The sequence below is a fragment of the Thermobia domestica genome, chromosome 1 (assembly GCF_964235325.1).
Source record: "Thermobia domestica chromosome 1, izTheDome1.hap1.1, whole genome shotgun sequence".
Taxonomy (NCBI): domain Eukaryota; kingdom Metazoa; phylum Arthropoda; class Insecta; order Zygentoma; family Lepismatidae; genus Thermobia; species Thermobia domestica.
Window position 1 is genome coordinate 348,164,128 of NC_137454.1, and position 288,358 is coordinate 348,452,485.

Genomic DNA, 288,358 nt, shown 5'->3' on the forward strand with positions numbered 1-288,358 from the left:
TTAGAAAGCCACTTTTTATTTTGCTATTGCCAGCTGTCTTTTGTGGATCTCCATTTTCAAATGTTTCATTGTTTACATTTTTTCTTTAATCACTGTGATAACTAAATAAATATTTCGACCACAGAAAGGTTACTGGCTAATGGAAAATAAAGTTTCATTAAATCACGGCAAATTTATTTTACGTTAACAATTAATGAATGACCTGATGGCATGACATTAGTTCCTTGGTTGAAAGGCAAATCACTAGAATGGGACTTTAAGTGTTCAGATACATTTGGCCATTCAAGTCTCCCTTTAGCTGTTATGAATGCTCGAGCTGTTGCTAGGCGTAGAGAGATAGAAAAGAAAAGAAAATATAACAACCTCCTTGATAAATTAATTTTTGCTCCAATTGCCATCAAGACTAGTTGTGCTTGGGGATCTGCAAGCCTTGATTTTATTAGAGAAGTAGGCAGACGCATTTCTATCGTTACTGGAGATATTCGTTCAACATCTTTCCTAATTCAACGCATATCTATTGCTATCCAACGTGGCAACGTGTCGCCGGTTCTTGACACCTTACCACATGGAAAAGAACTAGATGAAGTGTTTCTTGTCTAACGCAAAGGACAACACTGAACATTTATACAACTTGACGACATACTATACAAATAAGGTGTAATATCATTGGATGGCGTAGAAAAGCAGACAATAGCACTAGATATGATGCCGTTGATAGGTGGTTTTCTACCCCTTCCTTTGGTTCGACTATCGAAATATATTTCCTGTTGACTTAGTTATTTTTTTTCGCAATTATTTCATAAATTTATTTAATGTGATTGTTACAATTTTATTCAAATTATTATATTTTTCTGTTATTCTGTTAGCAATTATTGTTCCATTCTTCATTTATGGCTGTTGTTATTTTATTTGAATGTCGAATAATTTTGAATTGAAATAAAAATATATATATAAAATACAAAAAAAATTAATGTCCATAATGTGATAGAATTTGATCTATGATTGAAAGACGAAGACTTTCCAACATTACCACCTTCTCAGGCCTGTATCCACGTGGAGTCTAGGGGACCGGAACCCCCTAAATTTTTACTGCCGCCACTAAAATTTTCACAATACGCTTGAAAAATGAACTATAATATGATGATGAACTATGATATGGTTGGATCGGGCCCCCCTAACCTCTACCGTCCTTCCCTTATACATTTTTGGGCTGGCTACCGGCCTGCACTTTCTACTGTATATTCTTAGGACGATTAACTGATTGCGGAAAACCTATTCTCGTTTTCTATTACCGTTTTCACTCTATAGTATCAACTTAAAAAACAGGGTGGTTGATTTCTGCTCCTTCCGGTTTGAATAGAGGGTTAGGAGAGAAGATGACACCCATTCTTAGAATACTAAATCGATTCCTCCCTCCCCTTAAAAAAAACAGTTTCTCGCTATCTTTTTTTTTTTTTTTTTCGTTTTCTACTATCTGTAAATTAATAATAAAGATGTGATGGATTTCTATTATTTCCAATTTTAGTAAAGAGTTGTGATTGAAGATAAAATGTATTTTTGGAACACTTCCAGGAAACAAGAGTCTAGCTATCTATTATCCTTTTTTATCTTAGTGATCAACGTTAAAACTAGAAATGGTTGATATCTACCACTTTCGGAGAAGGGATCACTTCCATAAACGGACTTGATTCCTAACTTCTGATCCCCGACGTGCTGGCCAAAATTGATGAAAGGAAATGAAATTAGAGCTCTCAGTTTTACGTCCCACGATTATATTGTGTGTGCTAAAAGAGACAGTGATGATGAGAAGTGAATACAATGATGGAATGAAGAAAGTGGGAGGAAACGGAAGAACCCCGAGGAAACCCACGACCACAGTATCAGTCCACCACAAAGTCCACTTGGTCCCAGCTGACATCGAATCAGGGATCATACACACTAGAAGAGAACACTCTACCAGTGAGTCACCGTGCATCCAAAATTGATTGTGATTATTTTGATTTTTGTGTGCTGTAGGACCGGACACACAGACAGACAGGGTAAATCTATGGAAAGAAGTGTTTGGTAAACCAACGCCTTAAAGAAAAGAGGGGGAGGCCTTTTTATTTGCTATTATTTCCAAGACTTTGTTTTTTCTTAAAGGAAAAGTTGAAAATCCCTAAGCGAGTATTTATTTAACTTCATTGGAAGAATAGCAAAACTAGCGCAAGGGATCATGTATGGCCATTGGCCAATTCCTGTATGCAGGAAAGAAACTGTGTGAGTGGTAAAGCTACCTTTACTCCTTCAAATAGAACACAAAAACCTATCTCACCTTATTATGTGCTTCCTATGAATTTTAGGCTATGTCTCTTCAAATTGAATACCATTGTCTATAATATTACTAAAGAAGTTGTGTCAGGTTTTCTTTTCTTTTTTTCTGTAAACATCAAATATAATGCAATTAAAAGTGTTCTTGTAGGTCCTAAATCTGGAGAACTATATATAGTGTGGCAAAACCTAAACTATCACTTAACTCAGTATGATGTATTTATTCTTAAAAAAAAGGAAAACTCGATTTAGGAGTCGTTCAAAAAATTTGTTTCCCCTCATCCAAAAACTAATTATTAGCCAAAATCGCAATTTTTGGCCAATTTTTTAAAAGATCATTATTAAAATTATTGTTATAAAGGCAACCAAGAAAGTTCTGTCACGTTTTGTGGAGGTTTATGTTCAATTGGCCCTCATACCGTGAGTTGAATGCGAATGGAGATAAAGCGAAGGTCAGTTGCTGGTGTGGGTATATCCAACATGCAGTTCAGTACACCGCGAACTTGCTTAAGGACAGAGTGAACATCGGACTTTTACAGAGTGTCATAACGGCGTGTGTTTTGTACGAGTTCAAACTGGCATCAAACGCCGCTGCAGGGGGGCGGAAGATATGCCAGGCTTTTGGTGAGGGTGTCGTGACTACGCGAATAGTGCAGCAGTGGTTTAACAAGTTTAACGACGGTAAGGAACACTCGAAGACGCACCACGTGCCGGAAAATCAACATACGTACGAAATGAAGATCTCCAGGCAGTAATTGAGGCGAACAATGGCCAGACATGTGAGGAACTGGGATTACAATTCCGTGTGAGTGGAGAAACCATTCGGCAGCACCTCCATCTACTTGGGAAGCACTACAAGTTGGGTCGATGGGTCCCACATGATTTAACTCCAGGACAGAAGGCAACCCGAGCAGATACATATCTTTCTTTGCTGTGTCGTCTGAGGAAGGAGCCATTAATTAGACAAGGTGTTGACATATAATGAGAAGTCGGTTCTGTACAAAGCTCCACAGCGCCATTATCATCCTATGAACTGGTTCCAAAACAGCCGAAACCAGCACTACACCAGAAGGTCCTCCTGTGTTTTTGGTGGACTGCTTGCGGCATCGTGCATTGGGAACTGTACCAGCTGCTCAGAGTGTCAATTCACTTATGTACTGTCAGCAGTTGAGAAGTGTTCAAGAAAAACTTAAAACTTTGGAGCCAGCACTTCGGAATCGCAAAGAGATCCTCCTGTTACAGGACAATGCTAAGCTCCATGTGGCTAGGATGACCCGGAATGCCTAGGATAGGAGACACTATTGCATCCGACATACTTCCCGGACATTGCACCATCCGATTATCATCTATTCCATTCCTTGGTCAATCATCTTGGAGGAGGTCTGCTCAAATCCCTAGTAGAAGTGCAAAATGCACTTGATACCTTCTTCGCTTCACAGTCCACAAATTTCTACCGCGATGGAATCCATGGCCTTCCAGAACATTGGTAGAAGGTCGTTGATGCTGATGCGGATTATTTTTGATCTTCCAGTATGTCTTAGGTGTCCTATCGATGTTCGAAGGTTGTGGGTGAAAGTGCGACAGATCTTTCTTGATTTCCTTTATAAACCTATCAACTATTTATTTTATTGCCATTTGTTTATAAGCTTATATAAGCTTAGCACGCACGTTCACACACACATACACACACACACACACACACACACACACACAAGTCTTGGGCGGAGAAAACCTGGATTCAATTCCCGTTGTGAGCAAATTGATTGAAATTCTGCCTTAAATTGTAGGTACATATTTCATGCAGCCTCGGTGTTAAAAAGGAGTCGTCAATCTTCAAATCAATGAACCAGCCACCAATTTTCCATTGAGAAACAGTATTAGGGTAATTAATGCCTAATATAAAATTTTTTCGATGATAATTTTATGATCCATTAATATGTTAGATTTGACACGATTATAGTAATAAATTATTTTCTGCTTTCGAGCGATTTATTATTATTTTTTGATTTTTAATGTCTTTTAAAAGTCGGTTCATATTTTTAAAGAAGTTTTCATTTTCTACTTTATAGTGCATTTTTGAAGCAAGTTTTCTTTTAAAAAGTTTTTATGCTTTAGATCAGCGTTTTCCAACCGATGTGCCGTGAATGGGCTGCTGGTGTGTTGCGAGGAATCCAAATAAAATTATTAATTTTATAGGAATCAAATTGTAAAACGTAGGGGAAAATATATATTTGTATTTCATATTAATATGAACCTCTAGTATGAATCTACAATTCTAAATTTCATACCGTGTTACTGTTCTGTACATTTCTAATGTTGAAAAAAGTATTTGCTGTCATTGTTATGACCATTATTGCTTCTTTAGTGTTGCAGACTATTTTCTAACTTGAAAATTTAAAATACCATTCAATCCTTTCGACAAATTACCAACATTTGTGTTTTAAAAGTAAATGAGATTTCTTTTTTCGTTCGTTATTTAGTGATCTTCCTTCTTAGTAAAAGGTCGGATACAGTTTTTAAAAAGGAAGTGTATTTTTAGAAACCTGTGTCCAATATTTCATTGCGATTGCTTTCTATTTTTAAATTGGAATGAAAAATAAGCATAATGATATACCACTGGGGAAAAAACAGTGTTTGAACTTTCTTCTCTGTGAGAAGGAGATCAATAATCACAGAAAAATACCACTGTGTTTTATATTTACAAATAACAATATCTATAAGTGTGCAGCGAGAATTCAAGTAATGCCCGTAGTGTGCCGCAAGTTGAAAAAGGTTGAGAAACGTTGTTCTAGATTTTTATGCGTTTTTGAGGTCTGCTATTTTTCCTTTAAAGTTTGTTTAGTTTTCTACTTTCAATATCCAAGATACTTCTCACAGTGGTCAACAAATTACAACTGAAGAAGTGGATAGTCTGAGAAAACTCGAAGAAGCCCAGCATGTTAGCAGTCATGACATCGACAACGATCATCATCTACGTATAACAGTATTACATAACTTTCAGTAAGCTGGTATAAATATGTTCTTAATCCCTTGTTACAGGCAACCCATCTTACTTTGTTCAAGTTTTGGTTGTCGCCTATTTTAGGATATTTTTTTCATCAGGTCTTACAGGATTTTTTAAAATTACTTTTTCAAATATTTTATGCGTATGAAACTTCCTTTGAAAACAGGTTATTTGAAAACCTGCGATTGCCGAAAACCGCATCGAAATATGGCCAATTGTTCTCCATATAATCGTGAACATACATACATATATACAGGTCAAACTGAGAACATTTTGTTATTTTCTTGAAGTTAGTTCAAAATAAAAATGCATGTTTACAACTTTTAAATTAGAATAATTAGAAAAAAAATACTCTAAAGCTTTTTACTTTTACACAAAACTACAATTATTTTTTGTTTTCAATTACCAGATTTAGATAATAAAATCTGAATATTTCATGTGTAATAATTACGGAAGATTTCTTGGTGAGACACTACTTCGCACGTAATATGTTATTCTTTCTTGTAAATGTTTACAGTTACGTATGTTCAACATTAAATATTTGTTTCTGTACACTTGTGATATTTTAAAGATGATTCTAATCATTAATTAGTTTGAGTATACTGTTTATGTATTTAAAATATCTTATTTCTAATTATTTGTATATTTCACTTTAAACTAGGTACTTTTGAACTAATCAAAGTGATGGATATTATACAATTCTAAGTATCTATATTACAAAATTCTGGTTACTCTGTAAATTTTTGTCCATTGTTTCTAGTTTTCTAAATGATATAAGAACATTGGTGAAAACTGATTCAATATAACCAAATATTACAAGGTACTAAAGTAGTATGTTTCTAGCTGTTATTAAAAATCTTGTTTCCTTTTCGAGACGAGACAAGAATTCTAGTCTGATTTCGTAATTTTTGTAAATTTCTCGTTTTATCTAAATTCTCGAAGAATTCTGTCTCGTCTTTGTTTCTAAAACTGAAATTTCTGTTTTTTTATCGTCTCGTCTTAAAATTTTCTCATCTCGTTTTGTAAATTTATGTACAGTCAGCGACAAAAGCTTTTTCCATTTGAGAAAAGTTATTTTTGGAATAACGGTGGTACTGTTGGAACTCATAAAGTTGGTATTGCTGGAACGTTAAGGAAATTACATTCTTTTTTTTTTTTTAATTTACTGAAAACTCTATTCAAATTGTCGTTTCATTCTGAAGTTATTTACGAAACTAATTTCACCAAATTGAAAGATTTTTTTTGGTCGTTGACTGTACAAAATTCATGCCCTGATTTAAAAAAAAATCATCTAAAAGTTGTTATGAGAATCCTTCCGTAACACGAAAGGTGCACGAAGGGTGTGATATAAACATATTTAAAACATATTTAATGTTGGAATGTATGTATCATGAGTTGTATATCTTTAAACGCTTAACAGTAAATGTTCTTCATTGTATTCGTACAATAACTTTATTAATTTATACGTTTTATACTATGAATCACGTCGCACTGAAACAGATGTTTGAAATCTAAAACTTGAGTGAACTAATGTTGTTCACGTGACTCGAGAAGGTTATATGTAATCTATCAACTAATATATGTTTTATGTTTGAACAAAATTTGAATTACATAAAAAATTAAGTTTAAGGGGGCAGACTACTAAATATTTTTGAAAAGCTAATCAATTTTCTTTTGCCCGTTTTTCATAACTGAAAAGAGGTAATGAAATGTAGCTTACCACAGTAATAGATATCTCTGCTTAAAAAACTTTACTCCCCACCAATTCCGAGACTAATAAAATAGATTTTATTTTTCTAAATTCATTACTGATATAACGTAAAGAAATATCTGTAAAAACAGGCATGTATCCATAGGGAGGCAACGGCGAAAAATGAAATTGCAGTGACGAAACTTCATTTCGTGAAGTTAATACCCCCTCCACCTCGAAACCTGAAGAATACCTGCTTTTTATTTATTTTTACTGGAAAATGATTTCTTGCCTGAGTGCTGAAAGAGAATATTTCTTCATAGAAAATTGAAAAATGTAAGAGTGTTTGATTTATTGATAGAGATGGACAAAAGATGAGTCTCAAATATTTTTGCGAAACAAGGGACGAGACTTTGTTATTTCTCATATCTGTCTCGCGTCCGTCCCTATTTATAAACTGTTTGGTCCTTTCAATTCAAAATGTGATTTCGCAGTGATTTTTATTCACTGACGGAATAATTTCACACGCGTCACAGCAATGTTTCTCCTCAAACTGAGAACTTACAAGGAGGATGCGACCTCTTCGCTATGTGCGCCCTTCATCCACGTAGATCTAGACATCAAGGTAGGGACCACGACTTAAACCTCGACCTCGACTGCGAGATATCTTCGGTATGTTTTTAACCTTACTGGTCAGGGTAGAACAGAGAATACTTGAGAAGGTCGATTATTTCAAATATCTGGGAAGTATTTTGAATAAGGATGCGTACTGCGCCAGGTCGAGAATTGCTATAACCAAAGAAGCATTCAACAAGGAAAGATCACACTTAACTAGCAGCCTCAATATTGAACTAAAGAAGAAAAGGATCAAATGTTATACATGGATCAAATGTTATTAGGTTTTATGGTTCAGAGAATTTGACATTACAGAAGTTAGAGAAGAAATATTTATAGAGCTTTGAAATGTTGTATTGGAGGAAGATGGAGAAGATAAAATGGAGAGAGGAAGTGACAAACGAAGATGTTTTAAAACGGATAGAAGAGATCAGTTCTAACCACCTTCTTTGTAGAAAGGCCGACTGGATTGGCCACATCTTGCGAAGAAACTGTCTTCTTCATACTGCTATAGCAGGAAAGATGGAAGGAAAGCAAGGAATAGGAAGAAGAATAACACAATTGATCGATGATTTGAAAATTGAAGAAAATAAATATTCTGAGTTTAAAAGAGGAAGCTGAAAATCGAGAAACATGGGGTAAACGTTTCCTGCCCCAACTATATATATATATATATAAAGGAGGGATTAGAGATAACTGCTCTTCTTTAATCATGAAGTTCTCTACTTGCATACCAGAAACTTCCAGGCAAAATGAAAAGGAACAGATAGTAAACTGCAAAACACAGCGTGTCAGGATATGCTTTTCTTTGCTAATTCCGCAATTGCATGACAAAGCATTTGAAACATCCTTTTTGCTGCAGGCGATTGCATGCACCAAACATGCACATATATTGCACATATATTGCGATAGCATATGCGAATAACAATAAGAAGAAAAAAATAGCGCAATATGCATTGTAGTTCTAAATACTTGCATGAACTTATCTTTATATACTGTATATGTCATTTGTAAATATGATCAGGCTAAAATCGAAGTGACAACTTACCTGTACATCTTTTGCCATCTTTTTGCGCAAGAGTCATAGGCTGAAATTTAATGATTCAAGTTGAAGAATATTTCCGATATGGTGTGATGCAATCGTTGCATGTTTTGAAAATGGGAAACTTTGCACATGTACAATTTGCAAATACATTACGTTGACTAATATGCTTTAGTTTAATGATTTTTCTATGCAAAACAAAAAAATAAATATTCTCAATGCAAGGTGTTTCGTTATAAAAAATAATGTTTGTTAAATGACCGTACAAGTTATATTTTCAGTTCTATTCATAGTCAGATCCAGGAGGGAGGGGTCGTTCACCTCATCCCACTAGTGGCAGAGGTACTATAGTGCTGCGAAAGCCTTGTGAGACAGAAAACCGTAGGAAGAGAAGCCATGTGATATCTTATACCGGAGAGAGAAAACTGCGAATCTTTTTCCGTCAACCCCTCCCCCCCAAAAAATCCGCCCTGGATCCACTACTACTACTTTTTAATTTTTCAATCGTCAGTAGGTAATTTTTAAATATTGGATTATTAATAATGTGTATTGCACTTGTATTTGTAAAATGGAATGATATTAATGCGTTTGCTTTACTAGAGAAATTTAAGTAGAGATTTGGCTCATAAAGAAGAGGAACAGATAATGAAAAAAGACAAGATAAGTGGTCTGGAGCCTGGAACACCTTTGATAAATGTAGTTCCGAGTTTGATTCTCCGTAAGGAAGAATTGAATAGGTCTATATGTATTTCACATAGTGCGGGAGGCAAAAGTGTCCCTACTGTCTTCCTCAAATGACGCACCTGGACAATTTGAATAGCATTTTGATATATGTACAGGGTTAAAAATGGATATAAAAACGTAGGAGGACGAATGACGCCACGGCGTCCCTCTTGCCTATCTTTGCCAATTGTAATTTTTTAGGAAGTTGGGGAACGCCATGGATAGTTTTTGAAAGTGGAGTTTAACCTTATATATATACTGTATATATATATATATATACTAGTGGTGGGCACAAAAACCGGTTCTTCAAAACCGTTTCGGTTTTTTACCTGGTCCGGTTTCGGTTTTCTTCAAAACCGATTCCGGTTTTTTTTCCAAACTTTGTTCTATTTCTGACCAGAATGGTGTTTCGTTGTCCTCCGGAAACCGAATCCATTTCCACAGAAATAGTTTTATGTGTTTTCGAAAAGTTTTCACCGAAACCAGTTTCGGTGAAAAACCGAACCGGTTTTGGAAAAAACCGAAATGTCGGTTTTTCGGGTTTCGGTTTTTATAGAAACCGGTTTTCGGTTTTTATAAAAACCGGTTTTCGGTTTTTATAAAAACCGGTTTTGCCCATGGCGGATCTAGGATATGATCAAGGGAGGGGCTAAACCATAATTTGCCGTTTTATCCAGTGTAAAGCAGCGTTGAAGCGCATTTTATCAAGTGTAAACCTAAGCGTCAAGACTGGGGCATAGCCCCGTAGCCCCTTTGGATCCGCCCTTGTATATATATATAATGTGCGTATATATATATATATATATATATATATATATATATATATATATATATATATAATGTGCGTATATATATATATATATATATATATATATATATATATATATATATATATATATATATATATATATATATATAGATAGATAGATAGATAGATAGATAGATAGATATAGGGTGGTACAAAACCAGTCACTGATTTGAAAAGTGTAAAAGTGCATGACTTTAATACCAAAAGTACTATTCTGCTCAAGCTTTCGCAGTAGTTACGTAAACTCATAAAGATTTGATATCGTTGATTAGTATTACAAACACATGATGAGCGCGGCACCTGTTCTCAAGCCAAATACTGTAAAGCGTAACCGACATAATGGAGATTATAACTGTTCTGATGCGTTCCTGAAAATCATTCAGAGTTTTGGGTAATATAGGTGTGTCAGATCTTCAGAAAAATGAAATGAAATGAAATCTTTGAGTTTTACGTCCCACGATTATGCCGGTTAGGCTAAAGGAGACGGTGATGATGAGTGATGAATGAAATGGTGGAATGAAGAAAGTGGGAGGTAACGGGAGAACTCCGAGAAAACCCACGCACACGATATTTGTCCACCACAAAGTTCACTTGGCGGGGGCTGGGATTGAACCCGGGACCCCAAGCACCAGATGTGAACGCTCTACCACTGAGCCACCGCGGCCCCTGTCAGATCTTCAGACATGCAATAGTGCCGCTATTACAGTTTTTGCTCTATGGAGATCAACGTTGAAACCGGAAATCATTATTTTCTACAACTTCCGGTTTGAATAAAAGGTTAACGAAGTAAACGAAACCTGTTGTAGCGACTTTGAATCGATAGTAGAAAACAGCTTGTCGATATCTGTGTTTTCGCTGTATGGAGATTAATATTAAAACCGGAAGTAGTAGTGAAGTTGTAACACTTCCGATTTTAGCAGAGAGGTGCAGGTAAAGCTGGGAACTTTTCTGCAGAGTCTACATCGATTCCGTAAACCGTATCTCCATAACGCTTTCCGTTTTTGTTTTTTGGTGATCCAACTTGAAACTGGAAATTTTAGGTTCCTATCATTTTTCGGTTTAAAGAGAGAGTTAACCAGCGCCGTAACTTAGATTTTTTGGGGTGTGGGTGCGTATTTGGACCCCCTAGAAAAGTTGTTTTTCTAATTTTTGGGCCTTCTCTTTCCATCTTTCTCTTACTCTCTACGAGCTCCCCGGAGCCTTTGAGCTCTCCCACACGGGAAGGTTCGGGGCCGTTAGTTACGCCTCTGGGCCTGTTCCATACATGACAAATTAATTAAGGGGATAATATTGACAAATCTCAAAGCCATAAGAATAAATATTATTTCTAGGGATTCTTTTTACTGAAATGGGCCCACGACTCATTTTTGTTTTATTTACCTTCTGTGTGTTGTTTTGTTTATGTAATATAGTGAACCTGTTTGATGCTTGATTTATAATTTCATGTTCGTATCGTATATGAAGTAAGAAAATTTAGTCTTAAAATGGGCCCCCCTCGAACGGCGGGAAGCTTCCCTGGAGGGCAGTTGACCCCTGCTCCCCCACAAGTTACGGCTCTGGAGTTAACAGAGGAGATTTAGCCTATTCTAGATACGTTGAATCGATTCCAAAAGGCTGTTTCTAGCTATGTGATACCGTTTTCATTTTATGGTGATCAACATTAAAACCTAAAATTGTTTATTTCTATTATTTCCTCTTTGAATAGAGGGTCAATGAAGTAGATTCTATCCTTTGTTGGGACACTGAATCGCCTCCGAAAAAGCTATATCTATTATTGTCTTTGTTCTATATGGAGTTCAATATTGAGACCAAAGTAGTAGTGAATTTCTACCGCTTCCGGTTTTGTTAGAATGATGAGACTGAAGATTGCATCTTTCCTTTAGATGCTGAATCGATTTAAAAAAAAAAAAAAAAAAAAAAAAAAAAAAAGCACTTGTCGTTACCTCTTTCTGTTTTTATTCCAGAGCGACCAACTTTGAAACTAGAAATGGTTAATTTATACAATTTCCAGTTTAAATAGTTACTTAGCAAATGAAATGGATAATTTTTTAAGGTGGATCACCATACGAAAGTCATTACATATTTTAGCTCATTCCGTTAATTACTGTGCAATGAAACGTTACATATTATAAACATTGTACTATATGATAAAGTTATGTTTCAGCTACAACACAAGACACTGATTCATTTGGTTGTGTCTTCTGATATCGAAAAAGATAACAAATAAAAGAAAATATTTGATTCGTTTTACAATGAACACACAACATGGCACTTGCTGTTAGATCTTACTTGAAGTGCTCAGTTTTGTGAAATGTTTATTTGTATGCAGTGACGTATTTACGATTTTGTTTCGGGAGGGGCTTTGCTAACTTTCGGGGGGGGGGCTTTGCCAAGAAATGTGAAAATTCTGCAAGATATTTCATTTAATTTACTATACTAAGTAAGATTTCGGGGGGGGGCTTAAGCCCGGAAGCCACCCCCCTAAATACGCCTCTGTTTGTATGTGTAAAGTATTTTAAAGTAGCGACCTTATTACGAAATAGATATATTGTTTGACCGTTTTTCGTGTTGTGTTTCACATTTTATTTAAATATTAATTTACATATAAGGAAATAGATTTTGTGAAGAAGCTTGAGCAGAACGCAATAATGCGTTTTTGACAAATTTGAACGTTTACTGTGGGAGTCACAATAATTAAATTCCTGGATTGTAGCGTTGCAGTTTACGAAGCCGAACTTAGCTGTGAATTGCGGTAAGGGTCGAAAACTAATTTCTACAGTAAGTATCCAAGCAGAATTCCATCATTGCTTATTTTATTATCTAGCATCAGTAACACTCGATACTACCTCGCAAGGCTGCACTATTCAAGCAGCGTTTAGCATAGCACCGAGAACACCTAGTGACAAGGTGACCAGAGCTTTTACTTTCAAAAACGGGACGCTTACGAATCGGCGACGGGGGTGGGGGGGAAGGGTGACTTCCACATTGCATTTTGGGACTCAGCAGTTTTTTCAATTTACAAAATACACAAGTAAGAATGATAACACAGCGTTTCTAACTTAAGTACTACCCAACAATACTTTCAACTACTTCAACACTCAGAATTCCCACTCAATTCCCACTTAAACCACAGGACACTCAATTCTTATTTGAATATTCAGGAGTTCTAGGCATGGCTGAACCTTCCGAATGAGTGTTGGTACGGAAGAGTGTAGAATTAGCATTGACCATTTATATTTTGAATAATAATTACGGGACACCTGGGTCATGTTTGCTTAAAAACGGGACATTTAGGCGTCCCGTTTGACAATCAGAAAAATAAGGACAATGGTTGAAAATAAGGGACTGTCCCGGCTAAAATGGGACGTCTGGTCACCTTGCCTAGTGATCCACCTTAAAGGGGGAACATTGAATCGATTACATAAAACCACTTCTCAATTACTGTTACCGTTTCTACTCTGACACTTGTCGAAGGCGTATATATATACACCTTGTCCTAGTAAGTAAAAAGCAGAGCACATTTATTTTTAATATGTTCACTACTCATTTTGAATCAACGGTTAAGAAATCAGAGCGCCAGTTAAAGTTTTATTTGGGGCAGGATGGAAGAGGCTAGACTCTTTGATTTATATAAAGTTTCAAGTTCATCATTGGTATAGATATATAGATATAAATATAGATAGATACGGGAAGCAAATGTCCCGTTTTCCCCCAAATGACGTCCTTGGTAGAAATACACAAATACGAGTACTCAGGACTTAATATTCTTTCGGTTCTTGTTTTATTTAATAGAAAACAACATAATTTTTAACTTGTAATCAAATCTTCATAATATATTACAATACAAATTTTTAATGCTCGAACATTATTATAGTCACACCCCTTGTCTTATTTCAAAATAATTAAATACAAATAGTACAGTTTGTAAGTTGCAATTAAATCGCCACTATAGTTTTAAATCGGCAAATTGCCTACACGCTAACAAAATCTATTGACATCAGAGAGACAAGCAGTGCATTTAGCGGCATATATTAGCATGACTGATTACTATTAAGAATTAGTATGACACACAGACTGACATGTTTCTCTTTTATTATCTTGATATACAATATACCGGTTCTCGATAATACATAATGCAGAATAGTCAAGTATTAGCGACCTCTTCATAGTCATCTATCTTGGGCTATTCTCTTCTACGTTATTAATCACACCTTCCATAAAGATTTTTTTTAGGTCACTTATTGTCCCTCGATTTCTAATCAAGAATTATTCTTGTTCATTGATTACCATTTCTTCCTACAAAATGTCCGGTTCACCATCATTTCAATGCCTTTACGTCCGGCCCATTACACTTGTCATAAAGGCATTGCAATGGCGTGTGCAAAATGTCCGGTCCATCACACCTGCCACCAACGGAAATGAACCGGTGTGCAATATGCCTGGCCATCACACCTGCCACCAACGGAAATGAACCGGTGTGCAATATGTCTGGTCCATTACATCTGTCATTATTCTTATCCATGTTATTATTTTCCTATCTTTGTGAGTGATTTCTAGCGCTTTCCTCTTTCCGTGGTATGTTGTGAAGTCTGCAGACTCTGAATGACTAATTTTGTCAGTGTCCATGTCCATATGACAAAATAGGAAGAATATTTATTCATCAAAATTTTCCTTTTATACGAAATGTTTTCCCTTCAGGCTTGCAGACATAGAGAGAGTAGAGCGGAAAGTGACCACTCTAAATTACAATATAATTTATCCTTCTTAAAACAGAAAGTTGTAGAAAATATTTTAAGGAACTGATAACTAAGTATGAAATTCTTGCAATTGTATTTACCAAATCAGAGAACCCTTTGGCTCAGTGACAGAGCACTTACTTCTGGTGCATGGGGTCTGTGGTTCGAGCCCCGGCCAAATAAGTTTCTGGTAGACAACATCGTGTGTTTTCTCGGCATACTCTCGTTTCCCTCCCATTTTCTCATCGCACCATATCAATCATCATTCACTTGCTTTTAATTATCTTTCTTAGTCTAAAGGGCATAATTGTGGGATTCTAAACTGAAAATTTTATATTTACCAAATCAATTTCAATTTAGGGCATTTTACTCATTTCCTGCTAAAAATGATATGTCGTTTGCTAGATGCATCAACTATCTACCATAACAAATAATAATAAAAACAATGTACTTGAATTGAATTATGTAGCATCCTTTTATTATTTATTTATTTATTTACTTAGATTGGTTCGTAGTCAGCGCCGTAACTTTGTTTCTTTTTGCGGGAGGGGGGAAGCATTAATTCGCGTATTTGGGTCTCCTAAAAAAAAGTTGTTCTTTTTTAATTCTTGGACCCCCTCTTTCCATTTTCTCTTACTCTTTATGGGCCCCCGGAGTCTGTGTGCCCTCCCACACGGCAGGTTAGCTGGGCCGTTACTTACATCACAAATTAATTAAGGGGACAGTACTGACAAATCTCAAAGCCATAAGAATAAATATTATTTCTAGGGCCCCTAATTGTAGACATTTTTTACTGGAATGGGCCCACGATTAATTTTTGTTTCATTTACCTTTTGTGTGATGTTTTGTTTATGTAATGTAGTGAACCTGTTTGGTGCTTTATTTATAATTTCGTGTTCGTATCGTACATGGAGTAAGAAAATGTTGTCTTAAGATGTGCTCCCATCGAACGGCGGGAACCTTCCCTGGAGGGACAATTGCCCCCCTGCTTCCCTGCTTGTCACAAGTTACGGACGGCTCTGTTCGTAGTTATGGATTTTGTGTACCGTAATGTTTGCCAGTAAAAGAAGCTACAAGTCTATTACAGATTCAATAAATACAATTACAAATTCTATAAATATCATTAACGTTTAATGAAAACAAAAATGTTCAAAGATTAGAGATGTACTCTTCTAAACAAAAGAATGTGGGTGAAGTTAAATCCTCGATGTAGCAACGTAAGTTTTCGATAGAATCGATGGTTCACGATAACTACACTGTTTAAAAATAATTTCTTAAATTTGAGAAATCCTTTCTTATCTGTGCACCGAGACAATATTTTCTTAGAAATAAGATTTGACAATTTTCATTCATAAGGAAAATAACAATATATTTTCTAGTTTTGTTTAATACAACCTTATCTACTTTCCTTCATTTCTCCTTAATGAGAATTTCAAGATCTTGTTTGTAAGAAACGATATTGTCGGTGCACAGATAAGAAGCGGTTTCTCTGATTTAAGAAAGTATTTTTAACAGTGTATGGCGACTATTAAGATGAACTGATATTAAACTATCACTAATTAAGCTTTTTATTATGACAATATCAAAATGATAGACTAGTACATGGTGGTTAATAAGATGTAGTACAATCTTATGATTAACTCTTCAAGTTTAACCTTTGTTTAATTATAAGACTCAGAGATAAGATATACGTTAATCGATAGAGCATATCAACTATCAAGTTAAACAGACATAATTGAAGGCAAATTCTCATGTGTGGTTTTTGAGAAAATTTGAAAAATCGAATGTTTATGGTGTTAAAAGTATGTTGTCCGTTTGATGGTTTTTAGTCCACAAGAGTACCGTATATCATTTGTAGTTTTTAGCCTCCAAAAGATAGGCCCACCATTTATCTTTTAAGTCTGCAAGATATATCATTTATAGCTTTTAGTTTGCAAAAATATATCATTTATAGTTTTTACTCTGCAAGAATATATCATTTATGGTTTTTAGTCTGCAAGAATAAATTATTTATAGTATTTAGTCTGCCATATCATTTATGGCTTTTAGTTTGCAAGAATATATCACTTATAGTTTTTAGTCTGTAAGAATATATCATTTAGGGTTTTTAGTCTTCAAGAATATATAATTTTAGTCTACACAAATATATCGTTTATTGCTTTTAGTCTGCAAGAATATATCGTTTATGACTTTTATCTGCAAGGATATATCATGTGCCTGCCTTCGGCTTACTGGAGACTTCACTTCCAGATAACTGCATTTGGTCGGCCTACAGCCTCGAACCTCTTACATCCGTAAGATGTCTCTAATCTTAAGAAATTTCGACATAGTTGCCATCCAATTCTAACATTTGTAACCTCTACTCGGTTTCTTCTTTTGTAAAACATTAAAAAAAAAACACTTAAACACGTTTTTAATTAGTTTAAATTAAAAGTCTAAATTCCAATTTTCATGCCTCTAACTTTCAGGAATTTCGAGGTATCACCTTATTTTAACTATGACAACGTCCACTCTTTTTTCCTTTCCATGTAGGAGAAATATCTAAAAGCACATCTTGAGTTAGTTTAAATGAGAAGTCTGAACAACAAATGTCATGTTTCAAATCTTAAAAGATGTGGAGATATAGTCATTCTGTTATAACTACTGTAACCCTACCCTTTTTACTTCCCGCCTTTTTCACTTCCTTTCTAGGGTAAATAAAAAAATGGTGAAACACATGTCTAGTTATTTTAAATGGTAAGTCCATATATCAAATTGGGTCTAGGTCAAAACCCCCACAGCCAAAACCCCCACACTCAAGAAATGTCAAAACACCCACACAAACGGTCATAACCCCCACACAAATGGACAAATCTCCCAAACGCACGAACGGTCAAAACCCCCACAGCCAAAACCCCCACACTCAAGAAATGTCAAAACGCCCACACGATCGGTCATAACCCCCACACAAATGGACAAATCTCCCAAACGCACGAACGGTCATAACCCCCACAGCCAAAACCCCCACACTCAAGAAATGTCAAAACGCCCACACAATCGGTCATAACCCCCACACAAATGGACAAAACAGCCACACATAGCAACGGTCATAATCCCCACATAAATGGACAAAACACCCACAAAATCGGACAAATCCCCCACACTCTGAAATGATCGTTATATCACGTCTTTGTTGCGGCTCTTTATGACGCCCAAGAAGAATAGTTGCAACATCAGTTTAAGTGGAATAAAAAATGTTATTAAAAAGTACAAGGGCAATACATGAGTATGGGGGTTTTGTCAATTTGTGTGCAGTTGTGACTATTTCTGCATGTGGGAGTTTTGTCCATTTGTGTGGGGGTTTTGTCCATTTATGTGGGGATTGTGACCGTTGCTATGTGTGGCTGTTTTGTCCATTTGTGTGGGAGTTATGACCGTTGGAGGTTATGACCGACTACCAGTGTGGGGGTTTTGGCTGTGGGGGTTATGACCGTTCGTGTATTTGGGAGATTTGTCCATTTGTGTGGGGGTTATGACCGATCGTGTGGGCGTTTTGACATTTCTTGAGTGTGGGGGTTTTGGCTGTGGGGGTTTTGACCGTTCGTGCGTTTGGGAGATTTGTCCATTTGTGTGGGGGTTATGACCGTTTGTGTGGGTGTTTTGACATTTCTTGAGTGTGGGGGTTTTGGCTGTGGGGGTTTTGACCGGTTCCCATCAAATTCATGTCTGTACTAGTGCTGTCGAAATCGTTTTTTGAAAAAAGTGAAATTTCATAAAACCGAAATGTCGGTTTTGAAAACCGCTTTTGCGGTTTCGGTTTTGAAAACTACTTTTGCGGTTTCGGTTTTGAAAACCGCATTTGCGGTTTTCGGTTTTCAGAAAACCTGTTTTCTCAAAAACCGAAAACAGCAGATGTCACAAAAATTCAACAGCACTAGTCTCTATCTTTCAGAGATTCGGAGATACGGATGTTCTGCTACAATAATTGCCACCCAATCGAATTTCCAAATTCTTCATTAGTTTTACGTCGCAAATCCTAAACACTGTCAAAATTTCAAGTTTCTAGCTTAACCGATTTAGCCTGAGTCTTGATCAGTCAGTCAAACAGTAATTACTACTTCTTCTATATTATTTATCTAGGCACTGTATGTGAAAATTGAAGGCTGTCAAACAGTAGATTGCATTTATTATTGTTTGTTATTCTAACAATGACACAGATAGTGCATGTAAGCAAACAGGTTTGTGGTGTCCATTGATGTCTATGCTGACACTTGTGTGGTGGAATCTGAAGAGAAAATCAATAAGACGTTAGAAAATTTGACGAATGGCTGTGAAGAACATGGGATGAAAATAAATGTTAGAAAGAAAAAGTCATGGTGATTGAAACGAAGCGGTCAGTGTCAAATAGAGAAATAGAAAGAGGAAAATAGAACAGGTGTCTAGTTTTCGATGCGTGAGTAGTTTATTAATGACGATATGAGATAGGAACGTGAAATAAAACCAAGGTAGGAATAGCGAAAGAAGCCCTTAGGAGGAAGAAAAGTCTGCTTTATGGGACCTTCAATAAAAAAGTTGAGAAAAAGACTTACAAAATGCTTCGTGTGGACTATTGTACTATATGCGGCAGAAACATGGACGTTACGCAAAAAATATGAAAAACGACTGAAAGATTTCGAAAGTGAATATGGAGAAGAATGGAGAGATTAGTTGGGACGAGTGAAAAACGAATGAGAGGGTGTCAGAAATGGTGGGGGAGAAAATAACAGTTTTAGATATTATTAAAAAGAGGAAGATAGACTGTTTGGAACATTGGCTAAGAAGGAATTGTATCAGGAAGGACGTGCCAGAGGGTAAGGTGGCAGGAAAGAGAGGGAGGAGGCGAAGAAGGCTCCAATTGACGGATGATATCAAAGCAGAAAAATCGTACATAAACACGAAGATGTTAGGAGCAGATCGTAGAGCATGGAAGCTTCTGAGCTACGGCAAGTGACATGACAATAATAGCAGAATACCTATGATGATGATGATGATTGGTGTCTTTGTCGCTGCCCTCTCAGTATTTTATTTCCCTAAGAAATCAGGCTGGTTACGAGCCTGTTTCACTTTATTATTCGTATCAGGATGTTCTAAAAGCTAATCTCGATTCTCTAAATGAAGTTGGCTATTATAGGCATTATGTGCGAAGATCTATGTGGTATTTAGACTTAGCCTAATTCACGCATTATACCATAATATACCTAACTTTTGACAATGATTGTACCGTGTCCGACAGCTTCAATTTTAATTGACAAATACACATCAGCGTTAATAACATGAAAATTACTCCTGCGTGCTATGTTGTGGAAATACACAGTGAGTGGTACTTTTTAAAAAAGAAAAAAAAATGCATGGCTGGAATAATTTGAAAAGAAAAAAAAGTGTGAGGAGAAAGAGAAAAAATTACTCATCATACAGCTCCAGAAGTAAGCAATCGTGACGTCATTGACACTGTTGGGTAATTGCGTCACTTAGTACATTTTGAACATGCATAATGAAATTTTCTTTAAAGTGTTTGAGCAGAATAAATTGAAAAATTGAGCAATATTTATGAATCTTTTTTTTTTCTCTTTTTAATTTTGTTTATAAAGTGAATATTGCCGTTACCTTTTATAATAGGCTTATAATAGGTCTGTAACCCTAATTATAGAGTAAAATCTAGTACTGTGATGCATGTTTTAATTCTGTAAGTCATGTTCCGCCGTGCTGGAATCTGTAATCATCTTAAGTAGTTGATCGCTATCTATGTAAACACATTGCAGAATAAACAATTTTTGTTACAGCAATCTTCTTTTCAGATCTGTGCGTAGGTGAGATTAATTGGTATTTACGATTTTTCATTTTTTTTTTTTTAAGTCCCAATTTTATACATTCTTCTGGTACCATGAGATAAAGCTCATACTAAAACTTTTAGGTTTGATAACTATAATTCATTAAGATTCAGTTACGTATTCCAAATTGTGAATTGTGTTTTAAATGCATTTTGCCTTATGGTAAACGCGCATAGCTTTGATGCACGTGGTCCCAGATTAGATTCCCGCAGCAGGGTCTGCGATAAGGGGGGGGGGAGCACTTTCTTGAAGTGACCCATTAATGTATATAGTTTCATTTGTGAATGTAAAGTTTTTGTACGTATTACTGGTTCATAGAAAAAGATGATGCCATATAATATTTGCTGTTTCGTGAGTACCTATTGGTTATTTGTCTTCCCGTGAAGTTAAGAAAGCTACAGAAATTGCGTTTTAATTGCAATTCAAAGCAATTAATATTGCAATTGCGTATTTCTTCAAATGTCGTAGCATATGCTTGTAATATTTATTGTCTTTCATTTTCGAAGAGTAATAACATACATTTAATGGCATGTATGGAATTAAAAATATAAGTTGTTTATAAATCCCCAGTTTTAATTTTACTTCTAAAAAACAAGCCTCATTATTCATTACTATGATTAATATTATCCTTTCTATTTATTTGTTTTGCAAATTTGTTATTCAATAATCTGATCACAGTTTTTCGGACAGGATTTTAAGATGTTCATGAGCAAGGAATCAAATCTCTTCTTACACTTTCGTTGTTTAAGAGTACAAAGGGCTAGTATCAACTTGCGTTGCTCTTGCCAATTTATTTGGTAAAATACGAAATTTGATATACAGTATTTTAACTGAGAAGATAGTTATACAACCTTTCGTCAAACAAAGTGTTAGAAACAACGAGGAAAACTAACATTCATATATATATATATATATATATATATATATATATATATATATATATATATATATATTCAGATAATGTGTCCCCCCTTCCCACACACATTTTTAACGTCCAATCGAAGTCACTGCCATTGAGGACACATATTTATATGCTTATTATTGTCGCAGATTCGTGAAGTAATTGGGAAGGTGTTTGAATTAAGAAATAGCAAACTTAGGTCTAGAGATATTGGCTGGTTGACTTTAAGTTCAATATCTCATTCAACATCGAGATAAGTGAAAGTTGGTTGTTTGTTCACAAGTTTAACGTCTCGTTTTAACAATGAGGCTATATGAGACATGGGCCTGCAGTTTAAGGTAAAATCCAAAGTTCCGTCATGAATTCAATGCTTTCGCATTCGTTACCGAACCTGGGATAACATACACCAAAGATTCACGCGAAAGTAAGTAGACCAGCAGGCATTGCTAGGAGAAGATGGTGCTGGAAATGTATCCGTACGATAACTACGAATCACCAAATTGAACGTAGTCATCTGTCTTCCAAGCACATCCAAGGTCTGTATATCCAGGAAGTTAAACCATCGTACAATTATTAGTAATAATAATATTTTAGTTTAAGCTGCTTTTAATCTAATGACCGTCTTTAACAAGTTCAGATAATTGGAAGGTTCTTTGCAAAAGAACTTCCTCACCACACGACGAGTGTCTAGAATTACTGTTTTTTGTACTTTTGTTGGATGATTTGTATTTATCTGCTTCAGTTGTGTCCGACTGGTTTTAGAGACGATAGCTGTTGCTGACATAATGATCGGGTTAACATCTCTCCATATCTTTTTGATTTCGTCCGTTGGGTATTCATATTTGCTAATTTTGGTACTAAATGTTGGTCGTATGTTGTAATTACGTTCTTATTATGTATTGAACCAAATTTACATATAATTTAATTTACATTAAGTTGTCGTTCATTTATTGCCATTATAATGGTCGTATGTAAATTTTACCGTTACATTTTAGTCCATTTTGTTTATGATAGTAATGTTCAGTCTGTTTAGTAATTATAGTTTTCAAAAACTGGATTTGATTTATACTTCTACATGATTTTGTATCGATTTTCAATATAATACTAGCTGAACCTGCGCTCTCTACTCAGAGCATCATTCACATATGAACATGAATCTCCTTGTCATTCCTTACAATATCTATAGACTCTATATGACTCTTCACAGACACAAGTTGAAGACGCCTTGATAAAAACCAGCAAGAAGTACCATAAAGGGGAATTTTTTTTTTCAATTATTTTTTTTTCAATATCTCGCACCGTTTGCAAGATTTGAGCCTATTTCCGATTGAAGTTTCTAATTCAGGTAGGATCAGTGTTTTCTTTCTACTTGCATACAGTATGCAATAAGCAAACACATTAACTTACACACACACAATTAATTATAATGTCAGTGATATATGGTATTCATTGGGCAAAACACTCCAAACAATAAAGACCGGAGATACATCTTAGACAGGAGAAATGGTTATCCTTCGTTTTTCATCATCATTTGGACATGAAACAAGCGCCTGAGAGATATACAACCCCTTTGTACAAATATGTGGTGTTACAATGTGTAACTCGTAGGATATGATGCTTCACTTTTTAAAATTTCAACACTTCCTGTAAACCCCTAAAAAGATGTAATAAAGAAATAACAGCCATGTTTTGTAAATATTCAATTAGAACTGGACAATCTACACCAAATTTGAAATCGAGAGCCTATGGATCCCGAGAACTCATTGTCGAAAGGATTGGCCATAAACATATAAACATCCACAAATATATAAACTTTTCTAGCATTTTAATATATAGATTGTAATGGTTCCACTGTAGGTCTACTTTTGCTAAAACTTTGGTACATTCTGAGGCTATCAAATAAAATGAAAAATGGCAACATATTCGTGATCATTAACAGAGAAACGCTTCGAAACGTTATGGAGTGGTGCAAGGTGGCTCAGTGATAGAGCGCTTATCTCTTGTGTGTGTGGTTTCTGGTTCGAGCTCCGGCCACCTAAACTTGTGGTGGACAACATCGTGTCTGTGTTTTTTCTCGGTGTACTCCCGTTTCCTTCCACAGTCTCATTTCATCAATTCTTCCATCATCATTCACTTGCCTTAATAATCTGTCTCCCTTAGCGTAAAGGGAACAAACGTGGGACGTTAAACTGAAAGATTTTATTTCATTTTTATTACGAAACGTGATCATGCAGAATGACCGAGCTCAGCTGTAAGACATTGAGAATTTTCCCGATGTTAAAAAAGTACAGTACTTAAGCAATCTCAATGAAACTGTGCACGTATATTATGGAATAGAGTTATATACTCAAGAAGCGAACTTCATAATGTAATTTATTTTCTTTTCAGTAAGATGACCAACTGCTTAGCTGTCCAGCAGCGAACGGAGATTGATTTTGGCCTGATCAGGTATGATATTTAGTAGGTTTTTTTGATTTTTTTTAAGAGATGAAATACCTGTGCATGTAGTGAAGGGTGAAATACCTGTACAAGCATCTCGGTGTGGACAATCGAGAACTGTCATATGAAGTTTAGAGACATGGATTGGACATGTTATCACAAACATCAAGAAAGAATTCTTGCAGGAAACAATTAATTCCATTTTAATTTGTTTGAAGAAGCTGGTGAATATCCTCGGTGCCTACATTGTATTCTGAGCTAGCATATATATGGTCCTGTTTCATAATGTGTATGTACAAAAAGTTTCATTGAGACAGATTATGGACGCTACGCAACTAGTTGGACACCCCTGCTATAGGGACAAGGTATTGTTTTTGCTAAAATTATAGTACGTTTAATGTAACTTCAAGGTAATGAATGTCTTGCATTAATGCTTATGTTATTAAATTTCCCTTCGGCCTACGCTTTCCGTGAGATTACCAGTGCAAACAACACCTTAGAGAATGGCAAAGATTTGGAATAAACCACACGCTAAAAGTGTTGTTACGTAAACCTAGCCAGTTTACCAACAATAAATGACCATCACAATTAAACCCCTATTTAGCTCTGTAGAACAATTAATGCATACTTTTAAAAAAAAGGAAGGGTGGGGGGAAAGACCTGCTTCGTCAGAGAAAGTACTCTTGACAGATAAAACAAAAGAAAATCTATTGTCAGTTCTGTTTGTGTTTTGTTTTTCCTCCACGCTGCATTTGTTAAAGCTGTTTGTTTTTCTTTCAGACTGTCCATCCTGTTCTTTTTTTCTCATTCGTCTATACGTCAAGTGCTGTTTGAAGAATGTTCACTCCGGAAAGGAACAGTTAAATTCTTTCTTTATTATACTTAACTTGAAAAGTGCCTTTCAACACTTGCATAAGAAAAAAAAAGTATTAGCATTTGCTCCTTCCCCAACTGTCCATATTGCTTCTTCTGTTTTCATAGCTTGATTTTTCTTTCTGTCTTTCTCTTTCTTTCTAGGATGTTCTTCATTCAAATGTAAATTGACTTCCATCATAAAGATGTAACACAGAATACAACGCCATTACAATATATTTCAATTGCACAATAGGTGGTGTTGTTTCACTTTAGATCTTGTGCAAAATAGGACAACGCGTGCGTATCACCTTGCTTTAATGGTTTATTGCAGCTGAAATCATCCACTATTTTATTTTCATTGTGCTAAATGTTTTTTTCTCTCTCTTTTCTCAAGCGAAAAATAAATAAAAGGTATTTTTTGTCTTAAAAAGATGTTTAGTAAGTTAATGGCAGAAAATATTTGTTATTTCTTCCATAGTATATACTTTATCATTCTGAGATTACTATTGAAGAAATTCAAAGTAAATTCTGGGTGTTACAATCTGCATGCATTTTTGTGAGTATAATCAGGTTCGATTCCTGATAACGGTACAAAGACTGGAATCAAAATGAAGTACTGTTGCGTATCCCAGTCAATCAGTAGGGCCGGGGGCACGTTGACCAGTGATGATAACCTGAAACATTATAAAATCCCATCTCGAGAGGCAAAAAAATGACATTTACTTCTGAATTTCCCACGTTATACGACTAATGTTACAAAGGACTAATGTTACAAGGCCGATATTTCTGGAGTTTCGTCTGTTATAGAGGAATGAGGAGTGTGATAAGTTTCATACATAAAGTTGGCAACTCTGAAGAATTTAAGCTAGCCGCCACCTATGGCGCTAGTTGTAGGCAAATACAAATGGCGACTCGTTTGGAAAATTGGTCCCGCGAAGAAGTCCGCTCAGTTATTCGATTTTTGTAGGCGAAACAGGTAACCGCGTCTGAAATTCACTGACAGCCGATAGAGGTTTACGGCAAGGACTTATCATCGAGGACGTCATCTTCCTTCACGCCAACGCGCGCCTGCATACAGCCCAGACGACCACCACGCTATTGAAGCAGTTTCACTGAGAAACCATCCACCAACCCTCATTACAGCTCAGACCTCGAACCAAGCGACTTTCAAATGTTCCCGCAATTGAAGGAGCGCCTAGAAGGTCGTCGCTTCGCTTCACATGAGGAGGTAAAACAGTTCGTAACAACGTGGCTGAACGCATAAGGACAGGATTTTTTACCAATAGGGGAATCTTCAAACTCATTCCACGGTGCGAGAAGTGCCTCAAACGAAATGGAGACTTTGGTTGCATGAAATGATATACTGTATACACATTTCACTGCAGGCATTCTTACTTTACTTTCAAATCATTCCTCGTACTAATTAAAAGTATGATATAATATGAAATATAAAACCTCTGCGTCTTGCTCACTTTTTACGATATCTAAGTGAATAATCTGTAAATTTCGATCTTCCATGTTTGTAAAATAGAAAATAGTTTATGTATAAATGTTTTCCTTAATCAAAAATTAGTATATTTTGTTGTGAGAAATGAAGGGCCTTATGCAGAGTTGTTTCTGACGCGTGATTAGTGCCATACTAAAGAGTTCGACTAACATACAGTATGTTTCCTGCAGTAGTCAGGCCTTCAGTATGACGCTACTCATACGTCAAAGCGACTCTGCATAAAGCCCAAAGTGTCTGTACCAGGACTTTGTGCCATTAGCTTCTACTGCACTTGTATTGTACTGAATCTAAAGGGGGAAAAAAAATCGTCCTCCACATACTTCCGAAACTCCCAAAAGTGATTCCTTCTTGTTACACATTTTACTTTTAAAAAAATCCGTTTGTTTATTACAGCAGTTTTATTTTCTTTTTATTTCTTAAATACCCGGACACAAATTATGTTCCTTGGCGCCTACCTTTTGAGCATCATCGCACACCTGTGTAGTTGCTTACTGGATGGCGTCTATTTTAGGAACCTCAGTAAATATGCTCCCTATACCTTCACCAATAATTCTTCGAAACTTTCCTTATTTCATTATCATTGGCATATAATGATATTGGAAAATGTAATTTCTTTACCTTTTTTTGAACCATTCTATTTGCTACATTCCTTTGCCATATAATGAAATACATTTTTTAAGGAGTAAGCATGAATTATTATGGTGGGTACAGAAAGGTTACCATTTTGAAACTACGGAAAATTTAACTAAAAAAAGATAAATTTTAACAAAAAATGGGAAATTTGAGTCAAAAGGGGGGAAATTTAACAAAAAAGGAAATTTTTGTATCATTGATAGGAAATTTGTTTCAGAAAATGTATGACACTGAATAAGAGTAGTTAGTGTTATTTTTGATACTACTAAGGAGAATAAAGTTAAAATAAAGTTTTATTCATAGGTACATTTTCAAATGTATTAGAATTTCCTAAATGTCGAATTTCCAGGATTTGGATTTTCAATTAATTTTTGTTTTTTTCCCCATTTGTATTGTGTACAGTTGATATTTTATAAAGCTAAAATATGTTCTGGACTTTCTGCGTATCTTGACAATAGAAAGTAATGATTCTTTTTATTCCTTACTGGCAACAGTGATAAGAAACTTGCAATGATTAGTGCTAAACAACTGCATCATTGTATACTTATATTAAGACATGAACTGCAGTTGGTCCTTTCTATATACGTCGTACTAAATTTGCTTTGCATGTTATCGTGTCTTTAGTATCCCAAATAATATTTTAATGTGTATTAGGTGCAAGTCACATGAATGTTTTGCTTTCTTAAGTGTTATTTTTAGCTGAAGGTCTGCGCAAAAGATATTAAAATGTCACTTGTTCTGTATCTGGAGTACCTGAGTGTCTTTAACAAGAAAAACGTTACATACAGCAAGAAACAGCTAGAAAACCGTCTACTTCTTAAACAAAAAAAAAAAAAAAAAAAAAAAGTCAGTCGAATAGGTCGGGCCTAGAAGCTCTGTGAATCATACACGTGAAACTACTCAGGTAAATGTGGGCGTAAACAGAAAATCAGCCCTTGTGTTCAAATGAAACTACTACAGATGGTCAAATTTACCTAAATAGAAGAGCTACTAGCAAGGATTTGTCAAATCACTTTAAGGCGTATGGAAGTGACACATCTCTGTCTACAGCGAAAAGACGATTATGTGCAGCAGTCTTACCAGTACGATGACTTGGCAGCAGTCTTACCAGTGCGAGAAAGGCGAAGTTCATCCCAGCATTGGCAAAGAAGATGTTGGAATGGGCACAGGAAATGAAAAATAGATTTAAGGATGACTGGAGCCAGGTAATGTACCAGTGTTACATATTTTTCCTGTATATTTTGTCAATTTGTACATCTTTGAGGTGTTGTGGTACACTTGAATAATTATTTTAACTGTTGTATAAGGGTTTACGGGAGCAGTTGCTCTCTGAATATGATGTTTATTGTATGATATTGTTATAAAACTTAAGATAAATACACTGAGAAACATTATACTGTTCCCAGACATGTTTCTATGATGAATCAATATTTTCCATAAGTGAGGAAAGTTGCCAATATACATATTCGAGGACGTCAGATGAAATATTTTCTCCAAACTGTGTTTCTCAAACAGTGAAGCACCCAACGTCAGTCATGGTCTGGAGCTGTATGTCAGTGTATGGTCCTGGTAAACTGTATTACTTGAAAGGAATGATGAATTAAAAACAATATCTAGAGGTGCTAGAAACTAGACTAATCCCAAAATGAGGGAATGGCTTCCGAATGGGAACTTGGTTTTCATTCATGATGGGGCCTCATGCTACAAAACAAGGACTGTAACTAATTTTCTGATATTGAGGTTGTCCTATGGCAAGGAAATAGTCTTGACTTAAACCCTATCGTAAACTTGTGGACTATTGTTAAGAAGAAAGTGAAGAGAGAAAGGATAACCAGCAAGATTGATCTCATCGCAACTTAGAAGTATTTTTTTTTTTTTTTTTTTTGAGAGACAGGTTTGTTTGGAATCTTTATTGTCATTCAACATGTGGAAATAAGAAGAACTGCCACTAGAGGGTTTCGCCCTCTCTCTTGGCCTGGGATATGGGAGCATCAATTATTTTTGATTGCATTTTAGTTGGGTAGTGAGCTGTCAAAGGAAATTTTGTTTTTAAGTAACAATATACAAAAAGCAAATGGTGCAAACATATATACGTACATTAATATAATCGAATATATTTGAAATAATAATAGTAAAAAATAATAATATGACATTATGAGCAGTAATAATATCTAAACTAATACATACGCAGTAGAAGAGAATATGTGCATAAAATAAATAAGAGGTGCAGATAGAAGTAAAAATTAATTGTGTAAAGTTAACGAAAAGTATGTGAAAGTGTATAGGAGTGGTAATAAAATCGAAAGGAATGCATAAAAAATACTAACAGGTTGTAACATGATGAAAGAACACATCAATACAGGATTAACTTAAAATTGTATTTAAGGTTCATTTTTCAAATTTTAGTCTAAAAATTTGCCCACGTCTGTAGTTTAGAAGTAGCGCTTCAATCTTCACCTGTTTTCACGCAGCCCAGACTAACAAAAAAAAAAAAAAAAATCGTTAGCTACTTGCGGCCTATCTACTCAGGAGTATGGTATTACAAAATCCTTCCTCCCCGACTGAAAGTATTTGAATCTAACTGCTCAAACACATATATTTCTTGTCTTCATTATAGAAAAACAAGACGGTAGTGTTACAAATACAAAATCTGTTATTGTAACGTTTGATTAAATAGATGTTGTAGAACGATACAAGAAAAGAAAGTTTGTTAAAACGATTTTATGGCTACATTGTAAAACTTCTGATAATGAACGAACTTCGTGCTTTGTTAAGTAAAAATAATTGCTTGATGAAATTCCGCTACATAACAATGTGGGTATGTGTAGAATGAAGTGTCCTTTTAAAATAGTAATGAGACGTGAGGCCATGATTCTCGATCTACAAGACAACATTGTTACGTCATTATTGATGGTGCAAACCAGGAAGAAATAGTTTCTTCACCTATGTGTATCTAGGCTATAAACTTAGAAAAATACATTTCTATGCAAGCATATCCTTTACCTACAGATTGAAAATGTACCCATATTTGTAATTTGAATATGCACATAATAGGGTTATTACACACTTAAATATTTATATCGGAAACCTATCTATCCATATAAAAATGAAAGTGAGTATTTGTGACTTATTAACTCCTGAACGTTCCGACCCATCTTGATAAAATTTTCATCATAGATGAGGTTTACTTTAACCGTGCAACTTAGGAGAGGGGAATATATATATATATATATATATATATATATATATATATATATATATATATATATATATATATATATATATATCGGGTGTTGCAAAATAAGTGTTACAACTCTTGGGAGATGAATCCTGACACTGAGACAAGAAAAAAACTTCTCTTGAACTTTCGGCTATCGGACATAGTTTCAGATCTACAAGGTGCCGAAAGTGTGGGAAAATGACTTTCGGACGCCAATAGTTCGGAAACTATCCAACATAAAGAGGGCGGGTAAAAAATTCACTGAAGAAGTCATACCTGCTCTATTGAATTTTGCATGTTTCACAATCCTACCATGCACGCGCAAGGGATTCCCCAAAGGAACGTAAGGAGTCCCGGATAATCTGCCAAGTCAAACTTGGTCTAAATGGATATGAATTGATAGGCTTTCAACCAGGTAACAATAATTCGTTTGTATTAAGTCGATATCTGGAACAAATACAAAATGGCGGACACCTTCTTGCCCGTTGTGTGTGGTTGCATAATCGCCAGATACGGATGCCGGCCAACATTGACGTTTTGAGTATTAAGTGTAGCGAATTTGTACTCAAATACTCTAGAAAGACATCTGGAGTGTCGGTAGAGCATAACAGATGAAGCAGAGCGATTCACATGTGTGGAAATACTTAACGAAAAATGCCCAGAAATGCACTCATACTAAGTAAACGTGAGTTCAAATCGTCGGAAATGTAAGGATTAACCTCAAGAACATGAAAGCCATTGCCAATTCACCAATAATATTCCTTCAAACCGATGGAATATGATGTACACGGTTGCATACCAATAAGGATGCAACAACTAAAGCCAAGTTGAAATTGTACAATTGGACTCACTAAGAAACTGGGTAAACTAAATGAATGTCACGAGTGGGATCACATGATCGATATTGAAATGTGGCCAATGTGTGTGTTGATATCAACATGTAGCTAATGGACAAATATCAACATGTCCCACTACTGCTGGGACACCGTCTCACGTGCGAAAACTAGGAAAATAACATTGTACATTCTGCTATTATATCTGGTGCACCTTTTGGTAGAACATAACTACAACACGATTGTATCAATGTCCCTCTTTGTTTGGGACATTGTTCCACAGTCGACACATATGAAAAGAAATCGCTTAATGCATGGTTCAAATTCTGATAGAGCGTAAAAATAACAAACTTGTATCATGTCCCACGTCTTCTAGGACATATGACGTACTCGAAATACAGGAAAATACCTCCAGAAATTGTATCTTACACACGTGCACATGCCAAGACAAAGACGAAAATGAACCGATTTGGCACATTTAATACTACAGCTGAAACACCATACATATGGAAAGTAAAACGACATGAGAAATAGGAAGAAACGTCTTAAAGCTCTGATTGTTTACAACTGTGCAGTACGAGTAACAAAATGAAACACACAAGCATGTCGGGAGGCTGTACAAGAGCGCTTGCCAATCAAAGTGGTTACTCCTCAAAGAAATTAATACATAGAAAGTGAGGCTCCTTCGAACCTCACGGCTAGAGCGCTCGCTTTTGCTCGCGTGGTCGCAGTTTCCAATCCTACTGGAAGCCCACGGCCTCAGATTCAAGACCCGAGTAGTTATTTTCCTATTTTTCGCACGTGAAACGCTGTCCAAGCAGTAGTGGGACATGTTGACATTTGTCCATTAGCTACATGTTGCTATCAACACACACATTGGCCACATTTCAATATCGATCATGCGATCAAACTAGTGACATTCATTTAGTTTACCCAGTTTCTTAGTGAGTCCAATTGTACAATTTCAACTTGGCTTCAGTTGTTGCATCCTTATTGGCATGCAACCGTGCACAATATATAGCATCGGTTTGAGGGAATATTATTGGCAAATTGGCAATGGCTTTCATGTTCTTGACGTTAATCCTTACATTTCCGACGATTTGAACTCACGTTTACTGAGTACGTGTGCATTTCTGGGCATTTTTCGTTAAGTGTTTCCACACATGTGAATCACCCTGCTTCATCTGTTATGCTCTACCGAAACTCCAGATGTCTTTCTAGAACATTTGAGTACAAATTAGTTACACTTAATACTCAGAACGTCAATGTTGGCCGGCATCCGTATCTGGCGATTATGCAACCACACACAACGGGCAAGAAGGTGTCCGCCGTTTTGTATTTGTTCCAGATATTGACTTAATACAAACGAATTATTGTTACCTGGTTGAAAGCCTATCAATTCATATTCATTTAGACCAAGTTTCACTTGGCAGATTATCCGGGTCTCCCTACGTTCCTTTGGGGAATCCCTTGCGCGTGCATGGTAGGATTGTGAAACATGCAAAATTCAATAGAGCAGGTATGACTTCTTCAGTGAATATTTTACCCGCCCTCTTTATGTTGGATAGTTTCCGAACTATTGGCGTCCGAAAGTCATTTTCCCACACTTTCGGCACCTTGTAGATCTGAAACTATGTCCGATAGCCGAAAATTCAAGAGAACTTTTTTTCTTGTCTCAGTGTCAGGAGTCACCTCCCAAGAGTTGTAACACTTATTTTGCATCACCCGATATATATATATATATATATATATATATATATATGTATATGTATACCGTATTTATCGGTGTATGCCTTGCACCTTTTCTGTACAAAAACCAAGTCAAAAAACAGGGTGCATGGCATACACGAGGAAATGTAGAATTGACGGAGCCACCAAGCATTTACACTCACGGGGAGTTTTTATTAACCTAATACTGGAATATTGTGAGTAATTTTACAAGAGTAGAAAAGTTTTAATATAAAATGACAAGTTACAGCTCATCTTTCCTCTTTGCATCAACCGGCCTTTCAAGAACCACTTGCGGCGACTGTACACTGAATGGATGGCGACTGCAATACACGAAACTACGCCAACTGGGCGAATTAAGAAACCTCCACTTCGCCTTTTGTGCGAATGGATTATTGAAACATGGAATTCAATTCCAGAGGATCTTGTCGTCTGCTGCTTTAAAAATACTGCATTTCCAATGCCAGCGATGGGAGCGAAGACTATTTAGTCCGAGGTGATACGTCCTCCAGCTCCTCGGGAGACGACGGCGACGAAGAAAGATAGGCACGGGAGTGATTTCTGTTAATAATCACAGTATTGTTGGATTGTTTCTGTGTATAACGATTTTAACGATTAAAAGTAGGATGAAAAATACATTGTACTTTTTTGTTGTTGAGAAAATTGATGTGCGCTGCTTACACGAGTTTTCTTTTTTTTTTTTTTTTAATTTTAACGTTCCAGAAATTGGGGGTGCGCGGCTTACACGGGGCGCGGCATACATGCGTAAATACGGTATATAGCCGATATTAGGTTGAATCCATAGTTTTCGGGGTCGCTGAGACGAACAGTGAACAGAACACTTCAGATGCTGTTTAAATCCAAATTCAGCCCCTATTAGTAGTCCTAAAGGTAACACGTAAAATTTAAAATGACCTATATTAGTGTTGAATTAATAGTTTTTGGAGTCCCTAAGGGGCGCCAGTTTTGATAGCCTTTATGTTCAAAATGAAACTTATTCTCTCCGTACGAAGAACGGGCATTGTGCTAGTTTTATATAAATTCGCCTACAGAGGATGATTAATTAGGAAAAACGACAATAAACATTGCGACTAGACTGTTGTTATTGGTTTAGAGTATATATCGTTACCTTCAGTGCTGGGACTATATGAAACGTCAACCTACCGAACCACAAGAGCTTCTACTGAGAATTGAACGCGACTTATCCACGCCAAACAAGTGTATGAAAGAACTTTCGAGTAAAGGTGTATAGGATAATCTAGAAAAAACAAGCCTGGTCAACCATATTACTTTTAAGTGCCATATTTTCTGAACATTACAATACATTGAAAATGTTATTACTTTTTTGAAGGGTAAAGATCTCAATTGGCCAGAGTAGGCTTAGATTTGCTCGATTTCATTCCAAATATGGATAACATATTATGCCACTTTTGAAACTTGATAACTTGTCGAATTAATTTTGAACAACTTGACATTCATAATTATTGTTGTCAATTTATCAATCCTATGGCTAAATTTTCCTTTGAATTGGAGGAGGTATGGCATGTCTCTATCTCAGGAGAATTACAATCAGCGTACCCCTACCTCTGATTACTTTTTCCGCTCCACAGGAAGCACGCCATCCATACTATTGCAAACTTACATTACACAAGCTGCAAGTGTAAAACACTTGCACACACAAGCTGTAAGTATTTGAAAGATTTAACCATATTAACATGTTCATTTATTTACATATATGAAGCATCTGTTTTCAGTCCAACGCGAAATGAAGATGAGGCGAAAACTCATCATTATAACACTAGAGATCAAAACAAAAGGTTTTATTTTACTGGATTATCACTGGTAAACAAACAGAGCCTCAGACATAATTCAAATAAAATATTTAATGCTTCGACCAATTATATAAAAACGTACAAAATCTATATCTAATCTAATCTGATCTAATATAAATAAAATAAAGAGTTTGTTTGTGTGTTTGTTTGTCTGTCTGTCTGTGTGCGGCCTGGGGACCAGACGAGTGGACCGAGAGTTACCAAACTTTGGTCAGGGGTACCTTGGCCCAGGCCCCAGATCAAGACGAAGCCCTTTTTTCAAATTTCGAACCAGGGGATCTTAAGGGGGCGTTTAATGGGACATGTAAAAGTAGTAGAAAATGACCGATATTAGTGTCGAATTCATAGTTTTCGCGGTCGCTGAAATCAATGGTGAAACTCCGATCGCATTAACTTCCAAATTCACGCTATTCGGGTCCGGGCCGGGGGTCACCGGGGGGGGGGGATACTGAGACATGTAAAAATAATCAAAAATGATCGATATTAGTGTCAAATCCATAGTTTTTGCGATCGCTGAGATCAATGGTGATACAACTACAGGCGTTGATTTCCAAATACAGCACCCGTGCGGAGAATGGGTATATTCAACTAGTACTAAATAAAAATGAAAGTGACTATGTTTGTGACGTAATAACTCTTGAACCACCCGACTGATCTCCAACAAAATTTCGACAAAGATGAGATTCGGGTCTGGGATAGTTTTTATCATTTCACTTTGGCGGTACAACTTAAGAGATATTTAAACATGACCGAAAATGACCGATATTAGTGTCGAGTCCATAGTTTTCGAGGTCGCTGAGATGAACAGTGGTACTTTTAATGTCCTTTAAATCCAAATTCAGCCCACAATAGTAATGTTTAATTTTTAAGACAAAAAAAAAAAAAAATCGTCTATCAGAGAGCGCTTCCATAATAGTAAAAAGTGACTCACTAATGGAACATGTTAGTAATTTTTCCTATTTTAACCCAGCGAAGCAGATAATTGACAGTAGTTTTAAATAAATTTTAACAAAATTTAAAAATGTATCTCATAGAGGATGATTTTTATAGTGTAAAATAATACTTAGGAATATCTTTAGGAACAATGTAAAATATTTTCTCTATACTTATAATTACTTCCTGTAAATCATATTACTTTTTTCCTTCTTATACAAATTGTGTGTATATGTGAACTGAACCCTTCAAACACCATGTATTGGTTATTTGGAGTAAATAAATGAAATAAAGTGAAATGTTGTGAACCTTCTTATCTTTCCAATTTACATACCACTTCTTTAGATGTTTGACATCGAGCACTTGTTAAATTTAGCCATTTTCGTGTATTGATTAGCTAGAGAAATGGAGTCTTACTATTAGCTATAATTTTGATCGATTCTTCCTCAATAATTGTCAATTTCCAGCCATTTGTTATTAAGAGTAGTTTAACCTCTTTTTAGGAATCAAAATTTTGAATTCAAAAATCGTAGTCCAATTCTATAAAACACGAAGAAAAGTATTGCGAAACAGCCTATGAATTGTTCATCTAGGTTATTCTGTATTAAGACATAATTGCAAACTTTGACCCGGAAAAGGTAAGTTAAATAAACATTACGTAAAAAAGAAGAAATCTATATTCTGCCGTTATGTTCCAAAATTTGATAATGTAATTTAGTATAGTAAGAAAGTAAATTTATTTGCACAATTAGAAATAACAAAACAAACCTTCCGCTTGCTAATTAGTATGAACGACATTTTGACAAGCTCAAGTAGTAGTTGACCCTAGATGTTAAAAACCAATTGACTCAAAAAAAAAAAAAAAAAAAAAAAAAAAAACTTTCTACGCTTTTAACAAAGACTTCAGTCATTTAAAGACAAGAGACAAAACATTCTTCGATAAAGTTCTTCAGAAATAAAATAATAAAGCTGTTTAGAACGTATTAAACAAAAATTTGCTTCAAGAATTTTCGTTAACTTTTGTGTGGGCGAGGGTTCGCGTACAGTATACTCCTATCTACATAAAAGAGCTATGTACTTAGTAAACCCTGTTCATAACTTGTAAATAAATGCCTTTCGCAATAAACAATTTTTCCGTCATGCTCATCCGTCATAATATTAAAAGGACTGTTGTATTCTTTTCTTTGTGCTTCGATGTTTCTCAAAGAGAAGAAGATTACAACTGTATCACGATTTTTCTCGGTTTGTATAATACACTGCAATGTTGTGTACTGGAGTACGTTTATGTATTACATAAAGAAAAAACATGTTCGTAGAATCTGCGTCAAGGCTACGAAAAACATGTATCATTCCATGAATTAGCAACAATGTGGTGATTTTAAAGAAAATAAATAAAATAATACGCTGTAACCATTTCTCACTAAATTCGACAAAAACTGGAATTTTCCAGTGTGAAAACATGTAAGCTTTCTTCTTGCTTACTATTATCTTGTTGATACAACGGTGGCCTTCAGTTTTCATCTTCCTCCAGGAATCGTCTCGGTTATTTCTACCGGCTATGCCTTTTGGTTCCCATATATAAATTGTATTAAAAAAATGAAAATGAAATCTTTGAGTTTTACATCCCACGGTTATGCCGGTTAGGCTAAAGGAGACGGTGATGATGAATAATGAATGAAAATGGTGGAATGAAGAAAGTGGGAGGACACGGGAGAACCTTGAGAAAACCCCACGCACACGGTGTTTGTCAATCACAAAATTCACTTGGCAAGGGCTGGGATCGAACCCGGGACTTCAAACACCAGAGGTGAACGCTCTATCACTGAGCCACCGCTACGACGAATGTTTATATGAAGTTGGTCATTTATGTAGAGAAGTGAGGGAAATTTAATATGTAGTATGTTTTCTCAAAACATATTGTGTTTTTCATTTTGTATAACTATACTGAGAAAACTCCGTTCTTCGGACAGCAGTATATTGTAAAAATATACGGAATCCTCTTGCTTACTACAGAAATCAGTACGGAGCATATGTTATCCGTATGCTAGATAGGCACTGCCCTTAGATGTTACATCATGTAGTTGCAGGATTCTGATATCTAACAGTTTTCCTTATATTACATGCATGTATGTATATTACATTCGTCAGCTATATGTTATATACGTCCATTTGTATGTGAGATCCTGACCACCTATATTGTTTCATACGGAAAGTATGTGCAGATGGAACACATATAGAGAAAGTATTATAAAACATGAGTTTTCAGTTATACGTTTGCTGTACGTTAAGCCCCAAAACTACAGGATTTACAAATGTAACATACAATTTTACGTATGCCACATACGATTTTTTTTCTCACTGTAAGCGATCTTTATTTTCTAAATGGCTGTCATACCATTAACACGAGCTTCTAACTATGACTGGGGTTGAATGCAGTGCGTAGATCATCATGTAAGATCAGTGCTCACAGTAGACGTCATTCTTCCCACACACGCTCACCTCCATGAGAGATAGATTACAGGGCTAATGACCATGTCGTATAATGAACAGGGAACCGAATTAAGGAGCTCCCGGTGTGGAAAGCTATGAAACAGTGTGTATTTACCAAACCGAGCCCCTCCTGGCCGAGCTCAACTACTAAATATAACGATCTTCATTCAGGGGCGTCATTTAGGGGGGCAGGAGGGGGCAATTGCTCCCCCCAAGAGTTTGAGGAATACATATATTTTAATCTATTGTCTACTAATATACTAGTACAAAACATGAAAGTCTTAGTCCGTGGTGCTCTTGCCTAGGGATGCGCTCGAGACGAGTCGAGACAGAATTTTCCTGACAAAATTCGAGTCGAGACACAGCTCTTCCAATAGAGAAACACATTTTTCGAGTCGAGACATCGCTTTTACAGCACATTTTCGAGACGAGACAGCCTCAAATCTTGCATCGTGCGCATCCCTACTCTTGCCCCCCTCAAGCGAAGACTGAAATGACGCCCCTGTCTTCATTCCTCAAACAATGGGCTAGTCACCCACCAAATTTGGTTCATATGTAACAACTAGTTACCGAGAAATAAAGTAAACGTTGTCCCAATTTTTGAAATGCCCGCCATTTCTGTTCTTAAGTTGGCAGCACTGAACGTTACACGATTTTCATCTGTTGTCTTTGTGGCTAGTGGTCACGAAGCGCGGAATAGCGCATGATCGTCATCACTAGACATTCACTAGTTTCTGCACAACATTCATCACACTTGTAATAAGTTTTCACTTTGAGAACACGCTGTTCCGTTGTAAAACGCTCCATTTCTATCCGTACAGAAAATAAGTGACGATCATGAGCTATTCGGCGCTTCGTCTTACTAAGCATAAAAATACAGATGAAAATCATGTAACGTTCAGTGCTGCCAACTTATTAGGACATAAGTGGAGAGCATTTCAAAAGTTGCGTTCTTTATGGTACATCCTTTGCCAGGGGCGGATCCAGGACCGACTTCTGGGGGGGGGGGGGTTGTCATACTGCTACTTTTAAGGGCTCCAAACTTTGGGATGGGTTTTATTTATATATATAAAATAAGAAAGTTTCATCTTCTGGGGGGGCGAACTAAATCTGTTCCTGGCCAAGCTCAGCCAGCAAATGCAGTAAACATTATTTCTTGGACGATGGGTTATTTGCTCACCAAATTTAGTTCAGATCCGGGCCACAGTTACCGAGAAATAAAGTACCACATATCTACCTAGATACACATACACACAGGTATACATACAATATGAGTGAAACTATAAACTTCCGTTTACTTACGCTGGGAGTCAGAAAAGGATGCTGCGTGTAAAGAGGAACTCAGGAAGTTTTGCTGTGACAAAACCACAAGATATCTGCTGGTATTGAACTAACTGTTAATGGTTATAGTAGTGAATCATTGATAAATATACACGATATTCCTTAATTAAGTGATTCAAAACTTTTTTCCACTTACAACACAGCCACACCACAGTACACTTCAATTACCTACTATAGTGTTATTTGATATATCAGTGGCCTATTTTGTGTGCTAGCGGACCTATTGGCGGTAGCCCTACAATATTACAAAATAAAGTAGACCTAATTATAATATAAATTAAATTATATTGGTAATTTTACAATTTAGTATCTTTTTTCAATAATACAAGTTTCTGAGAACTGTATGTATTTAGAAACATCCATTAACTTTGCACGCAGGCTGTCTCGCTTCCTTAAGAGATATTCAATTTCACAACACAACAGAAACCACTCTCTAGTTACTCTACTGCAGCAAGAATCCTGTAGTGCTCAGCGCATTCCTATTCGCTCCACCCCCGCCCACAGTGTACGAATGGACTGCTAGGTAACACCAGTTGCCTCTAGAGAAATCGGTTTCTTGGGCGTCAGCGAAGAGAAATTATACGAGTAACGACAATGCATTTTGGGGGGGGGGTCCAATTGTCTCGGACATCTTGAGCCTCGTTCCGTAGTCGTTTGCGTCTACGAATTGAAAATTTTATGTTTTCCGCAGTGAAAATTTGAGACAATTGGCATAGCTGTTACAAATAGTTGTTTCATTAATTCGGTTTCGTTGCGTAGGCTCTTAGAGACTGAGGCTCCATCGTTGCTAATAGCATATTTCAGCGTTCTTTATTACTCAGACAGCTTCCATTTAGTGTCTAAGTGGTGAGTAGCGTTACCACCTATCAACGCAAAATATAGGGATACTTCATGCAACAAATGAAGGTAGAAATGTACGATCCTTTTTCCGTAATACTAAGATAAGTCTTGCTAGCAAAGAGAAAATCATGTGTGTCTAGCTACTTGATAAAAGGAAAGTGTGTTCTATTTTTTTTTTTTTTTTTGTTATTTTGAAGACGGTATAATAACATGGAAACCAAGTTCCAATAATAATAATAATAATAATAATAATAATAATAATAATAATAATAATAATAATAATAATAATAATAATAATAATAATAATAATAATAATAAACAGGTGTTAGAAAGGTTAGTGGTAGCCCAAGCTATGAAAGCAGTATACGCCACTGTGATATATAGGATCTCTCAAAATTAATGTTAATTTAGAAAAAAAAATATTAAAGGTTTCATGGGGGAAAATAAAATATGTCATATACAGCCTGCACAACGTAAAAGTTGTTTTAAGTCTGTAAAATTTACCGACACATCTGTTGAATATCGCAGACTTAATTTAATGACAATTGAAAGTCCAGTGATGATTTGTGGTATGTTTTTACGAATATTTTTTTATATTAGTGAAATTACTATTGCAATAATTTCAGGATTTTGACTAAGCTTTTGGAACAGAAATGTTGTAGCTTTAATGACATTTGTAAACAATCTATGGGATATGCAATTTGCCGGTTGAAAATGTTATGAAAGAGTACCAATATGAAATCTATCGAAAATTCATTAATGATTTTTCAGTACCGTACAGCAAGAAAGGTTTAAAAAATCAAATCTTTCACGACTATGCCCTACAAGCTGAAGGTGAAAGGTTGAAGAAGTTGAACGACGGTCATGATGTTGTCCATGGGGGCATGGTAGTTCAGTGGTAGAGTGCTTACCACAGGTGCATGGGGTCCCTGGTCCAATGTCCGGCTAAGTAAGTTTGTGGTGGACAACATCGTGTCCGTGGGATTTCTCGGAGTACTTCCGTTTCCTCCCACTTTCACATTTAACCAATTCTTCCATCATCACTCATTTGCCTAAATGAAAAAAAAAAATGAAATGAAATTTTAAGTTTTACGCCCAACAGTTATGATGCCTAGGAAATGAAATCTTTTAAGTTTTACGTCCCACGATTATGACGGTTAGGCTAAAGGAAACGGTGATTATGAGAAATGAATGAAATGGTGGAATGAAGAAAGTAGGAGGAAACGCGAGAACCCCGAGAAAATTCACGAGCACGGTGTTTGTTCACCACAAAGTCCACACGGCGCGAACTGGGATCGAACCACGGACTCTAAGCACCAGAGTTAAACACTCTACCACTGAGCCACCGCGTCCCCATTATGGTGGCTAGGCTAAAAGAGACGCTGGTGATGAGAAATGAATGAAAAGGTGGAATGAGTAAAGTGGGAGGAAACGGGAGATCCCCGAGAAAACCCACGCACTCGGTATTTGTCCACCACATAAATAACTTGGCGCGAGCAGCGGACTAAGGACCCCATACACCAGAGGTGAACGCTCTACCACTGAGCGATCGCGGCTACCTACTTGCCTAAAACAGCTCATCCGTGGCTGAGCGGTTAACGTATGCGCCTTTAGAGTGGGAAACCCGGGTTCGATTCCCGATGGGAGCTCATATGGTTCGGATTGCACGTTAATCATTATGTCCCGTCTCATGTAGCCTCGCTGCTGGAAGGAACATTGAACTCAAAGTTAACTCAACTCAACTACTTGCCTCTAAACATCGACTCCCTTAGCCTAACAGGCATAACCGTGGGACGCTCAACTGAAACATTTCATTTCATTTTTACAATGTTGTTCAGCACAAAGTCTCATAATCTGGAATCGAACCAGGGATACCTCGCAGGAGAAATGATCGCTCTCCAACCGAGCCACCTTGATAATAACAATAATAATAATAGTAATAAAATCATTAAGAAAAACAACGTCATAATAATATTTCTTCAATACGATTTAAGAAATGTCATGATTTTAAAGATGTAATTCATCTTCCTATATACCATTTGTGATATCAATTGTTTCCGCGTACAATTTATTTACAGTTCTGAGACAATGTTTGTAGATTTGATGACATGTAAGTAGCTTAGATATGTTTAAAGCACGTTAGCAATACAAACAAATAACCATAAATTGATGACACATCAAAAAGATATATATATTTTTTTCTTGGCTCAGATCAAATACTCTTAGTTTAATGAAGTGTATTTGTTATAACGTGAACACACAATCAAAGATGCTATATCAAGAAGATGGTAAGATCAAGACAAATAGGCAATACATAATTCACTTTTATTTTTATTGAATATCACACCTACGTAGTCAAATATCTCTCACCTAAAACAATACAGTAAAGAACAAAAATAAATAATAAAAAGATTCACAAGTGAGATCATTAATATGCAAAGCACAAACATCACCTACTGTGCTGATGAAATAATAAGAAACCTTCCAGTAGCTCCCCCCTCCTTTTTTTTTTTTTTCACGTTAAGGTTCGTGAACGTCCCTAGGCGGCATTCAAGAGTCTCATTACAGTGGCAGTGTTATAAATGACAGCTTTCTGTAACAAAATTAATGGTCTCGCAGTTAAAGCGCACTTTTGAATCATCCAAGCTACTACCAAAGGAATGTGAAAGATTCACAATATCGGAATAACAAATCAGTAGCATGTATAATGTTGCACAAAGTGTTATTTCCAACACTACAAATACCACTTATTAGCTTTACAGAGAAAAAGAAGAAAAAAAAAGGAAGAAACGAAGTTCGACACACTTTTTCTATAAGCAACTAACCTCATTGTTTCGCCAATCTAATTCATTAAAGCACCAAATTATAATAGATATAAAATAATAAAAAAAAAAGAATTTTAAAAAAAGAATGAACCAAATAAAAAAAATTGATTGCTTATCACCGCAGAAGAAAGCCAACTGAAAATTCTATTAATTTACTCTGGGCCGCGGTGGCTCAGTGGTAGAGCGTTCACCTCTGGTGCTTGGGGTCCTGGGTTCGATCCCAGCCCCCGCCAAGTGAACTTTGTGGTGGACAAATACCGTGTGCGTGGGTTTTCTCGGGGTTCTCCCGTTTCCTTCCACTTTCTTCATTCCACCATTTCACTCATCATCACCGTCTCCTTTAGCCTAACCGTGGGACGTAAAACTCAATGATTTCATTTCATTTTTCTATTAATTTACTCATCAATTCGTTCAAGTACGAAGTTTCAAAAGTGCCCGGTTTCAGAAATTTTGAAAATTTGTATGTGTTCTCCTCAGGGGCGCACCTAGAAATTTTTATTGGGAGGGGTCCAAACTTAGGGGTACGTGATCCAATGCTACAAGCCACTATGTCTATGTAGTCTTGAACGGTTATTATTCTGCGCCCGAAAAAATTATAAATACTTGTAAAATACTTCCACCCAGGACCGGATCCAGGATTTTCTGAGCGGGTTGTACCAATAACTTTCAGTACATTTGAATCAAATTTAATTTTTTAAATGCCTTTAGGCATCTTTGGTGTGTATGAGGAACTGACTTAAACTATTGTGTTTAGCAAAACTCCGCTTTCTTTTAAGCCCGAAACGGAAACATGACATGAAATTTTAGGAAAGTATTGCTATTTTCACTGCCATTTTCTCACTTTAGATAGTATATATTCAGAACGGAGAGGGGGGGGGTGCACGTGCTCCGGTGCACCCCCTCTAAATCCGGCCCTGCTTTCACCTATATTTTCAGAAAACAAATTAATACAACTAGATTGTTTTTATAAGAGAAAAAGCACAGATGAAATGTAAGATCAAATTTTCGTGCTACATCAATCGTTTTCATGTTAAGGAAGTATAGTTTTATTGAGTAAGTCTACAAATACGGGGGTAAGTAAAAAATTATTTGCAATTTTTACATAACTCTTCTTACATTGTCCATAGTGATCTCTGTCCTCGTTTGTTTTATTAATATGTTATTGGGTTTATGCTATGAAAGTTTGAACATAATTCCTCCATTTGTATTCTTTTTGTTGCAAATAGATCATGGCCGCTCCATTAGAAGCTTGCACCAAAAAGTAACATCGAGCAGTGATCAGGGGGCCGCAATCTATTAGAGAGCCATAGACGCACACACTTGCATGATCAACTTACATGAAAGATTTGTTTTATGATGCATGTTGGAAGAATTTTTTGCCCACATACGTACCAAATTTAAGTCCAACTTACTAGAAGATCATCCATCGTTAACAACCTTGCTATTACAGAGGAAAGAGTCACGTGATTTCTCCCGCTGTCGTGATTGGTGGACCTAAATATAAAACAAACCAACCTGCATGAACGAGCACATACACGGTAAACATGTATGAAGAACGGCAAAACCATAAAGTTTACAGAAGATTTTGAAAACTTTCAACATGCATGAACGAGGCCATACACGATCAACTTGCCTGTGGTTCTATCATTTTTCATGCATGTTGGAAGGTTTCTTCATGCATGTGTCTGCGTGTATGGGTCGCTTATCAGACTTTCGGCACAATACGGGAACAGTGTCTTCCCACAACGAAGTGTCTACGAATGGATTGAAAAATTTAAAAATGTTCGCGCAAGTGTGACGCACGAGGAATGAGCCGGACCACCATCTACGGCCACAAATGATAACATTAAACACGCAGGTAACATGGCTCTGTTAGACAGATGAGTGACTATTGATAAAGTGGTGCATCGTTTGGAAATTAGTCATGGTTCCTGATACACCATCCGACCGCAAAAACCGGATCACTACTCGTTGTTCCTCTTTGTTGCAAACCTCTAATGGAACGGCTAAGATCTGTCTGCAACAAAAGGAAAACAAATGGAGGAATTGTGATCGAACTTTCATAGCATGACAACAATAGCATAAGAGTAAAACAAATGAAGTCAGAAGTCAATATGAACAATGTGAGAACTCATGTCAAAATTGCGAATAATTTTTGACTTGCCCTCGTATATGTTGAGTTAGGAAGTTTTTTTGAGGCAAGGGTTCCCGACCCGTGAGTTCACCCCTGGTGGTCTCCTTGATCCCCTAGACTAAGGATAAGACGGAGTTGTGCTAAGGCGACCCCTAAGGGAAGAAAGCCGACTGCAAAATTTTTTTCACCGCTCGCCCGATCTCCGAAATTGTTAGGTGTAGGAAATTAAAATTTTGTATAAATGTTCTTGAACCCTAAGTTAAGGATATGACAGTTTTATGAAATCCGACCCCTAAGTTGGTGTGGAGGGGCCTGATCTCTTTTTTCACAAGAATTTCTGAAACTGATGATTGTGAAAAATTGAAATTTTTCATGTTCATCTTGAACAGTAGATAGAGTGTTACGAAATAACAATATTTTTCACCTGTTTAGCATTTCTCTAAAGCAATTGGACATTTTAGTAAATGCAACCCCTAAGGAAAAGGAAGTTGGACTTGTTTTCACCGTTCACCAGATATCCGAAACTGTTGGAAGCAGGAAATTGTAGAAATTTATTCAAATATTCTTCTCCGGCTCTAGGTCTAGATAATGGGCAAAATAAGATTCGGTAAAATCTCACATTTAAGAGTTTTTCGGCGTTTTCTCGCTCTGAAAAGTTTTTGTCGTTTCATCTCAAAACGGATAAACAGTGTCAAGGACAGTCATAACTGTAGTAAAGACGAAAAGGAGATTCCAAAATGGAACTAAATACTACATTATTCTCTCATCCAGTTACTCATTTACCCAATAGTCTCTTGCCCAAAGACATAAAATAGAACACCACACACTCCAGGCGTCCAATCAAACAATCAACCAGAGAGCAATCTTCGAGAGTTGTCATGATCGTCTTAGACGTCATGATCTTACTATCCGTATGAGATTAGGTGATAGCTCTTGTTTCGAATATAATAGAAAAATGAAATGAAGTCTTTCGGTTTAAAGTATCACAATTATGCTCTTTATTCTACGGGAGACGGATGACCGAGGCAAGTGAATAATAATGGAAGAATTGGTGGAATGAGACTTGATGGGAGGGAACGAGAGCATCCTGAGAAAATCCAAGAACCACAAACTTACTTGTCCGGGAATCGAACCATAGATGCCATTCACCATAAATAAACGTTCTACCACTGAGCCACCGTGATCTCTCTCGAAAAGGTCTGAAAGTAATATAGAAGTGAGAGCTAGTTTTATAATATTGATAACGGTTCGTTAATATATTTTTCGTGGTTGTTGTCAATTATTACTGACAAGGGAACATCTTATATTGATAGTAACTTTGCCCAATCAAACAATGCGCAATCGATAGAGGAGTGAGAAAAAGTGAGAAATCCAAAGTTTTACGGGCCGACAACCAGAAACACAGGATATACAGAAGGAAGAAGAATCTGGAATCATGTGAAGATAACAATACAAAAGATACACTGACACAGAAAGAACTTCAAAATGATTAAAGTAATCAAAATGACATTTACACAACAGTATAGTAAAGAAACATTGTACCCACAGAATGCTCAATAACATAATATGTAGTGCAATGTTACCAATAATGGCACGTAACACAAATTATAACATCTAGAAAATCGACACTGTGGTTCGTCCCTATTTTCGTATTGCAGTGATTATAGTCTTGTTTGTGGTCTCATATTTTTATTTTAACTAGTTCTAATCGTTTATTGTATATACTCTTCAACATTCAAGATTCACATAGGAATTCATATAGGCCTATCCTCAAACGTTGGCTACACTGTACATCAAAACTTCACAGGTATGGTTCTACTCATAATTAAATTTTTCAGATGTTATAAATTGTGTTCCGTGCCATTTAACAAAACTTCATTTTGTGCTCAGTTGGCAACACTGCATTACATATGATGTTATTGAGCATGTCTGTGAGTACAATGTTTGCTTACTATACTGTTGTGTAAATGTCATTTTGATTATTTTAATCACTTTGAAGTTCTTTCTATGTCAGTGTATCCAGTGGTGCCCACCCCCCCTTATGTCTATGACGCACCCCCCCCAATTGTCTATCCGTAGGTGTTCTTCCATGAAAAAAATCTTCTTTTCGATTAATTTTACCCCCCCTCATCAAACATATTTATATAGATTTTAACCCCCCCAAATATTTCAATGACGCAGTTTGCGTCATAGCCCCCCCTTGTGGGCACCCCTGGTGTATCTATTGCACTGCTATCTTCACATGTTTCTAGATCCTTCTCTCCTCTGTATCTGCCGTGTTTCTGGGTGTCGGCCCGTAAAACTTTGGATTTCTCACTTTTCTTCACTCCTCTATCGATTGCACATTGTTTGATTGGGCAATGCTACTATCAATATAAGATGTTCCCTTGTGAGATAGGCATCGAGTTCGTTTACGTCCAGTGTTTGATGTTTAGAATGTAATTGAGGAAAATGTCTATAATATAGTCTTATATTGTTGGATGAGAACATAGACGTAGAGAATAACCTGGAAAGTATTTAGAGTTCATAAAATGAAACGGAATTCCTAGCTTAATGTCCCACGATTATGAAACAAAGCTAAGGAAGACAGTGATGGTAATAAGGAATGAAATGGTGGAGTGAAGAAAACAGCAGAACACCGAGAAAACCCATATAGATGGTGTTTCGTATTGTAATGTGTATACTTGGAGAATTGGTACAATTGCAGAACTTTCAAGAGTAAAGGAAAAATTGAAATCTTTAAATTTTACGTGCTACGGTTATGCCGGTTAGCCTAAAGAAGACGGTGATAATGAGAGATGAGTGAAATGGTGGAATGAAGGAAGTGGGAGGAAACGGGAGAACCCCGAAAAAATCCATGAGCACGGTGTTTGTCTACCACAAAGTTCACACTGCGCGAGCTGGGATCGAACCAGGGACCCCAAGCATCGGAGGTGAACGCTCTACAGCTGAGCCACCGCCCGCACTCCCTCAAGAGTACGGGTTTCCTGTGTTTATATTAGAAATAAATTCAAGAACCCTGAGAAGCTGTTATATCATCTGATTTTATCTTCAGAATAAAACACTATTTAGTAACATTTGATTCATGAATGAGCTGAAAAGGAGACTAAACTCTGAAGATGTTAATTCAGGGATGCAAATAACCACTCGCCCGGGGCGAATGGTTCATCGGTGTGGGCGACTTTTTAAACGTAAAGATTATGAACATCACGATTAGAGTTGAGTTGATTTTGAGTTTAACGTCCCGTTCAGCAGCGAGGCTATATGAGACGTGGACCTACTGATTATCGTGGAATCCGAACCACATGAGCTCCCGCCGGGAATCGAACCCGGGTCTCCCACACCATCACGATTAGAATATGGGCTATGGGCCAGTAGCTTTTTCCTTGGGCTAGTAAAATTTTGTTGCTTATTTGTATCCTTGTGTTAATTACAAATCATTAGGTATATACGTACCTGAAAGATTTTAAGAAACAGATTTGGTATCCAATATATAAGCGGCTTGCGTAAACATCATGCTAAGCGCCATTTAAGGCGAAATTAAGTTATTAAGTGGAATGAGTTGGGATTGAACCATAAACCATTATGTCGGTAGTTTAACAATTTAACGCACCATTTTTCCGATCAGACTTTTTTTTTTTAATTTGGAGTGGTTTCAGTATAGGGAACACGGGATTTAAAAAAAAAAAAAACATTAATGCAAGTAATATGGGGTCTATTTGATATTTTATGATGCTTGCACATAGGATCTATGCAAAGTTGGGCGTTGACATCTGCAAAGTCCACTAAAACCGGATAGAACAATAGAACGCGACGAATGTCAGCGTACTTGCATTTTTGGACTCATTACACTTCTGTTTAACACCGAAAAAGGTCAACAGTTTAAAATTGTCCACCTAAACGAGCAAAGAAAGCTCAAAAATGACAATATGGCGTAACTCCTCGTGCAACAAGTAAGACAAAGAGTCCAACGCTGGCTTACTATGACATCTGGCGGGAAATTCAGAACTTCATTAGTGAAAAGGCATCATAGCTGACACAAAGCTGCTTTTCTATGTCCGAACGAGAAACTACATGGTGCAATACAATTTCAAACTAAATTTTGCATATATGCAAAGCTGTGCGCTAAAGGGTTAATTATAAAAATATACCTGCAAATGGCAGAGGAAGATTGTTTGGTATGTGTCATTACATTGAATTGCATGGAAATGTTAAACCTTCTTTCCAAGTTTACTCGAAAGGCAGAAAATGTGGCGATCAGGAAAAGAAGAACGTGGGTAACCACTTATCTCTGAGGAATTTCGATTCTTATTCTTGGATGCTAATCTCCAAATGAATAGTAAAATCAAGGTAATATCTATTATGTCTTTTGATTGTCGTGGCATTGTAAGTCATGACTATGTAGATGAATTCACAGTTGGAAAAGACTACACTTTGGACGTTCTCCGTTGACTAGGTAATTGCTCTTCGTCGAAAATGGCTAGACCCACGGAACTAAAGTACTGAAAACCTAACTTAGGATAATGCCTTCGTTCGTTCTGCTTATACGATTATCTTTTACGGTACAGCATAACATTCCTGTTATTCGTCAAGATCCCTATTTTCCAGGTGTAGTTCTGTGTCACTTTGGCTATTGCTGAAAACCAACGGGCATCTGACAGAAACGAGCTTTCACAACCGAGAACACTTCTAAATCAACACAACGGCTGACCTAACACCATTTCCTAAGGAAAGGTTCCCAGTCTGTTTCGAGTTATGAAAAGACCACTGAAATCGGTGTGTGCAAGACGACCAATACACTAGGTATAAGTGTATTGTTTTATCGTAACTATCCATTTTTCCATTTTCAGATACTTTCTAAACAGGAAGCTTATTTGCTTAAATTGTACTGTAAGCAAACTGTATTCCCAGATTTTAAAATTTGTTTTCAATATTACAATTCTACAGATGATTCCTTTTTTCTTTTATTTTCCTTCTTTTTTGAGTGTCTGTGTCTCTCCCCCTTTTTGTTTTATTTTTCTTCTTTTTTGTGTGTCTGTGTCCCTCCCTCCCTTTTTGTTCTATTTTCCTTCTTTTTTTGTGTCTATGTCTCTCCCTCCCTTCCTTTCTTTTCTTTCTTTTTTTGTGTCTGTATCTCTCCCTCCCTTTTCGTTTTATTTTCTTTCTTTTTCTTGTGTCTGTGTCTCTTCCTTACTTCCTTTCTTTTCTTTCTTTTTTGTGTGTCTGTGTCTCTCCCTCCCTTTTTGTTTTATTTTCTTTCTTTTTTGTGTGTCTGTGTCTCTCCATCCCGTTTCGTTTTATTTTCTTTCTTTTTTGTGTGTCTGTGTCTCTTCCTCCCTTTTCGTTTTATTTTCTTTCTTTTTTGTGTCTGTGTCTCTTCCTCCCTTCCTTTCTTTTCTTTCTTTCTTGTGTGTCTGTGTCTCTCCCTCCCTTTTTGTTTTATTTTCTTTCTTTTTTGTGTGTCTGTATCTCTCCCTCCCTTTTCGTTTTATTTTCTTTCTTTTTCTTGTGTCTGTGTCTCTTCCTTACTTCCTTTCTTTTCTTTCTTTTTTGTGTGTCTGTGTCTCTCCCTCCCTTTTTCTTTTCTTTCCTTTCTTTTTTGTGTGCCTATGTCTCTTCCTCGTTTTCTCTAAGTTCAATAGTTAAGTTTCTCTTCTATGAGCAACACGTCTCCGACGACAATGCAATCAATCTAGATCCAAGATCCATACGTGATTAAGTCGAAATTAATAAATTTTAAATATTAATTTAAGCGCTTATAGTATTTGCAACACAAGATATCGCTACAAATTCAGCTTTAACATCTGTCACATTACTTATGTAATCAGAGCTCTGTTTTGTTATTCTGAAGGAAAATTTGAAGAATAAAAATTAGTTTATAGACAGGTTAACACAACTTGAATTATATACCTAAAGAATCGATTTAATTTAGTGATAGAATGGGTGACCCACCGTCTTACTAATAACAGTGCAATATAAATAAAATCAGGGAAAATAAATTAATGTGTTAAGTACCGTATTCAGCACTCTTAGTACTATAATTTTAGAGCACAGACAGTTCCAGTACACACACTGATGAAAAGTAGCTTCATCAGTATTTTGGAATATTTACAGGTGTTATGTATTACGTAAAAACGAAAGAGCATTCAAACGTACCTGTGTCTCCATAATTTCAGTTGTAGCAAAAGGGTGATTCGTATCTTCTAGATTGATTATTTTCAGATTTGGGTACTGACATAGACACTCCCGCAGTTAAAACGTATCTTTTGCCTTTCTATCAGGTGTACATATACTTGACAGTACCGACTATATGAAGAAATTATCTAAAGAACAATATATAAATATCTGTATAATAGTTTAATTCAGAATTATTCAGTATCTTCTTAACAGCCTTTTTGTTTCACATTATATATTATAAATATCATATCTATATTCATCATATATCCTCATCATCTTATTTATTTATATTTATCTTCAGTTATATTATTTCTTCATATTAATATTATAATTATAATGTATAATTCGTAGAGGCTGTTACAGTAAACTTTAAATTATCTTCTCTCTCTCTCTCTCTCTCTCTCTCTCTCTCTATATATATATATATATATATATATATATATATATATATATATATATATATATATATATATAACATTGCACATTGCCTTGTCGAATTACTGGTTTATCTACATTTAAATCACAAAACAAAATATATATATTAATACAACAGATGTAGTTTCGATGTTAGATCCGAGGTTTATATTAGGGATGCGCACGAGACGAGTCGAAACACGGTTTTCCTGACAAAATTCGAGTCGGGACACGGCTATTCCAATAGAGAAATATACATTTTGCGAGTCGAGACATCACTTTTACAGCACATTTTCAAGACGAGACAGCCACAAATCTTGTCTCGTGCGCATGCCTAGTTATTTTACAAATTCATAAAATATACATATTTTATATATTATAAATTAAAATAATCATACTATCTTCATTAACACTCCATTTTCACTTTCTGATACACACACACACACACACACACACACACACACATATATATATATATATATATATATATATATATATATATATATATATATATATATATATATATATATATATATATATATATATATATATAGTTTTTTTTCGATTCGGAAAAGTTTGCACATTTTAAGATTTTGATCTTGCGGTGGGGACCAATATCCATATTACGTATATAGTGTAATGATCTATAGCATAGGTATGCAAAAGCGGCACATTACAGTATTTACGGGCCCATAGGACACTTCCATAATGTCTAAAAATATGAAAAGTTAGAAAAAAGGAAAGATGTTGGAAACGGATTGTTTTTGATCTAAAATAGAGGATTTTTTTTTTTTCAGCCACACCAATCGTTTGGACTCCGCACTAATAACGTACTCTATGTTAAATGAAAACACTTTTATCCATTCAACACTCTCTTCTCTTGGGTCCACACCATCGCAACGAACACAGTATTACTGGAAAAATAATCCGAGAGTCCTTAGTTCACTCACTCAACAATGCACATGTCTCATGTTTGTTTTGGATTTACGCGTGCCCCTTACGATACACCTGAGTTCGAGTCCTAATTAGACGCCTACCCAGATTTTTTTTTTTTTTTTTTTTTTTTGCGACGGATCCAAGATTTTCAAGTGTATAATGCTGCAAGATACTAATATCAGTACTACTGTAGCATTAGTACTAATATAAGACACTAAATTTAAGTAGTATTTAACCGACGTCATTCTACACCCGAAAAAACGGTAAGTAATTATTAAGTACTATCACCAATATTGACAGAAAAACGATAGAGCTAGATTGTTTTTATAGGAAAAGAGTACAGATGAAGCTTAAGGTCAAATTTTTATGATACTTCAATGATTGTCTAGCTCGGGACAAAGGAGGCCTAGGCCCCCAAGTTTTTTTGCCAAACAAACTTATATATTTTTGGAAATTTACCTCCTCCCCAATTTTTATTTTCTAGACCCGCCACTGCATTTGTCTGGTAAATAAATATATTTTTTATTAAGAAAATGTATAAATGAAGGTATGTCGAGCTACGATGATTTTTTTGAGAGGGAGGTGGGGAGATAGTTACGGACGGGTGAATAATACCCCGCGTGGGTGCATCTTTGGTCCAAGTGACATCTCATGCATCTCCTGCTCAACTGTGAGTCCAATGTCTTATTTAGTCTTAATGTTGCAAAGCGACATTACAATCAAATACCAGCAAAGAAAAAAGTTTCTTGTGACGCAGGTTCTATTGAGCACGTAGTATGCTGTCAAATGGTATAACAAAATGATTTTCAATTTAATTGACATGTTACTCTACAGAAAACAAAAGTCCTGGTAAATACTACGATTTTAAATTAGAGCATTCATCAAGCTGTAGGATTAAGATTTGGAATTAGGATATACGAATTAGATTTCTGGGCTTTCGGCATCTATGTCCATGTTAGGCCGTCACTAGGATTAGGATTAGGAATTAGATTTGTGGGCTTTCGGCATCTATGGTCATATTAGCCCGTCACTAGGATTAGGATTAAGAATTGGATTTCTGGGCTTTCGGCATCTATGGTCATATTAGCCCGTCACTAGGATTAGGATTAGGAATTGGATTTCTGGGCTTTCGGCATCTATGGGCCATGTTAGCCCGTCACGTATGAGGGATGACGTCCCTCGGCGATCACAAGAAAATGGAAGGAAATGGCCTGGGACCATTATGTTAGGTACCATCCCAGTATTTACTCGGTGGAAATGAAGAAAATCGAAGAATACCTCATTGAAAAACCTTTTACCCTTTTTCGACCGAGTGCTCCCATCGGAAATCGAACCCGGGACCTCTCGTACCAAAGATGAAAGCCACTATCAAGCTCTAAAATCTAAAACTGTAAAGTTTGAATATCATACTAAATTTTGATTTCTGCTCTATTTCGAAGATAATAGATTTCATTCACCCAAGAGATTATCTCAATAGAGGAATTTGTGTTTAATCATGTATAAAGATTCTAAGTTCATTGTTAAGCTAAATCGGAATAAAGAATATTCTGTTACGATATCCCAATATTGTCTGTGCCCATAAGAAGAGAAACAGGTTTTTAATTCTTATCAGATTGCTCTGGTTACATCTCGTACCGTACCGTTCATTATTTTCCCGCTCTTAAAACTACCAGATGACAGGTTCATCTAAATCTACATTGTCAGAACCTTCTTCCGGCTGATTGATCCAACAATGCATAACAAAACTGATACCAATATGTTTCCTAGTTGTCAGACAAATAGCTGAACTGGTTTAGCCAAATCAGGTCGCCCGATGATTGCCCTATGTTGTTATAAGCAGCAATGTACTACGTGTGTCAAAGGTTAAGTGAAGAGGCCTCCAGCTCTAAGAAGGCCTGCCCGTATGTGTATGTATATACACTACTTTCTCTGATATAGTAGGTAGGCGAACACTCTTTGCCTGGCGGGGAAAATAGTTTCCACCTAATCACAAAGTCGATATAATGACCTTACGTAATTGGTAGAGTCGAGACGTAATTTCTTGCCCATTATGCGCAACTTGTAAATTTTTTTTAGTTTTAAAAAAAGATTAAAAAAATATTCGATGAACGTCGTGCTGCGCTTTGGTATCAACCGTAACTTCTTTGCTCCTGCAAAAAAAAGAACCCATAAATTATTTCAGCATCACGATTAAGATGGACAGATGAAAGAATCCACCAAATATGGGAAACCGTTCGAAAATGAACATAAATCATAATTTTCTCCCTTGAGGAAAGATGTTAAGTTGCAAAAAGGTGTCGTAGGAATGTCGTTAAGTTGGAATAGATATAGCTAAAAAAAAAAAAATCTTCTATCTTTCATAACACTCGTTGATTTCCAATACCGATAAATTGGCTTCTTTTCGGAAATATCGAACCTTTTAATTAACTGACATAATGTCTTAACATCTTCAGGATTCTTTTTTCTTAAAAGATAAGGGCTTTTGTAATAGTTATCGGAAATCTATTGTTTTCAACTTGTTAATTTGTCTCTGATAAGAGTTTGAAGACGTATTGGAAGCGGCAGAGTTAAGTGACATGATTTTTCTTTTCGCCTACAGAAATAATGGTGCAATATGTTAAAGGTGCATGCTTTTTAAGGGAAAGTACATTTTTAACGTCTTTTTTTTTTCATAAACGTGAAAAGGTTAAAGAGTCGTTTGAAATGGTTCATTGGCGTCCTTACTTTGATATCTAACCTACAATTGGCAGTTTTTCTTTTTGTTTTGTTTTTGCTCTAGACAGAACTTGGCTTGTTTACTAATGTAACAAGGCCTACTGTAAATATCGTTAACTAGATTATGGGAAATTTGACCTTAAAAAACAGTTTCGTAAGTCTTGAATCTAATAATTTGTCCATAAAATTCTGTCAATAGCAGGGCCGTGCCGTGGAAAATCAGCGCCCGGGGCGAGGGTATATGACGGCGCCCCCATACATATATTCCAAGCAATCTTTCCTATCTTTTTTTCCTTTTTTCTCCCGAATTTTTCGCCCCCTTTACTTCGGCGCCTGGGACCGTTGCCCCGCTCGCCCCTCCTCACGGCACGGCCCTGGTCAATAGACGCTTTTTAATATATATTTTTTTTAACTTCCGAACTATGCTACCCATCAGTAATTCCCAATCATTTTTAATTGACGATGCATTTTACAGAACGCCTACGACACGATACACTTACTTGACTTTCGTTAATATTAATATACATTATAATAATATAAGACATAAGTTTCTATGAAGTAGTGACTATGTTATAATAGAGCAACGTTGTTGGCGCTAGGGGGAGGGGAGAAGTGTGAATCAGTGGTAGAGTGCTTACTTCTGGTGCGTGGGTTCCCTCATTTGACCCCCGAATAAGTAAGCTTGTCGTGAACAACATCACGTCAGTGGGTTTCCTCGGAGTATTCCCGTTTCCTTCCACTTTCTCATGCCACCAATTTTTCCATCATCATTCACTTGCCTTAATCATCCGTCTCCCTTAACCTTTAAGGGATAATCATGGGACATAAAACTCAAAAATTTCATTTCATATTTCGAAATGAGACAAGAAGGATTTTTTCTAGAATTGAGACGAGGCTTTTTTAATGCTTGCGAGACGAGACAAGAAAACTTAACTTCTCCTCTCGTAAATAACACAACCTATAAAGACATTAACAGAAGGTTAGACGAAGTGGTGACCTTTGCAAAACTGAGACACTCATCTTAAAAGAGAATCGAAGAAAATAACATCTGATTATAATGGAAAGTATAGTGAAGACAAACATGGGTAGACAAATTAATGTTGTTGAATTCCTGCGCGATCTTTGTTTCTTGTCTTCTTGATTTATAAGTTTTTTTTTCTTTCTTAAAAATGAGTAGGAATTTCACTGATTTCTTCTTTAAATATTTAAATGCCTCTTACTTCGTGAATATTAAATTTTGTTAATTAGGCATAATTTTAATATGTAAAAAACAAATTTCATTTAAGTCAATGGTTCTCAACGTGGATGTTATTATCGTCCGCCAGGGGGCATTCTCGTTTCCAAAGTTAACACTGAAACAAGAAGGAGCAACTGAGGTACGAGAGACTATTTAAGGAGCATTTTATATTTAATGACTTGTTATGTGGCCCCGCGTAGCGTAGCTGCCAATGCACTGAACTTTGGTGCGAGCGGTCCCAGGTTCCATTCCCAGTGGGGACAGGCCAGCCATCCAGAATGAGGATTTTCCTGGGTTTTCCTTATTCATACCAGGCAAATACCGGAATGATACCTAACATGATAGTCGCAGACCGCTTTCTTCCTTAACGATACTTTTCTTTCTCTCGAATTTCCCGGGCAGAGTGATCTCCTAGGGACGTCATCTCTCATGTGTGTGGCGGGCTAACATGGCCATAGATGCCAATAGCCCAGAAATCTATTTCCTAATCCTAATGACTTGTTAAACTCCTTTCTTATTATTGTTTTTTTTTTATACAAATAATGTTGATTTTTCAAAATCGATGTTAAGAATTCAAACCTTTTTCTGGTTCTTAGGTGGCTCCTTTTAAGTTTTACGTTGACACTTCTGCACTCTTCAACCGTTACGTATTGGATTCAGGACAATCGCATTCACCTAAGCAGGTCCTTGTCTTGAAAAGTTTGAGAACCACTGACTTAAGTAATATTAAATTAAAGGTTGCATATAGTTATATTTGTGAGGTAGAGTTTTCTATTACTTTTATTTATTTATTTATTTATTTTTTAGCTTTAAGTTATTAACACAGTTTTAATTTAATGGGTTTCTTATTCATCTGGTTTATTTGGTCGTCTCACAGATTTTCCATTCAACAAGTAATAAACAATGTTTTTCTTTTTCATCACAAAATCGCATGGACTGGAGATCAAACCTGGAACCCTTCGTACCAGAAATATGCAATGGAATGAATCTATTACACAATGCTAATTATTTATTATTATAAGATATGACATTTTGCATTTAATCATGATCTGTATTTCTGATTAATTGCTCCAACCCGGTTCTGGGACTAATGAGTTTTTTTCTTTCTTTCACAAATGCATGTGGAAAATTTATGACCCGTTTTTCTATTTTAATGTCATCTAGAAGTTATCAGAATCTTTCTGTGTCACGATAGGCTTATGAATAGCACGATACAAGAATATTTAAATGTAATGAAATTAAATATTTCCGTTTTACATCCCACGCTTATACCGACTAGGCTAAAGGAAACGGTGATGATGAGAAAAGAGTGCAACGGTGGAATGAATAAAATGGCAGAACACGAGAGAACCCCGAGAAAATCCACAAACTCCGTGTTTGTCCACCACAAAGTCCACTTGGCGTGAGCTGGCATCGAACCAGGGACTCCACGTACCAAAGGTGAACGCTCTGTCACTGAGCCATCTTGTCCCATTATACAACATTTAAAAGATAATTATTATTGGAGTATATTTTGTAATTTCTTGCGTATCTTTAAAAATTGATAAAGACTTTTCATTCAGAGGTGGATCTACAAGATAAAAAATGGGGGGGGGGCGACAGCAGCCAGAACCCAGACTATGATAGGTATATCATAAGTTTTCTATAATTTCAAAAATATATAATTAATGGCTTCAATTATTTTCTATAGACACTCAAAGGACTGAGGGACCTAGGCCCCCTAGCCCCTGGCTAGACCCGCCACTGTCTTCATTGTGTTCAAACGATCAGTTCATCAATTTGTATTCTTTCTACGAACAGTGTTTCAGGTCTAAGACTTGGGAGAACTGTGCCCAAGATGCAAGTCTCTTAGGCGAATTGTGTGAGCGTCTGAAGAGTTGCCCAAGAAACTGGTGAAGTTCCTCGTCTTAAGAACGAAACGGGAATTGTCAAGAGTTTTCCTGATGTCTAGAATTTAGAAATGTACTTTTCGTGTGTCGTCTAGAGTGCAACATTAATTACAATATTGAGCTGAAATTGGTTTAGAATGTCTTAGTATTTCTATGACTTCTACTAATCTTATTTCGATAATACAGAGCTCGTTCGTGGCTAAGCGGTTAGCGTATGCGCTTTTGGCGTTGGAATACCCGGGTTCGATTCCCGGCAGTAGCTCATGAGGTTCGGATTCCACGTTAATCAGTAGGTCCACGTTTCATTTAACCTCGGTGCTGAACGGGGCGTAAACTCAAAATCAAACCAACTCGATAATACAGAGAGCAAGAAAAGTTATCCGTTATTTCTCTGCAAATGTTTTCAGATGTCATTAAAATATTGATTGGGGGCGCGGTGGTTCAGTGGTAGAGCGTTCACCTCCGGTGCTTGGAGTTCCTGGTTGGATCCCATCTCTTGCCGTGTGGACTTCGTGGTGGGCAAACACCGTGCTCGTGGGTTTTCTCGGGTTCTCCCGTTTCCTCCCACTTTCTTCATTCCACCATTTCACTCATCTCTCATCATCACCGTCTCCCTTAGCCTAGCCGGCGTAAGTGTGTGACGTAACACTCAAAGATTTCATTTTTTCGTTGATGCTCTTATAGATATACCGAATACTGATTTTGTTTTTACTATTAGAGGTAAAGTTCTAGAGCGCTCCCCACTCTTCCACGCATGATCGTGCCTGATCTAATTTTAGGCCTATACACAGCGCCGTAACTTGGATTTTTTTCTGGGGGAGGGGGCAAAATTAATACGCGTATTTGGGTCCCCTAGAAAAAGTTGGTTTTCTAATTCTTGGACCCCTCTTTCCATCTTTTTCTTATTCTTTATCGGCCCCCCGGCGCCTGTGGGCCTCCCACACGGCAAGGTCTGCCCCTGGGCCCGTTACAAATTAATTAAGGGACAATATTGACAAATCTCAAAGCCAAACGAATAAATAATATTTCTATTGCCCCTAATAGTAGACATTGTTTACTGAAATGGGCCCACGACTCATTTTTGTTTTATTTACCTCTTGTGTACTATTTTGTTTATGTAATGTAACTTCATGTTTGTATCGTATGTGGAGTAAGAAAATTTTGTCTTAAAATGGTCCCCCCTCGAACGTCGAGGAGCTTCCCTGGCCCCTTACAAGTTACTGTCCTGCCTATACTTAAAGTTTGTTACAACGCGTAAATGTTCGGGTATCTTTATATTCGTGAATATGGCGTCACTAGTAAACAACTTAGCCCGGTAAGCTGGCAACTACGTCAATGTATTTTCTTGTGCTTTTATCATTTTAGAGTAGAATCTTTGCAATGACACGCTTATCTTGGACTTTACTTGAGCACACGCTTATCTTCTTCAGAATATTCAACACTTGATTTAATGTGTGTGCTTTCTTTCTTTCTTTTCTTTCCTTTTCTTTTTTCTTTCCTTTTTTTTAAGATTTCAAGTTAAAATTTCCACCTTATTGATTCTTTCTCATCTCCTTCATGCTAGGTGCGGATGCTCCCATCTAGCGTCATTTGTTTCCTGGTATAGTTCGAATTAAGAATTTTCCACACAAAGTTCGTAGCATTGTGCGGTGCAACGTCACAGAATGAATGTTCAACATTTTTTTTTTTTTTTTTTTGAGTCCCATACACAGTATGAGTAACGTCACGTTTTGAAAATGTGAAGTATTTGTTAAATGGTGCTGAATTAGGTAGAATTGTACCAACTTTCTCACAAAAGGGGATGAAAATAATAGCGTGGTACCAACCAGCGTTGCCAGACTCACAGCTCGGAATCATTCCAAAACCTGATCGAAATTATGCTAGATTTCGTCAAATTATGCTAGATCCTCATAATTACTAATTCAAGAGTTTTAAAAGAAAAAAAAAACGAAGCTGAGATATGATAACGTAACTTAAAATACGCAGAGCGCAAGAATGCATGGATAGAACTCAATACTTCACGCACCAAAGCTTTAACTCAACTAAACTAGTGCAGTCATTGCCAGACTCAATGGCATATATATCGTATAGTAAATGAATGCAAAGTGTTTGTTTACATATTTTGAAATAACATTACCTCGCAGCATAAGCGGAGTTGGAAATTGTCTGCTGGGGCCAGATTTTTGGTCGGTCTCGGTTCTTTCATTTCAGGAATAAAGAAGGTCATGAAGTCAGAAATAAAGATGGTGAAGTTGTCAAAAAGTTGGGGGAGAATGGCCCCCATAGGTCCGCTCATGCCTCGCAGTTAGAGGATTAGAAAACCCTGAATGGAGCCACAAAAAAAAAAAAAAAAAAAAAAAAGCCAAAGCCGTTTCTAACTTACTTCGGAAAATGAGACTGCCTGTATGATTTACCGACTGTATGAATCAATGAGAGGATACATTTCTGTCGTTCTTTTTCTTCCCACGACCAACTTTTTTCTCATTTTCAGGTTTTGTGGCTTTTTGATAAACTTGCTGAAATTATGCTAGATTTGGACAGGATGCTAAAAGCAAGATGCTAGATGCGAAAGACATGCAAATTATGCTAGATCTGGCAACGCTGATACCAACGTGATTTTGAACGACTTAAAGGGGCTAAATTTGGTACCCTTTTACCAAGTGTGGCAATAAGAAACCAGAGATAGTTAAAACTAATAATCCTCAATTTATCGTTTCAATCTCAGAAAACTCTTTTTCTTTACTCAAAGGAAACACCTAATTACTGCGGTATATTGTGAGCAATATGCATTAAAGGCACTCAAACTTAACTTATAGAAAATAATTATTGAAATTACAAGAAAAAGGGGTAATATGGTCCTAAAGTTTGTTCGCTTGTGAGTAGAAATTCTTTCTTCATACATTGTATTCCAACAAAGCAATTTAAAAGTGATTAGTCCCATCTAGGATTGTACTTTAAAAAAAAAAAAAAAATACTGAAATATCTTCAGAACGCCACTGAAACTTCACGCGAAGAACTATGACTACCCTAGATCTAAAATTTGCCAAAAATTGCTTCCACTAGTAATTAAAAAGGGTACCACCGTCGTTCAGTGATGCCAACCTGTGGTAAAGATCCCATTTTGTAAAATCTTTTAACCCTTTTTTAGACAGTAAGGGGAGGCGGTTAAATCACTCCATTTCTGACTGACTTCGAATCTAAAGATTGGAGATTGAGTTTATTTTACATGTCCATTCATTTTAAATTATTATTATTATTATTATTATTATTATTATTATTATTATTATTATTATTATTATTATTATTATTATTATTATTATTATTTAATAATAATAATACTTTATATTAAATATTAAATAATACTTTTGATAAAGTGGATACTTTCAAATATTTAGGATCAATATTAACAGACGAAAATCATATTCACGAAGAAATTAAATGTCGACTAAAAGCAGGGAATTCGTGTTACTATTCGGTTCAAAATCTCTTGTCGTCGCTAGTTCTGTCGAGGAATTTGAAGCTTAAAATATATAAAACGATAATCATGCCTGTTGTTCTGTATGGTTGCGAAACATGGTCGCTTACTCTGAGGGAAGAACATAGACTGAAAGTATTTGAGAACAAGATCCTGAGAAGAATATTCGGACCCAAGAGGAACGAGAATGGGGAATGGCGGAAATTTCATAACGAGGAACTACATAGTTTATACGGTTTACCCAACATTGTTAGGGTCGTCAAGTCTAGGAGGCTTAGGTGGGCAGGTCATGTAGCTAGAATGGAAGTAAGTAGAAACGCTTTCAAAGTCTTGACTGGTAGACCCATAGGAAAACGACCATTAAGAAGACCTAGGCGCAGATGGGAGGATAATATTAAGATGGATCTCGCAGAGATAGGAATACAAAGTAGAAACTGGATCCAATTAGCTAAGGATAGAAGTCAGTGGAGAGCTTTTGTGAACGCGGCACTGAACCTCCGGGTTCCATAGGCCATAGAGTTAGTTAGTTAGTTAGTTATTATTATTATTATTAGGGTTTCCAGCCTCCAAGAAAAGTCTGAAATAACGCTGCTGGTTCAGGTTGACAAGATTTTACTTTTATACGAAATTTTATAAAGTAGCACAGAGAGTGTGATGTAATAGCACAGAGAGTACCTACTCTTTTCCTTGTTGATGTTCCAGCAAAATTATATTTCGAAATTCGTTTTCCTTTGTCGGTATGCTAGAAGTAGTATATATCGTTGTGTGTCTATGCCTACGATCAGTGGCGTATTTACGATTTTGTTTCGGGGGGGGGCTTTGCAAATTTTCGGGGGTCTTTGCCTGAAAATGTGAAAATTCTGCAAGATATTTCATATACTTTACTATAGTAAATAAGATTTCGGGGGGGCTTAAGCCCGGAAGGCCCCCTAAATACGCCACTGCCTACGATATAGTCTTGTTCAAAAAATCTTGGCCTCCCACCTTACTTTGAAAGATCATATGTTCGCAACCGTCAAGACAATTCTAATATTTCATCTTTAAAAATATACCTCGCTTGACCAAAGAACGTTCATATATGTTTGATTTAAATCCATCTGTGAGTAGGAATGTAAGACGTATGGCAAGATAGCCCCCCCACTTTAGAAAATTGAAACAATGACTAGGTCATTCGTTTGTACTACGTTTGTACCGTTTGTACCGAAAATATTTTCGTTTGTACCATTTTCCTTATAGGGGTACCTGAGAGGCCAACTGGGGGGCTATCTTGGCGCCAAGATAGCCCCCCCGTATCACAGCACAAAAAATTGGAATACACCATTCGAAAGCAAATCGTTTGTACCGTTTGTACGGAAAAAAGTTTTGTTTGTACCCTGATAGTTTTCGAGAAACAGGGGATGACATTTGGGGGGGCTATCTTGGCGCCAAGATAACCCCCTGTATCACAGCACAAAAAATTGGAATACACCATTCGAAACAAATCGTTTGTACCGTTTGTACGGATAAAAGTTTTGTTTGTACCCTGATAGTTTTCGAAAAAGAGGGGATATTATTTGGGGCGGGGGGCTATCTTGGCGCCAAGATAGCCCCCCCGTATCACAGCACAAAAAATTGGAATACACCATTCGAAAGCAAATCGTTTGTACCGTTTGTACCGAAAAAAGTTTTGTTTGTACCCCGATAGTTTTCGAAAAACAGGGGATGACATTTGGGGGGGCTATCTTGGCCCCAAGATATCCCCCCCTATCACAGCACAAAAAATTGGAATACACCATTCGAAAGCATATCGTTTGTACCTTTTGTACCGAAAAAAGTTTTGTTCGTACCCTGATAATTTTCAAGAAAGTGTGGATGGCGTTTGGGAGGCTATCTTGTACGCAAGATTGGCCCCCTAATATGTACTTTTTCCATGCCCATTAATAAGTATTATGAGTCTATTCATGTGAATTTATGTGAATTTAGATCTCTTGATGTACATATCCAAATGAAAAGAAGGACTTGTTGGGAATAACGCAACGTTAAAACTGAATCGGCGAGTGGGAAAACAGTGTGAGTTCAAAATAAGCCATTTTCAGTTAAAGGCGAAAATAACACTAAAGATGTAGAACTACAAGTTGTAATGAAGAGCAGTACAATTTGGAAGACCTCGCACGTTATAACAGAATGCTATAATGTCGACTGTACATTTGTGGCATTAACAAACGAAAGTTCTTTCTTCAAACATCTCAAAATGCGTTTTGTGCACTAGTAGTGTTTTTCCGCTCAACGATTCAATTAAATTTAATCTATTTGTGCCCTTTTCCGTAAATAAATACCGTAAAAAGCATAACGAAGTGTGTACAAATTCAGAAAGAAACTGGATTTACAGAAATAATCTTAAACAAAGAAAACTAAAAGATGAAATGTTTGCTCACCTAAACTGCGTCCTTCCACGTTTCAGCTTTACACCAACTGAAAAAATTAGCTGTTTATATCTTTCACATTAAGGCCTCGAGAAGTTTGCCGCTTTCATAGACAATAGACGAAAGCAAATAGGCCATTGCTGAATAATTCGTATTTACTTAAGGAAAAGGGCAGAAATAGAGAAAATTTAATTGAATCGGTGAGTGAAAAACTACTATAGTCCACAAAACGCATTTTGAGATATTTGAAAAAATAACTTTCGTTAGTTAACGCCACAAATGTACAGTCGACATTATACCATTCTGTTATAACGTGCAAGGTCTTGCAAATTGCACTGCTCTTCATTACAACTTGTAGTACTACTTCTTTAGTGTTATTTATGCCTTTACTTCAAAATGGTTTATTTTGGACTCACACTGTTTTCCCACTCGCCGATTCAATTCTAACGTTGAGTTATTACTGAAAAATTGATTTTTTTTTTTTATTTTAATATGCAGAACCAGAATTCTAAATACACATCAATTCACATGGATAAACATATGATACTTATTAATGGACATGGAAAAAGTACACATTAGGGGGCCTATCTTGCGTAAAAGATAGCCCCCAAATTTCATCCCCTGTTTCTCGAGAACTATCAAGGTACAAACAAAACTTTTTTCCGTACAAACGGTACAAACGATTTGCTTTCGAATGGTGTATTCCAATTTTTTGTGCTGTGATACGGGGGGGCTATCTTGGCGCCAAGATAGCCCCCCCAAATGTCATCCCCTGTTTTTCGAAAACTATCGGGGTACAAACAAAATTTTTTTCGGTACAAACCGTACAAACGATTTGCTTTCGAATGGTGTATTTCGAATTTTTGTGCTGTGATACGTGGGGGCTATCTTGGCGCCAAGATAGCCCCCCCCCCAAATGTCATCCCCTGTTTCTCGAAAACTATCAGGGTACAAACAAAACTTTTTTCGGTACAAACGGTACAAACGATTTGCTTTCGAATGGTGTATTCCAATTTTTTGTGCTGTGATACGGGGGGGCTATCTTGGCGCCAAGATAGCCCCCCCAGTCGACCTTTCAAGTAACCCTATAAGGAAAATGGTACAAACGAAAATATTTTCGGTACAAACGGTACAAACGTAGTACAAACGAATGACCTAGTCATTGTTTCAATTTTCTAAAGTGGGGGGGCTATCTTGGCATACGTAATGTAAGGCTTTTCAATGAGAACTGAGTGGCCAGGTTTTTTGAACAAGACCGTACATCACTCTAAGGACTTCTAACAATGACTTATGAGTCATTGTTAGAAGTATGTGTGTCACCGTTAGTGGAAGACAGCTAATGGATCTACTAACAGGCCGGTAGCCAGCCCAAAAATGTAGGGGGGCGGTAGGAGTTTGGCGGGGCAGATCGAACCATATTATAATTCATTATCATATTATAGTTCATTTGCAAGCCTACCGTGAAAATTTTAGGGGGGCTGTAAAAATTTACCCCCTTGTATACTGGCCTGCTAAATAAGAGTATATTTTTTTGCATATGCTGTACATATATATTCCAGCAGAATCAAAACTATTAATTATTGTTCTCGGCAACGAATGAATTATTTTCCCGTACCATAAAGGATCGTGTTTTCCATTTTCTCGAAAACTGCGCATGAAAATTTAACGTCATACGTGTCATTTTGTTCACCACAATCAGATCTATCATTTGATGAATGTCATCTTAGGAAAATATTAATGTTAAACAAACATCTTACGCTATATTTCATTAACCACACTGGGTACTTTCGTCCAGCTAGTGTCATGATGAAACGCATAATGAGAATATACAGGATGGCCACAAACTGGTCAACCAGAAGGGAAACATGCCATTCTGTTCAGAAGTCTGTATTAAATTCTCCTAATAAGTCTACGCCTAAAAGGTCAGCAGAAATTTGCATTCCTCATTTGACCATGCTAAAAAAGACCTGAAACTTGATTTTAAAAATGTAAGTTGTACCGTTCTTGTCATATGTTGATAAAGGCGCTGATACTTATATAAATACTCGTAAAGCGGCTTGTGGTACGCTTTTTCCATAATAAAGATCGAAACGTTCCCAGGAATGACGTCCTGTTCACAACGAATGGGCTATCAAGCAGAGCCTGTTCACATAACGTCGTCTTTTTACATATATATAATGAAGAATTAGACAACAACCCACCATACTCTGGACGGAGTTGGAGAGTTATCAGAAATAGGTCTCCAAAACCATCTGTCAGAACATGGCGGAAAAATCAGCTGTGTTTCTATATCGATTTCCTGGACAACTGAACTATCAGGTATGTGATTCTATCCTTATAAACAACAACCAGTACTGTAATATTGGGAATATAAGGTACTGCCACTTTTTGACCACCCTATATCTCAGTATCAGTTTCACCTAAGTAGGTGACGTGATCAATTGTTAGGTTTATCAAATAAATATTAGTTTATATCGATTTTATCGAAAACTATGCTGCATAGGGATTTACACACGCACATATTACACTTAACAAAACCTGTTATTTTGGAATATGAATTATTTTTGGACATTTTTTCTTTAAACGGTAACAATATTGTAGAATTTTATAGTGATTTTTTCCACTCACTGCGTTGCTTGTTAGTTTTTGCCTCAGGTGTTAATTCAGTGAAAGGCATGAAAAGTAAACTTTTCAAGTTGGACAGCAAAAGTTTGTGAGCAAACTTGACAAGAGGAATAAAGGATGTGTGCAGAGTTCACAAACGCAGAGAATTACAAGTAACACCAGTTAGTTTAAAAATTACTGAGTCTGTTGTGCACGAGGTGGCGTTAGTGTCTCAAATCTCAAAGTTTATGTGTGTCGCAGCGGGTCAAACTTGATATCATTTGATAGCTGACAGTTGAAGATGGTGGATGTGTAAAGCGTATTGGAATTCTTATGATCAGACGTAAGGTATTGCGCTGTGAAAATGAGTGAATCTTCCGCAAAACTGCTCCATATTTTACAATTTTGTTTCGATAAAGGCTCAAATGATGGGCAGGCCGTGAAGAAATGTGTGTCAAGATACATTATCAAAAGCAACAGCCAAAATATGTTTCAACTTCCTTCCTTCTGAAAATGGTCACGTTCAAAATTGTCTTCCTAGTGGGAGACGAATCATAACATAAGGGACTAAATATCCATCAGCAAACAGGTTAAATCATTTGGAGAAATCTAGCTACAGAAAACTCGACTTTTAGATACTACATAATTTGACTCAAAAACATTTTACTGGATAGAATTTCTGTTTGAGAATCTCCACTGAAACATAACGAACTCGAGTTATTTCTTATGCAGTTGATCGCGACTCATGGAAAGTGGATAACCTACGTCAACAATGTATGAAGAGATCGTGATTAAAGCGAGAAGAAGCTCATAGGTTTAATCAGCAGCAAAGTCAACATTTACGCCCAGAAAGGTTATGTTGTGTATTTGATGGGATTGGAAGATTATCGTGCATCATGGGCTGTGGCCACTGAGCAGACAATCGTAACATCGGGCAACATCGTGTCCTTAAGTTTTCCCGGGGGATATTCCCCTTTTCTCCCACTTTATTTCATTTTCGAACTGGCGGGTGAGGTGTGGGGGAGATGAAACTATTCTCTTGTTATCGATTGCTTTAAAATCCACTGAGTAAGGATGATTAAAAAAGTCTCAAAATGTCCACACTATAGGCCTATTGCATCAAAAACTATTTTCTTTATGAGAATTTTGTTAAAACACATTTTTTGGGGAGGTGGAGAGTATTTACTTTTATATCAAGGAGCTAAATTCACTGTTCACTTCTGATTGATTTTAATCTCAAATATCGAGGACTGTGAGATCAAAAATGAGAATATATAATTGAGGCGAATACATAATTAATGCAAAATTAACAATAAATTTCTGAAACTCTATCTGGATGTCACTGATGAAGCTAATTCAGAATATTTTTTTTACTAACGAAGAATTTTTATTAACTACCTGCCTTTCGCATTCACAATTTTTTTTTTTACACAGAGATACATTGTTTTACAGGGAAATACATTACTATACAGAGAAATACATTATTTTACAGAAAATTACTCTACATTATGCATCAGTTTTTGGTCTCAGCTTGATTAGAACTTGTCTTCTTGTTTCAGCACCCAGGTTACATGAGATGAGACCGGCTGTTTAAAGTGAGTTTATATTGGTTTAATTTTAACGTTCCGTTTCAACACCAAGGCTATTTGAGATAAAATCTACTCTTTACAGCGGGATAAATTGGATAGATTTGAGTTTTTAATATCACTTTTCAGTGCCGAGGCTATATAAGATCTGCTATTTCAAGTGGAATTTAATTGAATTGATTTAACATCTCGTTTCAGTACTGAGTGTGTATGAGATAGATATTTTGAGTTTTACACCTGATCTTTTGAGTGAGATTCGAACTTCTACCCAGTTTTGCGCCTGTGGCAAGTATTCCGACTTTGAATTCGGGATCATGTACACCAGTAACACGAGCGTTAGCTATTCGACCACAAATTAGCACCTTTAAAATAAATAACAAAGCAAAATTCAGTTTTTAGATTAGCCAATTAAAACAATATTCCAAAACATTAAAATTACTTAAATTTTAAGTTCATATGTCCAAACAAATTTGAAGTACCCCAGTAGCAAGAAAGCTGTCGGCCAGTTGGCGCGTGCTTGGCTTTTGGCTTTCAATGCTTGCACTTGAAACGCAAGCTTATATACAACCTGCCTTTTGTTGCATTTGCAAGCGATGCTTTAGACTCTTCGCGGAACGTCATAGCATCACTGGCCGTTCATTGGCTATTGACTTGACTTGTAAAACGCTTGCGGTAAGCTTGAATGGAACACTGAATTCAAGGTTGCCCAATGTAACTTCGTTACTTGAATCCAGCTTAAGCATGCCTACACGTTTTCCAATCAAGCTGGATGCAAGCTTCGTCGACTTGCAATTGGAGCTTCCAGTAAGCGGTTTGCTAGTTGTCTCTGCTACTAGGGTATACATTGTTTTCGTCTAAAACCAAAATAAAGTTACCGTAAATATTTATATACAATTTCTGTCATATTTGGAAACAACATAAGCTGGCTTTAAAGTCTTCATGTCTAATGTGTAAGAGCCACATTACAGTTCTTACGTGCCTATATGGTTGGCTTTCGACCCTTTGAGATCGTGAGAGACCCGGGTTCGGTTCCCAGTGTTAGATCATATGTCTCGGACTCCATGTTGATCTGTAGGTCCACGTCTCACAGAGTCTTAGGGCTGTTAAACTCCGTACAAACAAAACCAAGGCAAATATGGGGTCGCAACCAATGGCAGCGATAGGACTTTAGCCCTCCCCTCACGTTATGAAACTCGATTCTCATAGTTCTTGCTTTAATTCTACAAGGTTAGATGCGGACCTAAGCCAATTTCGGCGCCACTGGTCACAACGAACTGTTTGTCTCATTGTAGTTCTTAAACAATCCTGTATAGTATAGTTCATGAAGCTGTATCTCCAGAGACAATGACACGCGTAGTTAATTTAGCTGGTAAGGTCAAAATACAACCTTTTCCATCACTGTCAAAACTGCTCTTAAAATATTCATGAGCTGATTATGTTCATTATAACACTTCCATGATACAATAACCTCCATGGAAGTGATGAAGAAGATGAAACGTAATTATTTGCACTTGAGTTCCTCATTACATTCTTCCAGTAATTATGCATAAAATTCAACTACTTTCCTTTTTTCTCTTTCTTGTCTTTTACGTTTCCTGAAGGTCGTGCTTAATAACCGTCTTGTTTTCTTTCCTCGCACTTAGGGATGTTCTTTGCCGTTACCAAGGTGTGATTGTCTTTACCTCTCTCTTCATTTTTTCGCATGGGTTCACTTTTCTTTCGACAAGCATGTTGAGTTTGTTAGCAAATAGTAAAAACTGTATGATCTGTCAGGCAATACATTTATCTTTCTGTGCTCACTATTTAGAAAAAAAAAAGTCTATTTAAACCAGTTGAGAATGCTCCAAGAGCATTGCGAGAAGGAAACTAAAAAGATTTAAGTTTTCTTAACTTCTACATGCTTTACACCAATTGTTCTATGTACTTTATTATTATACTCATTAAACAATTCTTGTAACATATCTATTCAATTATAATTTCCTTGAGTACTAAATTTTTTCCACATGTTTTGTTTAAGAGTTCTGTTGGGGACGCGGTGGCTCAGTGGTAGAGCATTCACCTCCCAGCTATCGCGCCATGTGGACTTTGTGGCGGACAAACACCGTGTTCATGGGTTTTCTCGGGGTTCTTCCGTTTCCTCCCACTTTCTTCATTCCACCATTTCATTCATTTCTCATTATCACCGTCTCCTTTAGCCTAACTGTCGGACGTAAAACTTAAAGATTGCATTTCATTTCATTTTAAGAGTTTTGTTACAATGTTCTACGATATGTTGTTTTACGAAGACACATGCTCAAAATGGAGGGCTCAAAATTTAAAAAAAATCGAAAGATATCATCTCTCTATAGGCCTAACTTGACTTACGGTTCCCGAGATTTGGCTCCTTAAACCTTCTGGAATTGGCACTTTTTTTGGGCCAATATCTCGGAAACGGTGTAGCGTATATAGGAACCACCATTTAAAATGTAATGATTATAGATTATTGCTATTATTTTACACGTTACATTCCAGCCCACAGTCCCTGTAAAATTTTAAAATACGTCAACACGATCAAATTACATTAATCAAGAACGACAACTTATATCACTATTACCTTTATTCTCCAAGACTCCATTAATTATACTTTTCTTTTTCGGTTGTCATAGCAACGTTTAAATAAAAAACTATTTGCTGTTATGGTAACTATGAGCACCAATTATATAATATATTTTATATATTATATAAAATCAAAATATATTTTCAGCTACTAAGATTAAATCTTATTTCTTTATATTTAGAATCAACAAAAACTTCTTTTCTTCTTCTTCTAACGACAGATTGTGTACTTGTAAGCACCGTTGCCCAAAACCAAGATATAAAAATATAAGAAATTACAAAAATAGATATACAATATCGTTGTAATGGTAAGGGTGACGCGAAAAATGCCGCCCCTTCTTTGAGATAGATTTTTATCCTCTATGGGATGGAGGGCTGAAAATTGAAAAATTCTCAAATAACAGATATACACACTGAGACATAGAGAATTCTGTAGCTAACTTATAAAGTTCATAGTTCGTTGAATATTCAACTACTACTGTACATCCCCTGCCTTACAGTCCGTAATTTGTTAGGCTGATTGGTCGATTTGCAGTTTCACGTCTTTTTTTTGATACCTAAGCTAAGTGCTATGAACACCCATAGCTTAATGCAGTTTTTCTTAACCTTTTCTGACTGACGACGCACTTTGCTGGACTCTCACTTCATAATGGCACACTCATGTAAGGTTAGAATTGGGCATTTCCGCTGCAGTTGCAGGCGTTATCTGTTACAGCCTGACTCAAAATTGATCTTAGTGGCTAACAGGAGGGGTCTCGGGTTCGATTTCCGGTGCGAGAGCATTGAACGCATTCCGTTGTACGGATTCCAGCTTAAACTGTAGATCCACGTCTCGTATAGCCTCGGTGCTGAAAAGAAACAGTGATTTCCAACCAACTAAATCAAAAGCGATTTTCATTTAACTTACTTGTAGAGGCGTCATGGTAAAAAAAAGTGTCATAAAAATCTAGATTTATAGGTCGTTCTAGATGGCATAAAATGTATTTTTAAGTTCTAAAATTTGGGAATATAGTTGTTGGGAAGACTGGCTTATCACGAAATTCAAAGCACATAAACTCTCATCTAGAACTAAGTCCCGGTGTCCCTTACAGGTTATAGATACATGATGCCTGACCAACAAATTGTCTTTTCTACTTTTCTACTTTTTTTTTTTTTTTTTTTTTTTTAAGAACAGAATTCGCCTCGTCTTTAATTAAGTAGGTCTCATTTTTTTTTCACAACGCCAGATAAACAGTAAATTTTATGTCCTTAATAATATATATATAGAAGAGATAGTGAAAAGGAACCTATGTGATTAAGACAGCATTTCAGTAGGAGATAGAATGATCAGATGTATAAGATTTACAGATGATATGGCGCTTGTTGCAGAATCTGAAAAAGAAAATCAATCGATTTGTTAGAAAACCAAAGGAAGGAATATGAAGAATATGAGATGAAAATAAGTATTAGAAAGACAAAAGTCATGATAATTAGAACGAAGCGGTAATAAGTGACTAGTTTTCGATACCTGGGTAGCATACTTAGTAATGACATAAATTGCGAACGTGAAATGAAAGCAATGATAGGAATTTCGAATGAAGCCTTTACGAGGAAGAAAATATTAGTTTGTGGGACCTTGATTAAAGAGTTGAGAAAAGGACTCATAAAATGCTTCGTGCGAATGGAGATAAGGCGAAGGTCAGTTGTTAGTGTGAGTATACCTAACATACTACCTGGTTGTGGTAGTTCAGTTACTCCGTGAATTTGCGTAAGAACAGAGTGAACATTGGGACTCCACAGAACATCATACGAGCGTATATGCTGTACGATTAAAACTGGAGTTAAACGCCGCTGCAGCGTGGCGGAAATATGCCAGGCTTTTGGTGAAGATGTCGTGATTATGCGGACAGTGCAGCGGTGGTTTAACAAGTTTAAGGACGGTGACGAAACACTCGAAGACGCACCAGGTGCCGGAAGACCAATAAATGTACAACATGAAGAACTTCAGGCAATAATTGAGGCGAACGGTTGCCAATCATGTGAGGAACTGAGACTACAATTGTGTGTGAGTGGAGAAACCACTAACTTCCATCAACTTGGAAAGCACTATAAGTTGGGTCGATGGGTCCCACTTGATATAACTTCGAGCCAGAAGGCAACGCAAGCAGACACCTGTGTTTCTTTCCTGTCTCGTCTGAGGAAGGACCCATTTCTGAACAGGGTGTTGCCATGTGATGAGAAGTGGATTTTGTACAAAGCTCCACGGAGTCGTCATTAATGGTTACTATCCTATGAACCGGTTCGCAAACAGCTGAAACCAGCACTGCACCGTATAACAAAGTACTTTGGCTTGAGTAATATTTACCTGTACCTTGGGCAGAAAGTACTCATACATATGCACTATACTTAGTAGAATGTTAGTTTCCTATTAACAAAAGAAGAATTTTTTTAATATATGTAAGTGATTATTATGGGATAGTTGTTGATATGGACATGTTTTATGGTTACTTAGCCAGTGAGTTTGTGTACTTAACAGTTTAAAGAAAAGGATATTTAAGTTATATCAAATAATAAACCAGTTTAACACCATTTATAGACGTTGTCATATTTATTAAAAAGGTGAGATTAATGGTATTTACATATCGAAGCTAATTTTTACATGAGGAAGAAATACTACCACTTCGAATTTTTATTTTAGCAAACGAACCAGGTTTACGACTATCTTTTTGATAAATCGTTGTAAAAATTTGGTTTACCTCACCCGGGACTTTGTAAATTCAGTTCCCGAAGAAGAAGAGTAAGGTTGAATTTACTTTTACTACAGTTAATGAATACGAACTTAACCATATTGCGAAGTGGTAAAGTAATCATAAGAAAAATGGACAACGAAACAAGGCAGCATGAATCAAATACTAGTGACCAAGGTGAAACTAGTGTAACACCAGGTTTGTCATCGGAAGATATCTTGTTAGCTTTACAGCGACAATTAATGCAGATGTCTACCGAGATAAAGAAGCAAAATGAAGAATTAAAGCAGACCATAGATCAAAAGTCTGACGAAGCTAACAAGCGAAATGAAGAATTAAAGCAGACCATGGAACAGAAGTTCAACGAAGCTAACAAACAAAATGAAGAATTAAAGCAGACCATGGAACAGAAATTCAACGAATCTAACAAGACCATGGAACAGAAGATAGAACTGAAGTTTGACGAAGCTAACAAGCAATATGAAGAATTAAGTAGACGGATAGAACAGAAATCAGATGAAACGAAACAGACAATTGTCCAGGTGGTGAACGACATATCCTCACAGTTCGAGGAAAAGTTAAAAAGGATATCCGATGATTGTCAGGAAAAGCACAATCACCAAAATCAAGAAATCTGTGCTGTAAAAAAAGATTTAGAAGTAATAGAATCCTCCCTTAAGCAGCAAAAGATTCAGGTTAGCAACAACTCTAATAACATACGTGTAAATACACAGTTGTTAGCTACTATTCAGGAAGAGATTAGAACGTTACAGGCTAAAGACAACATTTACCGAAATAACTTGGGTAGTGATCGCTTTGAGTTGCCCCAATCACCTGAGATGAACTCGCCTTCGCCGGGGTCTGATGAAGATATTATACTAGAAGAAAGTTGTCCGAAGAGTACTGATGAGCGAAACATAGATGGTGTCACGACACAGCACGTCACGGATAGGAACTATCACTCAACAAGAACAAGGAATGAGAAAAAGAAGGTAAAATTAAGTGTTAAAATGAGTGAAATTAGAGCTATGAGCAAATTCAGTGGTAAGTGTAATGAGAATGCTACTTCTTTCTTAGAGAAATTCCAAGACGAATGCAATATAATGTGTATCGATCGATCACAATATATGAAATTAATACCCCATGTATTACTCCCACCTTGTTCCTTATGGTTTAAGGCAATACGTGATCACATTAGTACATATGAGGAATTCAAAGCGGCATTGATCGCTAATTATGAAAATGACTTTTTGCTGGCAAATAGAGATGCCATCCTTAGAAATCAACACTTCAATCCTCGATTGCACAAATCTGTTGTAGAGTTTGTTGTAAATGTCTACAACGAATTAAAGGTCGTTAATCCTTTGCAATCGGAATCGAGAATAATAGCATCGATTCGAAATTTGCTTCCATTTAAACTGCAACAGATCTTATTTTCCACACAGTGTATGAGTTTCAGTCATTTATTGATGCTTGTCCAATGCTACGAAACTCAATACCATGCCATGAATTCACAATCAGGAATGGGTAAAAATAAGAATAATTCAGATCATTTGGTGCCTGTTCGGAATTTAAATATTCGGAGTGTGAATAATACAGGACCTAACCTAAGCCGAGTATACTCTAGCAATCAAAATGAGCAAAATAGACAAGGTTATGTAGAGAATCCGCCTAACCTAATTAGTCGTAGCAATTCATATGTTAGACCATATAGTCAAAATAGATTTAAAAATCGACGTAATGTATGGCGAAATTCCAGAAATGCAGAGAACTACGTGGATAGACGTAATTGGAGATCAAGAGATGGGACTTCATATCAACATCAAAATCACGATGAAAGACATGTACAAAACAATGTAGAACCTAATCATGATAGCGCAGTACAGTGTACTTTATTAGAACCGTATGCAAGTTCGAATGTAACCTGATTACCGTTACTGAAATTAGGTTAAATTCATGTTAGTTGTAGATTCTTGTAAATTTTCATTTTAAGTTTATGTGTTAATATCAATAATGAAAACGCTTCTTAAAAATACTTGAAATGCTTAAATAGAGTTTTAGGTAGACTGGAAAATTAATTTTCAAATGATTTTTATTCTTTCTTGTTAATACGAGGAATTATAATTCGATTTATAATCAATTAAAAGCAAAGATTATTTATATTAGATTGATTTGTGTTGAAAACTTAATTGTCAAAGATTATGTTAAGAATAAGATCCATTCTATAAAATCAATTATTCAACGACTACCTTGAATGAAATTCTTCTTTATTATAACATCTTAGTGCTACGATGTATACCTTTAAATGCAACATCTGACTTATTTGTTATTTAATGCGCCCTTAAAGATTAATATTATTTGTAACCCACGTTTGTCCTTTACATTCTTTGAAATCGTACCTTTCATCGATTAATTAAATAAGCGACGATATTTTTAATAAGAAAATGTAATAATAATATAATGGATAATAATGAAATAAATATAATTAATGTAATTAAAGATAAATATTGATGAAATGTAAGATTTGTTTGATGTATATGTGAAATGTAATGAAGAGATATACAAGGTGCGATTAAAATATGATGGACATAAGCAATGTAAAGAGCACTAATGTAAACGGACCAGTGGTTCTTGAAGATAAAAGCCAAGCCAACTCATGACTTTTATATTCAGTCCCTTTGTCGAGCGACATTTTTTATATAACAAAATACTTTGGCTTGAGTAATATTTACCTGTACCTTGGGCAGAAAGTACTCATACATATGCACTATACTTAGTAGAATGTTAGTTTCCTATTAACAAAAGAAGAATGTTTTTAATATATGTAAGTGATTATTATGGGATAGTTGTTGATATGGACATGTTTTATGGTTACTTAGCCAGTGAGTTTGTGTACTTAACAGTTTAAAGAAAAGGATATTTAAGTTATATCAAATAATAAACCAGTTTAACACCATTTATAGACGTTGTCATATTTATTAAAAAGGTGAGATTAATGGTATTTACATATCGAAGCTAATTTTTACATGAGGAAGAAATACTACCACTTCGAATTTTTATTTTAGCAAACGAACCAGGTTTACGACTATCTTTTTGATAAATCGTTGTAACCGGAAGAAGATGTTCGCCCCACAATGTTCGCTACTGTTGCCACTGAAGCTCCAACCAGACGGGCACTAACGATCATGCCTATTTGGAAGTCTGCCAGGTCGTCCATTTTACCGCACTACTTTTACACGACGACACTCACAGGTGAACTGGTTACTGCTGATGGGAGAGGAAGGTCCACATGACACATTGAAAACGAAAAACGATCGGCAAGGGCCAAACTTACGTGTCCTGTATGAAGTGTTTTTAGATTGTTTTGTCTACTCCCTGTATATATATATATATATATATATATATATATATATATATATATATATATATATATATATATATATATATATATGTGTGTGTGTGTGTGTGTGTGTGTATAACTCCTAGGGCTGTGATTTCCAATTTGCAGCATAACAGAAACACTCTTTTATGAAAAACTAAGTTCTTCAAAAGCATCATTGTCATCGTCAGGAACACAAAAATTTACTTTTAGTCATGTATATTCCACTTATAAATGTTCAAGGTCGTACTTACTGAGAAAGAAAACATCACAGTTTTTAGTCCTGTTAAAAATATTAAGTATTTCTTTTAAAAAATAATGTCCTGATTTTGTATAATTCTCCATGGAAAGGAAAGAAACTTCAAAGACATACAGGGAAAACACAGGAACAACAATTGTTTCTAGTATATACAAGCACTGCTGCTAGGAAAATGAGTCTTAATCTCAGCTGAATTTTTAAAGCTGTATCAAAAGACGAAAGATGCAGTTTCGATATTTCAACTATCCCGATGAACAACAAAAACAGAAATTAAGTGGATAAGACGTAGAACTCCTGGTTAATCCCGCCCAGAACGGGGACAGTTAGAACATCTACCTCACCTCCAACCCCAACCCCCCCAAAATTGATAGCGACACCACTAACATGTCATATAGATTATGACATTGAAAACGGTCGGATCAATTGAGGGCACAGTTTTTTCACACTTCTTTTCGCACTTGAGTCACAGTCAACGCTCCGCAAAGTATTTTCTGGTGACAGCACTAACAGACAAACTATGACATTGAGAAAGATGGGTAAATTGAGAATGCTGACTCCAAACCGGAAGACCGCTTGTCGATATCTCTTTTTGTTCTAGTGATATAGTCAAAGTCCCCCAAAATAAGTTTATGTCAACGCCAGTGAATGACAGATTATTACAACGAAACCGGTCACGTAAGGGTACTGCTTCCCAAATTTGTAGATTGTTGATAGCTCTTTTCGTTCTTTAGATAAAATCGAAGCTCCAAAAATAGATTCCTGGTTACGTCATTGACACACACAGGATCATGCCATTGAAAAATGATTGGGTAAATCGAGGGGAAAGATTTCAAATCCGCGAAGTGTTTGTCGATAGCTCTCTGCCTGCTCGGGATACAGTCGAAACTCCTCCACTCACTGAAAGCAAGTTCCCCGGCGACGCCACTGACATACAAATGACGGCGCTGAAAACTTTAAATAGAGGGTACTGATTCTAAATCTGAAAATCGTATGACGAAATATCTTTTTGCGAGATTCAAGATGTTGCTGATATACAACGAAGTCAGACGAATCGAATCTAAAACATTTTTTTCTTACTGATGCGCTAAAAGTTGAAAAGAAGATAGTTATAGATTTCTTTATCGGGATCACAGATTAAAAAACAAGATGATTATTTCATGAGAGGCTATGCGAAAAGAAAGGACGAATCACAAGGTCTAACTAATTTAATGCATCATTGGCCTAGCATCTTCAAGGGAGTAAGTAAACCCACATAATAATTAATTCTGAAAGGTGGTGCGAAAGAAAAAGTGTGTACTTAGCTAACTTTTCGTCACGCAATGACCCGAAAATTTAGGTTAAATGTTTAAGAAAGAAAAAGACCAGAAAAAAAATTAGCAAGTAGAGACAAGTTGATAACAGTAAATGCTACATTGTCTGTTATCCATTTATTAGTAACCTAACAATTTTCCTTTGATATTGGTGCAAGAAAGTTACTTTTTTCTTAGTCGTTGAAACACGATCCAAAAAGCGTAAAGAGTAAAAAATAAGACACAGATCCAATGTACTGGCTTTCTCGTTCAACTGTGATTTGTTGTCGGTCTCGCTTGTAGCTCCATGGCTAGCGTATATGCGAGCATGGAAATTTCTTTCAACTACGATATTTGTACGTTTTACATTTCCAAACCCAAATTCCAGAGTTGGAAACACGTTAGAAGTCTGGGGTTGGCAAAGGTCAGGCGGCAACAACAGCACTTGGCTGTTGGTGGTGATGTGTTAGTGGAAGTTGCGTACTACATAAGGAGCAAGAGGACGGTAGTGTGCACTAAACTGAGCAGACTACCATAGCGTGAGTTGCAAAGATGAGAAATTGTTGGCGCTCGATTATGTGATGTGAGGTGACGAAAATGACAAACGTATTGACTGTGTGAGGCGATGACGGTCTACTAAACTCACTACAAAATAATATCGGCGAGGAGCAAGAGTGCCCCTCAGAACAGGTCCCGTCGAGCTGTAAAGTGGATTGTCATTCAGAACTGTTAAATTGGTGAACACTTCCTTTATCCTTAATATTTTCGTTGGTGAATAACGTGGTTTATTCTCGGTTGAGCTTGCGGTTGCGTAACCGCCGCGTTCTTCCCAATTAGTCGTACATTGAATCAAATGAATCTTCGGCGCGATCCGAACAGCTGTGAATAAAATACTCCATGTGATACAATGTAAATAGAAACTGCTCAATCGCTGCAAATCTTAACTACCAGCGACGGATTTTCAGACGAAGATGATCGGAAATCCGTTCCGCCATGGATAAAATCATTAATTTAACTCAACGTAGTTAGAAAACGCGGCGGTTGATCTACCGTGTGGATAAAAGGGCTCTTACAGACTCATGCTATGAGTTCCTATACATATATGACAGTGTTTTATTAGGATTCTTCTAGTTGGCCTTATAAGACCATAACGTCAGTCCGTTCGTTCGTCTATACTTCCATCGGTTACTCTGTTCGATAACTTTTTAACGGAAGTGATTTCTTTTTTTTAATTCTGCTTTCTTTCAATAGACTGTTGGAGTGATTATCTTGGTCCACCTTATTAATGGAGTCAATTCATCAATATCTTCACGGGAAACGGTGACTTTAGCGGTGGTAATCCATTTGACCTTTTATACAACTAAAACAAAGTTGTTTAATTGTAGAATGCTAGAAGTTACACATCCAGCTGTTAGATGGCAGCAGCCAACACCCTCCAACGGTTGACATACACAGTTAGCGAAATCGAAACTTCTAGGCGCGATTCTTTTGACTGTCTTTAGCAGAATTTATTGATTCTGGTCACATGGATCGTAAGAATGTAATATGTGCTAAGAATCTCCTAAATAGTTTCTTTCACACGTGTAAATTACCCTCTCACTATTCACAGTAGTTTCTCCTTTCCCCATTCTTCTCCATGTGATTCGGATTCCACGTTAATCAGTAGGTCTCGTCTCATATAGCCTCGCTCTACTCTACAATTCTTCTCCATATTTATACTGAAGGCCTGTCGTTTCTTTCTTGTGCGCTTTGTCGGGTTTGATTCCAGGTGAAAGTACTAGCATGGGTCCCACTTCAAACAGTACGACTGAGCTCCTTCGTGGCTAAGCGGTTAGCATACGCACCTTTGGCGCGGGAGACCCGGGTTTGATTCCCGGCGGGAGCTCATGTGGTTCGGATTCCACGTTAATCAGTAGGTCCACGTCTTATATAGCCTTGCTGCTGAACGGGACGTTAAACTCAAACTCAACTCAACTCAAACAGTACGACCTGTTTCACACTGTCTCGGTGCCAAAAACTAACGTTTAACACTCCAGTTACACAATCAATCTGTGGCTTTCTTGCAAAATATTTGCAACTTTTATGCATTGGACTGGACCCGACCCGACGACCCCCGACCGAATCACCCGACTAACTTGAATCATCTGATCAATCTCGATCAAATTTTCAACATACAGGTAGATGAGGTTCGGGCTTGGAATGATTTTTATACACCGTAATTTCCCTTTGACGATGCAACTTCGGGGAGGATGGGGGAAGATATATAAAAATGATCGAAAACGACAACCATGCAGGCGCGCACCTAGAAATTTTGGTTGTGAGGGGTGTAATCTTTTTTTGGAGGAGGTTCAATGGTTTACTACAAGCATTATGGTTTTTATTCTCCACTTGAAAAGACGATACGTAATTATAAAGTACTTTCAACTATATTTTCAGAAGAAATAATAGAACTTGATGGTTTTTATAAGACAAAGAGTACAGAGGAAGTGTAAGATCAAATTTTAATGCTACATTTTGCTGTTGAACAAGTATAATTTTATTGAGAAAGTGTACCGTATATGGTGAGTTAAGAAGTTTTTTTTAGGGGGTGTCCGGACTCGGTGTCCCCGTCGGTACGCCACTGCAATAACTGCAGCATAAGAAATGGGTTTACAAGGAACTTCAGTGCGGTGATCAAAGAGAAAAGATAAGTCTGCCCCGTATTTATATTATCTTTGCCTCCCAAAAATTGTTCAAAACTCTATATATCCCGACTTTTTCTCTTAAACATTGTTGATATCGTTTGTGCAATATTTTAAAAATAAAATACGTGCTATGGAAAATCACCGCCCGATGCGAGAGTATACGACGGCGCCCCGTATACGATAGACCAACCGTGAAGCACCATCATATTTGGAGCTAACCGCAAGAAAATTTTCAAAAATAAACCCTGCTTTTCCTGGATTTTGAGCACTTTTTATTACCTTTTCCTTCCATTTTATATATATATCTTTTTTCCTTCCGAATTTTGCGCCCCTTTACTTCGGCGTCCGGGGCTGTCGTCCCACTCGCCCCTCACGGCACGGCACTGTTGCTATCGTCGATACTCAATTAACAGGAATAGTTTACTCTCTATTATTCAGTTTTGTTACACCTTGCTTGTTAATTAATAACTTCTGATATTTCATCAAAAAGTAAGTACGTAACTGTGACTGTAATGTATGTTTTCATAATTTGTCTTAGTTTTTAGTATAAATATTCATAGGATATCTCGGATTTTTAGTTTGAGAATCTGGATGATCTAGACAAATAAAACTAATAGAGCAACAATTTGCACAACATTCACCATTTTGGTAATCTCAAACATTTCTTTAACGCCACCACAATTAACTAAATATGTTCATAGATGGGAGACTAGTTAACTGGAATCCTTCTCTAATCCAGTACCATAGCAGTTTGTAGTTTTGTTTTTAAGGGAATATAATAATTTAGAGTTTTACCTTAGAAGGTAATTTATATCCTCTATTGTTTATTTTGTAGTATTGTTTGTTCGAGTATCAATCGAATTGGTAATAACTTCTCTTTCACGAGTGGTACATTGATTATAATAGTGCTGTGGTAAATCAAACAATATCCTTCTTCAAGCTCTTCTTTTTATTGTCTGTTCACTCTAGGATGGAAGATTGTTTACAAACAACAATTGTAGTGCGAGCGTCAAAACCTTGCTTCTCACCCCTACATGGTTAATTCATGGTTGCCAGGCACATGAATCTCCGAACCGAATGTACCTACTTCTGCACAGTCATGAACCAAGTGCTATTACTACATAAATTGCTGCTTTTGAGATGACTGAGATATTAATGTTATGAAAAATTGAGTTAGTTATTATGTAATACAATCTTACATATAATGCACACTCAATTTTGTACAAGTGTTCTTGTTCGAAAGCGTGCGAAAACCTTGTACGCCTGGCAATATTGGAAGATGGCAGTTTGTGTTGTAAACAATAAACAGAGGTAGCGAAGACCGTTAGGTTCGCTGGACAGCGTTGTTTTCATGATAAGGCGACAGAAACATATTGTACTGATTGTAAACAAGGGCTGGGAATTTCGATGCGAGTATAGGTGGAAATATTCTCCCCACATATTGCCTGTTGGTGAAGGTTTGCAATGTTGCAAACTGCTAAGTTTAGAATTTCATACTAATTGAACGAGCTTTGAGAAGGATTAGTATGATGCAATAATTATAAATACTAACAACCATAGACTTAAAGTATTAGGAAATAAACCATGCTGCTGTAAGAAGAATATAATACACATTGAATTAAGTGTTCAAAGTACAATATAAAGCGAATTTTAACATTTAAACATTTTAAAGCTGTACACATTTGCCCTGTTTGGGTGCCCTTACCAGACACTGTGCAACACGAAAAAAGACATTAAAATAGGTAGATCGAGCGTGGGCATGAACGCGGCTCTGACCGGTATTCCTTATTAAGGTTTTCCTCAGTCCCACGAGGTGAATGACTAGATAGTAGCTTCTGTAAGGCAGGGGCGGATCCAGGACGGACTTCTTGAGGGCGGTGGGTTTTAATACTGCTACTTAGAGCTATTTTTAAGAGCTCCAAACTCTGGGATTGGGTTTTATTTAAATATATAAAATGAGAAAGGTTCCTTTCCTGGGGGCAATCGCCATGATCGCCCACCTGGATCCGCCACTGCTGCAAGGCCAGAATTGGGCCAAACACCGAGGCCCCAGAATTGGCGGGAAATATATTCCTTCAGAATATTATGTTGTCAACACTTCCACAAATATTATGGTGGTGGGTTCCGACATCCCTTTTTCGTTTATGTGTGTTTAAATTCATTATGAAGTAAATATAGAAGTGTTTCTTTCATTCTCTTTCTTTCTTTCTTCTCATCTTTCTCATCCTTGCTCTCCTTTCCCCACCTTCTTAAAATATGAATACTATCCTCCTGTAATATTGTTTCTCTCCACGGCCCAACCGGTTTAAAGAGACCAACCTGATATAGTTAACTATTAGCAGAAGTGTACCAATAAATTCACATTAGAGACAGCGCCCTAACTTATATTTTTTTTCTGGGGGGCAAGCATTAATATGTGTTTTTGGGCCTCCTGGAAAAAGTTGTTTTTCCTCATTCTTGGCCCCCCCTCTTTCTAACTTTTTCTTACTATTTATGCCCCCCGGAGCCTGTCGGCCCTCCCTCACGGCAAGGTCTGCGGGGCCGTTACTTACGCCCTTGGGCCCATTCCATACATGACAAATTAATTAAGGGGACATACATTGACAAATACAGGGGAGGGGCATACATTGACAAATCTCAAAGCCATACGAATAAATGTTATTTTTAGGGTCCCTAATAATAGACGTTTCTTACTGAAGTGGGCACAAGGCTCACTTTTGTTTTATTTACCTTTTGTGCGCTGCTTTATGTAATGTAGTGAAACTGTTTAATGCTTCATTTATAATTTCATGTTCGTATTGTATATGGATTAAGAAAATTTCGTCTCCAAATGGGCCCCTTCGAACGGCGGGGAACCTCCCTGGGGGGACGTTGCCCCTCCCCTGTCCCACCAAGTTAAGGTCCTGATTAGAGAAGAAGTAAACTATTTCGAAATTTACGCAACTTGCAAATACCAAACCCTACTAGTGCTAAAATTGATGAGTTAGTTCCACTGTTACAACTGCTATAAGGGGAAAGTAGGGGAAGGACTGCTAAGATTCGCTGGCCAGGTTTTGTGTCAAAACACAGCGCCAAGCTACAGTGAACGGACAATACTACAATTAAATTTTTCTCACTGGCCCAAGAGAAGGCGTTACATTCTGTGGGCCGCCCATCTATTGATAAGAATGAAACTGCATTGTAACAAAATGTTTGTAACACTTTTGTTTTATTCGAATTATTTATTTTCGAAAATAATCGTAAATTGTAAATTAATATGCTAGAGGAAGAAACTTGATATTTGTGCAAGTGCATATTTGATTCTGAGCGTTACCGTGCTTGGCATATTTAAGCTCTAGCACCTTCATTTTCTGCAGTTCCAGAATCTCTCATTCTATATCTCTGTCCTAAATTTATGTGTTTCATAATCTTTATTTTTAATAATAAAAATAATAAACTAATGTTCGTTCTTGCAAGCAAAGAAGTCCAATGCTTTAAGCGAATGGCAGCATCTGTCATTCTTGCAAGCAAAGATGTCGAACACTTTAAGCAAATAACAGGAAATGTCATTCTTGCAAGCAAAGAAGTCTAATAGTGCAAGGAAATAACAGAATCTGTCGTTCTTGCAAACAAAGAAATCCAATACTTTAAGCAAATATCACCATCCATCGTTTTTGCAAACAAAGAAGTCTAATACTTTACGCAAATAACAGACCTGTCCTTGTTGCAAGCAAAAAAGACCAATATTTTAAGCAAATGGCAACACATCTTTAAGGTGAGGTTATGAGATTAACTGCCTAATTACGTACCTACTTTTCTGAATTAGTGTTGCCCACCGGAACAGACGAGATGAGAATTAAGGCTTTACTAGTCTTAATTTTCATATTTTTTCCCCGTCTTATCTCGATTATTTTTGTCTCGTTTTGTAAATTTGTCTCGTTTGTAAATTTATGATCTATTTTATCTTGATTTCATCTAAAAGCTACTAGAACCCATCCGCGTTACAACAGTTTACAAAATGGTGCAATATAACAACACTTAAACTACACCCTCCATTCCAAAAGAAACCGAACGTTTTAAAAAAACAAAAAAGCAATGTACATTTTGGAACAATTCATTTTTATTAATCAATGTATTCCCCTTCTGCATCGATACACATATTTGCACGCTCCAACAAGTTGTCAAACGACTTCTCCATGTCCTTTATTGGAATGGTCTTTAGGACGGCGGTCGTCGCCTTCTCAATGGCATCAATCGATGCGTGCCACTTTTCTTTCATCGCCAAATGCAGTTTCGGGAACAGATAGAAATCGTACGGAGCGAGATCTGGTGAATAGGGCGGATGATGCAACCGAATAATGTGATTTTTGACCAAAAATTCAGTTACAAGTCGCGAACGATGTGATGGTGCATTGTCGTCCAAAAGAGTCCAACTGCCGATTTCGCGATATTCGGGCCGAATACAACGAATTCTTGCCAGCAAACGCTTCATGACGCCTAAGTAAAACTCTCCAGTGACTGTCTGGCCGGGCTGAACAAATTCTTTGTGGATAATTCCTTTTGAATCGTAAAAACAAATCAGCATCACCTTAACTTTTGACTTCACCAAGCGACTTTTTTTGGGTGTTCCTTCATCCGGCGCTCTCCATTCAGCACTTTGCCGCTTTGTTTCGGGCTCATATTCAAAACACCACGTCTCGTCACCAGTTACAATCGATTTCAAGAAGTTTCGATCCTGCCGAGCACTTTTAACGATGTCTTTGCAATGCGCAATTCGATCAACGTTTTGGTCTTCGGTGAGTTTGTGTGGTACAAATCGCGAATTAACCTTCTTAAGGCCCAAAACTTCGGTCAAAATGCGGTATGCGGTTGTTTGAGGAATGCCTAATTCCATTTCAATAACTTTCACCGACGATTTTTTGTTATGTTTGATGAATTCACGCACTTTTTCGATGTTTTCTTCCGATAATCCGGTTCTGGGACGGCCTGATCTTTCGTCATCATCCAGCGTCTCTCTACCCGATTTGAATCGCCTGAACCACTCGTAAACTTGCGTACGGGATAGACACTCAACACCATATGCATTTTGTAGCATTTGGTGCGTTTCACTAAAAGTTTTACCCAGTTTAACACAAAACTCAATTGCAGCTCGTTGTTTGAAACTCATTTTCCGACCGATGTACACAACACACTGACAGTTGAAACGCAATAACTTTGTTGCCGTGCATCCAAATGTCATGACATTTATACCAGTTGTCAATGAGGGACTACGCCATCTACCGGTAAAATATTACAACAGATGGCACTAGTGGTACTATTTGTTTTCAAAAGTTCTGTTTCTTTTGGAATGGAGGGTGTATATGTATTATTGGAGTATATTCTGTAATGACTTGCATATCTTTATAGCTCCCTCGAGACTAAGCGGTTAGCATACACATCTTTGGCATGGGAGAACTATATTCAATCCTCGGCGTTAAACTCGTGCGATTCAAATCCCATGTTAAGTTGTAGGTTAAAGTCTCATATAGTATCGCTGCTCAAACGGACGCTAAAATGAACATGAAATGAAATCAAACTTGCAACCGTTTAAACGTTCATAAATTGTCTTCATTGTGTTCGTAAAATCACCTTATCAAGACTACAATTTTTATACATAAAAAGGTAACCAAGAAAATTCTGTCGCTTTTTCACGCACCACCTTCGAACATCGATATATCATCTAAGACGTACCTGCAAGATCAAAAATAGTTCCCATCAGCGCCAACGACCTTCTGCCAAGGTTCTGGAAGGGCATGGATTCTATTACGGTAGAACTTGGTGGGCCGTGAAGCTAACAAGGTATCAAGTGCATTTTGTACGTACCTCTTCTAGGGATTTGAACTGATGTCCTCTAAGATGATTGTTCAAGGAATGGAACAGTGATAATCAGAAGGTGCAAGGCGCGGGAAGTATGGGGATGCAATAGTGTTTCCCACCTTAGGCATAGAATGGTGTACCGGGTCATCCTAGCCACGTGGGGCTTAGCGTTGTGCTGTAACAGGAGGATCCCTTTGCGATTCAGAAGTACTGGCTGCAGCGGTTTGAGGTTTTCTTGAATACGGCTCAACTGCTGATAGTACACAGTTGCATTGATACTCTGACCAGCTGGTAGAAATTCCCGATGCACAATGCCGCGAGCAGTCCACCAAATACACAGGAGGATCTTCTTCCGGCGCAATACTGGTTTCAGTTGTTTTGGAATCTGTTCATGGGATGCTAACCAATGAAGACGGCGCCGTGGAGCTTCGTATAGGACCCACTTCTCATCACATGTCAACACCCTGTCCAGAAATGGCTCCTTCCTCAGACGACACAACAAAGAAACACAAGTGTCTGCTTGCGTTGCCTTCTGGTACGGAGTGAAATCTTGTAGGACAAACCGACCCAACTTGTAGTGCTTCCCAAGTTGATGGAGGTACTGCAGAATGATTTCTCCACTCAAACTGAATTGTAGTTCCACTTCCTCACATGTCTGGCCACTGTTCGCCACAATTGCTGTCGGAAATTCTTCATGTTGTACATTTCCGGCACGTGATGCGTCTTTGAGTGTTTCGTCCCCGCCCTTAAACTTGTTAAACCACCGCTGCACTGTCCGCATAGTCACGACACCCTCACGAAAGGCTTGCCATATTTTCCGTCCATCTGTAGGGGCGTTTGACTCCAGTTTTAACTCGTACTGCATACACGCCCTTATGACGCTCTGTGGAGGTCTCATGTCTACTCTGTCCTTTTGCAAGTTCACGGTGTAACTGAACTGCCACAACCAGGTAGTATGTTGGATATACCCACGCCAACAACTGACCTTCGCCTTATCTTCATTCGGATTCAACTCACGGTGTGAGGACCAATTAAACACAGACGTCCACAAAAAGCGACAGAACATTCTTGGTTACCTTTAGTATATTTATTATGAGATATTCAAACATTTTCAGATTTAAGAGTGATGTGAATTAGTCTTACCTAGAAGACTCGTGAAATTTCTCGTTTCTTCTCAAATTTTAAAGAAAGTTGCTCTCATTTCGTTTTCGAGATTAGCTTTAAGAAGAGACGAAAAATTTTCAAGCCTTATGAATAACAATAACCTTCACCTTGTTCGCTTTGCAGTAGACCTTACGATACACGGAAATTAAAGAAAAAGGAGAACATTGAAAATTTTGTTTTCCAAGTTATTTGACCTTCACAATTGAGTTTTGAACTAAAAGTATGTGACGATCTCTGGAACTCATCTCATCTTGAAACCTGGCATGAAGATAGACCTTCAAATGCTTAATACGTATGTAAATTATCTTCCAGTGCAAAGTTCTAGTTCCTGAGATATTGACAAACAAATTTGGGTTTTTGACTGGTGAAATAATAATAATAATAATAATAATAATAATAATAATAATAATAATAATAATAAAAACATATTGAGAACAAGAATTAAGGAACAATAAATGGAAGAAAAGTTTTAAACGTTAAGTAAACGTAAGTGTACTTACAATAAAAAATTGTGGAAATCAATGAAGTATAAGGGCTACTAGAGGTCCGGTTTAGTCGAGGCTTTTTCATCCGGACGTTTAAGTGTCCCAACTTTAGTTGAAAAGAAAATCGACACACGAAAATGTTCTTATTTTTTCTTTAACAGTAATTTATCTTATTTTACAAAGTCATTGTCAAGGAGTAATAAAATTTTTCAGGGGGAATATTTCCACTGATTGCACACACGCCATGTATGTGTCGATGAAATCATCTTCACGAAAGAAAACGGTCAGTACCGGAGTTGCACTGAGAAAATCCATTATTCGGGCAGCGGTATATTGTACAAATATACGGAATCCTTATGTTTACTACAGAAATCAGTGCGGATCATACGTTATCCATAGCCTACATACTTTTAAAGCTTCGATGTTACATCATGCTGTTGCAGGATGTACGATATCTAACAGTCTTTCGTATATTACATGCATATACATATGTTACATACGTCAATTATATGTTATATACGTACATCTATATGTGAGATCCTTCCCGCCCGTATAGAGTTCTTTCGTTCGTACGGAAAGTACGTATAACATATACTTTTTCAGTTATACGTTTTCTGTACGTTAAGTCCAAAAACTACAGGATTTACACATGTAACCTACGTTTTTATGTACGCCACATACATTTTTTTCTCAATATGGTCACTTACAGCCACCGACTTTCGATACATGGTATCTAATTCAACTTCCGGGGGTAAGTATTTTCAGAGATTGCACACATACAGTCTATGTATTAATCAACTCGTCTTGACGAAAGAAAAAGATGGTATCGAAATTATATCACCTTCTATCACCTTTTATCCTACAAAACATATCAGTTCATTACTAACAAATATAATTCAGATAATCGCATGGACAAAATCTTTTAGAAGGGTGGGGGCAAGGAAAACACTTTACATGGAACACTTTACACTTTATATAATTTTTAAAAGAAACAACAATGATACCGCTCTTGCAATACTCAAACGAACAAAAATTAAAATACTGAGCCCTATCAATGTAATGCATAAAACTGTGTATGCATTTCCTAATGCTCCTCATAATCTGATTCAAACTGAGATGTACTGACTTACACGGCCTATATAGAATCTTTCAGGAGGCCATCTGACCCGCTGGCCATAGTTTAGACATCACTGTTCTATCCAAAACCATTAATATAGGCCTAAAAAAAAAAAAAACAGAAATATTAAAACTACTCTGTGGCGGCGGTAAAGAAGATCGGATAAAACTAGAGGACAATTCATGGTTTATTATACTTGTACAGCAAACCATCACTGAACAAAAACTATAAACAAACCGAGACATTGCCTTACATAAGTAAACCTAGTGTTGGTGATTGTTGTCTACAAACAAGGAAGAAAACTTGATAGCCTGGTAACATTTAAGCAAAAATCTAATGCTGTAATTTATTCCTCAGTTCTATGGAGTCTTCGGCTTATGGTCACGCTAGTATTGGCTGTCTGTGTCTCGTAACAAAAGACTACTAATATTATTAATAACAATAATACTCGCTTCAGAAATACGAATACTAAAATTGGAACGATACAGAGAAGATTAGCATGGCCCCCGCACAAGTATGCGCTCCAAAATCCGACAGTGTTCCCACATTTTTATAACACTCCATTTTATATACGCCATCCTGCATAGGAACACACGTCGAAACGCCATTACTCCAAAACAGAGCAACAGGACCATCACAGACCACTCAACCGATATACGTCTAGAATAAATTCACGAAGCGAGAACCTCGACCTTCCATTCCCCCAGGATGTTCGTAGACGACGATCTGCCAAATTCAGGAGGAACATCATCATCTCAACACATAACAGCAATAGGAAGAAAGAGACCAAGGAGGAATATCAAATGCCCAGACTACCATGATGATCAGTTCCATAGAACAACTTGAAAGTGGGAATATGCTACAGTTGCAATTCCGTACCACAACAAATACAGAGAAACCAAGCCGAGAATCTCAATATCAAGAATGAATGCAAGGGCTACGGTCTGAAACGTCATGCAGAGTAGGACGAAACTCGCCACCTGACTTGACTTAACTAATAATAATAATACTTGTCCAAATGTTGTTAAGGCTTTCCAGTAAGCGCACGACTATTATTTTTGAATTTTACTGAATAACATATAAAGACAAGGTAGCAAATAGTATCTATAAAACGATATTACATGAACAGCTAGTTGTTTTCAAGACCGTCTGTATAGTGTATAAATGTGAGTGCGCAATAAGTATGGCATCATAAACTGCACACACAAGTTTGTGATCTCAAGAAAAGGTTTTGAAATATTCAATAGTTTATTTAATACATGGGTCGTTGAATATGTTTCCCCCAACTGCAAAAAAATAAAAGAAAATAAATAAATAAATAAAAATAATAAATAAATAAATAAATAAAAATACATTTGTAAACTATACACACATGTGTAGGTGGGTCCTTCCTTACTTTTCCACATAATTCCCATTGAGATTTGTCTGACCATTGCATCAATTTCCCCAACCCTTTTGCAAAACATCATGGCTATGGTATTTAACACTGTCCACATTTTCCACTTCACTTTATAAAGTTGACAGGAGACCAGGTCACTTGTGTCGAACCTGAACTCTTCTTCAGGGAAACGAAATTCGACATAAGAGACCTGGTCTTTTCTTGACGATACCGCCCATCCCACTCAGCAGCACGCAAACAAGACACAAAAATTAAAGAATTGGAGAGCAAACGGCTGCCTCACTCCGCATACAACCTCAATTTAGCGCCAACTTACTTTAATCTTTCTGCGATGTTAAATTCTGCATTGCAAGGTGAACGTTTCGAAACAGAGGAAGAAGTGAAGCGGAAGTGCTAAATAGCCAAAGACTTAAATACCCTGAGCCACGTAGTATTTTGTAAATATAATCTGGCTCACTTTCTTCATTTTTGATATCCTTCTTTGACTTCAAGTTATTCACTAAAATTTAAAAAAAAATGGCGGGTAAATTTAGTGAATATGTCGAACAATATTTAGGCAAATAACAAGACGCTGGTTCCGGTGCGTCCTGGTTCACTTTTGGTCTTATTGTTACAGCCCTAGTTTCACGCTAAAGTAAATTTCCAATAATTGCCATCTGTTTTTCTTATCATTGAATGGGGAAGTTTCAGATCAATGTCTTGATTTCACACACTGAAAATATGGTGTCCTCAATAAACGATGGAAGTTTTCTGTATCTTGGAATCTGATTCATACTCTACTTTGAAAAAGAAATACATAAAATATCAAATCAAGACTTCTTACTTACATAACGTGTTTAGAAATCCTTCGTAATAAGAAGAGTTTCCACCACTGATATCACTAACAACAATGACTTGTTCTGAGGTAACGTGTCTTCCAGAGCATTGCATCCAACTGCAATGAGTCCTCCGACTTCTTTTTGCATGTATTGTTAGGATATCCTTCCTCTCTGTGTTGTTTCAATTAAAAGGATGGATAACAAAGAAAATTACTGTGTCAATGAGGTTCATAATTCCTATGTAATTAGTGCAAATGTGTTCTTTTCATTTCTAAATAAGATTTTTCATTCTGTTTTTATAAAGCGATGTCCTTGCTCTTTGCCTTGTCGTGAGGCATGATGTTTGTCAGTATCCGTGTTCGTATCTGCTTCCTGTTAGTCTGTTCTCTGTTTGACATGCTACTTAATCTCACTTTGCCTTCTCTCCTGTTGGGATCTTTATTCTACACTGTATAAAAATACTGTGAAGAAACCAACGCCTCCTTTGTGTTTGTTATCTGTTAAGTAGTTAATTAACAAATTGCTCCTAAAAGTTTTGTTCCTGAATCGTTTTAAATAGTTTCCAGAAAAGAGAAGAACTTGAGTATTATATACACTTTTTAAAGTGTATGTTGCTACTGTTCTTTTCCCCTAAGTTGACAGACAATCAAAACAAACACTCCTTCTTTCTTCTGCTTTATCATTGCAAAAAGGGAAAGCAAATCGATGTTCTTAGAGGAAAGGAACATTTTTTTTTTAAGTTTTTAGTATCGTGTAAACTCTAAATTTACGTACATTCGCTCACACTTGATGTACGTAATTGAAAAAAAAAAAAAAAACAACGCTAGTTGTCACCCGGGGTCTCGCCTTAGATTCCTCGTGGCCAACCAAACCAAAAAAACTCTCCCCCAAATATTTTCCCACTTTTGCGCCCTCCTAGTCCGGCGTCCGGGGCACAAGCCCCGTTTGGCTCTCCCTGGTTACGTTACTGAAAATATGTTCCATTTTTTCCTTAGGCAATACAAATCCTTGTTGCCAGCAATAACTAGTCTTCGTCTTTAAAAGAAATACTGCTTATCATACACCTCTTAAAGGTGTGACTAGTTGAATCTAGAGATGCGCACGAGATTTGAGCCTGCCTCGTCTTAAAAATGTGCTGTAAAAGTGATGTCTCGAATCGAAAAATGTATATTTCTCTATTGGAAGAGATATGTCAGATAAATTCAGTCTCGTCTCTTCTCGGCATCCCTAGTCAAATCTAATTTCTAGAAATAATAATAATAAAAAAGCTCATCTCTTAGAAAAAAAGTTAATTATGATATTTTTTTAAAAATCAGGGTGAGCACAGAGTAAGGATGTAGTATTTCAGGTTTCAGCTACTCTTCCCAATGAAACTAAATCATGTGAGCGGAGACTGTGGCGCCACCACTCAAGGCAGTTGGGTAGTACAAGAACTACTGAAAACAAGAACGAATCAAATCATTCAGAGTGCTTGAGTTTGATAGAACTTACCAATGATACAATCAGCTACTGTCAGTAGCAGACAATGCAATTAGTTACGACTGTAGCTGGCAGTGTCGTCGATATCACTTGCCTTGGATTGTCGTTGCATGTTATCCTTCTTCATACCGTAGGGCTATCTGCATTGTGGCTGTCTCTTCTATTCTCCTTGGTTCAGGATACTTCAAACCACACGCATTTTCCTTCATTGTTGTCCAACAAAGACGTGGTAACGTTGTATTTTTCTTTACCATTAAACCAGGGATGCAAATAACCACTCACCCGAGGCGAGTGGTTCATCGGTGCGAGCGAGTTGCTATTATTTATTTCGAACTGTAAAGACTGGGATGTGGGCTTGTCGTTTTTTTCTTGGGGAGTAAAGTTTTGTTGCTTATTTGCATCCCTACGTTAAACGCTATAGCAGTATAGAGCCCAAACGGTTGGTCCAGTTCCGAGAATTCTAATATTTTAGATTGAAATCACATATTTTCTAACAACATTGCTCTCTTTGCATTTTTTCGTATCTTCAATAGGTACCGAGATGGCCTATGTAAACGGTCTTATGGAACACCCTGTATATAAAAACGAAAGTCACTATGTTTGTGCCTTAATAAATCTTGAACCACGCGACCGATCTCGACCAAATTTTCAACATAGATGAGGTTCGGGCTTGGGAGAGACGTTATCATTTCACTTTAACTTTGATATTTAGGACACGGGGAGGGAGGAGATATATAAAAATGATTGAAAATGACTGATATTTATGTCGAATCCATAGTTTCCGGTGTCGCTGAGACGAACAGTGACACTTTCGATACCTTTTAAATCCAAATTCAGCTCCTATTAGTACTTTATGTTCAAAATGAAACGTGTTCTCCCGATGCGAAAAAACAGGTATTATGCTAGTTCAAAATAAATATCTCCTTGAGACTTACAACTAAATTCAAAACAATGGTAATGATAAATCTTTAGAGGCTTCTTAACATAAAGAAAATAACATAGTTCACAAGTTCAAAATTATATAACGCAGTAAATCTTCGATTTTCGTTGCTTTATTTCCTGATATGAGCATAGTTTATGATTGGCTATTGTACACTATTTTCCATGCTTTAGTACATGTTTGCATTGCCTTAATTGCATGTTCTTTAGCGAATTTGGCAGTACTTTCGCGTATTTCTGATGAGTCTGGTGATGACATTGGAAAATTAAATACAAAGGATCAGTTTATTCATTCAGTGTTTGGCAGTAAGACATTTAAGGAGGAAACACGTGTGTTTGAAACACAGAAACGACAAATAAAAGGAAATCATAAAACTACGAAGAATTCCATCATTTTAAAGATATTTTCTCTGGAAGTGCTAAGTTTTCCATCTCCAAGGTTTGTGAAGATAACACGAACAGTCTAGAAGACTTCCTCGGAGGCGTTTTCTTTAAAGCGTGGTCTTTTCGGTCAGTTTAACACAGGAAACAAAATATGCATTTTTTATATAAGGAAGTTCATAACTTGAAATAACACATATGAGATGAATATCCTTTTTCCATAATATTGTTAGTTCCTACCGGAAAACACTAAACCAACATAATAATTTACGCAACAATACTATATGTTTGTAACATTGCTTCCACTGCATTGTAGGAAGTCCTAACTTTAAATTCCAAAACTTTTTTTCACCAAGACCGTATGCTATAGGCTTATATTTCCTAGCATTTTGATTACTTCTGTGCTTAGTAGAGTTGGCATGGGTCAATGAAAACTTGACCCATGACCCACTGACCCACCACCTACCGTGACCCACGAAACACCATGACCCACTCTGATCCATGATCCACCACTCACTGTGACCCACGACCTACCATCAGTCACCATGACTCACTCTGAACTACCACCCACCAAAACCCATCGTCATCAACTCTGACCCATGATCCACCCCCTCCTTTCCAGTAACTAAAGAGTTTATACTTGTAATAAAACAGAGCTGTGTAATTATCAGTAATCGTAGTTTGAATTTCTATGGTCAATCGCTCAAGCACCGCTCTGTTACAATACCGGTGAATCTAACTTTTACTGTATAAAATATTAAAGTGTATGTCATGGGTCATATTACGATGAATTTCAACATAGTTATCATATATAATTATTTTACGGTTGAATTAAGATACTTTTCAGTGGAAAATAGGATGAAATTTGAAAATCTCAAATAAGGGTAAAGTAAGTCAACGTAAAAGGGGGGGACTGTAAAATTCGACTGTGTCTCGAAAGCCAAGTAGTAAGTCCTATTGTTATACTTGCAATTACAAATATCAATATCCAAAATTGCTTCAACTTTATTTTCACTTAGATACACTTATCTTAAGTAAGTACACGTAAATAGAAACAAATGAAAAAGAAAGGAAAATGGATGCCTTGAAAGTGAAACGTAGACAAATTCATAAGTGTTCAGGAGATGTCGGTAGGTCAAAGTGGGTCACGGTAAGTTGTGGGTCACATCCTCTTGATGCACGACCCACTGACCCACTCACAAATTTTTACCTACTTGGCTCACTTGATCCATTCCGTCTCTGGTAGTTAGCATAGCAATTTAAACAAACTTCATTTAAAAATTTCGTATCATAATTAAATTAGAGTTGACTGAGTATTTGAGCTGCAAAATGTATAACCTTACTCGTAGAAGGGCTGGATTCCCATTTTATCATTTTGTAATATTTCGTGCAGTGTGCGAATTAGGCCATTGATTTATCGGGGCGGGAGGGGGTGATAAAGTGAGGAGCAACAGAACTGGTTTTGCATAGAAATTTAAAAGTGGGCGAGCCGTTGTAAAGTTGGCTTCCAACTTTATTTTGTACCCAACTGTATTTTTTAAGAATCATCAAAATACATTTTTCTCTCCAAAACAATCTATAACAAAAGTAAAACTAACGATTGACTTGTGCATTGAATCAAAATGGAGGGACCAATGTGAAGTTTACCACACTTTAACGTAAATTTATAAATATCTCTTAACGTTTTCAAAAACAAACACATTTTTCTTGAAAATAATAACAAACGAAAAATAAAGGATTTGCTTGACTTTGGAATCGAAGTTTGAAAGTAGATGGAAGCTGAAGATGAAGTTGGCTACTCGCATCTTCGTTACACTTAACGAAACAAACGATTCTTTTCTTTTTTTCAAAATAATTAACTACAAACAAAAGACAAACGACTGGCTTGGGTATTGAATCGAAATTTAAATTTAAAAGTGGAAAAAAGCATGAAGTTGGTCACCAACTTTATTTTGTAAATATATCTTTATCTTTTAGAAACAGACGATTTTTATCTTCAAGGCAATCAGTAACTAAGGACACGAAGAATTGTTTTGGGTTCTGAATTGAAGTTTGAAAATTGAGTGATCAGTTAGAAATTAACCAAACGTCAGTTACTGTTATTTCTCTAAGTTTTTTTAAACAAACTATTTTTTTTCTTTTCGAAAGCAATAAATAACAAAATATGAACTATCGATGGGTTTGGAATTGGAATCGAAATTTGAAAATGGAGGGACCAGTGTTACGTTTTCACTAACTTTGTTTTTTAAATTATTTTTTTCTAAATAAAACATTTTTTCTTCAAAACAAACGAAGAGCAAACGATTGACTTGGGTAATGAGCCGAAATTTAAAGGTGAGGGAAAGCGTGAAGTTGGCCACCAACTTTATTTGTTTAAAATAATCAACAAACAACAAACAAATACGGAAAGATTGATTTTGGTCTTAAATCGAAACTTGTGACACCAGTGGCGACGATTGGACGTTAAAAGTGGGGAGGCAAGACATGATCTGAATATTTTTATATCAATGTTAGTTTTCCTGGTTGTTTCTAACACTGTTTGACGAAAAGTTGTATACTTAATAGGATACTGTCTTTTTCAGTTAAAATACCGTATATCAAATTTCATATTTTATCAAATAAATAGAAAGGATAATATTAATCATAGTAATGAATAATAAGGCTTGTTTTGTAGAAGTTTTATTGAAACTGGGGATTAATACACAACTTATATTTTTAATTTCACAAATGCCATTAAATGTGTGTTATTACTCTTAGAAAATGAAAGACAGTAAATTCTACAAGCATATGCTATGACATTTAAAGAAATACGCAATTGCAATATTAATTGCTTTGAATTGCAATTAAAATGCAATTCCTGTAGCTTTCTTAATTCTACAGGAAGACAAATAACCAATACGTACTCACGCAATGACAAATATTATAGTATATGGCACTATCTTTTTATATGAACCAGTAATACATACTAAAACTTTACATTTCTAAATGAAACTATATACATTAGGGGTCACTTCAAAAAAGTGGGGAGGCAGTTGCTCACTCTTGGTTCTCCCTAATCGCGGTCCCTGGAGGCACAAATATAAATTTGGTCACATTCCAACTTTATTTTATAAATATATCTTTATCTTCATTGTATTATCTTCAAAATAATCATTGACAAACGAGAAACAAACGATTGGCTTTGGTTTATAACGAAATTTGAATGTGAGGTGGAGAAGTGTAAAGTTGTCCTGTCAAACTTTATTTTGTAAGTGTGTCCTTATATACTATATTTCAAAACAAGCGATTGTTTTCACTTCAAAACAATAAATAACAAACGATTTATTTTGGTTTGGAATCGAAATTTGAGAGTAAGGTAAGAGCGGAGAAGAGACAAGTAAATACACGTGCAAATTTTCCAACTCACAATTCAGGTCATACTTTAATTTCAAAAGAAATTTGAGTACTGAAAAAATATAAACTACAAAATTAAATTTTTAAAATATATATATATATATATATATATATATATATATATATATATATATATATATATATATATATATATATATATATATATATATATATATATATATATATATACATCTCTTTCTCTTCTCTCCTCGTATTTATAATGGAGTTTTACATTAGCATGACAAAAAAGAATAAAAGAAAAAGGAAAAGATGATTCTGTTCTTGACTGATGGTCCTCTATTCTTCATCCGCGTTTCCTCAGGTACTCTTGCACTTGTACTCCCAACACATCATGGGTATGCTTCTTTTTTTGTCTTTTTCTACAAAAGAGTTAGGAAACTAGAAAATACACAAAAAAGGTCATTCTTCATTAATTTCTTTAAAGTAAGTCTTTATTACGAAGTCTATACTGCATTTATAACAAAGCTATTGCCCCATAATTTATTTTCTTAATGTTTATCAGGTTTGTTCCACTTGTTTTTTCTAATAGAAATTAGAGAGAATTTTTCAAAAATAATTTGATCAACTCCAACAACCAAGCTTGATGTCCTGTAACTCATAAACGAGAGTCTGCGATTATAATGTTTCATACGTATAATAAGCTTATCAGAAAGATGCCACGTTTAGGAAGTATCGGATGATTTTTTTTTAGTGTAACGCCCCACGATATTGCACCAAGGCAAAGAGAGACAGCGATAATGAGATGAGATAGCCATACTGGTGGAATGAAGGAAGTGGGAGAACCCCGAGAAAATTAACGCACATTAAGTTTGTCTAAGACAAAGCTCAATATATATATATAATTCTACTTATTTATACTATGAACCGGGTCTAGGTCAAAACCCCCACATCCAAAACACCTACACTCAAGAAATGTCAAAACGCCCACACGATCGGTCATAACTCCCACACAAATGGACAAATCTCCGAAACGCACGAACGGTCAGAACCCCCACAGCCAAAACTCCCACACTCAAGAAAAGTCAAAACGCCCACACAATCGGTCATAACTCCCACACAAATGGACAAAACAGCCACACATAGCAACGGTCATAATCCCCACATAAATGGACAAAACTCCCACACAAATGGTCAAAACTCCCACACAGAAATTGTCACAACTGCTACACAAATGGACAAAACCCCCACACAATCGGACAAATCCCCCACACTCTGAAATGATCATGATTGCACGTCTTTGTTGTGACTCTTTATGACGCCCACTTTAGTGTTTCTATCATTAGAAAACAGTGCAAGAAGAATAGTTGCAACATCAGTTTAAGTGGAATAAAAAATGTTATTAAAAAGTACAAGGGCAAGACATGCAACCAGGATCACTTCAGAGTGTGGGAGATTTGTCCGATTGTGTGGGGGTTTTGTCCATTTGTGTGGCAGTTGTGACAATTTCTGCATGTGGGAGTTTTGTCCATTTGTGTGGGGGTTTTGTCCATTTATGTGGGGATTGTGATCGTTGCTATGTGTGGGAGTTTTATCCATTTGTGTGGGCGTTATGACCGTTGGAGGTTATGACCGATTACCAGTGTGGGGGTTTTGGCTGTGGGAGTTATGACCGTTCGTGCATTTGGGAGATTTGTCCATTTGTGTGGGGGTTATGACCGTTTGTGTGGGCATTTTGACATTTCTTGAGTTTTGGCTGTGGGAGTTTTGACCTGTTCCCTATGAACCATGTAACACTACAACAGTGTGCGACTTGAATGAACTTGTGCTGCCCGCATAACTCGGGATTCTTGTCTCGTCTCGTCTGGATTCTCGTCTCGAAAATGAGACAAGAATTGTAACGTTTCCAGTTTTGTCTCGAATTTTAAAACATACTTTACGTCTTGTGGGAAACTTTTAGGGTTGCCAACTTTTGGAAATGGAAATAGAATACCGGACACCCTCTTAACATTGTCACATCATCGCTCACCAAAAATGTGAACAATCTGAAAGTGGTTACTTCACGTACAATTGAGCGATTCGGAGTTCGAATTTAATAACTTTATTTACTTTTGAAGCATTTATTAAACTTATATAGATATTCCAGTTTTGGTTGAGTCGAGACATGCATTTTTTATAGTCTACCATCAATAATACATCGTTTTTAAAACAGAAAAGCAAATATAATTGGCAATATAAATATGACATGCTCAAAATATACTTGAAAAATAAGTCTTACCAACTTCACTGGGGCTGGTAATGTCTCATAAGGCCTGAATGCATTATTTAATTGGAAGATAGCTGCGGATGAAGCAGTACTAGCTGCACTCTTGAAAATATACTTTCGTTCCAGTAAGTTTTGAAAAGTTAAGTAAATTCTCCTGCCTTCAACTGTTCAGTAAATTCCGCGCACGACAGGACGATATCAAAGCGAATTATAAGTGTTGCTTTAACCATGTTCATCGACAAACGATTGCTTTTGTCACTCCAAGATAATCTGAATAGAAGAGAGGATAGGACTAGTAAAAGGAAAAAAATACCGGGCATTTGACGCCCGGTTTGGAGGTAGTTCCGGACATCGAAGGAGGTGAAAAACGAATTGTCCGGTAAAATACCGGACGGTTGGCAACCGTAGGAACATTAGCAATAATGTACGTGATAATTCCTTCTTCATCGTTAAAGAATTGTTTTGCGTAAAGATTGACTATATCAGGTTATATGGTAGTAAATGTATTTAATTTAATGTAAAGAAATAATAATAATAATAAAACGGAACCTATCTTCTCTCTGTTCTAAAATACAGACCAATTTGCTCTTCCAGTCAGACTTAAGAAAACAAAGACACGATTTAATTTAACTGGAAAGTGTAACATTGCTCGCAAGTATTATGTTATGGCGCTTCAAACAGAGATTATTCTCATTTAGAATTGTAAAACGATATCGTAAACAACTAATGATAGGTATCAAATGCCCGTTGTAGTCAACTGAGCCATTGCGTAAAACTATTTTTGTAAGGTTATATACCTATTAACATCACGAAAGTGTTTCTTTTGACTTTTGTTTTCAAAAAAAAAAAAAAAAAAAAAGTTTGAAAAGACGAAACTGTGTTTCACAATTAGATATTAATATTCTATGGGTAGTGAAAGAACGAACCTAAAAAAACCGGTTTAGCCAAATTTTTGTTCCTTCCTTCAAATTAAGCTGTAAAAAACGAATAATTTTATGGGTTTAAACGTGTTCTCACTCTTTCATAATTCCAAGAAATCTTCTTAAATAACTCTCTATATTCATAAAGAGTTATGGCGGCGTTTCTGTCCTACCGCATGATGTATTGTTCCAGTGACTGTCTTCTTTTGTCTTTGTGTAGAATAAATTACAAAAGTATTTTCATTCAAATTGATTAACATTCCTTTAAATCCAAAAAACCTTCTCTTTCATTTGACGGCTTCGGCATGATTTAATGACAAGAACTCTTATACGCCTTTATGAAGGTTCTTCCGTAATTAAAAAGTAGAACAAAACAAGTGAGTGTAGTACTCTAAATCTCAAATCTTTTGAAATGGACAAAATCATCCATTGCCATTTACAGGAAGAACTCTAGAACCTATTTTTAATATTCATTTATAATAATAATAATAATAATAATAATAATAATAATAATAATAATAATAATAATAATAATAATAATAATAATAATAATAATCATTATTATTATTATTATTATTATTATTATTATTATTATTTTTATTATTAAGTATTCTGACTTTTGGCAAGTTCTGGGACAATCAGGATTTTTCTTTTCTTCTTCTTCTTAATTTTCAGTTTGGACCTTGCATGTTCCATGTTCCATGTTCCTCAATTTTCAGCTTCCTCTTTTAACTTCCAATATTTTCTATTTTTCAATTCATCGTTCACTTGTGTTCTTCTTTTTTTTATTTCTCGCTTTCCTTCTATGTATAAGACAATTTTTTCGCAAGATATGTCCAATCCAATTGACCTTTCTACGAAGGATGGTGGCTAGAAACGTCCTCTTCTCTCCTATCCATTTTAAAACATCTTCGTTTGTCACTTCCTCTGTCCATTTTATCTTCTCCATCTTCCTCCAACAGCACATTTAAAAGTAATCTAAATATTTCTTCTCTAACCTCAGTAATGTCCCTAAGTCTCTGAACCATAAAGTCAATACTCCATATATAGATAGTACTTGACCAATTTCTTCCTTAGTCCAATATTAAGGCTGTTTGTTAAGATCTTGTTGAACCTTCTTTGGCTATGGCAATTCTCAATTTGATCTCTTTAGTGCAGTACGCATCTTGACTCAAAATACTTGCAAGATATTTGGGATGATCAACCTCTTCAAGTACCGGTACTCTTTGCTCCACTCTGACTCGTAAGGGGGCATTTCCACGGGATATTTTCATGGTTTGTCATCATAAATATCCATGGGAATAAACTATATGGTGCTCACGAGACGAAACGACACGAGAAACAAAGTTTGTCGTCCCGTCTTGTAAATTTTTATTTATTTATTTATTTATTTATTTATTTAACAATCACCAGATACAGCTCAGAGACCATTTTACACTGGATATCTAACAACAACAACAACAACAATGGAAAGGATTTGGGAAGGTATCGGCCAGGGCCTGTTTAGTAGGTACCATCCCGGTCTTTGCCTGGTAGGACTGAGGGAAACCCTGGAAAACCTCATTCAGGATGGTCGGCAGTGGGATTCGAACCCACGACCTCCCGAATGCGAAGCCAAAGCTCTACCACTTGAGCTACTTCGCTTTTTAAAGATATTTCATCTCCTCTCAACTCTCAAAGAATCCTTTCTCGTATCACCTGGATTTTCGGAAACCTTGTCTTGTCCCGAAATTTTTCTCGTCTCGCTTTGTAAATTTGTGTCCTTATTTATTTAAATTTCATATAGAAGTTGTCAGTTTCCTTTGGTTTCACGGAAGGTCCACGAAAATTTGATATAACGGCATTTAAACCATATTTATTACTAGAATATGTTGTGTAATGATCTATGTATCTTTTAATATCGACAAATGTTTTTCATTATGTTCGTACAATCAGTTTTTTAAAATCTTATTTTGTAGTTTTGCCCATGAGAGCTATTTCTGCCCATGAGACTTGAGAAATTTTCCGTCTCGGAAAGAAGTAGGGATGGGCACAAGCGAGTTCGAGCGAGTTTTATTGAAACTGACTCGGAACTCGACTCGACTCGGAACTCGACTCGAGAAAGTTACCTTTGCCTCGACTCGAATTCGCTTCGACTTTCGAGTCGAGTCGAGGTTTAGCTCGACTCATGTCCATCCCTAGAGAGAAGATGATAATTCTTATGTTTCTCGTCGCGTCTCGAATTTCAAAATGTACTTCTTGTGTCGGCTTCCACATGTACGTTTGTATTTTTACTATATTTTCGAGACTGGAATTGAGAGAACTCGTCTCGTGGATAAGATTAACTGAAAATCATCTTTAACCTGTACATCATTAGGTGCTCAACCTTTATCAACCTTAACAGTAATTATGAGGATGAATAAGGGTAAAGGTACCAGTACGTTGTCACTTTACATTAATCTTGTAGCTGTCATTAAAACATCTTGCAGCCCGATCTTTTGATTTGCTGTTTACACATTACAATATTCTGAAAGCAAGAAAGCTACCTCCATCCATGCAGCACTGCACTCTAGTGGACAAATAGTGAACCTCCTCATTAAAAACGTGTATTTTGATGCGCTTCCTCTCCCTGTCCAAAAGAATCCGTTGTTTCCAAAGCGGCGAAGCTTTTTTTTTTTTAATGTCAGCGGGAGGGCGATAGCAGGTAGTAAGTAAGATGACCCAGAAAGTTGCACATGGTTTGACTCCTTGAAAGATGAAAAAAGTATTGTATGTTGCTTTCAAGACTATGTTTACATGGAGAAAAATTGTAAGGTTTCAAGATTTTTTTTTGTATGACAGCTACAAGATTCATGTAAAGTAACAATGCACTTTAATGCACGAGAACCTGAAATTTTATCATTTTGCTTTGTTCAAAAATTAAAGTTTCTGTACTAGCCATCAAAGACGTGCGAAGAAAGAAGGCCACTGGAGACAATGGCATATCAACAGGTTTGCTCAAGGGATTAGAAGATAATGCAATGAAAGTACTGATTTCATTTATTAAAAAGATCTACCTAAGTGGAGAATGACCAAAAGATTTTCTTGGTGTTACAATGATTGCATTACTCAAGAAAAAGCAAGCAAAGAAGTGCAGCGGTCACAAAACCATTAGCCTTATTTCCCACACCAAAAAGGTTATTGTGCGCGTATTGAACCACTAGCCTTATTTCCCACACCAGAAAGATTATTGTGCGCGTATTGAACCATTAGTCTTATTTCCCACACCAGAAAGATTATTGTGCGCGTATTGAACCATTAGCCTTATTTCCCACACCAGAAAGATTATTGTGCGCGTATTGAACCATTAGCCTTATTTCCCACACCAGAAAGATTATTGTGCGCGTATTGAACCATTAGCCTTATTTCCCACACCAGAAAGATTATTGTGCGCGTATTGAACCATTAGCCTTATTTCCCACACCAGAAAGATTATTGTGCGCGTATTGAACGGGCGGCTGGAAAATAACATAGGAGAAATTATGGTGAAAGATCAATTTGGATTCGGAAAAAGAAAAGGCACCAAAGATGCTAGATGAGTTGATGAGAATTATATCACGAGGAGTTCTTGACTTAAAGGAAGAGTTGTGTTTGTGATTATCGATTGACAAAATGCTTTCGACTGGGTCAATTCAAACAAACTTTTGTAAATACTTAAAGAAGTCGGGGTCAACTGGAGAGACCGATGACTCATTCGCAACCTGTACATAGGACAAAGAGTGAAGTTGTGCTTGAATGGAGGGGAAACCAGTAATGTTTAGATTGAAAAAGGAGTTAGACAAGGATGTAGTATGCCACTCCAGTTATTCATTATTTACAATGATTATTTAATGAAAGAAGCAATAATAATTGGATATTTCAAGATTGGAGGGGACACCATTAACAAGGTAGATATGCAAAAGATACGTTTTTTATAACTAGAACCGAATAAGGACTTCAGGAGAGGATGGATAAAATAGTTGACATTGGCAAACAATATACAATGGAAGTCAATGTCGAAAAATCAAAAGGAATGACAATATTCTGTGGAAATGCACCTTTACTTGTCAGAGTTGAATAAAGAGAACTCGAAGAGGTCTATCATTTCAAAGATGTCGGAAACATTTTTGACGAGAGACGCTTACTGAACCACAATGATAAAGTCAAGATTTGTCGTAGCCAAAGAGATGTTCAACAAGAAAAGATCAATTTCACTCTTAACTAGTAGGGTTAATACTGGGCTAATTGGTCAAGTACTATAGATGGAGTATTGTACTGTACGGTTCAGAGACTTGGACATTACGGAAGTTACAAAAGAAATATTTAGAGAGCTTCGAAATGAGGTGTTAGAGAAAGATGAAAAATATAAAATGGACAGAGAGAGTAACAAATGAAGTTGTTTTAAAATTGATAGGAGAGAAGAGGATGCTTTTTGGCAGCATCCTTTGTAGGAAGGCTAATTGGATTGGACACGTGTTGCGAATAAATTGTATTCTTCAAAACTAGAAAATATTTTGAGCTAAAAACGCAAGCCGAAAATCGAGAAACGTGGAAAGAATATTTCCAGACCCGAACCTAAGAGAAAAAGAAATAAAGTCGTAAGTCCCAGGACCTGCCAATAGGTATTATACGTGCCTAGTATAAGATCGTCACCCAAATGTACCTTCGATGACGAACTGAAGTTTATGAGGATTTAATTTGCAAGTGACAATCATAGGCATCATAAAGTGGTTAAACTGATCGATGGTGAAAACAGGGGATCAGAATGTGTATGTTGTGGTTTGCTGTGATTATAAAATTAGTAGGTAGAAGACAAAACTTAATTGTTTACATCTTTCATTTCGGAATATAGTTTAGCAAATTAAAATTACATGAAAGGGTAAAAGCAGGGGAGTTTAACAATACTGAAACATCTTATCATTAGACGTGTTTTAAAGTTAAGAAAAGTGTATTCTCCAGGGATACTTTAATTAGTTTCTTAGAGGGAATGGACATTAGGGTGGAGCGAAAATATGAAAGAGAAAATTTTAATTTGGCAGACCCATAAAAAGTTTACTATTTGTCAATGAAACACCTCTGTAAAATTTGATGAAACTTCGTGAATAATTTTAGGGTGCTACCAACCACTAAACTTTTGTCATTTAACCCTTCTAAATTACATCGTTCCAAATGGAACGATGGCCCAGTATGTTCATTGTTGGCTTAAAAATGAACCAACAAAGCTTTTTACTTAGGGTTTTTTCAAACATAGAGGCATTGTAGAACACGTTTCGTACAGTTTTTCTCTTTCCTGCGTCGAGATGTGGGGGTGATGACGTCATAAGTTAAAAACAAATTGTTAGGCCTATTTTCATTATTTTTTGGCGGGCTTACTTTTTCACCTAGAAGATCGAAATTTTGCACTCACATTCTCTACACCTATTAGTATTTCTTCGATTTTTTCCAGAGATCTGCAGAGGGGTCCACAAGGGCAAAAAGATGAAAAAAGGATTTTTTTTTTTTAATTTTAAAAAGTACCTTTTTTTCGCGATTTTTCCGCTCAGGTACATGATGGAGACATGAAACTGTTAGAAATGCTATTTTATTCTGAAGAGAATGAGATGTGAACCATTATCCTAACGCAAATAGGGATGTCTCAGGAAATTATTATTTGAGATCCTGTTTTATGCATGCATCTGAAATATTCTGGAGATATTCTTAGCACATTGGTAAGTATTTTTCCTTCCCCCTTACTTTTGCACCTAGAACAGTGAAATTTTGCACGTATATTCTCTATACCCCTTAATATTTCTCCGATTTTTTCACATTACTGCGTCAACACTAGGGGTCCAAACGCGGCAAACTTAGAAAAGAGGGATTCTTTTTAAATGAAAAAATCCCTTTTTTCGCGATTTCCTCCCTCAGATACATGATGGAGACATGTGAGTGATACACAGTGACACTGTAGCTACTTGATTAGAAGTCTAAAATTTACGTAAAAACCCCATAATTTAAGAGGGTTAATATGGTGCATATGGCGTTATGGGCTGACGGGATGAAAAGAATTAAACAAGACAAGGTGTTTTTGTAAAAATATGTTAAAATTTGCTGATACTATGTATATAATGTATGTATTACTATTATGTTTAAATTAAGTTTAATTATACTACGCCTGTTGCATATGAAAAACAATAACTAATACGGATTTCTTTATTTACAGGTAAATTGACTAAAGTCAGGTGGTAGATGCCAAAGCCAGTGAAGCAATTGGTTTGAACTGAGACAGTGCAGTAAGCTGAGATTTTCAGGGATCAGTTGAGTTAGGAGCATTTATTTGGTATAATGTCAACTAGGAATGCAGTTAAATGCCCAATCTTGAGGAGTCCTTCTGAAATGAAAGACAACATTTTACCAAGTGTGCTAGAAGTTTTGAAGCACTATTTACATTTAAGACAACTACTTAAAGCAACACCGAAGAAAGATCCATCGATTTCAGACATATCTAATATTCTGGCAGAAAAGATTGAAGACATTTCAACATCAAAAGAAAAAGCTTCAAAAAACCAAATGAGATTACAACTTCCAACACTGGCGAGAGTTTCAGATCAGAATGAGGTATCTGATAGATGTATTGCCGCAATTGCATCTGCAACTTTACAAGATTTTGGAATAGTTTCCAGGGGAGGCACATCTCATGTAATTGACAGAAGCAAAGTCATGCGACAGGAAAACTTTAGTATCTATGCCATTAAGAATTTCTATTGAAATATTTTTCTCACTACTTTTCACTCCACCCTAATGAACATGTGATTTAGGAGGAAAATTCCCCTCATCACCCAGTTAATTTCCAACCTAGAATTGGTCTATATTAAGAAACTTTGTTAATACATAATACACCCTTACACAAATTTTTAATTGAAGCTATCAATTGTAAATAAACCAGCCATCGCAGCATATCCTCGAGTAAGGTTTTTCAGTACACATATTTCATACGTTTAGAAATATAGCGTGTCCATAAAAATACTATCATAATTTAAGGTCGTACTACGTCACTTTGGATAATCGTATTTAAATGAAATTGGTCATATTTGAAAGAAAAAAACTGAAATATTTTTTTTTACAATACCTCACAGACTTTGACTGTGGACCCCATGAGTTGCCATACAGACATCAAGACGATATTCACATTCACGCCACACACGTTCCAATATATCTAATGAAATGAACTGGATGGCAATACTCCAACGAACTTTTTACTTCTTGCAGGTTTTGACGCAATGGGGGGGGGGGTACATAGACACAATCCTTTACGTAACCTCATAAATAAAAAGTCGCAGACCATTAAGTCAGGCGACCTCGGTGGCCACTTTTAGAAAACATTATCATCATTTCCGGCATAAGCTTATTCTTTAATAACAACACAACACAACGAAAGGAAATAAATTTACGTAAGCACATTTCGCCATAACAGTACAGAAACATAAAAACTTCCCAAGTGATCTCCAGGAGAAATAGCAATTGTCTGCTAAATATACAACAATGAACCCATATTGATAAACCACAAAGTAAACATGAGTGAATTTACTTTTTCTGTGTTTGATCTCGTCCATTATTGACACTATTGTCATTGCTGTCCGTTGTTGACATGCACAAAAATATTTGAGGTTTTCGTTGAAATGTGACCAATTTAATTTAAATACGATTGCCCAAAGCGATGTAATATCACTTTAAGAGGCCTCATCCCGGCGAAATTTAAATACCGCTAATTTTACAGTAATTATGTGATATCTTCAAATAGATAAAAGATAATTGAAATGTGGAACAAGAGCGCCCTAGTCAATATCATTTTACATGATATACCGTTATCACGACTCACTTATCTGCTTTCGGTTTCGGCCCATTTTGAAAATCGGCATTTATTTTCGCGTTTGTAAACGGCTGAAAACGGAAAGCCTTTAGGTGACTTGTGATAAAGGTACCTCACGCAAAATAATATTGTTTAAGGCGCTCTTGTTCCACATTTCCATTATCTTTTATTTATTTGAAGATATCACATAATTACTGTAAATTTAGCGGTATTTTAATTTCGCCGGGATGAGGCCTCTTAAAGTATGGTAGTATTTTTTATGGACACACTGTTCAATTACCTCTACGAGCAGCTATATTCACTCTATTGTGGAGATAGTTGATTAGGAAAACCGAATATTTTAAATTAGAATCTGTTTCATCTCAATACTCAAAGGGCTTGCTTCCTTCATGAATTTACGTTCCCATTTACGCAATCGATGTTTCGTTCCTTTGCCTCTCTTGTTTTTTTTTATTTTGTTTTATTTCCATTTGAAAAAAAAAATTGACAAAGATGCGTGAGAGATGTTTCCCTGCAGACATATCACGCAAGGTTAGAGGATGCACGTACGCACGGTTCATCGGAAACTTTTTTCGCTAATGGACGCCACTTTAATAATATATCTTACACATATGGTGGATCTGTGGTGTGTGTAACTGGTAGTCAAACTACCGCTTGTTATCAGTCATTTATTATGTTGCATGTCTTAAACACCTCCTCTGGCCTGGTTGGCAGAAGGATGCTTCTAAACTTTTGCAATAAGGTTTATTACTAATGAGAGTGTTATTTTTTTATTTATTCATTTTTTTAAATAAAATGTTTTTTGCATCGCAACATCCGGAAGGTAATCAACTTTGAGGTGGACAACCTTACATCATGTTAGTAATTATGAGATTCGACATAAATCTAATTCCATATCAGTTCATGAGGTTTCGTTTAGGAGTTTCAGTATGATTATGGGACCATCACATGGTCTGTAGGATAAGTTTAGGTTGAGGTAGGATATTAATAGTCACTCGAAAGAACTAGCATAGAGTGGAAAGGTAGTCGTTCAATATTACGTCCCATGATTGTGCACCGATGGATAAGGGAAATAATGATTATGAGAATGGATGAAATTGTGGAACGAAACAGGAGAACCCCGGGGAAACCCCTACACACAATGTTAGTTACCCAAAAAAGCTCACTTGGCGCGAGTTGAGATCGAACCAGGGATCACACACCAGAGGTGAACGCTCTATCTCTGCATCACCGCGGGTTCTTAGCTAAGAGTGGACTTTTGTTGTGGATCTCACCGCCTTTAACCTTTCAAGTATGCATCATATCCATGTTGCTAACCATAGATATGCAACATCAGGAGGCGAGAACAAATACTCACAACTCTGACTCCTATTAAATATACTATTAATCAGTTAATTAGTATGAAAATAAGCTAAGCATGTGATGTGATTCGGCAATCCAGTTCTCCTGAAGGTGAAAAGGTGCAGTGAACCTACTCTTTGTAAGTTGATCTCACTTCATGTATGAACCTCGCTAAATGCACCGAATTCAAACATCATTCATGGTTCCAATGTTCCTTATGAGACGAGAATAGACGAGACGCTTCCTGGTCCCCTTCTAGTGCATTTTGTAGGTCTAATATCGTCTCGATTTCCGAAGGTTTCTTTGTAATCTTGTTTTGTGAATTCAAGTACAAAATTTATGATCTGATTTTTTTTTTTTTAAATTCATCCTGAGGTAATCAATCATAACTCTTCCGCGCCACGAGTCCTCTACAAAGGGTATGATATAACAACATTCCAATTATATTTATTATTCGAGTATATTGTGTAATGATTTGTGTATCTTTAAACGATGATAAATGCTAATATGATCTTGAAGCTTTGCTGGCGTCTACTATTAATCCAATGTTCTCGGGATTGCTGCCAGAGTGAGTGTTGCTGTGCTGAGCTTTCGTTACCATACAGCGGCAACATCTTCAGAGCTATGCAGAGTTAGCTCTGAAGATGTTGCCGCTGTATGGTAGCGAAAGCTCAGCACAGCAACACTCACTCTGGCAGCAATCCCGAGAACATTGGATTAATTGATGATAAATGCTCTTCGTTATGTTCGTTCAATCACTTTATCATTTTGTAGTTTTATACTATCATTCAGGTAATCATAGGCGTCTCTGGCAAGTAAAAATTGGGAGGACGACTAAAAAAAAGATTGTGTATCCCAACTAACTTTACGTCAAAATCGTTAGGCAAATGAGAAGCTATTTGAGCTAGCAGGATTGAGTTTATATCTCTAACACTGTAATTAATCATAATATATTCTTCTATTACTGGTAACTAGGTCAATTGCTAAAATAGTTTCTATATACTAATATTATGGAACATTATCTTGATTTAGGAGTCATACCATTAGTAATCCATGTATTTTATATTTCCCTACCTTCCTCGTTTGCCTTTTTTTATACTTTCTACCACGTCACCCAAAGTACAATTCCTTTTCCAGTAACGTCCTAACATTTTTTCTTAATTATTTTACCCCTATTATTCTTAATATGCTTTATTGGCTTAACGTTCCAATCAGCTAAGATTTTCCATTCTTAACATACTAACTTGGGAGAACGCAAACGCAATATGTTTTTGATGTTCCATAATGCTCATGTTTCTGCTGCATACAATGTAATACTCAGCATTTAAAACCTTCTTGAAACTTTTAATTCAGTTACCCACATAGTGTGCTTTCCATCACTATCATGACAGTTATTATGAAGCTATTTCACATGTTCGCATGTTGCGATTTACAGTATTTATCATTTACATTTCAACCTTTCGTTAATAACTACCTAAGTATAGAAGACTAGCCACTTATTCTATTTTCCTTGTTCAAAACTCTCCCACAACTAGTTAGTTGCTATATTTACTTTTCCTCGCCATATGTTTCTCTTACAAATTTCAAACAAATCTGTTTCTACTTTTCCATCTTTAAACTTTTCTGGTCGCATTTCTGGTTGAATTTTTGGTCGAATTAAGTATCGATTCCGCAGTACAGCATGGGCTAATTTAGTATACAGTTTTAACTGCGAAACTCCAAATTATCGTAATCCCTTCTGTTTAGTGACCAAGTTGTCGCGTGATTCTGGTTGTTTCTCTACAATCAACCTATCTCGTTTCTATCTCGTTTCGGTTCCAAAGCAGAGTTTCAACTGCTGCATAGAAACAGTTAGCGGAAAACAGGAAAGGATAAAAAGCTACACTATCTCAAATATTCTGTACCTTTTATATATATAATGATATATTACTACAGTTTATTGGAAATTGAACTGAATATAAGTAAATTTGGTATATTTGCGAAAGTACAAAGAAACTTATTTGCAAAATGTGTTTTTTATATTTCATTTTACTAAAAATAAAAAAAAAAATTCCCGAGAGTTCAAACCTTTGTATTTGTTATCATGGATTGAACTTTATCTGTCTTAATACTATAAAAGTTATGTATTTAAAAATCTTGCATAAATATATTCCTTATTACAGAGTATACGTCTGTTTCTATAAGACAAATGACACAAGCACACATAAAAATAATAAGCAATTGAAACATTGTTATGTAATCTTCACATAATAACTGATATAAAAGAAACATTTGGTGATGAAAAGGAAAATTATATATTTTAAAAACCATTTACCCTCTCAAGGACAGCACGATTTCATGAAATGTAGATTCATTTTAGATTATTCATATGGAACATGCATACTTCACAAGTTTTATATATAGGAATTATACAGAGAAGAATTAGCTTCATTTGATATCATACATTTATACAGATCAAAATAATGGAAAGATAACTTAGATGTACAAATTATTGTATCCTGGAATTATCTTATGAAATATATTGGAATCTTCCAGATGTTGCTATGTGTTTAATTATGCCGTAAACACAAATTATATGTTCGGACCAGTGAAAAATGGAGAACGCGAAATATTTTTCTTTTCTGAAAAAGTAAACACATACAAGTACTCTTTATCGTAGGTGCTTTTTATCTTTTTATCATAACAATAATTTACATGTCTCCAGCTAGCAAACAAAAAGCAGTTATTTTGGTTTTTCTTGCTGAAAATTCCATAATTTATGTAATCTGTTTTTCTTTTAAAAAGGCCCAAATACCACACTTCCGGGAATTAGGCATTGAAGGTCGCAAATTAGAAGTAACAAATTGTTTTCTTCTTCTTCTTCTTTCATGTTTTCCCTCATTAGTTCCCTCTCACCAGGTGGGCATATGATTACCATTTAGCTGTAAGAACAAGGATTAACATGTGATAAGAATCTTCAGTAATATTGAGACCGACATTTACTGCAAGCGACGTTTAAGAAAAATCTCCCCTAAGATATATGGCACTCATCAACGAACTCATTTAATCCACTCAAATGTCAGGGTCATGGTTACCTAAAAATCTTATTTATAATGAGTCACTTTATGCCAAATATACAAAGAAGTATTTTTGCCTCAAGCGTATATCCGTGACGTAACACATATATGTAGAATTGAAGCCAACATTACATCATTAGCGACCAGACATGAGATGATATGTCTAATGTCTTGCTATCACAAGTGTCCAAACTCTTGACTTGGAAACTCACATTAAATCAATCTCAAACTTTAGCCACCGAGCTACAAATTCCATTCAGATTTTCGAGCACCAAGTCGAATATATTGGAAGCAACATAAATACTCTCCTTACTGCATATATATCACCTGTAAAACAATAATAATGACCATAAACGTTTCTTATGAATGTCTTAACTGATCAAAACTAACAGCCATTTCAGTTTACTACCATGCTTAGTATTCATATATTGTTTTTTGAAAATGAAATATACCGTATTTCTTCGAATATAAGGCGCCATCGAATCTAAGGCACAACTGAAATTTCACCTAATTTAAACTCATTTGAAAAAAAAAAAGTTTGAATCTAAGGCGCAGAAATAATGTGAAAATGGGAATAATTTTTGATAATTATTTTCTTATCGGTAAAACGAAATGTTCATTGTTTGTGAGTGATTACATCTTTGTGTAGTATGTCATTGTTGTAATACAGCCAATATTAGGCAAGACTGCAGTAGATTCTCTGCTGTAACCTACGTGCATTGAATAAATATGTATATTACAGTATATACATCGAATCCAAGACGCCGTCGAATCCAAGGCGCACCTGAAAACAAAAACAATGTTAAAAAACACTTTTTTCTTTCACCACATTTTGAGGTGCAGATTTAAGTATCAGTCATTTATGTCACCTATTATTGGTATTAATAGTTGTTTTGCAATAATGTAAGTTGATTATTTATCTACTCATAGTTCCTTACCTCGAAATTCATCATAGCCTTAAAAATGTGTATTTCCCTGTTTGTTGCAGATAGTACTGACTGTGAACTAGTACTAATGAGAAATACGCAGTCATCGAGGTTGTGCTGAATTAGTGAGTTTCAAAAAGTTTTAATTGTTGTGGAATTTTTGACCAAATTGATGTGACCTGAGGACTAGTATTGAAAATCATATCAGTATTCAGGGTTATTCAAAACGAAAGAACAGATTTCAAACATTAATTTCTTCCAAACTACAAAAGATAGAAACATGATTCGAACGTTGCTTGATTAAGAAATGTTTACAATTTAAACAGCCCGGATAGAAGTTCCAATCACGGCCGCATTGGCGCTGTTGTTTGTTGTTGTTTGTCTGTAGTGAAATGGCGGCGTCACCACAGGAGAAACCTTTTTGTGTTACAATTGGCAAAACTTGAGTCCATTGTTGGAGTTCAGTGAGCATTTCGCCGTCAATTTAATAAACAAGCGCCGCGTCATAAGCAAATTTACGAGTGGCATCGAAAATTCGTAGAAGATGGATGCATCTGCAAAGGGAAAAGCACGGGACGTACACGCACATCGAACGAGAATGTCGAGCGTATTCGTACACTTTAAGAAAGTAGCCCAAAGAAATCCACATCACGAGCAAGCAAAGAACTTAACATTCCTCAACCAACGGTATGGCCAGTTCTAAAACATCGTCTGCACATGAAGTCATACAAACTGCAGTTATTACAAGCATTGCATCCTGACGACCACAACAAAAGGTACGAATTTTGCATTAGCATGTTAGATGACATGGAAGAAGACAATTTTGCACACCATAATTACTAACAATAAATTGTAAAAGTTTCTTAATCAAGTAACGTTCGAATCATGTTTCTGTCCTTTGTAGTTTGGAAGAAATAAATGTTTGAAATCTGTTCTTTCTTTTTGAATAACCCTGTATGTAGTACATCTACTAAACACAATAGCAACAGAGAAGTAAGCTACAGGATAGGAAACTGTGAATAATGACATCGCAGAAGAAAATGATTCACAGAACTACAACAGAAGTCAACGAGTACCTAAATTATCCAGTGTTAACCAAAACAGTGATACGAAAATTGGCGATTCATTGGCGTATTTTTATCTCTAAGGCACCATGTGGAACATCATAGTGCTCAAAGGCGACCTGCATGGTGCAACGAAACTGGAAATTGAGGGACTGAAAGCGCGTCATTTCGTCTTCTTCCATTCGTTACATTGCACGGCCAAGTCACAGCAGAAGCGTATCACAATCATATAGTCTTGAATAATTATACTCACATAACGATGGTAACGCTACTTCCAGACAGTGATGCTATTTTCAGGATTATAATTCTCTCATTTATGCCAATGGTCTTGTCCAAATGTGGTTTGCACAATATACCTATGAGGCTATTTCTCCTTATTTTACCTTATTAATTTTTCGTTTGTCAATTAGATGAAACTAATATCTTGATCTTTTCTCCCCAGTATTCCTTAAATGTCCTCTTTCTTTTCCCATTTGATGCGTCTAATATATTGATTTTTGTTTCTAACTAGTCTTGATATTTCACTTTTGTTTTTCGTTGTAACGATTTTTCTCCCTACTATTCCTAGTTTTTTTCTCTTTGTAATCTCTATTTCCTAATGCTAAATTCTTCCCCACATTAACATTTCGAAATCAGTTAAGGTTATTCGAAAATAATAACAATAAATTACCGAACATCATATGGATAATAAGACCAGAAAAGAGAAACGCCGGGGAGGGGGCGGTGGCTCAGTGGTTGAGTGTTCACCTCCGGTGATTGGGGTTCCTCGTTCGATCGAAGCTCTCGCCATGTGGATTTTGTGGTGGACAAACACTGTGCTCGTGGGTTTTCTCGGGGTTCTCCCGTTTCTTCCCACTTTCTTCATTCCACCATTTCACCCATCTCTCATTATCACTGTCTCCTTTAGACCAACCGGCATAATCGTGGGACGTAAAACAAAGATTTCATTTCATTTCATTTTAGAAACGCTGGGGAAAATTTGCTTTCGAAGAAAGTGTACACGGGGTGTGAGAATTTCAATTGGGAAGCTTTTCAGAAAGAATCATTTGAAAACAGAAACAGAAAGTTAGATGTTATAGAGCAGGATCTCAGAGAAGGGTTAACAAAATCTGTATGGGTTGGTTAAGATCCCATTGGGGGAGGTTGTGATCCAGTAAAAGTGAACTTAAAATATTCTTAAGCTCATCATCAACTTCATCATCATAGGTATTCTGCCACTATTGACAGGTCACTTCCTGCTACTGAGAAGTTTCCATGTTCCACGGTCTTCCGCTAATCCCTTCGTCTTCACGTACGATTTTTCTGTTTTGATATCGTTCATTAATTGTAGTCACGTTTGCCCCTTCCTCTCTTTCCTGCCACTCTACCTCCTGCACGTCCCTCGTTATACAGTTCCTTCTTAGCCAGTTCCAACCAGTTTCTCTTCCTCTTCTTAATAATATTTCAAATTGTTCTCTTCCCCTCCACCATTTCTAACACCCTCTCATTCGTTTTCCGATCCAATCAGTTAATTCTTTCCATTCTTCTTCACGTCCACGTTTCGAAACTTCCAGTGGTTTTTCAGTATTTTTGGGCAATATCCATATTTCTGACCCATACAGTACAATACTCTATACGAAGCATTTTATGCGTCTTTTTCTCAATTCTTTATTCAATGTCCCACAAAATAGTATCTTTTTCCTCCTAAAGACTTTTTTCGCCATTCCTATCCTTGCTTTTATTTCAAGTTCACATTTCATATCATCACTAATAATACTGCCCAGGTATCGAAAACTAGTCACCGGTTCTATTTTCTTCCATCCTACTTCTGTATTTGACCCCGACCCTTTCGTTTCAATCACCAAGGCTTTTGTCCTGCCAACATTTATTTTCATCCCATATTCTTCACAGCACTTCCTGAAGATTTCTAATATCTTATTGATTTTCTATAGGTAATTAATTAGGTTTTATTAAAGCCAGAATGTTGATCTTCAAATTCTCATATCATTAAGCATACTTCAAGAGATAGTGAAAAGTGTTATGTAACGGAAAAGTAATGAAAGAGAATATGCACTGATGAGGCGTATTATGAGAAGTCAACAAACATATGACTTTTGAAAACATGCAATGCAGCTAAGAGAGAGAGAGAGAGAGAGAGAGAGAGAGAGAGAGAGAGAGAGAGAAGATCGTCCATCCGTCCATTGTGTGTGTTGTTTATGTGACTTAAGTGTCTTGGGAAGAAGCATAATGATTACGAAATATGTCGTCAGTAGAACGGATGCGGTTGCAGCGGATTATTTACGACGAATCTAAGGAAATTCTATAAAAGTATTGAGGGACATGTTTTGTACTAGACATCAACACAACAAAAATAATAACAGATTGCAAAAATGCGATTTTTTCGTTGAAAAAGAAAATGAGAATGTAATTGGGAACTCGTGCAACATATATTTTTGCATATCTTTGTCCACTCGTTCTACTCTGAAAATCTACCTTTCATTTCTTTTATATTCATTGCAGAACCAACTTTTCTTAAAGTGAATGTGTAAGCGTGTATGTATGTGTGTATGTATGCAAGCAAAGTTGTATTGTGACTGTTCTTAAACCAGTGTTGCCAACAAGTTGTTACAAAAAGTCGCTAAATGTGAGATGACTCCAATTTTGGGTGAAAAGTCGCTAAAATATTTTTCGTGGGATTTTCCCTCTTTCATATATATATAGAACGTGTATGAAAGACTCATATATAACTAACAATAATTTCACTTTTAAATACTTTTAACTTTATGATCAATTTTACTTCAACGAAATCAAAAATGAGTTTAGAAAAACGAACAAAATTAAAGGTCCAGAAAAAAAATCTTACTTCACTTCTACTCACGCTTCTACAGATAATCAGTTTGCTATTGATAATGTATTATTTGTGCATCTAAACCAGCGTTTCCCAACCGGTGTGCCGCGGCACACTGGTGTGCCGTGAATGGGCCGCTGGTGTGCCGCGAGGAAATCGAAACAAAATTATTAATTCTATAGCAATCAAATTACAAAACGTAGGGGAAAATGTATATTTCTATTTCACACTACTATGAACCTCTATGAATCTACAATTTTAAGTTCATACCCTGTTACTTTTTTTACATTATTAATGTTGAAAAAATATTTATCATTGTTATGACCATTATTGTTTCTTTATTGTTGCAGACTATTTCGTAACTTGAAAATTTAAAATATCATTCAATCTCTTCGACAAAGCAAACGTGCATACAAATTACGTACATTTGTGTTTTAAAAGTACAGGAGATTTGTTTGTTCGTTCGTTATTTAGTGATCTTCCTTCTTGTGAAAGGTTGGATACAGTTTTCGAAAAAGAAAGCGTATTTTTAAAAACATGAGTCCAATATTTCATTGCAATTGTTTTCTATTTTTAAATTAGAATGCAGAATAAGCATAATGATTTACCACTGGGGAAAACTAGTGATCGAGCTTTCTTCTCTGTGAGAAGATGATCAGTAATCACAGAAAAAAATACACTGTGTTTTAAGTTTACAAATAATAATATCTGTAAGTGTGCCGCGAGAATTCAAGTTATACCCGTAGTGTGCCGCAAGTTGAAGAAGGTTGGGAAACGCTGATCTAAACGAAAGCTCTGTAAACTAAAGGTCATTAAAAACTGGAGTTGGTGCCCGGTAGAAGGTAAGAGATAACAGCAATCTAAGTGGGAACACAGAGATAAATGTTGTGTACTTTCCCAGCTCGTTAACACCTGCACTAATTCAAATAAGCAAAAGGAAAAAGACATATATATATATATATATATATATATATATATATATATATATATATATATATATATATATATATATATCTGAACTGATTCTAGCTAATAGTACTTATTTTAGGACAAGTTGTTTGCAGCACAAAAGTCGCTAGATTTGTAAGTCGTCAAATTGTCATTCCAAAATCACCAAAAAAGTCGGTAATCAGAAAAATTAATTTTTGTTGCTATCCTGGATGGTGAATACCATAGATTTACTGACTTTTCCCCAAAATTGGCAACACTGTCTTAAACCTCTCTTGCCTCCGTTCTGATCAGTTTTGCCAACAGGTTTGCACATTTCCCCACCAAATCAAAGACTTCATAACTAACTAACTAACTAACTCTATGGCCGCTGGAATCCGGAGATGGAATGCCGTGTTCACAAAAACTTTCGATTGACTTTGGTCTTTAGCTTACTGGATTTAGTTTCTACTTTATATTCCTATTTCTGCCAGATCATTCTTATTGCTCCCATCTGCGCCTAGGTCTTCCTAAAGGCCGTTTTCCGATTGGATTTCCAGTTAAAATTTCAAAAGTGCCCGTACTTTCTTAATTCTCGCTACATGACCTGCCCACCTGAGACTTCTAGATTTGATAACCTTTACAATGTTTTTTAAACAGTATAAACTATGCAGCAATTCCTCGTTATGAAGCTTCCGCCATTGTTCTTGGATTTACATGTAAATGCCTCTCTCATACATAAAGATTACACGTTTCCCTGAGATTCGTCTACTATGGATTAGTGAAAGGGGAAAGAGACTTTCTTTGGAAGGGCAGCATTTTTTTTTATATAGCAAAAGAATAATTTTATGTTACTTGTCTTACATTACACCCCAAAGATTTGCACGACAGGTGCAGTCACTGGGACACTCGCCCTCTTGCTCCTTCTAACTCTGGCATTGTGACTGCTACGAACTTTAACACTGCACTGTAACAATTTTATGCACTTGTAGTGGTTTAAATGTCACTTGAGTGATTTGTTTCTTCTACAGCTACCATGATCTCAGCAAAATTTTACTTTTTGGATCAAAAGATCCAATATATTTAATCAAAAATTTTCTTGTACGCCTTATATCTAGAGAATTTTCTTGTACGCCTTATATAGTGTAGACAAACCCAAAGTATCACTTAACTCAGTATGATGTGTTTATTCCGTGGTCGATTTAGGGACCGTTCAAAAATTTTGTGGGCCCTGACTCAAAAACTAATTATTGGCCAAGATCGCAATTTTTTGATCCATTTGTTTTTTGGATCGTTCCTAAAATTATTGTTTTTTTTTCTATTCAAAAACCAAATTTAATTACGAACACTCTGTAGTTTAGTTTCGTATATTGAACAAAATTATATGTGTATATTAAAATACTCCTGTACGGTGTCGAAATCATAACGGAGGTCGTTAACATCAAACACTGATTTATTTGCATCAGGTGAAATATTTCACAAAGCTGCTCGATTTGCTAATATTAGTAATTGAAGGGTTGGATGCAAGAACGAGGTAGGTCCATTTTTTTAAGCGAAATTGAGATTTTAACATGTTCCAGTAGGGGAAAAAATCACTCTACATCGTGTGCAAGAACCATGTGGACCCGACGATTATATTCAGTGTTATAATGTAAAAGAATGTACCTACATACATGGGCGCCCGAAGAAAATTTTCTAGGGGGGGCTCGAATCCCTGGTTGCTATGTTACATTTGGTATTTTTTATTTGTATTAAGAAAATCTTAAGAAATTTAATACATTTTCGTGAGCCGGGGAAGGGGCTCGGGCCCCACCCTTCCCTTCCCTTCGGGCACCCATGCCTACATACAATGTTCATCTTGAAGTTAGAGCAAGAAGCAGACATCTCCGGGAGCCACCTGCTTCTTGGCCGAACGTACGAAGGAATTGAGCCTAGTCTCAGTAGGTGCTGCCAGCGCTCAACTATTGCAGTGTTAAATTAAAAGATCAAGCAAAACATTTGTGGTGAAATTTATGAAAAGAATATTTTCTGGATTATAAAGGTGTTTCTGAACCACCCTTTAACAAGAATGTTGTTGGCACAAACAAACAGCAGTTCTCCATTTCAAAATATCGTCTGCTCGTTCACAGTACAGAATATCCAGGGACAGTTAAGTGTTCTGTGCTTGCTTTTGATTTTTTTAAGAACTCTCAACCGGTCATTTCCGGATGATACATAGAAACTGTATATCCAGCCCCTTACCATCAAGGAAGCAAAGTTTAGAAATGTAATGTCACTTTAAGTCTCTATGCACCTTCTATTGACAGATGATATTATGACAAAATACCAAAAATGTTCACAGCTGGAGAGGATGTAGGGTAAAGGTACCGAATATGGAATACTTTTTGTTTCTTCTTTATTTCTCAGAAACGTGTATTCCAGAATAAAAATATTATACATCATAATACTTGTGGTACCTTTGTAAAACAAAATACAGGTATGAAAGTTTGTTGCACATTATTGATTTTTTACAATGTTACGAAATTGAAAGAAACTCAATTTCCCATATTAGGCACACCCCGCTCCTAATATGGAACACTACCTGTTCTTAAAATGGAATACTAGAACAAAATATGCGCATCTGCCTACAATGCGACATTTGGATAATTAGAGCATGGGCAATGCATTCGAGCAATTTATTTGCTTATTTAAGAAATAAATTTATCTATTAGTTCAAGAAAAGGAGCAAAGGCCCAACTCCGAGATCACATCGGCCCTTAAGATAAGTCTACGAATTGGAAAGGACTTGATCCTGACCTCAGGGAAAGAACCATCCCGACATACGCCTGATAGGACTGAGGAAAACCACAAAAACTTCACTCAAGATAGGTGGTCTGAGCAGGGATCGTGCCCATGATCGAATTATCCAAATGTCGCGTTGTAGGCATTGTAGCCTATATCTCATATTTGGTAGGTCTATAACACAAGTGCACATAAAATTACATAACATTCTTAAGATAATTAAAATATAAAACAGCAGAAATACCAGAATTTTACGCAGGACAAAGATAATTATCGAACTTGACTTGACTTCTTCATTATTAGGTCCATGTTTGTAAATTACTGTAATAGGCTGTAATATCTACTTATTTTAACTTTTGGAGTAGCTATAATATCTTTTAACTTAGAATAAGTATGTTTACTAGCTACAACCAATATTAAAAATAATAGAACGGGAATCAAACTACGTGCGACAAATAAAGTTAAAAAAAAAAACTATATAAAAGAAAAAGTTCAAACATACTGGATTAGCGTGTCTTATGGCGTCTAAATTTTGATTCCAGTTTTACTTTGCAGAACAATGGCCGCAAACATATTTTTCTCCACCTTTCACGGGAGACATTTCGTGGGATTACCTTTTACAAACTGGGCATTTTAACCAATCTCCCTCCCCTGCACTGAGCGACTACAATTTACCACAAAGTCCGCTTTCCTCATCATCGTCAACATCATCAGTAGGATCACTTAAACTGTCACTACTTTCGTTCAAGTAATTCACTGATTCTTCAGATTAACTATCTAATTTGCAGTAGTGTGAAGCCCTTTTATTTGGTTGTTTCGATTGGATTTTGTTGGGTGGGGCTTAGAAAGGTAAACATCTTTTTAATTACTTGCAATGATGAGGTAAAGGCCCGTTGTGGTGAAGTAGAGGCAGCTTCTAAATCGTTTTTGTTCGGAATACTCGTAAGTACTTTTGTCCACCCTGCTTTCGACTACGTGTGCTGCGATGCTGCGGCTGTAGTTGTGGTAGCGGACTCACTACTTCAATCGGTACTGTCGTGCTGTACTCTTCACTTAACACTGTATACGACACGGCAGTTGAGACATTTGAACAAATAATTAATCTGTGAAAGTTTTATTCGAATTGGTTGATGTGCTCTGGAGTTATCGCGAGACACACAGACACACACAAACAGATACCCACATACAGGGTGTCCATAAAGTCTGGGTAAATAGGGAATTCTAGTAATTTGTTTTTATTTTTCCAGATTGAATGATGACTGACTAAAGAAGAACGAGACGAGTTGGTACTCTTAAGTGGACGAAAAGGATGATCGTATCGCAAAAATGCGCAAGAATTTAACCTTCGACACCCTCACTGTCAACCTATTTGTTTTACTGCCGTCGGGAAATTAATCACCAAGTTTAAAGAAACAGGCAGTATGTTGGACAAACCCCGTTCCGTGCTAGGAGATGAACATATAACTAGTGAGACTTATCTAAACATGATGAGAGACAAACTGATGTCTCAAATTGAGCGTTTGAGTGAGGGACTTCCAGACTGGTTTCAGCAGGATGGGGCCATGCCCATTTTGCTGCAGCTGTTAGAGATTGGTTGAATGACAATTTCCCTCACTGGATTGGGAGAAGAGGTCATGTGAAGTGGTCCCTTCGTTCGCCAGACCTTTCTTCACTTGTTTTCTTTTTCTGGGATATGCTGAAAGAGAAAGTTTATTCGATGAAGATTAGAAATTTAAACCACCTGGCAGAACGCATTACCAATCGGTGTGCTGAAATCGACGGCAATTCAGACCTATTACATCGAGTTCACTTTAATCTTACAACTCGCATCAAATTATGTATTGAACAGCACGGAAATATTGTAGAAAATATTATTCATTAGCATTAAATTGACTAAATTATGCTTTTCCCCATGTATCCAGACTTTATGGATACCCTGTAGACAGACAACACAAATGCGAAACGTTTCGACTAGGAGACTTCCCTGATGCTCGGTCTAAAACAATGCCAGGTGTAATATAACTTACAATTCAGTTATTCTTCTTCACTTCTAGTTCACATACGTATAAACCTATTTAGGAATATTCCATATTAGGATCCTGCTGGTATTCCATATTAGGAAAATCGCCATTTTGGATAGTTATCTTCCTACATACGCTTACATGATTCTCTGTGTACTGAATCTTTATGCCCTTATGGTACACTATATATGTAATCTAAATATCACAAACTCAACAATAATATACGCCTCTTTGCGTATATTCAGCAGCCTGGAAATGTACGTCCGAAAAACTCAAGTTCTTCAAAAAACTATTCTGCAACAAAAAGAAATGTTATGTTATCGTTCGGCAGCAAACCACTCATGCGCAGACGGAGGCTGACACAGTGCACAAGTTTACGTAAAGTCTATTCGGTGGCAGCACATAGCAAACAAAATAGTCTGGTATTTCATATTAGGAACGTATTCCATATATGGCGCACCCACCCTATCATCTGTGAGTGACTGAACATTCGATATTATTGATGTTGTTGTATGGTTTTGTAACCTTCTACTAAGCTACCACAATACATTTAGATTCAAAAGGTAACATACTTTCTTTTGATTAATTTAAAAGATGTGTTCTTACTATCTCGGTTCTTAAAATATATATTACAGCACAAAATAGATCAATGTCTTTTTTTTTTTTTTTTTGAGGGGGGGACATTTTGTTGCAAGAACCAGGTGGTTAAAAAAAAGTTGTGTTTGCTTTCTACGCAATGAAAGTGCAATTTCTCTGCACAAATAATTTCAACTAATAGAAATTGCGACAGTTCATACATTATAATAAACACATCTTTCACTGTATAATTGTTAAATGTTTTAAACAGTTTTTCGTAGCTCCTGAAAAATTTCTAAAAATTGACATACCTGGTTCTTGCATCCAATCTTTTAATTGTGATATTTCTAGAGGACATTTGCATAGTTCGTTAGCTGTTGCAGTTGCCTCACTGAAAAGGGCAGAAACAGGATCGGTGAAAATGAGTAGATGTACCTGATTATCTCTTCATTACATAAAATCTACTAATTTTACTACTAAAAATAATTATCGTCCCACCAAATGTTTCCACTAGTCATCAGACTAAAAGTTTTCTTCACAAACAAGCATTCAAAATTACCAGATTTAGTGAGAAAATAATTTAATTGGCAACATTCATTCCGACGAATGTGTTTATTCATAAATAGACATTCTTTTATTCTTCATTTCCTTTAGTGAAGCAGCCAGTCTTCTTCTCAGTACACAATACAAGTTATAATTTTAGTATCTTATTTGTTGTACGTACAGTTTTTACACTCTTTACACATTTTGTTCTTGTTTTTCTTCTGTCTTCATTTTGTTGTTGAAGAATGCCTTGCAGAATGACTGCATTCTGAATGAACCCACGCGCCGCCACTATTGTCCCTTCCCCCTCACGCTTTTCTGTCGCCGACTTTTTATTCCTTGTAAGCAAGATGACTCCCTTTCATGCAAGTCAGTATGACATAATAGATATCAGATCGTGAAATATCTATTTCTGTGACGATGGAATTATTTAATGGAACATTTCTTTCTCGTCAGTGTTACTAACTACCGATCATTTCTTTCCATGTTAAATAATAATAATAATAATAATAATAATAATAATAATAATAATAATAATAATAATAATAATAATAATAATAATAATAATAATAATAATAAATAATAATAATAATAATAATAATAATAATAATAATAATAAAGACTTGTGGTTCAGTATTGCTACAGTTACTGCCTCAGTATTGTATCTCAGTATTAACCGAATTGTTTAAGGTATAGGAGACAAATGATTAATTAAAAAGCATTTCTGTGTCTGTATACTCATTGGATATATAAAACGTTCGGTTAGATTTTGAAAGTTTTAGAGCAGTTCGTATTAACCACTGTTAGGAGTCAGTCAAGACATTTTTTGGTTCACTGATAGATACTCATTGAACATATTTGAAGTTTACGTATATTTTGAACACTCTTTGGGTAGTTCATAATAACCACTGTTAGGAGTCAACCTAGACTTTTGGCTCACTAAAAATAGATACTTATTGAACATATTTGAAGTTCAGATATATTTTGGACACTTTTAGGGCAGCTCGTATTAAGTACTGTTAGAAGATATTTTAGACTTTCTTGTTCACTGATAGATATTAATTGAACTTATTTGAAGTTCAGATAAATTTTGAACATTCTTAGTTTAATTCCTATTAACCATTGTTAGGAGGCATTCTAGACTTTTTTGTTCGCTGATAGACATTCATTGTACATATTTGAAGTCCAGGTACATTTTGAACACTCCTAGGGCAGTTGCTATTAACCACTCTTAGGAGGTATTCTACACTTTTGTTCACTGAAAAACACTTCACGGCATTTCTGACCATGTTAAATAATAACCAGAACTCGTTTCTAAAAGTATCTCAATCATGTTCAAACATTGACTTATTTTCTTGCAGTACACTACAGGATGACTAAAGATAAAGGTTGACTAATCCCCATTTGAGACAGGTCAAAATTGCAAACATCCCTTCTTTTCTTGACTTACACACTCGCCGTCTTTTGCCACTATGATTTCACAGGTACTCATTTTACAGAAACTATGCGCGATCAGCTTTGGAACGTGCGTAGAAATTATAACAAATTCTGGCCCTACTGTGCGTCGAACACGAAAATTTCGCCAAGAAGATAGACGTGTTACCGTCTACTCTACAGGAATATATAAAATGTACATATTCATTTATTTTTTTAAAAAAGTACATGCACACTTACTTTCGGATCAAAAATGAACCGCGAACTCAGAGGCGGATATATATCTTTAATATTCCTATATTCAGTACTACACGACTTTCATTCTAAGTATGAAAGTCGAGGTTTAATCGCAAATTTAGGTACGAGATCCGCAGATCTCCAAATGTTCATTCATTACTGTAAATTAAGTAACAATTATGCCAATAACTCTTTGTAATTTCAGTGAAATATTATACAGCATAATGCAGCAACCAGATCATTCTTTGTGAGCGAAGAGTCTCTCATTGAAGAAACTAAAGCGTGGGAAATAATCGATAGCGTATGGGCAAGGCAAATGCAACGAAAATTGTGATGCGACGTTACCGTGTAGTAGGGATTTGGCTGAGAAGACGTTCTACAGCGCGAACAAGTGAGGAGGTGAGACATTTCATTCTCTGCTTTAACAAGGTATTGTGCTGCCAAAATGTCTTGAGCCGTGGCAAAAATGCGAACTAAAGCTTACACCCTCACACACCCACGCGTTGAGCCAATAAGGGTTCAGCTGTTGCTAAGCGAGAGAAAGCGAGTGGAATTCCTTCAGCCGATAGCAGCGCTTGCAACTGAAGACTAGGGATCAAGTCAATGTGGTATATTTATAGACAAGACGTGGCAACACCGCAGCCGTAACAACGTTTAAATATAAATCAGAGTGCAATTTTCAAATGCCATGAACACTATCCCTTAGCATTGCTGCCTTTGATTCAGTGGCGGTGGCTTGTGCAGTTCGCAAGAGCACCTGAACCACCAAATATTGTGCGATGTTTGTTGCTCCTTAAGATATTTAATAATATTTCGAATATTATTATACAGTATTGTCGTTCTGTTTCTATTCTCAGCGTGCTTTACCCCTGTCGTATATACATTCCATCATCACACCACGTTCACAACAAAGCAGCAGCGAGCGTGATAGACTGTTCTGTGTGTAGTACAGAAGGGAAACGCGGGTAACTGACGGAAGGAACCGCGGTCTCCTGACGTTCAAATCAAGATTTGAATGAGGAGCGTTAACAGCCGTTGTTGACTAATTTCCAGTAATGTGATGCTATAAGCAGAATCAAAAACTGAACTGCAAATTTAAAATAGAAGAATATAATAGTATATAACTCATTCTTTCAATCAGTTATCTACATTTCTTTTTATCTCAATTTCTTGTAATGAAAATAAACTAATGGAACAAACAAAATAACGGCTTTCCGAGGTCGTACCAAGGAGAATGTGAGGTTTAGAACCCTTCCACTGAGATTCTTCAGTTAACGGAGAATAAAATTAAATTTTAATTTATTTTCAATACGTTTTAAAATACGTATAATTTCTCATTTTTCTTTAGATTACGGTTTCCATGCCTAAATGAACTAAATGTCTGTGAGAAAAGCGAATAGCTTATCAAAACATATTGTGCTTGGTAACATTGGTTCAATATTAAAATCTTACCTTCTGTATTGTGGGAACACCCTTTGGGGATCCGATGGTACAATTTGTACCATACGGGTGTTTCATGGTGCATTGCGTTATAACTCTCCTATTTGAGCTTTTTCGTCCGGTTTTCTTTTCAAGTCCAGAGGCATTGTAGAGGACCTTACGTATGGTTTCACACCTTCCTGCGTCGAGGCATTGGAGGTGATGACGTCATAATTCTAAAATATATTTTCTTTTATTAAGCCTATGTTCATTATTTTTTGGCGGACTTACTTTTGCACGTAGAAGATTGAAATTTTGCACAAACATTCAGTCCACCGAGTAGTATTTACCAGATTTTTCAGATTTCTGCGTTAAAAGAGGGGGGATCCAGAGGGGCAAAAAGTTGCAAAAAGGGATATTTTTACCAAAAAATCCCTTTCTTCGGGACTTTTCCGCCTTAAATACATGATGGAGACATGTAAATGGTACCGCCAGAAAGGCAGTTCTATTCTGAAGAAAATGATGTGCAAACCATTATCCTAGGGTAATTAGGGATGTCTCAGGTAATTTTTAGAAAATATCCTTCTGTATATGGGAATATGGTACATTGTCGGTATATATATCTTTTGGTGGGCTTACTTTTGCACCTAGAAGATTGAAATTGTGCATGAACATTCAGCCCACCTAGTAGTATTTATTAGATTTTTTCAGATCTCTGCGTTAAAACAGGGGGTCCAGAGGGGCTAAAAGTTGGAAAAAGGGAAATTTAGACCAAAAAATCCCTTTTTCGGGATTTTCCCGCCTTAGATACATGATGGAGACATGTGAATGGTACCGCCTGAAAGGCAGTTCTATTCTGAAGAGAATGATTGGCGAACTATAGTCCTAGGGTAAATAGAGATGTCTCAGGATTTTTTTTTTACCTCAGATCATGGTGTTTTGCGGTAATTTGGGGCATTGTGGGAATTCTTGATAAAATTTCTCCCGCCCTTAGTACTCAAGATAGAAACTTGAAATTTGGCACACACATTTAGTATACCAAGTACTATTTATCAGATTTTTTGAGATCTTTACGTTCACACAGGGCCGTTCCACAGGGGCCCAAAATGTGAAAAAAATTTCCTCCCGAAATTTTCCCTTTGACATCATTTTTCCCTCTCCTGGTATACGGTATGAGCATGCAAGTGATACCATTTGAAAGCCAGCTCCATTCTGAAGAGAATGAGGTATGGACCATGATCCTAGGATAAATAGTTACGATGCAGTAGCTGCTTGACTGAAAGTCTAAAAAATACCCCAAAAACCTCGGATCCCTTAAAGGTTAAGGAAATTTTGAACCTGGTTTTACTATTTCAACTTTCATCTTTAACACATGCAAAATAGGAAAAAAAAGAGAGTATTGTTATTTACAGTAACACACGATCAGCTGTAACACTTCTAAAAAAAATTAAAAAAAAATAGAAGCAGCTTTTTTCTTTTGCGGGAGGGGTTCGGAACTTACTTCGGGGATTGTACTTTATGCTTAGAAACATTATTCTCTTAGTATATTTCGAAGTGGCGAAAGCGAAAACTGTAATGTTTTTCATTCTACAAGCTTTGCTTTAGTAGACTTAAATCCGATTTAAACTATTCACTGAGCAAAACATTACGTTTATTGTAAAAATTAATAACGTGTAACAGTTTCGCCAACCATCCATTTGATTACCTGTGTATTAGTGTCAGTGGATAGTTGGCGAAGCCAAAGTGAATAGTTGGCGAAACTGTTACACGTTATTAATTTTTACAATAAACGTAATGTTTTGCTCAGTGAGTGTTTTAAATCGAATAAGAATGAAAACGTGTTGCGTGGTGTTGTTATACTGATTAATTTATAAATGTGTTTGCTAGTATTTATTATTTCTTTTCCATAATTTCCCCTCTGGTACTTGGGGTCCCTGGTTCGATCCCAGCTTGCGCCGTGTGGACTTTGTGGTGGACAAACACCGTACTCGTGGGTTTACTCGGGGTTCTCCCGTTTCCTCCCACTTTCTTAATTCCATCATTTCATTCATTTCTCACCGTCTCCTTTAGCCTAACCGGCATATCGTGGGACGTAAAACTAAAGATTTCATTTCATTTTCCACAATTTTCATCAGCTATGTACTGCTAGAATTTTTTTTGTAGGTATTCGCTCTACCGTTTTCAAAAATATAGCTTATAGACCCTATCCATCCCTATCAATTACGTCTCTCAATTAAAGTAAATATATGCTGAACTATAAAGAATAATAAAAAGGTGGATATATTCCGTATACTCTCGTATACCTTTCTCGATAGGTTTGTAGCTTTCGTTTTTCGTAAAAATTCTTTCTAATTACTTGTGAGTCTAAGGCCTGTTAGATGCGAAAACGTTTTTCGGAAGATTTCTTGTAAGAAAAATCTTATGATTACCATATTTTGTAGAAGATTCTGTTGAGCAATTGCAAACTACTATACATCTTTTAGTGCATTGACGAATTGTGAAAATTTAAAAAGAAGTTAGAACATAATCGATCAAAGTTAACTATTATGTGTAGATGAAAACTTAACTGTGTTGATTTCAAAGTTGATTTAAAGCAATAAATAGTTGATAGATTTTGAAATGAAAATATGGTTGTTTTACTTTTCTCGCGTCTTATATGAAGGGAATTAGCAGTAGACATGAATTCTAAAATATATTTGCGGCATCTGATTGAAGAAGTAAAGAAATATGAGAACTGTAATAAACACATTAAAATTATATGCTGAATTTAACTGGTGTGAGGACGAAGGACGCATCTACGCGATAGTCTTATACAGGGTGGTAGGAAAGTGGGCATACCCCCCTTTAGTTTCAACAGTATAGTGTTACTTATGGTAGAATGTGTGTCACAGTTACCTTGAAGTCTTAAGAGTTTTAAGAGTCATAAACATCAGTATGATCACCATCCATGTCGTAACACGCCTGAGTTCTGCGCCACGTTCTCCTAGATGTTTTTCGAAGATACTCCGCAGTCGCAATGATGAAAGCGTGTTCCACAGTTGCTCTTAATTCCTGCGTTGTGTGATATCGAGTGTTTCTTACTTGTTGCTTTATGAAACCCCAGAGAGCATTGTCTGGTGTCGTCAGATCGGGACTTCTTGAGGACAGGCAAAGGGAGCTGGTGAAGATGCACAACCTCTTCCAATCCAGCGGCCAGGAAACGTCTGACTCAGGTAATCTGATTCAGCAGAAAACAAATGCCAAGCAATGTTACCAAACAAATGTGGCTAAAACCTAAAACCGTCAGAAAACACCAATTAGGGGTACACCCCATTCCCGACCACACTATAGAATTGGACCCCTCTCCCAAACTTTGGACTCATCCAACAAACTTTTCTGGGTGCGCCCCTGGTAAGTACGTCAAAAATAGTCTATCACGATTCGTTCGCATGGTTATTTCTATTACGACTCATAATAATCTTGTAGAAAAAGAAGTCACATTCGCTACCTTTTGATTGATTGCATCGGTTTTTGGGGTGTTTGAATATGCTGTATGTCTCCATTAGGAGTCCGAAGATTGTAGTAGCTCCGGTGTTTTCCGTGGTTTGGTTGATTTCATGAAGTGTCCTGTCCTCATTCCTATAGTGACCAGTGTATGTCTTTGGTGCATAGGCCCCGGGTTTAATTCCAGGTGAGACAGCATCAAACACATTACAGTATTCTCCTTTCTAAACTGTAAATCTCGTCTTATATACCCTAACCTCTGACAGAGAATTAAATACAAAATAAACCGACATTAAGTGTCTTGAGACAACAATGCAAAAGTACATGGACAAAGCGTTCACAATTAAAGATGCCTCTGCAACTATCATATTAGTTTGATACATTGCGTGTTGCATATATACTGTTAACAGTTCACAAAACAGCATACCTGGCAATTCAAATATACAAGATAGCAGCCGTTTGCGGTCTAATGAGATTTCCTCTAGTACAGTGGTTCTCAAACGTTTTGATAACACGGACCCCCTGTTGAGCCGAAAAGTGATCTGCGGACCCTCTTGCAGTGCAATCTGAAATTTCACATTTCTATTAAAAAATTACTAATTAGAACTACCACTGACCAGAAAAAGATAAAGATAATGCAATAAGTAATTTATTCTAAAGATCTATGATTCCTAGTGAACGAAATTTCAACTGAAAATGCAGTAACTTTCAAGACAGAAAATCATTTTTAAATTTTTTAAAAAGGAAATTCACTTGATAAACAATGTTCTTAAATGTGGGATTACTATTGTGAGGAATGAAATCCTTTCTGTTTTTCCATAATTGTATTGAAATCTGGAATAAGTTTTGTCACCATCAATCTTAGGTCCGATTACACATTAAGACGATTTTGCTTTCAGGTTTTAATACTGCAAAGAGCAGAATAGGTCTGCTCACATAAGTAAGTGGTAGAGAAAGGCATCAAATGCTGCAATGTAATTTTAGATAACTCTTCATACACACAACGCACACGCAACCAAAAGCTACAGAGTTAATTTTCTTTTAAAACGTTTTTCCATGAAGTATCACAGGAAGCAGCTGTTCTTGTTCTGTGTTGGAGAGGTTCATACCTTGTATGTCATGGATTTCTACATTAATGAAAGGATTTTCAATCCAACAATTACCAGGTAGTGGGACAGGGAAAAGTTCTCGAAAACTAGTAGCTAATGCTTGCAAGTGCTCTAAAGGTGTTTTGTGCATTCAGCAGAGATTTTTTCACCTGAAGAATCAATGAAATCCTTGAGCACTGGAAATAATGAATAGTTATTGTTTTGTATTCGTACTGCCTCCAGCTGTAGTTCCTTTAACATAAAAATACTTCATTACTATTTCATTACATTTTCAATTTTTAGGCATCGTGGACCCGCTGGTTAGGTCCCACGGACCCGCAGTGGTCCACGGACCCCACTTTAAGAACCACTGATTTAGTATATTGTCGTGAAATTGGTGGTGAATCTGTAGAAAGAGAATGGCATACAACAAAATTAATGAAAATCATAGTAAGTAATCCGATGACTTCAGAAACTGAAAGTTGTTTTTACCATATTAAAGAATATAAAAGCATTTAAAGGAGAGCCACAGCTCAAAATAGTCTCTGTTCATTAGCTATAGTATCAACAGAGACAAAATTGTAAAAAACTAAACTTCAGAAGAATTATTGACAAGTTGATTGCCCAGAAGAACATCAGAAGTGATTTCGTATACAAATGAAATAGAGCATTTGTTTATGAATGGGTACTTCTTATTATATGTAAATATACATATATCTTGTTACTTTCATTGATTATTTATAGTTTTTCTTATTTAGAATACTGAAAGAATTTTAGAATTAGAATTTTCTAACGACTGTGAACTACCAAAAAATTATGTCACGAGACGCCACTGCCCTGATTCTCTTTTTCTTCAAAAGAGACGAAGGCACAGTTCTTGTTAGCTGTTAAGAACCTGTTAATAACCTTTCCTCTTATCTTCCTTGAAATGGATCAAATCAAATATTAACGGTCAGATCAGCTGATTGACATTATTTACGAAGTAATTCTTTTATACGTACACTCAATCTTTGGCGGTTTTATAATTTTCAATCATCTTATTTGCATGTAACAGATACTTTAGACAAAAAGTGTTATAATGGGAAAATACAGTAGGTGTTATCTCTGGTTCGTAACAAACGATGTCTTTTTTTTTTTTTTCCACAGAGGTTGAAATCAAGCGAAAACTTAGAATCAAAAAAGGTTAAAATCAGAAATTTTCAAATAACGAAAAAGTCTGAAATTAAAGTAGAGATCGAAGTTATTGTATATGAAAGATTAATATCAAAGACAACCATAACAAGCGATACAATATTTTTCCACTGCGAAACATGATTGCGTTTTTCATCCATCTCACAAGGGAAGAGAGGGAGATTATATATCGAAGTGAAAGAATACCAAAGCACCAATCGAAAGCACTAATGACACCTATTACGAAACTGTAATAAAAAATTCCGAATGCATATACTGTGTGAGTTATATGAATATACAGAGTGTCCAGAAAATCCGTTTCTACCCCTAGAAATCGCAAACGATGAGACAGATGCCAAAACAGGAAAACACGTGTTTGATCATTTTACAAGTAGGGTCTACAACGTATTAAAGCAAAAAATGTTGTCCCAGGGCCACCTGCAGGGTCCCAGGCGAGGTCCAACTCAAAAATTGCAAATGGTAAGGGGTCAAGTAGTATATCGTTGGAAACCTGTTGGGAAATGAAAGTAGACACAACAAGTCTCGACTCTCTTTTTGCAAAATGGCGGAATGTTAAAATGTCAGCAATAATGTCATTGTAAAATCTATGGCCACCCCCAGAAAACCTGAAACGGTGAGACAGATGTCAAAACAGGAAAAAAACGTGTACCATCATTTCAAAAGTACAATGATTGAAAGTAAATGTATTTGTCCCAGGGTCTTCCACAGGGTCCCAGACGGAGTCCTACTCAAAAGTTTCAAATGGCAAGGGAGGGGGGGGGGGAGTCAAGTAGCACATCGTTTAAAGCTGTTGTTAAATGAAAGCAGATGAAACAAGTGTGAACGCCAGGGCCTAAAATTCAACGAAATCACAGCTCCACACTGGTAAAAATGTTATATAGTATAGAAAAATTAGTTTAGTCAGCATTTGTTTCACATATAATCAGTGTTCTATCCAGTACATCATGTTTACCTGCGACCAAAAAAATTATTATTATTATTATTATTATTATTATTATTATTATTATTATTATTATTATTATTATTATTATTATTATTATTATTATTATTATTATTATTATTATTATTATTATGTAGGAAAATTTTGGCATCCAGAGCAAACAAAATTGAAGGCACATTAGGATACATATTTAATTGTATTGTATAAAACCATAAAATACAGGAAACAAACTGGTAAGAAAAATAGTCACACTGGAAGAAAAAAGTCACTTTTTCTTACATGAGAATTTCACTGTCATTTTTCCGTGATCATCACGCTGTCTGTCTGTTTTCTGCTGAGGCAAATACACCTTTTTACAAGAGCTGTTCCTTTGACTTCCTACCAACTTCAAAACGCCTTTCCTTTCTGGCCAGCCCTTTCATAACAGCATGGGTTGAGCTAAAATCTTCCAACGGACCTATATTTATATTAACGTGAAGGTAATTTTTCACAGTAGTGGGAGCCAAAGAGAGTCTGTTATCTGTTTTCAATATGTTGTAGTCACTTATAAGTCTTTCAACATTGGAAGAAGATGGTTTCGAAGCAACTACTCGGGCTAGACTTGTTGACAGAGCATGAAATGACTGATTTCCACAGATTTTCATGAGAAGGCTTTTAGCGTCCAGACCTTTCAACATACTGCACGATGATGCCTCTCTATATTGCATTGCGAACTGCAAAAGATCTGTATCAGGACAAATAACATTGTGGTATTCTCTTAGGGCATCATGAGTTACATCCTCTTGCAAAATACGCAAAGGCTCCAAAGCAACAATACTGTCTTCATACAGCAAACACTGACTAACGAAGTTAATTATGGAATTAAGGACTTCGTAGCGTACTACAGTAAAATCTCTTTTTTCACTGACATACTTGTTATGGGATTTATTCCGACGTGTGTTACGATGAAGTTGAATACCATGTAATGAGTACTATATTCTCCGTTGACGTTCTCTTGCACACGTTCGTTTAAAAACGTTTCTTCCCACCCGCCTAACAGAGGTTTCTCTTTCATACTCTCCAATTATGCTACAGTTCTATTTTTATTTGTTATTATGTCCAAAAGAAACATTTCATCACTCTCAAACTTCTGCTGGCAGTTCTTGAAAACATATAGAGCGTCTGTCACAAGACACAGAAGATAAAGGCGATCTACTTCTATCCATTTACGCAGATGACAATTCCCTTCATTACATCCATGGCTTTCCGTTTGGCAGTTTGGATATCAATTTTTTAGGAGAGTAGTGAGCATACTGAATGAAACTTCTGTCCACCTGACGTCAAAATATTCTGGGTAGTACAAAACTTCTAAGTTATTTTCTGAAGCTACCATCGGTAAACCTTTCGTTCGCTGCCCTGAAGAGTAATAGAAAGCACACAGTCCAGATGCTGCTTGTATTAGAGATGAAACTTCTTGGACATTCTTGGTGACATCTTTCCATGCTAAATTAATGCGATGGACAGCACACCAAATTTTCAACAGAGACAACGTTTCATCTGAAGCAACTCTTTCATCAGTTAACAATTTCCACATTCCTTTGTGTTCTCCTGTATTCATGTTTTCACCATCAGTAACTATCAAAGTCACTCTGGGAAACAATTCTTTCCATGGAATTACTCTTTCTACTGATTTTCGTAACGCTGTAACATGCGCTTCGGAGCCTCTTCCTTCTGGTTCTTCAAAGCCCAGGAACAATAACTTGTTCTTACCCTTTTGGTCAACAATATTGGCCATAACGTGGTGATTGTGCAACTGCATTCTGTCGACACTACCATCGCTTCTCAGTGATATAGCTAGTGCGTTTTTTTCTTTTTTTTTTCTTTTTTTTAAGGGCTTTTCGTACATTTTCTATATCTGCCTCAACAATGCAATCTAACAGTTCGGCGTGAGATGGTGGATTAAGATACAAGAAGTCTGAGGACTTGGGTTCAAACACTGTGTGTTGTATATTAACATCACTGCTACATGAATATGCGTACATCTGACCTTTCAGGAAAGCCATCTGTCTGGAAGGCCATGACCATGCACTTAATGTTCCACGTTTAGCGTCATTAAACATTGTGTTCATGTATGCACCAATCTTTCTTTGCTTTTTCTTCATTTTGAGCTGAAAACTTCTTTAGTAGTTGGCATTCTTTACATTTCCCTTCAAATGTCGTCAATGAAAATGGTTTAGCCTTAAGAGCTTCTTCGCGATGCTGAGACGACTTATGATTGTTGATGATTGCCTGTCTGCATTCTGCTCCAGTTTCCGTACAAGTAGGTGGTATCTGTTTGCTAGTTCTAAAGCGCTTGACACTATGCGAATGCTCCATACAGATTATACACCTAATTCGCTTTCTTCCTTCACCGAATTTCTGTACACATTCTGGTACTTTCACTTTACGTTTTTGAGAGTTTGGTACCTGGGAACTATACACAGATGGAAAGATTGCTGCTGCAGCAGCAGAGCCGTCATGTTTCACTCTTTCATCATCTACTAGTGATGAGCGCAAGAGTCTTGGTCTTGCAGTTTTTGCAAGAGTCTTGCATGCAAGACCAAGACCAAGACCAAGACCAAGACCAAGACCACGAATAGCGGTGCAAGACCAAGACCAAGACCAAGGTGTGCAAGAACAAGACCAAGACCAAGACCATACCTGCAAGATCAAGACCAAGACCAAGACTCTTGCGCAAGAGTCTTGCACAAGTACTGGTACTACTTGAATTTTTTTATACAATGTAAAAAAGGAGAAAATTCATTACATCTTTTACTTGAATTTTTTTACTTCAGTAAAAGTGACACTAGAGTGAATGTGTTCCCAGTAGTTAATCAATCCGTGTGAGTCGATCCATGGCATATAGCTACAGTATATCGTTTCCTGAATTGGTTGTTCTCGTTTTCTGTAGATATTGCTCGTTTTCAAGCCACACAGGTGTCATCTTGCGCCATATAAGCTATTTTGGTGGACAAACATCGTGTGCGTGGGTTTTCTTAGGTTTTTCCGTTTCCTTCTACTTTCTTCATTCCACCATTGCAGTCTTTTTTCATCATCACCGTCTCCCTTAGCGTTGGTGCATTACTGTGGGACGTTAAACTAGATACTTCGTTTCATTTCAAAGCATACTAGTGGTGTTCTTCTTCCAAAACTGAAGAAAAATGTAGTATTGAACATCGGTATTTCCGTACACATAGGTGCTGACTACATGAGTATGGCCTTGGCTATGAGACTCAAGCATCCGTTGTAAATTTTTAATGTGTGCTCATAAAATTAATATCGACATAACATTTTCATGACATTGACAAAAACTTAGTGCATGTGACCGCAAGTTTGATTCCATGAGCAGATGCGTATACGTTGAATAATTGTTTATTCATATAATTTTTAGCCTCCTTAGGTATACGGCACATCGGGGATTGAGTGATATAACATTACACTACAACAGTAAATCTATATTATAAAATTGAAAGTGACTATGCTTGTGACTCCCAATCTCTTGAACACTCTTGAACCACCAGCTCGAGATCGATCAAATTTTCAATATAGTATAGATCAGGTTTGGGCCTGGAATGTTATTTATCAGTTCACTTTGAAGGAGCAACGTATGGGAGGAGGAGGAGGGGGAGGTATACAAAAATCAAAATAAATAAAAATAAAAATGACTAAGTTTGTGACTTAATAATTCTTGAACCACCAGACCGACCTTAATCAAATTTTTAACATGTATGAGGTGTCTAACTGGAAAGTTTTTTATAGTTTCATTTTGATGGTAGAACCTAGAGGAGGAGGAGGGGAGGGGGAGGTATATATAAAAATAAATAAAACTTAATAACTCTTGAAACATCCGACCGATCTCGATCAAATTTTCAACATAGATGAAGCTCAGACCTTTCACGATTTTTATCATTTTACTTTGACGGTGCAGCATAGGGGTTGGGGAGGAGGGAGATATATGTAAAAAACAAAAGTATAAGTGACTGTCTTTGTGACTTCATCACTCTTGAACCAGCCAATCGATCTTAATGAAATTTTTAACATAGATGAGGTTCGTACTTGGGGTGTTTTGTATCATATCACTTTGATAGTAGAACTAAGGATAGGAGGAGGGGAGAGGAAGTGTACAAAAATAAATAAAACTTAATAACTCTTGAACCACCCAACCGATCTCGATCACATTTTCAACATAGATGAAGTTCGGACCTGAGATGGTTTCTGTCATATCACTTTGACGATGGAGCTTGGGGGCCGGGGAGAGGAGAGATATTTAAAAATGATCGAAAATGACCGATATTAGAGTGGAGTCTATAGTTTTCGGGGTCGCTGAGATAAACAATGACACTTCCGATGCTGTTTAAATCCAAATTTAGCCCCGTAGCTTGGCGGTGGGAGGAGAGATATCTAAAAATGATCGAAAATTAATATTAGTGTCGAATTCATAGTTTTTGGGGTCACGAAAGTGAACAGTGATACTTCCGATCCCGTTTAAATGCAAATTCAGCACCGCAACTTGGGGAGGAGGAGGGGAGAGAAATATAAAAATAATCGAAAATGACCGATATCAGAAAGCGCTTAGTAATAATGAAAAGTGACTGATTAACGAAACATATTATTATTATTATTATTTAAAATTTAACCGAACGAAGTGGGTAATTGATGCTAGTAATCCATATTCACAAGTGAGACTGATTTTATACAGTTATTTTAAATAACTTGTAGTTTGATGTCGTTATTTTGTATTTCTAATATAATTCAAAAGTATTTATACAAATTGAGTTTATAGAAAAGACAGACAGACAGACAGATGAGTCGTTTTTAGTTTTCACTCAAATTATTCTAAAATAATAAGTTTTGATTATAATAATTATTTTATTTTTTCTCTCTTTTTTGTCGATATGCTAAACATATCATCATAATCATCATCAAAGCTATTCTGCCATTTTCGGCTGGCTGCTTGCTGCAACTGAGAAACCTCGATGTACGGTGGTCCTCAGCTAGTCTCTTCGTCTTAATGTAGCAATTTTCTTAATATCTTCTTTCAACTACAATTTCCTTTTCTCCCTCTCTCTCTTTCCTTTCACCATACCCTGTAGCACGTCCTCCACAGCCAATATCCCAACCAGTTCCTCTTTCTCCTCTTATCAATATCTAAAATTCTTCTTTTTTCTCCTACTCCTAATATTTCTAACACCTTCTCATTCGTTTTCCGTTCAACACAACTAATTCTCTCCATTTTTCTCCATGCCCAGGTTTCGAAAGTCTGTAATTTTTTCCATCGCTTTTGCGTAATGTCCATGTTTCTGCCCCATTGGAATCAGTAAAAACAAAATCTCAATATTTAATTATAAGTTTACACTCAATATTTAATAATAAAGATTAGCTAATGTGGTTGAAAAGAAAAATCTGACGCCTTTAGAGTGTAAAAATAATTTTGCATTTCACGGTATTTCAACTATCTGTACCGTTTTGATTTTCTTTCATTCGTCTCAGGGGTAGCCTCCCCAGTTTCGGAACCTGTGGAGTGTTGGATCTGTTAAAAAATATAAAAAGATTAGCGAAGCGTGGCCACCCAATAAAAAAATAAAGTCATCACTTATGTTGTACACTATTATCATACTTACACGAAGATAAACTATGTTACATTTAAAAACATATATTGTATTTCCGTTACTATTGGAGCATTGTAGAATTTATTATCCCTTATATCCAGAGTAAAATTTACCTATGAAAAACATAAGATTTCTTAAAAGCAAAACTTGCAAGACTCTTGCAAGCAAGACCAAGACTGGGTGTGCAAGACCAAGACCAAGACCAAGACTGGGTGTGCAAGACCAAGACCAAGACCAAGACCACCCCGGTCTTGGTCTTGGTCTTGCATTTGCTCATCACTATCATCTACAACGGAAAGGTTAGAAACAGTAGCTTGTAGACCTGGTTCAGCACCTTCAGGTTCAGTTGAAACATCATCAACGGCATTTGAAACAGAGGCGCTTCTGTTTTCTTCTATGGGTCTGTCATCTTTTGTGATCCAGTATCCTTTGAGTACCAGTATTCTAAATTAGAAAGAGAATACCCCATGCTGCTTGTAGGCACCGGCTAATCAACTAGATGAGAACCATGTGTCAGGTGTCGTGTCTGCAGGCATAAAGACGAACTAAAGGAACCTTTTGTTTCTTTATTTCCTTCCTCTGTTCCATTTTCGTTATTGTTCTAAAGTAATAAAATTACTTTACCAAAGACAACAATGCACCAAACAGCGAACACTGATCTATAAACAAAAGAATTAACCCGGGCCGGCTAGAAAGTTTTTTTTTCCCATGGAACTTACGAACGGATAATATTTCCTGGGTTATGATTGGTTGTTGAGAGTTTATGGTGCTTCGGCTAAATTTTTGGCGGTTATTGATGTATGTTATCTCCGGTAGTACATATTTCTATAACGGATTCAAAGGATCGCGTAATTTTTATCTACAAAACAACACATTTCATTATATCGAAAAAGTGTAATGTCCTATTGAAACAACAGATAAACGTGCAGTTAGTTGCATATTTTAAAACTATATAAATGCAACCGAAAGCGTTTGGAAACTAAACATAGTTAAAAAGTTCCTTCACCTCAAAATTGACAATGGTTTTCCCTGCCATCTAGGAGACACCTATACGTATTAACTCTGCTGGCAGTTATATGGAATTGAGTAACCCATTGCATAATGAATGTATTGAATCAGTAAGACTTAGTTTGACACACTAAACGCGTTTAAATGCATAATCCGAGAAAAATAAGGTACTCACATTAATATCACTCCACACTTTAAGAATTATAGTTCCACACTCCTTTCCTACAGTTCCACAAAGTGTGGCACTACTCCACTCAATTTTAGGCCCTGGTGGACGCTCTACGACAACACTGTGCAAACATCTTGCATTTTAATTCCTCTTTCTGTAACTGAGTTTTAGTTTATTTTCACTTTAATTCTTGTATTCAACGAAAAGAAACGAAATGCCTCTACTATGAGATTCTGCTCTTTGGGCCCAGTAATGTCTAAATAAATAAAAAAAAATATATAGTGAAATAAAAGCAAATCAAGAATTAATGAAAAGAAAAGACATAACATCTTTGAGTGTAGAACTGACTAGTTAACATATAATGTACAACCACGAACATAAATACGTAGAGGTTGGAGCCATAAGAAAGAATGAGTTGAATTGAGTTGATTTTGAGTGTAACGTCCCATTCAGCAGCGAGGCTATATAAGACGTGGACCTACTGATTAACGTGGAATCCGAACCACATGAGCTCCCGCCGGGAATCGAACCCGGGTCTCTCCGATAAGAAATAAAGACTCTTGCCTCTACTTATTTATGTTTATGACTGTACAATAGTGGTACGTATGCTCGTTGTCTGGATTATCAATTATAAAATGATTCAAACAAACAAACAAACAAAAAAAAAAAATTCTTGCACCAGGAACAGCGAATACGTGCAAATGGCTCACAATGACAAGTGCCGATTGCAAAATGGAAAGTGAATGCACTCGGCGAATCGAAATGAAGATGTGCATTTCGACTGGCCGTTCATTTTACACAGGATAATTTTAGAGTCGAAACTTGTTCCGTCTTCTTTCATTTCCCAACAGTTTTCCTACAATATGCTACTTGACCTCCCTTGCCATTTGAAAATTTTGAGTAGGACCCCGTCTAAGACCCTGGGACAAATATTTTTACTTTCAATAATTGTACTTTTGAAGAGATGACACACGTTTTTTTCCTGTTTTTACATCTGTCTCACCGTGGTGGCCAGTTTTCTTTTTTTGTTGGGGTTGGCTATAAACTTTCCAAGACGTTTTAGCTGACGTTTTGACCGGCCGCCAGTTTGCACAGGGTAATTTTAGAGAGTCGAGCTTGTTCCGCCTTCTTTCATTTCCCAATAGATTTGAAACGATATGCTACTTGATCCCTTACCTTTTGCAATTTTTGAGTTGGACCCCCCTGGAACCCTGCGGGTGGCCCTGGTACAACACTTTTTGCTTTAATACGTTGTACTTTTAAAATGATCAAACACTGTTTTCCTGTTTTGGCATCTGTCTCATCGTTTGCGATTTCTGGTCGTGGAAACAGATTTTCTGGACACCCTGTATATTCATACAACTCACGCAGTATATGCATTCGGAAGTTTTTGATTACAGTTTCGTAATACGCGTCATTAGTGCTTTCGATTGGTATATAAACCATCTTCCACTTCTATATATAATCTGCCTCTCTTCCCTTGTCAGTTGTGCCTTTCGTTGAGTTGGGTTGATTTTGTGTTTAACGTCCCGTTCAGCAGCGAGGCTATACGAGACGTGGACCTACTGATCAACGTGGAATCCGAACCACATGAGCTCCCGCCGGGAATCGAACCCGGATTTCCAAGGCGAAAGGCGCGTACGCTAACCGCTTAGCCATGAAGGAGCTCGTTGTGCCTTTCGGGAAAGAAGTTAAGATCAAAGAACCAACATTAATGAATAACGAACTGTCTCTCTTGTCGTTCTACGCATAGAAAAAATCCTAATGGAACGGACGAGGTAATTAATTGATCGTTGAAGTCAAAGAAAAAAATGGAAATTAAAGTGAAGGTTGAAACCAAATAATGCCGTAATAAGTGCTAGAATCTTTCTTCGCAAAGAGGGAAGGATGGCTCAGTGGCAAAGCGCTTACCTTTGGTGCGTGGGGTTCCTAGTTAAGATAGCCGGCATTGTATGTTTGTGGTCGATAGCATCGTGTCCGTGGGTTTCCTCAAGGCACTTCTGTTTCCTCCCAAATTTACATTGCACCAATGCTTCCATCATCGTTCACTTGCCTAATCATCAGTCTTCCTTAGCCTAAAGGGTGTAATCGTAGGAAGGTTAAACTGAAATATTTCGTTTCAGTTTCAATAAATAGGTTCAGTTGAAGTTGAGTGAGTGCTGTAAGAAACACCCATCTATAATTTAAGACGCCTCATCACTGCGAAATTAAAATACCGCTAATTTTACAGTAATTATGTGATATCTTCAAATAGATAAAAGATAATCGAAAAGTGGAACAAGAACTCCCTAAACAATATTATTTTACATGAGATACCGTTATCACGACTCACTTATCTGCTTTCGATTTCCAGGCATTTAGAAAATCGGCATTTATTTTCGCGTTTCTAAATAACTGCAAACGGAAAAGTTACTAGGTGACTCGTGATAACGATACCTCATGCAAAATAACATTGTCTAGGGAGGTCTTGATCCACTTTTCGATTATCTTTTATCTATTTGAAGATATCACATAATTACTGTAAAATTAGCGGTATTTTAATTTCGCAGTGATAGGGACTCTTTTTTAACTTCCAGCATCTGTTTCCTATAAGTCAGTATATACTACGAAAGAGATCGTCCTGTTCTTACTCACTTCACTCACTGTGTTACCCAGAAACGTGCTTAAGAAGCAAACCTGAGTGTAAGCGTTTATGATGAAATTAAGTGTAATTGGATGTTGTTTAAGGAAAAGGAAAGTAACGATGTCTAAATAGCAGTGACTTCTCAAAGAGCAGAAATTGAAAGCAACAGTCCTGGGACAACTGAGAACACTGTATGGCCAGAGGTTTGAAATGTATGCCAAGGTTAGCCGCTGCGATGTGCTTCCATGCACTCTTCGTGGAAGACCTATATTTAGAAATAATTGGATTTCTTTTTTTTTTATTATTTATTTATTTCTGTTTTTCTTCTTCTATGGTGGTTTCTGCACAGTTCAAAGAATTGGAAGACTTGTTTTCGAAGTAGGTTCATCGAGGTTGGCTAGCAGCGCGTTAAGACACGACATTTGCAAATGTGTAGGTGGTATGTATGCATCTCTGGATCGTTGCTTTCGTAGTATGTGAAGCTAAAATTATTTACACACATACTCAATTACTTTATATTAAACATAGTAATTATACTCCGGTTCATTAATCACAAAAACAGGCGACGAATTGGCCAAGATTTTGACACTTGAAAGTAAAGTTTGCAATGAATTATGAAAGAGTTCCAGAGATGATAATAATGAAATAAAATATTCTCACGATTATACTCTTTAAGCTAAGGAAGACGGATGATTTAGGCAAGTGAATGACTATAGAAGAATTGTGGAATGAGAATGTGGAAGGAAATGGAAATATCCCGATAAAACTCACGGAGACGATGTTGTCCACCACAAACTTACTTGTTCGAGGGTCGAAACAGAGACCCCACGCACCAGAGGTGAGCTCTGTACCGTTGAGCCATAATAATAATAATAATAATAATAATAATAATAATAATAATAATAATAATAATAATAATAATAATAATAATAATAATAATAATAATAATAATAATTTATATACGAAGAGCTGTCCAGATTAAATAGATTAGACTATCGATGCTCTCCAGAGGTGAATAAGGATAATAATATTAACAATAACAATAATACTATTAGTAGGCCCATTATGAACGACAGACATTCTGCTATGGCAATTGCAGCACTAGAGATTTCTATGGAATTTCAGCTGGGTTCTTAATCCGAACCAATCAATTTTCTGTTTTAATATCATTCATATTGTAGCCCCTGTCGTTCCTCCCTCTTTTAAATTCCACCATAATTTCTATCACGTCCCTGAGGATATAGTTCTTTGTCATTTACTGTCCTGTGTTATGTATAAGTATTGTTAGGTCTTGTAGGAACGGCTGTGTTTGTTTGTTTGTCCGTCAGACCGTCTGTCGACAGGTATAAGAACAAATTCGTTAAGATATATCGAGAAGCGTTTTTCCGGACATGATTCAGTGCCTCAGGAATAGGTTCAATCTACTCTGTTAATTCTCTATTCATACCGGAAGTCGTAGAAATGGACAATTTCCGGTTTCAGCGTTGCTCACCAAAGAACAAAACGCTAACAGATACCGTCAAGTGATTTTTTCTTTGAATCGATTCAAACATTTTTTTTTTTTTTTTTTTTTTACTGCATTCCTCTATACTAAATTTAAAACTGGTAGAAATTTATTACTATTTCAGGATCACAGTATTGATTTCCATAGAGCAAAAGCATTAAGTGATGACGACAAACTGGTTCGTGGAGTCAATTCAGCGACACAATAATAGGTTAAATGTACTTCGTGAATCGTGTATTCAAACCGAAAGTACTAGAAATTTTAAAAATCCGATTTTAGCGTTGACCGCCATAGAACAAATACGGTAAAAAATAGCGAAAAACTGTATTTTGAAATCAGTTCAGCATCTCAAGAATAGGTTCATTTCGTTTGGGTCCTTCTACTCAAACAGAAGATGATCGAAAATTACTATTTCCTATTTCAACAAATACGGTAATAGACAGCGAGAAGCAGTTTTTTTTTTTTAAATGATTCAGCATCTGAAGAAAAGATACAATCTTCACCCGCCTCTCTTTAATTAAACAGAAAGTTGTCTAAGTTTACTACTTCCGGTTACAATATCGATATCAAAAAAAAAAAAAAAAAAAAAACAAGAAACTGCTTCTGATATGAATTCAGTGTCCGATGATAGGGTTGCCAGACGTCCCGGATTTCCGGGACTATCCCGGTTTTCAGAGAAAGAATTTACTGTCCCAAAAAAAGCTTTCGGGATGCCTGTTTGTCCCGGATTCTGTTCTTCAGATTGAAAACAAAATCAACCCGCAAGAACTAGTATGTCTTGCATAAAAATAGAAGGTTTTCGAAGTTTCATTTGAAATCCCACTTCAACGATACAGAACTGAGTTGTTTAATATACTTTCCCATGTGTGGATAAATATTTCTAAAAATTCAATAATTTAGGATTTGTATTTTTTTTTCCTTTCTCTGATAAAATTTTCAGTAATTCTCATGTTAAAATTTCGTAACAACTTACTCTAGCACAAGAATTGGCAGTTAAACGCATAAAGGTATATGTCTTGTTTAATTTTGATAAAGGATTTTTTTCTGCCAAACTTTTGGAAAACCTACGTAAGTCTTTAATGATAATTACTTTTTGTTGATCGTTCTGAATTTAGCGTAAATGTATTTTTTCTTGCTAAATGATATTATTTGTGTTTCTTTTAGGGTAGTGTTCCTGATTCAGGGGATGATGGAAGAAAAAAAAAACATATCTTCAATCATAAATGTGATTATAGGGTGTGTCGTAACTGGCGCAATATTTAGGACCTGCTAAACACATTATACATCTCATGTGTGGGCTTCATTTGTGTTACTGTATATAGAATGAACTGCAAAATTGTGAGTGGTAACCTGGAAAAAACAGATGATTCATTAATTCTGACGAAATGAGTAAGAACCCTGGCGTTATATATACAGGTATAATCAGAGATTGGTGTCCCGGTTTTTCGTTTACAAAATCTGGCAACCCTATCCGAGAAACAAGTTTTATCTTTGATCTTATCTCTCTATTACAGATGAACTGTTTTCAATTTCAGTATAAAATTCCCATAATTTCATAATTTACGGTAGTTTCATAGGGATGTTGTAAATAGAGGATATGCCCATATGTATCGTCATCCTATTAAATCGATGAAGCCAAAAAAACAACCGAGCATCGGCACGTCTGATTGGCTACTCTCGCTTCCACCATCGTCTGATTGGCTACTTTCGTTTCTGCCATGATTGTTGGATCAAAACATTGCGATCCTATTAGGCGGAGAGGGCAGAGTAGGGGTGGCGAAACTGTGACGTATGGCTACAAGATTTTGGTGCAAGGGCAGATCCTCTATTTTATAAGATCCTTGACAAAACCACTCGTAATTACATGAAATATTATTCTTGAATTCCCTGTTATTCCTAATACCTTTACTTCCGTTGCGTGGGGCCACTGATTCGTCCAAGTAAGTTTGTGATGGACAACAACGTATCTGTGGGTTTTCTTGAAGTATTCAAGTTTCCCCCCACATTTCCATTCCACCAATTTTTCCATCATCATTCACTAGTTTTAATCATCGTCTCCCTTAGCCTAAAGGGTATAATAATGGGACATTAAACTGAAAGATTTTCATTTCATTCGTTTCTAATATAACCTTCCACTCAATTAGCCTATTTTTCTTCATTGTTCCCTACACCCACGTTTTGAAAGGTATCAGTATTTTTCTATAGCTTTTGCTTAATGTCAATATATCTGCCCCATAGAGTATGATGTTATATATATATATATATATATATATATATATATATATATATATAAACATTTTGTGGGGCGTTAACTCTTCATTTGAAAACCCATGAAATATATTTTTAACCGACTTAAAAGAGGAGGAATATCTCTGCTTGACTCTACGTTCGAAGGTTATCCCCTTTAGGTTAAAGACAAAGAATGAGTAACGAAGATAAATTATTATAAAAGAATTAGGGAACTGAAAATATGAGAAGAAACTGGACCACCTCAACAATTTTGATTTGATCTGATTTTGGTTTTAGTGTCCCATTCAGCAGCGAGGTAACATGGCACGTGGACCTACAGCTTAACGTGGAATCCGATCCAGATGAACTCCCGCTGGGAATCAAAATCAGATTTCCCACGCAAAGTACTTCAAGAAAACCTACGAACTCGATATTGTCCGTCACAAACTCGCATTGCCTGAAAATTGAACGAGGGCCTTCCTCTAATCCTACTTGTATACGTGTGGCACTTTCCTTTGAAAATGTTATATTTGAAAGAAAATGTTTTGCGTGTTGTCTCACGTAACCTTCATAAACATCCTCAGTGTTTAAAGTTAGACAATGACACTCCTGAATGTTGTGTGTATATTTTGTGAATTGTTTTGAGGTAGATGCACTGATTTTAATTAAAATTTTTTGTATGAAAAAGTATTCCTTCCCGATGCTCCCATTTAAATTTTTATCAAGCTGTAGGTCTAATCAGGCCCGTATCCAGGGGGTCTAGGGGGCCGGGCCCCCCTAAATTTTTGCTGGCCCTCTCTAAAATTTTCACGGTAGGATTGCAAATGAACTATAATATGGTGATAAACTATAATATTGTTGGAACGGGGCCCCCTAACTTCAGCCGCCCCCCCCCCTAAATTTTTGGGCTGGCTACCAGCCTGGGTCTAATGGTAGTTTTCGGAGATGGACAACGAAACTGCTCAACTGCAAACTGACTTTTTGTGTACATATTCAGACATAACTTCCAAATAGATGCCTAGATATTGATAATTTATTCTTTGTTGCAACATTACTTTTTTCCGCGATGTTTCCAAGTTCCAAGTAAATTTCATGACATCTCGTGATATTCTTTTGAAGCTAGACTTTGAAACTCCTCAAGGACAGACAGTACTATTACTATAATAATTACTATTAATCTTAATTATGTGTATACTTAAGTATAATGTCGAGAGTTTGTTTGCAATGATATTGTTTCGTGCTGGTTCGAGCTAAATTTTATGAAGATCTGGCGATAGTTCTCGGAGCTAAACCTTGAAGCATTTCAACAGCTGACAGTGTTAATATTCTCATTGAGTGTGTGTGTTCACGTACCGATATTGCATTACACATAGACTGATTAGAAAAAAAAATTCACGAATGTTTCACAGGCCAATCTGTTATAAGAAGATAGTATCCAACGTTAAGTACAACGAAAAAGTGAAAAATATGTAGTGAAATCTTTCAGTTTAACTGTCCTCAAGGAAAAAGTGGAGGAAGGAAACAAAAATTAATTAACCCTTACTTTAGAAAAGCACTAAAAGTCAGATAATAAAAACTAAAAAAAAAAAAAAAAAAAAAACCCTTCAAAATTGCAGTAAAAATCAAGAAACACAAAATAATTAAAGAGCGCAAGAAAGCAGAAAATAATGAACATAGCACCAAAAAGCAGAAAATAACTCTAAAAAGTTACTATCATCAATAAGCATTTTGGATCTGTGAGTCAAGCTAAACAAATTAGCGCCTAATAAAGTAAACATTGGCATTACAAATTTATATTAGGCACTATTTTTTTTGGATTTGGCAGAGACTTTCAAAATTGTTGTTGGAAATAGTAACCTTTTTTGAGCACTTTAAAAGAATATATTTTTGTTTTTTTAGTGCCTTTTATTTTCTTATACATGAACCAACAAGTAAGTGTTAGGATAGGGGAAGAACTGACGGAAGAGAGTGCAATTGGAAGGGGAGTTCGACAAGGATGCTGCCTCTCGCCAACACTATTTAATGTCTATCTAGAGGAGATAGTGAAAAAGAGCCTACATGATGATGATGGCATTTCGGTAGGAGGTAGAATGATTAGATGCATAAGATTTGCAGACGATATGGCGCTTGTTGCAGAATTTGAAAAGAAAATCAATAAAATGTTAGAAAAAAATGAGAAAAAGCTTTGAAGAATATGGAATGAAAATAAATGTTACAAAGACAAAAGCCATGGTGATTGGAACGAAGGGGTCTGTGTCAAATATAAAAGTAGGAGGGGAGAAAATAGAACAAGTGAACAGTTTTCGATACCTGGGTAGTATTCTTAGTAATGACATGAAATGCGAACGTGAAATAAAAGCAAGGATAGGAATGGCGAAAGAAGCCTTTAGGAGGAAGAAAAGTCTGTTTTGTGGGACCTTGAATAAAGAATTGAGAAAAAGACTCATAAAATGCTTCGTGTGGAGTGTTGTACTGTATGGTGCGGAAACGTGGACATTACGTAAAGGTGACGAAAATCGACTGGAAGCCTTCGAAATGTGGGTGTGGAGAAGAATGGAAAGAATTAGTTGGGTAGAGCGGAAAAAGAATGAGAGAGTGTTAGAAATGGTGGGTGAGAAAAAAACACTTTTAGATATTATTAGGAAGAGGAAGAGAAACTGGTTAGGACATTGCCTAAGAGATTGTATCATGAGGGACGTCCTAGAGGGTATGGTGGCGGGAAAGAGAGGTAGGGGGCGAAGGAGACTACAATTAATGGATGATATTAAAACAGAAAGATCATACGCGAAGACGAAGAAGTTAAGTTAGCGGAGGACCGTGGAGCATGGAAGCTTCTCAGCTGCGGCAAGTGACCTGCCAATAAAGGCAGAATACCTATGATGATGATGATTTATTTTCTGGTTATCAACATTCTTTTTTTCTTTTTACAATCGGTTAGTATTTTTCTACCCTTGATAAATTTAGGCTTTATCCTGGCAGAACTGGTCATGGAAAGTTTCAACAACGAGAAGCGTATTTTGAACCACGATGCGGAACAGTATTCTCAAATTAGGGTCAATTTTGTGTTTCGGATAAAGTAGACGATACTTAGTGGATTGAGAATGTGGGAGGAAATTATAGAAACCAGAGAGAAACTACGAGTCAATATCTTCGATGTAACGGTGACTTATATCCGTCAGTTCCTCCACACGATGACTCTTCAAATTCTACTTCTTGCAATGGATAGGTAAAATAAATATCTCGACCGAGTTAGTTAGTTGATTCAATACGTTAATATCGTTAGGGTAGCGGCGACTTTAATTATGGATGTCCGTATCCCGTTCACTTCATTTTATCCTTTATCAAGCATTTCGATTGGTCCATTTTTTTGCTGTCTTAAACAGAACTAATTTTATATAAGTCACTCGGGCAACTGCGAATGAAGAGGAACTGTTGTTTCACTCTGTGTTTCTTTACCTCTTTGACTGATGACATACTTCACCGAACGTCAATGACTACCTTTCTTGACTGACTACATACTTCACTGGACGTCAGTGATAACCTCTTTTGACTGATGACATACTTCACTAAACGTCAGTGATAACCTCTTTTGACTGACGAGATACTTCACTAAACGTCAGTGATAACCTCTTTTGACTGATGACATACTTCACTAAACGTCAGTGCCAACCTTTTTTGACTGATGACATACATCACTGAACGTCAATTACAACCTCTTTTGACTGACGATATACTTCACTAAACGTCAGTGACAACCTCTTTTGACTGATGACATACTTCACTAAACGTCAGTGACAACCTCTTTTGACTGACTACATACTTCACTAAACGTCAGTGATAACCTCTTTTGACTGATGACATACTTCACTAAACGTCAATGATAACCTCTTTTAACTGATGATATACATCACAGAACGTCAATGACATTGCTACACATTTATGTTATACTAGGTTAGAATTGAGAATTCTTTCTGTCATTGTAGGTGTTGTTTGACTAGTAGAGTCTACCTCAAAATTCACTTTTATGCTATTATTAAAGACTTCCTGATAAAATAACCATCTAAAAATATATGGATGTGTAGCATAAAGTCAGGAATTCTATTAGGTATTGTATCTCAAAATTCACTTTTATGCTATTATTAAAGGCTTCCTGATAAAATAAATAAATAAAAACAAATAGATGTGTAGCATAAAATGAAGAATTCTACTAGGTTATGGATTATTAAAGGCTTCCTGATAAAATAAATAAATAAATAAATGTGTAGCATAAAATCAAGAATTCTAGGTGTGTAAATTGTTTTTCTTTGAAATTGTAATATCATTCCATCGCATACGCTAACTGCTTAGCAATGGGGAAGCTCAACTCACATATTGGAAAAGCGTGATTTTAACTGAAAGAACTGTCTTCCATCACCAATATTTCTGGTTTCCGGGACATAAATTAGTCTAATTTATATACGTGAACAATTTTACTTTTCCTACGACATTGGATAACACTAAACTTTCTGTGTCTTGCCCGATATTTTATTCCAGAACATCCCAAGTCGTCTAGATTGAACATTATTGCGAAAAAGGCAGAAAAGTTGACTATTCAAGTGAACTGTGCATCACACATTACAATTCAAAAACATTAAACACGTATAAATTACACAAGTAATATACGCTTTAATAAAGTGAAGATTACAGAATTTATAATAGAGGTCTATTATTTCAAAAATCTAATATGTATTTTCTACTACTAATACCAATGAAAAATTAAGTGTATTCAAATTTACTCTATTGTAAAAAATGTAAGTATACTTGCCAGGCTCCGGACCACATGCACTCTCTTCACTTTAAAAATATACCATTTAAAATGTGAACCTAGCACTGAAATAGCAACATTATCCAAAACTTTCTGCTATCATGTGTCCGTTTGAGGCTTAAAAGAAAGCTTAGTTTGACAAAAGCAAAAGTTTAAGTAGATTTTCTGAAGTTTGAAGGAAAAGGATTTACTGAACAAAGTAAAATTCCTCATTCACACCGCAGATGCCTAAACGCATTTAAAAAACTTAAAAATTTAAAACAAATATAGTGGTAGTTATTGGTGCACCCCTTCAAGAAATCCTAGATCTGGCCCTGATACTGGCGTATAATATCTGATCCCAATGTATGTATTAACTTAATGGAGACATCTGCGAAGCTGGAAACATGTCAGATGTCTGGATTGACAATGATCAACGGTGACCGCAGCGCTGCGATGTTAGCTCTGTTTTGTTAGGGCAAAGTCCGTACTACGTGAGGAGCAATAGAACGACAGTATGCAGTGAACTGAGCATAGGGCAAAGTGTGAAATGTGTGACCTTTGGTTCATATATGAGGCAAATTGTTGGTGTTCTGTTATGTTGTGCAAGCGTGATGGAAGTTGGAAGTGTGTTGGATGAGTAGCGAGGAACAGTGGCCAAAATGATGACAGCTTGCAAAACTCATAGTGAAACCACATCGGCAAACAGGAACGGTGATCGGAAGATCATCCTCCAGTGACAGGTAGCGCCGAACATTAAAGCGGATTGTCACTCAAAGTCGTCATGACTGAGGTGCAAGTGACAGAGGACTTCGTACCTTCTACAGTCTGTGTCGACAATTACAATCTACCGCGAGTTACATAAAACGGACGTACGAGGTCCAGTTGCAAACAGCTGATAATTGATCACAATGATTTAGTACGATTCCAGTGGTGCCGCGAACATGTAATGTGGACAGCTAATGACAGGAAACGTGTGATACGGTCGGATGAGCCATTGATTATTTTCTTCAAACCACAGGTCGTATGATCTGCAGTATCTTCGCCCAACTGAGAAATACGGACCGCAAAGTTATTTTGTGCTGTGGACCGCAATATGTATTCTGGTATCCAGCGAGTCCTTTACTGAAGCTTACCGGTTCCATCACTGCGTTGATTGTGCCATGGCATCCCATGGTCCATATATCCTATACTCCAATCCCTGGATCTGAACATAATTAAACATGTGTGGTCTATTTGGAGTCACGAATTCAGCTCTTATTTTCGCCTCCATCTTCTCTCATGAAACTAAGTGATGCATTGCAAGCGGGATGATGTAATAGTTCACTATCATTCACTTCTTCTATGAGTCTTCTACCTCGCATCAGAGATGTTTTGGGGCTCAAAGGTGACCCAATTCTATATTAATTTGGTAAGAAGAATTGTCTCAAGTATTAGGGAATTAGGAATTACATTCCTGAACTTTTGACGTCTACGTATAGCCACTTTAACCCGTCACGTAGGAAGGATGACGACCGTCGGCATTTACATTCCCGGAGAAGTGGGGGAAGGAAGAAAGGAATGAGGAAGGAAGGAAGTAGCCTGAGACCTTTATATTAGGTAAGAGATGGCGTGGGTCGTTGAAAATGTGGCCTATGACCCATTGACCCACGACCCACCTTGACCTACCCTGACCCACCACGAACCAAAACCCATCGTTATGGATTCTGACTCAGATTCACCCCTTCCTCTCCAGTGACTAAAGAGGTTTTATTTGTAATAAAACAAGACCGTGAAATTGTCACTAATCGGAGTTTGAATTTCTGCGGTCAATCGCTTGAGCATCTCTCTGTAACAATACCGGTGGACTTGACCTTTACGATATAAAATAGTAAAGTGTTAGTCATGCGCCATATTACGATGACTTTTAATTTAATTACCATATATAATTATTTCCTTGTTGAATTACAGATACTTGTCAATGGAAAATAGGATGAAATTTGAAAGTCTCAAATCAAGGTAAAGTAGACCAACGTAAGGGGAAAAAAACTGTAAAATACAACTGTCTTGAAAGTCAAGTAGTAAGTTCTATTGCTATTATTATAATTGCAAATGTCAATGTCCAAAAGTGCCTGAAGTTCTATTTTCATTCAGATATATTCATTTCAAGTAAGTAAATAGAAACAAATAAAAAAAGAAGAAAAAATTGAGGCCTTTTGAAAGTAAAATGCAGACAAATTCACCAGTGTTCAGAAGATGCTGTCTATAATGCACTGAGCTGAGTGAGTCGATGGGTCGTTGTGGGTTAGAATGAGTCATGGTGGGTACGTGGGTCACAGTGGGTGGTGGGTCGCAGTGTGTCATGTTTTGTTGACCCAGGAACTACTGACCCACTCACAAATCTTGACCTACTTAAAACACGACCCACCCACTAATTTACTCTATATCTGTTAGGTACCATCCCAGTATTTGTCTGATGTGAATGAGGTAAACCCAGGGAAAATCGGAATGTCTGGCCTGAAGCCACCTCAGATGTTTCCATTCAATCGATATATATTGAAAAAACAAACAAACAAAAAATCAAACCTCATTGATCGGCCCAGAAGTCACATATATCGCGCGGTCATTCCCCATGCCACGCATCATGTATTCACATACAACACATTGCACATTGTACCCAAAATTCCTACAATCCATAGAGAACTTCTCCCCACAAAACAAGCAATAAGCATAATTGTCGTTTGGCACTCCTGCTTGTGAAATATCTAAGTCGTTGTCTTCGCTAGAAATGAACGAAACATGACCACTCTGTGAACTGTTGTCTTCACGATCACGAATTGTGCTAGTAGGATTTCTAGCTCACTTGCTACATGCTCGTGCTTGTACTGCGTTGTCCTGAGAAGTGCTGTTCTGTTTGTTCATGGGCACCCTTCCTGCAGTGGGTGAAGATTTCTTTACCTTTCACTTTGAGCTCGCCATAGATTGAAATAGATGTTTGTATAAAGATGTTATGACAAAGGATGACTTTGCCTTCTGAAACAATATGTACGATGGATTTAGTAACAGGCTGCAATCCTTCGTTGACAGTAAGGAATGTCTTGTACAGCGAGGGACACTTCTAAATGGTACACCTTAGCCGTAAATCTCCATATGGCTGTACCATTTAGAAGTGTCCCCCGCTGTACTAAGAAATCAGGGGTCATGGTCTTCGGATATGACATCGGGTCCGACTTAGGTAACTTTGTTGTTTGCATTTCACTCGACATTTAACAGTTTCAACTGTATGTGCTATCGAACAAACGGCACAGTTACAAAGGATAGTACTTCCTAAAGATTAAACTGTATAAAGTCTGACCACTAACCTCCTAAAACTTTCCCAAATGACAGGTTTTTGGACGGACGTCAAAACTTCCCTCCACGCCAAAACAAAAAATACCTCAACTTTGCGGGTATTGATTGCTGTTTGGTGCTCCATCCTTCATAACGTAACGATTAAGTCTTTGTCTTTCCGTTCCTATCCATTCCAATATGCAGAGCCACTTGTCCTGCGAAATAAACGGGGGGCCCGAGTTAGGGGACGGGTCCAATTATGGTGACTTTCCTCTCTCTCTCTCTCTCTCTCTCTCTCTCTCTCTCTCTCTCTCTCTCTCTATATATATATATATATATATATATATATATATATATATATATATATATATATATATATACATGCTTTTGAAGGGGGGGGGGCAAGAGAAGAGGGTTTTTGAGTCATTCTGACTAATAAAAATGATCCTCATTTAAAAATGTCTGAGAAACCCCGATTTATGATATTTAACCTGATAAAACAAGAAATCAAGTACAATTTTATTAATAAAAGCAGGGATAAAAGTTGATCTGAAAAGGTGCGGCATGACGTCACACCATCCCCCTGCCTATCTTATGCCCATTGTAAGTCTTTAGGAATTAGGGGACGCCATACGCATTTTTTGATGGTGAGGGGACTGCGTCACCCCGCGTTCACTTTTATCCCTGAAGAAAAATATTCTGTTACTGAAATCCAAGCACCAGAAGAGTACCAAGATGCCTTGATTTTGAATAGGTTGGGCCTCTCATGCTTGTAACATGTAAAAAAAATGTATTAACTTAAGAATTCATATATAACACGCAACAATATTACATGATCTGTTTCACAACGAGGAAGCTCGGATTTGTTAAGCAAATTGATCTCTTGTGTTTCACGTTTAGTGAAGTAGAGTGAATGCCTGTTTCTTTCTTTTAACTTTTCCACTTGGGTTAACTGCGTGAATGGATGAAAAGTTGCGTGTGACACCCAATGACCTCTTGCTAAAATTCCTTCCATTGATCACGCAAACGTACACAAAATATGTACAATTTTAATCGTTTAGGATTCGTTCTATCTTTTGGTACGGCTAATCTACTTGCACAATCAACGTATATTTAAACTAGTTTCATTAAAACGTGGTATTGATTAAATAATGGGAGCACGTAGCAAAGTAATTTTACATAATGTTTTCTCTATATCAGGTTTATCATTGTGTAATATTTTCATTAAAAGTAACCTAGCTTGCTATTATAAGCATTTCTAATTACAAGTTGCTCATCATTTGGGCCTTCTGATCAGGGGTAAAAGTGCAAGGGAATGCGGGGGGACGCCGTCCTCCCACTTCCAGAAAATATCTGTAGCGTTCTACCACTTTCTAAAAAAATTACAATGGGCAAAGATAGGCACGGGGGACTGCGTGACGTCATGCGTTCCCCTACCTTTCCAGAACCACTTTTACCCCTGCTTCTCATGCTAATTGGTTCGTTTGAATGTTTCATAGTTGTTCAAACGCGTGAGCCAGATTCTCCAGCTCGACCTGCCTTGAACTCAATTCTTAAGCTCGACTACCGTTGAGCACAAGAGACGTAAGTCAATAACGAGCCAACAGAGATGTCCAAACGCGTGAGCTAGATTCTGGAGCTTGACCTGCGTTGAGTGCAATACTTACGCGCGACTACCATTGAGCACGAACGATATAATCCAATAGCGAGCCAACAGAGATGTCCAAACGCGTGAGCCATACTATCGAGCTAGATCTGCCTTAAGCTGAATACACATACGCGCGACTACCGTGGAGCACGAGTTACACAAGTTAATACTGAGCGAAACGCTGAGTCCGAACAAGTTCATTCCCCGAATGGGGTTAATGAGCTCGAGCATTAGCAAATGTGATTTCCATTAAGGAGAGTAATTCTAAGCCCTGTGTAAGAGCCAACCCAAAGAGGTAAATGGGCAGGAGATCGAGGTAGTAGAAATCTCATCGAGGATACTGAGCCCGAGCTCGAAGAAATGCAATCCTGAGCTAATGCGAGTCTCATTGTGATTGATGAGCGTGAACAGAGGTGGAATAGCTTCATGTAAAGACTATTGGGAGGGGTGTCATTTCAATTAGATAGAGAGGGCAGAGTATTAATGTTGATTTAATGGAGAGTGTATACAGCGAATGTCCATCTAATATTTTTATAGTTCAGCCTATACTATAGCTTTAAATCAGGGATGTAATGGAGGGTATAAGAATGGGTATACCCAGGGGCGGATTCAAGGGGATGGGCTATAGCTTTGACGCTGAGGTATACACAGGATAAAATGGGCTTCAATCCTACTTTACACTGGATAAAGCGGCAAACTATGGTTTAGCCCCTCCCTTGGTCATATCCTGGATCCACCACTGGGTATACCTACATTTTTACAAATACTTCCAAGCAAACATTCTAACAATACATAAATGACAATTGTATAATTTATAGGTGTAATTATGCTGCTATAGGCATCTCATAGTGTGCCTATAACTTTTTTGACACAATCAGTTTCTAGTGAATCATGGACCACTAAAACAGTGTTTGAGATCTTAAGCTTGGGTTAACTAGTGTTTTTTCCCATCAGACTTGTAAAATTTCTTGTCTTGTTTCCAGACTTGCCTTGAAAACGAGGTGAGGTTTGTCGATACAAGACGAAAAGTTTCTAGTGAGTAACACTACATAATGTACTAACGAGATATACAAGAATGAGTACGTACCGGTACATAAGATAAGCTTTCTTCCTTCAGCTTGTAGCGATAACATTTTAACGATGCTACTTCCCTAAAGAGCCGCCACTCCTCGACCCCTGAACCAAGATCGCTAATTTAAACAATGAAACTTCATCTACTTCGCCCTGACTTTCAGCTAATCTTTAAACATTTCCACTGGTCTCATTAGCACAGGAGCGGATCCAGGAGGAAGGGGCAATCGGGGCAACCGCCCCCCTTCCAGAAGAGAAAACTTTCTTATTTTATATATAAATAAAACCCATCCCAGAGTTGGGAACTCTTAAAAGTAGCTGTAAATAGCAGTATTACAACCCACCGGCCCCCCAGAAGTCCGTCCTGGATCCGCCCCTGCATTAGCATAGGTGAAAGTAGTCGCTGTGATACTAGTAGCAATTTGAAATTGTATTACGAAAGCAAACCAACTGGATTGAGAATACACAAATTAACAAAGAAGTTTAACTTGTAAACTGATTTTAGCATTTCCTTTCTTAAAGATCAGGATTAAGAAATGAAGTGTGTAGTTGCTATTAACACTTTAGTTTTTTTGTTTCAATTGCTTCACTAATGAATGAATTCAATGCTAAGTGCTACGCGAACTAATTTCATTATGCATACGCACAATTTACACACCCCTAATTCATTTTCTAACTTGGAATAGGCAAGGACATTTCAAGTAAAGTAAGATTTCTATTTATGAAAAATATTGCCTAATTCTTTGGAAACAATATTTAGAAACAAAAAGTAATTCTAACTTTAGTTCAAATAGATAAAGGTCACATAAACGGCTGCAAAATAAATATTCAAGTTAAAAGAAATTTAAAAATCCTTGACACTACGTAAGTACGGTTGTAAGGATCACGCACGTGGGATTAGAATATCGGTAAGAGTGCGTCCGTCAATAACTGCACATGGTAACTCTCGCACGGAAGTGATTTTATTTTTTTGTTTCGCAATAAATAACTAGCATTCGTTAATAGTCAATCCGTTGATACTTTTAGGAATCAAGGCCGACCCTAGGCAATTTCATACCCCCTGCAATAGCATAATATCTAAAGAAAGAACAAATCTTTAAAGCCATGATTTTAAGTATGACCCAATCATGAACAACGAAGGGGAGGGAAAGAGATCTCGCACTCAGAAAGGCCTAAACACCATAAATACAACCTCATAGTGTGTGTTTCTTTTCTCTATTTTTTTAAATGATCTATTATGTTAGTGAAAGATAAAGCAAACACAGTTGCAGAGGAAATATGGTGATCCTTTTTATAGAATTCAATATCGAGCTTCAATGTCAACATATCAGTTTGCAATTCTAGTAAAACCGGCTCTTTTATCTTTATTTCTTAATTTTACTTCTACATCTGTTAAATTTTGTTTCCACCTTCAGTGATACGGAACTTGTTTGTGACAAAGACAAGACCGGTTTTCATGTCAAAACTGTGATAACTAATGTGATAACTGTGTTAAATGTAACAGGTGTTCGCTACTGTTCGAGAATTGAGTTCTTGTGTTTGACAACAATCAGGCAATTCATGCTTGGATTAGCTTGACGATTTGCTTTAGCATTGTCCATGTGACTTAAGCTAACGAGACCTAAACATAATTTATGAATGTAGTGTTCGAATAGAAGGTCAACTTAGTAAATTTAACTACCGTCATCATAAAGTCTATTTCCAACAAGAAATATTTATTTTAAATAATATAGTAATGACAAATTTTGCCTCCTTTCGAAACTGGCCACTCCGTGTAAATGCACGTGTTGCACATATGTTAGATGTTTAAAATGTTTTAAACACGTTTTAAAACACAAACGAAAAGGAAAACATATTTTGAACATTTTGAACAGTTTCAAACATGATTTTAAACATATATTTCAAAATTGTGTAATAACTTATTTGTTAAGACTTTTTTGCTCTTTACTTGCAACCGTCATTTTCATTGTATTTTTATCCTGGTTAAAACTACACTGTATTGGGTACAGATTATTTCAGTATAGATTAGTAATTCTCAACTTATTTCGTATCACGACCCCCTTTTATTACACCCTCTTGCCAGTGACTCACATAAGTACTTTCTTGGTTGAATTAAGCTTTTTAGATAGATTTTAAAACCTACCTAGTATGGAAATTTCAAACAATCTATCAATATACATAGTGAAACAAAAGTCCTCACCACCCTTGTGTGTTAAAACGGGTTTAAGCAAAATGATGAAACTTGAAAGTGGTTTGACACATCAGATGGTGCTATATGAAGCATAATGGCGGCCATCTTTGATTAGTATTCGAAATTTCAAATGGAAAGCGAGTCATGTTACATGTTTTAAGGCTAGAATTTTACCAGAAATATTGCTTGTGCGCTTATTTTAGCCCTAAAAGAAGTCATTTCGGAGTTACTGCTTCTGAAAGTTTCCTAATTATGTCCTAAGAGACTAAGCTCTCGTTTCGTGGAGGCGGGTGAGATTTTAGTTGCAAAATTTGATTACAATTTCAGAACACTGATGCTAATAATATTATTTTAAAATAATAAATTTTCGAAAAGTAATGTTTGAAGCACACTTCATATAGTACTAACATTAGAATATTTTCTGCAAACCTATGTAATTGGTTGTTTTTAAGTCAATAATTTGTATTGAAGAAAAGCAATATTTGAGGCGTTCAGAGCACAACGGATCCAAGTCCATTTTCAATAAAGTTCAGTTTTGCTCAGTAAATGACTCTATTTCAAAACGTAATATCTTCTAGTCAGAAGTCCGAAATAATGTGACTAAAATCACGTGAAAGGACGTGGGATAATTTCATATGACAGCGCCTCTAGACGGGTGCGTCAGTGGGGCAGGAGGACAGCCGATCACACCCTCACTCTGAATTTCAAATTTTGGGGACAGCAACGCAGTTTTAGAAAACTTTTGATATGCCAAATCCGACAGAACAAGCTTCAGTTCCTTACACCGAATAAAGGTAAATGTTTAGCAGAAGGGGTCCAGAAGTACGTAAAAAATACAAAATTTACAGGAGAAATGGAAGATGCAAGTACTTAGACCTAACATAACTCAACCAAATCTAACCTAACCTAAACTAAACTAACTTAAACTAACCTAATATTAATAGAAATAAGCGATATTCTATATTTTTTTTCGAAAATTATGCTGGACTCTTATACTAACATAATCTAAGATAAACTAATCATCCTAACCGAAACTAACCTAACCTAACCTAAACTAATCCAATGTGAACAGAAACTACAGAAATTATAACATTTTTTAAGTAAGGACTTCAATGTTTTCTGTTGGACTTTGCTCAGCAAAAGGTTTTTAAATCTGTATTACTCGCCCCAAAATTTGAAATTCAGGGTAGGGACGGATAACCTCTAAACGGACGCCCCTCTCTAGCGGCAATCATAAAACTCTAGATTGTACCTTGTCATATAATTTTTCTTTCTTTTCGGATTCGTGGTTGCGAAGATATGACCTTTTCCGTCGGTGTATTCTTTTTGACACACCCTGCAATTATTTAACGTAATAATGCGTCACTGACTAGGGCATTCGGAGCTTGACTTGTTAATAATTCCCAGGCTACAGCATACACAATATAATGTTAATATCTTAAATTTATGATCAAGGAGGGAGAAATTAGCCCCTAACAGCACAATTACATAGCAGGCATATGCCTATCATGTTCCCTCAGGTACATGGGAATGTTTTCAGTATGTGCCTTATGTAACTCTGAGAGAGAAATCACATGGATGGCTAGTGATAGTCACAGTCTATGTCCGCCCCTAGGCACATGCCTGATATGTACCTGGGGAACGTGCCTAGTATGTTCTAGGTTTGTTCTCCATGCCGTAAGCGTCAATGAACCACAAAAATTACTCCCCAAAATAGGTTAAATCGCCTATAGGCGTAATGCGTTTACATTAAGGCGAAGCTAAAAACACTTTAAACAAGTAAAAAAAAATGCACCCCACGGTGGGCGGGAACCACCAACCTTTGGATTCTAGCCGCTTGCTCTTCCGACTTGGCCACGGATGCGATGAAGAGAACGTCGTTTGTAGAGGGATAAATCGTTGAGGTCTTTTGAATTTGGCGAATCAGATTGTTCTTAACCGTGTATATTCGACGATAACCGTTTAGGATCAGATAAAATCTGCTCGCCATGTAATTTTATTTACTTTATTTCATGGTTCTTCCATATTCACTTTCAAATGATCGGCGACAGTTGCCATCTAATAAAGTTGATGCGTTTGTTGCTTCTAGTACACAATCGCTTAGAAAAAGAAGCAACAAATGCATCAAATGTAGAAGATGAATTTAGAACACCTAAATGACGCATCCCTAGCACATTTTGTAAAACAGTAAAATAGTATGTAAAACAGTATGTACCTAAAGGACGTACCTAGAACATGACAGATATGTGTTCCAAGTGACGACATAAAAACAAATGACTGTTAGAGTGCGAAACTGAGCCAGGTATATAAATGCTATATTTGTGGTACATAGTGCAAATATCAATTAGGTGTAACAATTACCGGTACCTAAAACTGTAAGTAGCTGAAGTACATACTTAGCACATGACTATTATATGTGTTAAATGTCGGGTACCTAAAAAGTAGCTGGGACACTTAAATGGTACAAGCCTGGCACATCTCGTGCTGTTAGGGGCCCTCCTATTCCCCGTTCCATCAACGCCCTTTCCTAATGGTTGTCCTATGAAACTCTAACTCACACCCTTTCACGTGGTTTTTGTTTAATTTTTTTTGGGACTCTTGGCTAGGAAGCTACTACATTTGCTGAGCAAAAGTGAACCTTTGTAAAAATGGACTTGGATCTCTTGTGCTCTGAACGAACCCATGTCTAAAAATATATTTAAGAAACTAGGTTGGAGCCAAATTTATTCTGCAACCCAAGTTTATTCGAAACGCATAAAATTTGTTTAATTGGATTGATGACAGTTTTGCATCAGTAGCAAGGCTATATAAGACGGGGCTTATTGTTTAAAGTGGGATCCGAACCACTAATTTCGAAATTTTACGTTGGATCACAGTGAAAATTTATACTGCAAATTCCGGACGTCTTGCGACTCTACCCTCAAAATTTAATGTTAAAAGACCGAAAACTGCGACCTATAGCGTGGTGCATAAATACAGACAGACGAACAAATGTAGATCAAGTAGTCCCAGGAGCCACACTGACGTTCGACAATGATGTGACAATAAGTATCACGCTGGTTAGTTACGCGAGTGACTGCAATACCTTGCGCTTTCTCGCCTGGTCCCTTCACACAAGCTATGCCATGTTGTAAAGTTTTTAAAGAAAATTAATCAATTAATATTTTATAATCTGCATTGTTCAGTGTAAAGCCCAAATCAATAAATACTTTACAATCTGCATAATTCAGTCTAAAGCTCGAATGAATGAATATTTTATAATCTGCATCATTTAGTTTAAAGCTCCAATAAATGAAAATTTTATTATCTACATCATTCAGTTTAAAGTTCCAATTAATGAATATTTTATAATCTGCATCATTCAGTCTAAAGCTCCAATCAATGAATATTTGATAATCTGCATTATTCGGTGTAAAGCCCAAATCAATGAATATTTGATAATCTGTATTATTCGGTGTAAAGCCCAAATCAATGAATATTTTATTATCTGCATCATTCAATCTGAAATTCCAATCAATTAATATTTTATAATCTGCATTATTTGGTGTAAAGCCCAAATCAATGAATATTTGATAATCTGCATCATTCAATCTAAAGCTCCAATCAATTAATATTTTATAATTCGCAAAAAATGAAAAATGAAATCTTCAAGTTATACGTCCCACGGTTATGTCGGTTAGGCTAAAAGAGACGGTGATGATGAGAGATGTGTGGAATGGTGGAATGAAGAAAGTGGGAGGAAACGGGAGAACCTCGAGAAAACCCACGAGCACGGTGTTTGCCCACCACAAAGACCGTGCCCGTGGTTTTCTCGGGGTTCTCCTGTTTCCTCCCACTTTCTTCATTCCACCATTTTATAATCTGCATCATTCAATCTAGAGCTCCAATCAATGAATGCTTGATAATTTGCATCATTCAATCTAAAGTTCCAATCAATGAATATTTATAATCTGCATTATTCGGTGTAAAGCCCAAATCAATGAATATTTTATAATCTGCATCATTCAGTCTAAAGCTCAAATGAATGAATATTTTATATTTTGCATCATTTAGTCTTAAGCTCTAATCAATGAATATTTTATAATCTGCATGAAACGATTGAGATTTTAGTTTCATTTTACAATAATTAATGAGAATTTTCCAGCCTTTCTTCTGCTCTTCAAAAGACAAAAGGGAGAATGACAGTTTTGCCGCACGAGTCTTTCATTGAGGAATCCATGACAAAGAGACATGTAATTTGACTATGGAAGAGCAGAGAAGACCAGACACGACGTGTAACGTGACATGAGAACCATATATCAAAGAAGAAAAAAAGAAGCGTACGTATGCATGTATATTTGTGTCAACGACATGTGTATGTTGTAAGTAAACTGTATGAGGTCATCGTTTTGTTACGCTTTTTATAAAAATAGACATACATTTATGTATAACGGTGCTGCGCTTGAATTGTGTAGCATACCAAGTCATGACTGCTCTGATGATGAGGTAATGCTGAAAGTGAATAACTGTGGAAATTAATGAAAGAATGAATTTACAAAATTTCTTTCAAGAGAGTTGATAAAGGATGTTATGGATATTCTTTAAGATGTAAACAACTTGAAATTCGCTTGCATAACCTGTGTTACTGCAAGAGTTTCACGACCCTTCCTTCTGTTACTAATTTAGTTGTCATCTTTTACTTGAATTACAGTTGTTGATATCAAGGGCTACAAGGTCATCTTGGTAGAAAGCTTTCCGTATTCAGTGGCGCCGATTTCTATCGACTTTAGGGGAGAAGAGTCATTCACGTGTGTAAGTTTCGTTGTCTGATATATCTAACAAGTATTAATAAGGATTTTAATATAAATATTGGGGAACAAGCAAACATTCGTGAGGTCCAGGCTCTCGTTCATCTCCGTAGGATCGTTGCTCGTACGCCTATTCAATCATAGGCTGACTAATTTATAGGGGTATCACGTTTAGAGATTATTCGGAAAATTTTCTATTCCTGCCATTTTTTTTTCATTCTAACAATTGTTTAAAATATCAAAACCTCAAAAAGAACTCGATTACATTACCATACTTCAGAGCCTCAACAAGGTTGGCAGACGAATCTGCAATGGAAAACTTTTCATAGGTCATTTACTTATACAAAGAACAAAGAGCAATGAATGACACATTGTACGTTATGTTCCACAACATTTATCTTCTATCAATGAGATTTTCAGTTCTTCCTTTAGCAGAAAACTAAAAAAAAATCGCTTGTTCTGAATTGAACGTTGTATCTAGCAAGGAATTTTAAAGAGACCGAAATAATTGGAAGTTAGACGGTGCAAGGTTAAGTGAGTAATATTAGTGTAGAATGAAATCCCGTTCAAGCTTGTAATGGGGCAAATAAGCATGTGTGTGATCTCGTATTGTTGCAGTGGACCATAACCCTTTTGGACAATTAACGAGCTGAGGACAGTGGATTTACTTACTCCGTAAAACGCTATGGACGCATTTTAATGCATCAAGTGTCATTTGTTCACTATTAAAAAAATAACACAGACGAAATTGAAATCAATCGCATGGAAGAATGGACCAGTTTTTCGCCCACGAAATTTCCTTACAGTTACTCTCAGTGGCGGCCGGTGGATTGTGGTTTCGGGTGTTGCAGTACGAACGATAAGAGACAGAAGATATAAAGTTGACTCATTGACTAATCAGCATAACTTTAGATGCAAATGCTATGTGGCATGTTAAATTAAATAAAATTCTGTTTTTAAAATATAAAAAATGCAGAACATTTTATCCGATTAATCACCTTAATTAATTAATAAGTTCATTCTCCTCTCTTTGATTGGAGCAAATCTGTCTAATACATGCTGGTTGAACTCTGGTATTCTTATTGTCAGGTCTTTTTCGATGGAAAGCATAATCAATGGTGATAAAATTTCTTGGGACATTCAATTCCTTGAAAGTGTCAATTCTTTCTCATGTGGAATAAAACTTTTCGTCTTTTGCTGACGCCATAGGTACAATTAATATTAATTTCAGAAGCTTTGTAGATTCACTAAATATGTTTTCTAGATTATTGCGAACGATTCATTCTAGCAAACTCAGTCCCTGACAGTAATCCGAATTCCTCTTCAGCGTTGACTGAAGAGAGTTCGTATCAGAGATTAGTGTTATAAAAAAATGTACATTTAACACACTTTATTCACAGTTTATCCAGGAAAATGTAAAATAAATTGAGGAAATGTATCTGGTGCAAACAACACTACTGCCATAAGATATCATGTAAATTTAAACTGGATTTTTTTTTTCGAACACTCTCCTGAATTGCCCTTTGCTTGTTTTGTCTAAGCCTTAATTGCAAATTTTTCCTCAGTTGAAAGTTGGTCAATGTTTTTTGTAAGTTATTTACAGAAGTCATGGTATACAATTCATTCAGAATTTGTAAGTTATTTACAGAATTAAAGGCCACACAATAAAATTAAACCTAATAATTAAAAACCAAAACAGCTGATACAAAATATGTACTGGTATATGAATTCCGAATGTCACATATTCATACATCAACACACACACATGTGCGTAAAAGAAAAAAAACTACATTCCAAATCATCCGTCTTGGTTGTTACGCAGTGCACGATGAACACATTATACTTCAACATGAGGCGAAACAATGCTTACCAATGTGATATGTTCTGGAAAGGAAACCTCGAAACCCGCCAGATGAAGGATCAGCATGTAACAGAAGCCAAAAATCAAACATCAAAACAAACAGCACTGCCAGTTCTACACCCAGGAATGTTAACTGGGAGGAGTCCAAAGCATTTGAGGGAGGTCCAATACGTCTACATAATATGGAACCTGTCTTATACTGCACCCGAAAAGACGATAAGTAATTCTTACTTACTGTCATCTATATTTTTAGAAAAAAATGATAGAACGATTATTTTTATAAGAAAAGAAGAGTACATGATGAGGCAAAAAATAAAATATTTAGCCTACATCAATCGTTTCTCTATTAAACAAGTATAGTTCGTTAAGAAAGTCTACAAATGTTAGTCAAGTTTCGAAATTTTTGGGAGGTCCGGACCCGGAGGACTCCCCTCGTGGCTACGCCCCTGAGCATTGCTAACTAGTCCTAAATTCAATGTGGCGTTCCCCATCATACAGTTTTATGAGGAAATTATCAAGAGTATAAAATATACTTATTTTATAAAAGAAATATGTTTATACTAAAATACTATCCACAGAGGGGCAAGGGAGCGATTCTATATACTGACTTATTAATATTTGTTTCACAAATTACTGTAGAAGAAGCCTTCATTATCAATATAAACTAAGAATTAACTTGTAAATGCGGGTCTACATCATTTGTTTTCTCCTCTACTAGATATTTTCTTTCTTATTTTGTAATTCTGCAATCACTTTTTTTAATTGTCATTATTGATTATCTTCAGTATGGTCCCGTAATTTAAAAATATGAATGCATAAAAACAAATTCCATTTGTTAATTGCTAGTGAAAGAAAATTTCAGAAATCTTATTTAGCGTGAAAAACCTTCTCGTTCACTGGAAACCGTGCTGTGTTGCAGAAGCACTGCAACGACCAGTCCCTTTAACTTCTGAGATAGGGGAAAGGAGACTTAACATTTGCTCCAATTGCTGCGCTGAAGGAATCTGGTCGTTGTATGCTCGCTGCAACACAATATAAATTAGAGACTCTGTGACGGATTATTTTTCGCTTTTTGAAACGGATTAACGGAACGGACAGTTACAGAAGTAAAAAATATGTTATTTAAAGTGTATATATGCAAGTATTAAAAAGTATTTTTTCTGTTCTTTACTACTATTGATAATACTATTTTTTTCTTGAAATATTTTGGTCGTTGTGCAACGCTGCAACACTAACATTAGCCGCCACTGGTTACTCTTCCTCAATTGTTCAATCAAAGGAAAGACAAATTCGTTCTGAGTGTTGTAATTGATATAATAACTATGGAACAAGCAGCTGAACAGGTTACAAGTTCTCAACCAAAGCGGAGTTTCCTCGCACACGTGAGAAAAAGTTTAATAAACTTAGACATTATTAATTATTTATTACAAAAATAAAACTGCACTAATAGAACCAGTTGATAATGAATCTTCCAAGTGTGTCACTCTTCTGTGCAGTCGCCGGCAAATAAGAACCTATATCTTTTTACAGACAAACGATCATTCCCCTTTTGTTCTTTACCGATGTGGCAAGATATGGATTAGAAGTCAATGTATTGGTATACGACTCTCAGCTTTCGTAGGAGCCAGCAGTCAAATCATTTCAGTGCAGTGCTAGGTTGACTAAACGCCAATTACAGAGGTTGTTAAGTCTACATTTGGCCAATTTCGACTTACCTAAAAATTTAGAACAATCCATGGCGCCAGGTCCGTAAGTGCTCGATATGTTTCCTTTGGTTCCTAACAATAGGCCGACAGCGTAATTTCCACTGTAATAGACTTCTCTGAAGAACTGGGAGGGGAATCTTGTCCCATTCACTTTGCACAGCTTTCCAAGATCCTTCCACAGCTGTCACAGGCCGTTTTTCCAAAGCCCGCTTCAGCAATCCAAATCAACAATAGTCCATAGGACTTGCATCTGGAGATTTAACAGGTACCTCATTGAAACCACTTGCCTCCTCCATCTCCCTGTAGAATGCGAGGGACGATCGTGAGGTAGGTAATGAGGCCTTCTCCATGTGAATACGCACCAGATTGGCGTCATTTCCGTACATTGTTGGAATTCCATGCTCGTAGATCGGCCGTATGATCTGCTCCTGAAAATACTACGAATTTATTTTGCAGTTCTTCGCCACCCTACGAATCTTCAGTTTTCCCCGGTAACAGTAGCCAGTAACGACCATGAACCCTTTTGGTAGGATGCTTTACAGACACGGACCCACCTTCTGAAGTTCTTGGCGCCTTTCTCTCGGTACATGATGCCTCTCGGTTTGCCATGCTTCATTGAGCGTTACGACGTACATCCACCTTTATTTTGCCAGTTCCCGTTCGTACAGCTTCCGGGCGTTACACTTTCGTTCCTTTTGGTGGGCATCCGTGAGAAGATGGCCGCGTGTTTTTATGACTTTTTCAAGCTTGAGTTAATGGTGTAACGTCCGGCTCACAATCCCCAAAGACGCGTCAAGACGATTAGCCATACACCTTTGTGTTGGCGGATTTTTCTTGCACTGCCATTTTGCAAAGTTTCCTCTGCATGATGGAGGTAGCCTTGGTGCATTCCCGTTTTCTAGACAACTTCGTTGGTGATCCAAATGGTAGAGCTTCGTTGCCCTTGTACTTTTTAATAACATTTTTTATTCCACTTAAACTGGTGTTGCAACCATTCTTCTTGCACTGTTTTCTAATGACAGAAACACTAAAGTGGGCTTCATAAAGAGCCGCAACATAGCCTTCCCAAAACCGGCTTAGTTTGAGCGGCAGTTTGGCCACAGAGCGGAAACCCACAACACTTGGAAACAAATTGAACACAACACTCAAAACAATGGTCCTGTTTTGTGCGTTATTGTCGTCCGCTCGGAAAAAACAACTCCGTTCCCAGGAAGTGACTGCACAACACTGCAGGACGCCTCGAGCCAGGTCAGGTGAATCCATTCTGCCCAGGAGGGGGAAGGAACGAAATCGGCCAAACGTAGGCTGAACAACCTCTGTATTTCCAATATTCGAAAGTGGGAAGTTTTCATAAGTTGTGGCATACCCTTTAACAAATCAATATGAAGATACTTATATCATAATGCTGTACAATTGGGAATATAGTGCTGGGCTACCGTGTTTTCTATAGATAATATGCATATAGTATGTGATCAGGGGTAAGTTAATTCCACTTTTCTCTAATGTTCTCGTCATATTCATAAATGCATGTACTCTGACGTTATAAACCCTCCTCTCCCCTCTGATATCTAAAGGGACCCGTAAGGGAGCAAACACTTACCCCATAATTATCCCGTTGGCTGACAGCAGATATTCAAATTGATTGTTCGATTCGTTGGAGGAATCCCAAAAGACGGACATCCTAACATCCCACTATAACTTTCCTCTGATGATTGTCTACTTTCGATGTCTTTTAAAGCGTGATAATCACGTCGGGAGAAAGATAGTTTGCGTACCACAGGTCTGAAATCTTCCACTTTTTATCACAGTTATCAACTGCTTAAAAAAAGAAAGAAGTTTAGTGGTCGCTATCGCTATCATTACCTCGAGAGAGAAATAGACAGGACATGGAAATATTCTTGGGACGCTTAATTGATTGCAGAAAACTTTGGTACTTCTTGATATCTATTCCCATTTTTACTCTATAACGACAAAACCACTTCAAGTTTGAGTAAAGGCTTAATAGACAAAATAGTACTTATTGTTAAAATGCTAAACAGATTAATGCTACATTCCGCTATAAACTTTAAACATGCATACGTTTCTGTTGTGTGAAAATTACCATATGCCAGTTTTTCCTGTTTTCCCTGCTTGTTACACTATTTATGTTGTGTATTGTGTAGACTGCATTTTCAAACGAATATATTTTGTTATTTCACCATGTTCCACAGGTTTAAAAGTTTTGATAAGGTCAATTACATTATTAAGCTTACTGATTTTCTTATATCTTCCATTGTTTCAAGGGGCAGAACATATTATCCCGCGAATTCTTTTTTTTTTTTTTTTTTTTTGTGATAGATAATACATTTCAATAAACTGGATACTTTTTGACTCAACTCCACTTCTCGTAAGAACACTCAAAGTAATCTACAGTGTATATATATATGTGTGTGTACGCCCGGTACTCGGAAATTATGTTCCGACTCCTTTACCCTAGCCAGCATAATCGTGGGATGTATAGATCAAAGATTTTATTTCATTTTCTTTTTCGGAAATTGTGTTATAAATACGGAATAAATTAGAAGGAATCTTGTATAAGTAACTTACGAAAGAAAAAAAAACGGAAGTATATCAAAGGCACCGAAGGGATTCGAACCCTCGATCTCCTGTTTACTAGACAGGCGCTTTAACCAACTAAGCCACGGCGCCACACAAGCACAATTGTTTTGCATAATTACTTATCTCTTTAGTCTATAGTTATTATTATTATAAAAGTGTAAGAGTGACTTACTCATGAGCGCCCAGGACATAGCACTATAGCTAGAAACAGGAAATCTTGACACAAAACTCACTTTGTAACGGAAATAAAGGATAAGAAAGAACTTTCCTTAAATGTAATATGTTTCATTTGAGTACATCTTGAAGTTAGTTTGTTACGCAATGGCTCTATTGTATTCAGAAATGAAAATAGTAAAAGAGCATAAATAAGTTATTTCGAGACAAAAAAATTTTCAAGATCTCAAAAGGTATAACTAGATTTACGCTTCTTTGTTTTCTGAAGTGAGGCTATTTGATGAGATACGTCTTTCCTCTTTCTTAATAACTCCAGTACTAATAAGAATTGAGATATGGCGATTTGAGAGTAACATGATGTGATCATTCAGTGTATTCTAGTGCGTTTATATACTTTGTTTTTTGAGTTACACCCTTTTATTGGTCTTGATGACGATGTACTGTAAAAACTTAGTGTATTGTAGTGATTACGTTTATTTCATTTATATACTATTAGAAATATATGCAGTGCTATACGTTTGTAATAAAATAACACAATATTGTTTGATACTTTATTTTAACAGTAATGAAAATAACTAATACCTGAGTTACGTGTACACCACATGAAGAAGTTTGGTTTTTATGGTATAGCATCTCAATTTAAAATTGAAACTGGAAGTTCTAGAAAGGGAAGACATTTATGGGATGCCTCAATTGATTACAGGAGACTGTTTCTTCGTATCTATTGCAGATTTAACTGTAATTATAGCGACCGACGACAAAACCACTTCTATTTTGAGTAAAGGGTTAAGAGAGACTATGGTACTTACTCTTAGAACGCTAAATTGACTGAGAAAAATGCTTTTCGCTATCTCTTATCGCTGTACTGCGTGTACGTGAAAGAGTAAGGTCCTAACATGGCGCATGCGACAGCAGAACTTCCCTAATTCTCACAGTAGCGTTCCTATTTCAGGTTCCGCCGAGTGTGAAGTGCAAACAGTGATAAAGTTTTTGAAAGCACAGGGCATAGCACCAATCGAAATCCATCGTTAGCTGTGCCAGGTCCATGGGCCTAACGGCATGAGCAGGCAGTTCCTGAAGATTTTCCGCTCCTTAATGCACACCACTCTCACGGAGTGCCTGTTGATCAAGAAGTTTTGTGTTGAAGCAACTGAAGCTAGAGCACAAAGCAAGGCGCACACGGTCAGCATTGACATTTTTGCAACGATAGACCTGACGATGGATTTCAATGGGTGCTATGCCCTGTGCATTGAAAAACTTTATCACTGCTCGCACTTCACACGCGGCGGGAGCTAGAATAGGAACGCCAATCTTCAATCACTGCCACGACGCTACTGAGAGAATTAGGGAAGTCCTGCTGGCGCATGCGCCATGTTAGGACCTTACTCTTTCACGTACACACAGTCGCTTTGCGCAACATAAGGTTTCCTAGCTATGGGACGCGTGGGAAACTTATTTTCTGGATGCGCCTCGTAATTGTTGAGATTTTTTGACGGACGGACGAACACATGGACAGTCGGGGTAAAAATGTAAAGGAGTTTTAGTTGGTAACCCAAGTTTCTTTTTAGAAAACCTAAGATCCATTTTAGAAAACATTTCCTCTGTCCTCCTTTAAGGTAATTCGTATTCAACTTTATACATCACTATTAACTTCTATTTTTCTTATTTTCTGTGATTGCATTTTACGTTCTGTCAACTATTCTCTTCTTTTTTCAAAGTTTTGGTACCCACCCCATACCTCACGTGCACCAATACTTCAGTCAAGCGTTACTCAAATGAAGAAACTTGTAAGTACTATTGTGATAGACTTGCAGTTATCAAGTAACGACTACAGCCATTTACTATCAATACAAAGAAAATAGAAGCGATGCAGATATAAAGACCTGCGAGGATATTTCCAAAATTTTCTGGTACGACACTGAAATGTGACACCAATGATAATAAGCTGCTCATAACATATTGTGCTATCTACCGTAGAACTACTGTATCAGTTGCAACTGTTTAAGAGCGGCAATTGCATTGGAGTCTGTCATATAAATTATTGCTGTGCGTTGAGCTCGCATTCTGCATGACCATGCTCCAGTTCGTGCAGTATTGTTGCCAAGGTTGCAGTGAAAAAGTGAGATTCCCAGAAGATTCAATTTCCAACCTACAGCCCAAATTTAGCACCATAGTCTAGAAATTCATAGCTGTGTGGGCTGAAGTACTGTCATGCAATATGCAAACTCAAGTCTACGCATAATGTCTCCAACGAACGGACGCAGTTAGACGATTGAAACTGCTTTCATAGAGTTCATTATGTACCACGAACTGCTTATTCCTGGTGGAGTGATATTTCATTGTCAAACCGGAAACTTTTGGAAGCACCCTCGTATACACTCAATGCTAATATGTTCAGTTACAGCAGTCATGCAACCCTAAATCACTATCTTTTATTCTGGATTTAGATAGCAATTCTTGAAATAGTTACGAATAGTTTCTTAAGTTCAAGAATAATTGTATCATTTTTCTCAAATTTTAAATGTAATCCTTTAATCTTTTATACAAACTTTGTTTTTCGTAGTTTGTTTCGATTGGAGTTTAGCGCCTCTTCCAAAGCTGAGGCTATATGAGACGTGGACCAACAATTTAAAATTGAATCCCAACCATCGTAATGCGTTCAAATTTCAATGCTGCTCTTTCGTCGGGAATCAATCTTGAAACATCGCCCACTTAAGGTGCACACTCTAGCCACGAAATCGACGAGAGGGGGTTTAGGTTTATGGGGTATAAAAAGAGACGTTTATGTAACCAAGTAATCAAAGTCAGTAACCGCACCTAATGAGATGTAATTTATATCCTCAGCTTATAAATTGTTTTCACGTATTTATTCAAATACAAACATAGCTCAATTCCTGTATGTACAGGTCATAATTCAACAAACAAAACAGAAAGAAAAAATGTTGATATATGTACAGTAAATGCTTCTATTTGATTTAACTTTGAGTATTTACTAACAGCTATCCTAGTGAGTATATGTTACGTGATTTCATTCAAAAATGTTTAGATAATTAATGCATTCTTTGCGAACTAACAACATAAACAATTACACAACAACATTTTGAACTTAATTTGCTAGTGTAAGGGAAGCTGTTAAATTTGTTTATATATATGTTGTTGTTTTTGTTTATTTAAGTATTATATCTTTTGTTTGTTTAAATGAAAAAGCAAGTTTAAGCAGAAACATAAAGAATTTGGTAAGTTTTTAATTCTTACGTTGTAAATAGCGCTCTTTGTCTTGAAAAGGATATTCATAAAGAAATAATCATAATTTGTCTGTAAGAAACAACAAAGTATACTGGATTGTACTGTATGTATTATTTTATGTCTACTTGTACGATATTTCATCACGGTTAAATTATTAACGTTAAGTGTTTTCGGCACGGGATACGATTTACGTACGATTCTAGGCAGTGAGCAAGTCATGAAGGTTGGGATCTGCTCTTGGGTTGTGGGTTCTCGTTTGATTCATCTTCTTAAAAAATCTTTCTTCCCAAAATTCTTGTTCTCATGTTCAGAGGCGTCTCGTGACCTTCCTCGTTAAGTTGGGTTGATTTTGAGTTTAACGTCCCGTTCAGCAGGAGGCTATATGGGATGTGGAGCTACTGCTTAACGTGGAATCGAACCCGGGTCTCCCACGCCAAATATGACCTCCCTCGTCTTTTCCTATTTTGCATATGTTAAAGATAAATGTTGAAATAGAAAAATCACTTGCAAAATTTCCTTCAGGTTGTAACAATACTGAAAGTACAGTAAGACGGGGTGGGTTACTTTAAACAAGATTTAAGGTATTTTAAAGAAAATCGCATGTAACTTACAAATGTAACGATTTACAACACTGTATTTTAAACATATAATAGCTATAATAGCTCTATATCTATATCTATATCTATATCTATATCTATATCTATATCTATCTATCTATCTATCTATCTATCTATCTATCTATATATATATATATATATATATATATATATATATATATATATATATATATATATATATATATATATATATAAGGAAAACATTAGTGCAAGTTCATTAGTAAACATTCAGTATGACCATAGTTATTGAAATATAAACTTTGGTGCAAAGCAACCCCACCTAAGTATGTTCATCATACGAACATAACGTTTCTGTGCAATGTTTTCCCTTCAGTATTTATACATTTTATTTTCTACACAAAACTGTATGCAGTCTACAAATATTGATATTATTAGAATGAGGGTAATGATGTCGATACTTAGTAGCTATGAATTATCAATATTTGTACAGAAAATTATGTATTTTCTGGTAACGACATAGGAACCACATTCTAATAGTTTAGCATATGTCCCACAAAAGTGCGAGCTCAGGAACAGAAAAAAATCCCCGTGAAATGATTTACCTTTGTTATTCCTTATGTCCAAGAATATCAGCCCAACCGTAATTAGTAGACGATTTACGGGCTTGGGACTTTCTGGCTGAAGCCCACCCAAATTGCAGGATTTCTTTTTCTTTTCTTCTTTTTTAATCTAATGTTAGTAATTCCTATGCGTATAAGTTTCAAGCCGCCCAAAAGTCTAGTGATTTCTGAAAATGACGAAGCCTTTGTGGGTGAGGCCCCTCTCAAACTATTTTTCTGGATCCGCCACTGTTCATAATTTGTTTTCCAGCAAGAAATTCATTCCGGGATCTACCTAAATAGGAAATTTACCTAAATTTGGAATGCCGGAGGTTCAAATAGTAATAATTTGCTATCTAAGCGGTATTTTGGACCGGTACAAAGTATCCTGAGTAGAGGCTAAAACCGCCTTCTCCCAGTTTTACTTTTTTATGACTTTAAGATATTTAACATTTCAATTTCAACTATTGCATCAAAGTCCCATTATACACAGTAGTATTCTACGAAACTGACTTAACTTTGACGGAAATTCTTGTATTATAGGGAGCTAGCTTGTTTACCAGCGGGGGCTGAGGTAAAGGGGGAAAAATTTCAACAATTTTTCTGCCTGACTCTTGCAATACTCCCTTACTCTCCTTCTATATGTCAGCGTTGCCAGGGTTAAAAAATTGTCAAATGAATGTCTTTCTGAAGAGTTAGTGTGAGTTGGATATTTGTTGTGTGCTGTTGTGGCTGCGGTTTTGTTGCTTATTATTCATTTGACAATGGCTTCACAGTGTAAGAGAGGGCAAACTATACACAGCGAAGCTAGATAAGTAATAAGGAAGGCCATAGTGCAGTGCGACGAAGAAGCAAGGGAGAGAAAAACTGAAGCATTTGTTATCACAGCCTAATTTGCGTGTGTCCACGTATACAGGGATCTTCGATAGGGATTGCATAATTGCATAAACTCTTTGAATTAAGTGAGTATTAGCTGAATTTTTTGACAACGCACTGGCAACCTTGCCCAGGACCGTCGAATGACCGTTTCTTGGCGACGGGGTGGGGAACCTGCCAATCAACTCTGAATTCCTCAGCCTCGCATTAAAGCCAGCTTCTTTCAAATTTTGGCGGCCTTTACAGTGACTGCTTTCCATACCTCTACAACAACAAACTCTCCGGGTAATTAGAACTGATGTTAGCATCCAAAATATAGCCAAAAAACAGTTAGATGTTTTATCTTATGGAGGTAGTTGAACTTCCTCTTTACAGTACATGGTTTTACCGAAAAAGGGCTGTGGAACTCTTTTCATATTTTGTGCAAAGTAATCCCTGATGTGCAAAGTAACCTCGTCTTACGGTACCGGCGGGAGTTCATGTGGTCCACGTCTCATAAAGCCTCGCTGCTAAAAGAGAGTTAATTGCAAAACCAACTCAATATTGAATGTAAGATTTTACCATTGTAGCAATGTTACCTATTCAGTTTATTTAGGCAGGAAAACAGTAGCCTAAAGGAAAATCAGAGATTATATGTCTTGAAAATAAATTTAAAATTTAATTTTGTTCAGCGTTACCTCAAGAACGTTTGGGGAAGGTTTCTTAACCTTCCACTCCCCTCGGTACGACCTCGGGATGCCGTAATTTTGTTTGTTGCATTAGTTTATTTTCATTACAAGAAATTGAGATAAAAAGAAATATAGATAACTGTAGAAAGAATGAGTTACATACTACTATATTTTTCTATTTGAAATTGCATTAAGTACATTGTTTGATTCTGTTTGAAGCATCGCACTACTGAAAATCAGTCAACAGCTATGAAAGCTGCTCGTCAGATTTTTCATTTCAACGTCAGGAGTCCGCGGTTCCTTCACCCAGCTGCCCGCGTTTCCCTACTCTATACACAGAGCAGTCTATCATGATCGCAGCGATGTTGTGAACGAGGTGTGATGATGGAATGCATATACGCAAGAAATAAAGCAAGCGGAGAGTAGAAATAAAAGACAATATAATAAGTTTCTAAATATTATTAAATACCTACTCATTTAATCCCAACTTATTTTTGTTTCAGAATTTCTTAATTCTTTCTAAACTTATTGATTGTGACCTCATTTAATATACTTTGAGGATTTTAGTAGTAGCAGATGGACTGGTAGCAGGTCCTTATTGTAAAAGACGAAATAAATCCACAACAAATAATCCACAGACAAAAATTGATAAAAATAAATTGTTCCCATTTGGAAACAGTGGGATTAAATGGGTAAGAAGCAACGAACAATATTTGGTGGTGCACGTGCTCTTGCGAACTGCACAAGGCGACGTCACTGATTAGGCTTCTGTGCATGATTCTGAACGAGTATACAAAAATTCTTGTTCTTGCTTTCAACATATCAGATGATCAGTAATGATACTACCGACGTATTGGAAAATTAGTCACCCGTTTGAATATCTCATCTCAGCTCCTATAATTAACATGGATTTATACATTCTCTTTAATTTTCATTGCTTAAGTAATTTCTTTTCTCCATCTGATTTTACAGCAAGTAGCAGTGCCATCTGTACATTACTTGAAGTAATTTGGTTTGTAGAGCGTTACATTTTCTTAATTATTATTTCAATCGTAAGCAGTCGTTCTTTCAGAAAAAGTGTTCCGTGGGGGCTCTGCTGGCACAATTCTATTTATTATTATATTATAGACATATTCTTTTGGTCTCCTCCGCGGGGCACTCTCAGAGCTCCGGAGGGGGGGAGGAAAGTGCCCTCCTAAAAACATGTCTGGAAGAGACACTGATCGTAAGTAACAGTAGATTTGTACCAGTTCTGGTTTTAGTAGAGAGATTAGAGTGGAGAATGAATATATTCTTGAGGCGTTAAATTGATCATAGAATTACGAATTAGAGTTCTGGCCTTTCGGCATCTATGGCAATGGTAGCCCATCACAAATGAGGAATGACGTTGATCACACTATTCCAAAAAAAAAAAAAAGAAGAAGAAGAAGTAAGATTTGGGAAGGAAAGAAACGGCCAAGGACCTACATGTTACGTACCATCCCGGAATTTGCCTGGTGTGAATGAGAAAACCCAGGGAAACTTCACTCAGGATGACTGGAATGAAAAAGCTTTTATATTTGTCGATCGAGTGTTCCCACTGGGAATCGAACCCAAGACAGCTCGCACCAAAAACGAGAGCGTTAGTGATTGATTACGCTACGTGAAGATACAAATTGATTAGAAATAACAACTGCTTCTCGCCATCTTCAACCAGTTTTACGCTATAGTGATGGGCGTTAACACCGGAAGTGGTTGCTTCCTGTCACCTCCAGTTTGAGTACAGGTTAAGAGAGATGGTAGCTACTGTTAGGACACACAAATCAATAATAATAATAATAATAATAATAATAATAATAATAATAATAATAATAATAATAATAATAATAATAATAATAATAATAATAATAATAATAATAATAATAAAAAGCTTCTCGCTATCTCCTATAGCTTTTGCTTTATGCAAATCGACCTATTATGGTCATTTGATCAATTGTCAAGTCAATTTGAGCGCCCGGAGTTATCACAAGGCGTCATTACACCCATATGTCAACTGACAGTTTCTGTGCAGGAATTTGGTAACGGAATTCCTCAAGATGGAACAGCAAGGATAATTACCAGCACGGAACCTGAGAGTGAAGTGGAAGAGGACAGAACGCACGTAACTACTAGAAATTTTGAGTATTTAAAATCTAATATTACTAAATGTAAGCCTGCCAGATTACTGGTAAAGTTTAGCGAAGTAAAGGCATTAACAACATTTAGTGGTAGAGTAGATGATGTTGCTGCTAGTACTTTTATTGAAAGAATCGACGAAGAGTGTGATATAATTAGTATTGATACGTCGAGCTTTTTTAAATATTGTGCTTCAAGTGTTACTTCCACCATGCTCAATGTGGTATAAAACAACAAGGTCTAGATAATGTGCTCATGAATATTTCAAGAGCATTCTATTAGCAAATTTTGAGAGTGATCTTATTTTAGCTAATCATGACGCTCAAATTAGGAAAAAAAAAGACAATCGAATAGACAAGAGTCTTATGGATTTGGTTATCAAAATTCATAATGAACTGAAACAGCTCAATCTCTTCCAACCTGATTCTAGAATTAGAGCGTCCATTAGAATCTTGTAACCAGGGCCGCCCACAGGGGGGATGTATGGCGCAAGCTGCGCCATTGAGAAAAATTTTGGGGGGGATTTTACTCTACTTTCGAACTAGCAATTTTACTGTCGGAATAGCATTAAAACACGATTTTGAGAAGCTAATTTTCAAAAATTTTCCGGGGTAAACCCCCGTACCCCCTGCTTCGATACTCGATGAATGAAGTACCGCGCAAGTAGCCGTATGAAAGGAAAGGTTGGTTTGTGTTAAGAGAGATGAATGGCCCACAGGAGGGATGAATGGCGCAAGTTGTGCCATCGAGAAGAGAATTGGGGGAATAAAAAAAATTGGGGAAGAATTTTACTCTAATGTCGAATAAGTAATTTTGCTGTCGTCAGAATATCATTGGAACACGATGCGATTTTTTTTAAATCTCGAGAATGAATCCCCCTACCCCCTGCTTAGAAACTCTATGAATGAAGTACCACGCAAGTTGCTATATGAAAGGATGGGCTGGTCGGTTTATCGCTTTGTGGATATATCTGAATCAGTCTGGATCAGTGGGTGAAAAAAAGGATTCATTAGGCCTTACAGGTGTTAGTTGAATATGTCTGGTTTTCCATACCTAACAATATTATACCAGATACGTCTGTCATTACCAGCAACGAGTTGCTCAGCAGAGAGGATTATGAGTAAAGTATAGATTGTAAAAAATAGACTAAGAAGCAGCATGGGAGATGTATGGCTCTCCGACATGCTTGCCCCTTCTTCCGAAAAAGACATTTTAGAATACATTCCCAATAGCGATATTATAGACAAATTTGCTTTGTCGAGTGAGCAAAGAAAAAAATTATTACTCTATAAAGGACATCAAGGGTAGGTTAATGTCACCACCACGACCAGTAATAATTTAATCCAACAAAATCATTCCTGTAAAAAAAAAAAAAGTATGAGCGGCCTTATAAAGAAGTGCAATCAAAAATGAGCGCCAAGTTCTGGTGAACAACAGTTACAAACACTCAAGGAATCACTTTCAAATTTAGATTTGAAACTTGCCTATGTTGTCTGTTGAAAATTATAAACTAGTTTGACATAATTGAAAGCTAGTGGTAACCATACAGACAACAGCCAAGTTTCAAATCTAAATTTGAAGTGAGCCAGTGAGTGTTTGTAACTGTTGTCCACCAGAACTTGGCGCCTATTTTTGTGATTTCAATTCTTTTTAAGGCCACTCGTATTTGGCTCTTTTACAGGAATATTTTTTGTTGGATATCACTTCTTTTTGTAGGCTAATTTCGAGGATAACATTTTCTTTTGGTATCAAACTCAATAACTTGTAACTTGCGTCTTACTTTTCATGTACAAGGGAATTATCTCAATATTTTGTAAAGAAAAAATAATACTACTAATTGTAAAAAAAGAATACCTGTGCCATACACAGTGTGTAGAAGTTTTTATACCCTTCAATATCCTTATAGAACATATTTAGTATTGTACACTACCAAGACTACTAATAAAAGTAATGCCATTTTTATAATTACTACTGCCCTACTACTACTGCAAGCATTCTATAATACTACTACAGGAAATAAAAACAACAAAAATAACAATTACTAATACTATAAAAACTACTGCTACACAAGGCAATTGTTTTTAGAGGACTTGAGTTTTGAGGAGGGAAGAGATTATTAGTTTTGGGGGGGAGTGCGCCATCAGCTTTGGGGGGGATGGGCACCCCTGCTTGTAACCCTATAGTCACAAGTTTTGATTTTTTCACAATGCGTGAATTTTAATCATCTATTGTTAATTGTACAGAATTTTGAAAATCAAATGTCTATACAAGATAATGTAAGTAAGAATATACGCAATAATCCTAACAATACACTGCCTATATGTAACACCAGTATGAAACCAGGTGGAAATACTGAAAATTGTAATTCTAGATCGAATGGTGATGTAACTAGAACTAAAATAAACAATAATACCGCTTTTGGAAATAACAGATACAGAAATAATCGGTACAATCAGCCTAATACAGTTAATGGTAATAGGTTTTTTAATAATCGAAGTGAGATGGATGGCGGGAATATTTTACAGTAGAAGACAAGTATATAATGAAATAAATTCTCATCACAACTACACTTTTATGATTGTGCTGTCCAATGCGATCTAATTGAAGTGACGCACAGGACTACTTAAACGTAACCCAGTTGACAATGAACATATTAAAGATCATGTCAATAACTAAAGCTCAGTATTGTAAACTGATACATGTGTCGACTATTTTGTATATTATCATACAAAAAGCAAATGGTTACAAATTATTAAAACTTGGGTTACTCAAAAAGTGTTCTCCAATTCTAATTTAAATAACTTTGACTTTTCTGGTTAATTCTTAAAATAACTCTATCCCATATATAATTTTAATGTGATATTAATTATTATTTATTTCTTTTTCTATTAATTGTCGTTACGATTTATTTGTAATCTTTTATTCTATTCCTTGATATATAAATTGTCTTCTCCAATTTTATAACAACTGCGCCGGAATAGAAAAACTTCGTTATATGGTATTTTAAGGCGGCAGACTACTAAATATTTTTGAAAAACTAATAATTTTTCTTTTGCCCGCTTTTCGTAAGTGGAAAGAGGTAATAAAATGTAACTTACCACAATAATAGATAATATTATTCTACACCCGAAAATACGAACGGAAGAACTTTCAGTGTTGCCATCCATAGAAATTACAGTGTGACCAGAATTTGAATTACTCAAAAATCTAGGTAAAGGCACCGATTAGAAAAATGAACTCAACGGTAATTGATGACTTATAATGCTGTCTAGCTTTCTTGTTTACTACTTTTTAAATAATATTTCTGTTTATTTTATAAAACTTACATAAATTATTACAAAATAAATAAGTTATTACAAAATAAATAGAAACATTATTTAAAAAGTAGTAAACAAGGAACATAGACAGCATGATATGTCATCAATTACCGTTGAGCTCATTTTCTGGTCGCTGCTTTTACCTAGATTTTTGAGTAATTCAAATTCTGGTCACACTGTAATTTCTATGGATGGCAACTCTGAAAATTCTTCCGATTCATATTTTCGGGTGTACAATAACATTATCTATTATTGTGGTAAGTTACATTTTATTACCTCCTTCCGCTTACGAAAAACGGACAAAAGAAAAATTATTAGTTTTTCAAAAATATTTAGTAGTCTGCCCCCTTAACTTGTAATAGCTCTAATGTTAATAACAATAACTACTAACAAAAGAATTTCATTATGAACCTAAATTAAATAACTGAAGTTTCAAATTTTGAATGTGCCCTTTTTCTTCGACGCTCAAATAAAATATAATTAACTAGCATCAATTACCCGCATTGCTGGGTTAAATAAAGAAAAATAGTAATAAGTTCCGTTAGTCAGTCGCCTTTTACTATTACTGAAGCGCTTTTTGTTATCGGTCATTTTCATTAATTATTATATATCCCCTGCCTTCCGCATGTTGCAGAGCACGGCATCGGAAGTGTCATTGTTCATCTCAGCGGTTTTGAAAACTATAAATTCGACACTGATATTGGTCATTTCGATAATTTTTATATGCATCTCCCCTGCCCCCAAGTTGCGGAGCTGAATTTAGATCTAAACGGCATCAGAAGTGTCACTGTTCATCTCAGCGCCCCGGAAAACTATGGATTCGACACTAATATCGGTCATTTTCGATCACTTTTAATGTCTCCTCTTTCCCCAAACTTTAAGTTACACTGTCAAAGTGATATGTGTTACCAAGGTTTATTTATTTTTATATATATATATATCCCCCTCCTCTAAGTTCTACCGTCAAAGTGTAATGATGTAAAACATCTCAAGCCCGAACATCATCTATATTAAAAGTTTGATCGTTTGGTTCAAGAGTTATTAAATTTTATTTATTTTCTAACTCTTCCCACCCCCCCAAGTTCTATAGTCAAAGTGAACAGATAAATACCACCCCAGGCCCGAACCTCATCTATGTTAAAAATTTGATCGAAATCGGTCGGGTGGTTCAAGAATGATGACGTCCCAAAAGAAATCACTTTCATTTTTATTTTTTACATATATCTCCCCTCCCCCTCCCCTACGTTTCACCGTCAAAGTTAAATGACAAAAAATATCAGAGGCCCAAACGTCATCCATGTTGAAAGTTTGATTGAGATCGGTTGGATGGTTCAAGAGTTAAGTTTTATTTATTTTTATATATAAATCTCCCCATCCCCCTCTCCTAAGTTTTACTGTCACACTGAAAATATATGTATGAGAAAAAACTTTCTAGGCCCGAACTTCACTTACGTTGAAAATTTGGTTAAAATCGATCGGGTGGTTTAAGCGTGATGAAGTCACAAAGACAGTCACTTTTATGTTTGTTTTTTAACATATATCTCCCCCTTCCCTACGTTTCACCGTTAAAATGAAATGAGAAAAACATCCCAAACCCAAACTTTATCTATGTTGAAAGTTTGGTCGAGATCGGTCGGGTGGTTCAAGAGCTATTAAATTTTATTCATTTTCATATATTTCCCCCCCCCCTCCCCTCCTCCTCAAGATCTGCCGTCAACGTAAAATGATGAAAAACTTCCCAGGTTTAAAGTTCATCTATGTTGAAAATTTGATTGAGAAAATTTGATATATATATATATATATATATATATATATATATATATATATTAGTTTATCTCCCCCTCCTCCATCTGCCCTACGTTGCTCTACCAAAGTGAAATGATAAAAAGTACCCCAGACACGAGCACTGGCGCAAATCCCGGGGGGATGAGGGAGACATGTCTCCTCCAATTTTGGAACTGGGGGGACTGTCTCCCCAATAATCCGATTTGAAATGTGTTTTCCGGGAGAAATGTGATGATTTGTGTCCAATTACCACAAAGAAAAACGAGATGAAATTGATGTCCCTCAGAATAAGCCTCAAATCAACCCGCTTCCAAATGCTGAAGACATCTTTACACCCCTGATTCTCCACTGCATTGTTTTTCAACTTGATAAATATTTTGAACATTGTTTAAAAATATGGGAACTTTCTTATCCGTCTCCCCCCTCCCACTGTTGAAGACAGATTTGCGCCTCGTCAACTATATTGAAAATTTGATCGAGATTGGTTGTTTGGTTCAAGAGTTATTAAATTTTATTTATTTTTTATAATTCCCCGTCCTCCCTCTCCCCTAACTTCTACCTTCAAAATGAATAGCTAAAATAACTCCCATATCAGAACTGCATCTACGTCAAAAATTTGATTGAGATTGGTCTGGCGGTTTAAGAGATTAAGTCACAAACATAGTCATTTTCAATTTTATAATATAGATTATTATGAAATAAAATAAAATAAAATAAAATATTGAAATAAATGTGTAAAAGTATAATACATAAAAACTTTTAATTCTATTATATAAGAGCAGTTCGAAAAGTAATGTGGCTATCATATATATATATATATATATATATATATATATATATGTGTGTGTGTGTGTGTGTGTGTCTGTTACGTAAACTAGGTTACGGTCCAGGGTTCTTTCTTAAATTATAAATAATTTAAGAATTTCCATAATTCAGGATCCATATACAACAATAAGATCGTACGTTGTATATCTCATTATATACCTGTTAGTAACTAGGGCTGAAGTGCTATCTCTCCAAGACTAGCCACAAAATAAAAGAAAGAATAAGAAAAAATGTAAGTAACACATGTGGATTTAGTAATATGTTTTTATTCATATGTTGCTAAGGTAATAATATGCGTTGTCAAGGATATGTTTATAACGTATATAATCGTGTGAGACGCTATTATAGTTAGATGTATAATTTTGAATTGTAAAGTGAAAACAAGCTATTATCGTAAAATATAAAGTTGTGTGAATTCGAGACTGGTGTATATTTCTTTAAGTTACCTTCAATATGAGTAGCATCTAAGATATATACGAATATATGTCGAACTGCGGGATTGTGTGATTATATTTCAAACATGAATTTAGGGAAATATATTGAACAAACCAGTTTAATGTTAATTTCATGTTAACTACAAAGTAAGAGCAGTTTGTACTTATAATAAAGATTTTCCATAATTATTTAAAACAAGAGAAGATGATCTTAAACTTTTTTTTCCCAGTTAGGTGAGGTCAGCTTTTCTGATCGCTGTCCCCCACTTGTTTCTATCTTGTATCATATCCACTGTGATACCACACTGTACCATATGAATTATTATACAGGTATGAATATTCAGAAACCAATAACGTTTAGTTTAACCAGGGGTGCCCACAAGGGGGGGCTATGACGCAAACTGCGTCATTGAAATATTTGGGGGGGGGGTAAAATCTATATAAATATGTTTGAGGGTGTAAAAATTAATCGAAAAGATTTTTTTCATGGAAGAACACCTACGGATAGGCAATTGATGGGGGGTGCGTCATGGACATGAGGGGGGGTACCACTGGTTTAACTGCTAGTTTTTCAGTGTAGAGGGGGATATAAATAACATTGGTATGGGGATTCAGACTCTCGAATCCACCCTGAACTTAATCATTGGTAATAGCAATAGAGAATTACTAACTTTGGATAGGGTTCACAGTACTTTTCTCTCAACGTTACTCGAACGGAACTTAGTGTTGTGCAAGTCAGGCTTAATTTGTCAAATATTTGGTTATAGAAAAATAAAAAGTTTCCAACCCTGGTAGTGAATGAATCTGAGCGAAAATTTCCACTTAGGAGAGAACTGAACTTACAGGGGCATTCCTCGTACAGACATTCACCTCTATGGTGGCATATCCGTTAAAGGAAAAGGAAAGTTAGTTAAAAATTCATTTTCTATCTTTATTTCAAGGATAGAAGATTTCTAAATTACTACAAGGACAAACAACGTGCAAAGAGATGGTGCGTAATGATATATTACCTGTATTAAATACAATGCATAACAATCATGTGACGTCATTTTGTCTTCAAACCTATTTCTCTTTTCTCTGATGTCTCGCGAAGTGATGCAATCTGTCCAAAGACATGAACATACGGTACGTGATCTTCTTTTTTCTTCTTTGTTGCCTGTAACCGATATAAAACAAAGGTGCTCATTAAATTGTAAAATATTAAGGATATAATTAACGTAATATCATTTTGAACAAAGTTGACATTGAGTATCGTGATTCCATTGTGATCCTTTTCTATTGACTAACACCCTTCTAAAGTAATTCTCTTGTTAGTGTTATTAGTAAATAACGTTTTCCTTTGCTTATGAAAAGAAAATAAAGTATCGTTACGACTTAACTTGCTTTGCTTTATGCTTAATTGGAGCGTCACAGAAATGATTCAGAACATACACAGAACACTGTTCCTCTCTCTCTCTCTTTCTTTTAAATATGATAATTGGATATCAAAGAATACCCAATTACTCAACCTATCCATATCTGTAACTATAGAGTGTCAGGGCCCACTAGAATACCGTTGGACTATGGACGAGTTTCATATGCCCCCGGAGAAAATTTTTAGGGGGGCTCAAATCCCTGGTAGATATATTACGTTTGGTATTTTATTTTGTACTAAGAAAGTCTTAAGAAATTTAATATGTTTTCGTGAGCCAAGGGGGGCTCGGACCACCCTGACGCCCTTCGGGAGCTCATGGTAAGTTTCTTTTTCCAATTTCCAGAAGTAAGAGATTACGTCCTCTAGGAAATTACCTTAGGTACACTCATGTCCAAAATTATTGTCGCATGTCTATAAATATGTTGTTGTAGGAATATAATTTGATAACGAATTCGTCCGGTATTTCTTATAATGTTAATATGTGTATAATCGGCAAAGACATGCATGTGGAAAATTTTATGTCAAAAGAGTAGTTAACAAGAATAATAAAACGAAAATAAAACTCTTTTCCATTTAGCAACATTTTGTTTTACTCATTCTAATTTTCGTATTTATACAGTAATTCTTTTCCTATGAAATTTACCACAAATATACATTTCTCGATTATACACATAGTATCAGTATTAAAAGTACCTTGCAAAATCATTATCAAATTATATTCTTACGAAAAACAGTTATAGATATGCGACAATCATTTTGGACATGAGTGTACGTCAATGTCTACTCACTATCACAGTACAAGATGTTTGCGGTTCTATTGTTACTTTCTTCCACTTCGGAAGTAGAGACCCAGTTTGGTTACACTGTTTATTACATTATGGGGTAATTTTCACTTTAAATTTCAAGGTCCAAGTTTAATCGAATTTTGACGGTGAAAAATTGAGGCTAAAACACAACCAATAAGCGATCACACATCTGAGGTTTCAACTTCAATATTTTTGAGGTTTCATAAAACAGAAAAAAAGTATGTTAACCTCCAAAATAATTTTATCCTCGAAAGAACTTTTAACCTTAAAAATATTTGACCTTTTAACTTAAGCAAAATTCTAACCTTAGCACATTTCCAGATATGGGATTTGAATAGACACCTTTAAAGTCACCGTTATCCAGGAGTATGTTAATAGATTGTTCTCCATTAATGAGCTCGACCGAATTGGTTGCTCTAGCTGTCTATTACAAAAATTCTGTTTTATTTAAATGTTATCACTTGGAGTAACGTATACACAGACTTATATAGAGAAACCAGTGTGATCCTAATAATCTACCAAAACTAGAAACTTATGAGTCAAAAAGTTTAAAAAAAAATATGAGATCCTAATAATCATTGACATAAAGAATACAGAACAATTGAGCACAGGCTTTCGCAACTTGCAAAATCAAGTCTTCTGGTGTAATTTGTGATAATGAAGTATCTTTTTAACTTCTCAGAACGGGTCTATTATGCTGACTGTCTCTCTCCGGTTCCTGTTTTCAAAGGGCATAGCTAGTACATATGATACGCTGCAAAGTTATATTGATAATAATTTTATTGTTCCTCTTTTCTTCTCACATTCTCAAAATGTGTAATCAATCCGATGGCTCTTCCTTGGTGTTTAATGTCCAACAGTGTATTTTGAATGACATTCAACATCTATATCGTCTTTATATTCCTTTCATTTCCAAATACTATTGCTTATAATATACATTGAATAATTTGAATATTGTAATATTCTACATGTGATTTATATTTGTAAATATCAGCATGTGTTTTTTATTTATAAACAAGACCACCTGCTCTTCTACTACAAGTTACTACAGGAAACAGGTGATAAGAGCTCTGGTCAAAAATTGTGATAGCCATGGTCATGTGATAGAAGAGGAATATAATCACCATCACTCAGAAGAAGGTATAAAACACCATGCATTGCCTCAAGTGACATCAGTTTCGGTTGTTGAACTCTCCTGTTTTAGCTTGCCTGGAGCTTTGAGAGATCCTAACCTAACACTAGCCTCCTTGCTTGCCTGGAGTTTTGATACGTACTGCCCGCTTATCTTGTCTGGAGCTTTGTGGGAACTCAACCACTCTCTTAACGTCGGGCTCTGAGAGATTCTTGACCGCAACCACCTACCTTGCGTATATCTTTAAGGTTTACATACCCCCTAGCTTGCTTGGAGCTTTGCGGGACTTCAACCTCTCTTTGCTTGCTTGGAGCACAGAGAATCCTAATCTCTCTCCAATCAGCTTGTGTGGAGATTTGTGGAAATCCATTCCTCGGTTGCCTGGGCCTTGAGACACCCGTTTACCCAAACTACTTAGATGATTTTGTATTGATCTTGGGTCCACACATATTATGGTGATTCTGTGGTATATTATTTTTAAAACATAATCTTTTGTAGTAAAAGGTTGTGTGAAAAAACTGAATCCCGTGTGTAAATATGCTCTACCTTCTACATGAACTAGGGAATTTTACAATATTATCTCCTCTAAGATTTACACAATATAATACTTAACATTGTTTTAAAGAAATATAAATACATGTCAAAATAGGCCAGAGATGTATAACAATAAATTCAATTTCTTCTTCACCTTCACTCTAGTTGCAAAATTTTCTGGTACCATACATGAAAGTAAAATAACGCAACAAATATACTGCTATTAGTGTAGCCTATGAGACAAGAAGTAAATTTTGAAATTCGAAACGAGACAATTTTCGTTTCATTTTCGAGACGAGATTCGATCAGAAACGATAGGTAAGACAGATAAGACTAGTTCCCCTGTCTTAGATACCAATCGCTGGTTTACGAGCTCCATCCTCTTTATATGTATTAGCGTATGTGTCTTTGGCGCAGGAGAGCCGGGTTCGATTCCTGGTTGGAGTTCATCTGATTCAGGAGTCAGATTTTAAGATATATATGTACACGTCTCATATACCGTCACTGCTGAACGTGACGTTAAATTTTAATCAACTAATCAAAGACTGTTTTCGTGTTACATGATTCACAACATACACTGAGAAAAAAAATTGTAGGTGACATACTTAAAAAGATAGGTTACATGCGTAATTCCTGTAGTTTCTGGACTTAACGTACAACAGACGTATAACTGAAAACGCATGTTTTATAATACTTTCTGTATAAGTGTTCCATTTATACGTACTTTCTGTATGAAATAATGTAGGCGGTCAGGATCTCACATACAAATGGACGTATATAACATATAGCTGACGAAGGTAACATAAGTATATGAATGTAATATACGGAAAACTGTTAGATGTCAGACATCCTGCAACGACATTATGTAACACCTAAGGGCAGTGCCTATGTAGCATACGGAAAACGTATGCTCCGTTCTGATTTCTATAGTAAACAAGAGGACACCGTATATTTATACAATATACCGCTGTCCGGAGAAGGGATTTTTCTCTGTGTAAAAAGTATAATTTGGTAATATGATTGTGTGAATACAATGACGAGCATTTATCAACGTATAAGACGCGGAAGTAACTACATAATATACTCCAATAATAATAATAATAATAATAATAATAATAATAATAATAATAATAATAATAATAATAATAATAATATAATTAAATCTTTGTGAACCCCACGTGGCACGGAAGGGTCATGATCACTTCTAGGTGAATGGGAGGCTGCGGTGGTGCAGTGGTAGAGCGTTCACCTCTTGTGCATGGGATCCCGGGTTCAATCCCAGCTCCCGCCAAGTGAACTTTGTGGCGAACAAACACTGTGTGCGTGGGTTTCATCGGGGTTCTTCCGTTTCCTCCCACTTTCTTCATTGTACCATTTCATTCATTTCTCATCATCACGGTCTAGTATAGCCTAGCCGGCATAAGCGTAGGACGTAAAACTGAAAGATTTAATTTCATTTCACTTGTAGGTGAAATGAAGAAAACAATCACTGGAGACATAAACTTAAAACGAGAGAAGAATAAAATGGAGGCAAGGACAGAAAAGTTTTCCCAGAATCGAGATGAGAACACTTTATTTTTCGACTCCTCTCGTCTCGTGAGAAACACTAACTGTTAAAGTAATTTTTATTCTATTGTTTTAAAATCATTATGTTTTGGTTACAAAACCAGCTAAAGAATTATTCTTATTTCAAGAATACACTACCTATAGTATCGTACAATAATGGAAGATCTGTTTCTCTCTGTATACATCTCTCTAGATGATGAATATAAGTTGGCGCTTGTGTTTCGCTGAACTACTTGACCCGGATCTGACGCCAGATTTTGGAAATACGTACAAGGTCTACATTCCATCTCTTATGTTAAACCCTATTATTAGTCAGTCAATTTGAAATGAAGTTCCGTGTGCTTTCTTTTTCATTTTGATATCAGAAGTGTTAATATTACTTTTTTACATTTTTTCTTTGATTTTATTTGCAGTTGAACGCCTCTTTCAGCAGCAACGCTATATGGGACTTGAATCTACAGCTTAACGTGGAATCCGAATTACATGGTTTCCCCACACCAAAGACGCGTACGTTAACCGATTAGCCATGGGGTAGCTCATACTTTGTTTCTAACCACTAATGTACTATCTCCATTACTTTTTAGTCCTTTCTCTAATAAGGTATATGGAATCAATCCCAGATTATAAAAGTTTAATGTCAACACCATGAGTTTGAGTTTTGTCCTTATTTAAAACAAAGGTTATGAGAAACAGTACTTACTATTAACGTGGACTTAGAAGCATGTCCGGATATTGAATCCAGGGTACCTGAGGTTGCACCGACCATTTTCTTTCAGAAAATATTCCTGGGGATTATTTTTGGGAGTGTGGCGGGATAGATCACCCTCTCCTCCAGTAAAGAAAAAACTTAGCCAAACATTTTCCATTCGATATGTAATACATAATGTTAATATAAAACCAGGTTTATTGCTATTTTGGGAGTAGCTTCCGTCTCAGAAAAAAATCCTAAATAAGCTACTGGTGTTACTGTTCTAAAATAATGAAGTTGGCAGAAGAGTTTTATTGTACAGATACTCTATGGAATAATCCAAGATATAAAAAGAACAAACTTTTTACTGTTTTGTTTCTTCTTATGTAGAAAAACAAGAACATGTGCATGTGTTCAAGTAATCGGTAAATGAATTTGTAAGTAGTAAATAAATCTTATTATAATGCAAATACATCTAAACCAGGTCTATAATGACCATGATTTTAAAACTGTACTCTCTTTTCTTTTTCTTGTTCACTCGGGATTTCTCTAAATGGATAGCAAACATTAAAGAGTGTTTAGTTTGAACTAATCCTTACATCGAAAAGTGTTCAAAGTAACGCTTCCTTACACTAACTCAAATTAAAATAACTGGTCAAAAACTATTCGTACCTTACAGGGACGCATCTGAAAACTTTGGGGGGCGGATGCGAGCTTTGGGGGGGGGGGGGGGAAGGTCAATACTACAAACCACTACATCTACGTACTGTCGAACGGACATTACACCCGAAAAGACAGTAAGTAATTGTAAAACACTTCTACCTATATTTTCAGAAAAAAAAAAAAAATGATAGAACTAAAATGTTTTATAAGAGCAAGAGTACAGATGAAATGTAAGATCAAATTTTCATGCTAAATGAATCATTTCTCTGTTAAACAATTTAGTTTTACTGAGGAAGTGTATAAATGTATGTTGAGCTAGGAAGTTTTTTTAAGGGAGTTCCGGACCCTGTGGAACCCCCCGGCGTGAGCCCCTGGCCCGTTACTACATATGGAACTTATGTGGTTATCTTATATCTTATTCCAAATGTCTACTTGTAATATCAATCAATTTATATACCAGAAAATTGAATGTATTGGGTTGGCAACTAAGTTCCCGCCGCTTTTAGTGTCAGCCACTCATGCTCCACACTTCTGAACTTTGCCCATCGAGTGAAGATGCTTCTCTACAGTAGTGTGGGAGCAATCCATTGTCTCTGTCAGTTCCCTTATTGTTTGCCGCGGTTTTTCATGCAAAAGATGGTTCAATCGCTCTTCATCGAACTCAACTGGACGGCCAGAACGAGGAGCGTCTTTGAGGTCAAAATTTCCTTTTTTGAACTTTGCATACCAATCACGGGCGGTTCTTTCAGCTATAGCACACACTCCATACACAGCACAAATGTTGCGAGTAGCTTCTGCGGCCTTAGAACCTTTATTAAAGGCAAATAGAAGGAAGTGTCGAAAATGCTCATTCTTCTCAACTTGACATTCTATGTTAATGATATGTAAATAACAAAAAAAAAAAAAAAAAAAAAAAATGTATCTTAGTAACAACGAAACATATATTTAGGTAGAACAATATATTCTCTTTCGAATGATGTACAACGTCGTGCCAAAAGTACTTAATGTTATACAGATATTTCCAATTTAAAAAACAGCGGGAACTTAGTTGCCAACCCAATAGTAAAACGATACTTATTGTTTCACTTGTAATACATATTAAATTATTTTCTAATAAATCTTGCGAAGGTACTCCTTATTTAAACCAAACTTATCCCTCTTTGTCTTTAAGATGTGGTACTGCTCAAGAACCTGTATTAAAAATTCTAAAATTCTTCAATTGGAACAGCACTTTGAGCAGAAATCCTCATGCAGTGTTCCAATGATAAGCCTCAGAGTCGATTTCTTAGTATAATCAGTAGAGTTTATTTATCGTGCTAAGAGAGTTTGTAACAGACATAGTTAATATATTCACACATACAGTTCTTAATGCATCATAATCTATAATAGTAATTTTAATGGTAACATACTTTTTACTAAGAATCTGAAGGATTTTTACATCTGCTTGTAAATGATCTTAATCTACGCTATGAATAAATTGACAATGATTTCTGACGACTGATTCTCTTATAACTTGAATATGATAAAAAAAAAATGTCTAACAAAGAACACAAGGAGATTAAACCAACATTGCATCTCTGTTAGATCTCCTCTCCAACTTAGCTAAGTGTGTGTTGGTAAATATTAAAATATCCTCAAGTAATCTTTTTTCACAGAGACTTCTTTTAAGCCAACACCCCTAGATACTTTATTTTTAAAATGTCTTTGCAAGTTTCGGTAACAGAACTTGTGTCTTCTTTCGTATCCTTTTTATGTTTCCAGAGATCCTTTCAAATGTGACCTTCATACCTCAAATGTGTCTTGTTTCGTTGTACTTTTTATATTTTCAGCGATCCATTTCAAATGTGACCATATCTGAAATTAGTTGCGGTAATATTGCTGGCAGTCCTCCTTTCGAAAAAATATTTAAAATAGACAGAGATCCCACAGTCTCCACCATTAGTCAAAGGGTTAAAAAAAGAAGTAGACTTCTGCATTTCAAGAATTTCATCAGCTAATAAATCTAGATCTGCGTCATTTTAATGTAAACGTTCACAAGTCATCGTTGTTGCTACAACATGAATCTGTCGATTCGGGAATTTTCAATTCAGGATCTTCTAACATTTCTTTTGAATATCGTTCAAAGTATTTTTTCTTTCTGGAGATTGATGAAACAACTTGATGCAAATGTAATGTTCGCGTTTAGCCTCTGGTTGGAAACTCACCTCAGCAACACATCACATGGATGAATCTAATGCCACGAATCATGCACACAAATGTCACAAATTCTGTGCACGTCCTGCAACAGGCTGAGATATCCAGACAATCAGAAGGCAGTGCGTTATGCAAAGAGGGTCGTATGCAAAGGTATGCACAAAACACAATTGTAAGTGATTTTTCTCTATAAATCAATGTGGGACATTATGCACAGCAAACTGCAATTAAATATTAACAGTGTATTTTTGAAAAATGAAATGAAATCTTTGAAAATGAAATGAAATCTTTGAGTTTTATGTCCCACGCTTATGCCGGTTAGGCTAAAGGAGACGGTGATGATGAGTGATGAATGAAATGGTGGAATGAAGAAAGTGGAAGGAAACGGGGAACCCCGAGAAAACCCACGCACACGGTATTTGTCCACCACAAAGTTCACTTGGCGGAGGCTGGGATCGAACCCGGAACCCCAAGCAGCAGAGGTGAACGCTCTACCACTGAGCCACCGCGGCACCCAATGAAATCTTTGAGTTTTACATTCCACGGTTATGGCGGTTAGGCTAAAAGAGACGATGATGAAGAGAAATGAATGAAATGGTTTAATGAAGAAAGTGGGAGGAAACGGGAGAAATCTGAAGAAACCCACGCACACAGTGTTTGTTCACCACAAAGTTCACTTGGTGGGATAAGAGTTTGAACCCGAGACGCCATGCACCAGAAGTGAACGCTCTACCACTGAGCCTCCGTGGCCCCTCTTTTTGATAGGAATGGTGAATGAACGCAAGAACGCGAAAGGTATTTTTCGTTCTTCTCGGAACGAAAGTGGTAAAGAAGTATTGTCAATGAAATGAAGAAAAAGAGTAACTATATTGGATCAAAATACAAATGTGTAATATTTAGCGTTCATAGGTTTCGGAGTTTACATGCAGACTGTTAACTCTAATTTTGCAAAGTACTCAGATAAACACTGTTCTCCTAGACTTTATCAATTTTCTAGGAGGGATAAATATCGAGGTCTGGGGGATGGTTCTTTTGTCAACCCCTTGAAAGAAATACTGAGTGTTGATGTGATATCACATATATAAGCATTTCTTAACACTCCAGTCTATATGACACTCCTTCATTTTTTTCAAATGTAAGTTTATATGCCCAAAAATACGGTAATTTTATGTTTCATGAATCTTCCCTACCTAGAAGGAACATTAAATTACAAGCAAACATATGAGCGTGATAAAGAGGAAAGCGTTAAATTTTAATATGCCCACTCCAAATATTTCTAGTACGGTTATCTTTGATAATACGAAAGAAAAACAGAACAGTAGTAATGATGTCTTGCCTAACGTGCCACCAATAATTACAGTTTTATTTATCTTTAGTGCTAACTTGGGCATGACAAGTCCAAAGTTCTTCTTTCTTCACGATATATTTTCATGTGTATTAGGAATATATATACTACACGGAAGATTATATCTCTCCTGGTGGAGGAGAAGCTTCGGACCATCTGCGAAATATGCATCTACCGCATACCATTCGGTCACCTGATCACGGTAAAACTTGAACTAAATGGTTCCTTTTGCTTGACTTTGTCTATACTGCCAGGATAGAGTAATTATCTCCCAATTGAAAATGCATGCTTCGCCTTAATACTCTATATGAAGAAAATGCATGCTTCGCGGTAATACGAGTGCACAGAGTACCTCTGCCGTAAGTACATGCAGGCAAGGTTTGGAATCTGTCAACCTACCAGAAAGAAAGCTTTGTTCAGGTTTAGAATGACGACCCACACGTACCATTGGGCCCGGGAGAGTTACCTAGTATATACCTAGCGTGTTGGTGGTACCTTAGTAGATAAACACCAGTGATTGCCCAGAAATGGTTGGGTTTGGACATCTCTAGTGGGATTTAGCTCACTCTCAAATATATAATAAAACATGGATTCAGGAAGTAGAATATGGTGTGTACGTTGTATTCCAGAATCGATTTTAAAAATTCTGAGATAGACAGGGCCGGGAAGTAGAACATACCTCTCTTTGGAATCCTGGATCAGGGTTGGTCTCTGGTCTCTGCGAGCTGTGGTCACTTGGTGAGATTCTATACCATGATGTTTCAGCACCAAGGAGAAGGAGAGTTTGGCATTACCTCGTTTACCAACACCATAAATACTGGTAGTCCCTATTTGCTAGAGGAGCCAAATTAACCAGTAGATAACTGGAGGACATTGAGTATTTCAGTCAAGTTGCTGTTACAAGGAAACCGATTCAAGTGTGACACGAAATTTTGAACAAGTTATGCGCAAACGAAGAGTTTTTGTGTACAATTAAGCCCTTAAGAGAGAAAAACCCTCGATCTCAACCGTTCCGGAGATATAGAGGAATGAGTTCAAGGCTGGTGCTTTGATATTTTGCGAATGTTTGAATATGTAGCGATAGTATAAGTAAAACAGAGGCTTTTAAAAATAGAGAATTCCTTCATCCACGAAACTGTAGTAATATGTCTCCTTAGACATAAGGGTTATGAAACCGAAGAGTCCACAAAAACTCTAGGGGAAGAATGTTTTGGAGGGGGAAGGCGAAAATACCGGAGTTCCATTGTTGACTCAGATAAGCATGTAAGGTGTCTGTGTATAGATTTCTTGATACGCTGAATCGAATAAAAGCATTATCAGGTCAAATAGGTTGAAAAATGTAGAAAATGATGGTCGTAGCAACTTTTCAAACTTTTTTATAATTTCTACAATTGTTAATTGATCGGAACTATATGTGATGGGCCTATACAGTATATCAGGCACGCATACAGGTTTTGTGGAAGGTGCTATTTTTGTTTATTTATTCATATTTACGTTTTAATATATGTCACACAACTACACACCGTCGTACTTAGGTTTCCAACAATATGTGTTGATGTTTCATACTATTTGATTTGTTTTTCTATAGCGCTTTTGCACAGAATATAACCTTGTATTTCTGTTAACATAATAACGTCTTTGTTTCTTTGGCAATATAATTAATACATTTTATATCACCTTTACTCATTTCCTACGAACTACAGACATGATATATCAGTAAGTAATATCATACAATTTTGTTCTTCGTGTCAATGGCGTTTGTTATTCCTCACGCTTCTTCTTTTTCCGGTCCTGAGTAAAAGCTACGTCCACTCACCTCAACATTTAACACCACTTTTATTCACACTTTTTCATCTTTCTTAACGTTTCAATGCAATTTTCAAACATATTCACTCCCAACATAGCCGAAAATCCACAAAATATTAGAGCACCAGCTTTCCCCTTATCCCTTTACATCTTCGGAACGGTTGAAATAGAGGGTTTTTCCTTGTAATGGGTTTAATTGTACAGAAAAACACTTCGTTTGCGCATAAATTCGTCCACAATTTCGTGTCACACTTGAATCGGTTTCCTTGTTAATGGACGGAACTCATCCCCTACTTATGATGCAGCTGTAGAGCGTTTTCCACTTTGAGTAGCGAGCACGCATTGTTGTTAATAAGCAATCATGGACCAGGGGTGACCAGATATAAGGTGCCGACCTATAAGAAGGGCAGCTGTCCTATCAGGTCATTCATTTTCTTAGGACATCTCCAGGCACCATATTACCGCAGAACAATGTCCGAGGATACCGTTGTTTAATGGAATAAATAAAGAGTTCTGGAATTAGATTAAGGTCGTGCAACTGCTTCTCTGGGTGAAATGAATATCAACCATAGAAGATCCAAATTAAAACACATTGAAGCACTTAAATCGTACAAAAAATATCTCTGTTAGACAATCAAAAACATTTATATGATCCTTCAATTTATTCAGTTTGTTTTAATGTCAGTTGTAAAAGAATGAAGGAAAAACAACGTTTTAATAGTTTCCTTTCTAATATCAACACGAGAGAGTCTTTTTTATATCTGGATCTTATAGCAATAATATATATCTATATATGCTAATTGTAATCTAATGGCGAATCATATCACGATTCCATATACTGAGGATATGCGGGTGTTGATTGAACTCTGGGTGGGAAGAAAAAAGAAAGAAAAGGAAGAAAAGAGAGGGAGAGAAAAGTTCTTCACGAAATTTTCAAGGACGCAATTTTCTCATGCAACCGTCAATTGAGGTTGATACAGAGAAGGTGATGATGCGTTTAGATCACTTATTTTTGTTACTTTCTATAACATGTCGTTCACTTGGAACATCTTTATGAATAATGGTGTCGACGACGACGATGATGATGATTTCTCATATTCTTTAGAGTACACTATTCACGTGCCAGGAAAAAAACTGGGAGATACAGGAGAAAACTAGCGAAGGAATACTTCGATTACGGTATATCATGGAAGTAATTTTTTTTTTAAGCATTGCAAGATATGTTGCAGTATGATTTTCCGTAACACGCTGTCCTAATTTAAGATTTAATAATTAATCAAATAGTTTCTTAGAAGTTGTTAGCTCTGTCATAATATCAACCTTATGCATAATACGTGCAATATTAACTTTCCTATACACAGAACAGGCACGCCAAGTGACAGAGATCAATTGGTTGTAAGCTTGTGGTGGACAGAAGCCGCGGTATTTTCCCCGTTTTGCTTTCAATTTTAACCCAAACTAGCATTTCTCAAACTGTGACCAGCGGACAACAAACAATCACTAAAATCTTAGCTCTTAGATTGAGCAATATTCTAAATAAACTCTCGTAGACACTGAAAAAAGGATCACACCCTAGAAGTTCCAATTTTGTCCTGTAAATGTCAGCTGCTGGAGGATATCTGCTGCCATCTAACGGTGAGATGTGTAAATTCTAGTATTTTTCAGTAGTAGAAATGGGTTATGGAGCACTACCGCTAAAATCTCCTTTACCCATTAAAATGTTTATGGATTCATTCCATTAATGAACTCGGCTGACATAATCACTCTAGCTATCTATTACGAAAAAAATAATACAGAAATTAGCTTCCGTTATTGTGTTGAGTAACGGGTGTACTGACGGACAGACGTACTAACATTCAATATTATGAGTAACGGACATATTAACATTACAATATTATAAGTAACGGAAGTATTAACATTACAATATTATAAGTAACAGAGGTACTAAAATTACCATATTACAAGTAACAGTCTTACTAACATTACAATATTATAAGTAACGGACGCACTAACATTACAATATTATAAGTAATAGACGTACTAACATTACAATATTATAAGTAACGGACGTACTAATATTACAATATTGTAAGTAATGGAGTACTAACATCACAATGTTATAAGTAACGGACGTATTAACAATACAATAAGTAACGGAAGTACTAATATTATAATTAATGGACATACTAACATTGCAATATTATAAGTAACGAACGTACTAACATTACAACATTATAACAAACGAATTACTAACATTACAATGCTATAAGTAACGGACATACTAACATTACAATACTATAAGTAACGGACGTACTAATATTACAATATTATAAGTAACGAACGTACTAACGTTACAATATTATAACTAACGAACGTACTAACATTACAATATTATAAATAACGGACGTACTAACGATACAATATTATAAGTCAAACAGGTATCCTATAGATTAAGGTTATACAATTTTAGAACTATTATTCTTATTATTCTTAACAGCAGTTAATTATTTATATTATAAAAAGAAAAAATATAGAAGTATCGGTGTCACGGTGTACACCACGTACAGGAGTTTCGCTTGTTTTTTTTTTTTTTGGTAAACTCAGCTCGTTAAGATGATAAATTTTTACTTGGAGATGAATGAATATTTGTAAAATATAAAATATTCAATTTTTTAGAATTGTCAAGTAGAAAAAAAGTAATTTTCTTTAGTTTTATCGTTGTATTCCATGGCCAGGTTGGTATTTTGCATTCTGATTATTATATCAACCTGCTAATCTGATCAGCACTGCGAGTTGTCTAAGGATGATACCCGTAATTACTCTCACCCGAATGCACGGAGGATAGGTTTTTGATTGTCCATGTCTTATGATCTTCTAGATGGATCACATCTATCAACCAAATCAATCCTTAACTTTTGACTCTCCACAGCCGGACCAAAATTGATAATGATTCATCAAGTAGGTTTTGATAGTTTGTGTGCCCCAGACAGACACATCGACGGACAGAATAAATATTATACTGTATATATAAAGAAGTTTTTTGGTAAACTAATATCATTTAATATATTCTTTTTTTACATATTATTTTTTTTATCAATATAAAGATTAACAGTATAGTTTGTAAATATAAGTGTACTGGTACGTACACTCATGTCCAAAATTATTGTCGCATGTCTATAAATATGTTGTTCTAAGAATAATTTGACAACGAATTCGCCAGTATGTCTTATAATGTTAGTATGTGTATAATAGGCAAAGACATGTATGTGGCAAATTTCATGTCAAAAGAGCAGTAAATAAGAACAGTAAAGCGAAAATAAAACTTTCTTGTTCATTTAGCAACATTTTGTTTTATTCGTTCTAATTTTCGTATTTATATTTTTTTTTTTCATATGAAATTTACCACAAATATACATTTCCCGATTATACATATAGTAACAGTATTAAAAGTACCTTGCAAAATCATTATCAAATTATATTCTTACAAGAAGATAGTTATCGATATGCGACAACCATTTTGGACATGAGTGTACAATAGTTATGTAGTCAAACCAAAGGAAATTACACATTTGCTTTCGAAGAAGTGAAGAGGAAGAAATGGTGCACTCTTCTGAACTGATTGAAAGTGGTTCGCACTTGAAAAGTAATTCAGGAATGCTGGGCTAAACTATACGTTCCATCATCCCTTCTTGCTTTCTAGCGTTCCTCTGTTGCGTCAATTCACGAGGAAGTGACTAACGAGAGTCTTTTTCTAACTGCAATGGTTCCGAAACTTCTCCAGGGAAAGCCATCTCCGTTCACAAGCAGGCCCGTGCTGACCCACCGGGACACCGGGACGTGTCCCGGTGCGCCCTCCCACATATCACAGTATAAATAAAGGCACAAGTTTTTAGTAATAAATTCTTATAGTTTTATTGGTAAAGAACCCGTGAAAGGCACAGTGCGCCCTTTACATTAGGCGTCCTTGCGAGGCCACATCAAAGATGAACGATTTTATTTATTCTTATGTATAGCACAGTTCTGTACAATAAATATATATAGTTACTGTTGGTAAAGAACCCGTGAAAGGTAGAGTGCGCCCTTTACATAAGGCGCCCTACGAAACAACACATTATAGATGGGTGGTTTTAGTTATGCTGTATATCAGCTTTGTATAACAAATTGAAATACTGACTGATAGTACAGAACCTGTGAAGAATACAAGGCGCCCTTTACATAAGATGTCCTGCGAAATATCACATTATTTATTTTATTTTATTTTATTCTTCTGTATTTCAGTTTTGCATTATAAATTCATACACTTGCTATTGGCAGAGAACAGGTAAAGAATATAATCACTTACAAAAATATTTAAAGTTATGTAGCCATAAAACGAAACAATGTGATACATCAAGAAGAGTTCGGATAGTCAAACGTACGATGCATTTATGTAATACTACACTGAGACTAGTCTGTAACTTACGATTTTTACGGCATCGAAGCTTTCACAGTCTTAATATGCATGCATATATCCGAGCATATTGATTGTTCCTGTGTGTTTTGAAACAGTGTTCGGATAATCAGTACCTATTGTATTTCTGAAATATAGCTATATTAAGTTCGGTAAAATGTGGTATTCCTGTCACCACGACACGGCTCGTTCTCAGGGTGTGGATCGAGGAGAAGGCCTCTGGGATATAGAGGTAAGCTGCGAATGTACTGAATAAGCAGTCGGGGACAGACAAGGGCGGATCCTCCAACTTGAGGATTTGGTGTGGGGCTAACAACCTCATCCTCTAAAAAAAGAAAAATTGTTCAGATAAGTTCGCAGAATCCTCGGATCAAAACTGATAACTTGGCACGAACTCAGCAAAGTAAAATCGACATGAGATTTGGAACATGGAATATAAGAAGTCTCTATAGAGCAGGCGCTTTAAATTTGTTAAGAATGAGTTTAGAAATAGAGGATGGACCTAGTGGGATATCAGGAAGTTACATGAGATGGAAATGGAGGAGTCAAGTCGGGAAATTTTACGTTCTTTTACGGGAAACGAATTAAAAATTACCAACTAGGAACAGGGCTTTTCGTTTATAAACGAATACGCAATATCGCAATTACATGGGTTGAATTTGTTAGTGATAGATTTTCTTTTACTTCTCTTGAGGGTCGATGGTGTCATATTATTGTTTTAAATGCACATGCACCAACAGAAAATAAGGAAGGCGATAAAAAATACAGTTTTTACGAAATCATGCAGTGCATGAAGTCATCATGAATGATCGGCGAATGAAAATCAGGCAGATTGCTGAGAAAGTGAACTTATCTACTCGAATGTTAACCGAATTATCACCCAGCATCTGGGAATGATCAAGGTTTCCGCGAGATGGATGCCAAAACTTTCGACATCTGATCAAAAGCTCACCAGACGCAACATTTCAAGGGATAGTCTTCATCTCATCCGGACAAATCCTGATACATTTCGCTTGATTCATAACAGTAGATGAGGCCTTGGTCCGCCATTACCAACCAGAGTCCAAACGAAGTTTCAAGCAATGTAAATACCCCTCATCTTCCCTACGAAGAAGGTCAAAGCAGTGCCCTCAGCTAGAAAAGTGATGGATAAAGTTTTCTGTGATTCAGAAGGGATAGTGATGGTGGATTATCTTCCAAAGGGTTGAACACTGACTAGGGAATACTATGTAGGTCTTCTACGACAGCTTTGTGATAATATTCAGCCGAAGCGTTGTGGGAAACTTACAACAGGTGTGCTTCTCCATCAAGACAATGCCCGTAGCCACAAGTCAGTCAGCAATTCAAGATTGCAGCTACAGATTGGTGCCCCAGCCGCCTTATTTGGTACCTTCTGACTTTCATCTCTTTTCCAAGCTCAAAGAAGAATTTGGAAGGAACTTATTTTGACTCTGATGATGACGTCATGAATGTCATAGATGAACTTTCACAGGCCTTCGACACATCATCTTTTACCAACGGAATTAATGCACTTGAACATCAATAGGGAAAATGTGTTGACTTCTCAGGGGACTATGCTGAAAAGTAACGAAATCCATAAACTCTCTGCTGTTCCATTCATAGGTAGGCTTAGAACTTTTGTATCAATCCTCATAAATATGCATAGTGCCACTGAACAACTTCAGTTTATTCAGGAACTAATAATAGAAAGTCCACTACACGACAAGGTATAATTTTAAAATTCAACCATGTACTATAGAACATCTAGTAAACGCTTGTTTTTAGGCTATGGAAAGAAAAATTTTCCTATTTTTCCTTTTTCATCTTCTGAATATTTTGAATAAGCTTTAACTTACTCTTACCTTCTTTGCATCTGATTTGCAACATCATCAAGGAACTATTAAAAGTTTATGTAATTTGTGCATAAAATGTATGATGATATCTCTCTCATGTGCCGAAGAAGGTTCGACATGTTTTCTTTTTGATTCCAGATTACTCAAAAAATTTTGTCCGTAGTTAACAAGACAACAAGAAATCTGGTTAGAAACAGAGGGTTATTTATGCTTGTCAGTAAACAAACTTGAAAAAAAAAAAAAAATATTGATACGATAAAGAGATCAAGACACATTATTTCCATAATTAGTGAATGTTCGTTGCATACCTAACCAGCTTGTATAAGAACTATACAACATAATGTGTATAAACACATAATCATGATAATTATGAGAGTGCGGATAATGAAGAAGAAGAAGAAGGCTTGCGGAAAGAGTAAAATTAACGAGTTGTTGCAACAATCTAGCAAACCACTTATCCTCTTCAGAGATGCAACAAGAACGGGAAAAGAGACAGCATCAAAGTTTCCCACAGTACACACTGATAAGCATACGGTGAAAATTGCATCCGCTGCAGGGAGGAATAATTGTCCTCATCATTGTTGTGACGTTAACAGTAACAGAAGGAAAAGAAAAAGGTCACAACGTGCAGCAACAACAAAATATCTACTGTAATGTCATTTACTTTCGTTCTTTTAATCTTATACGGCACTGTGGTTTCCATCGTTCACAAACACACACATACATACATACACATGTAAACTTCATTACTGGGAGGACCACAAGGACATCTTTCATTTAATCCAATTCATCTTGAAGAGAATGTTGGATTTGGTAACCCTTTACCAGCCATTATAAATGAGATTGTTCCTTTTCCGTAGGCGTTTTCTTGGAAGAAATCAAACAGGGCAACGTAGAGGTTACCAATTACAGTTCGTTGTCTTGCGAAAATCTATCTATCCATTGCTTATTTTGTATCTACTATGGGATGAAGTAAGAAAAGAAGGAAAGGAAAGAAGATATGTTGCTGGTGGCAAGCAATTCATTATAATCTTCAACGACGGTGGCTTCCTGAGGCCATCACACGTGAGAACGCCACCAACCACTTCTCAACTGTTGCCTGCTTGAGTTGATAGTAGTGGAATTTTCTCGATGGGCGCGACACACTACGCATCTCTTTTCCAAACAATTCCACCTGTCAAAGTGACCATTTTTCCTTCGCATCCGACCATACTTGCAGTACTTCTCTAATCAATGCTTCTCGTTTTCTTTTCATTCATATTTTCAGTTTTAATTTGCCATTCTCTCGCCTTAAATACATAGGGAAGAGTGATTTCTTATTCATTAGCGTCTGGGAGTGCCAAGATTCTTGCCATGCTAGGTCGCCAAAGAAGAATACAGGTCGGTCAATCTCACTGGAGGCTTATGGATAATGGTCTGTTAAATCGCTTCTGCAAGACATAATTTTCAACGTAATTTTATATCTCCCACACATATACTTTAATGCTCAGAGGAGGTGATTTTTGGAGTATATGAAATGAGAACTTTTGACATACTCACATGAATCTACGCCCTGTTGTGCTGAATTTTAAATTACATTTTCATTGTAGCTTCTAAGGCTCTTCTTCACGAACAATTTCCTTTTTCTGTGACTGACAGAAGCAGTAGATTGGTTACCTTGTTGCAGTTTAATCTCTCGTTTTTGCACTGAGGCTATATGAGACATGACCTAGTACCATTACTTTTCGAAAATTGTTCACCCAGGACAGGCTTGTAGCCAAGACACAAAGGAAGCAGGACTGACTACATTTGCAGGGGCGCTAACTTGAGTTCACCTCACATTCATAGACACCTACCAACAAGCAACTGAAAGTTTCAGAAAGCTGAAGGGTCGTAGGGGCAGTTCCATGGCCACCCTCTTGCTACGTTCCTGAACCGGAACTAACATGTACAGAAAGCGAGCGTGTTGCCCAGTCGATAATTAAAAGGGACAACAGTAGTTAATTTTTTTTTATGAGTGAATGAAACTTATTGATTTGTTGGGGGCACGGTGGCTTAGCAGTAAGCTCTTACCTCTGGTGTATGGTTCGGTCCATGGCCAATTAAGTTTGTGGTAGACAACATCGTTATCATGAGGTTTCTCGGGGTATTTCCGTTTCGTCTTACATTCCCATTCCACCAATTCTTCCATCATCATTCCCTTGCCTTTTATATCCGTCTCTTTTGGCCTAACAGGCATAATCGTGGGACGTTAAACTGAAAGATTTCATTTCATTTTATATACCGGTTCATTCAAAAATAACCAAGTGAACTTTGTGGTGGACAATCACCGTGTGCGTGGGTTTCCTCGGGATTCTCCCGTTTCCTCCCACTTTCTTCATTCCAACATTTCATTCATTACTCATCATCACCGTCTCCTTTAGCCTAACCGGCATAACCGTGGGACGTAAAACTAAAAGATTTCATTTCATTTCATTCAAAAATAACTTCGAAACCCCTCTGCCTCCCTCCTCCCTCTCCTGTATTAACGTCATCATTATGAATGAAATGAAATGAAATGAAATGAAAATGTCTTTATTGAAGCGGGCGAGGTTCAGCCATGGCTGCTCTACCACCTAACCCTTGTCAAAAGAATACAATATTAAACATTACACATCAAAAGGAACAGAAAAAAACTTTAAAAAATACAAGTAAAAGAATAAATCAGAAAATAAACAAGTGACATATGCAATAAAAAGTATCGATATTGTTGGATTTAGCTAAGCTCTTACATAAAACTGTACATGTCGTAAGTGCCAGAGGCCAGTCGCTGGGATTTCATCAAATGTGATTTTAATGAATTTCGAAATGAATTAAATGACTTTATTTCCGTGAGAGCTTTTGGTATCGCATTCCATACTCTCGGACCTGCTCTAGAAAATGATCCTTGCACTATCTTCAGTTTCAGTCTTTGTACATTGAATTTCTCACTGTTACGCGTAACGTGAGAGTGAATTTGTGACCGCTTTGTAAATTTACAATATAAATATTGTGGGGATTGAGTTTTAAGAATTTTATATATTAGACAACTATAGCGTAGGTATCTTCTTCTCGACATTGTTAAAATGTCGTTTCTATTTAGCACTGGTAGGATATGTTCCAATTTCTTTAAGTTAAAGGCAAACCTAATGCACGAGTTCTGTATTTTCTGTATAGTTTTAGAGTTGTAAACAGAGAGAGATGGTCCATATACAGCGTCACAGTAGTCTAATAACGGTAAAACAAGAACTTGTATGAGATATAATTTCATAGACTGAGATAGAAAGTCTTTGGCTTTGTAAAGTCGACGTAATAAAGTAATAGCTTTATTACACTGAGTAGATATATGATTATTATAGTTTAGTTCCTTATCCAATATGAGTCCTAAGCTTTTCACATGGGTAGAGTAAGAAATATAAGTGTCCATAATTTTTATTTTTAGATCCGATGCCTTGATTTTACTCAACTGTTGTGAGGTTCCTATAATCGTAAATGTACACTTACTAGGGTTGATGGCAAGACCGTTATCAGTACACCATTCAGATACAGAGGTCAAATCTCTATTAACAAGTTCTACAGTTTGTTCAATATTTTGTGGTGATGACATGATGCAAAGTTGTGTGTCATCCGCGTAGCAATGCACAGTAGAGTATTTAATGGAATCTATGAGATCAGCAATGTAAATAGAAAATGAAAGGGGACCCAAGATTGATCCTTGAGGTACTCCTTTGTTTATAACGAGTGCCGAAGATAAGGGATTTTGAGCTGTCCTAAGATATACTTGTTGCTTCCTGCCTAGTAAGTAGCTTTCAATCCAGTTTATGACGGTATCAGAAAATTTATAATACCTTAGTTTAGCCAACAACAGGTTATGATTAACTAGATCGAAGGCCTTAGTTAGGTCTAAGAGGACTATGATTGCAACTTGAGAGTTATCAACTGCGTTTAATATCCCATCTGTTACCTCGAGCATCGCACTGACAGTACTATGATGCTTACGAAAACCGGATTGAATAATAGGGATAATATTATTATGATTTACATAGTCGTATAATTGCTGGTTTACTAATTTTTCTACGATCTTTGACATTATTGGTAAGATACTAATTGGACGTAGCTCGTTTAAGGAAGTTACGCGGGGTATCTTTGGTATCGGTACCACTTTTGCTGTTTTCCAGGCAGTAGGAAAGCAGCCGTTAACTAGTGAGTAATTAATTATTTTCGTTAGAGGTGATAGTATGAATGGCAACGCTAATTTGATCATTTTAGTGCTTATTGCATCAAGGCCAGCTGAGTTAGATTTTATGCTGTGTACCGCCTTTCTCACATCGGATTCATTTATTGGGTTAAATAGAAATGTTGTCTGTAGCTGTGGATGTTTTTTAGACAGAAATTTCTTAGTTTGATTATCAACTCTCTCAGAATTAATAGGAGGCAAACCAGGAAGACTGACGAAATGATCATTAATAACATTTGGATCATTGATTTCACTGGAAAGTGCTACATCATTGTTTCTGTTACAAAGACCCAGCTCTTGTATTACTTTCCATTTGTCTTTAACTGCAGTGCAGTTTTTAATACGATAAGAGAAGTAAGCAATTTTTTCTTGTCGAACCACTGACGTCGTAAAGTTCCTAAGCCTTTTAAACTCTTCCCAATCTTGTTGGGTTTTGGTACGCTTGAACTTGAGATGTGCTCGATCGCGCAATTTCATTAATAGCTTGGTATTACTTGAGAGATATGGGAGTTTAGTTTTAGAAAGCTTGATCTTTTTAATAGGAGCATGTACATCGAATATATGTGTTAATGCGCCCTGTACAAAGGAAACCTTACCGTCTATTGTTTCAAATGACTCAATGTTTTCCCAGTGTATGTATTGAGCATCGCTAAAGAAAAGATTTTCATCAAAACTACCATAATCTCGACAGCTAAGAATTTCAGGTTTCGGGCTAGGCGGTTTATTAATATCAATAACCATGTATATAACACAGTGATCAGAATTTCCAATAGGGGGACTAACACCATGCAACGCCAGTCTGTCTCTGTTATCAGTAACAATAACATCTAACAAAGATTCACTTGTTTCAGTTATCCTAGTAGGCTCATTAATTATTTGAATAAGATTTAACCTATTTAATATTGAGTTTAAATATACCGTTTCAGGTTTGTTTATGCAAGTTTGGTCACAGTTCAGGTCGCCAATTAAATACAGAGAATCGACCTGTGGATAGAGCTCGATGACAATATCTTCAATAATTGATAGTGAAGTATACGATATATTGGGTGATCTGTATAATGCAGCAAAACCTATTGAATAAGAGTTTATTTTTACAGTAAAGTTAAGAAATTCTATGTTTGGTCTCTCTAATCCGTCACCAGAGCTGGATGCAGAAGTCATAAGTTCTAGGTTTTTAAGATAATATACTACTATCCCCCCACCCCTGCCCGTGTCTTGTCGTAACATTTCAGTCATCATTAACAGTTCAGTCATTATTCTTAAAGAACTATGTTTACTTCAACTAAAACAATAATCTGAAGAATGTCAGTTACTTCTGGAATCTTGTGTAATAACTGCTTACAAACAGGGATTCCGCCAGACACCCCCCCTCCATGGAGGCGTGTCAGACCCCAACTTTCTGTGACACCTCCCAAGCTTCCGCGAACGAGCCCGCATAAAGCATGTTTAGGCTATTAAGTGGTGCTACAATGTGTGAAAATGTGAAGAAGCATAATAACAGTTCAGAGGACTGTCAAAATATGCATAATCATCAAGATTGTTAATACATTCGTGGATATATGAGTCACATTTGAATTCTCTATAAATTTAAACGAATTAAGACAGTGGCGTAACTACAATGGAGTTGCTCCAGCTCGCACAGTAAAAGGGCAAAAAGGAATACGAAAAAAAATTTCCTTATGTAAAGAACATTTGTAAACATTTCAAAAGGTATGCTATGACTATCAGCAGTTAATTGGCAACTGGAGGCGGGTTCAAAATTTTTGAGGAGCGGAGCAGGTCTGAAAAATAAACTCGAGACATTTTTCGATATTTGGTTCGCTAACTAAAAATGTGGACTGCAGTGCTTCATAATACGTATTTAACTCCGCCTTCTGGAGGCGGTATTGAGGAAAGGCATGTTGTTCAACACGAGAGAACCCAGGATTACCATGAACTGGAAACACAAACATTATCTGCAATGAGTGAAGAACGCACTCAGAATCTTTCTTTTGAAAAAAAATAAATAAAGCCTTTTTTCCACAGCCTTTGAACAACCGCTTCATTAGTAACTAAAGTCTGTGACAAACATCTTGGCATTTTAGCTATACGAATAAAACGCAATGTTGCCGACTGCTAAGCGGTGTGGCTATAGCTAAGCAGACGAACTACAGCGCGATCAGGTGGCGGAGGATAGACGTGGATGTATACAAAATAAACGTGGCAATACCGCTGGCCTCTCACTTGCTAGCAGCATTTAAAGGGGACTTGGAGCGCCGCCTTTAAATGCCAAGATGTTTGTCACGTCGTTTAATTTATATATTTTACTCCTCCCCGTGATCCCTTTCTGGATCCCCACTGGGCGATACCCGGATAATTATCACTGTAATGTTTGTCTAGCTATCTGCCTAGTGAAAGTTTTACATAATGAGTCATTGCAATCAGCTCGCCACGCCCCCTTCCGGGCTCCACTCCTATTATATATATATATATATATATATATATATATATATATATATATATATATATATATATCAAACGCAGAAGCTGAAATGCGTGGGGCAGAGGGCGGGTATGAGTAAATCGATGATCGATCGGTCCAGGGCGCAGTAAAACTAGTTACACCACTGAATTAAGACATCCCTACAATATTGCGGTAAATGTGCAACATCTGCAATTAGCAATAAATGTTCTAGCATATAATGTTGTTTTAGAAGTTCAGATATCAGATCGAGTTCATCCAACCTAACCTAACCACAGTCGTGAAAAATGAAGATTTTTCATTTTATGCAGGGCAAATAGAAATCTAAGATCAACAAAGAGAAATGATAAATTTAAGAGAACATCCGACGTTTATTTTTCCATACATACATTAATCACAAAAACCACGACTAATTTTAGTTTAACATCAGACAAGTGTATTAATTCGTTAATATTATAACTTACCTTGATTGTAATGGGTATTCACGAAAATAGAAAAAAAAAAGAAAATTGAGCAAGAGCCTGCTACTCATGCACAAATTCTGAGAAAGCTTATGAGATTATGATGCACAATTAATCTGTCAGTAATATTCGACCTTTGCATAGGGCCTATCCAGGGCCGGATTAAGAGAGGGGCTTAAGGGGGCTATAGCCTCGGGCCTCCAGGTGGACAGGGGCCTCACTTTGATTAAAATCTCAACCGGCTATCTAAAAAGAATCATGAGAATACAATCTCCATCAGAAAAATATGAAACATATTCCCTTAACTTTCCTATTCTACTTTCACAGATATGTATTACTTGAAGTCAGCAGGGGCCACATATTTTATCTAGCCCCGGGGCCCGGGCCTACAGTAGGGTTAATTTTTGTTTTCGCCGTATTCGCAGATAATCCGGGTTTTACTGTATATACCCAAGTAACATTATCGTTGTCAAACGGTGTGCCAACCGTTGTCTATTTATAGGTATCGTTGGCAAAGCCACTATCAAAATGCCAACGGCAAATTCGACAATCCATCAACCATCGATGCCAACAAGCGAAAACAAAACAGTGGTTCAACGTAGGTGCATCGTTGTTTCGGCAACGCATCGAAAGACGATGTTCTATTTTGTTATCACAATGTTGGCGTCCCGTAGGATAACGATCGTTGGCCAACTGTTTTTTTTTCACGTTCGTGTTTTATTGGCATTCCATTGGTCCAACCACACCACAGTTGGTAGATTGTAGGATTACGATCGTTGGCCAACTGTGATTTTCTCGTTGGCATTTTGTTGGAATTTCGTTGGCCCAACTCCCCCATGGTTGGCACACTGTTGTCCATTGGTTGGTTGGCCAACTGTACACAATCTCTTGGTCAAACGTTGCAAATAATTGTTGGCATAACAATTTGCAGCCGCCAAAATCACTGTTGGCCAACCAACTATGGTCGGTTGACCCAACCATTTGCCAACCCAAAATGCTACTTGGGTAGTGAGGGGTTCAACTGGAGCGTCAAAGTAACTTAATAGAATAGATTAAAAAAAGAAAAATAGACAAAAGAACATTTCAAATAGCATACCATTTCACTAATGTCATCATTGCAGAAACTCATATCAAAAGATTTCTGGTAGTTTACATTACGAAACAGGAAACATTGTGAATAATTCTTGAAGAAGCTTTCAATAGTTTTGCAAAGCATTTATGATGTTTATTGTTCGTGATTTATGCTATCTGAAAGAACAACATATACTGAAGCCTCTTCCTGTATATTGAAATATTGCAGGCGTGTGAAGAAGTAGGTTCCACGCCAACTCAACCTGTTGATCTAAAGATTAATCATTCTGGAGAAGGAACAACTAAGTTATTCAGAACAATTGAAGCACGATCACACTTCTCATATACACATTTGTTCGAGTAGATGGCACAACAATACAAGAAACTTTTATGAAGGTAAATTGTTTGCCTACGCATTGTAAAGTAAAATAAAACACGTTACCTTTTATTCTTTTCAAAATAATGTCAAATAGGTGTGTAATAAATGTTAAAAAGATGGTGTCACTTAATAGTGAAATATTGGGTATATTAAAGGGAGTAAAAAGAACGTGTATTGTGCTTACAAGCTGAATCAGATTCTCTTAAGTTGTTATGTAACTCCGATATGTAGTGTATAACATTAGCTGTCATGAAACTATAGCTGCCACTTTTGCATACAAAACGCCAGTGCAATTCGTTTCTAAAACATTTACTTGTACTTCAATGGGGAGGAACGTTACGTTTTAATTCTCTCACACTTCCAGATTGTATGAAAGACAATTCCATTCAATAATTATACAACCTGCTTGTATATAGGTCTAATCATTAGATTCGATTGAATTTGAATTGATTTGGAGTCCAACGTCCCGTTCAGCAGCGAGGCTATATGAGACGTGAGCCTACTGATTAATGTGGAATTTGAAGCATATGAGCTTCTGCTGAGAATCGAAACCCAAGATCTTCCACGCCAAAGACGTATACTAAAGAACTCAAGAATTAAGTTTTCATCCTCGTAACTTGGGAGCTCAAGAAAAATTATCTATTTCTCGCATTAATTTTGAACCTCATACTGTTTTAGGAAACGCCCTGTAATCAAAGTGGTAGTTGAAACTTAGCTCGTGATAAATACTAAGTATGTTCCAGAAACAATTTCAAAGTTTTCAGTCATTTTTCCCGTGATGAGATCACAAACAATAGACAACATCGTGTTCAATGTGGAGGGAAAGAAAAGTAGAATGAAATGAAAACAAATATTTCATTTTAACGTCATGCGATTATGTCCTTTAGGCTAAGGGAGACAATGATTAAAGCATGTAAATGATGATGGAAGAATTGGTGGAATGTGAAAGTGGGAGGAAACGGAAGTACCCCGGAAAAATCCACGGACACGAAGTTGTCCATCACAAACCTACGTGGCTGAGAATCAAACCAAGGTCCCCACTCACCAGAGGTAATTGCTCTACCAGTGAAAAAAACATGCAACCCGGGAAAAGGTAGAAAATGCCTCTTTACTTTTAAAACGAAAACTTTTAAAAACCCTGAGGCACGTATAAGCTTATGAGACGTTTATATGCCGAGTTTTCTCTTTCTGACTTCATATGGATTTATGTCATAGTCTATTATGGGTAAGATATTTGAATCTTCTCTACCTCACTTAGCACGAGTATTAAAACAAATCTTTCTTATTCATTGTTTTAGTAACAAAATGATTTTTCTGTCCAAATTTCACAGATTCTAGGTATATTAATATGACTTGAATTTTCAGTGAATCATTTTCACTTTTCTATATAGTCAAATATATTGCCCGTCCATCCCTCTTCCAGGAGCGGAATTTTCTAACACTCTGAAATACTGGTTCTCAACTCTGACTATAGCGACCCATTTTAGCTGGGGTCGCCGCTATGAGCTATGCGAGCCTTGCTGCTGAACGACACGTTAACCTCAAAGTCAAATAAAACTTAAAAAAAAAAAAAAAAAAAAAAGAGAGAGAGAGAGAGAGAGAGAGAGAAAGAAAACTCATTAGTTCCAGGACTTCTCAACAGGCAGAATACTTAATATACAGTACATACAGTACATATATATATGAGACGTAGATTTAGAGCTCAATTTGGGAGCTCCCTATATATGGCTGGTCCCAGCGAATAACTGTCTAAGTCGATAAAAGTAAATTTTACAGGAGAGTAGTTTAAAGGTAAATTTTACAGCAGTCACCTGGCCAATTTTGACATAACCAAATGTTGTAACTTCCTCAATTTTATGAATTCGTCTTAGCCGCTTCTGCACAATGTAGAACTCACCAAAACAAGCTTATACCTATAAAATCTCAATTTTCAGAAAAAAATGAAATCTTTAACTTTAACGTCCCACGCTTATGCCGGTTAGGCTAAAGGAGACGGTGATAATGAGAAATGAGTGAAATGGTGGAATGAAGAAAGTGGGAGGAAATGGAAGAACCCCGAGAAAACCCACGAGCACGGTGTTTGTCCACCGCAAAGTCCACACGGCGCGAGCTGGGATCGAACCAGGGACCCCAAGTACCGGAGGTGAACGCTCTACCACTGAGCCACCGCGCTCCCAGATTTTCAGAAAAAGTAAACTTAGCCGGTTATTCACTGCAACCAGCCATATAGTAACTGCCTTGGTGCTAAGTGATTAGAGTAAGCGCCTATGGCGTTTGAGACCCGAGTTCAATTCCCGACTTGAGTTCATGTGATGGATATGTGTGTGTGGATTAAAAATCCTCTAGTTTCCTTCAAATCTTTACGGAAGAAACGCGTAACCACTTCCGGCAAATCTATGTAGAAGAAAAAAGTTCCGACAGTTATGTAGATCTCCTAACATTTCTTTAGTTGGTTATCTTTTAATGTGTGCAATACCGTTTACTGACAAGGGCATGGAATCAAATCAGATCATGCCTTCCTTTAGAAAAGCATATATATATATATATATATATATATATATATATATATATAATAAGAGAACAAAATGCAGCAAATGCATCTGTTTTTCGTGGCTAACTTTCACTGGGGCCGCCTCCACCAGGAAGCAGGTGAATCGCAGGCGGTCGTGATGGGAATACCATGCTCCAGGTCAGGAGGTCATCTCTCGTCTCTGGCCGTTTGTTGGTTAAACCTACAAAGCTCCAGTGCATAATAAAAAATACGAATAATAGCCTCAATTCAATGCAAGATGCAGAACAAACAAAGAGACCACAGCCAGAATACTACAACAATAAAATAATTCACCAAGGAAACAAAAATCATTGCAAAAAAGTGAATTATTCCATTGTTGTTCCTCTTACGTATTTCGCCTTTGGTAGCCAACGGGAGAGAACATTGCATACTTAATTCAGCGTATGCACCTGTACTTGCTTAAGACAATATCACACACGTGCTTGTTATATGTATGAGGGTGGATCTTATTTTTCGACCTCCGAATTATTTTGAATCTTGAAACCTTAAAGTGGGTCCATATCCGACCAAAGTATCCCATGAGAAACAATAGCTCAATTCAATATTGCAAAATTCTGCCTCAAAGACCTCAAGTTTTGAATGCATTTACGGTACCGGTATGCAGTATCAGGCCATTTACCCATGCCGGATTTTGGATTTAGATTTGTGGGCTCTCGACATCTTATGGCCATTTAGCCCGTCACGTTTGAGGGATGATATCCCTCGGCGATCACATTATCCGAGGAAACGGAAGGAAGGAAGCGGCAGGGACCTGTAAGTTAGGTACCAGCCCGGCATTTGCCTAGTGTGAATGAGGAAAGCCCAGGAAAACCTCATTCAGGGTGACTGACTTGAAAAAGCGTTTCACACTTTTTCGACAGTGCCCCCACCGGGAATCGAACCCGCACAGCTCGCACTGAAAGCGAGAGCGTTAGCGATTACCGTAAACGCAGTGGTGGTATTCTATTTTTTAACAACCGGTTATATATATTTGTATATATGTATATATGTATCGAGAGAGAGAGAGAGAGAGAGAGTAGATTAATAGGTAGACATATAGATATAACTTTCAGATATATAGATAAGAAACAAACCATACAAGGTAAACAAAAGAATGAAATGAAATCTTTGAGTTCTACGTACAACGGTTATGCCGGTTAGGCTAAAGGAGACGGTGATGGTGAGTAATGAAGGAAAAGGTTGAATGAAGAAAGTGGGAGCAAACGGGAGAACCCCGAGGAAACCCACGAACACGGTGTTTGTCCACCACAAAGTTCACTTGGCGGGGGCTGGGACCCCAAGCACCAGAGGTGAACACTCTATCACTGAGCCACCGCTTTTTATTTGGCCATGGCGAACGCACGTATTTTCTCTAATCCCAAATGGCTGTCGTCTAATACCTAGGTATACATGGTTAAAGGAGTATTCTGATTGGCCAAATTAAAAGGACATCAATTTATCCCTCTACAAGGAAAGTTTTCTTTATCTTTTCCGTGGCGAGGTCGGAAGAGCACGTGTCTAGTAATCAAAAGTTTCGTGGTTCGTGCCCACCCCGCGATACTTTTTTTCTTTAGACTCGCCTTAATGTAAACAAATCATGCACATAGGCGATTCAACATATTTTGGGGGAATAATTTTGTGGTTCATTAGTGTTTCGTCGCGTCTCCGCCGCTGGTGGTATAATTTTCAAAACGGAAGTAGGGCCACCGCGGATGGTCGCTGCAGGGCCGCCAATTTTCGGCGAGAGGTTGCTAGTTTCCCATCGGTGGTCCACCGACGCTTACTTCATGTATATAAATGAAAATGACCATGAGCGGTACTTCACACCGCTTGAACCATCCGACCAATCTCGATCAAATTTTCAACATAGATGAGGTTCGTATCTGGAATGGGTTTTATTATTTCACTTTGACGGTACCATGTAGGAGAAGGGTAGGAGAGTCATTTCAGATTTTGCTTCGGGGGGCAAGACCCCTTGATATAAGTAAAATTTCGCTTTTTTCACTGATTTACTACTATTTTATTGATAAAATTTATTGATAATATTATCTAGGGCATGATCAAAGGGATTGGATAAACCGTAGTTTGTGGCTTTATCCAGTGTAAAGTTGGATTGAAGCCCATTTTATCCCTGTATACCTGAGCGTCAAGAGGGGACTATATCCCCTATAGCCCCCCTTGGATCAGCCTATAATATATATATATATATAAAGTTAATAACTCTTGAACCACGAGACCAACATCGATCAAATTTGCTACATAGATGGGATTCAGGCCTGGGATGGTTTGGTCATTTCACTTAGACGGTACAAATTATATGAGAGGGGAGGGGATATGTAAAACTGATCGAAAATTACCTATATTAGTGCCAAATCAATAGTTATCGTGCCGCAAAGATGAACAGTGTCATTTCCGATGCCGTTTAAATATAAAATTCAGCACCATAACTTGAGGGAGGGGAGGGGAGATACATAATACAGACTATATATAGAATGATTGAAAATGACCGATATTAGTGCAGAGTCCATAATTTTATTGGTCTCTGAGATGAACAGTGACATTGCCAATGCTGTTTAAATCCAAATTCAGCCTCGTAACTTGTGCGAGGAGGAAATACGTAAAGGAGTTGTGCGTTTAAAGTTTTTATTTCAACAAAGCGGCTAATCAACGCTGATATTATATACGTACAATATAAATGTAACTTGTGAGTTTGAAACACCTAGAGGGCGCGGCGCCATATCTTGGATGATGGTAATGGAGGTAAAATTGCATCAACTACAGTATAGCGCCATCATGACGGCCATCTTGAAGTCTGCATTTTGGATTCAGTTTTTATTATTATTATTATTATTATTATTATTATTATTATTATTATTATTATTATTATTATTATTATTATTATTATTATTATTATTATTATCTTTTTTTTTTTAATAGGAAGGAGTCATATGGCATTGTTTTGAGCTAGCTTTTCTACACAAACACATATCTGACGTTATTTTCAACCTATCTCTAACCTTTTAATAATTTTAACCTTCATATTTGTTTATTACCTTACAATTGTCTTGCCAAACTTACAAAGTACCGTTGCCTCATATACTGTGAATGCATCCAAAATTTGAGGTCTTACTTTGGTCTGGTATGCAACAATTTTCGGAGGTGAGAAAATCCTCGAAATGTAGCTAGAATGGAAGAAAGTAGAAACGCTTTCAAAGTCTTGACTGGAAGACCCATCGGAAAACGACCATTAGGAAGATCTAGGCGCAGATGGGAGAACAATATTAAGATGGATCTCGCAGAGATAGGAATACAAAGTAGAAACTGGATCCAATTAGCTAAGGATAGAAGACAGTGGAGAGCTTTTGTGAACGCGGCATTGAACCTCTGGGTTCCATAGGCCATAGAGTTATAAGCCATAGAGAGTAACTCTCGTAGAGATGGACACTCTGGGTGAGACTAACCAGTGCCATAATTCGTAAACTACCCACCAGAGTGCAGTGTGAATATTGGTGTAACGTCATGGCGGATGTATAGTACAAACTGTGTGCTTTTTTGGAGCAGAAGTACACACATTTCTTCAGTAGACTAGATTTTTGATTTCGGGTATGTCAAAAGTTTCTTTTTTTTAATCACATTTCATTGAAAGCAATATTTAGCATTCTTAATGTAGATTTCTTTGTTTACTTTTTTTTTTTACTAGGGCATTTCATCATAAAATAATGTCAATCGGAAGAAGAAGAAGAAGTTTCTTTCTTTCAAAATCTACAACAAATAAACTTTCCTTCTTATCTCTCCTTCTTAGGATAGATGAACCACTGTCACTGGGAGAGAGGGACCGCATAGGAAATACGAGAGCCATTTCATAAATAATGCACACTATGGCAATACTGCGGAGTGGATCGCAGTAAATATTTCGTCAGCTAAAGCTGAGGTCTTGGGGCAGCTAGACTTAATATGTGCGCTCTCTAGTGAACAAAATGTGGTTGTGGGGCGCGGTGGCTCAGTGGTAGAGCGTTCACTTCCGGTGCTTAGGGTCCCTGATTCGATCCCAGCTTGCGCCGTGTGGACTTTGTGGTGGACAAACACCGCGCTCGTGGGTTCTTTCGGGGAGCTTCCGTTTCCTCCCACTTTCTTCATTCCACCATTTCATTCATTTCTCATCATCAACGTCCCCTTTAGCCTAACCAGCATAACCATGGGACATACAACTAAAAGATTTCATTTTCTAAATGTGGTTGTGACAAATATTGGAAACGACGGCGGCAAGTGTCTCGAATAACGTGCCTATTGAAGATCTGAATAAAATATTGAAATTTTACGTGGCAAGAACCTCACAGAAATTCACAATGCCTTATATGAAATTTGTGGTGATTCAGCAGTGGGCGTAGTACAGTTTCTCTTTGGGCTACTTGTTTCTGTAGTAGTTGTGTGAGCATAAAGGGTGACGCAAGACCAGGAAGGCCTAAATCATCAATCAATGAAAGAAGTGTGCAACTTGTAGAAGATGCATTTGAACAAGATCGCCGCGTGACGTGTTAGGAACTTTATGATATCACAGGGTTTCCATCTATCGTCAGTAAACTAAATTCTGACAAGTGGGTTCCCCACTCCTTGACTGCTGAACAGTGGCAGACACGTCTGGATAATGTAAGGGTGATGAAACAAAGATTTAACTTTGAAGGTGAGGACTCTCTGCGTCGCATTATTGCTATTGATGAAATGTGGATCAATGACCTCGAGCTGGGATTCAAATCACAATCCAGTGAGTGCAGAACTCCATTTTCTCCAAGATAAAAAAAGTATAGCCGATCTCAATCAAAGGTTAAGCAAATGATGATTTTTGCTTACGATCGCAAGGGTATTGTTATAATGGACAGAGTTCCATATGGAAGAAATGTCACAGCAATGTATTATTGTCAATTCGTGGAGAAATTGCACAGAAAAACGCACAAAAATTGATCGCAGTTGCTCAGGGTGGGTCCACTGATTCTCTACGAAAACGCTCGCCCGCACACTGCTAATGCTGTGAGTACAAAGCTTCGAAAATGTGGTAGGGAAATGTTATCTCATGTTCCCTGCTGTCCGTACGTGAGTCCATTAGTCTTTGACTTGTTCCCAAAGTTGAAACAACGTATGCATGGACGTCGGTTCCCATGTCTGGAAGAGCTTTCTGCTGACGTTAACAAAACCTTTCGATAGCTTCACAAAAATGGCGTCCTTGATTGAATGCAGAAGTAACTCGGATGTTCAGATTCCCTCATTATTAAGTAGGGAGATTATCTTAAAAGCCTAATGAAGAAATCGCCTCTAAAAATAAACGTGTAAGTTACAAGAAGATTAGTGTGCATTATTTATGAAATTATCCTCGTATGAGAATGTTTGGGATTTATGTGGCAAAGTTTTCAAATATACAAAACAAGATGCCATGTACCTTACAATGTAATTATTGGCACTCGTTTTTTCCTCTTAATACATGAAACTTATGTATTTTTGCCATTTACAAATGTTTATTTTCTAGATTCCATGCTAAACAGAAAGTTCATTTTTAGATTTTCTATATTTCTATCTTACTTAGTTCAATCAATATTAGATTATATAAGGTCAATATTAGGTTTCAGTAAACTTGGCAGGTGTATAATATCTACTTGATTAATATAGTGTTTAAAATAGGGATGGACAAAACCGGTTTTTATAAAACCGAAAACCGGTTTCTAGAAAAACTCGAAAAACCGACTTTCGGTTTTCTCCAAAACCGGTTCGGTTTTTCACCGAAACCGGTTTCGGTTTTCTCCAAAAACCAGTTCGGTTTTTCACAGAAACCAGTTCGGTTTTCTCCAAAAACGGTTCGGTTTTTCACCGAAACTGGTTTCGATGAAGACTTTTGGAAAGCACATAAAACTATTTCTGTGGAAACGGATTCGGTTTTCGGAGAACAACGAAACACCATTCTGGTCAGAAATGGAACAAATTTTGGAAAAAATCGAAACCGTTTTTTTTTTAGAAAACCGATAACTGGTTTTGAAGAAAACCGAAACCAGCTTCGGTGAAAAACCGAACCGGTTTTTGTGCCCACCACTAATTTAAAACAAAGAACTGCTTTAAATTATTTACTTATTTCTTTATTGTTTAGGTTCATTACTCCTACAGCGCATAGTGTATCTAATTCATAGTAGGCTTACTATGGAATAGATGGACTAGTGAACCATTTTTTCAAGCTTAAATTCCGGGTAGAAATATATATCTCTTGATTCTAAAGTCCCTTAATTATTTTTGCAGAAAGTTCTTTCTTGAATTTGGTACAGAAAATCCTGTTATATTATGTTAGGATGGCCCTTAAAGTTCTGGTTCCATTTTTATTAACTCACCCTTTAAAATTGTTTCGTTTTATTCCATGATAACTAGGGCCCGGATTTTTACGTGCTAAAATACTGTAAAGTATTTATTTTTTATGTCCAAAAAATGCTAAAAATTAAAAATATTTAACAAAGAATAATAAGGAAAAGTATAAGAAAAATGCCCAACATAAGAAAAATAAATACTGGTTTTCACCAATAGCTCCTATTCATCAGATATCGAAATTTCATGGGCATTGCAGTGAATTACTAACGTGTTTTCCAAATTGCCCAACGTAAAGCCATGCCTATCGTCACGGAATAATGTCTTATATTGAGAAAAGGAATGTTATACATCACACGATGTTAATCTCGCGTATTTGAAAATGAGCATATCACTAATATTCACACCATTACCTTAACTTGTGGTTTGACCTTCCAATAGTTCAGATATAGGGTTTTGATATAGGGTTTTGTGGCCAACGTGTTTCTCCAACAAATCCTTATATGTTTTACTTACCACTTCAGCTTTCGAAGCAGAAAGAACATTCACCTTTCTTTCAAAGCACTGTACTTTTTTAACCGAAATACTCAATACATCTCGCGTAGTTTCTAGTTTCTTTATAGAGTAAGTCAAGAAACCGAAATTGGAAGATATGAAAGCCAAGTCACTGTCACTTACTAAATTTTGAACAATTTCAATGGACGAACCATCGTCTGGGTTTAATTTAGTTACTATAGATACAAATGCTTCAAAATTCTCCGTATAATATAGTACTGCATTAAGCCAGGTACACCACCGCGTGATTACGTGTGTTGGAGGAAGTGAAAGATCAGGATTTGTTTCTTTGAAAAGTTCAATTCAAGTTGCTGATTTTAAGAAAAAAAAAATCCCATTTGATACTAACTTGTCCACTTTAGGATAAAGGGTTCGGATTTATGACGACGCTGTTTCTGCAGTTGGGAAATTGCTTGTAAATACGATGGATAGATTCATATTGCCTATTCTTTTCCCGATGTTAATTTCTTTCGAGAGAAAGGAAAAAAATCGTTGTGAAATTTAGAATAAAATCACAGAAAATTATTTAAAATATGTATTTATTACAGAAATGTTCAAAATATTTATTTACATATTTTTTTTCCAGAAAATATGTATTTTTATGTGAAATAAAATTTGTAATTTACACTTGCAGACTCTTAATTGAGGTAATAACCTTTGTTTTGAGCTTGCATGTGTTTAGAAAAAAAAATATGTTTTTACATATAAATCCGGGCCTTATTGATAACTCACGAGAAAAAATAGCTCAATTGAATGCTATTAAATAGTGCTCCAAGCGACCTCGATTTTGTATATATAAAATATGAGGCAAAGTAAGTTCAAAATTTGGAACAGTTAGAAGGAATGACACTGAATCTTGGTTAAGTGTAATGCAGTTTAGAAGTGCGTCTTTCTTGTATAGCATCATGCTATGCTGACCATCTTGGGTTCAGGTCCAATTTGTTTAATAGAATGGGGTGATGTATATATCGTTTTGGGTTAAATTTTCACTACAAACACACATTTGGCATTATTTCAAATTTATTTTAAAACATTTAATAGTTATTTATTTTCTAATATGTGTTTAATAACATAATTATAATTGTTTCCAAACTACAAAGCACTTTCGTCTTATATTGCATAATAATACTGTAAATGAATTGAAAACTTGAGGTGGGGGACACGATGGTTCAGTGGTAGAATGCTTATCTCTAGTGCGTAGGGTCTCTGGCTCGATTCCCGGTCAAGGAAGTTTCTGGTGGACAACATCGTATCCGTCGGGTACTTCCGTTTCCTCCCACATTCTCATTCCACTCATTCTATAGATGTCGCTACCTACACTATCAGTTTGCCTCCCTGACGCTAATAGATGTCGGAGGGCCGCAGTGGCTCAGTGGTAGAGCGTTCACCTCTGGTGCGTGGGATCCCTGGTTTGATACCCGCTCAAGCCAAGTTAACTTTGTGGTGGACAAACACCGTGTGCGTGGGTTTTCTCGGGATTCTCTCACTTTCTTCATTCCACCATTTCACTCATTTCTCATCATCACCGTCTCCTTTAGCCTACCTAGCCGGCATAATCATGTGATGTAAAACTCAAAGATTTCATTCTTTTAATAGATGTCGCTACACTGTACATTCTCACTTGCCTGTATAAGTTTTTTTTTTTTTATCTAATTGCAAATAAGCTTTATGGTTTGAAGTTTTGGGGTGATTTAAGGGCAAACTTTAAAAGAAATGAATAAATAAAATAAATTATTTAAAAAATAAATAAATTTGTAAACAATTATGGAATTTAATTAAGCACAATTTTAACTAACATGTACAGAGGACCAAAGGTTCGGACGAAACAATCAATATTCAGAGAAAATATTTTTTTTAAAAAGCTAAGATTGCCATGTTCGGAATGGGTTACGTGACAATAAAGACAAGCATACTGTTGCTACTCTAAGATGCATGATAAATGAAACTTCATGAGCATTTTACACCCGGAATGCTTTTAGTTTTTGTGGTAAACACGCTATAAAGTACAATGACTTCCGTACGGCATTTATTTTAAACAGTTGGTGAATGTAAGATCTAGAAATATTATTTTATATAGCAATTATCATATTCAGTGCATATTATGAATGAAAAAACACATGTGTAGTTGCAATAGGTCAATTCTGTTGCATTGCTGCATGCACAAGGGATCAAAGATGAGCACGAGAGTGACAGATAGGGAAAAAGAGAGAAGGGATCAAGAGGGAATATTACACAATGCTTTCACCATTATAGAAACACAAGTATAGCTCTCATGCATCATTGTTGAAATAATAACAGGGTTTCTTTACACGTTTTCGCATCTGAAGTCTTAGGAAGGTGGGCTGAGATGTCTGTTGGGAAGATGCACCAAAAAGTCACGTTTCATTACCAATTCAAGTTAAAACGCTGGCAGAAGGTATATAATGAAACGTTATGCCGTATTTAAGCATATGCAAAGTCAATGTGCGGTTAATTCTTTACCGCGTCTTTAAAAGCACATATTGATATTTGCGTGACAACTCATACTGGCCACATATTCTATTCGATGCAGCTTTACATTTTTCGTTTTTTTTTTGTTTTTTTTTTTGTTTTTCCCTACTATGAATAACATTTAATCATGAATTGTTTCCGTGACAATATGTACCTACTTTTTCATCCCTTGTATGTTGGTTTATAACAATATGAAGTATATGAAATTGTTACGTAATATACTGGCCCTTCTGACATCTACCGAGTAATTTTGCAAAATAAATAATAATACTTACTCCCTGACAATTCTGTTAACGTGATGTAGGTGGAACAATGCAGTTTATTGTTAAAATGTGTTCTTCAATCACTTGAGGGTGTTTACATTTTTTGTTTCAATTATCATCCATGGTGTGTTCAAACAACAATTATAGTTGTTACTGTTTTTCCCAAATTCATTATTTACGGACACAACTTTTCATAGAACCACGTACAAGGGCACGTCTAAAGAATGTATGTCACCAAGTTATGTTGCAAAACGTTTTAAGAAAGAAACAAAAGAGAAAAAAACTTAAATTAGCACTGCATAAAAAAATCAGAAAAATAAACACACTGCTGAACAAGACTGCACTTATAATGTAAATGTGCTTTTATATTAAATAAGTGCAGTCTTGTTCAGCAGTGTGTTTATTTTTCTGATTTTATTTGAAGACGTATGACTATGATTGTGTGTTAGCACCGCATATTGCAATACCTTGAAATGTGCTTATAAAAGTGTGTCTTTGTAAATAAATGTTAAAATTCTTTTTTGATGATTTTAGGAGTTCACCTGGCGGAAAGTAGGTGCGGGTGAGGGTATCAATTTCCACCTAGCATCTGTGCGTTATCAGTAGTTTCGCAGTGTTACTTTCCATCTCCGCGTGTATTGAAATCTCTCTTCTTCTTGAGGAGTAAAATTTTCTGAAAGAACCACTGATTCTTTCAGTTTCATTTCTTATATTTTTTCTGTTCTAGCAAAGAACTCTTGGACCTGACAATAATTATACAATCTTCTTTATAATACAGCCGCGTCAATTGCTTATCCGTTTAAACAGACTAACATTATTCCAGATGCATCATCCAAATTTGTTCCAGTTCTTTCTGAAGTTCCCCAGGACCACTGCTATTTCTTCTTTACATGGATGATATCCCTTCCTTCCTGTTTTTACCATCTTCAAACATTCTTTTCGTTGCTGACAACTGTAAAATTTTCCATAAAATCTCTTCCATAGACAATGCCCTACGACTTCAACAATTTTTGCTAAACTTACTACTGGTGTGCAACTTGGAATGCAAAATTGAACCATCAAAAATGTTTTACTCTTTGTATTTCTTTGAAGAAAGAAAATTTATCACAAATATGGTATTAATAACAGTCCTATCGAAGAAGTTGCGATATATAAAGACCTTGGAGTAGTATTCTATGAGAAATTTACATTCGCTGATCACATCACTGTTACTATGAAGAGTGCTATGAGAATACTGGGTAATCTTTTCAGATTTACTGAAATTCACGATCTCCAATCACTCAGTATTTTTTCAAAGCTTTTGTATCTCGTAAAGTTGAATATTCTAAGCAGTATGGAATATGACATGTGATTCAAACTTACTACGTTTTGGTTTTGTTCTTAACTATTTTCTTGCCATCGTCAAACAAAGAGTTCCTTCAATTCATGGTCTTAATAAAACACAGCTCCTATCCGAACTTAATATACAGACTATTTACTAGACACATGGTGGCAGACTTGCTGCTTCTCCATAAAATTATCAATGAGAAAATTAACTCCGAATTATTGGTTTTTGTTCTCAATTTCCGTATACCTTCTCACCTTACTCGTAATCATACGGTATGAACCTATGTCACACACAGAGCATCAATTAAGACAATGTTTTTTGTACTTCAGTCTGGTATTATTATATAATAGTTTATTGGCAGATGTCGATATTTTTGACTCTGAAAATCATTTTATAAACAAACTAAAGTCTCTGTAAATGTGGTACATATTTTATATATATACAGTGGCGGATCCAGGACATGATCAAGAGAGGGGCAAAATCATAATTTGGCGCTTTATCCAGTGCAAAACAGGATTGAAGCCCATTTTATCCAGTGTATATCTGAGCGGGAAGGGTCTATAGCCCCTATAGCTCCCAGCCCTTGCTTCAATGCCTGTATATATATATATATATATATATATATATATATATATATATATATGGCCAGGCGGGAAACCGGGAATTTTTTTGGTAGGCCCTGATCGGTGAATTTTTTAGTGGGCCTTTTGCCTCGTATCGTAAGTAGCTGTAATGTACTGTACATACAAAAAGTTATACGTCACGTACTCCTCGCATATGGGAATAACGGGACGGAGGACGATAACACGTCGAGTACACAGAGAAAAATCCGTTCTACGGACAGCGGTATAATGTACAAATATACGGTATCCTCTTTCTTACTATAGAAATCAGTACGGAGCATATGTTATCCGTATGCTACATAGGCACAGCCCTTACATGTTACATCATGCCCTTGCAGGATGTCTGACATCTGACAGCTTTCCGTATATCACATGCATATACATGCTATCTTCGTCAGCTATATGTTATATACGTCCATTTGTATGTGAGATCCTGACCGCCTACATTGTTTCATACGGAAAGTACGTATAGATGGAACACTTATACAGAAAATCCATAAAACATGCGCCGTCAGTTATACGTCTGCTGTACGTTAAGTCTAAAAACGACAGGAATTACGTATGTAACCTATCTTTTTAAGTACGCCACCTACATTTTTTTTCCTCAGTGTACCGGCAACAGGATATAGTCAGCTAATCCCAGACCAGCGTTGCCAGCCTATGATGTTGCGAAAACAGCCTTTCATATTTTTCATAATTCAATCCTTGAAACATTTCTGATTTCCTATTCTGCTTTATAATTTTGCTGATATTGAAGTATTCAGCTAAATTGAAATCTCAAATTATGCCACAACCTGAAACTAAATAATAATTTACATACTACAGCACCATTGTTTTCCGTATAAACAGGGCCGGATTAAAACCATTCGAGGCCTTGAGCGGGAAAATACAAGGGAGGCCTATCAAAAACTTTTATGATACGCCCTCTCTCAACATGTTCAAAAGGGTCTATGAATTATATAGGAGTGACTCATGTCATGTTTTTAAAATTTTTATGGTAAAAATGTTATCAGAAAATTTAAACATTTTTGGGGCCCCCTTGGTCATGGAGTCCTGGAGCAAAATATGAAAACCCAACAAGATTCTTCTTTCTTTCTCTTTTTTTTTTAAATAAAAGAGGAAATACTAATATCTTTAGAGGAATGGGGATTGAACATTATATCAAATTAGTCAGTGTCAGGGGAGAGATTACCGCCTAAAAAGGTTTTAAATCTGCATTTTAAGACTTTTCAACATACTTGATCCTCGTGACAATCCCGAATTCCCTTTTATTGTCCGGGGAGGAGGGCAGTACGTACATCTGAGAGGGCCCCCTAGAAAGTACTTTACTGGTGGGCCACTGGGTTGCAGTACGGCCCCTGATGTATATAGTATATACCTAGGTGTTATATATATATATATATATATATATATATATATATAATTTCTTATACACTTTGTTGCATTGTTTCAGTGTAAAATGGACATAAATCTGTATGTGAAATATTTATAAATAAATAAAATTCCAATGAAGGAATAGCATATTTAGGCCCTGAAAATGGTTAGTGTGGATTTATATTAAAATGGGTTAATGTCCTAATTCTTTTTGGGCTGCAGACAACTGCTTTGTCAAGGGTCAGCGGTGGCTCAGTGGTAGAGTGTTCCCCTCTGGGTCCCTGGTTCGATTCCAGCTCTCACCAAGTGAATTGTGTGGTGGACAAACACCGTGCGAGTGGATTTTCTCGGGGTTCTCCCGTTTTTTCCCACTTTCTTCATTCCACTATTTCTTCCTCATCATCGCTGTCTACTTTAGCCTAGCCGCATAATCGTAAATCTCAACTCGTGAAGATTTCATTTCAACTACTTTATTAATATTAATATAATGGTATTGTTACAAAGTTCAGTTTCCAAGGATATAAAACATTTCCGATGTAAGTGTGCGGAGGAACGCCAGGGGAGACCGACCCTCACATCGAAAAAAATATGTACGACGTTCCCCCAGTTCGTAAAAAAAATTACAATGGGCAAAAATAGGCATTTTGAACGGCGTGGCGTCATGCCGCTACCTACCGTCACCCCACTTTTTCAGATCCACTTTTACCCCTGGCTGTAAAGAATGAAATGGAATCTTTCAGGTCTCACATAGCCTCGCTGCTGAACGGGACGTTAAACTCAAAATCAACTCAACTCAAAATTTTCAGTTGAACGTTCTGCGCCTATGCCCTTTAAAGGAAGACGATGATGAAGACAAATGAATGATAATGAAAAAAAAATCGGTGGAATGAGAAAGTGGGAGGACACGGTAATACCCCGAGAAAATCCACGGACACAATGTTGTCCGCCACAAACTTACTTTGCTGGAGATCGAACCAGGGACTCCACGTACCAGAGATAAGCTGTCCACCAGTGAGCCACCGTGCTTCGCTACACTCACTGTAAGTAGTGTATTCTAAGTACCATATAAACAATAAGTTATTTGTTAGCATATAACAAAATACTAATAAGGATAAATATATTAAACTGAACGAAGTGATTTGGTAAATCAAATTCTTTCGAGAAAATAGTTTTTCGTAAACTTAATAATTAAAGTTGTAGGTTAACCAAGCCACGTACTAAGACGAAACTGATACTAAAGGAAACCCATCATCAAGATTTTTGCTATGACCACTGGCGGATATAGAAGGTAAAAACGGGGTGGGAGCACTCAGAACCCAGACTATGATAGGTATGTTATGAGTTTATAATTTTTCATGGATCCTGCAGAAGCTTGCAATTTAACTCTCTCCTCATGGATCTTATGGACGTTGACATTGTGGACCTCAAGTATATTGCTTTACATATTGGATACCAGAAAACTTCAGTTGAAACTATATCTAATGTTTCAAAACTTTTCCAATAAAGAATAAAAGGCAACGCTTACTATAAACTTTGAAAAATTTTGAAAAAATATGCAAATAATAGCGTTAATTATTTTTGTCACTTAAAAAAATATCGGGGGGAGAGGCTAGGCTCCCCGACCCTAGACTAGATCCACCACTAACTATGATACCACCAAAATGACAGAGTACACGATATGGTTTATGACAAATAACCTAAGATTATCATTAAATTTTAATGTTTATTTAAGTGTAATATTGAGTTGAGTTGAGTTTGAGTTTAACGTCTCGTTCAGCAGCGAGGCTATATGAGGCGTGGACCTACTGATTAACGTGGAATTCGAACCACATGAGCTCCCGCCGGGAATCGAACCCGAGGCTCCCACGCCAAAGGCGCATACAATAACCGCTTAGCCACGGAGGAGCTCATAAGTGTAATATTGTGCTATCGACATCAAACTGAAGCAAATACCATGAATAGTTTTCGAAAAATCGAGAAAAAACAAATAATGTATCTCTAAAGAACCATGTAGTAAATCTTGAAAACTCAAAGAAGCTAAAATAATAATATTAATAATAATAATAATAATAATAATAATAATAATAATAATAATAATAATAATAATAATAATAATAATAATAATAATAATAATAATAATAGGTCTTAAAATTTTACTACTCAGTATTACGTCCTTTATAGTTAGGGGAGCACGTGTAGAAAAAACATGTGACAGTTTTCGTAAACATAAGATTAAAGAGTGATTTTTTGATTTAGAGGAGTCTTCTGGTAAATAATTTTCATGGTGTCATTGACTGGTGAGTGGCGTGTAGACATGATGACGTCATCGAAATGGCCGACAAGTCGATTCAAGAAACAAAAGTTATCTCTGTTGTTTATGGACTGATTTTCTTTCTTTTCGTCGTTTATTTTAAAGAGGAATTTAAATTTCGAATAAAAGCTGTTATGTAAATATTTTCTTTAAACTTAACTGTTTCCGAGTTATTTCTATATATTTAATATATTTTATAAGTAATTGGTCATTACTTCATGAAATTATTAAATAACTTCTCTACTTTTAGTTTTAGAGGAAATCCTTACATAACAGGTTTCATGGGAAATTTAATTTCCTTTAAAATGAGCTACGTAGAAGGAAAATCACTCCATAAACAACGGAGACAATGATTGTTTCTGGCTTTGAGTTGTCCACCATTTTGATGAAGTCATCACGTGTACACACCACGCATCAGTGACTGACACCATCGAAATTATTTACTAGAAGGGTCCTCTAAATAAAAAGGAAATCACCACCTTTTTATCTAGTCTTCACGAAAGCTGTTACGGGATGACATACGCTCTCCACTGTTAGGGTAAAGAAGACAGATGATAAATGGAAGCAAATGGTTATAAATTGAATTGATAGAATAAGAATTTGTGACGAAACGAAAGAATCTCGTGAAAACCCACGGACCCCAGAATCTCGTATGGCCTAGTATCGAAGCCTGTACTCTTCACACTATAGGTGAGCATTCTGCTACTGAAACACCATGCCACCTTAAAAATATGGCGTGGAACAAACGCTCGTCGTTAATAAATTCAAAATACTTGGAAAATGGTATGATTTCAAGAGATAGAAGAAGCGCGCAAATGCATCAAGAAATACTTGAGAGATGAGTAGGCTAGTGTTTGCCATTGAGGAAAAACCATGCGACCGTGTGCGTGTTTAGTGATTGATGAGCGTTCGTTTTCGATAGCTTCGTGAAGATGAAGAGATGAGCAAGAGGAGAACTTAAAAATAGTGGGGAAAGTGTTTTTGTAGATGGGGGGGGGGGGGGGGGTAATTGCAGTTATGTAATTTCATTCTCAGCTTCTTCTGCTGATCATCACGATCTCATTGGTATTCACCTCGTGCAGAAATTTCCTCCGCATGATAAGAAGAAAAAGAAAAAAAGACAAAAAATTCCACTACTGAAGCAGAGTAAATACTGAGCAGGGGATTGACTTGAAGAAGCGATATTTGGGTACAATATATGTAGATGATAGGTAATGCGTTGTTTAATGATTTACTGGATGACTTGGCAAATAGGTAATAAATAAAGAATAGGGTGGAAACAAAAACTCATTTACCTCACATAAAGAGGCAGCTAAACAACAATAAAATTACAATCATTACCTTTATTGGAAGCGAACTATATGTAGTGATTTTCCTGGCTATCTCTCGAATATATTTACCATAATATAATGGTTGGGTATTTTAGGTAGTAACCTATATCGCGCTCCTGCGTCTTATAAATCTTAGTTTCGTCGAAGTGTGAAGAATGAACATAAGGAATATTAGAAACGTGTCAAAACATTCTTCCATATTATTTATATGTTGTAACATACCGTGTTGTCGCTATTACTTAACGTCTACGTAATTATTATTTCAATTACGTTGATACAGCTAGCCACAATGATATGAAATTATATTGTTTGCATCACACCAAATAAATATACACAGTTTCACTAACGTCTAATTTATTTGTTTATTTTTTTAATTTTTGGACGGCGAAATTAACCCTCGAAGCGCCAAAATAAGTTTTTTTTTTTACCTCTCGTATGCTTGCTTTCTCCGCACCTCAGCCTCAATGGTAATTCAATTTCCAAAATTACGAATGAAAAAATACAGATGGTTTCTAACGACTGTTTGATTATGGATTAATGGGGGCAGTCAGTGAGGCTATTAGTCCCCAACACGATAATACCAATGGTTAACATATGTTACACATTAAATGTTATTAATAAAACTACTTTAAAAAGTGAATTTCTACTCAAAATACTACAACATTAACATATATTAAAACGTAAGAAAAACTATGAAAACTAGAACAATAGTCATAGAAAGGCCAAATAACGAAATATATAATATATAACAAAAAAAATAAATATATATTTTTTAAAATAGCAATATTAATAACACATAACACCAGTGGCGTATTTACGATTTTGTTTCGGGAGGTGGTATCCACAACACAAGAAAGCAGGGAACAATCGAACACTTGAGTTTTAGAACTAAATATATTTTAGTTTATGCATAAATTGAAATTTTAATGGGAAGAATTGCAGACTGGTGAATCTTATGTGATATGATACACACACAAATTTAGCAGTGAATCTAATAGTCTAGGCATCGGGGCTTAAAAATTGAGTTCTATGGGCAGATCATGTAACAATTTGGCATCCCATATTTTTTTGAATATATACTCATCACTGATCACAAAAATGCCGGATGACAGAAAAAACATCTCAGAGGAGGGGAGGGGGAGCAGGAGAAAGCCGAAATTTTAGCTGTTTCTATTATTACTATAACTCCGTAACCATTGGAGCTAGACATCTATTTTTTAAAAAAATTTGTTTGTCTAATTGTCTTCTATGATTTAATTCTAGTAGATTTTTGAGCTAATTATAATGCTTTTCTTGTTGTTTTCATTTTTACTCGGTTTTGGTTGTGCGTGGCATCAGATTTTTAGCCACAGATTCTTTCTTTACAAGATGGAATTCGGAAAAATGTTTCCTCTAAAAGTTTTTCGTCATTTTATGCTCTATCAAAAAAATGTATATTTATATTAGAATAGTGTAGGACTTATAGTGCCTGAGTTATAAGCGACTTCATTCTGTCTTTGTTATGTTATCAAAGTGGTTGATATTTTACAGTTTTCTGCATAGTTGTAAGAAAAAGAGGCAAACAGATGTATATTCATCTGTATTCCATAACTAAAGTGTTTAATATAGAAAGAGTTCAACATATACTTTATTTGTATTTTTCTTCTGTTTTACTTTCTACTTCCCGGTTCAATCCCCGGCCAAGTAAGTTTCTGGTGGACTACATCGTGTCCGTGGGTTTTCTTGGGGAACTCCCGTTTTTTTCCTACGTTCTTCCTTTATCATCTATCTGCTACAGTCATTCGTCAGCCTAACAGACATAATCGTGAGACGTTAAACTGGAAGGTTTAATTTCATTTATTCCATTTTAGGTTTCTATTGAAAGTGGGTTAAGAAGTGTAACAACACTAGTTGCAATACACGACAAGCCTCTGATATTGATCCACGTTGTACCAATGTTTTATGAAGAAATAAATGTCCAAATCCAAATTTTATTGAGCTAAGAAAGATATGTGTGAGTGTGAAACTTCATATCATGTAGTGGGACCATGGTGTCTCAGTAGTAGAGCGTTCACCTCTGGTGCAGTGGGACCCTGGTTCGATCCCAGCTCGTGCCAAGTGAACTTTATGGTGGACAAATACTGTGTGCGTGGGTTTTCTCAGGGTTCTCCCGTTTCCTCCCACTTTCTTCATTCCGCCATTTCTCATCATCACCGTCTCCTTTAGCCTAACCAGTATAATCGTGGGACGTAAAACTCAAAGATTTCGTTTCAATCTCATTTCAAATCATATGTAGTTGTCTAGAGAATCGAGAAAATCGACTTTCGTTGTAAACTATAAAAATTGATGCTAAAAATTACGCTACGCGCTACTAATGGAGGTGAAACTGGTATTGAAATACACCGTTGCCAAGATCTTCACAAAGACACTAGCTGGACGTCAGAACACCTTATGGCTAATGAAATACAACCTAGAATTATCATTATCTCTTACATTTTAATTTCTGTTTAGTGGCTCCGCGTAGCGTAGTCGCTAACGTTCTTGTCTTTAGTGCGAACGGCCCCGGGTTCGATTCCCAGTGGAGACAGTAGGCCGAAAAATTACTAAAGCTTTATCAGGCTAGCGACCCTGATTGAGGTTTTCCTGGGTTTCCCTCATTCGTATGAGGCAAGTGCTGGGAAGATACCTAACATATAGGTCTCAGGCCGCTTCCTTCCTTACCTTTCCTAGGATAGTGAGATCACCAACGGACGTTATCCCTCATACGTGACGGGCTAACAGGCTATAGATGCCGAAAGCCCAGAAATTTAATTCCTAATACTTAATTTCTGCTTAGATAAAACTGTTGTTCAAGTAGAATATATATTAGTGAATAGCTCTCATCGAGGTGAATGAAACAATATCGATGAGGATATATATTCTCATGTGTATTTTTGAAAAAAAAATAAAAATACGATTGTTTCTGGCGACGAAATATGTCATTCATTGTCAAATATAATTGATATTATTCATTTTCCTGGAAGAAATAATTTATGTAGCAAATACACTGTTGATTCACAACATTGACATATTCTTCTTTACACATGTCCTGCTTTTAAGTTAGTACTAATGAAAACATGCAAATACTGAAATCAGATTAAAGAGATCCGGTTTGGTATTATAAAATAAAAATCACTCATTAACATTCACTTTACAAATATTTATTAATTTATTTATTACATTTTGTATGAGCATATAATGTTGCAAGAGAGGAAACTCGTTAAACTTTTAAAATTATATTACGTGTTACCATTGCAAACATGGGCACTTACTTTGAGGGAAGAACGCCGACTGGAAAGTATTTGAAAATGAAACCTTGAGACAAATATTTAGACCCAAGAGGAACTGGGTGGAAAACTTGACAAAAGGAACTGGATATTTATATCATTTAACTTATATTTTTAGGGTCAAATTCAGATGAGCAAGTCTTGTAGCCGAAATCGAAGAAAGTAGGAACACTTTCAAAATTTTAATCATCATCATCATCATAATCGTAATAGGTAGCCTGTCATTATTGGCAAGTCATTTGCCGCAACCGAGAAGCTTTAATGCTCCTAGGTCTTCCGGTAACTTCTTCGTCTTTAGGTACGATTACTCTCTTTTATATCGTCCATTAATTGCAGTTTCCTTCGTCGCATTCCTCCCCACCCTGAAAGCATAATCTTTAGCACATCCCTCATAATATGTGGGTTAGTCCGAAAGTAGGTTGCACTTCGTAAATATTTTCGGTCAAGGGCTATTTTGAGGAAACTGTATGGCAACTTTGCAGACATAAAGCTGTATCGTGTGACGTAGCGGCTTTCGCGAGGCAAGTGGAGGTGTTCTGTTAGTTGGTTGTAAACCCGTCTCGACAGCTGCAAGTGGCGTTCAAATTGAAAATGCATGCACTGGTTCGTTTTTTGTGGGCTAAAAGGTATAACTGCACTGAAATTTATCGGCAGTTGCATGAAACGTTTGGTGAAAAGGCAATGTCACGTCAAGCTATCGTAAAGTGGTGCAACATGTTTGAGAACGGACGTACAGATATTGATGATGCTGAGCGCGAGGGAAGACCATCAACTGCAACAAATCCGGAAAGCGCTGCTCACATGAATGAATGTATTCTTGCAACCAGATTTATAACAATAGACGAAATCGCAAATGAACTGGATATTTCTCATGATAGTGTGCATACCATTATTGCTGATCAGCTGAAATTTCATGAAGTTTGTGCACGATGGGTGCCTCGTCTATTGACAGCGGAACATAAAGGAAAACGATAAAGTTCTTCTCGGGCAATCAGCCAGGTGAAAACTGGTGGATAGGCCAACGTTTTGAGAGCTGTCATCGTTCTCGTCATCAGGGCAATTATGTAGAGATCAGCGGATATAAGTAATATATACTCTGGGCTGGAGAAAATGCTGGTTCCTGATTGGCTGAAAATGCTGGTTCCTGATTGGCTGGTTCAATCTGAAAAACTGGAGCTGTGATTGGCTGGCTATGTTCCGTAGTCCGTGCTATTGATTGGCTGAGGGTTATCTAGATGTTTGTGTGTCGTTTTCTTTGCTATGGTACTGATGACCGGGTTCCACAGGGGGCTGAGTTGAAATCCAGTGTCTCTATTAACGTTGTTCGGTTCATGAACTATGGCGAGTGATTCGGCTACTATCCTGGTCCAGTAACTGGTGCTCTTGGTAATGATGGATGTGGATATAGGACAAACAGGACGCACCATTGAACAACGTTGCAGAGAACATGAAAATTACATTAGATTATTCCATCCAGAAAAATCAGGTCTAGCTGAACACAGTTTAACAGAAGGCCACAAAGTTTTATTTAAGGACACATCCATCATTACCAAGAGCACCAGTTACTGGACCAGGATAGTAGCCGAATCACTCGCCATAGTTCATGAACCGAACAACGTTAATAGAGACACTGGATTTCAACTCAGCCCCCTGTGGAACCCGGTCATCAGTACCATAGCAAAGAAAACGACACACAAACATCCAGATAACCCTCAGCCAATCAATAGCACGGACTACGGAACATAGCCAGCCAATCACAGCTCCAGTTTTTCAGATTGAACCAGCCAATCAGGAACCAGCATTTTCAGCCAATCAGGAACCAGCATTTTCTCCAGCCCAGAGTATATATTACTTATATACGCTGATCTCTACATAATTGCCCTGATGACGAGAACGACCGAAACGTTGGCCTATCCACCAGTTTTCACCTGGCTGATTGCCCGAGAAGAACTTTATCATATACGCCGCCAGGAAAGCTTCAAATCTTACTATAAAGGAAAACGTTTTGTAAGTGTGTTTGACTTTCTACAATGTTACCAAAAGAAAAAAATGAGTTTTTGGACACAATTGTGACAGGAGATGAGAATTGGATTCATAATTTTCATCTGAAACAAAACACAGCTCTCTCGAGTGGAAACATTCTACTTTCCCGACTCGAAAAAAGTGTCGAACTTCAGGAAAGGTGGTGATGGCACTGTTTTTCGACAGAGAAGGTTTTGTGCATATAGAATTCATGCCGAAGGGTGCCACAATTAACGCATCTTCTTATTGTGAAACTCTAAAACGATTGTGCAAAGCACTTAAAAATCGACAGCCATGTAAACTGTCCAAAGGCATTGTGGTCCTGCATGATAATGCAAGACTGCATGCAGCACAACAACGTGCGAACTTCTGATAAAGTTTAGGTGGGAAGTGTGAGATCACTCTCCTTATAGCCCAGACCTTTCATTGTGTGACTTCCATATGTTTGGTCCCATGAATTTCATATTTTCAAAGCGAAGATACCAGTTGGATGATGAGGTGAAAGCTGCAGCCCAAGAATGGTTAATGGGCATTGAACGGGAATTCTTCGCAGAAGGCATAGAAAAACTTGTACCGCGCCTCGACAAATGCTTAAATAACGGAGGTAATTACGTTGAAAAGTAGGTTGTAAATGAAACTTTACAATACAAATAAAGTTATTGTAAAAGTTCTATCCTGTTTTATTTCCTTAAGCAGTGCAACTAACCTTTTCACCGACCCTCGTACAATTCCTTCTTACAAGTAAAGGGTCCAAATGGATGAATCGAGTTGCGGAATGAGACTTAGTGCGCCTGATAGAGGATGTGAAAATATGTGTATGTGCAAAGTTATAGCGGCTGAGCACCATAAGAAATGGAGAGAGAGGGGATCAAAGTTGGTTGGAGAAGGGCTATGCTATTATTGAAATACATCAAATAAACTGTTGAATCATGAAAGTAGTGAAAGATAAACAATGCAAACGGTGACAGTTTCACACATTGCCAAAAGAAGAATGGGCAGAGTAGATCACGAACCTCCGTCGCCATTTTGAATTTCATTCTAGATATGTTTAACTTACATGTATTTTCGTGATAATCCAAACTTTCAACATATGAACATCAGTTTCCTAGATTTCCCTAAATAATTATAAGGATGATCGCAAATCTTCCAAATAAGTGCAGATAACGATCACTAAAGTTCATAATTCACATTTTGAGAACATTCAGGCCCAAATTGATATATCACATGACTACTTTTTCATTTCAAAAAATATCACAGATTTCAAATGGCGGCGGATGTTCGTGATCTACTCTGCCCATTCTTCTTTTGGCAATATGTGAAACTGTCACCGTTTGTAATGTCATCTTTCACTATCTTTACGATTCAATAGTTTATTTGATGTATTTCAATAACAGCATAGCCCTTCTCCAACCAACTTTGATCCCCTCTCTTCCGTTTCTTATGGCGCTCATCCGCTATAACTTTGCACATATACATACTTTCAAATCCTCTATCGGGCACACTAAGTCTAATTCCACAACTCGATTCATCCATTTGGACCCTTTACTAGCCAATGTTCCAACCAATTTCTGTTTCCCTTCTTAATAATATCTGATATTGTTCTTTATTTTCCTCACTATTTCTAAGATCTTCTCAATCATCATTTTTAAGTAATGTCGAAAAGATCGGTCTAAACTTTCAGTATTGCTCCCATTTCATCACATCAAAAAACTTTTCTTTCTTTTTTAATGCATTTTATAAAATCAATGATGTTGAAAGTTCCCTCCTTATGGTTACTCTTGCTCTCAACATTTAATTTGAAAAATTGCGAAGGTAAACATGCTAAGCGAATTGACAGTAACAATTTATATATATATATATATATATATATAATGTGAACTAACAAGAAATTAAACCCATTCGTTTAGTACTGTGAAGTGAATAGCGTGTGTATCTTTCGTCAGCTGCTGTCTGCAAAAATCTTCTTCTATTATATATATATATATATATATATATATATATATATATATATATATATATATATATATATATATATATATTTCCTTCTTCTACAATGTTTGTTTTTGCGAACTGGTTTGTGGCAATTATCATTTGAGAGCAAAGCAAGTAACAACTTAATTGGTTTTGATATCTGCGTGAGAATCAGCCTTGACCTGTAACTGTCCATTATCGTCAGTTGCGATTTCATTTGCCTAACTTTATTTTACAAATGGGAACGTCTTACTCATTTGACGTACATCCTAAAAGTTTAGAAAGAAAGAAAAACAACGGAGTAGCATTAGATTTAGAAAGGATAATATTTTCTTTCCAGGACATTGTTCATAACACCAAAATTATTAGCTGTTAGGACATTGTTCATAACACCAAAATTATTAGGTGTTCTTGTTCCTCATGTAAGTTGGCATAGAGATCAGGGCAGTGTCGTATTTAGGGGGACTTCCGGGCTTAAGCCCATCCCGAAATTTTATTTATTATATTAAAATAAATTAAATATCTCGCAGAATTTTCACATTTCCAGGAATAAAGTCACCAAAGCCCTCCCCCGGAAAAACATCGTAAATACGCCACTGAATCAGGGCATAACAAAAGTAAATAATAATAATAATAATAATAATAATGATAATAATAATAATAATAATAATAATAATAATAATAATAATAATAATAATAATAATAATAATAATAATAATAAATCAGTACTAGCAGAATATTCGTTTTTTGCACGGGGAAAATACATTTCAATTTGAACATAAAAGGTAATTGAGGTTGAGTTTGGTTTTTAAACGGCATCAGGGGTATCACTGTTCATCTCAGCGACTCCGAAAACCGGATTCGATACTAATATCGGCCATTTTCAATCATTTTCAAATATCTGCTCTCCTCCCCCTCCCCTACGTTGCACCGTTAAAAGTGAAATAATAAAAAAAATCTCTCCAGGCCCAAATCATATGTATGTTGAAAATTTGATAGAAAGCGTCCAGGTATTTCAACAGATTAAGAGTCACTTTCAATTTTATAATAGGGGCTGCGGTGACTCAGTGGTAGAGCGTTCTCCTCAGGTGCTTGGGGTTTCTGGTTCGATCCCAGCGAGCGCGAAGTTCACTTCGCGCTCGCTGGGATCGAACCAGAGAGCGCGAAGTGAACTTTGTGGTGGGCAAACACCGTGTGCGTGGGTTTTCTCAGGGTTCTCCTGTTTCCTCTCACTTTATTCATTTCACTATTTCATTCATTACTCGTGATCACCGTCTCCTTTAGCCTAGTACGCGTAATTGTAGGACGTTAAACTTAAAAGATTTCAATTTTATAATATAGATATATGATTTGAGTCTGTAATGGAATCAGACACAATTTTGAATCTCATTTCAGTATCAGATTTCATCTCAGCTGTTAATCTTCTACTAAGATCGGAAGTAGTACGTTACAAATCAAGGATGCTACAGTATCATAAACATCGCAAAAAAAAAAAAAAAAAAAAAAAGACAGGTTTAACGAATACACAAACGCAAGTGAGAAGGACCTGGCAATGCACATGCAAAATACCAGGGAAGTGGGTGACGTGGTAGGCGGGGATCTGCATGTGTTCTATATCTTCCGAAAGGTCTCTCCGAGTACAGTTCTCATGTCAAATATCTCGCTTGAATGGGACCTGTAGGGGGCGTGGCGACCATTTGATGGCTCACCTGAGCTGAGCCGAGTCAAGGCGATGGCTCACCCGAGCCAAGCCGAACTGAGCCGAGCCAAGGCGATGGCTCACCTGAGCCAAGCCGAACCGAGCCGGTGGCTCATCGCAACTGAGCCGGCTCGAGCCGATGGCTCACCGAAGCCTAGACGAACCGAGTCGATGGCTCATTCCAACCGAGCCGAACCGGTTGACATCACTAGAGCGTTCCTATGCTCACAGAAAAAATGATGCCTTATCTCTCAAAATATACGACTAAATAAAGTTTTAATGAAATCAAATTTCAGTGGAAATTGAAATAATGACCATTTCTCAGATGTGATTTGATTAAAGGATTTAATAGGTTATTTTAATAATTGTCTCTCCAGAGGTTTATCCTTGTTGCACAGTACACTATTAGGGACGGGCATGAGTCGAACTAAAACTCGACTCGACTCGAAACTCGAAGCCATTTCTAGAATCGCGTTCCGAGCCGAGTCACTGTTTTGAGGTCGAGTTTCGAGTCGAGTCGAGTTTGATAAATGGCTCGCTCGTTTAGCTCGTTTTAACTCGTTTTGAAATCATGGCCTGATTAGACTGGAAAGCGAGAACTATGATAAATGTAAGCAGTAATGTGGAATATTTTTAGATGCTCAAGAGAAAGGACACTGCTCGCATCTCATTTCGTCTCGATTAAGAAGACGACAATGGATTTTTATAACGAGACAGTCTCACAAGAAGTATATACTGTAGTTCTTAGCACCAAGGCTGAAACCTGCACGGTCGAAGTTTTGAGCATAAGCAGTTCAACCCGGATAGTAATGTTAACCGGCTCAGTTCGGTTCTTCTGAGCGAACAGCTCGAGCAGGCTTGGTTGAGATGAGGCACTGACTCGGTTCAGGTGAGCCATCAGCTCAAGCTCGCACGGTTGGGTGAGCCATCAGTTCGGTTTGTTTCGGCTTGGTTGGGTGAGGTGTTGGTTCGGCTCGAAAGTGAATGAGCTGTGAGCCGAACCGCTCGGGCATTGACAACGCTAAACCCGGGCAGAGCAATTTTGATGTTTGACCGGCGCCCTCTAACTTCCAACGATATTTGGTTCGAGCCTGGATACTTGTTGCTCTTGAACTCAAACCCAGGACCTCGTGAACGATGTATTTGCCTCCTAGCAGTGGCGCCGAAGGCAAACTGGGGCCCGGGGCCAGTGAAGTAGATCGGGGCCCCTTTTCGAGCAATCATGATTTATCCACTTCTATTTTTGACATTCATTTCATAATCATTATTTCTGTTTACTACTCCCCCCTTTCCCGTTAGTGTGTGTGTGTTCAAAACCAGCGTTTCCCAACCTTTTTCAACTTGCAGCACACTACTGGTGTTACTTGGATTCTCGCGGCACACTTGAAGATATTATTTGTAAATATAAAACACAGTGGTATTTTTTCTGTGATTATTGATCTCCTGCTCACAAAGAAGAAAGTTCGAACACTGGTTTTCTCCCGTGGTAAATCATTATGCTTATTTTTCATTTTAATTTAAAAATAGAAAACAATTGCAATGAAATATTGTACTTAAGTTTTTAAAAATACTTTCTTTTTTAAAACTGTATCCATCCTTTACTAAGAAGAGAAATCACTAAATAACGAACGAACAAACAAACCTCATTTACTTTTAAAACACAAATGTAGGTAATTTGTCGAAAGGATTGAATGATATTGTAAATTTTCAAGCAACGAAATAGTCTGCAACAATAAAGAAGCAATAATGGTCATAAGAATGATAACAAATACTTTTTTCAACATTAAAAATGTTATAGAACAGTAACACGGTATGAAACTTAAAATTGTAGATTCATAGTAGAGGTTCATAGTAATGTGAAATACAAATATACATTTTCCCCTACGTTTTACAATTTGATTGCTATAAAATTAATAATTTTGTTTCGATTCCTCACGGCATACCAGTGTGCTGCAGCACACCGGTTGGGAAACGCTAGTTTAAACGATCCTAATTTGGGATATATTAAATAAATTCGGGTGACATTCAGCATCCCTGTCTATTTTATTAACTCTAAGAACCGCCTTCAGGCTGGTATCTAAAAATACAACCGGACCAGAGCTATCTAGCGTATATTTTTTATTCCTTTTTAAACAAGGGACAAGATAGAAAAAGGGTCAGAGATACAATTTTAACGGAAGCTACAAAGAATCCAAAATTTATTCTACATCTAAGTTATCCTAGTTTAAGTGTATACTGTAATTAGATAGAATAGTAGGGGTAATGCTGCTAATAATACATTTAGAGACAAATGTATATGCAAAATGTAACAATGAGCTGATATAGAAAAAATCGACGCAATTCTCCCCTTTGTGTTCCTCCTGTACAATTTCTCATATGATTAAGTTTATTCATGGTTTCTCACCTGTCTGAGTTTACACTTCTTGCGTTTTCTTTGATTAGATTTTTTCCCTACAATTAGTCAAATTCACTTTAACATTCAGTTTCTCTAAAGTGATCATACACGATACTTAAACATTTTTTTTTTTTTTTTACCGAAGTATCAGTACATAATGGCTAGAATAGATTTGTCTCCTGCCTGTCCTCTTCATTAATCTTTTACTATGTTTCTCTTCAGTGATAATATACGATCTGTTTAGTCCCACTGCTTTTGCCGAACTATCAGTGAATAGTTACGCACTAGTGTTTCTCTCGTGCTTGTCTTTTTTACAATTGTTTCCATATTTCACACTTGTATTGTGATTACATCATATTGTATAATAATTCACTCATATTTATATTCTGTCATTTATGACTTCCCATTACCATTTACTAACATGCTTAGTATTAGAATATATTATAAGAAAAAATCCTGAATATATTGTATAATTGGGAATATACCATAGATTAAATATGTGAACACAGAATTCTACTATGGGTTGTACCACCCTACGTTTCATTACCACCCATCACCAGTCAATTGACAGAACTTCACTGCTTTTTATTATTATTCTTTTGGTACTTTTGCATTTTTATTGTCTTAAGTTGAAACATGAAACTACTTTCAATGCTATTTCCACTACCTTAGTAGCCTGTGTTCCACCAGCATTCAGAATGTTACCTTTTTTGCTTTGGTTGCTGCGGAAATCTCAGTTATATTATCAAAATCCAAAGTAGATGTTATTTCATTTTCAATAGAAAGAATGGCCAGATTTGTGAGTCTTTCTTGACACATTGTGGAGTGCAAGTATGATTTTATCAGTTTAATTTGGTGAAAGACCGTTCACATGATGCGACAGATACGGGCAGTGTTATCAAAATCTGAAGAGCGGTTTCCAAACTTTTGTAGCTTCAATCCCCATTGAAAATACATATTTCAGTATGCCTTGTGGGGAAAAGTCAAGTTGTTCTTTAGCTTTCTGAGCACACCTTAGAGAACGGATTATATCCTTACAATCCTGAAAGAATTGTACTCCCATGCGCAAAAAATATTGCGCGTATACTGTAACTCAAGATTTTTCGCATTTATTCCATTTTCCTTAAGTTTATGGGTAAAATTCAGTTATTAGTATGTGCAGATAATAGAAAGCAATCCACCTAAGGAGATATTTCCAAAAAATATAATAAAATAATAAAAATATAAGCAAAAAACAAAATTATGCTCGGTTTTATGTATACTGGCAACGATGATTTCTAGGGATTTTTTCAGTAGCAAATCACAATTGCGGAGGGAATTCAGTAGGGGAGTCGAGGAGTTAGATCAAGGAACTGGATACTGGAGTAAAATGTTGCATTTATTGGTTAAAACCTAGTGTGTAGATTGCCTGCCAAATATAAATTAGCTTCTGTAACTAAGATGTCGTACGAAAATACAGAATTAAACAGAAAAACTCTTATCTTAAGGTTCGAAGCGATACGGACCATGGTTATGAAGATTATTTCTTTTAAAAAAGGAGCTAACACCACGTAGCCTCCGTGGTTCGGTGGGTAGAGTAGCGGAGTCGTAGTTATTTTATTGTTTTGACACCACATCGAATCCCATCCCATCCCATCCCACCCCATTTCTTTTTCTTTTTCTTTCTTTCTTTTCTTTCTTTTATTTTTACAAAACATTATAATTTTCACGTTAATAAGAACCGAAGCAATATAATAAGGACAACTTACTGATATTTTGCTGTAATTACGTATTTATCCAGGATTAGAGAACTATTGTTAATAGCTATTGTTTTCTGTTCATGCTGTTGTATAGTTTCTCTCATCCTGTTTTCTTGGGGAAAAAACAATTTTGTCTCCAACGAAGTGTGAAGGATATATACGGACAGAAAAAGACATCTTAGTACCAAACGTGATTTATCGTGATGAAGTGGGCTAGTTTGCCATTATTAAAAAAAAAATGAAGTTGGCTTTTCTTTAGGTTTTAGCTAAAAAAATATTTTTTTTCTTTATAAGACTATACTTTATGAGGCAAGGTGTGTGATCATACCCACAAATTTAGCTAGGGAGTGAAAGATAATTGTTTATACAAACATTTTACAGGTTTAGGTGCGTGAAACACCAATACACTATGGTTTCGCTTATCCGACCATCCTTTGTTCCACATACCGTATGATCCGATATACCGTTGCAAATAGCACCAATCGGCAAGAAAATCTGCAAGTTGTGGTCTTAATCTATTTTTCATGCTGTGGAGTCTATCGCCTAGCGCGCCCGTCTACACCTTGACTCATACGTCTATCATTCAGTGCAGACACGTATCCAGGTTTTCTATTCGGAGGGGGCCCAACACGAATCCTCGTAAGCACGTAATTCTAATGTTTTTAAATATCAATAATAATAATAATAATAATAATAATAATAATAATAATAATAATAATAATAATAATAATAATAATAATAATAATAATAATAATAATAATAATGCAACAGTTCTGTACTTCTCTTAAACTTTTTCCTACTTTTCATTTATAAACCGGTTTATTTTGGAAACTGCATTATAGCACAAACAAAATGAAACATATTTTCGAGAGAAATGTAACTAAAGAAAACTGTCTGCTACGTATATCACATAACAAAAATAGCAAGAAGACATGGAGTGTATCGTTCTAATATATTAAAGTTAAAAACAGAACGGAAACGAAAGGTTAATCCTATTTAAAACTGTTCTTTAATTCCACCTGGTCATTGGCGTATTTACGATTTTGTTTCGGGAGGGGCTTTGCTAACTTTCGGGGGCGGGGGGCTTTGCCTGGAAATCTGAAAATTCTGCAAGATATTTCATTTACTTTACTATACCAAGTAAGATTTCGTGGGGGGCTTAAGCCCGGAAGCCACCCCACTAAATACGCCACTGCACCTGGTATAATGGTATTATGGTATGTTCTTAGAATTATAATAAGACAACAGCACATTGCCCAAAGTTTGGACACTGACTACTAGTAAACTGATATAAAAGAACCTCAAAAGGGTAAAGGCAAGTTTATTAAAATGTGCTTGAGTTTCGGAGAGAGACAGCTCTCAGGGCCTCACGCTGGATACGTCCCTGATTCAGTGCAGTGCAGTTATTTGTTATAAAACATTATTATTAGATGCGTAATATGTAAAATTATTTCATAAGTTTTTCCATATTATCCAGCGTTCTGCCTGCCTGTTTATGTCGGATAAGCGAAACTCTACTGTATTTCCAAAGCTAGCATATACATGAACTAGAATTGTATCGTCCTAGAACAGACAATAGTCTGAAATGCTTATATTAAAAGGCTGGAATAAAAAAAACATAAGTACTGTTTTGGTAGCGTGAGAACAAATTAAAAACAATTCAATATATTTCCTAGGTATCAGATTATCATCTTATTATGTCGATGTGTATTCTTTTTTAAACATAGTTTTAAAAGTTATACCATCGCAATATTCCTAAGGAAATCGAAAGAAAAACTCCTTGTGCCTCTTATGGCAAAGCGGCTTAAGTGCATGGTCCAAAACCGATTCCCACGTTAAGGTATAGATAAAGTTCCCGTACTTCAAAAATGGAAATCCGGGACGCTACTAAATTACGAGAAATTTTGAAATGCTTAAAACTTAAAGAAGTCTTGAATACTAATTTACTTTTCTCCATTAGATAGAGTTGTTCAAGTAGTACGTTATCACATTTTTATTCATTTCACTAGACCTTCCAGACGCCAATTTCTCTGTAAATTTAGGGGGGGGGGCATTCAAATGCAGAAGATATATATATATATATATATATATATATATATATATATATATATATATATATATATATATATATATATATATATATATATATATATATATGAGGATTTTTAGACAAATTACACTCAAATTATGCCAAATATTGTATATTCATAAATACAAAGGAGGCCTACATGAGCTTTGAGCGGGCCCGGCCCCCCAGAATCGGCGCCCTTGCCTTCTTCCTAGTTAAGCAAACGTAAGCAGATGATTTACTCCCTGCCCCTGGTAAGCAAAATTGTTTTTTTTTCCTCAAGATCTGTTGTGTTTCGTGAGATAACAGCAGGAATTTCCTGATTACTTAACCATCTAAATGAATGTTTTCACTTAGAGCCATCCCGTCGATTCGCGTTGCCTAGCACTAAAATAAATTAAGGATCAATAATGAAGATGAGACTTCCATATCAAACATGAAGAGACATGTGGATCGGAGATCTTTCTTTGTTCCAACTTTGATTGTTTCAAATCCATGATGGGAAATTATATTATGAGTACAATTTTCGAAATTAATAGTATACAATCTTAAAAATATCTTGCAAAACGATGATTTATTGCAAAATACTTTGACTCAAAGAATAAATTACAAGTAATAAACTTGTTACTTTTCCTGAAGAGTCTAAGTCTTGAATGAGACGGAAGCTGTCGAGCGTAGGCATTTTCGCGGATCCCAAGAGCTTCAGATATCCTTTGATCTGATTGGCCGATACAGATAAGACATCACGAGTCATGACATACATATAGCACAAACTAAACGCTAGCTGCTGTCGGCCCTCGTGGCTGAGTGAGCTAGCGCAACATGCTAGTAAGAAAAATTGTTTTTGTCGTGGGCTCAAACCCTGCCTCTTGCCTAAGGAAAATTTTTTATTATTTTTAAAATATTTATTTTGTTAAAATAATATTAAAAATAATATTTAGAAAGTCATTTCACGATTATTTTTTAAAATTTTCATTCTTTCATTAAAATAAGTTTGTCCTTGTACTATACAGATCCAAAGTGATTTAACGATTATTTTTTAAAATTTCCATTAAACTTCTTTCATTAAAATAAGTTTGCCCTTGTACTATACAGATCCAAAGCAAAAGCAGCAGCAGCAGCAGTAGTAGTAATAGTAGGTGACGTCATCTGTATGTGGCCAATAAGAATGCTACTTCAGCTATGTTTTGGCTGAACCTCTTGGGATCGGCGAAAATGCCGAGCGTAGTGCTTGGAACGATTGTCTCACTTGTTCTACCTTCCCGTGGCGCAGCCTTGATTCGACTTGATCCTAAACGGATTATTCAGAAGTCGAAGTCGGAATATGTTTCCCATTTTTCCAAAACACTCTTGGTCGATTACAATCTGCCTCACTCGTGAGAGGACAATCCCATGCCGTAAGCGTTGGTGGACCACCGATAGGCAACTAGTGACATGTCCCCAAAAATTGGCGGTCCCGCAGCCAAAAATTGGTCCCACTTCCGTTTTGAAAATTATACCACCACCGGCAGAGAAGCGACGGAACGCCAACGAACCACAAAATTATTCCCCTAAAATACGTTAAATCGCCTCTATGCGTAATTTCTTTGCATCAAGATGAGTCTAAAAACATTTTTAAAAAATAAAACGAAAGTGCCCTGAGCTGGGCGTGATCCATCAACCTTAGGGTTACTAATTGCGTGTTCTTCCGAATTCATCACGGAGGCGATTATGAAGACACAGCTTGTAGAGTGATAAATCGTTGAAGTCTTTTTAATATTTCTAAACAGAGTGCTCCTTTAACCGTGTATATTTGAAGACAACTGTTCGGAATCAAATCAAATGCACTCGCCATGTAATTTTATAACAAAATGGCAAGCGTCTATTTACTTTTTTCATAGTTCTCCCATATTCACTTGCTAGTGATCGGCGGCAGTTGCCAACTAAATTCATACAATTATACTCACCCACCTCAAGATTTTTCACTTCATGATGTAAAGGCAGGAGTTACTCTTGACCCCCGGAGCTCAAGTATTGTCCTTATAATAACAATTCGTCAGGGGAAAATAATATATAATAATAACCGCTTGCACATGACTGGCGATAGTTCATGTTGGTCCCTTTACGATTCTCCGTGACAAATCAAGCGAGCGCGAACCAAAATGAAGTCCTCGTTCTTACGTGGTGGTAACTTCAATACCCCCGATTCTAGATATCTGCTTCGACTCGACGAATCCCTGCCACTAGTGGCACGCTAGCGGCAATCCTTCGACGCGTCGCTATATCGACGATCACCATTTACCGGCAAAGTGGGCTACTAGGAGTTGGCGACGTTTACGGCATGAGGAAGCTAATAAACGAACAAAATAATAATAATAATAATAATAATAATAATAATAATAATAATAATAATAATAATAATAATAATAATAATAATAATAATAAATCTAAAGCCTTATAAAAAAGTTTTCCGAAAAGTTACATCTAGCAAAATCATTTGTTGGTATTCCAGAACTGTGAATTCACCTTTATTCATAATTTACTTCTATCGTAGTTTTGATATGAGAATGATATGTCTGAAACTGTAACACAGGTCATTAATACTTTTTTTTTTTTTGCTTTACTCGGATTTAGCAGTTTTACTTAACAGTCAGTCAATTTGGATCTGTGATATCAGAGTTTTAGAGATTTCCTTATTTTTTCATTTCTAAAAAAGTTTGCAACTAACACCATTAACATATCTCTTTCGATATTTCCATATGTAATGGCTTGGTCACTCCCAGTATATTTCAAACAATAAAATATTTTCGGTGTCTTACTCCATTAATCCGAGCTACATTTTATATTAAACAACTCTGTGCATTTTCCCTTAAATCTGCAAACTTTCTACTAGGTTAAAACTCAGTATTTTCTATTTTCTTCCTTTCTTGCTAAAACGAAAGTGTTCTTTAGACAACCCGGAATGATGACTCTATACTACATTATGTTGAATAGGGCATTTTATGTAGCATATCATTTGACAGTTGGACACTTTCTTTTTATATTGAAAGCAACAGGGATTAAGTCCTTCTACACTTACATGAGAAGTAAACACATTCTTTTTAATTCGTGGAATTGTGCCAATGCACTAGGTCCAGAGAGTTTTTAATTTAAGATAATAATAATAATAATATTAATATTAATATTAATAATAATAATAATAATAATAATAGTTATTATTATTATTTTATTATTGACTTAGATTTTCCTGAATATTAAGCAATATTTAAACAAATGTGTTCGATATCAAGTTTTCATAAAAGTAGTCACTCTCTCCTATAAATTATTTCAGAGGGGCCGCGGTGGCTTAGTGATAAAGCGTTCACCTTTGATGCATGGGATCTTTGGTTCGAGCCCAGCTCGCACCAAGTGAATTTTGTGGTGGACAAACACCATGTGCATGGGTTTTCTCGGGGTTCTCCCGTTTTCTCCCACTTTTTTCATTCCACCATTGCATTCATTTCTCATCATCACCGTGTCCTTTAGCCTAGCCGGTATAACCGTGGGTCGTAAAACTTAAAGATTTGATTTCAAATAATTCCAACCCAAACAGTTGCAGGAAGTATGTCATTTCGAATAAAACAAACTACTCTATAAAATTCTGAGTATTATTATTTTTTATATATACAATTCTAGCGGACCTTATTTCTAAATCGAAGGGTAAGAAGACTAAATTCACTCTCTTATTATTATAAATTCATTTCAATTGAAGCAGTTAAAATAGTTGGGAAAAATTAGAAAGCCATATCCTATATTCCAGTGTGCCACAACCGGATAACGTGGCACACTGGCGTGCCCAGCAAAATGAACAGTGTGACGCAAAGTTTTACCTATTATTTACAAGAATATTTGTCGAGTATATTTTATTTATTATTATGATCGATTCTTCCACGGATCAGCTCTCTGTATACAGTTAAACAAACAAGTATCACATTGAGGGAATGAGTGTAATTATTTACTTTAATAGTAATAGAAATGTATATTTTCTTGTATTTTCTACCGGGAATAACTGCATCCGGTCTAGAAAGCTGGGACTAACAACAAAGAAACCTGATGTGCTAAACACACACCACCTACGCACTTCAATACACCAACGAAGGTGCAGACTATTCATGAGTTAAAGTTTCTCACCCAATGTATTCTCCTAACATGTCTCCCAGCGATTACAACATTTTTTGGTATCTCAATCACTTCCTAGTAGGATAGCTTTACCTAGAGACCACTGATTAACCTGGTATTGGATGTTTCACTTTCTTACCTTTGGAGTTGACAGTCATCGGTTGGACAATCTCACACGCAAATATCTAATATTAACAACGTTTCTTCTATAATTTCGTAATATTGTATTATTTCTTTGTATTATTTATTAGGTTGGTTAGGCTTGTTTCAACACTTTTCTCTTTGCACCTACTTATTACCTATACCTTAATGTTCGATAAAAATACACTAGCTCTCACCGGGAATCAAATCCAGAACCAATGGACTTGAACCACTTGGCAACAACAAGGTACATTTAAATAGAAGTTTCGATTTTGTTAGGAAAATTGTGATTAGGCGTAACATTTAAAAATATATTTAAGAATGGGTACGGATGAAATGCACTGAATTTTCTCGCTCGAATTTCTTAAACTGACTCGTGTTAGGCTGCAGCTATTACTGAAATATTTATTTGGGAAATGCGAATAAAATAATGTGTTTTTGGAAAACTTTGTTCTAAGCAACTTATGTCCAAAAGTAAAGTACCCATTGGTCATATTTCTGTTAGAAATAACTTATGCCATATATTAGAATTATTAAGGAAATAATTGTATGTGAACTATGAGCAAAACCGTCTGAGTACTTTCTGAGAAATCGTCAAAAAGGTCATCCCCAAGAATAAAATATCCCTTGTGTATCTTTTCAGGACAAACGAGTTATGCTATTTATGAAATACGAACAAAATTGCCAGAGTCATTCTCGACAAAATCGTAGGGTAAAAATTGCCCCGAAAAGTAATATACCACTTCTAGCTTTTTAGGATGATGGAATTATACCATATTGTTAGGTTACTTATGTGACATTCATTTATGAAATATGAACAAAATTGCGTCAGGCGTTAATGGGAAAATCGTCGGAGAAGAGGAAACTACCCCTTCAGAATGTTTACAGGACGAACGAGTTGTGTCATATTGTTAGGTTATTAATGATACAATTATTTATGAAATGTGATTGAGAAAATTGCTCGAAAAAACGCATCCCATACAGTAAATTACACTTTATGTATTTTTTCAGAGCAATGATTCAAACTATATTTGTAAAAAAAAAAAAAAAAAAATTAGCAAAATCTTTACAGCTATTTTTGAAACAATTTAATTACTTTAAGTTTTCATCCTTCAGTAAACTACCCTTATTTTTAGGTGTCGGAGAATATAGAATTCGAAACGATAAAGTGTTATAAAAACTTCATGTCTAGACTTAGGTCCAGATACGTCGAACAGTACGGTCTCTATGTGAATGCATGTAAAAGCGTGATGAACCAACAAACGAACAGATGGACAGACATCAAAATCACTTTTTCGATATATGGGGGCGTGAAACTTGAATTCATTGAAATCTCGGATTCGATTTTTATCACTATTACTACAATTTCTTCTTTCGTCGCTTGAACGTGAAAAAGAATAGGAATACAACGACACGTAAGGTGATAATTTGTAATTCCCAAAATTTAATGAGTTACGTTTAATGTGTTGCCATGCTAGAAAAAAAGCTTATGCCTGTTTGTTATATCATTTTAATATCAGTTTTTCACGCTACTATATAATGTAGAAATATGGTATGATTATCGTTCATATTCATTCTATATTTGGAAATATTCGTGTTCCGCATACATAGATCTGTATAATTTAGTTACGTTCAACGAAAGCATTCTTGCACTTGTGGATATGAAAAAAAGAGAGAGAAAGTCAATACTCTAAAAAGCAAAAAAAAAAAAAAAAAAAAAAAAAAAAAAAAAAAAAAAAAAAAAAAAAAACAAGCACACACATACACATAAACGATCATTTAACATCAGGTCGATGTAACAAGGGGTAAGACTAAACAGTCTGCCAAGGTCGCGTATGTTCTTCCTGACACACAAACTCGAAGTGAGTTGTCTGCTGTTCAAGAACGGGAAGTAACATACAAGACTATAAACTGAAAACAATAACTGTTTCCAATGGTACACGTATTCTAATACTGAATAAATACGTCGATTAAAGGATACTACCAATAAATTATTTCCTTATTATATTGTTTCGGTTCTTATTAACATCAAAATTATACACTTCCTATAATGTTTTGTAAAAAAAAAAAAAAAAGGATGGGATGGGATTCGATGTGGTGTCAAAATAAGAAAATAAATACGACTCCGCCACTCTATCCACCTAACCACGGAGGCTACGTTGTGTTGACTCTTTTTTTTTAAAGAAATAATTTCATAACCATGGTCCGTATCTCTTCGAACCTTAAAATAAGATTTTTCCTGTTTAACTCTATATTTTCGTACGACATCTTAGTTACATAAACTAATTTATATTTGGCAGGCAATATACACACTAGGTTTTAACCAATAAATGCAACATTTTACTCCAGTATCCAGTTCCTTGATCCAACTCCTCGACTCCCCTACTAAATTCCCTCCGCAATTGTGATCTGCTACTGAAAAAATCCCTAGAAATCATCGTTGCCAGTATACACAAAACCGAGCATAATTTTGTTTTTTGCTTATATTTTTATTATTTTATTATATTTTTTGGAAATATCTCCTTAGGTGGATTGCTTTCTATTATCTGCACATACTAATAACTGAATTTTACCCATAAACGTAAGGAAAATGGAATAAATGCGAAAAATCTTGAGTTACAGTATACGCGCAATTTTTTTTTCGCATGGGAGTACGTCGTCCAGGTCATTCGGGTAGAACAAAGCCAAACCAGAGTAAAATGCTTTTAGCCTTTTCTCGCTCTCATCACTTAGCTCTGCACAAAGTTGGCAAAGTAAGAAAAAATAGTTCTATTTTATTTTCATCTAAATATAGAATTAAGTAATATAACATATAATTCACGTATTTTTTCTTTTGAATATTTGAACAATTTTTTTATTGAACATTTTCTTCATTCTATATTTGTGGAGTGAAGTGTAAATTCAAATGTCAAAAAACAAGGGCAAAAAATGGGAAATTAGCTAAGCAAAAGGGTTTCACTCTCTGAAAATTCGACTTGTAAAGGACAAAAGTAAAAAGGCAAAAGGAAAACAAATGAATAAGCGAATATAGCGTCTGCACCAAAGAGCTTTTGATTAGCAACAGAATGCTAGTACCCTAATAAAGCATTATGCACGTTGATCCCTTCTTTGTGCCCTTCGCTTGAACTGATAAATAAATAAATAAACAGTGGTATTTTAGGAAGCAGGCTAGAAGACAGGGCCCCATTACTTGCATCATAAGACCTTAGAATGTAAACAACATCATATAATTCGACTTTTATTATATTTTAATCTACACTCAACTTTTTCCTTTTTAATCTACACTTTATTTTATTCCATTTTAATCCACATACATTTTTTCCTTTAAGTTCCATTGGGGCCCAAGAGAGTGAAACGCTTGTATTATATTTTTTCACCTACATTCAGCTTCTTCCTTTAAATTTCTTTGCACCCCCCCCTCCAAGAGCACGGAACGTTTATTTACTTTTAATCTACATTCAGTTTTTTCTTTAAATTTATTTCCAGACCTCTGGTGCTTGGGGTCCCGGGTTCGATCCCAGCCCCCGCCAAGTGAACTTTGTGGTGGACAAACACCGTGCTCGTGGGTTTTCTCGGGGTTCTCCCGTTTCCTCCCTCTTTCTTCATTCCACCATTTCACTCATCTCTCATCATCACCGTCTCCTTTAGCCTAACCGGCATAACCGTGGGACGTAAAACTCAAAGATTTCATTTTTTTTTTTATTTCCAGGTCCCCAAGAGAGTGAGGCCCTAAGCTATAGCTTGTTTAGCTTATACGTAATCCGGCACTGATTAGTTTTATTAGACAGACATTTCTGTTGTTTCATTAGTTATTTGGTGTAATATAGATCGACAATTAATTGCGTTTACTTTTAGGGAAGGTGTGGATTATAAACCTTGACGGCCTTTGTACGGCTCATACTAACAAGGTTCTTTAGTAATTTTTTTACCTACCGTCCGGGGCTCCCCACGAAGTGGGGCCCTGGGCGGGGGGAACCGCTCGCCCCGCCCTTACGCCGGCACTGCCTCCTAGACTTCACGACTACCGAGGTCAGCAGTCAACTAACTTTTAGTATTAAGATACAAACTACCTATCTTTCATGTTCATACACGGTGGTGTTCTTATAATAATAATAATAATAATAATAATAATAATAATAATAATAATAATAATAATAATAATAATAATAATAATAATAATAATAATAATAAGTTGTAGTAATAGTAAGTATCATTTATAATAATTACGTACATTGTCTGTTTAGGCATGGGCACCCGAAGAAAATTTTCTAGGGGTGACCCAAATTTCTGGTTGCTATATTACGTTTGGTATTACTTATTTGTATTAAGAAAATCTTAAGAAATTTAATACATGTAATGAGCCAGGTGGGCTCGGGCCCCAATCTGCCCTCCCCTTCGGGTGCCCATGTATGTAGGATATTTGAAGAAAGTACTTGAAATTACAGACAGCATTTGGCTCGTTATGACTGGACTCGACTCGAAACTCGAGTCAAATTCGAGTCTACTTGGAGGAAATTTTTCGAGCCGAGTTCTCTAGTCGAGCTCAAAGAAGCCTGTTTCGAGTCGAGTAAATTTTCAAAGAAAACTCGCTCGAACTAGCTCGTGCTCAACCCTATATATATATATTAGATTAAAAATTCTTGATTGAAAGCTTTTAAATTTAACTTTTTTTCTCGTTACTCATCAATACTCCATACCATATTTTTGCAATTATCTCAGAATTTCATTAGAGAATAGAGAAAGTTGGGCGCTTATATGTATTATTACCTGAGGTGATTAGTGCATAAAACTGTGTTGATTCAAATCACTCAGTAAGACGATAGCCCAGGTATTGACATCTATTATCGTCAGACAAGCAAGCAAGAGCGCTGGGAGTGGCACCTATTATCGTCAGACTAGCAAACGATAGCGCAGGGAGTAATATCTATTATCGTCAGACAAGCTAGCAACAGCACAGGGAGTGACATCTATTATTCTCAGAGTAGCAAGCGTAGCGCAGGGAGTAACATCTATTATCGTCAGGCAGACAAGCTATAACGCAGAGTAGTAGGGACCGGCGTTGGCCCGAATCGAACTTTATGACGTCATAGGTCAAACGTCAATGACCTTGGCCCGGGGTCAATAACCTAGGGGTACATAGGACCACCCCCTCTAAATTTTGGCAGGGGTACCATGGCCCACCCCTAAATTTTGGCAGGGGTACATAGGACCACCCCCCTTAAATTTTGGAAAGAGCCAAATTTAAAAATTTGGTATGGTAGCCTAGGACCATAGTATGTACCTCTATCAGTATTGGGTGTCTATGTCGTTCCCTTTTATGGGTAAAAAATTTCCAAAAATTCAATTGCCAAATTTTAGTACAACCAAGTGTTTCGTTTTTGACCTAATTTATTCCCTTGGATGAGGTCCTATTACCTTATATGGTTATATGGTTATGTATAGGGGTCTATTCATACGTACATTTATGCACCCCTTTAAAAATTTGGGAGGGGTACCTTGGCCCATCCCTTAAATTTTAGAAATTGCCCAATTTAAACATTTGGTATTATAGTACTGGACCCTAACATGTATTATGATAAATTTGGGTGGTCCACCTCGTTCCCTTTTAGGGGTACAAAATTGCCAAAATATAAACGTAAGCAATACGTTGTACCACGTGTTTGTTCTTTTGGCCCAATTTATTTCCTTGGATGAGGTCCTATTGACTTATATGATTATATGGTCATGTATAGGTGTCCATTCTCTATCATAAAACATAGCTACATTGATGTACCCCTTTAAATTTTTGGGAGGCCAATCTTTTAAATTTTTGAAATTTTCCAGTTCAAGCATTCGGTATTATAGTACAGGACCTCAACATGTTTCATGATAAATTTGGGTGGTCCACCTTGTTCCCTTTCATGGGTAAAAATTGCTAAAATATAAACATAAACAATATGTTGTACCATGTGTTTGGTTTTTGGCCCAATTTCTCCCGTTTGATGAGGTTCTATTACCGTATATGGTTATAAGGTCATGTATATAGGTTCATTTCCTATCATAAGACATGGGTACATTGATGCACCCTTTAAAAATTTGGGAGTGGTATCTTGGCTCATGCACTCGGTTTTAGAAATTGTTTAATATAAGCATTTGGTATCATAGTACAGGACTTCAATATGTATCACTATAAATTTGGATGGTCCACATCGTTCCCTTTCATGGGTAAAGAAATACCAAAAATCAAATTTCGGAGGTTATTGACCCCTATTTAGCACGTTATATGGGTATGTACTAGAGATGCAAAAAAGCCGGCTTTTTTGAATCGATGGTTTTTTTCACATAAAAAGCCGGCTTTTTTTGGGAAAAAAACGAGAATTTTGGAAATTTTGGCTTTTTTCAACTTCATGATTTTTCTATCTAAATAGCTTTCTTATAGTATATTCTATAGTTAGATAAAAATTCCATGACCTGAATGTGATATTTCGCTCTGAAATTCACCATCAAGATGGATGGAGCACATGTTTTACGAATTAAAGCTAACATGAAGAATGTAGTATTTGAGGGTAATTTTAGAGGCTATTTAACTTTATTTTAACTTTTGAGTTATCGACATCTTTTTTCTTCTTTAGTTTGTCATCCGTGTTTCATTTCTAAGAGCTTTTAGTACTCTAGCTTCTAGCGCAAAAGTTACACTTGCCCGTTTTTCTATTTATCCGTCAAAACGTACGTTTTTCAATATATCCGTCAAACCGTACTTCCACATTTCTGTTATACTGTAGCTGTGAAGTGATTTAGCAATAATTTTCCTTACACAACCTTGAATACCAATTTATACAAATAATCAGTAGCGGATTTAGAAAAGTACTTTAGGAGGGTTTTTTCTGATTGTTTCGTTTCCTAAAAAGTCCTAATTTTATTTGGGAAGTGCTTGAAGTTTATGAGTACAGGCATAACTAATATTTCGTTTCGTTTATATGTTTAGCAATAATCTTCCGGATACAACTTTAAAAATCATTTTATACTGAGAATCAGTGGCGGATTTAGAAAAGTATTTTGGGAAGGGTTTCTTACTAATGTTTAGTTTTTTTAAACATTCGTAATTTTTATTTGATGGGAGCTTAAAGTTTATGAGTAAAGGCATAAATAATAGATATTTCGTTTGTTGCAGACATTCCGTAACTTTGGGGAACGGGCTTCAGTCCGAAAGACCGCCCCCTAACCCAGTCTTGGGAAGTAACGTAACGCAAGTAACGTTTCCTAGTAACGCGTTACATTTTTTCCAAAGTAACTGTAACGGTAACGCGTTACAAATTTCTAAGTAACGTACCTAGTTTGCGTTACTTTTTTCGCGTTACATTTCGGATAAGTAACTGCAATATATGTATTTTTTTTCGGAAACAAATATTTCTTTCCTGTAAGTGAATTTCTCAGAATGAAACAATCGAGCATGAACTACGTATGTCAGTGACCGACAGTCATTGACACACAGAGAAACAGATAAGTTCGTAGTGCCACTTGCTGTTTTTGGAAGATGAGGACAGCCTCAGGGAAATCACGTGTACTGATTGCAAGCACCTGGAAGATTTTGTCGTAGATTTTGACAGCTCCAAATCAATACATTCAGTGAGTGAACTAGGAGTGCAATGATACCAGTAGTCTATTTTACTTTGATTGGTGTTGTTTTTATGAAGATGGAGAACGAAAATATTTTACCGTTCGAACATTTGAAAGAATACGTTTTTCTTAAGAGCTGAGGATGATGGTGGACAGAATTTAAAAGTAAAATTTCTGAAGTCCCCTGGTGGAAAATATCAACAAGTAGAGTGCCATAATTAACGATATACAGTAAGGGGTTAATATGAATGAACTGTTCTGATGAGCAGGCCTACTTTATTACTAGAAAATAGTTTGCTGATGGTATGTAATATTGGAGTTCTTTCAGACCAGTTTGCTTATCCTAGAGTCCCGTTGATTATAGAGTTTGAAACCAGCTTTAAAAAGCATGTATCGACTTTAGAATTACTGGCAAGTTTTGATTCACCCCCAGTTCATGTGTTCTCATTTTATTGATTGTAGTGTTATGTTTCTCTATATTCTGTATTTTTAGTTTTACATAACATTGTTATTATTATATAAATAGTTTAGCAGTATAATAATACGCAACAATTTTTTCTAACGCATAAGGATGAGCACAAGTCAAGATAAAACTCGATTCGACTCGAATTCAAGTCGAGTTTCGAGTCAAGTCAAAGGTAATATTCTCGAGTCGAGTTCCAAGCCGATTCAGTTTATCGCGTCGAGTTTCGAGTCCAGTCGAGTTTGTTAAATGGCTCGTTCGTTTTAACTCGTCTTGAAATCATGGCCTGATTACACTGGAAAGCGAAAACCATAAGAAATGTAAGCTAAGCAGTAATATGGAATGCTTTTAGTGTTGCTCACGAGAGGGGACAATGTTCGCATCTCCTCTCGTCTCGATAGCGAGACCACAAGAGATTTTTTATAACAAGCTCAGTTCCGCTCGGCTCAACTGAAAGATAGCTCGAGCCGGCTTGCTTGGGGTGAACCATCGACTCGAACTGGCTTGGTTGGGATGAGCAATCTGCTCGGTTCGGCTCAACTGAGCCGAGGGCTCTAGCCGAGTTGGTTGGGTGAGCTGTTGGCTCGGCTCACTTCTCGGTTCAGGTCGATAGTGATTGAGCTGTGAGCCGAGCTGCTCGAGGCGTTGACAATTCTAAGCCCGGGCCGAGCAGATTTGAAGATATTTGGCTAGTGCCTTATAATTTTTAACAGTGTTTGGCTCAAGCTCGAATACTCAACCTAGACCCAAATTCAGAATGTCGTGAACAATGTCCTTGACTCCTAGACTTCACGACTAGCGAGGTTGGCAATCAACTAGTTTTTAGTATTCAAATACAAACCGCCTATCTTTCATGTTTATATGCGGTGTTCTTATAATAATAATAATAATAATAATAATAATAATAATAATAATAATAATAATAATAATAATAATAAGAAGAAGAAGTTGTAGTAGTAGTAGTGTCATAGATAATAATTATATTGTCTATGTAATATATACTTGAAGAGAGTACTCGAAAGTCGACTCCAATTCGAGTCGAGTTGGAGAAAATTTTTCGAGCCGAGTTCTCGGGTCAAGCTCAAAGATGTATGTTTCTAGTCGAATCGAGTTTCAAAGAAAACTCGCTCGTACTCATTCCTACGAGTAACGCAGTATGGCATTTTATCAATGTTACACTATATGAAAATGTTCATATAACAAGTAAAAATTTGTTCTTGTGTATTAATAAAGCTATTCAGAAGTGCAATAATAATAATAATAATAATAATAATAATAATAATAATAATAATAATAATAATAATAATAATAATAACAATAATAATAATAATAATAATAATAATAATAGCGGTGGTAATAGTAGTACCGAAAATTGAAGTAATAATTTTTTTCACATACTTAAAGTTTCGGACCTAAAAGTAACGCGTTAGTAACGCGTTACTTTCGAAGTAAAGTAACAGTTACTTTTTTGGGGCAAGTAACGCGTTACTAACGCGTTACGTTTTAAGAGAAAGTAAAGTAACTTGTAACGCGTTACATTTTTACAAGTAACTTACCCAACACTGCCCTAACCTTCGCAAAACCGTCACTGCTGGTAATTAGTAATAATAACGATTTAAAAACAATAAAAAAGGAAGTCGCCCAACTCACAGTACACGCACTATTTCTACATTCACAGATGGAATGAAGAAAATCTTTGTCAGAATGGTCGAATGCTGGTTGAATCCCGGACTTCCTGATAGAAGCGCAAAAGCTAATCGCTCAGTCATGTTTGTTGTGCAGTTGTATTTAGCTTAACTTAAATATTTTCCGTAGTCTTTTTTTTGGGAGGGGGGGAGTTCCATAATGATATGTTGAATCCCTCTTGTTAAAAATTCAGAAAACTTGAGGATTGGGTAAACTGTGATGGTGGTTCTATAAAACTCAACTGTAGAATTTCAAGAATATACAGAACCAAAAGCTCTAGATGTGCAGCCTTTAAGTGTATCATATAAATCTAAGTATTTCTCTTATGTTTTATTTTAATTTTATTTTGTTTCAAAAAGAGGGTATGGAATATTTTGAAGTAAAAATACTACATACTATTTTGCTAGTTATTTGTGTATTCTTTAAAAAGAAGTGTTTACTTTTAGGGTTGGCTGATTTACACCAACTTTTTTTTTAATAACTGGTTTAAACCACAAAAATAAAAAGAATGAAAAATGCGAATCGTGTGAACTTCATGGTAACGTTTCCAGATATCAAACTACCTGCAATAGTTTTATTTCCCTTTCACCTTTTAATCAAGGTGTCCCATGTTCAATTCTCGGTCGAACCACAATCCTTCTTTCATGCATAACCCAAGTAGCGGTTCGGATGTCAGTTTAAGCGAAAGTCTTCTCCTTGATAACCTCGGTATTTCGTAAGGATGTTAAGCCTAAATATACGAAACAAACCAAATTGTATATTTCTACATGCCTAAATGCGTGTTGTTTTATAAAGAAGCCAATATTGCTTAAATATATTGATAGAAATTGACAAAATTTATCGATTGCCTACGTAGCCTCCAACATTAGCTTGGATTGGACTTTCAATGATATCTACGTACCGGTACTAAATTTGTAATTTAATACCTCAGTTTTAGCGTACTGATTATGGTACGTTGACCTTTAAATTTTACATGCAAAGCAATAACAGGATTTTCCCGTTATTGTCTTACATTTCAAGTAATGACGGGATTTTCCCAATGGCTAGGGCGGGAGATTCCCAACTTAAGAAATTTACTGACCGCACTTCTTTAAGCTTATGGGAGTTCTTCCGGCATAACCCCGCTGTTGCATAATAACATCAAGGCGAAACAAACTTAGGCTATTTCTGTAAATATGTAATATAAATACATAAAGCAAAAAATCTAAGTCAAAAAAGCCTGGTTTAAACCAAAAAAGCCTGGTTTAAACATCCCCCCAAAAACGGGTTTTTGGCATTTTCAAAAACAACCACGGTTCTTGCCAACTCTGCTTACTTTTGTATATAGGAGGTTAAAAAATTCTTATTATATACATTGGTTAATCCTGTGGAATTCATAATGTAAATATGTTGAAGAAAAATTGTTTGAAATATTTTTTCGAAATTCATAGTTTATTTTCGATGTTTTATATTATTATCAGCATCAACCACTAATTAAATGATTTTTTGTGTTATAGAGAAGCGATACAAAGTCTGTTTTATCAATTTAAAGCAGTATTTTGAAAAAAGCCCAAAATTTCCGAAGCAAAAAAGCAAAGCAGAAAAAACCGAGTTTTTTTCCAAAAAAGCCGGTTTTTTTCCGAGCCCTTGCATCTCTAGTATGTACAGAGGTTTATTACCTTTTTATGTTTATGTTCCCTTTTAAATTTGGGAATTATCAAATAACAAAATTCGGTAAACGTTTTCTAGGACCTACTGTAGATCTTGGTGTTCCTCTTATGACCAAATATTCAAACTTTAATGGTTATTGACCGGCTTTATTATTAAATGAGTACAGGATTTATTACTTTTTCATAAGACACAGGTGTATTTGTGTACCAATCTTAAATTTTGGGAGGGGATACATTTCTTATTGTCATATCAATAATTGGTAATTGTTCTTAAAATTGGATAGTATCTCATTCATTGGGTAAATCATCGTCAAATATGAGTATGATCACGTGATCAGTTATTGACCTATGATGGGATTAGGAGTCCAGGACATTGGTACATTGAAACTTTGTAGGATAATTTGAGAATTGTCAAATGAAATTACGTCATTGGTTTTGATTATTCCCGCCAAATATAAACGTAAGCAACACGTTGTACCACGTGATTGTCCTTGATGAGGTAGTGTACAGGGATTCATTTCCTTTGTTGTGGTACTTCTTAAGTTTGAGTACACACTTCTAGAAAACAGTTGGTTCTACTCAGGTAAACAATTGACGGACATTATTGACCTTATTGAACATATAATGATATGATTAACTCTAAGACTTAGGTATATCAAGAGAAGTATTCTTTAAATTTGGGAATGGTGATAAACAGAATTTTAACATAAGGCGCGAAATTTGAAACAATACATTGAACTTTAGTCACAGCTCATAGTCTAAGATCATTGGTGGTGATTGATTTGACCTTGAGCTTTAAAAATCTGATAGCAAACCTTATTGAATCTTAAGACTCATAGACGAAAGGCAATACGTGCCACAACAGTTTGAAATTTAATCATAAGGTGATGTAATCTGACACTAGCAAAGTTATTGTTAATGCAATTTGATTGGTTGATCACTATCTTTCCTGCAATCTGATTGGTTGATCGCTATCTTTCGTGCAATCTGATTGTTTGATCATTTTCAAATCTTTGCTGCATTCAGTTTTAAGTTTCGTTTAACATTTAAAAATCTTGGTTTCGTTCAACATTTTGCACTCACTGATAAATATGATCAAAACCGTTTATTTGTTAATCGAATAGTTAAAAAACCGGATAAAATTTGACGGTTAACCGTGAAACGTAAAATTTTTAGTTTGAAATTTTTTGTTTGAAACTTTTTGTTTGAAAATTCTTGCTTTCAAATTTTTGTTTGAATTTTTTGTTTCAGAATTTTGTTTGAAATTTTTTTTGACAACTCTTGTTTCAAAATTTTTGTTTAAAAATTTTTCGTTTGAAATTTTTTAAAATGTTTTCGTTTCAAAATTTTGTTTAAAATTTTTTGTTTGAAATTTTTGTTTGAAATTTTCCGTTTCCAAAATGTTTGTTTCAAAATTTTGTTTGAAATTTTTTTTCGTTTCAAAATTTTGTTTGAATTTTTTTCGTTTGAAATTTTTTGTTTGAAATTTTTTCCTTTCCAAGTTTTCTTCGTTTCTAAAATTTTTTTCAAAATTTTGTTTCAAAGATTTTTGTTCGAAATTTTTGTTTGTAAACTTTTTTTGTTTGAAATTATTGTTTGGAAAATTTTGGTTTGACATTTTTTAAGTTTGTGCACTCATTAGTAAAGAACCGGAACTGTTTAGAACAAAAACCTTTGACGACTTTGTTTTTTTTTCATGATGCAATAGTACACGTCAGAACATGGGGCTGTACTTGAAATGAAAAAAGACAAATCATTGAAATGGATCATTTTATTGCACTCCACATACATTCATACCAGATAAAGGATCTGGATATTGTCGATACAATATATTTTGAACTTCTTGCACTGGTTTGTCTTTAGCGTATAATTTTAATTCCAGTTGAAGTCTTTTAAGGTCTATTGCAATATCAATTTGTGGAAACTCAATGTCCATTTGATCAAAATAAACTGTTTATCAATACAGGTATGCACCCACGAACGATGTTGACAACCATCACAACATCTAGATACATGTTGTACAATATGCATGACACATTTTTCAAAATAGTACTTTTTCAGGAATATACTTGTTTTGTTGCACACTTCCACTGCATGTTTAACACACTGGAATACGTTGATGAATTTGTTCACTCCGTTTGCGTTAGATACACCATGTTGCGAGGGACATGCAATGTACGCTTTTTACGTAACAGCACCATCTTCTCTTCAAGGATTGTACGCAACACCACTTCATGATTTGAGCCTAATGATTTGACTATGGTCACATTTAGCTCATCATGAAAATAATCATTCATTTGGTCGATTCGTGAACATAATATTTGCCATTCTTCAAAGTTCAGTTGTACACCAAATTGTTCTGCTTTGCCCAATCGAATCACAGGTTCAAATGTTCTAGCACTGATACCAATCATCACATGTTTTGTTTGAAATATATTTATTGGATAATAGCTTGCGAAGATGAATTCTTTAACGTTAGAAGTACACATCTTTCCTCCTGAAACGCACTTGCTCAAATGATTTCGTGGGATGACACTGTATTTGCTGGTTTATAGTTATTGCTGACGTCATTGGAAAGAAATGTGCTGACGTTTGAATTCATGATTTCATCACAGTTGCTGACGTCATGCTGACCATAGATCGCATTCTTCATACAGCTACGTCTGACGTAAAAGGAATGTGCTGACGTTTGAATTCATGATTTCATCACAATTGCTGACGAAACCGGCTATGTACTAAATTCAAAGTGATGACTTCGACCCAAGAATCCTTTGTAACATAAAGATAGAGATCCAGTATTTAAGAAACGCAGCAGTTCTTCTTGTTTTGATGCTTCCATGGGTAAATATCTTGCTGGTAAAATTATATTCTTATCATTTTCAACATTCACTACGATTCTTAATCCAAACTTTGTAGGGATCTTTTGGCTAGCTAAGATTTATAAGGTACATTCTGTTGTAAATCAGTAATCTTGGTAAATGATTTCATCACATCACGTGTGTTTAGAAATTGCAGACAAGTAGCCATGATGACGTTATCATCAATACTAACTCGAACGATGATGCAAAACTGATGCAAAACTGATTATCATGTTCTCACGTGTACTATTGCATCATGAAAAAACAATGTTGTCAAAGGTTTTTGTTCTAAACAGTTCCGGTTCTTTACTAATGAGTGCACAAACTTAAAAAATGTCAAACCAAAATTTTCCAAACAATAATTTCAAACAAAAAAGGTTTCAAACAAAAATTTCGAACAAAAATCTTTGAAACAAAATTTTGAAAAAAAATTCTGAAACGAAAAAAACTTGGAAAGGAAAAAATTTCAAACAAAAACTTTCAAACGATAAAAATTCAAACAAAATTTTGAAACGAAAAAAAATTTCAAACAAAATTTTGAAAAAAAAAAACATTTGGAAACGAAACATTTCAAACAAAAATTACAAACAAAAAATTTTAAACAAAATTTTGAAACGAAAACATTTTAAAAAGTTTCAAACGAAAAATTTTTAAACAAAAAATTTTGAAACAAAAGTTGTCAAAAAAAATCAAACAAAATTCTGAAACAAAAAATTCAAACAAAAATTTGAAAGCAAGAATTTTCAAACAAAAAGTTTCAAAGAAAAAAGTTTGAAACAAAAAATTTGAAACTAAAAATTTTACGTTTCACGGTTAACCGTCAAATTTTATCCGGTTTTTTAACTATTCGATTAACAAATAAACGGTTTTGATCATATTTATCAGTGAGTGCAAAATGTTGAACGAAACCAAGATTTTTAAATGTTAAACGAAACTTAAAACTGAATGCAGCAAAGATTTGAAAATGATCAACCAATCAGATTGCACGAAAGATAGCGATCAACCAATCAGATTGCAGGAAAGATAGTGATCAACCAATCAAATTGCATTAACAATAACTTTGCTAGTGTGAGATTACATCACCTTATGATTAAATTTCAAACTGTTGTGGCATGTATTGCCTTTCGTCTATGAATCTTAAGATTCAATAAGGTTAGCTATCAGATTTTTAAAGCTCAAGGTCAAATCAATCACCACCAATGATCTTAGACCATGAGCTGTGACTAAAGTTCAATGTATTGTTTCAAATTTCGCGCCTTATGTTAAAATTCTGTTTATCACCATTCCCAAATTTAAAGAATACTTCTCTTGATATACCTAAGTCTTAGAGTTAATCATATCATTATATGTTCAATAAGGTCAATAATGTCCGTCAATTGTTTACCTGAGTAGAACCAACTGTTTTCTAGAAGTGTGTACTCAAATTTAAGAAGTACCACAACAAAGGAAATGAATCCCTGTACACTACCTCATCAAGGACAATCACGTGGTACAACGTGTTGCTTACGTTTATATTTGGCGGGAATAATCAAAACCAATGACGTAATTTCATCAATGTACCCATGTCTTATAATAGGAAATGGACTAATATATACATGACCATATAACCATATAATGTAATAGGACCTCATCCAAGGGGATAAATTGAGCCAAAACCAAACACGTGGTTGTACTAAAATTTGGCAATTTCGTACCCATGAAAGGAAACGAGGTGAATCACACAAATTTATACTAATCTATATTAGGGTCCTATACTATAATACCAAACATGTAAAAGGGGCAATTTCCAAAATTAAAGGGGTGGGCCAAAGTACCCCTCCCAAAAATTTAAACGGGTGCACAAATGTACCTATGTCTTATGATAGGAAATGAATCCCCATACGTGACCATATAACGATATAAGGTAATAGGACCTCATCCAATGGAATAAATTAAGTAAAAAACGAAACACGTGGTACAACGTATTGCTTACGTTTATATTTTTGGCAATTTTGTACCCCTAAAAGGGAACGAGGTTATAGTAATATATATTAGGGTCCTATACTATTATACCAAATGTTTAAATTGGGCAATTTCCAAAATTTAAGGGGTGGGCCAAGGTACCCCTCCCAAATTTTTCAAGGAGTGTATTAATATACACATGTTTTATGAAAGGTAATGAACCCCTGTATACGCCTATATAACCATATAGGATAATAACACCTCATCAAAGGCGATAAATTAGGTCAAAAGACCAAACACGTAGTTGTACTAAAATTTGGTAATTTTGTAGCCATGAAAGGGAACGAGGTGGACCACCCAAATTTATAGTGATACATACTAGAGTTCTATACTATTATACCAAATGTTTAAATTGGGCAATTTCTAAAATTGAAGGGGTGGGCCAAGGTACCCCTACCAAATTTTTAAAGGGGTGCACCAATATACCCATGTCTTATGAAAGGTAATAGACTACTGTATACGCTCATATAAACGTATAAGGTAATAGGACCTCATCCAAGGAGATAACTTAGGTCAAAACCAAACACGTGATACTACGTATTGCTTACGTTTATATTTTGGCAATTTGGTACCCCTAAAAGGGAACGAGGTGGACCACCCAAATTTATCATAATACATATTAGGGTCCTGTACTATAATACCCAATCTTTAAATTGGGCAATTTCCAAAATTTAAGGGGTGGGCCAAGGTACCCCTCCCAAATTTTTCAAGGGGTGTATTAATATATCCATGTCTTGTGAAAGGTAATGGAACCTTGTATACGCCCATATAACCATATAGGGTAATAATACCTCATCAAAGGGGATAAATTAGGTCAAAAACCCCCGAAATTTGAATTTTTGGCAATTTTTTACCCATGAAAGGGAACGACATAGACCCCCAATACTGATAGAGGTACATACTATGGTCCTAGGCTACCACACCCAATTTTTAGATTTGGCAATTTCCAAAATTTAAGGGGGGTGGTCCTATGTACCCTGCCAAAATTTAGGGGTGGGCCATGGTACCTTTGCCAAAATTTAGAGGGGGTGGTCCTAAGTACCCCTCGGTCATTGACCCTGGGCCAAGATCATTGACCTTTGACCTATGACGTCACAAAAATTTTTGCTTTCTCGGCGCAATATACGGGGGGCAGTACTACTCGCAGGTAGAAACATATATTATCGTCAGGCAGGCAAGTAATAGGTCAGGGAGTGACATCTGTTATTGTCAGACTAGCAAGCGATAGCGCAGATCGTGGCATCTATTATCGTCAGACTAGCAAGCGATACCGCAGGGAGTAACATCTATTATCGCCAGACAAGCTAGCAACACCATAGGGAGTGACATCTATTATTGTCAGACTAGCAAGCGATAGCGCAGGGAGTAACATCTATTATCGTCAGGCAGACAAACTATAACGCAGGTAGAAACATATATTATCGTCAGGCAGGCAAGTAATAGGTCAGGGAGTAACATCTATTATTGTCAGACTAGCAAGCGATAGCGCAGATCTTGGTATCTATAATCGTCAGACTAGCAAGCGATAGCGCAGGGAGTAATATCTATTATCGTCAGACAAGCTAGCAACAGCGCAGGGAGTGACATCTATTATTGTCAGACAAGCAAGCGATAGCGCAGATCTTGGCATCTATTATCGTCAGACTAGCAAGCGATAGCGCAGGGAGTAACATCTATTATCGTCAGACAAGCTAGCAACACCACAGGGAGTGACATCTAATATTCTCAGACTAGCAAGCGTTAGCGCAGGAGGTAACATGTATTATCGTCAGACTAGCAAGCAAGAGCGCAGGGAGTGGCACCTATTATCGTCAGACTAGCAAGCGATAGCGCAGGGAGTAACATCTATTATCGTCAGACAAGCTAGCAACACCACAGGGAGTGACATCTAATATTCTCAGACTAGCAAGCGATAGCGCAGGAGGTAACATGTATTATCGTCAGACTAGCAAGCGATAGCGCAGGGAGTAACATCTATTACCGTCAGTCAGTTAGGCATTTTAGCGGATCCCAAGCGTTTCAGTATTCAAGCGCTACTTGACAGCTGTTTTAATTTGGTCATGTAAAATGTACAGACAAATTTGGCCGTCTTTAATTTGCCCGTTTCATGTCGAGGACAGAACTCAACCAATCCCTACGGGGCTTCTGACCCATTACTACTACTACTACTACTACTCGGTAAATGACTTTTTTGAGTATTGTTTTCAATTTTATTTTAATGAGAAAAGTGCTATGAAAATTTTAAAAAGTAGAGAAACTTTTCTTGGGCTGGGTTTGAACCCGAGGCCAAAATTGATTTTCATTAATAAGTCGCTCAGCTACGAGGGCGGACATTAGATGGCGTTTCTTTTTGCTCTGTATGTCATAACTCTAGATGTCTCATCTGTATCAGCCAATAAGATCAGAGGATACCTGAAATGCTTGGGATCTGCTAACATGCGTCAGTCAGTAAGCAATAGCGCAAGTAGTGACATCTGTTAGCACGACTGTTTATTATTAACATGACAAACACACACACACACACACACACACACACACACACACAACGAGAGAAGCGACGTTTCCTGTTTATTATTAAGAGATGCTTCCCAGAGAGGGGGGGAAATGCGATGCCGCTTGTGGTAAAATATAGAATTAATACCAAATTTCCTTTGGCCTTTGCAGTGAAGTGTGTACAGCTGCAAACTGAGCGAAGATATTGTCGTGATTTGTAAACACAAGGTTATTAGAATGGAATGTGCTGTACAATGCTTTTTTACAATAAGAAAAGAATGATTGACCTTTGTTACAGTTTGTTGATCTGCTTTGTTGATAGCATTTCATTTCTTCTTTGAAAGATAGCGCACGAAACACTGATATAATTTCCATGTTGCTTTGGTTGTGACAGGAAGAATTTGTGAACCCGGATTTATTACTTGCATATTTAATTTGAATTATCAAGGTTAATCAATAACTAGCAAGCCAACATTTAGCAGAACACGGAAATAAAGAAACAGGAAATAGGAAGCTCGATAACTTTAAGGAGAGATCATACATTTTTATAGGAAGAATGATGTTATGTTGTAAAAATACATGTAGTAACGGTACTTATTATTAATATGAGTAAAGTGTGTTCACTTCTTACAAAAATTACATGTATAATTTGTTAATTCATAAATTACAAATGAGGTTTAACGAGTTGTTTCGTAATTTTCGGTCCAGAGTCCACGAAACTTTCTAACTTAACATTCATTTGTACACTTGTTCAATAAATCTATACTAGTTTAACAGGGCAATGATTGATACAGCATGAACATTTTATCTTACCCTTCACCTGTACTCTTTCTCCTATAGAAAACAATCAAGTTCTATCATAGTTTTTTTAAAAAAAATATAAGTGGAAGTATTTTACGATTACTTATCGTCTTTCCCATTCAATACTACATGAATGTAATGGCTTGTAGTACTGAATTTCTATCAAATCTTGTATTCCTTCCAACAAAAATTTGTGGGTGCGCGCCTGCGTGTAACTCATATATTAACCGTATATTTTATGTTTGCAAGTGTAGGGTTACTGGTTCGAAACCATTATAACTGCTATACCACGGTTTAAATACTTTTTCGCAGTTGGCCCCTCCTCTCATGCTAAAATTAAAATTATTTTCGTGTCAGTTGTTTGAATTGATATGATGAAAACTTTCTAATGTTTGATTGGCAATACTAATATGAATATGAGCTATTTTTAGTAAGGGAGGCTAACCATACGGAAATCCCCCCCCTCTACACTAGATTTGGAACTTCTCGATACTAATCGTTTGATCTTCGTCGGATCATATTTCAACCTTTTAGGGTTTCCACTTTTTAGAGGTAAATTTTAGACTTTTACTCAAACAGCTACTACTTTCTTGCTATCTATCGTAGGATCATGGTTCATACTTCATTTTCCTTAGGATAGAGCATACTTTACAACGGTACCACTCGCTTGTCCGTATTATAAACCAGAAATGGGACAATCGGGTAAAACCGGAAGATATTTTCGAAACAAATCAAAATTTTTGCGACCCCCCCTGGCCCGGGCCTGAGTTTACGTAGGGAAATGATTTCTTTTTTAGAATACGCTGTTATGTACATAATACATGTGCAAAATGTCAATCTTGCATCTAGAAAACTAAGGTCGGGAGAATCTTTTGAATGTCTGAAGGTGACCCATTTTTCATATATATATATATATATATATATATATATATATATATATATATATATATAAAGGTGGTAGTTAGTTTTCGATTTAACAATTTCTTTATTCCCAACCCCTAAATTAGTTCCATGTCGGACCAAATTAACCCATGAAAAAATTAGCTCAATTGAAAAATATTTAAGGGACCCCCCAAGCGACCTAAACTTCTGATTACATTTAAAATATATAGTGTATGCCAGAAGTTTGGAATAGACCCTTGTAATTTTCAAACGACTGAAGGAGAAGCGATCCTACTTTGCATAGACGTAATGGAGGTAGAGCTACATCTGAAACCGAGTAGTATCATGATGGCGGCCATCTTGAAGTTCGCCATCTTGGATTCAGACCCAAAATTATAAATACAAGTGGGGTTGTGTGACATTGTTTTGGGGAAGTATGATCCCTTTCCCTTCAGCCATTTCAAAGTTACAAAAATCTATTCCACACTTTTGCCGTATACTAGGACTATATATTTGAAATGCATTCAATAGTTTAGATAGCTTTGGGGTGGGTTAAATATTCTTAAATTGAGCCATTTTTTTCCATTGATTAATTTGGTCCGACATGGAACTAATTTAGGGGTTGGGAGCAAAGAAATTCGAAAAAATATTTTTTCCATATAAATAAGGACCACCCTAATATATATATATATATATATATATATATATATATATATATATATATATATATATATATCAAAAATGCACTGCGTCATTACTATTTGACCTAATCTCATGGTTCAAACGACATTTTCTTTAGTATAACAAGCCCTTTCCAAAGGTACCACTCACATGTTCGCATCATACACCCTAAGTTGGAGAATTTGAAAAAAAAAAAAAAGCTAGAAATTTTTCTGAAAAAATCTCTTCTTTGGAAAACGTGTGCCCCTCGGGCCCCGCCCCGGTTTCGCGTAGGGATCTCACAAAAAATTGTGAAATACCTAAAGGTACACACAATCCGTATTCGAAATTTCAATCTGATATCTTGAAAACTAAAGGCGTAAAATTTTTTTGAAATTTGCTTTAAGAAAAGAAAACAGTATGTCACGCCTCTCTGCCCCTACTTGGCGCCGCCAAGTTGACCATTGGGTTCCAAAAAGCATCTGGGGTGTTCTGTCGTCCATCCTTGATTTGACCAATAAAAAACCGGCTTAAACACCGTTATAGAACATAAATAAGCGGTCAAAGACGATACTACGCCAAGGTAACAAAAGTTACCAAAAACTCTAAAAGGGTTAATCAACGATTTCCAACTTATGATCAACTTTATTGACAGAGGTTTAAACTACAAAACGTCAGTTAACCCCTTCCAATTCCGTTTCAACACTTTGTTATATCAATGATTTGATCTTATATGATCTGCAATTTCTAACGTTTCATCGGCTTACTAACATAAATATAAGCTATTTTAATAGGGGTTAACTACACGTTAGTTATCCCTTTACGCCAGATTCGAAATTTCTTAATGCTAATCGCTTGATCTTCGTTTGATCCTGCCTTATGCAGAGTCGTTTTGACGTATGATTAGCGTCATACCAAAGGTCTGACTACTGGAGGAAACATATGTTAGTCGATCTCTTTAGTATGGCGCTAATCGCGCGTCATAACGACTGTGGATAAGGACCATCAGATTTGATTAACAATATCCAACGGTTGGTCAACTTTATTAACATAAATATAAAGAATAGAAAAGAGGGACTAACCTCCTGTAGACCTCCAATTCAACACGTTCTTGTGTCAATCGTTTGATCATCGTTTGATCAGATATGATCAATAATTTTTAACGATTAATCGTTTTTACTAACATAAATATATGTTTAGTAGGAAGGAGGGCAGCTATATGCTTTCTCTGCTTTGCGTCAGATTCAAAACTTCTCGATGCTAATCGTTTGATTTTCATTCAAAAGATTTTATCAGCAAATTCCAATGTTTGATCGGTTTTACTATCAGATATATAAAACATTTTAGTCGGGGCCTTATAACAAGCTAGTTCCGTTAAGCTAGATGCAGTGACCCAGCGATTGAGAGCTTACCACTGGTGCGAGGGATCCCTCGGGGTACTCCGTTTCCTCCCACATTCTCATTCTACCAAATTCTTCCATAATCATTCACTTGCCTTAATCATCGTCTCTCTTATCCTAAAGGGCATAATCGTCGGACTTAAAAACTGAAATATTTTCGAATTTTTTCGATGTTAATCGTTTGATCATTGATCAGATTTGGAAACAATTTCCAGCGTTAGAACTGCCGTGGACGATAGTTTGTATCATTAAAGAGAAACGTCTTAAGCAATTCTTACTAACAGCCCAAGGAGCAGAGGTTAGACCTTCGAAGGTTTATATCTTCATCCTTGTACAAAATGCTAGAAGAGACGAAAATTATTACCCAAGGAATGAGCATCGGTGTTAAAACAAGCAATTTAATTCCATAAAAGACATATGCGTAAGGTGCGAGCAGGTATGAGAAAAGTTCCTGAATTACGGTACCGAAAAAGATATCCCCCGTCGGAAATGGAAAGTGTATTACATCTTGTTTCTTCTAAGCTAAACATACAAAGTGTTGATTCGTAGGGACAATTTTTTTCTTTTTCTTTTTTCTTTCACTGGTAAATTACTCAAGGTGCAATGATTGACAATCTTGAAGCATGGCACTTTATCAATTGTCTGCATTTTAAGGTGAAATTAGCAAATCAAATTTGCAAAGAAATTAATATAGCTTATGAGAATAAAAGCCCATTCTATGGCATATATCCAAGTGGAAAAGACAATTTGAAACGGGACGTATGAACATTTTGGATGATCGTAGATCTAAGAACCATTAAAAGCGTTGCGGCTGAAATAGCTGTTACTGTAGATCCTTCTGGAAGCTGAATGGATTAATGGGGCTCCTTCTGGAAGCTATTAGAAGCAGAAGAGATACTTCTTGAAATTAATTCATAACCAGCTTCAGTAAGCGTCAGGACCTTAGATACCATGGCTTTTTACAATTTTTTCAGAAAAGAATTTTCTTCTAACAGTAACATAAAAAAAAAAAAATACTGAAACATGTCTTTAATTAGCATGTCTCTACTCTTAAGGAATTTCGAGATATAACCATCTTATTTTTAAGGAATTACAACTCAATCCTTTTTTTTTCTTCCGGCCATTTTCTTCCTATTTAAGGGAAAAATCTAAAAACATTGAAATACATATTTGGTTATTTTAAATTAAAAGCCTAAATGTAAACTGTCATGCCTCTAACCTTAGGAAATTTTGAGATACGGCATTGATGTTTTAACAATTCCAATACTGACTCTTTCTCTCGTCTTTTTTCTTCCGTTGTAGGGGAAGTATCAAAAGTCACTGAAACCCGTCTCAATACCAAATTTCATGTTTCTAACCTTAACGAATTTAGAGATATGGCCATTTTATTTTAAGCATTGTAACTCCATCCTCTTTTCTTCTCGCGTTTTTCCTTCCATTCTATCGGAAATATTTAAAAATACGGTAAAACACTTGTCTACTTAGTTTAAACAAGAAACCAAAATGCTGAATTTCATGTCCGGTTTATGAACATCTTATTATATTAATGGTAATTACCACCCCTTTGACTTCCTCACCCCTTTTCTTCTCTTCTTGACTGAATATAAAAATAAACGCTGAAAGACACATCTAATCATTTTAAATGAAAACTCAATATACAAAATTTCATGTCTTTAACCATCAGAGATTCCCAGATATGGCAATTTTAAGATAATAATTACCAACCCTTTTTCTTCCCTTCCCAGTCGAATTTCCAAACATCCTCTTGGTGGGACTGTACATCACAAATCTTATGTCTTATACAAATTTGGAGATTTTAGTTTTAGCTGATTGGTGTGGCATTGATCAGTTAGTCAGACAGGACCACTTTTTTCATACTATATACAGGGTGTTACAAAAATCAGAAAAAGTTCATATGGATCTGTGGTCAGGAGTGCATAGTTTTGTAGTTATAGGATACGGTACCGAAAACATGAAAAAATGAACTTTAAAGTTCCATAGTTCCACTACTATATGACCGATCGTAGTCGGGTCAAGACATCACTGAGGAACTAGTATGTGAACTATCCAAATATCTATCTTTCAGAACCTCCGGTACTGGCACAATCATTTTTAGAGAAGCTATTTGCGAGTACTGAATCACTCTCCACCTACCTCTCTAAAAACTGGTGTGCAAGTGCTGGAGGTTCTGAAAGCTGGATATTTGGATAGTTCAGATACCAGTTGCTCAATGATGTCTTGACTAGTGATGGGTAAATTAACGGGAAGATATTTTTCGGGAATATTCCCGGGAAGATTTCCAAAGATGTGAATTTTCCGGAAATGTATATTCAATCACAAAGAAAATTTCATTCTATTATTATATTATGATTTAAAAGTTAAATTCGTTTTTCATAACAGTATATTATTACCGTGTCTCCAGAGGATTCTTTAAAATGTATATTCTGAACGGTATTATGTTATTGTATTATATTTAGAGAGTACGCATAAACGTATATTTACTTACAATACGTTCTATGCAAGTAAATATGTGAAAAGAAATGGTATAGTAAGACCACATACTTTTACACCGCTAAACAGTTTAAATTTATATGTAAGTGGATTTTCTAAACTTAACTCTACTACTGATATGATAAACATATTAAATTTTTAAATGTTATAAACAAATTAGGTTGGATAACTGCCAAAAGAAACATGTTTCACCATTTTATCAACATTTGCGCGTACATATTTATGTTCACAATATTTGTAAGATGCCGAATTATCTTTATAATTTTGTATGTAACATTACCACACACGGCTTTTCTCCTACCTAATTCTCAAAATTTCATCCGTTAATTTACATGTAAGAGAAGACAAGTCCGGACACCTCTTCTCTAAATTCGAATCAGAGACAGGAGACAGACGGACGTCTATTACTAACGGTGGTTCGGGGTGTATTTAATAGTATGGTACGTCATCTTTATTTCTACATAAATTCTACATTACTTTATAAACTGGTTCCTTTTTATCAGGTGTAAATTAGTAGGGCCTACTTTGCTACTTTTTAATGCAAATGGAAATGGAACTTAAAAAGTCGTATTATTAGTTATATAAAGTACAGTCAACGAATTTTAATGCTTTTAACCTTCAAATTTTTTAAAACCTCCAACTCAATCATAATAAATAAAAATATAGTAATTAGTCATATGATTCTTATCATTTTGAAGATTAAGTAAAGAAATGGAAATAAATTCCTTCCCGGGAATTTATATGCCAGGGAAAAAGCCCGGGTATATTCTCATTTTTTTTATTTTCCTTCTTACCGGGAATATTCCCAATGCTCATCACTAGTCTTGACCTGACTACGATAGGTCCCATAGTACTGGAGGAATACACTTTTAAAGTTCACTTGTTTCACTTTTTTTTTGGAATCCTGTAACTCCGAAATTATCCACTTTTGAGCACAGGTCATTATGAACATTTTTCTTATTTTGATGTGAGGAATCTCTTCTCAAACTATTGTGACAATTTTTTTTGTAACACCCTGTATAAGAAAGTAAATAAAATGAAGTAAGAAGAGCACAGAGAATGGAGCGTGTGAACTAAAGCAATAGAAAAATAATGGTCGAGCTAGAGTAGAAGATACATTACAGTGATGAGTACTTCAAGGTCTCGTACCTAACGCGAATAATCAATTTAGCCTGGTTATATATAAGCAATAATGAAACATAGAAGTCATGATTCCATCCGCCCAGTAGGTAAATTCAATGAAGAAAAACAAGCATTAAAGTCACAGAATAGAGAAATGGCTTATAAGTCAACCTCCGACTAATGTAAACCACGTGACAAATTGTTACGTGTTGATTGGTTCATAAATCTTGTGACTATTACCTTCAATTATATCTATAAGATTAATTGTAATTGCGTCTCATTAAGGTTAATTTTCACAGCATATATCTTCAGATTAAAGATCTTTTAATGTTACGAAATCCTGGTTAATTCATTACCAGATGCAGTCAATTGATCTTAGCATATTGCGCACGACACTTTCTTAAGTTTAATGGTTTAATTTTCGTCACGAATTGGGTCATCTTTTGAAACAATGAACTTGAGATTTTTAGTAGTAAGGTCACTGTAGGTATTTCTTAAGATACGATACGACAAATGTAACAGAGAACCGAAGCTTTTAGGACCTTTTGCTCTTGATTTCTCTAGATTTTAAGGACAGATTTAAAACGTTATATGCTAAAACATTAGCGGTCTCTATTTCCTAGCAGTCCTGTTTTAAACTGGAGGCAAATTTTCTCAATAATTTAAATTTAGAATTTTAAAGAGGAACTGCACTGCTGTTAAATTAAATATTTTTAAGAACCTATATAAGTTAGATTCGGTTCATTGTTACACATATTTTTTTTTAATTCATGAAATAAGAAATGTATTCTCAACGCTTACTATGCAAAATACGTAATATCCATCTTTAATATTTAGCAATAGTACAGGGTGTCCAAAATACAATGCAACCCGGAGTTTGGGATAGTAGAACTTCTGAACCTGAAACGATACACAAATAATGATTATACCAAATTGAAGCTTTGTTCATGCATATATTTTTAAACTAGGAAGCAACGATTGAAGTATACTAGGAACCACACAATGTTGCCAGATGTAGCCGAAGGTGTAATTTTTTTTTTTTTTTTTTTTTTTGGAAAACGTAAATTGGCTCATAATTTATACGTACGGATGTTCTGTTGTTAATTTTCAGTTTGTTTAGTTAGAGTAGCTTGGAAACTATGGATCAGAAAAAAGAATTTTTCATTTTCATTAAGAGGGAACTAGAAAAATCGTAGCTTTCATAAATGAACACTCTGAATTGGTAACATTGCTGATATTTCAGTGCATCAAAAGGTGTGTTAAGGATCTGTCCACATTATACAATTCCTGAAAACGATGAAAAACAAATTTTGAAATTATCATGATAAAACGTTTACTTACATGTAACTGGCAACGCTGCTACTAGCAAAAAAGAGTTATCAGCTCTACAGCGATGCTGGAAGTGCCTAATGTTTTGATTCAAACACTGGTTCACACATGTCACCATGTTGGCAGCAACTTTACGAAGAGTAGAAGTGTTTCAAATGTTCTCAATGGCACTGCGAATGTTGGTTTGCAGGTCTTGTATAGTTCCAGAATTGTTCTTGTATACCTTTTGCTTTAAGTAACCCCATAGAAATGAATAGCAGTGTTGCCGGGTGCATGTAAGTAAAAGTTTTATCATGATAATTTCAAAGTTTCTTTTTCGTTGTTTCCAGGAATTGCATAATGCAGTCAGATCTTTAACACATGTTTTGATGCACTGAAACATCAGCAATGTTGCAAATTCAGAGTGTTAATCTATGAGTCCACATTTCACATTACTTTGGTGATTAAAGCAAACACTGAACTACAATTCATCTATATTTGAATATCTGCTTAATTATCATGCCGGTAATCTTAGAACAAAAGTAGGAATATCTAAAATAAATCATCTAAATCATCTAAAATAAAATGATATCACTTTTTTTTTTTAAAAAAAAAAATAATAATTCAATTCAGAATCACCTAGAAAATATAAATAAGGTAAATAAGGTATAAATGCTTAATTCAATTAAAGTAGACAGTATTCTGAGATTTGTTTAAAGTGAAGTTTTTTTTTTTTTTAAATTCTTACTTTCAAAATCTATGTTTTCTCCGTGATTATATTTAAAATTATAGCAGTTTCATTTCATTCTACTTCAAACGTGAAAGTATACAACAATTTGGAACTATTGATATTGTTAGCCCGGAGAAGGAAGACAGGATATATACCTATATAACAGTGTTGGGCAAATTTCAATGGAATTAACAATTAACAATTAATCTGTAAATTTAATTGTTAATTGCAATTAACAATTGAAATAAGTAATGGTTAATTGTTAATTGCAGTTGGCCATTAAAAAAGGAGAATCAATTGCAATTGATCAATTGATTGAAAGTAATTGCAGTGGAAAGTAATTGCAATTGAATTCTGTAATTCAATTGCAATTGAAATTAATTGGCAATTGATTCAATTGCAATTGATTTCCACAGCAATTACTTTCAATTGATTGATCAATTGCAATTGATTTTCACTGATTAATTTTCAACGCTGTAGTTCAGAGAGGGCGTGGGGCAATGAAAACTTTAGCCACGACCAATTGACTCACCACCCGTCGTGACCCACGACCCGTGACCCACTCTGACCCACCACCCACCATAAATCACTCTTACCCACTGTGACCCACAGACCCGCCAAAACCCATTGTCATCAACTCTGACCCATGATTCACGCCCTCTTCTCTACTGACTAAAGAGTTTAAACTTGTAATAAAACAAGCCTATAAAATTATCACTCATCGGAGTTTGAATTTCTACGATCAATCGCTCAAGCATCGCACTAATACAATAACAGCGGATCTGACATTTCTAATATAAATAAAATAGTTTGTTCGTGTGTCTGTGTGTCTATCTTTGTGCGGCCTGTGGACGGGACGAGTGGACCGAAAATTTTCAAAATTTGGTCACGGGTAGCTTGGTCTGGGCCCCAGACCAAGACGAAGAGTTTTTTTTTAATTCCTTACTATGGGGTCTCCAGGAGACGTTTACCGGGACCGGCCTGGGGACCAGACAAGTCGACCGAGAGTTACCAAATTTTGGTCAAAGATACCTTAGTCCAGGTTTCACACCAAGGCAAAGCTTTTTCGAAAAAATTCGAACCAGGGGGTCTCAGGGGGGCGTTTAACGGGACATGTAAAAGTAGTAGAAAATGACCGATATCAGTGTCGATTTCATAGTTTTCGCAGTCGCTGAGTTCAATGGTGAAACTCCGATCGCATTAACTTCCAAATTCACCGTATTCTGCTACGGGCCGTGGGTCAATGGGGGGAGGGGGGAAATACCGAAACGTACAAGTAATCCAAAATGACCGATATTAGTGTCAAATCCATAGTTTTCGCGGTTGCTGATATCAATGGTGACACTACCATTAGCGATGACTTTCAATTTCATTCACCGTTGTATGCGGGCCTTGGGTCACCAGAGGGGGGAATTCCGAGACATGTAAAAAAATAATCGAAAATGACCGATATTAATGTCAAATTCATAATTTTCGGGGTAGCTGAGCTCATTGGTGAAACTCAAGACCGCGTTTACTTTCACATTTAGCCCCCATCAGATAAGAAACGGGGGCATTATGAAGGGGATCACAAGACATGTAAAAATAATCCACAATGACCGATGTCAATTCCGTAGTTTTCGCGGTGGCTGAGATTAATGGTGATACTTTCATTAGCGATGATTTTCAAATTTAGCCAGCATTGTATGCGGGCCGGGAGTCACCGGGGGTGGGGAATTGCGAGACAGGTAAAAGTAATGGAAAGTGACCGATATTAGTGTCAAATCCATAGTTTTAGCTGTCGCTGAGATGAATGGTGATACTTCCACAGGCGTTGACTTCCAAATACAGCTCCCATCGGCTGCAGACCAGAGGCATTGTTTTTTTCAAAATTGGAACCAGAGGATTATAGGGATTTTTACAGGCATATGTAAAAAGTAGTAGAAAAGGGCAGATGTTAGTGTCACATTCATAGTTTTCGTGGTATTAGTTGGGGGTTGGTGGGGGCCAGAGGAGATTGTTTCACAATACGAACCAAGGGGGTCTGAGGGGGTGTTCACCGGGACATGTAAAAGTAGTAGAATTTGTGTCGAATCCATATTTATCGGGGTTGCTCAGACGTATAGTGACACCCCCGATAGTGTTTACGTTCAAATTCAGCCCCATCGGCCTTCCCAATGAAAGCACATGTACGTTGTTGGATATATATTCACACAAAATATATCCAATGTTAGAAATGTTTCTTAATTGTTCTCCCCTTGTTCAATTTGTTTACATTGATATTTTATCTGATCCGTGCGAAGAACGGGTATAACAGCTAGTACGAAATGGTAAAGTGTTTGTTATGGACCAAATTACAATGAATTCAATTATATATAAATAGATAATTATTATAATTATAACTAATAAATATTTCCTTGTTGAATCATAGAGCTCCTCCGTGGCTAAGCGGTTAGCGTACGCGCCTTTGGCGTGGGAAACCCGGGTTCGATTCCCTGCGGGAGCTCATGTGGTTCGGATTCCACGTTAATCAGTAGGTCCATGTCTCATATAGCCTCGCTGCTGACCGGGACGTTAAACCCCAAAAGCAACTCAAAATCAAATCAAGTTGTTGAATTATACATATTTTTCAGTGGAAAAATGAATACAATTTAAAAGTCCCAAATCAACGTAAAGTAGACCAACTTAAAGGAAAAATGTATAAAATTTTCCATATAATTAAGCTTACAAACTTAAAATTTCCATGTAATTAAGCTAAATTACCATTTTTGTGTCGTTTTGTGCGCCTATTTCCTCGTTTTCTGCGTCACCGGAAATGGGTCAACGTTATCCTACAAATATGGCGGAACAAGTTAATGTTGTTCCGTCAGGAACGATTTCGAGGTCGTTTCCTTCACATCGTCTTGTGCGTGTTTTCTACCGTTTTGTAAGCCTATTTCCACGTTTTGTGAATCAATGGTAGTGGGTCAAAATGGGCATTCAATGTGGGAAGAAAACTGATCCACTCTCCCACCAGTATCGAATTTCAAGGTCGCTTTTTTCGCATTGTTTAGTGCATATTTATACCGTTTCTGCGCATACTTTCACGTTTTGTAGGCCAACGAAAGTGGGTCAAAGGTGACCTACAAATATGGCAGAGAAAGACATATTCATTCCACTTTCAAGGTCCATTTTGACCCTCTTCCACTGATGCACAAAGCGACACAAATCATGTATAAAAAGTGTGAAGGAAACGACCTCATTTGATGGTGACGGAACAGCATTAAGTTATTCCGCTATACTTGTAGGCCATTTTGACCCATTTTTGTTGTCGCACTAAAGTGGAAATAGAAGCACTAAAGTGGAAATAGGAGCACAAAACGGTACAAAGCAGGCACTATACGATGCGAAAGAAACGACCCCCCAAATTCGATAGTGGCGGAACAATGGCTCTAGTTTCTCGGACCATTTTGACGCATTTCTGGTGATGCTCAAAACGTGGAAGTAGGCGAACAGAACGGTACAAAATACACACTAAACGATGCGAAAGAACCAACCCCGAAATTCGATAGTGGCGGAATAGTGAGCCATTTAACTCCCACTTTAAAGGCCCGTTTAACTCACTTCCGGTGACCACAAGACGAGGAAGTAGGCACAGAAAACTTTTAAAAAAATAATCACTAAACGATGCGAAAGAAACGACCTAGAAATTCGATAGTGTCGGAACAATGGGTCATTTTGGTCACACTTTGGACGTCCATTTTCACACACTTCTGGTGACGCGCAAAACGTGGAAATAAGAGCACGAAACGGCACGAAACATTCACTACTCGACGTGAAAGGAAGGACCACGAAATTCGGTAGGTATAGTGGTGGAGCAGTGGGTCATTTTCGTCCCACCTTCGAGGCCCATTTTGACCGTCTTCCAGTGACGCACAAAACGTCGAAATACGCGCACAAAAGGGTATGCAATGTGAAATTAAAGACCTCGAAATTCCATAGTAGCGGAACTCTTGGTCATTTTCGTCCCATCTTGGAAGCCCATTTTGACCCACTTACGGTGACGCACAAAACGTGGAAATAAGGGCACGAAACGGCACGAAAATCCACTAGTCGATGCAAAAGGAAGGATATCGAAATTCAGTAGTGGCGAAACTCTTGGTCATCTTCATCCCACCTTCGAGCCCATTTTGACCATCTTCCAGTGACGTACAAAACGTCGAAATAGGCGCACAAAAGGGTACGCGATGTAAAATTAACAACCTCGAAATTCGATAGTGGCGGAACAGTGTGTCATTTTCGTCCTACCTTGAAAGCCCATTTTGACCCATTTCTGGTGACGCACGAAACGTGGAAATGGGGGCACGAAACAGCACGAAAATTCAGTAGTCGATGCGAAAGGAAGGATATCGAAATTCGGTAGTGGCGGAGCAGTGGGTCATTTTCGTCCCACCTTCGAGGCCCATTTTGACCGTCTTCCAGTGACGCACAAAACGTCGAAATAGACGTACAAAAGGGTACGCGATGTGAAATAAACGACCTCGAGATTTAATAGTGGCGGAACTCTTGATCGTTTTCGTCCCACCTTGGGGACTCATTTTAACCCACTTCCCACGACGTACAAAACGGAAGTAGACGCACAAAACGGCACAAAACGATGTGAAGGAAACAATCTCGAAATTCATTGGTGGCAGAAGAGCAATAACTTGTTTCGCCATATTTGTAGGCCCATTTTGACCCACTTCCGGTGATGCACAAAATGTGGGAATAGGCGCATAAAGCGACACAAAACACGCACAAAAGATGCAGAACAAAGTACCTTGAAATTCGTTGGTGGCGGAACAAGTTAATGACGCCGTGAGCACCAATATAAGTATATACTGTAGTTCTTACCAGTTGGCGCGGTGGGTCAGTGGTAGAGCGTTCACCTCCGGTGCTTGAGGTCCCTGGTTCGATTCCAGCTCGCGCAGTTTGTACTTTGTGGTGGACAAACACCGTGCTCGTGGATTTTCTCGGGGTTCTCCCGTTTCCTCCCACTTTCTTCATTTCATTCATTTCCTATCATCACCGTCTCCTTTTGCCTATCCGGCATAAGCGTGAGACGTAAAACTAAAGATTTCTTATCATTTTTTGTAGTTCTTACCATCAAGGCTGAGAACTGCACGGTCCAATTTTTTAGCCAAAGTAGAAGCCCAACCGGAATAGTGATGTCAACCGACTCGGCTTGGTTCAACTGAGCGTACAGCTTGAGCTGGCTTGGTTGGGATTACCCATCGACTGGGCTCAATTGAGCCAATGGCTTGAACCGGCTCGGTAAAGACGAGTCATCGGCTCGGCTCGATTGGAGCCAATGGCTCGAACCAGCTCCGTTGAAACGAGTCCATAGGCTGGGTTCGAGTCAGCTCAACTGAGCCGATGGCTCGAACGGGCTCGGTTGGGGTAAGCAATCAGCTCAATTCGGCTCGGCTCGTGTGAGCCATCGGCTGGAGCTGGCTCGGTTGGATGAGCTGTTCGCTCGGCTTACTTCTCGGTTCGGCTCGATAAGTGAATAAGCTGTGAGCGAGCCGCTTGAGCTGTTGACAACCCTAAGCCCGGGTCGAGCAGTTTTGAACATGTTTGGTTTTAGTCCCATAACTTCCAACAATTTTTGGCTCGAGCCCGAATACTTGCTCCTCCTGAACTCAAACCAAGAACCTCGTGACCGATGTCCTTGCCTCCTGAAGATTTCTTGACGACCAAGATCGACAGTCAACTAATTTTTAGTATTCCGATACAAACCGCCTATATTCCATGTTTATACAGGTACACGGTGTTATAATGATAATTAATTATAGTAGTAGTAGTAGTATCATTGATTATTATATTGTCTATGTAGGATACTTGAAGATAGTAGTACTTGGAACTACACAAAGGATTTAGCTCGAATTGGCTCGACTCGACTGGAAACTCGATCCGAATTCGAGTCGAGTTGGGGGAAATTTTTCGAGCCGAGATCTCAAGTCGAGCTCAAAGATGTCTGCTTCGAGTCGAGTCGAGTTTTAAAGAAAACTCGCTCGAACTCGCTGGTGCCCATTCCTATTGTATGCATGACGGGCATATAGAGTTCTTTCGAGGGGGATAGAACCATAAACATAATATATTTTAAAAAATACTTACAAGGGACATCACCCAATTGTCCGGCTTCGATTTCAATGAAATTTTTGTTGCTGATAGAGGACATATATTCATTACTTGTGATGACAGAAATTTTTGCCATCGTGCATGTTTTCTATTTTTTAATAATTTTTAAAGGTTGTGATCTGGTTAATAGAGATTACTGCAGAGTCCCTTACTACCCTTTGTAAACGGAGTGTTAATGAAAGAACAACCATGTAGATACGTATAGGGCCTACGGAGAAGTCGTATGGTATGTATGACCTTGACGGCAGCCATCTTGAAATCCGCCATTTTGAATTAAGGTCAAGTTTTTTAAATGGGAATAGGGTAATATGATACATAATTTCGGGCTAGAATTTAATCAGGAAAACAATGGTGAAGTTAGTTTTAAGATGCGCTCATTTGGTGAAAAGTTACAGCCATATTAATTGTTTATACTTACTATGTGCCTAAGTCCTTTATCTCCGCTTCTAACCCGCGTATTAATGTATATAAGTGGATAAAGGTTTCGGTAATACATATTATGCCTAGAGGGAAGTGATACGATAAGGGTATCATTGACGGCAGCCATCTTGAAATCCGCCATTTTGAATTCAAGTGAAGTTTTGAAAACTGAAAACCATAGCATGTGGCACCAAATTTTAATAGTAAATTTTCCCCAAAAGCCACTGGTATGCTTAGTTTTGTTCTATAGTTAACTAGTATAAATTTATGACTCTTCTAATGTACACGAAACGTCCATTATTCGATCTTTCAAATTGGCAACACTCCTAATTTTCATCGCATGTTTTAAGATTCCAACCGGCACTTTGCAATTGTTTCCATGGCTCATGTTTTCTAAATTTATTACATTTTTTAAGAGTTGCGATTTGTCAGTTCATGAATAGTGTTGGGATAAGCATCCAGCAATCTTTCTGAATTTTGAAGACTTGCCATGTAATTATTAATTTCATAGACAATGTAATTATTTATTTCCTATACCTGCAATTCAAAAACTCGTTTACTGACATGAATCATCGCAAAACGTAAGAACTCCAACTTTACATTCAGGTAACACCGGAGACGTAGCTTATAATGGATAGTACATGAGACGAGAAATCAAATGAAAATTCACTTC

The 288,358-nt window shown here is 36.4% G+C and overlaps 2 non-coding genes across 2 annotated transcripts; one reads left to right on the top strand and one right to left on the bottom strand.

Annotated features, from left to right (window-relative positions):
- The first annotated feature begins 90,697 nt into the window (after nucleotides 1-90,697).
- LOC145668850 (U6 spliceosomal RNA) lies at nucleotides 90,698-90,805 on the top strand. The gene has a single exon (XR_014128112.1). It is a non-coding gene; the product is annotated as a U6 spliceosomal RNA (small nuclear RNA).
- Nucleotides 90,806-172,633: 81,828 nt separating this feature from the next.
- TRNAT-AGU (transfer RNA threonine (anticodon AGU)) lies at nucleotides 172,634-172,707 on the bottom strand. The gene has a single exon. It is a non-coding gene; the product is annotated as a tRNA-Thr (tRNA).
- Between the last annotated feature and the right edge of the window lie 115,651 nt (nucleotides 172,708-288,358).